General features: G+C 44.5%; 7 protein-coding genes and 1 long non-coding RNA gene across 12 annotated transcripts in view; 4 read left to right on the top strand and 4 right to left on the bottom strand.

Moving 5' to 3' along the window:
• Positions 1 to 98,976: 98,976 nt before the first annotated feature.
• Positions 98,977 to 114,398, bottom strand: LOC125746445 (transcription factor GATA-3-like). Of its 3 annotated transcripts, none has more exons than XM_049020428.1 (6): positions 114,234 to 114,398; positions 108,647 to 109,015; positions 106,658 to 107,194; positions 104,245 to 104,390; positions 102,628 to 102,753; positions 98,977 to 100,778 (listed from the first exon to the last, which is right to left on the bottom strand). In XM_049020428.1, exons 2-6 carry the CDS (start codon positions 108,882 to 108,884, stop codon positions 100,491 to 100,493), a joined length of 1,335 nt encoding a protein of 444 aa, XP_048876385.1. In that variant the 5' UTR covers positions 108,885 to 109,015; positions 114,234 to 114,398; the 3' UTR covers positions 98,977 to 100,490. The 3 variants fall into 3 exon arrangements, with proteins under 3 accessions (XP_048876385.1, XP_048876394.1, XP_048876376.1); XM_049020437.1 differs by lacking the exons at positions 104,245 to 104,390; positions 114,234 to 114,398 and adding exons at positions 104,147 to 104,187; positions 109,140 to 109,464; XM_049020419.1 differs by lacking the exon at positions 114,234 to 114,398 and adding an exon at positions 109,140 to 109,463.
• On the top strand, positions 109,618 to 113,256 carry LOC125746460 (uncharacterized). 2 transcript variants are annotated; one of them, XR_007398974.1, is made up of 2 exons: positions 109,618 to 112,040; positions 112,903 to 113,256. It is a non-coding gene; the product is annotated as an uncharacterized LOC125746460 (long non-coding RNA). The 2 variants fall into 2 exon arrangements; XR_007398973.1 differs by having other exon boundaries at positions 109,618 to 109,755.
• A 9,389-nt stretch (positions 114,399 to 123,787) lies between the features above and the next one.
• Positions 123,788 to 149,514, bottom strand: LOC125745363 (transcription initiation factor TFIID subunit 3-like). The gene is made up of 7 exons (XM_049018124.1): positions 149,134 to 149,514; positions 148,008 to 148,250; positions 130,616 to 132,468; positions 128,076 to 128,158; positions 126,775 to 127,111; positions 126,198 to 126,304; positions 123,788 to 125,646 (listed from the first exon to the last, which is right to left on the bottom strand). Exons 1-7 carry the CDS (start codon positions 149,297 to 149,299, stop codon positions 125,532 to 125,534), a joined length of 2,904 nt encoding a protein of 967 aa, XP_048874081.1. The 5' UTR covers positions 149,300 to 149,514; the 3' UTR covers positions 123,788 to 125,531.
• A 3,135-nt stretch (positions 149,515 to 152,649) lies between these two features.
• LOC125746348 (inter-alpha-trypsin inhibitor heavy chain H5-like) lies at positions 152,650 to 165,570 on the top strand. The gene is made up of 14 exons (XM_049020249.1): positions 152,650 to 153,057; positions 153,136 to 153,180; positions 153,717 to 153,880; positions 154,617 to 154,721; positions 155,136 to 155,392; positions 155,705 to 155,874; positions 156,239 to 156,355; positions 157,431 to 157,602; positions 158,193 to 158,502; positions 159,624 to 160,180; positions 160,298 to 160,345; positions 160,583 to 160,699; positions 161,473 to 161,850; positions 162,067 to 165,570. Exons 1-14 carry the CDS (start codon positions 152,953 to 152,955, stop codon positions 164,472 to 164,474), a joined length of 4,953 nt encoding a protein of 1,650 aa, XP_048876206.1. The 5' UTR covers positions 152,650 to 152,952; the 3' UTR covers positions 164,475 to 165,570.
• Positions 165,571 to 168,212: 2,642 nt separating this feature from the next.
• On the bottom strand, positions 168,213 to 176,976 carry tmem110l (transmembrane protein 110, like). The gene is made up of 8 exons (XM_049031328.1): positions 176,464 to 176,976; positions 175,294 to 175,342; positions 174,904 to 174,999; positions 174,631 to 174,752; positions 172,601 to 172,713; positions 172,226 to 172,309; positions 171,979 to 172,107; positions 168,213 to 169,437 (listed from the first exon to the last, which is right to left on the bottom strand). The coding sequence occupies exons 1-8, from the start codon at positions 176,723 to 176,725 to the stop codon at positions 169,333 to 169,335; spliced, it is 960 nt and encodes a 319-aa protein (XP_048887285.1). The 5' UTR covers positions 176,726 to 176,976; the 3' UTR covers positions 168,213 to 169,332.
• Positions 176,977 to 186,542: 9,566 nt separating this feature from the next.
• On the top strand, positions 186,543 to 227,204 carry sfmbt2 (Scm like with four mbt domains 2). Its single transcript, XM_049020818.1, has 21 exons — positions 186,543 to 186,624; positions 190,362 to 190,453; positions 193,099 to 193,339; positions 194,478 to 194,498; positions 201,170 to 201,258; positions 201,917 to 202,160; positions 203,426 to 203,523; positions 204,900 to 205,001; positions 213,033 to 213,180; positions 213,600 to 213,682; positions 214,369 to 214,492; positions 219,010 to 219,123; positions 219,805 to 219,847; positions 220,507 to 220,574; positions 220,815 to 220,954; positions 221,067 to 221,176; positions 221,468 to 221,643; positions 222,920 to 223,080; positions 223,179 to 223,439; positions 223,510 to 223,635; positions 223,904 to 227,204. Exons 1-21 carry the CDS (start codon positions 186,543 to 186,545, stop codon positions 224,042 to 224,044), a joined length of 2,664 nt encoding a protein of 887 aa, XP_048876775.1. The 3' UTR covers positions 224,045 to 227,204.
• Positions 227,205 to 260,059: 32,855 nt separating this feature from the next.
• Positions 260,060 to 272,912, top strand: prkcq (protein kinase C, theta). Of its 2 annotated transcripts, none has more exons than XM_049025588.1 (18): positions 260,060 to 260,189; positions 264,625 to 264,783; positions 265,797 to 265,996; positions 266,095 to 266,155; positions 266,367 to 266,547; positions 267,195 to 267,226; positions 267,331 to 267,416; positions 268,063 to 268,192; positions 268,366 to 268,475; positions 268,891 to 269,011; positions 269,222 to 269,379; positions 269,547 to 269,720; positions 270,524 to 270,615; positions 270,717 to 270,779; positions 270,984 to 271,122; positions 271,636 to 271,824; positions 272,000 to 272,128; positions 272,340 to 272,912. In XM_049025588.1, exons 2-18 carry the CDS (start codon positions 264,666 to 264,668, stop codon positions 272,496 to 272,498), a joined length of 2,142 nt encoding a protein of 713 aa, XP_048881545.1. In that variant the 5' UTR covers positions 260,060 to 260,189; positions 264,625 to 264,665; the 3' UTR covers positions 272,499 to 272,912. The 2 variants fall into 2 exon arrangements, with proteins under 2 accessions (XP_048881545.1, XP_048881536.1); XM_049025579.1 differs by lacking the exon at positions 260,060 to 260,189 and adding an exon at positions 260,956 to 263,496.
• Positions 272,913 to 285,262: 12,350 nt separating this feature from the next.
• Positions 285,263 to 288,358, bottom strand: part of pfkfb3 (6-phosphofructo-2-kinase/fructose-2,6-biphosphatase 3) — a 5,450-nt gene continuing 2,354 nt past the window's right edge. Inside the window, exons 6-15 of the mRNA XM_049024455.1 lie at positions 288,271 to 288,327; positions 288,040 to 288,164; positions 287,643 to 287,850; positions 287,280 to 287,426; positions 287,090 to 287,194; positions 286,582 to 286,711; positions 286,437 to 286,499; positions 286,290 to 286,354; positions 286,048 to 286,200; positions 285,263 to 285,748 (exon numbers count right to left, since the gene is read on the bottom strand). Coding sequence (XP_048880412.1) covers positions 285,698 to 285,748; positions 286,048 to 286,200; positions 286,290 to 286,354; positions 286,437 to 286,499; positions 286,582 to 286,711; positions 287,090 to 287,194; positions 287,280 to 287,426; positions 287,643 to 287,850; positions 288,040 to 288,164; positions 288,271 to 288,327 — 1,104 coding nt within the window. The 3' untranslated portion in view covers positions 285,263 to 285,697. The remainder of the gene's footprint in view (positions 285,749 to 286,047; positions 286,201 to 286,289; positions 286,355 to 286,436; positions 286,500 to 286,581; positions 286,712 to 287,089; positions 287,195 to 287,279; positions 287,427 to 287,642; positions 287,851 to 288,039; positions 288,165 to 288,270; positions 288,328 to 288,358) is intronic.

Below are 288,358 nucleotides of genomic sequence, written 5' to 3' on the forward strand. Positions count from 1 at the left end.
GCTGTCACCATTATCCATGTGCAAAAGCCAAACCGAAAGCAAGATCAGACATGTGAAAAATGCACCTGCCCTTGTATTTGGACAAATGGGAAAACCAAGATTCGTTTCTGTGTCAGTTATCAGGGTCTGATGGGATTTACGATACATTTAAAAAAATCTCTCAAATCGTGTAGGAAAATATGGCAAATGGCTAAACCTGCTTGTTACGGGTGTCAAGAGCAGGAAAAAACCTGGACTGAAAAATATGTATTTTTAAAAATCTTCATGAAAACTGAAACAAATCCCTCGCTGTGCGAGCTCTATTTTACACTTGCCACAAGAGGTCAGTGTAAGGTTAAAAATACACACGCATCATGGTACTGCTTCCACAGAATTGTCTCTCATCCAATAAATTTTCATCAAGGCCACATATCTTTGATATGTTCATTACCTCTTGGAGAGAGAGTACTATTAACTGTCTGATGACCAGATGGGGAGAGGTTCTCATGTGGATCGGGAGTTTCTAGAATTACCTTTTATTAGGATCACCAAACGACCAGGAAGATGCACACCGCGGGACACACGCAGACACATGTGATGCGCTCCACACTGTGCCTGGAACACTCTACACACCGCTGGACAGACTGAGGCAAGCTGCGAGAGCTGCGAAGCTACCAAAAGGGTGTCTGAGGCTTCAAACGCATCTGCATGTGGAAGCTGAAGCTGAAAGCGGTCAGCAGGAGGAGCCACGCAACTGGAAGATGGATCCTTAGCATTCATGCACCTTCCACATCATCTACACCTTCCCACTCTTGAAAGCTGGGGTCAGGATGAATGCACTTCCTAGTTCCGCTCATCAGAAGCACACATTCTGACTAGGTTCATAAATTCTTTGTTTTTACCGACAGTGACGATAAGGCCAGCCGAACGTTTTTGGGAAGTTCACCCGAGGGCATTCTCAGGAACGATGCCAAAATGTCCCTCAGTTGACTCAGGTAATGGCATCCAGGTACGTCAATGAGTAGCGTGCTTCACATTTTGCAGACCAGCAGACTGCGGCGCGGTGGCTGAGGAATTCAGCTTCAGGGTCAAGTTCAGGTTAATACAATAAGACATTTCCTCTCCTGCCTTCTGCAGGCTGTCAGTTAGCAGCACCTTAACAAAGATGAGTAAGTATCAGAACCAGACAAGAATGACAACAGTGACATCAGGCATTAGACAGTAACACCATACAATAAACACTGAACCACGAATAACACAAAATAACAAAACATCCCGTTACAGAAAGGGTGGAAAAGGGAAACGCGTGCAGTTAAGGGGCGATTACAGCTGATCTTCAGGACTGGAAGAGTCCAGGAAGCATTAAACAGGAAGAACTTGGGAAGATGTTCAGGGAAGCGAGTGAGCAGGATGACCTCTAGGGCTACCTCAGCTGCCCACGGCCGGTTCCCATCGCTGCTAAGGGATCCATCCTCACTGCAGCTGGCAGTGGGCCCCTGGGCTTTATGGCGTACATACGCCTGCGTGCTCCGGAGCTTTCTCTGAGAGAGGCATACAAACAGACAGTGATAATCCACGGTGAAGGGTGCCATTCTGTTCAGGCAGCCAGGGCAGCACGACACACTGACAGCCCTGACACTCAGCTGCCAAAACAAACCACTCCTTTGATTTTATTTTTTCTCTCCAAATAGCCTAATAATGAGAGAGACAGGGAGGAAGGAATGGGGGGGGGGGGGATTAAGAGGGAGAGGGGAAAGACAAATGCGTGGACTGGAGCGGCACTTCGGGGGGGGGGGGGGGGGATGCATCGCCGTCGTGAGCGGTTCTGACAGCCGTAGGCAGGATCGAGCCCGGTTTGCCTGCCCACCCCCCCCCCCCCCACTGCCAGCTCCGGACGCACTCCTTTCATCAGCTGACACGGCTCCAGATGTTACAGCGCGATAACAGCACCCCCCCCCCCCCCCACACACACACACACACACACCCCGGCTACTATTACTTGTATGGAGAGAAAAAAAAGAAAAGAAATCAAATAGAGTATGATGGCCGTGGCCATCGATAAAAAGAGGCCGGTTTATGCAGCGCGGAATAGCAAACAGCCGCAGCGCACTTCCTGGCCACGCTCATTTCTCTCTGTCATAATCGGTTTACTCCATAACCTCCTCTCCGACAGCATCATTAGCCAGCGATAATGACATTATTCGGCGAGGGCCCCCGCCGTATCAGCTGCTCGCCCGCGCTCACAGCCATTTCCACGGCCCAACATACACAATTTTTCGGCCGATATCGCTAGTTTGAGATCACAATTACAGTTATTACCAGTGTCGTCATTGCTTAAAAATATCATTAATATATTTTTTTTTCAGGGGTGGGAGTAGCTGTACTAATCTCTAAATGGTACAGATCAGATCTGATATTTGATCTCATTTACACTAATGATTTAAATTTTTCGCTGGCCTAGAATGATTGCATTTCTGCATGTCCAATAAACAGGTCTATGCATGAAATGCAGGCACCCAAGGGCATTTCAGCAACCGGACGCAAACATCACCCTCATGTCGTCTTTGTTTCCGCAGCAATCGCAAAGTTTCAGGAGGCTAGAACTAACTGAGGGGAACAGGAACATGCTCACATGAAGACGAACAGTGAAATGAATCCTGTACTTAATCACTCTGCGTATGGATCTTATACAGTATTAACAAGGAGCAAGTCCTTGCCAGGCCATATAGAAATCAGCGACTCCTTATGTCACATCAGCCTAGACGCTGAACAGGCCTTACAGTGACGGAGGCATTTAACCACAAGACTAACCGAGTCTTCACAGCAAACCTCTCCAAGAACCGTATCTTCAGAGCGAGCAAGTCGGAAAGGAGAGCGCAGTGTCCCGGCCGTGGGTCCTGACAGCACGGTGCAGCTGTATCGAGGAGTCATCAGCGGAGTTAAAGCGAAGGCTGAGAGAAGGCGAAACCCACCGTGACAAACACGGCTTCTCATGCACACAGCAGATAAGCGCAGAAGAACAGCTGTTTGACAGGCCTGAATAATGGCCAAATCAGGCAGAAGGTGCATATTGTCACATTTAAAGGCGTGTTTGTGAGCAGCTCAATACTTTACGGAGTTTAATTATGGCAAATATTGTTCTGGTTGTTATGGAAAAGCGTTTTCTTGTTTTTCTTTTTAGTGTGGCATTTCAGGGTGAAAATTCTGCCGGGGAAGTGAGTAAGAGCGAATTTATCGGCGTCTCGGCTTATCTGTGATTCTTGTGACGGCCATGTCCACAGGCCCCCAGAGAGCAAGGAAAGAGAGAAGAGTGCTGATGAGGGGGAGAGCGACAGAGGGAAGGGGAGAAACAGAGAGACTTCAGGAACAAATGAGTCTGGGAATGATCTGGTTCTGTACTTGGTCTTCAGCACTGGTGGATCTGAGGAGGGCGTGTATGATGGTAACATGCAGTACGGTTGAGGGAACAGGGGATCATAGCTCAACCTCCACGGAGGCACACAGAGGGAACAGGTCCTCCATCACCCAAACGCTTCATCTGTTCTGGCCAAGACAAAGAAAGGCGAAAGCAGATGCAACACTTCAAATTGCAAAGATCTCACTCAAGATCAAGGCACGTCAATTATAATCATTCAGAATGGAGAAGCAATTCAATCACAATAATTAAAATTGCCCTCACCGATCTACTTATTTTCACACAGACTGCACAAGACCTAAGAATCACTTCACATTCATTGCGTTATGTTTAGTTTATAAGTACAGGAGCAATACCAAGCAAAACAGCACAAGGAATGAGTTTAAGTCAAAGGGGAAGTCACGTGGTTTCTGAAAATCCAAGAAAAAAAACACGTAAAAAATTTCAACTAAAATTGTTCACATACTTGATGATATCTTTTGTTCCAATCTACTTTAGCATCAAGTGCAATGTTATAGAGGTAACTGCAGACAAAATGGGCTTTATCTCTTAAAGGTAGAAGAAGATTAAAATGTTTGGGTCTAAGGCTGCTATCACTAGCGATGAGGAGCCCGTCTATGTGACACTTATTTAAAAAATGTGACGGGGAGGAGTTCAACTGCTTTGAAGAGAACATATCCGCAGCCAGAGAGAAGATCAGCGAGGTGTTTCAAATGCAAAAATGTAGAGGGTACTTGGAGCAGCAAGGCACGGCACTTGGCGGTGAAGAGGACCACCCTTTTGGGTTCCTCAGCCTGGGCTTCGGAGTTAAATCACAGAACTGATCACTGTCATTTCCACTGATGGCCCAAAGCAAGGCCCGATGAGAAGGGCCCAAACAGACAGCCCTTGTCAGCACACCATCTGCACTCTTCTCTTTGGCTTCCCTACACCCTGAGGGTCATCTTGCCTCCATCACACTACCCTCAGTGCTCAGCACACCTCGCCTGAACCTTCTCTTGCAGAAAAGCACTCGCTTGCCTTTTCCTGTGGGTGGAACAATCTGAACTTTAGACCCAAAGTATCAACTGATATTATCTCAGTTTCTTCCTCCTCACGTCAGCATAAACGCTATCTCTTCTCTTTTCTAGTCATCATCATCTCACACAGGAGTATACACACTTTTTTTTTTTTTCAAACGAGGTCAGATAATCACATGCTTCCTTACTGGACAGAGTTTTTATAGCTTTCTCACTTGGAACAAAAACTAAAAGATAATGCAAACTATGATGCTTAAAGCCCGTGATGAAGCTTTTCTGTTCGGGCTGCACTCAAACCCATAATCACCAAGATGTTTGTCCTGGAATAACGTGCAGAAAAAATAACGCTAAACATCCAAGGTTGAAAGTGTTCAAACCATGTAGAGAACTTCATTCTGGTGTAGCATTATCTTCATCAATTCTATATACCTCTACAATGCTGTTCCAAAACAACTCCCATGTCTGCATAACTCAAAGCTGCTGATGTCTGTATGCGACGCACATCAAAACCTCAACGTATCTCAGGAGTCAAAACAATTCTTGTGTACATAGTGCTATGGATCAGATCTTTGTTTTTCCTCAGGGCCCACCGAGACATGTGCTTTGATCCCCACAGCGGCGTCTCCCCGCCTCGCCGTCTCCCAGCAGTGTCCCGGCAGCATGCTCACCTTGGCTTCCCAACTGCTTTGACCAAATGCTCTTTGGCAAGCTGGACACGTCGGTGCCGATTCCTGACTGGGAAAACAAAACCGTTCAACTGAACGCGGGGGGTCGAGGAAAAAAAAGACACCCGTTTGTACTCTGATGTCTGTTTGTCCGACAGTAGTGCTCCTGGCCGATCTGAACCATACGCATCATATCGCACCTACTGTGGCTTACACCTCCGCACTCTCACACTGCAAATACGGCTTTCATTTGGGAATGATTTGGTACGTGCCTGATAAATAGCCCATAGGGCATCAAAGAAAACAGCTATTACAGGTCTAAAAGACGGGAAACCTGCATCCTTCGAAATGGCTCTAAACACATTACAACAAAGTGCTTATCGTGCTGCTGAAACCAGCAGCTTATCAAGCATGATAAAAACCACAAGAACTGAAAGTGAAGTTTCAAAAGCTCCATGGGCCAAAACAGAACGAGTGCAAACATCTCACACAGGCCCTGCAGCAAGAAACCAAAAATGCTTTTTTTTCCTGGTTGCCAATGTATGGCAACTGCACTCTGACCCCTCAATGAGCCGTCCACACGTTCTGGTAGTTCCGGTAATGCAAGGTTTACTTTGCACAGGGCTCTGATCTGGAGATAACGTAAGGGGCTGTGGTAACATATAAACAGCGCCATCCCTGTTCACACTTCCTTTCTAGATATCTGCTGTCCTGACCAGGTTATGGCAGACAACCTACCACTGCAACACACACCAACCTACGCTAAACCCATGCTACTCCATCTAGACATCGACACTGCATCCAATTGCATCCAGACTATTCCATCTGTCACTAACGGTGCTTTTCCACTGCCACCAGGAACTGAGTCGAACCTGAATCGTACCGCAGACTGAAGGTTTCCTTTGCAAAGTATGCGAGCTGTACCCGACCGGTACTTCATCCACTGGTCACTCGTATCACCATGCTTTCAACCAATCAGATGGTGACACTTACTAGCAAGGCCTTGGTCACCACCATCTGATTGGTTGAAAGCATGGAGATACTAGTGACCTGCGTCAATAAGCATGGATTACCTAAAGGAAAATACGGCATGTTCTATATCTTAATTATTAGTAGTATCGCACATATTGATGTATTAATGCATTCCTGACAACTCGGAACTTTAAAATTTCCAACCTTCTATTTAAAGTACTATAGAACAGCTGAACCGAATGGATTCGTAATGCAGATTTACACAAGCAAATGCTAATTCTGTTAGCGTTTCAAGGGTAACGTAACACAGTGATTGTCACAGATCTAGCAGAAATTAGTACACAGTTAAAAACAAAAGAAAAAGAAAAAATTGCACACAGCAAATCATGATGTACACCGTGTGGACAATATATATATATGCATCTCTTCAGTTTTACATCACTGTCACTCTCCAAACCCGGCAACACCTTTACCGAGCTGACCCTTCTGCAGTGAAAACTGAAGTGAACTGGAACTGCACTGTAACTAATCTCTTCGTGGTATGGGTGGGTTCCTGTACGCCAGTGGAAAAGTGTCCAAAGGCAGAGGGACACTGACTTTGGGACTGTGTACACAAAATAGGCCCAACAAGATGTACAAGTAAATGTACAAAATGAAGCTCCTCCTCTCCAAGCTGACTGGATGGTACAAAGACAGACATCCGACTGACCCCAGACCAGCCTCTGGCATGAAGACAGACCTCCAACAAACCCCAGATTAGCCTCTGGCTCGAAGACAGAACCCTGACAGACCCCATATCAGCCTCTGGCATGAAGACAGACCCCAGATCAGCCTCTGGTTTGAAGACAGACCCCAGATCAGCCTCTGGCACAAAGACAGACCCCCAACAGACCCCAGATCAGCCTCTGGCATGAAGACAGACCCCAGATCAGCCTCCGGTTTGAAGACAGACCCCAGATCAGCCTCTGGCACAAAGACAGACCCCCAACAGACCCCAGATCAGCCTCTGGCATGAAGACAGACCCCCAACAGACCCCATATCAGCCTCTGGCACAAAGACAGACCCCCAACAGACCCCATATCAGCCTCTGGCATGAAGACAGACCCCAGATCAGCCTCTGGCATGAAGACAGACCCCAGATCAGCCTCTGGCACGAAGACAGACCCCAGATCAGCCTCTGGCATGAAGACAGACCCCAGATCAGCCTCTGGCACGAAGACAGACCCCAGATCAGCCTCTGGCACGAAGACAAACCCCAGATCAGCCTCTGGCACGAAGACAGACCCCAGATCAGCCTCTGGCACGAAGACAGACCTCCAACAGACCCCAGATCAGCCTCTGGCATGAAGACAGACCCCAGATCAGCCTCTGGTTTGAAGACAGACCCCAGATCAGCCTCTGGCATGAAGACAGACCCCAGATCAGCCTCTGGCACGAAGACAGACCCCAGATCAGCCTCTGGCACGAAGACAGACCTCCAACAGACCCCAGATCAGCCTCTGGCATAAAGACAGACCCCAGATCAGCCTCTGGTTTGAAGACAGACCCCAGATCAGCCTCTGGCATGAAGACAGACCCCAGATCAGCCTCTGGCACGAAGACAGACCTCCAACAGAGACCAGATAAGCCTCTGGCACAAAGACAGACCTCCAACAGACCCCTCTGGCACGAAGTGGAACTGAGGTTCAGTACAACAGACAGCGGTAAAGACACAGGTCCTTTGTGGGCATTTTATACCCATAATAAAATGCAGTATATTACCACTAAAAGAAGACAAGAATTCATTTTAAAGATAATAACGAGAGAAGAAAACCTGAGGTATAGCAGGGCACTTATGTTTCTGGAAAAGGTTCCCAGAGGTTAACTGGCGGAGCTGACAAAGGCAGCGGAGCGAGGGCTGGGATGTAAAGCAGGCCGCTGAGTGACACCTGCAGCTTTGTGACACGGGAGCCACACTGCTGCCCATTGTTTACCCGCCTGAAAATGGCTAAAGGTCACATCTATTTTCTCCCATCAGCCCCTGTTCCACTCCCTGCATCCGAAAATCAAAACAAAGGAGGGGGCCAGCTGGAATTAAAACTATATAATAACGGCTGCAGCGATCACTCAGGCCTGATAAGAATGGAGTTGTGTGTGTTTTGGGGTGCTTGGGGGAGGGGGACTGGGTATGGGGGTGATGCGTGTATTCAACTCTATACTCATTCCTCTTATGCTAATACAGCCAATTTCCTCCTTTATTTCATTTCTGCGATGTGTGATAAGGTTTCCACGGCGACCGCCTCCTCTCCAGGCGGATGCGAGCTCCCGTGTGATGGAGATGTGTAACTCCATGGGAGTAGTGGGGAATGAATAATTTAGGAGTCCAGCGACCCAGAGATAAGAACCCTAACAGAGAGATAAGGAAGAGGACGGCCCTTCGCTGCCTGTATTCAGAGATTCACCCCCATAAGTGACCCCAGAAGGTCAAGGGCATGATGGCTTATTTAAGCAGAAGGGTGGTGGTGCTGTGAGAGGGAAAGAAAAACAGCATCACTTACATTTCAACAATCCACTTTACTATAAAATAAAAACACATTCTTCGCAGTTCTCTTCGGGTAATTAAAAGACAGCATGACTTGGGGTCGACGCGTCTCGTGTAATGCCGAAGCTGCTCCGGACCAACCCTCGCAGCCCAGCAGCACTGCGGCAGGTTCTGCATGATGCCGCACTCTGTGATGCCCGCCCAGGCGGCCGCAGGCACGCACAGACACGTGAGTCGTGACCCAGTCACCCCCCGGACACACCCACGCCCTCATTACAAAAGGAGCAGAACCTGAAGCGGAGAAGGAACGCAGAACGAAAACATGTGATTCTCAGGATTTAGCCAGAGCAGCTGAACAGGGGACCCACATCGGCAGCAGCAGGCCAACCGTGAAGGCTGTGCAGGGCTGGCGCCTTTTGGCTCCCCCCCCCCCCCCCCCCCACCCCACCCCACCCCCCCCCCCCCCCCCCCACCCCCCCCTCCCCGCGAGAACACGGCTTTGTCTTCCTAGGCGTATGTGTGTGGGTGGGGGTGAAGAAAATGCATCTCGTCCACGGACTGCACACGTTCTGCTTCTGTAAACAAGAGGCTACAGGTCCCTGTACAAAAGGTGCCTCAGCAGGTCTCCGTCGTCCGGCAGCTGGGATGGTTAAAAGGAGTCCTGACCTTTAATGACTGTGACCCACTGTGGAGTCTTGCAATCTGTTTACACTGATGCAAATTTACATGCAAAACTTCAATGTACCACAAAGGTCTGAGTCCCGGCTTTGATCTAAAAATCTGATAATAGTTAATAACGCCATTAGTCACTACTCAGCACTGTAAAATAAATACATATGTGTGGTAATAAACATTGCCTCCCCATTCAGTGTTTTACAGAAAACAGCAAATGACCTCTGCGCATTGGACTGAGCATGTGCCCTGTGTTAGACTGGCATTCCATGCAGCGTATATCCCTGCCTTGTGCCCTGTGCGCTTCCCACCAGCTGGACCAATAGAAATACATTAAATCTGCAAATTGGCCACAAAGATCAAGTGCCAGATCAGCTTCCACCCGCTAGAATATCCTGGCGGGCAGAATGCGTGCCACCATCAGGCAGAGGGATCGAGAAGGACCCATTTATCAGGTGTGCAAAGATATTTCACATTCCATTCTGACGCCGATGATCGCAGTCGTCTGCACGACACGCGTTTGAAAATGCCCTCCGCTGTCACTCTCCCCTCTCATACAGATGCTCTCACGTGCATCCGCTCTGACTGCTGAAAACAGGCTACATTAATACTCACGATTACTTAGGAAAATTCACAAATACATCCAAAAGACATGAAAGGGCAAAATGCTTTTTCGTAAAATATTCACATTTGTTTAATCCAGTTGGCAAATAATGTTCACAAACTGCGAAAAACAATACCTAATATATTGTCATTAGGTATTTTTATATGAAGTAAAAAAAAATAAAAACATGCAACACCAACCCTGTTGCTTACATAACAATGAAAACACAAAATATTTATATACGCATTTGGTCACTCTTGCCGATGATCCACGTCGTTGGTCACTGCAATACCAAAGCGTGACAGTAGGTGGCAATAAATGCATATTGGTAAAGGGAAAACGCTTCAAATTGCATTGAGTATGAGATTACAATGAACAACCACAGAGGGGAACAGTACAAACAAACACAGATACCCTGGATTAGTGCGCAAATACAATAATACTGTTGCAGTCTTAAATAGCATTACGATAACTCAGCAGGTTAATAACAAGACACTAAACATCAAAACCACAAGTCAAAAAGTATCCGAATAAAATATATTTGATTATCTGAGATAGTTCACTGTTACTGATGATAATCTCATGTAGATAGCGGAAAACCATAAAACATAAATATAATTCTGGAATCGAGCACTGCCATTAATTAAAAACCTGTAATTAATTAATATAATTACATTAAAGATTATTACAGACGTAATGATTTTGAAAAATAAATTGAAAATTATACTACTGTAAATATGCGTATGCACAGTGCATAGTCAAAAACAATAATTAGTATTTCAGATAGTAAAGTAGATTTCATTTGAACTTAAACCTACAATTATTACACTGTAAATGGCGATGCGCGGTGCTCCACGTGTGCTACAGTATAAAACTGGACAACATACGGCTAAAAAGAATCACGCAAGGCATAAACGCTATATAATGGACTCTGGTCCTGTTTTAAATAATTCATTTTAAACCCTGTTTATATTTGTATATTTTAAAATGGCGTACTTGCCTTCAGGTGCAACCCAAAACGACCAGGTAGAAATCACAGGAAACGGCAAATGTCAAACTATTATTATGTGCGCGTGTGTGAATATATATATATATGTGAATATATATCTGTGTGTGTGTATATATATATATATCGACCAAAAGATACTTGTTAGAATATTCCTGTATGAAATGCATGACAATGTTTGATGTATAGAAGCTCAGTTTTATTGGGCACTGCGTTAATACAGTTTTTATGCCTTTGTACGCAGAAGAGCAAATGTGTTGAAATGTGTTTTGTTTATTTCAGCAAAAACGTGCAGATTTATCTGATGTGGAGTTCCTCTTGATGGCCATTTCCCAGTACTGAAGCTCTGCAGATAAGTGACTGAGCCCGCCTGTGGTCAACGAGCTCCTCCGCGCTGGCGCCCTTCAGCAAATTTCAGCGCTCAGCTAGAACACGGCAAACTTCCGCCGCACGCTCAAAGCGGTGTGGCTGCTAACCAGCCATCCCACTCTCTCAAAAATAAATAACAATAAAATAGAATAGAATCAAAGAATGAAAAGTTTGCCAGCAATGCGGAGTTTTAGATTACAGTTAAATCGAGAAAGGGAGATCAGCCGGCTGCTCGCCCACTCCCCTCCCGCCACAGTTGGTTAATATTTCACTGGCGAGAATTCCGCCAACAAACTGCATTTCACTCCATGAAAATGGAGGCAATCTCGCTCAGTGGAGTAGAACAATAATTAGAATGGAGATTAAATAAAAATAATTAGAAAAAGTTCATCTAGTTTTGATGTATTAATTATTCAGTCCCCGCTTTATTCCAAGTCTAATTATCTGCTTCACTGAAAACGCCAAGGTTCCTGTGACTCATAAAAATTACATTCGTGTAATTATGTCAGCAATTTGGGAAGTAGTCGGCTAAGCAGGGAGTCAGCTTCATTCCCAGTGTAAAATAAGTAACTTCTAACTACTTATAACTTAGACGTTAATGCGGCCCTTTTAAAGCCAGCGGTGAAAAATAAAACTCAAACTGAGATTATTGACTAGCCTATGAAGAAGCTTTCTGCTCCGCGATTTTCTCTAGCGTTTACCCCTTCAAACCGCCATACCTCTGTTGACAATGAAAACAAGAAGAGTTTTATCCATGGCTGGTCAGTAGATAATCATTTGCATATAAATGGAAATATTTATTGTCAGAAAAAAAGAGACGAAAGATGAAGAATACTTCTTTTTCTCCTAAAAACTCAAGCCCAGCACTGCTATCTATACGTTATAAATCAAGGAGTTCAAAATAAGTGAAGAAAATGATTAAGGACTCAATTTAAATATGCTGACGTGTGGTAAAATATATTATCAGAAGAGTGTTTGCGAGCACCTGGTGAACGAGCAGCAAATCATAAAGCAAAAAGACGGACGAGATGCGGCCTGTCAACATAGTGATGGATTTGTCCCGTTCAAACCCAAACTTCAGATATCTCAGACGGCTGGTGTGGATGCAGATTTAAAAATGATTCAAAACTTTCCTACAGGCAAGGTGTCAGCGAGGATGTTTCCAGTGGCCGATACGGCTGTATTATTTTGTGCGATGGGGGTATTTTAAGAGAGAACGTGGTTCCAGTCATTTTTAGCTGCAATAACCGCGCGGGAGGAATCTTGTTTGCTCTACGGTTAATCATAGCAATCATAAGGTGAAAAATACGCATAATGTTACGGACGTTCGTAGGGGAAACGTATTTTCGTAATTTCACTTTTTGTGGATACATTGCCTGTAGACCTTGAGTGTAGGTATTTAAAGTAAAACGTCATAAATCGGATTTTACTACGCGCCTAAGTCATATACGTTTGATCTTTCGCTTAGATTGCGGTTTTTTTAAATATATTTTCGGATACTCGTTTCTGGAATCTCTTTCGAAAGCAAGTAAACTATCCTGTTTCGGCGTATCTTTACATCTCCGCAAAGAGCCACCTGTCAGTTCGTAGAGAAGCTGGAGCGAGAAGGACGGGAAACACCGCGCGCACCAGCACGCGCTTTGTAAATGATCTTGTCAGCATCCAGCCTCAGACCCGGTTATGAAAAGAAAGTCATTAGAGGTCACATCATTGCGACACACTTTTAATGATCGAAGGATTCCGTTTTGTTATAAGTTTTACTGTCATAAGTACAGTGTACAGAGTACATTGGGATTCTTACTTGAATGCTTCTTCTAGAGAGATAGCAGTGCAACATTACAGTAACCAGCATTAAATAACAGACAATAACCAGCAAACAAATAACGTATGCTATTCACAGAGTGACCATGAGAGTGCAGGTGTGAAGTGTTTTTTTTAAACAGTCTGTAGCATGTGTATTTTGTGTTAGCAATATTGCACATAAGTTTGTTGAACACGCTGTTAGTATATGTTGTACATTGTGCCAGAGGTGTAAATGAACGGGTCCATCCACTTATTTCTAAGTGACTGTCAGATCAGACACAGGGACACGCGACCTGCTATATGAATAAAGTGTCCAGAAATGCAGGGGACAGGGTCCCAGAACAGTGGGCCAATAGATATTCTCACTCTAATCACGGAGCTGCCAGCACTCAGATACTTCAGCAGTCCTTAGATGACTTCCGTGCACATCTGAAAGAGTAACTCCCTTCACAGACTGAAGGCTGTGATTAAAGCACTCCTGGAGGGAACCGACAGCACGGGGGTGCGATCAAAATCTGGACCTGCCGCTCCCCACTTGGAGCGGACCCTCGGGCGACGGACCGTAAACGAAAATTGGCCAGAAGGGCGCTAACCGGCCAAGCAAAGCGCAAAGTGGGGTTACACTTGACAGAATTGTGAGTAGTGATTTCTGTACTGTTGAAGCTGCTCTGACCAGAGGGTCCCAAACAGCCAGAGTCCTGCTGACATTTTACCAGCAGCAGGGAAGCTACAGAACTGGATCAGTAATCAAAACAGCTACAACATAAAATCTGAAATTGAATATGTATGTATGACTGTGGACCTCCAGCAAAGTAAATTCAGTGAATTTCGTGATGCATTTAAAGTTACATTAACTGCGAATGGATGAATGCATGTATCAATGAAGGAATGCATGGATGGATAGATGGATTAAGGAAAAATGTTCCTGACTGACCTACAGTGATTTGGAATGTGTACAAACGGAGAAGGTGACTGACCCTTTACTTTACACAGTCTGAGAGCCGGACGACAGTCATGGCAACCATAAGTAACCGCTTGATTAAATTAGACTCCTTGGATGCAGGTTTCTTGTAAGATGACAACAGATTTAATTATAAGCTAAGAGAGTTGCTCCTCCTACCTGAAGGTGCTGGGGGTAGGGGGGTCACAGGAGACATGGAACTCCATGGTCGTAGAACATTTTATGGGAGACTACTGCGCTCTGCAGTATGCAGGACTGAAGGCACCCCTCTTTTTTTTGGCCAGACTGGAATTGTGGAACCAAACTGGGTCTTTTCTGGTGAAGTAACGTAATCAAGGCCCAAAACTTCAGTCATGGCAACGACAGGGACTTTTTCTCTTGGGGTTGGACGTGGTGGTCTGTCCGAAGAGCAGCCAATAAGCTGTGAGAGGTGGATGTTCTGCCCAGCCAATAAAGGCAGGCGGTGTGGTGGACGCAGTAGGGAGCTGCTGCATTTGATCTTGTACATCTGCAATCGCCACGTATTCCCAGTGACTCGTTCACTTTCTCAAGGAAGAGCTTCACCAGTGTCGACTCCCATAAACAATTAGAATATTATTAATATTTTCTAATTGATGCAGAGGAGTGAACACTCCATCTCTGACTCCAGCACATCGAAGGCATTCTCTCCAATTTAAACTTAACGCGTGCCGTGGCTCTTACTGTGAGTGGCCTTTTTGTGAAATACTGGACATGTTTGTGTACATTTACATACCTTAATTCATTTTTTTTTTTTTTGGCCTTGTACGTGTCACATATTGGAAATTTGAGTTAGGAAGGAAGGCAGAAAATGGCTGAAAGACAGGGGGACAGAAACCGGGAGAGAGTAATGCGGACTGTGGACGCGGGAAGAGGCGTGGAAAGCTGAGTCAGATTTCAGCAGTGATTAGAAGTGACTGGCTGGGTCATTCCATTCCGGCACTGTGTGTTTTAGAGAGGATGGCCTCGGTTTATCAGCACTGAAAAACACAGCCGTCAGAACTGGAGGTGACTATGGAAAGACAACAATGTCTGCCTCCAACAGATCGAGAGGCAAGATGGGAGAAGAGGGGGCTGGGAAACTCGGGGGGGGGCGAGAGAGCACTGCCCGTTTTAGGCTCCCCTCCCGGTGACCCGCACTTCTCCATGCTGAAATCTTACTGCACATCCATCATTTATCATGTCACATATGCAGCGTGGCAGTGATATCGCAGTGCTGCATTCCCTGGCTTGCCCTGTTTCACTGAACGGTTAGCGGTCAGAATTTATAAATTCAGTTTCACTGTACATTTATATAGTTGACGGAGAAAATTTATGATGTGACGTGCTACAGAACCAAAAGCCTGGTACCACCATGCCTGAAATACCATGAGACAGCCAAGGAGTTTACCTCATGATGAAACTGGACCATTGGGGCCATGGAGGAAAGCTCTCATTTCACTACAGACCCCAGTTTCTGTGCATGACCATTAGGGCTGGAATTTACCCTTACCTCCTAGGGCTGGATCCTGTTCTACAAGAAAATCAGGTGATAAACTATGATTAACTGTATTAATTTCTACAAAACACTAGTTCTTTTTCAAAAAGGCAAACTGCTAAAAACTCAAATTTAGCCCATATTAGGCTTGCAGCCTTTCACATTTAAGTTTATTAGGATCTACCAGTTGACGTATTAATCTCCAGAGGCATTTAATCAGAATTTCATAGAGTACAATTAGCTCGTCATACCATTACGCATAAATGTATTTTCTGTCAAAGCTCCGAAAGCCAACTTGTATTTCACAAGTCACACTGAATTCGCATATTTCAAATATGCACAATGAACTGAAATGCTTGAAAGCCAAATGGAAACCTTCAAAGCAGCCTTTTTATGTTCGCCATATTCATTTTACAGTTTGCTTAATCAGGTGACTGACAGCGGATTCACGACTGTGAGTGAATTGATTAACGTGTCAAATCAGCGCTTGTGTTCTCCATTTTACAGCTTAGCATTATCATACATTTGATGAAATAGAAAATAAATGACTAAAGATGCTTCAGTGATTGGAATAACTGTTTCTGCGTTAATAGGCTTGCGTGTGATGGGGGGGGGGTACTCTTTTTCTGTTACGGTCGTCCCACTTATCCATGATTGAAGGCAAACATCACTAGCCTGGAGCTTGTAGAAATCCTGGACCTTATGTAGAATGGGCACATATGGACGCCTGTCTTTCCCAGCAGAGATTTCTCAGTTCCCCACGTGTGGCCAAAGATGGAGTCCCACACATACAATAGGTGACGTCATAACTGCCCATTGCTGAAGACAATTCTTAATGGTTTTAATGGAAAGTGACATGATGAGACAAATGTTGTATCTGGTTAGTCGGGCCTGTGATTGCAAATGAGCACATATTAGGTTACCAGCTTTGCTCTTTTGTCATTCTTCATGGAAAAGTACAATGCAGATAAGTATAAGGAAGCAGAACCCAGCCAACTGGTCAAACTAAGGCTGCTGTTGTTGCCAAACCCACAAGGTGACACGCAGTAAGGGACAGTTATTCGATCAGCGATGGGAGGCGTTGGCGGGGCCTCTTGCTGTAAGCGATGACCTCAACATCCTCTGCATCTCAGACATTTTGTTTGAAAGCCAACTTCAAAGTGTAGGGCAGGCACTGCGAGAAAACGAGAGCCCAGCCCGCATACTAAACGCCTTCCCACCCCTCAGCATCAGTACATCAGCTGCCGAGGGTCCTTGCCGAGCTTGTGACCACACCTCCCCCAGGGAGGTGTTGTTACCAGGCCGTCTGACCTGCTCCTAGGCTCCGAAACTGAACGTGCCCTGCCTACACATCCTGCGAGAGGCTGAAACTCAACACCCTTGCCAGACATGGCAGAGAGACCTACAGGGATAGTGACAAAATATTCCTGGCCTGCTGGGATTAGGGATGCACTTCAAACCCATCAGTGCCAGTTATTTTGCTAAGTGGTGACATAATCACATTGACAGGGGTATTCTTCTGGGGGCGGTATCCCTGCACAGCTCTGCTCCAGTACGTGCATGCCACTGAATCAAACCCCAAACAGGAGGACGGCCAATATTACCTAACATAACAGGCTTTATGTTAAAGCAAACATAACATTCAAAATGTTATCTTTGCTTTAACATGCTTTATTCTATCAATCATCGCAGAAAGACTATGATTATAGTCACCCAGAGCTGACCCTTGGCCATAATCATTATCTTCCCCTGGACACCAGGCAGTATACAGAAAAATTCTGTCTTTTGTTATCTCTAATCTCCTGTAAAACTCAAATTTTTGCACACTGCTTTCTGCAAAAAGACTGAAATGTTTATAAAAAGTAGTTTTGTAATGTGACTAATGTTATCTATGTCCAAAAAAAATGTTGTGGTCCGATGTCGAAATAAGAGAGAAAGAAAACATCTTTCTTTTTGATCTTTCTTTTTCGTCATCGTCTTCCTCCGGGAGGAAATAAGATCGCAGTCATCTTACAACCACAGCAGCTAAACGATTGCACAGTGAATACGGTGCTCCTTTCTGAGGTGTACAACACACTGACCCTGATCACAAAATCAGGCCGAGTGCCACGATGGTGCGTCAGTACGGCGCTGGATCTGGACTCCTACTCCTACCTGTCGCCCGAACCTTCCTGTCTCACTCTCCTGAACCTGCTGACATTTTGTTTTATGAACCACAAGAAAAAAACATGCTCAAAATGACTGGCTCGCTCTCCAGGCTCTTCGCATTTTCAGTGATTTTAGTTTCGTTTGACACTAATTTTCCAACTCCCCCCCCCAAAACCCCACCAAAAAACACACTTGCCTCCTAGAATCAAAAAGGTTTTGATGAACTTTGTTTACAGAGAACTATGAATCACTAACAATATTCAGAATTTTGACGGCTGAAATTGCTGAAATGCCACATAAAAAAACACCAGCATGGATGATGGCAGAGGGAGACAAAAGCAGACAAACAGAACATTCTGCGTGATTAGTAAGCTGTTGAAGATCAACTCAATATTTGTGAAAATAAGACCAGTAATAGTGCCAAATATTTGGTGTTAGTTATGTTAAACAAGGTTTAAATTTAAGTATGGCGAATTTCATATATGTAATGTACCACTGCTTAGTGCTGCAATCTTAATTACATTTGAAATTGAATTTCATGCTGCAATATATGTTAACATGTGGTGCAATGAAACTGGTCAGATATGAAACATCAGCAGTTATGGACTACAGTGTCAAAGGCTGCACATTTCAGTCTCTGTCCTGTCAGGCATCCAGTTTAATTACAAGCACAAATTTATTCTGGTTCACTATTCTAAAGTCAAATGAAATTCAATTGTCACAGATATAGACCACAGGCAGCACCGGAGTTAAGAACGTCTGATTTAGGGAGAACTCGTACTCAGGGACAGACTGCCATCGACCATCATTATACTAAAAATTCTGCTTAAAGCATGACTTTGTGACACTGTCCTGTGTTACTTTTATTATAACTGTATATTCATTGTTATCATGATTGTACTGCATTATTTTTCTGACTAACCTTCAAATTCCATTTAAAGACAGACTGAACTCATTTGTAACCTGGGAACTTCCTTTACACAGAAAACTATATTGCTATAAATACATCACTATATATATATATAGTGATGTATTTATAGCAATATAGTGCTATAAGGGGTTTCCTCCGGGTACTCCAGATCCCCCCACAGTCCAAAAACATGCTGACAAATGATTGACATCGTGTTCGGTCAATCGCAGAATGGCTGAGGGTGGCCTATGGCTAACAGGGTGAGAGATTCACAAAAAAGCTGTCATTGTCGTCCAATGAGTAAGGCAAGGGACTTCATGCATGCAAACATTATGAGGGATTTCCCTAGTTAATTTGTAGTTATTTAATTATGTTCATTTAGCGGCATGGTGGTGCAGTGGTTAGCACTGTTGCCTCACACCTCTGGGACCTGGCTTCGAGTCTCCGCCTGGGTTATATGTGTGTGGAGTTTGCATGTTCTCCCCATGTCGTCGTGGGGTTTCCTCCGGGTACTCCGGTTTCCCCCCACATTCCAAAAACATGCTGTGGCTAATTGGCCTTACTAAATTGCCCGCAGGTGTGAGTGGATGGTGTGTGAGTGTGCCCTGTGATGGGCTGGCTCCCCATCCTGGGTTGTTTCCTGCCTCGTGCCCATTGCTTCCGGGATAGGCTCCGGACCCCCCGTGACCCAGTAGGATAAGTGGTTAGGAGAATGAATGGATGGATGGATGGTTATACTCTTGATCATTACTGAATAATGAAAAACTATGGCATAATCTTTCACGAAAGCCTGCATACCTTTTTCGTCATTGCTGTCCTTTGGAGCTGGAGTCATCGCACAGACTGGCATTTGCAGGTTCGGTTGTGTTGCCATGGAGATCACCAACGCTGGCCCTGCAGGTGCCCCAGCTGGTACCTCTTATGGCTGTTTAAACAGTCAGCCGGGCAGATAAGGAGATTTAGAGGAGAAACTTCTGTAAACTTATGACTTAGCATCTACATACACTTTACACACACAATCATAAAATATACATACAAAATCTGATAAGATATCATGCCAAAATATAAACTTCAGACCTTTTCATTCTGAAGAACTCTTTTTAAAGACTCTGTGTTCCAAGTTATACATTTCCAGTGAATATATGCATATTATGCGATTTCTGATACTCCATAACTGTATGTGTGCGAGCACAGAGAGCAGCTAAGTGTGAGGCAGAGATAACAGCCTGATCCAGGATGTAATCAAAAGCACTAGGTGGCAGTACGAAAATGCTTAATATCTGTGACCACAAACAAAAACCCTAACTCACAGTCACTTAATCTCACCAAATGCCTTTTACTCTAAAAGGTATTTCTATACCAAAGCTACCAAAAATAAAAGGAGAACAGTAGAGGACACCAAACTACAAGAACAGACAGATACATGAGAAGCACTGGTGTTTTCTCCCTATAGCCATTAACAGGTGGAACAGTGCATTAAAATATAAAGTAAAATGTAACAGGTTGTGCCGTACTGGAGATCAGTGTAGGGAGGGCGACATACTCCGACATGGTAGGGAGTTACACTCTTACAGGGAGAGAACATTTTTGGAAGTATCTCCAAAGCAGGAACTGTATTGGACTCAGCGTACAGATGCAAACCACATCAATGGTGGCTTCTTCAAATAGCCGCTGGATCACCTTTGTGCCTCTGTCTTTTATAGACTGACTAATAGACTAATCAGCATTAGGTGTAACAATCTGAAAACAATATGGCAAGAGGACCACTCACGTACACTACAAGGAAAGGAGTGGCTCCAGCTGAGCCAAGTACTTCAGGGAACCCAAAAGTAAACTCGCCCAGTATAAAATAATGCATAGGTATTACTGGGCACCCACCACATTATACAGGATGCACTTACTAAGTAATGATTCATGCTGGAAATGTCAGAAAGGAACAGGCACATTTTTCGCCCTGTATCAGGGAACGTGTCACTATTCAGCCCTTCTGGAGGAAGATCTTAAGTCACATGAGCAAGTGGCCAAGCAAGGGTATGCCAGAATCTGAGAGTGAGTCCACTCAGTGACATCACACGCAGATAACGTGTCGATAGAGGAATTCCCATCTGTTAAGGCTGGTGTTATTATGGCCATTAGACCAAAACACAGGTATTGGAAAAGACCTAAACCTCCAGGTTTGAAGGAATGGTTATCTATATGAGCAACACCGCCTTATGTCAATCCATGTTGATTAGAATGAGATAAAAATCACAACAGGACACCAATATGAGATGACTTTTGGAATCACATTTAATTGTCTGGTGAAATATGAATATAAATCTTTTTTGTATTGTGACTAATGTTGTGTTACCTCCTTCATAGTTTATTATCTATCCATTTTGTTAATATTTGTTGTGTTGCTGGTGTAATGTCTCACTTGATGCTTACTTGTCATGTATCAACCGTGTTAAAGTTAATAAAAAAAACAACAATTAAATATTCAGAATATTACTTCCACTATGAATGTCGGACTTTCAGTGGGAAAAATGCTGATAGCCTCTCCGGCAGCAGTATGGATTGGGCGGAGCCTCTCCAGCAACAGCATGGACAGGGCGGAGCCTCTCCAGCAGCAGCTTGGATTGGGTGGAGCCTCTCCAGCAGCAGCTTGGATTGGGTGGAGCCTCTCCAGCAGCAGCATGGATTGGGTGGAGCCTCTCCAGCAGCAGCTTGGATTGGGTGGAGCCTCTCCAGCAGCAGCATGGACAGGGCGGAGCTTCTCCAGCAGCAGCATGGATTGGGTGGAGCCTCTCCAGCAGCAGCAGGAAATGGGCGGAGCCTCTCCAGTAGCAGCATGGACAGGGCGGAGCCTCTCCAGTAGCAGCATGGACAGGGCGGAGCCTCTCCAGTAGCAGCATGCCTTAATCTATACTGCAGGAGGTCCAATGTCTCCCATAATATTTCATACGCAGAGGCTCAAGATTTAGAAGCTGTCAGTTCCTTCATAAAACTATAGTCACCTAATGACAACTGAACATGACTGGGACATCTATACTAGTTCCACCCACTTCAAGGGCCAATCGTGGCTCAAGATGATTTTTTTTTTTTCTGGCAGGAAACGCCAGGTCATTTTGGACACGGTTCCTGTACCTGAGTGGGACGGAGTGGTGGTAACCTAAAATGCTCAGGAATGTCCCTCCATGGCAAACGAAAACAGGCAAACCACTATGACACAAACATAGACTGATTTCTATGAATTCGCTGGTGACACACAGGCACTTTCATTATTTTTCACCATTTCTCAGTGTCGATGATGCTCTCGGGGAGTGGGGACAGGGCTGATGCAGTTCAGACAGGCTTCATATGGACACCGTGGCAATAAAATTGTTCTAATTCATAGCAGGTCCTCAAGTCAAACAATATTAATAATCAATGAAATCCACAACAGACAAAAAAAAAAAATCAGTCCTACATGAATGTTATTGCGAGTGTACATTCGGCTTGATTTATGGTCTGCCTGCCTGTTCACAGTTTGCTATTTTCCATAACGCTTCCTTTGATCTTGAATGTCTGGTGCAGAAAAGTGCCGTATATCCGTAGCATGAATCGTGTGGGTATTTTGAGTCTAATAAGCATGTGCCGTCTGGTTTAAATACGACAGAGATATTTCAAAAACCTGGTCATTGAGGCACAAAAAAAAAGTAAAAAGAATTTTAGGGGCAGGAGCTCAGAGCTCGAGTATTATGTTAGCTGACGTCCTTGCCGTGGACGTCTGTAAAATCCCAATAAATAGCTGCAGCATTTGACTTCATCCCAAGCACTTTACAGACCAGACAAAAGTCTCCTGCTGTTTGGGGGACCGAAGCCTGTCATCTTTACAGCAGAATGACAGTCCAATGCAAAGAGGAAAAAGGAAGCTGCAGTGCTGATGCTAACCATCAGCTAAATGTACAGAGCCGCGTGCGGCTAATTTGCAGCTGGGGCTGTGGTTTGCAGTATGCTGATCCAGTTAACACTGGTAGCGCTACAATGAAGATCAAGCCTCAGCCAAAGGGGGCAGGAGGTTGATGAATGCCATCCACAGAGAAACAAAGGTCCTCTGAATAAAAACTGCAAATTTCTCAGCAGAAGATTAAATGGATTAATTAGCGACTCATTCAGGACGGAGCGTTCTCACCTCGGAGCTCCTGGCTGAATGACACGGATCCTCTCACTAAGAAAATGTGAGACGCCTTAAAGATCCCGAACTCATCCAGAGCTCAGGCCTACTGCCATGCAGCAGAGTGACACATCAATTTGCAAAGCCCTAGCAGAGAGTGCAAAGTTTGTCAACCCGAGAGGCACTTTTAGCAAAGCTGTAGCACATTCTGAGTTTCACTATAGCCCGCATTGTGCAGATCATTGCCGGCTTACTAAGGAGGTTTTTAAAACTTATTAAGCTCACTTTCAGTACCTCCTTCTTGTACATCTGCTGAGGTAGACTGTAGACTGAGCTTGACACCCAAGAAATACTGAGATTGCTATCTTTGGGCTACACTTCTCATTAACAAAACCAGCTCCCAGAGTTCACCTACAACTAGATGAGGACTGTTAGATCACGCACAACCGAAGTGCCCAGGAATCACACGTCTGCTCATCAATATTGACAAGCAACGTGAATTTGTAAGTACATTAAATAATCATTCATCTAGTAGGAGATAAAACTAATCGACAGGGGTTTTTTTTCCCCCCAAACACCTGTCCTGTGTTACAGTTACTGGAACACTAACTGGAACACTAACTGGAACACAAAAACTACAATAGATGCACTTAGTATCATAAGAAGCAGGTTCATGAAACAGCCTTACTGGAAGTCCGGTCTGTTATCAATTCATTTGAACTGCTCATCAGACAGTGTACATGGCTGCATGTGTTTATACGATGCAAGCTGACAGGGTTTCAGTCTCTCACCTCCACATTCTCCCGCTTATAATCAGCACAAATAATACCCTCCTAAGCTCACTGCTTGTGGCCAAACGACATCGCAGTGACGAGCATGATTGCCCCTCAACAGACAGTGGACCACCACTTACATTTAGAGCCACGAATACTGTGAATGATGATTGACAACTGTATTTTTATTACAGCGGTCAAAACAAGACAGTAGAATTTCGTGAAGTTTATGATATATAAGTTTATGAAAGAAGTGATAGCATCTTATAGATTCCAAGTCACACTACAATACAATGTCCACATTCATTAATGGAAACCGTTTGTTGTTTAATAGACACACAGACACACAGGCATTTAAATACATGAAAATAAAACCGGCAGCTCTGAAGCTCAGATTATGAACTCAGGAAAATGGCATGTGGTTTCGTAATAATCTTTCAAAATGGCACACAGCGCATTCTGACACGTACCGCGATACAATCAGCATCCAGAAACAGAAAGACCCCCCTGTCCAGCACATCGCTTCCCACTGCTTCTTTTTAAACCATTCAGGCATTTCTCATTATCGCTTTACAAAAATAAAAAAATCCAATGTGATCCACTGCGGAAGCCGAAACCCAGTATTTTGAATATGTGAAACACTTAATCAACAGTAGTTTTAAAAACCAAACACACACACACACACATGCACACAGGTTTGTAATTATATCTTTGTGGGGACTTTCCATTCATTTCTATGGGGAAAACTCTAATCCCAAGATGATGACCTTAACCCCTACCCAGCCCTAACCTTAATCATAAGTAACCAAACAAAATACGAGTCATTTTTACTTTTAATTGCATTCACAGATCTTTGTGGGGACCTGAAGAATGGTCCCCCCAACATCAAAATAACAGGTGTTTATTACACTGTGGGGGACATTTGGTCGCCACAATGTAACATAAATGTAATTCACACACACACACCCACACACAGACCTTATCTGCATGTGTGGGTACCGGAACATTACATCATGTGACGAGAAGAGAGCACCAGAGCATCAGAGCATCTCCAAGTGAGCTTCCTCATTTCCTGAGGGCACTGCCAACCTTAAAGGCAACTCCCCCGCTACAGCCCTTTTTTGTGCAGGGTTATTAATTGACATTACGTGTACATTTCATTAATGAGCAGGCGTTTTTGTCCGTCGCAATGTACAAGAGAGGCACGTACACCACAAACAAACAGCTGACACCAGATACAAGCGCAGGTAGGTTGAGCTTCCTGTGAATGCTATTCAGGCGATTCATTAGCACAGATGCCATCTTCGACACACAGAAATAACGTCTGATGAAGTCCATTGGAAGTCACTATGCAAGAAAATAATGCATCCACGAGTCAGAATGCAGGCCTGCACTCCTGTGCCCTTCAGGGTAGCAGATTTAAATAGGTCAACAGTGTCTTTCTGCTTGCAGCTGAACACCAGCTTTCATGTGGAAAGTTAAACCAGTATGAAGCAGGACAGAGTGCAGGTGCAATGGGGGTGTACATTCCACTCCATTAAAGCACCCCCCCCTCTTCTCCCCAAGTTTTTCGCTGCCCTTCAAACACTATTTTTTAAGAAGTCAAATATCATGCAAATGAACTGCAGTATCTGAAAATAACTCAGTTATGACATTTTGCACAAACACGCACAATATGCATGCACAGCTCAGATTAAGGAAAATGTTACAACACACAAATTAACCCGTTTGTTTATTTATATTAACGTGCACTGAGAACCTTTACGACAGGCGGAATGAAAAGCGCGATTCATTAAAGAATCGCCATAATAGGCAACTTACCTTAACCTTTGACATACTGAAGTGGAAACTGCAACTGGATGGGTCTGTCACACAAACTCAGCCATGAATGCCGCATCTACAGAATCACTTGTGTCAGTTATAAAGCTCAAAAATGCTACATACTTGTGGGAAGACATTGAAATATCAGTGAACCAGTAATTTGCACATTCTGAGAAAATACATCTAACTTTTTTCTTTGTTTGCCAAGCAAAGCGACCTCCTCTGCACGGGTGTAGGGATGGGAATAGCGGCGATTATTAAAATACAACGATTATTAAAATACAAACAAGTTCTAAGAATGAAAAATAGAACCGACCGACGATTTCCCTCTCTCTCTAGCAAGATATGTCTGTGAGGGAACCTGTGGGACTCTTCAAGACGACCATCAAAGCCATGCCTTGTTAATTCAGTCGCATCAAACGACAAGGCGCACCGGGGCAAAAGCAGTGGGATTGGTGCGTAGTTCTGAGAAGTCAGCTGTGCCCCCCCCCCCCCCCCAGCTTAAACCCCCGCACCATCCATCCCCTGTAGACAAAAGGTAGTCAGAATGAAAGAGTCACAAGAAAGATTCAAAGTGTTATTGATTTTTTTTTTCACCCTCCTGAGTCTTTGCCGCCTTGTGTTTCTGCTATGAATAATTTCTCTCACCATTTTCTCTTTTCTCAAAACAGGTTCTCTAAGAATCACATCTTCAACAATACGAGGAACGGCTTGTTTTCCAGGTATGTATGACTGTCAAAAACATTCACATGTCACATTCAAACGGGACACTGAAAAAAAGAAGGTTAGAAAAAAGATGTTACAGTTTTCTTTTGCAAAATGAAAACACATGAAACACACTAAATGCACACAGCACACTTCGTGCTTATTAAAACTGAAGGATACATTGATGCATAAATTTTAGATTCGGCATAAATATCTATACGAAGTGCTGCATGTCATAGCCCAGGCGGCACATGCTCCTGTACTGCACGTCCACAAAGGTGACATGTACATACAGGCTATAAGACCAGACCTTTAAAGCTGCTGGTATCATCCTGTGTCGGAAATAGAGAAATAGAGGATGTCACATGTACCTGAAACAGGACAACACTGGGCCTAGCGCAGTCACATACAGACAGAGTGGAAATATTGCAAACGTAAACTCAGGAAGTCAGTCTGTCTTGTTCCTCTTTAAAAAAAAAAATTTTCCAACAAGGCGGAAATAAATGTGGTTGAGATGTTTCAAAGGAGGTATAAAGTGAGATATGAATTAAAGGGGATGTGAATTAACCGAACAAGTGACATGCACTTCCTAAAGCAGATCTTATTTACTGGCTCACTTCCTTAGCTTATAAGAGCGTAGCCATGCAGCCCTAGGCGTATAACAGTGCTGGGGGGTGGCTGTCCATCATGACCAATGTCCTGACTTAGCCCACCGGTCCACTTCCATGCAGAAAGCGCTCCCACAACGGGCTTGAAAAAAGGTTAAAGAAGTTTGAGCTTTACATTTAATTTTTTCCCCTCTATTTAAATACTGAATAATAATTATTAAAAAATACTTCTAGAGCTGTGGTTTCCTGATGTGGACCCCTGTGATAAAGACTATAACTGGGTCTCTGCTGTTAACACCCACAAACTTTCATGAGCCGCAAGCTGACAGTAATAGCCTTTATCAAGATGAGTAGGACCACCAGAACCAGCTCTCGTATCTGCATCTGGGACCACGACGCGGCGAAGCTCAAGACTGCTACACTTTTCCATAGAAGACTTGGATACAGATTTTAAAAACTTTTATCCAAAGCAACCTACAGATTTACTGCTTTTGTTTTACACAGATTGCAATTTTACCCATTTTACCCAGAAGTCATGCAGCATCAATCATAACAATCGTACTCATCTCAGATCATGTGTACCAGAGATGTGCATCATTTCATCCTACTGATATTACTCATGTACATTGTTTAAATGCTCCAGTTATTAGACACTGCTGCTATTGGTCACACAAAAAGTCGTGTTCCTGAACAGCTGAAGTTACATATTCAGTGGGGGACCCAGCTCAGTGTGCACACGCACGCACACACACACACACAGACACGTACATGCTCGTGCTCACACGCATACACACACAGACATGTGCACGCTCGTGCTCACACGCACGCACACACACACACACACACACACACACACACACACACACAGACATGTGCACGCTCGTGCTCACACGCACACACATACACACAGACATGTGCATGCTGGTGCTCGCACGCACACACACACGCATACACACACGCATACACACAAAACATGTTAAAACATAAAAATACAATAGAGCACCTTCCTCTAAGATTGGGATCATATTCCCATTCAGTCGTCAGAAAGATGAATGAATTTGGTGCAGAGGAGTGTTGAACATAGCCGTGTTTTAATAACCTATCCTCAAAGCCCTACACCAGCACTCAACCCAGCCTGACAACTGCATTTATCTTAAGACAGCTTGATAAATTAATTGTTTTTTATCTGGGAGAAACTCATTCAGAAGCAAACCGATCGCTGAATAACACAGCAAATACAGCAACAGTCCAAGCAGTAAGAGGGACCATTTCCTAAACGGTTTGTTCTATTCGGTACAAAATGTACAGCATGACTCTGCAAAACAGGAGTCTTCCAAAAGCATGTTACATCGGGCAGAGCCTAATGCTTCAGCTACATGGCTCTTGCTGTCCTTGCACATCTACTGCGGACTAAAGGTCATTAAAATTCTGATAAGACCAAGCATAACAGCTGGAGGTCAGTGAACTGGAAGTCCTCAGAGGCCTTCAGGGAGGATGGCCGTGCTAAAAACACTTGGGGTTGAGCAATAGAGCTGCAGAGGTGTTCATTCATTCTGGCTTAAGATTCTAAAAGATGTAACAAAGCAGAAGAACCATGAGATAAAATAAAGACGTTCTCAAGCATCAGGATCTGATAGAAGCAACCACAGCACAGACACCGCAGTGCCTAGGTAACCAGTATGACACGAAACATCACATACGCAAAGACAGCGCTAGGTCTGCAGCCATGTTGGTGTAGGCCTGACGCGACACCAAGGGCAGCAGGACTGATGATGAAAAAGAGAATGGCGGAAACTCCAAAACACAGAACAGAGACGTTCATGAAAAAAAATTTCATACCATGCCAGTAAGCCACACTAAAATATTGTTTTTAAGCAATATCTCTTGTGTAACAGCCAAGACATACTCAATTTGTAATCAATTTAGTCATGAGTGCCTTCACGGTTAGCAGAAGATGTGTTGCAAATGATTTAAGTGATGAAGTTCAATCATTTCTTTTTCTGGTGTACAGCTGGGCTCTTCAACCCATCTCAGAGTATTATGTCTCACAAACGAGGAGGAACAAATAATGGAAATCGCACACATTGTGCGTCTATTTTAATGGCCTACAAATACAAAACAAGCCCAGCTGATATCTTTTGGGTTTCTGGGTTGGAAAGTATTAACTTTACTTTACTTTACTTAAATTACAACAACTGTTCATAAATACAGGAGCACCTCAACTTACGTTCTGATGAACCTGTTCATTATATTAAGTTCAAAATGCCATAAGTGAAATATGAATACGGTAAATGCATAAGTACATCCATCCATCCATTTTCCAAACCGCTTATCCTATTGGGTCGCGGGGGGTCCGGAGCCTATCCCAGAATCAATGGGCACGAGGCAGGGAACAACCCAGGATGGGGGGCCAGCCCATCGCAGGGCACACTCACACACCATTCACTCACACATGCACACCTATGGGCAATTCAGCAACTCCAATTAGCCTCAGCATGTTTTTGGACTGTGGGGGGAAACCGGAGTACCCGGAGGAAACCCCACGACGACACGGGGAGAACATGCAAACTCCGCACACATGTGACCCAGGCGGAGACTCGAACCCGGGTCCCAGAGGTGTGAGACGACAGTGCTAACCACTGCACCACCTGCATAAGTACATGAATAAGTAAATACTTGGTTAAACAGAAGACTGGAAGAGTGGCTGGGTATATCCTGCCATCTCCCCGCATCGGTAGAAAGTATCGTACAACATATCGCTAACCCAGGAGAAAATCAAAATCCAAAGTTTGATGACTACAGAGTCTGCATCACTATCACACAAAAGGCGAAATATCGTAATTCGAAGCGTCACAAAATGAGAAGCATCTGTATAAGGTCTACGCCATCATTTGTGCCTGTGACAGATGTCATTGTCGAGGTTCATATATTCGAGGCCAGAGCCAATCACAAAGGCTGGCTGAGAACTACTGGCAGTCCTCACTGGCCGTCCGCCGCTGCTTCCTGCTCCCACCGGTCCAGTCTTGCACACTAAAACTCTGGAGTGAAGTGCATACACATGTAGCCAGATCCATAGCCTGCACAAAGGCGAAGGTCCAGTCCTTCACTTACTGACATTTCTGCCCATCTACAAAAGGCAGGCATTACCAGGCATTACCAGGCATTACCAGGCTCCCCACCAGGTCAGTATAGGCATCAGGTAAACCATTTCCAGACCCTGGATAACTACCTTGTTCCACAAGCTCAATGTGTCATTGATTGAATCGTTTGAGAAACATGATTATTTACGAGGCCCCTGCTCTGTGGCTTTGTCATGGTGACAGAGGTAACAAAGTATCAAATGTACAATCAAATATATGATAGGCAGCTGTCCAAACTGCAAACATTCGTTTCATTATATATGCTATATTGTAGGCATATACATATGTGTGTGTGTATACACACACACACACACACACATTTATATTGTTCATTTTGCTTTCTTTGATTGTTGCACATTTGCATTAGAAATACAGATGCTCCTCTACTTAGGAATGAGGTACATTCGTTCGTAACTTGAAATGTTCGTAAGTCATTATTCAGCATCATTTTAAGGGTATACGCAAATACAAGTAACTAGGATGCTGGCAGTACACACGCTACGCTGTTTTGCGGCGGGAGTAGCGGCCAGAAGTCGTACTAGGCGGAATTGGCGTGCAGAAAAAAAAATTGAGGTTGCGGACAGGAAACGGGAGCCCAACGAACACAATTTGGACTTTGTTCGTATGTCTGAAAGTTCGTAAGTTGAACGTTCGTAAGTAGAGAAGCGTCTGTATTCCCTTTTCTGAATGTTACACACATTGTTCCTCTGCACACGAATGAAAACATTCAGCAATGTGTACATGAAAAGTCACATATTTTCATAGCCTTTTGTGTTAAACTTCGTGTAATTAAGGGAAAACTTCCAGTCCAATCATTTTAAGTGTGTTTGTCTGTTACATTTGACAGCTGGTCAGTCATTGCTGGAGGAGATTTGGCTTTCGTTTAATTTCCAATTGACCCCAAAAATGAAGTCTGAAGACATGGATATGAGATAAATATGTCAAGTAAGAAGCACAGTGATGTCCCATTTTGCCAGCACTACCTGCCATTACTGCGAATGGACACTTCAAGGGCTTGTTCCCACCCCCCCGAAGTGCCCCGCACCTTAGATCAGTGGTCAACTCCTATTTGACGAGGGAGGGCCGAAAAATCTCTCTTCACACCCTTACGGCGACCTTCACTCATGAAAATTCACCATCATCTGAAGATTCATCTGCCTGTTTTTTACTATAAAAAGTATTAGGAGAGTGAAGATACTGGTACGTCTGGCCTGCCTTCGTCCCGCTCTCCTGACTGTTGTTACAGACACCAGTTTTCTCTGATGTGCTGACCTTCACTGTCCTCACAGTTGTATAGTAACCCTTCTTTGTTGTGTTATCCTCCATTTATACAAGGAGTGGCTTGACAGCATAATAATCCAACATACCGTAAGCTTCAGAGTCTGATTGCTGTAAAGTCCATCAGTTTACGGCTAGTTTCTTTAAGAAATGCTGCGCAAACAGTTTGCTTGAATCAAACAAAATATTCAAGTTATATCTGACCCGATCATGGTGGTGGTACCAGCATGGCCAGTCGCAATCCGAGTGCAAATGCAGAAATTTAATTTAAAAAAAATCTTATGGAACTTGAGGTTCAACTTCACTTCCCAAATAATGTTGAATGCATGGAAACCCCCAGACTTAATGCTGTGGAAAGTGCAGGGGGGGGGGGGGGGGAACGAGAATGAGTATGGCTTTAACAGTGACGGACTCGCAAAGTTACAGCGTGACTCAAAACCTGCAGAATGACATTAGATCAAACTGCTGTCACTCGCTGGCCCTCGATCTCACGCTTCTCTGCAAGTGGCAGACAAAAGATCAAGGGGTTCTGGGAAAAGCCCAGTGCCATAGGGCCCGAGCCCAGAAAATCCTTTACTGCAACGATCAAACGCGTGCCGGCTCGATGTGCCGCTTGACCCGCACGGGCCCCGTCACCTCGCGGGTCTCCTCATCATCACATTCCCTCCTAATAGAGCATCTCACAAGTCATTTGGAAATGAACAGAAGTGGCTCTGTGCGGCAATAATTACCAACCGCTAGAAGAGCACTGTCTGGGAAAGGACACCAAAATGATGTCTGTCCATTTAGACCGGGATTGAAAGCTTCAGATAAAAATGAATTAGTTCAGCTGATTGAAGAGTTTTTTTTCCCCATTTCATTTGCTTTAGTCCTCCTACTCAACACCTTGGGAAAAAAAGTTATTCTTTCTTCAGCTCAATTACCTGTGAACACCAGTGCTTTTGTCTGCTCAGTCACTTTAGAGATGTTTTCCTGCCTTTCTTGTTTAATAGCACGCACTTAGCATCAATGTGATACCTGGCGGCTGGGGTTTTGCACGTCTCTTACCCATGATGCACTGGAACAGGAAAGGTGAGGCGTGATGTCAAGGCGCACCTGCGCTACGGCAAGGTAAAGGAGGTACCTTCTGTCCGGATGCTGGTCAAAGACTTTGACGGCAATTGATAAGATTGAGGAGTCTTTCAGTAACTTCATGTAAGTCATATCATTTCTGGTCCCACTGTAGCCCTTCATGATTTGAATGTTAACTGAAGTTACTGTAACACTGTTACCCAAGCTGCGGTGTTGTACAGAATCCTGGCTTAAATATCTTTATTAACAGTCATGTGGAGCATTTTCAGTTACTTACTCTCATACATACTGTTAAAATGCAGTACATCTTCAGTGACTTACCTATATCAGTGCATTTACAGTGCTTTACCCACAAAATTGTTCTACCTGTGAGACTGCAGTGTTTTCATGTTGTGAGTGTTCATCACTATAGATGGACGCAGTGCCGGCGTCAAGGTGGGGCATTCGAAGACATTGCGCCCCCTAACGAGTCGCCACACCCCCCCCACACACGCTCCAGCACCCACCACTACGGGCTCCAAAATATTCTAATTATTTTTCAAATATTGTAAACATTATTAAACATAAATGTGTAAACATTCATGAAATTAATGAGCGGTTTCAAATATTTTCTGTCATATTATAAATTCACTTGAAAGAATGTAGGCTAGTTGGTGCTGATTGGTCGTTGCTTTGGTGCAGCATTTGACTTTCGTGCGGAAAATATGATTAAAAATAGAATTTTCAACCGCCAGCGGTCACATTAGGGTAGCGATTCATTCAACTGAGTAGCCTCTTTTCAGAAGGCTGTGTAATGCAAGAGAACGATTCATTCAACGGTAATGGTTATTTGTGACTGAAAATTAAGGGATATAAGCATAGATTTTGTTTGTTGAAAATCTATTATTTGTATGTTGAAAATATATTATTACATTATAAATTTGTAAATGCGGGGCGGCATGGTGGTGCAGTGGATAGCACTGTTGCCTCACACCGCCTGGGTCACATGTGTGCGGAGTTTGCATGTTCTCCCCATGTCATCGTGGGGTTTCCTCCGGGTACTCTGGTTTCCCCCCACAGTCCAAAAACATGTTGAGGCTAATTGGACTTGCTAAATTGCCCGTAGGAATGCATGTAAGAGTGAATGGTGTGTGAGTGTGCCCTGTGATGGGCTGGCCCTCCATCCAGGGTTGTTCCCTGCCTCGTGCCCATTGCTTCCGGGATAGGCTCCGGACCGACCAGTAGGATAAGCGGTTTGGAAAATGGATGGATGGATGGAAATTTGTAAATGCATTATGCACGTCATTTTCATTTTCACCAGAAAGCGTGTTGGCACTACCGTCCTAAACCGAACTCCACTCTTCGTTTACAAATTTTAATCAGATCAGAAGAAATTGAGAATAGACCTACAGTATGTCTCCCAGTCTGACAGCATGCAGTGAAATCCTCAACAATTGATATACAGTCTTATAAAGTCTAATTAGTGAATACGTTGCAGTCTTGGGAATTACAAAAAATATATATATATTGAAAAACATGAGACCTGATGGAGTTTGAGCTGTGTCACTATGGGAATGGGAAGCCTAATCAACGGTAAGCTGTTCCTGCGTTCAGGTGCTTGTTTACTTTCCATTAGTCCTGTGATCTTAGGGTTTGCATGACAGTGTAGGGGGCTGTTATGATGACTGACCGCTTGTCTGGGTCTTTTTTGTTGTTGATGGCAGCCAACGTTAACATTGCTGGGAATCCCGTGACCCACGAAAAATTGTCAACCTCTAGTGTCGCTCATATGAATATAGTTCACGATCGATAGTGCCCCCCCATAGTCAGTTAGATGCCAGCCCGGTAGATCAGCTCTGACGCTGGCCCTGGACGGACGGCTGCACAAAGAGCAGTGGTTCTCAACCTTTATGTCTGGAGACCCCCCTCTCAAAAAAACATTGGTCATCTTTCCACCCCTTTTGATAAGATAAATTTCGCCAACAACTTGGACAAAATTTGCCCATTCATCCTTGCCTATGGCATCAGATCAGTGTGGTGTGAATCTGCTTCCATTGAGATAAATGGGCTGCATAGAGTGAATTCTGGTTTGACATAAATACGTTTTACAGATGAGTAAGAGCAAGCCTGGAGTCCAAGACATTAATAATAGGATGATTAGCATCAGCAAGGCAAAGCGAAATGCCATTTAATTGAAAAAAATGACAAAATGTTTCTTTCGCACCGGTGCTTTGAAATGTGACAAGATCACATTCTTCTTAAAAACACCAGCTGTTTCACCTTCATTTCATATTCATTACAGAGCATATTCCAAGACTTACTCCAGGCAATTAATAATCGGCGGCGCACTGGAAGGAACTATCAGGCTCTTAGCATTCTTTGGAAAGGATGCAGACAACAGTGCAAAGGTTTACAGACAGCTGCTACCTGCAAGCCCTTCTGGAAGCCGGTCAGTGCTTTTAAAGTGGTGTCACAGAATGTTTGTTTTTTAAACTGCATTCTCAAACTACAATGTGTGGAAATGCCCCCAAACTGTACATTTTATTAACGCGACCATATCTGATTACCTCACAAAAAAAAAAATCTGATATTCAACGTGACCAATCAGGAGCATTATAAGTACGGCGGGGTTTTTAAAAATCTGCTGTTTTCTGATTCAGATTGTGTCGCATTTGCAAAATCGGATATTGATCCATAAAATCTTAAGATCAGTTTTATAAAATATACCTTGTACCGTCGTCTATGGTCTTTCCCTGTGTATGGGTGAAGTTTTTAAACCCGTTAGTCTTGCACAGCCAGCCAGCTTCAAGCAACAAGATCTGGCAGACAAAGATTTAAAGAGAACCAAACATAGCCAGTACTGCTCCAATGAAGGCTCCATCAAGCCTGAAGGCAGAAATCTGGATTGAAGACAGTGAAGAGCTGGACAAAAACAAAGTATGTAGAAGCGCAAAATGGAGGTGAAATACTGTGGAAATACCACAAATCTCTAAAACCGATTAACGATACAACAACTAGATGTGCAATCTGCAAATATATCCAATCCAAAAATTATCATTCATGTTAAATTAAAAGTTTGTTAATGTAACTGCTTTTTGGCCAATTCCTAATGTACATATTTTAAATAATGAGGGCTTCTTCTACAATATACAGCATTCGATCTCTGAGAATCTCTTCCCTATCCAAGCAGAACTGGTATTGTAACTGAAATATCCCTGATGAAATCGATATGGAATCGAATCAAATTTGAAAGCAAACCAAACAGGGACCTTGTCAATATGAAATATATTAATTGATTCCAGCAATCAGTGGTGACACCCAGCCCTAATTATAAAGCAAGCATGGATTTAAGTGTAGCTCGATGGCAGGCACACATCATAAAGGCTCAGTGGTCAGACGATTTGAACGCTGTAGCCCATGTGAATACTGCACGTTTAACTGTGAAGGCAAGTGGCCACATATTAAAGGAATGAGGTGAAGCACAAACAAGTTAAAGAACCAAAAACAGCTAGGAACAGGATCTGGGGAGCGACATCTCCGCTTTGGCCATCCCGCCAGCAGACTCCTCAAGCTAAGGAAACACGGAATTCCCAGCACAAACAACTCCAGCTACAAGCCCCGCAGCCTCCGAGAGAAGCAGAGGCGTAGCTAGCAAAGGGGCAGCTTTGTTTTGTTTATCTTTCACCACCTTGATAAGGGGTAGGTGTATTATTTTAAAACTGTGAAGTTTATTGTTCAGATTAATGATAATGTTTGATTTATGGGTTCTGTCTAGATTGTGCTGTGTACTTCCCCTAAGAAATTGCACAAATTTGCATAAAGATGGATGTTATTAATTACCTGTCATCTTCATTTCGATTCTGAGACGAGCGCGTTGTTTTGCAAGTGTTTGACATTTCTGAAACTTGTCAGGACAAACCAATACTCTAAACTCGTGTGACTGCATTCATCATTGTGTTTGCACCTATGGAAACAATATACAACTGAAAAGCCTAAACGAAACAACATCAAACCATGTCTGTTTGCACATACATGCACGCGCAGAGAACCAAAACAACCTGACCCAAGCCGCCGGATTTTACGCGAACATAAGCAGGGCTTTTAGTAAGAGAACCTTTCGCAAAGGGTGGGTTTTTCTGACCTTTAGGCCAGACTGAAGGCCTGTAGTCACACATCTAAGGCGAAACAAGAATCAGAGTCCCTTGAGGACTGCAAGCCACAAACTAGTTCACGAAAGCTATCGTTTTGAGAGTTTAGAAGCCATTAAAAATAAATAATCAGGCCAAAAATGCCAGGCGAAGGTAGATGTTCTGCTGTAACTCAAACCGGAACCGTGACCTGCAACCTGGGGCCATTCAGGTTTCTGCAGGAGTGCAGTATGTCAATAATGCTCCCTGATAATTGACTAAAGCGTTTGGGAAGCAGCCCCTCTCCTGTCAGCTGGCTAGAAGCGGTGGAGCGGTGGTGCTACGGCCCGCTGGTCTGGTCACACAATGAAACAGTTGTGCTGCTGCTAAATGGTCACTCTGTCTGGCTTAGAAAGGGAGGGGCTCAGGTGACAGAGAGGGAGGAGGGAGAGATTGTTCTATATAAGGGGTGGTCACATAACAGGATTGAGTCGACGTGTTTTATAATGAAACGCCGGTAAAGTGGTACAGCACGTTGTGGCAGACCACAAGAGAGGGAGATGGCCCTCTCTTGCCTTTACTGGTATAAGATCGTCCAAACAAATACTTTCCCATGGTTTGTTTCCAGAGGCAGGCCTCAGCTCTTGCAGAAACTCCCTACTGATGCATGTGGATCAGAAAGGAGACGAGGCAGAGAGGGCAGCAGGGAACAACTGGAAGGAAGGGAATGAGTACAGAAGCAGTCAGGCAATTAAACTGGAAGCCGCATTACTTGGGTGAAGTCATTTTCATAAAGGGTCAGTGATTTAAAAAATCCTATAAATACTGAGCCATTAAACTATCAAGCAACAAAATTCTCTCTGAAGATACCTAAAATGAAAGTTTCCCGTGCCACAGACTGCAATAATCTTAAGGACCAAGAATTATATTTGAGATTTAACCAAGCTTATGGCATTTTCAATGGTGCATTTTTTAATGTATTTATTTAAATTGTTTCTTCTGCGTCAGATTGGTTGCTTGTTCAGAACACAATTTTTCTCTCACAGCTCTCGTTTCTTATATGCCACAGGTACTGGCAAAAGCAGATTACGAAACTATTGCACTTGCAACTGATTTAAATACTTTCTTGGAGCGGCATATGTTGTCATCTACTGCAATCAAAATTCAGTTCCTCAAGAAATTAAACATGTTTAATATTTTTAAATCTTAAATTGACGAGCTGTGTTTCTTAGTCCAACAGCTTTCCATCTCCGTTTTTGAAAATATTTCAGACTTAATTAGCACTGCGAGAAGTGTTCCCGTGTGAAGTTTCTAAATGAACAATTACGACACACGCTCTTCGGACCGCAATCAGACTCTGATAATTAGCAAGATGAAATGAATTTAAACTCTTACCATTAACTGTAAGATTTCAAACGCAATCATGAATGTTTAATTAAAAGCAGTTGGATCATTCTTATTCCCCAAAGAAACGTATAAAATGAGACATTAATCCACAGGCTTACTGCAGCCAGTGTGCCACTTTTCCAGAAGAAATCCATGCAATACACTTCGATGCCAGAAGAGACAATTCCTGGAGTTTCTGCCATTTGACATAACACCATTGTGAACCTTAAGAAGCCATTATAGTAGAGACAGGCTTATACAAATAGAATCCAGACTGGCACTTAAATGCACAAAGATGAGCTGGAGCCACACTTTTGAGGAGCTTTGTGCCATTTTAACTTCTCTTAAAGACACTGAGACATCTGGGACAGGCTCTGTGCATTTCGGACTCAAATCACGCACCTTAACTAATGTAGAAACTTCCTTGAGGAGGATGGCAAGAATGCAGCTGTGAGATGCACCAGCTTTAAAACCCACGATCTGATGCAAATTAGCATGGAAAACATGCAAAGAGGAGACAGAGCATCCCTAACCCTGCAAGTAACTGCAGAGCCACAACAACAGACAGACTGACATATTAATCAGGGGTAATTACATAAATTAAGGCTTAATACACAATTGCAACATAATATAATAAATGGTACAAGGTTCTTCTACCACTCAGTTCGGAGGTGCACTCTGTCATATGTTATACATCAACTCATATCTTAAAACACTATATTTCAAATGAAAACGTTCCAGGAAATGCGTATCGTAAATAAATGCGTTCGTCTCAGCCCGCATACTCCCACTGGTTCATTACAAAATAACACGCGAAATCCAGTCACAGTCCACTAAAACCTCAGCTGATTTTAAAAGCAGAAAACGGAGGAGTTCAAGTCGATGCTCTTTTTAAAGCCACAGGATGCAGGTCTATGACTCGATCATAGAGAAAAACTTGAAAACTGAACTTGAATCAGCAACGTCACACCAAGTCCTGCAAGAGCAGATCATGCATCGAAGATCTGGTTTTGATTAATGCAATATTTGCAGATAAAAATAATTTTACTAAAGCACGTTATGTTGCATATGTTTTTGCATGCAATCCAATCCAACAACAGGAAATCCAGTTCACAAATTAACTAAACTGACAAAATATCGCGACTTTCAATTATGCTCCCACTCAACTGAGAACTTTGTGTTGTTGTCCTTATTGACGAGGTGGGAATGGCCATTGAGAAGAAGCAGATGGGGCTGCTGGGCCGTCCTGAACACTCAGGGAAACTCAGGCTGGTTTACAGAGGCGGGAGAATACGAGCATGTAGCTACCTTTAGTTCCACTGACGTGTCATTACAAGATGGAAGTGATTCATATTGCAAAGAGAAAAGTTAACGAAAACAGATGTGTTATCGTCCTAGAATCCTTTAATCTACAGTTCATAACAACAAACAAAACATTTGTACATTTTATTGTTGTGTTTTCCTTCTAGTTTTTTGTGGTTCATTTATTTGGCACCCTACCTAAAAAAAATATGCTAAAACCCACTGTTGCTTGATCTTAATTGACATCGCTCGAAAGGATTTTCCAGAACACTTTGCACCTTTGTTTCCACATCAGACCGTCGCAAAAAAAACATTCTCAGTTACGAGTGACCCGGTATGAAAACACCATTTCATCATGATGCCAATCAAAACACTGATCCATTAGTGTTCTGCTAAAGGGTATCTTTCAGGAAGCTCGCGCTGACATTGACTAGACATGCAGATGGACCATAAAGTAAGGATGATGATGATGATGATGATGATGATGATATTTCATACATCATCATCTAGGGGACGGAGGTGAGGAGGAACAGCTCATTAACGTAAACAGACGTAGGTGAGAACAGAAGCTGATGCTCCCTTTAAACAATGTGCAATAGCGGCAGCTCATCCACACGCAGGGCTTGACGTCCGGTTCCTCTCTACTAATACTTTACGATCTTACGCTCGACAACCATTTTTATTGAAGGAAAACTGAAGAACTGAGGAATGCGAATGCTTAAAAAAAAAAGCCTACACTTAAATTGCAAAATGGCTGCTTGTAGCCTATGATTACACTCGAAGCATATATTAACCTAAACCACTTTTGGAAATATTAATGGAGGCAGGTATGTGCAATAATATGATATTAAGATGCTTTTGAGAAGCCTCGCTTTCCTGATAATCCAAAACCACCTAAATTCTGCACCTGAAAGCCTTCCTACTCTATGCAGAATCCAGGTTATTTAAAAGGCAAGCAACCCACATAATAAGAATAAGAGAAAGGAGTGAACTCCAGAGTCGGAACATTCAGATGCCACAGAACAGGTCTGCAAACCTAATGTCAGTAGCTCCTCGCCTGGAGGATCTGTCCATTAACCCTCATCAGTCTGTCATCAGTCATCTCGCAGAAAGAACACTGCCAAGCAAGAGCTTCTAGCTCCTGCATCCCACAACCAATCTCACTCCCTCATACATGTCAGGTGATTAATCTGCGAGACCACAGGCAGGTAAACACCCATCTGTTTACACAGATTCGCCACGTCTTTGTATACACTGAGCCTGCTAAGCTTGACAAATCATATCCTTTTGAGCTTAAACTGTTTTCCCACCTCATTATTTCCATACCGACGTCTGCAGGTTTCCGACTCACGATCTGACTCTTGATCTTATTTGGAGAATGAATTAGTTAAAATGTGTTTCACGGCAACCATGTACGCGAAGCTACGTTGAAAGACACAACCTTTTTGGCGACATTCAAAACTGATAGTTAAACCTGCAGGTAAACGGAGGCCTAATACTCTTTAAAACAGTCTGCGTCCACCAAAGACAAGGTATGCGCCCATTAGTGTATCATCGACTCAGTCTTACATTTTGCTTTTGGTCAGCGTGGTCTAAAAACCGTATCATGACACCCGTAGTATAATAATACACAGTGAATGAACCTGTGATGCCACATAGTCCAGAGTTCGACATAGAAGAACACAAACCATTGCTTGGGTAGCAGGTCTCCTGAAGCAGCAATAATCATAGGTGACAACAAGCTTGCATGTGTGAGTAACACCAATGTGTTCTTCTGAAGACTGGAGTGTGAGATGGTGGCGAAATGTGTCATATTCCACACAACAAGTGAACAAGTGCTAAATGCATGAATGCAGCACGTACAAAAAGGGCTAAGTGCACATTTGATAGGAATTAAACATTGGCCTATAACCCATTTAGGACAGAGTATTTTGTATTTCTAATTACACGTTGGAACCTTGTGCTTTTTCTAAGTCAAACAAAAACAGGTTTGTTTGCTATCTTTGCTGTGTTAAGCCATAGTTCTGTTAGGAACTCATTACTCATCCTAATCTGAAGTATAAATGTGTCGGCTAACTCGTCTTCAAAGTGATTTCAGTAAATGTTCGTTATTAGATTATTAACAAATCAAAGCAGGAATAAAACGCACATCAGGCAACCGCAGCTGGTGTAGGAGACGCCAGCGTCCCCATGAAATCCTGCAGACTCTAATTTAATTATCATAGCTGAAAATTCAGTGTGTAACGCTTTGAAGGTTTATGCACGGCAAACATCTTGCAGAAAAATATTCTGTTATGCAAAGCTGGGTCTGCTTTTGGGCTCCGATAATTACTTATCAGTATTTGAATGCCTCAGAAGGACCAAATCACGCACTAGCTCTCTGTTTGAAGATTCCTCACTCTTACCACCTTGAGCAGATCTCGCTTCTCTCCTGTGGAAGCGGGGGGATTCGGCTATAGAGCAACCAGTTCATGGAAAATCTCCTTATCCCAGGTGCCCCTAACCCCCTCCCCCCCCCCTTCCCTCTACACACGATGGAGCCTGACTGCGTCATTGGCTGCGGGTTAATGAAACGGGGCTGTCCAGTTCTTATTACTGTGAGTGGACCAACCAGAAGTTAACCTGGAGTCCCACTTCCACATCCATAATATGTTTATTATTATATACATGCCTAGTTACAGCCCAGACTCTATTACCGTATGTACAAACGAAGATAAACCATAATGATTAGTTTTCATAGTGCAACTGGCTTTTCCGCACCTTCTGTATGGGTCACAAAAAAAATAAAAGAGGAGGTAGAGTTAAATTTAACCTTTTAATTGTTCTCCACCTATGTGGCACAACAGCAACCAATAGCACCTTATGTGGAATTGCAGCTTGCAGCCGTTTCTGTAAAACATTTTGACACGAATGGGGGCAGGGGAGCATATAGCACATCACCCATCAGGTCAGTAGGGTTAAAGTTCAAAGTTGCAGTCAACGGAGGATTATCACGAGAACCGAGACAGAAAAAATGTGGACTATATGTAGACCAAGTTCAGAAGATCAATGCTTAAAACGCAGCAACATCCTTTCAAATGTCCTGCAAATGTATCTTTATAACGTTCCTCGACTATTGCGGGTTTAAAATCTAGCGCCTACCGAAAAGTCTCAAAGTCGATAAATGAACCGGGATACTGATCACGCCTTTGATGTGGAGGAACACGAATGCGCTGGAGGAAGCTGATCGGAGAGTTTGGGCTTCTGAGAGTCTGAAGAAAAAGGGAAATACTTCTGATTTAACAGGAATTACCTTGAACTCCAAACTGAGGATGGCTTGAAGTTCAGTGTGACCCAAACCCGGAAATTTACAGTGACGCTGCCATTAAGCATTTCCAGATTCTTAGTTCTAGGACTCAGTTAAAACAGCAGCATTTAGCAAGGTCATGACCTAACCCCTCCCCCTCTGAAGCCATCAGTTACCCCCAAACATTATGACCTCTCCCTGACTTCCCCAACAATATGTCCCACCCTCCACTCTCACAGAGCCAGGACCTCTGCAAATTCCCCTAAGCAGGATTGGCCCATAGTTTCATATTACACATCAAAATGAAATATTTGGAGCTTTTGTTTATTTCTAACAGATGCAAATACATTCATGAAAGGGATTAGCCTCGTCTTCATCTCTCTGCCGATAAAGAAAGAAAGAATGGATTTTAATGCAAAAGATTTCTCCCTTCCTCCACATGACAACCCTAATGCATCACCTCATAGACACTCTTTAATCTGTTTCAAACAAACCACACTTTGAACTGCTGCTGAGGTAAGATATACAAGAGTCTGTCTGAGTATGTGAGTATGTATCTGTATGTGTGCATTGCCTTTGATTAATGTTTACTTTTGGTTTCTGGTGAAAACGGATGCAGTGGAAAGATTTATTTATAACTTTGCTCCTGTACTGAATTCTGAAATTAAAACTGTTGCTTCGTTTTACCATATTCATTAAAACACAATGGCGGATCAACCTACGGCATCAATCACAAGTGATTTTCATAAAAATTATTTGTAGCAGTTTGAAGGGGCATCTTCTGTTATTGTCCCTCCCACTGCTGGGCCCATCTCTTCTCTCAAGCCTCCATTGCGTCTTCCCATTCACGTGTCACACGGCACTGTTTACTGTCCTGCCCACTGCACGTGTTACACCATTATCGCCTTCCCCCCCCAATTACGCGGTGTAGCCGTTGGGCAAAACCATCGCCGAGCTGTTCAGCTGTCATCAGTCTTGAAACTCCTGTACGCCAAAGGACTTTACAATGATCAAAAAGGTTCTGAGATTTTACTAGGAGAAGTAATACCTCAGACCTGTTCATCCTTCCATGTGATACTGAATAAAACAACATCCGCCTGTCAGACACAGTGCAGGCATGAACGCAGAATAGCACCCAAAGACAAACATAAGCTCCACTTCAGCACTGAAGGCATCCGATATTCTGCTTCCTCTAAGCAGAGAACATATCCCATCTGAAAGCTCTCACGGGACGAAACGCTTTGCATGACAAATTCTGAGTGCATCAGGTTGACAATAATAGACTGTGTGAATAATAGAATAAACCGATAAATATTTTATACCTCTTACATCGTCAACTGTAACATGAGGAATAAGAATCTGTGCACCATTTCTCTGCAACCCAGAGGTCACTAATATTGCAAGTTTTCATCTGTTCAGTGGTTGATTTTTGTTGTATATCACATAATCAGCAGTCTTCTCTATAATGTGCATCCCCTCCTTACCTGAGGGTCCTTAATCACACATTATGCACGCAAATAGCTGACAAATACAAATCATAAAATTATTTACGGTGATTCACAGTGGAAATTATGGGGCATTGACATGGGAAGAAGATACAGGATTACTTCATGCATCATTTGGAGACTTCACTATTTGAGATTGGTGAAGGAGATTTAAACTGTTGCTGTATGGAATCAAAAACAGCAAGCCTTCACAGGACGGGCTGGAACGGGTGTCACCTCCACATTACCTTCCGTTTCAGATGTCTATTGTTGAATTTGTTTGACAACACATTAATAAAGAATCCAATTTCTATGGTACATTTGGGCATATCCTTGGTGTAGAATGAACATGTTTTAACTACAGTTTTAAGCAGTTTCCTGCTGGCCAGCTCAGATCTAACTCAGAGTTCATTTGCCTCACAGGAAGTCTTCGTTGCTCACCACCAAACTGAGAAGGGCTCACGGTTTTTCCATTTAAGCCCAGTTTTACGGGATCTTAAAGCATGACCAAGCCAGAGAACCGATCCAAGCAACAGATGGTGCTCAGCCTGGAGAAAGACAGGGGAGTACTGGCAAGACACTGGCAAAACATTGGCAGGACTACAAAGAGTGGTTTCCCCCACCAAACATGCACACGAGTCTGGCACGGAGGACCAGCAGGGGTATTTTCCAAACTGGGCTGCGTGCCTTTTAAGCCTCTGTGGTTACTTTCCCCATGTCAGCTCAGGGCACTTTGCATTCCTAGGATTAAGGCTACAAGCAGCGCCCTCGTTGGGTTCGCATTGTGTAACGGTTAAGACAAACGTGTCAGTTTAGCCTTGAGGTTATAAATCATAAGACAAAATGAATGCAGAAACATAACAGGTACCGCAGCTCCTCTCTGAATCGACATGCCTCACAGTGTGTGTCTTTAGGATGATCCAAATAAAATGGGACATTTGTGCTCACAACCTGAACAATTGGTTGGTATGATCTAAAAAGCAACTGAAATCTTTATTAAGGCCAAAAGGTAGAACTCTTGCGGTTCTCTGAGGCCAATCAAGTTTGTAGAATTTACTTTAGTATCAAGCTATCAGACTCAGTCGTTTTTAAAGCTTGCACTCACAGCCCATGAAAGACTTACACTTTCCTTGAGGGATTTGCACAATATTTCTGGCAAACAGAGAAACAAAACAGGGATATATATGCCAATTAACCCAAAAATGTGACCTGTCAAAACTAGGAGTTTAAAAGATTAGTTATTGATCATTTAGAGACCCCTTATATAAACATCTCTTGATCAATGAAATTCTAGTCGTCATTAAAATGTAACCCTCGTTAATAGAAATCTCCAAAAAAAAAAAAATCTGGCCCTCTACTCCATTTAGTTATATAAAAAATAAGCACACCCTCAGTTCTTCTGTGAAGATGTGCGAAAATTCTGCCATCTCAAAGAGAATAGAGGCTGATATGTGCCACAGTTGAAAACAGCAGCAGAGCATGCTCGCTGTAAGCGTGGATGAGCACTTTCGCAGGAACAGGAAGCTGCGCAGGAGGCCATCAAAGCAGGGTGATGAGGTCCTTCCCGCTACTGATGCTGCGGGAATGTGCCATGGATCACTTCAGGGGCTCAGCGGCATCCTCTGGCAGCAGCTCCCCGTGCACTTTGAGGATTTACAGACTGCTTCCCAAAAGGCAGGGCAGCCTCAGACACACAGACGACCAAAGAGGCAGCTTTCCTGGCCGGGAGCTCAGTCAGGGCTGGGCCATGCCTGCCCCCACAGCATGAGAGAGCGAGACAATACGAGTATGTGTAGGACAGGGTCCACGTTTCTCTGGCATGGCACGCCGTCCGAGGCACTGGGTCGCTGTGTAGGCCGATGTTTTTACGTGCTGATGTATGCAGCACTCTGATCCTCACACAGCAAACCCATTCAGCTATTGCAAACATTCACATACACAGAACACGACTTCATAGTGCTCATTGTAATCATACAGAAAAGGGCACGGCTAAGCACACTGGCCATTGTACACCGTCTGTGGCTGCTGTTAGAGCAAGTAGCACTATAGATTTTGCACACTGCTGTAATGCCAGCGGAATGCCAACATCTCCTCCCTCTCGCCAGTCTCCTGCAAACTGCACTTTCCATCCAACTGGAGAATTTATAGAGATTATTGAGATCGTCGTCACGTTACAGCGGGATAAGTAAAATCCCATTTTTCACACCGTTGGATCCAGACAGGCGATCACCAGATCTGCTGTCATTCTCAGAACCATCCAAACATGAAGCTTACAGTTTCCAACAAACTTTTTCCACCTTGGACACTCAAGAACAGTCTCCCTTCAAACGTTTGCATAGCACAGCAGGAGAACAAAAATCTATACAAGTATGTGCACGACAGGATGGTCCCCTCCTCAAGCAAAATAACCCCCCACCCCCCCCCTCTCATGTACTAAAGAGGGGGTAGGGTATAAGATTCACCTTTTGCATCCTATTCAAAACCACTCGCTACTAAATAAGACATTCAGGATAATTCATGTATCAACTATAAATGTGCCGCAGTTATGAGTTAAGCACGTTAGTAAAGGTTCTAGGTTTGATTTAAGCAGAAAGTAGATGTGTGGCCTGCAGAAACAGCTGGCATGGCATGAATCAGGGAATGAATCAGTGGGTTCCTGGTTCTCCCTTTCACTATAAGAATAAGAATCCATCCAGCTTCCAACTGCTTATCCTGGTCAAGATCACATAGACGGATCCTGGAGCCTTTGCCAAGCAGCACAGGGCACTAGGCCAAGGTGAAGGCGATATCAGCTCATATATCCATATATTCATCATATGTTACATGTGAAAGGCTCACTGCATTTTGAACGGCGGGGGAATCCATACATATCGCTGTACATAAGCTGGATTTGCGTGTGCGCTTCTGTAGATACCAACAGCGGCATGGAGGACCGGCGCCAGCAGCCACGCATGCATAAGAGCAAGAAAGGCAAATGGAGACAGAAAGGAGGAGAGCAAACCCTAACGAATCATAAGTCGATTCACAGGACAATAATCTTATGTAGCGCAATTCTGCCATTAAACTCCCTCAAAACCAGGACTGTGGGGGAATAGAGGAGACCATGAGCGCAAGGGAAGCTGCAGAGTCCCTCTCAGTAGGTTTCAGTAGGGGGCAATGCTAAACAAGAGAACACACAGCACTGAGCTGAACTCAATGCACACTCAGGCGCGGAGCTCATTATTCAGGCTGAACCTTCACACTGAAAGGCTGCACATCACTGCAGCCACGTACGTCATCGAGGCTAAGCATTTAAACATTAGGAGGCATTTGAATTCATTCATAAACAAATCTATAGTAAAACATTTTATGCATTTACAATTAAATTCGTACGTGTGCGTAGGGGGAGGTGGAGCTGCGCCACAGGGCCAGGCCCGGGGCTGGACTTACCACCTAGGTGATATTAGCCGATTGTAACCAAACTAACCACGGTTAAGTTTTATACAGGATCGGATGGGGGAATTCAGGAGGACTGAGACCTCTGCTTTTAGAAAGTATAGTGAAATCCACACCTTGATCTCCAATTTGTGTTTGTGATCGTTAAAACTGGAGGTCTATGTCTTTGCTTAATATTTACAGGATCTTGAACTCTGCTGCCTGGTGGATTGTTTGTGGCAGAACTGTCGCTCAACACACATCGGCAAAATGCTCACAGGCATGTGCTTTGTATAAAAGGCAAATCACTGCAGCAGCGGCCTTTTTAAATAAGTCAGCACTGCACTCACATCACGTCTACATACATCAGAATTTCTATAAGAAAATTTGCATATTTAAATGACAACTATTAATGATTTTTATCAAGTTCACTATAATTTCATGTAAGAAGCAACCTTGGAAGTGGATTTTTTTTTTCTTCTTTTTTGAATCTGCGGGGAAGAGGGAAGATGGGCTTCACTAAGACCCTAAAGCCAGAATAACAGGATTCACCTCATTTAAAAGCACATTTATATGCATATCCAGGCATGCATGGTCATAAGTGACGAAAGCTTGGGGAAGGAGATCAAACCAGGTTCAGTGGCCGATGGAGATGTGAGATTCTATGACTCTCGGTCTGTCTCTGCTCTCCGACCTTAAAACCTCACTTATTATTAATTTCAAAATGTATTTATAATACATTAAAATCAATCACTAACCTTATGTTTATGTTACTCATGAGCAGACCAATGGCTAACAAGTTGATTTTAACTGGTTAGCTAGAGGTTAATGTGTTGTATTCCTCTTGGTCCTCAGCAAACGCCCGCTTGTGGAAACTCTCTCTCTCTCTCCTTTGCCCACTTTCCATCCTGTTTAAAGAACGTGCACGTACCCGTTACCCACCGCACTTTCACAATGAGACCCACATTAAAAGCAAAGCATGCTGGGTAAAACAAGGTGCTAAGCAAGCTGCGATAACGTGAGCCCGTTTAACAGGGACGTGAACGGAAACGGCTGAGCTGTCACGAGCGCCAGCAGCGTTAGTCTTAGTGTAAATAGCGGCCCCACAGTCCAGCTCGGCACATGGACGTGGGAGGAAGGAAACAGGGATCCGGGAACTGCATCTGTCCCGCGGCAGGTTCCAGGACTTGCGGACCACTGGTGCGGATGGCCAACGTCGAGCTGTAAATCTGTACAGTGAACCGCCTCTTCACTGGAACACGGCCGACGCAGTGTACACAGCATATCTAGGGTATTTTACCAAATCAAAAAGCTGACCCAGTAACTGTCAGATCATAGTATCGTAGTATCGCAATGGAACAAGCTTCAGTGGAGCCCTAATCGCGAAGCAACAAAGCTGCTGAATAGTGCCTGATATTGTGGGGTGAGCATACAGCAGCACCTGGCCACAGACCATGCATCCGTCTGGCTCCTGGCATTTAAGAAGCCATCCCGGATAGAAACAGCTGCATTCGACTTTCAGAGCATGCTGTCAAGTCCAAGTACTACTCTCTCCACGGGCGTTTAAATGTTACTGCCTCTAAGTCAGGGGTGTCAAACTGCAGTCCTGCGGTGCCGGAGCCCTGTGTGGCTTAGTTCTTTCCCTGTTCTACCACAAACGATTCAACTCAAGAGCTGTGTGGTAATTAGCACAAGGAGAAGAATCAGGTGTGTTAAATGAGGGGAAACCCAAAAATGTGCAGGGCTCCATCCCCCCAGGACTGGAGTTTGACACCCCTGCTCTAAGTAATGGCAACATGAACAAAAGACAAGAGGAAATAAAAAGCTGAATATGGAGGAGGTGTTTGCAAGGCCTTTGAAAAGGGCCAAGGACCTGTGTTCACACACTTGGCCTGGCCAGCAGCCCAGAGCCAGCCTGGAATCCTTATCTGTTTGCTAACAGGAGAGCCGAGTGATTAGCATCTCATTTAACCCCATATCCAGCTCAATGCTTTTCAATTCAAAAGTAACTTATAAACACACACACGCGCAAACTCACACACAAAGAGGGGTAATCAGAGGGCAGCTCTCATGTTATTTTGTATTCCACAACAACACACGAGCATATTTCCATTTTAAAAGGTTGCTTTTAAGATTCAGAATGTCAGCACTGCACTGTACTCTGGGTTCAAACTGCCTCAGCCTTGCCTGTGGGTGCTCAAACTGGTACGTTACCAATAGCTCTTTACATCTCAGTTACAAAACAATTAAAAATAAAACCTTCTTGAAAATGATCGTGGGAGTGTCTCATATACTGGTGACTCCAGCCAAGCTACAGTAACATATCATTGCTTGACTTCGCTTATACACGTTATTTGTTAAGCATTGAAATGAACATGAAGCTATTTTTATGATAAATGTCACACACATGAACATACACAGTAGGTCCGGACCAAAAACGGCACAGACATCTTGCTTTCGCCAAGCTATGGTGAAGCTCCTGGACACACATCTGGGACACGCCTAGACTACGGGGCTTCCAGGCTGTGGCACCCAGCCGGATCCCAGAGAGAGATGAAAAATCCCATAAACACAGGTGATGCTTTTTCATCGGAACACAACTCGACCCAAACATGGACACCAAAATCAAATCCTTTAAAATAATCTACAGCCATAACGGCCATCATACTGATGCTTTTCAATGTTGCATTTACAAATACCCCAAAAAAATATCCAAACCGGCAGGCAGAGGACACCTTCCCCTACACGAACAATATATTTCTAACAATAGGGTGCTTTCTTCATAAAAGCAGTCATTAACTGGGAGCAATTTGCACCCTGTCCACTTGGCTGCTCTCGGGCCCCTGGCAGCAGAGCACCTTCCCATCAACCGTTCCTGCTCTTCCCAGTGAACCTGCTGGGCTTCCAGTGGCATCCGGCTGTTGCTACACGTGCTTTCATCGCTACTTTGTTCACTGACACACATCTAATAACTGGGGAGAGAACTCCGACCAGGCGACACCACCCCCCCCCCCCCCCCATCACCCTGAGCTAAAAAGGCTTAGAGAGATTAGTGATTAAATACTGACGTCTCTGACCCAAGCCATTTCTTGTGTTTTAAGGATCTGTGTTGATTGCAATGGTGCATTGACAAGTGTTAGTGACTAATTTGAACAGCTTGTAATGTTGACAAGTTGCTGACTGTAATCTGAACAGTCTGCACTGATGGCCTGCAGACAAACAGCATTATCATGCTGCGGAGGGCTATGAAGAACATGCATTAATGCTAAAGCTATTATGACAGTGTGCTGAATGCAGTGCTGCTTGGGTCAATTATGTTTCTGAATTCATGTACAGTTAGCACTGCTACAAAGCATGACATCACTCTGTGAATCTAATTTGACTGATATACAGTATTAGTACCCAAGTCCAACACAACACGGAAACGCATTTGTATTCGTGCGGTATTTTCAGTCTGTGAGAAAAGCACTGCTCCAGCTACAAACGCAATGCGGCCTGCTTAGTGTCATCAGTTGCATGTGTGCTGTGCGCATGCCCAGCTGCATGGTGGCTGTCTCTCACTGCTGCCAACTCTCAGCAATCGACACATGCTAGCGATTTCGGCACGTTTGATTGACGCGGTTAATGAGCAATTCTCATGTTACTCACGGGCCTCCATACATGGAAGTTTATGATGCAATTTATTAATGTCTTATTATTTCTTATTTTAAATGTATATAATTACATTATTGGCCACTGATTTCTATTAATTAATTTCATTGGGTATAAGTTACTAAGTTTTGTTGGTGCATTCCCCAAACCCGATTTTTCCCATTGGATATGTCTACTTAGTCTGCAATTTTCAGTGTGCATTAGTCGCGCTGTAGCGACTGACTGTTTGTATTCAGCAACCTGAATTCTAAAGGACTACAGTCATTGTGATCACTTAGTTAGCCTGTACAATATGTGATGATTATATTGCCATTGCATGTTAAGCGCATGCAATGACGCAATGGAACATGGTATTTTTTGATGGCATTTTCAAAAGCGATTTCGAGATCTTGCTAATAAAATTCACCAAAGTGGGAGTTCTATGATACAGTATTCTGCCATATTGTGGGTGTATCACCGTAATACCACCAAAGCCTAGTTGAGCTCATCAATTAGTTTCACTAAAACATTTTTACTCTGTCAGAGCAAACAAAGCTCTGCAATTTTAACGATTGTTCCTTCTCAAGAACAATCTAGTATATATTAAAAAATGTGTATAAAGTTTACTGCTGCTGCTTCTGAAGGAGCTCTGCATGCAATCAGTCATGGTTGTCCCTGCTGCCGGACTCACTCATAGACAATGTGACGAGTTTGTGAGAAAATGTAACAAAAATGAGTGAGAAGAAAAGCGAACAAAAATGGTCACCAAAAGACATTCGCCTTTCGCTGAATGGAAATATTTTGGTTTCCGCAGAGATGATATTGAGCGAAACCAAGTGAAGTGTCAGCACAACCTGAAGCGACACCATCAGCTTATTTACCAACCCAGCTTGTCGGATAAGTCCTGTTTGGCTATCGGATATTTTGGGTAAATATTCAATTCCTTTATCGCTTTATATAATGCAATATTTATTGAAAAAAAAAATTCACACTGCGATATTTTTAAGACTTCCGATTTTGTGCAGCCTTACACCTTTAGTAATTTTTGCTTTTATGCAGCCCTGGTTTGAGGCATCAACTCTTAAACAACTTGTTCCAAATATCACCAAGTTAAAACATACATGAATAAAATCAGGAACTATTTAATGTAGAAGTAATCAAATTAATGAGACGGCCTGTTTCACATGGAGTTTGTACAGATTAAAACAGAAGGAAGTCTGCTGATTTTATTTCACCGTCACTGCATTTCCCTTGAACCCCAGACATCACACAGACCTCAGAAGCTAAACTGTTCTCCGCTTGCAGTGCTCAGCACCTCCGCAGTGCCCAGCACCTCCGCAGCTCCCCGTGTGCCAGAGTCGGCGCAGATTGACACAAGTGTTCGAACTGCTGGTCGGAGAGCCTCTTATTGGCCCAGAAAGGCAGTTATCTCAGCAGCACAGATCCTAATCACATGGGACCCTGCTTGCATCCACAGCCGGAGTCCCCAGGGGGGCTCAGCTAATCTGGACAGGGATTCCGCTGGCCAGGGAAGCCCCCCCCCACCCCCACCCTAAATGAAGCAGTTAGTCCTGATTTATCTCCCCTTCCCTTCCCCAAACACACAAGTTTTAATTGGATTTAATGTGCGATTAGTGCTGGGAGAAAGTGCAGCTCTCCCTCCAAGGGCTGTGTGTGCGTGCACAGGCGGGCGCGCGTGTGGAGATGGGGGAGGGGTTAGGGAATCCAGATTCGCTGTAACAGGCTTCAGACTTCAGACACTCCCCCTAAAATTATGCTAATGACCCAAATGGCCCCTTTTCAGAGCAGACCCTGGGAGATGATGGATGATACGACACTGCAGGCAACTTTCCCCCCCCAACCCAAAGTTAGGGATGAAGGGACAAGGAGAAAGTCTGGGCTTCAATACTGGCCTGTAAACCTCCAACAAAACTCACAGCACACACATGCAATTTATTTTCCTCATTTCTCTCTGCTAATACAAGATTTCACTTGCTAAAGTGTATTCATACTTTCCGTATACATCAATTACGCTACAAAGGTACATGTGGATACATGCCGTCGTGTTGACTGAAGTATAAATCAGCATATTCAGCACAGTCACATTTATCTCGCCGCTGCAAAAGTGGACATTTACAAATAAGTGAATAAGGGGCTTCATTGTATAGCGAACAAATGCTGGGGGAAGAAAGCGAAAGGTGTTTTTGTTTGATTGTTCTGCTTTAAAAGTTCAAAAGGAAGATCCGACGGGGGCAGCGCGCTCATTGAGGAACACACATAGCCTCTCAGAATGTGTCCAAGAATTCCACGAAGGCGCTCGAAAGCCAGGAGCAAGGCAGAGGAATTTCAGGTGTGTGCATCACAAAGCCGGTGTTTATCTCGCAGCCCAGGGCAGTCTCATACTACTGTTTTACTGTAAACATTACCGTTCGCTGACCCAGTCAATCAGGATGGAGAGTACAGTGTCAATGGAAAAAACAGCATGTATAAATACAGGCAGCACAGGTCTGTTTTACACTCCACAGAGCATGGATGTTTGAGGGAAACATTCATCATTCAATGCTGGGTGAAATTAGAGAGGGTATGCAGAGGCTGGGAAAAGAGAACTGGTCACACTGGATGCCCTCCCAGAAAGTTAAACCTCCCTGTGCCCGTTAACAGCTGTTCTTTCCAGGGTGCCGTCTATCTTGTGCCTCGTCTCGGATAACAACCCATACAGAACCATTAATATGAACTTAAACCTACCACCAACCAAATGAGTGTCACCAGAAGCAGAAAGAATATAAGAAAGCTTGGTTACATAAACACTTCGGACATGCTGGTGGGGAGTCATGTTCCTCAAGAGAGAAGGGTAAAAAAACACAGTGACCTTTAGAGCTCTCTGGACCTAGAGGGGGTGCCATTCAGTCAATTTAGAAGAGTGACACAGAGCACCTTGGGCCCAAGGTCAGTGGCACTGGTGAATATAACCTTAGACTGGTTAATAATTACACCCTCCTGCCAGCAGACTTCCTGCCTTCCACTATGCAGTGTGGGCCAGGGAGGTAATGGAGTTATGCAACAACTTAGGGGATCAGCTAAAGTTCTAAACAGACAGTTTTGTCTCAAATAAGATCCAGGATATGACAACTTTGTGGCTCTGCACTGAAAGCTACCATTACATGACAAAAACCTTCGCATCCATTGAGTTGGTTAATAGTGCAGGAGAGGAGTGTGTGTGTGTGTGTGTGTGTGTGTTTAAATATCTGGGTAGTATGTGCACATTTGATCAGGGAAAAAAAACAAATTAACATCAGAATAAATACAAATGAACAGTAACACAATCAATAATTATTTCTTCTCTTCCCCAGAAAGTTGCAGATATTTTGTTTGAGGGCTCCCGTAACTTAGATTAATAATTTAATTAGGTATCGATGACCCAATGATGGGCTAATGGTTGAGTTAATAAACGCACTGGTGTATTGAATGGTTGCTGCAAATACTGGGTGGCTTTAGGAGAGCTTTTGAAATGGCTGACACACTTTGACAGTAAATATAGTTTTACAGAGTGACGTTTGACTTTTGCACATTACTGTATGTATAACAGAACCTGTCGCTGCCTGCAAGTGTAACCAGTCAGAAACTGCTGCTAAGCTTCTCCCTCATAACACAACTGTGAGCAGTGCTGGAGATGCGGGGCATGTGCAATATGTCGTTGTAGAGACCCTGCACTCCAAAGCGCAGGAGTACATTGACGCTGATGACACGCCTTCGTACCGATCTTTCCCTGCTCCGACCGAGGACATCAATGGAAGAAAAACCTCCTCATCAGCTAATTTCCCCCCACGTAAACCGTCTTTTTTTCCATCTGCACGTTACCCCCTTTCTCTACACTTTCATCCGCAGCGACGGGCTACGGCGTGCAAACGCCTCCGCTGTCAGGCAGGAGAGAGACAGGAACCCTCAGAAGACACCTCAGGGCCAACTGCGTTTAGAGTTGCCTGGTGCTTTTCACAGGTGCCACTCAGGCGAGCACTGCCTCACACACACACACACATACACATACACACACACACACACACACACACTGGTCTTTTCTCAGCTCCAAGGCTGTCATCACCATGTCGGGCCTCTGCCCTGCAGACACACCTGTCACTAGAGCCATTAGAGAAGGTAGGGGCCTTGCTGATGAACACTGAATCCAAACCTGCCCCCAACGCTGGCCCTGTAGCCCCTATTCCTCCAGCCAGGCTTAGTCCTGCCCATTAGGGTAATTACTGGCCCGAGAGGGCCAATGACAGCCAGTCACACCAATGCTGCCAGGGCTCCAGTTACACGCAGGGCGACAAGGGGCAGCTCGCGTCTAGCCAGAGAGCTGCTCCTCTACCTACAAGCGTCTTTCACTGGGGCTTGAGTAGGGCTTCTCTCCACATACTGATTTGTTCTTTGTAAATATCTACTCTCAAGAGCTGATCTTAAAAGGCCTTAAAGTGTGTGTAGAAACCACACAGGTGACCAGCTGCACAGCAAGCCGCGGACCTTCTCCCATCTGCACCGGTCTCCTTTGGGGCCACATGCCGCTCCAGCCAAGTATGAAGGCGGAAGCGGCTTCATTCACAGAAAGCCACAGTGGATGCGCATAAATCACGTGTGTACTGGTCAACATGGTGAATCCGCCATAAATCACGTGTGTACTGGTCAACATGGTGAATCCGCATTCTCAGAAGTCAGTTTAGCGGCGATCCACAGAACAGGCTGGAGGGCAATTAAAAAAAAAAAAAAAAAACAAAAACACTACAGCCATCGTGATCAGCGCCGCCACCATCATCATCATCCCTAACGCCACCATCATCATCATCCCTACCGCCAGCATCATCATCATCACTTCCACCAGCACAGCCTTGGTGCTGCCAGCACTCTCACAACAAACAATCCCATATGATCTCTGCTGTGGCTAGAAGGTCACCCCCCCCCCCCCCCCAGTAAGCCAATGAAGGGGTCTCGTCCCCTCTGGAGATTTTCCCCCAAAGACTGCAGTATAACACCTAAAAACTCTATACTCTGTACTCGAAGCAAAAAGCATCACCAGACTCTGACAGTGTTCCCCAAAAACATGGCAGCCGAGTCCAAAAGTCTATATGTCAGGTTTACGCAACACTTTAAGGCATCACAGTTAAACACCTTAATTCACAGCTCACCTAATAAAATCCATTAAAAAAGTCCTCAGTCAAAACTTCCTGCAGCAGAGGAGACACAGTCCAGAGATTGTCCCCCCCCCTGTCCACCCATCAACTAAGCAAAGACAAATCCCAGTAACATCAATGTAGTAGAGGCTACAGTGATAAGGAGAGCAAGGGGGGTGACAGGCACAGCAGCCCTAGTGAATAGCGATGGTGAGAAGGAGGGCCCCCTTCCCTCGGGGGTGCATGTGTACTGCTGCCTCAAAGAGATCTCTGTGAAAAATTATGCATTAGAAATGAGCTTAATATATGGTAATGCTATGTAAACACACAGAGATCCAAAAAGCCATTTCGGAGGAAATGTATCGAGTCTGCTGCCGAAAGCTCTAACAGTGTATCTGCAGGCTCAACAGCGGCCTCTGAGCTTATTTATCTTGTTGAAAAGGGAGATGACAGAAATGTAAAACCCCACACCAGACAGGAAAACGAAGAAGCACCACAGAGCCGGAGGGGGTCCACATGCTGAGGCGTTTTTTATTCCTCAGAATGGTGACGTCGGGAGGGGGGGGGCTGCGTACACAGCCTCCCGAGCATGGACCTCGGCCCTAAACTCCCACTGTGACTACAGGTACACGGATTGTCAAAACGGAGGGTGAAGACGAGGCATGTCCAGTTGTCATGTTACGTGGGGTGGGGGGGCATGCACAGAGGATGTGTCAGAACCGATAAAGGACACCCAGGATGGACAACATCAATATTTTATTTAATGATTCAGCACGATCTTATCAATAGAAACCGCCTCTGGTCTACATGTCACCCATCACAGCTGATGTCCCGTTGGCCTTATCTGAGGGGCCTGACAGATCTAAGCAGCTGTTACTCAATCTAGAGGGATTTGTCCGCTCACAACTGTCTGGCTTTTGGGTGGCTGTTTAAGCTTCACATGCCTGTAATGCTTAAATGAATCAATAGAAGATTTTACGGACAGGGAGAAAAAATAAAAATAAAAAAATCGCCAAATTGCAACAGGTTCTCAAAAGAATGTGTAAGTAAAACACCTAAGAGCTACCTAGAGGTAGCAGTGTATGTTCTGTCCTCTTTGCCATAAATCACAGAGGACATTACAGAAGAGTATCGAGAAGTAGCGTGCTGGACTTAGGGACAGCAGTAAAATGGTAAATGGACTGCATTTATATAGCGTTTTTCTACTCCTACGAGTACTCAAAGCACTTTACATTTCATGCCTCACATTCAGCCATTCACACACACACACACCGGTGGCAGAGGCTGCCATGCAAGGTGCCAACCTGCACACCGGGAGCAATATGGGGTTCAAGGTCTTGCTAAAGGACACTTCGATGGGCTCGAACCTGCAACCCTCCAGTTGCCGAATGATAGTACTACCTCCTGCCACCGTCTTCCCTACAAATCCAACTCTTAGCCCTGGGGGCATTCAAGGTGAGTCTGAGGAATACCCAAACCATCCAGTATCAATCAAAATGCAAACCAAAGAATTATAATAAATAAACACAAAGGAAATCACTGTCAGACTCCGAGTACAGAAACGTATGAAGTTTTAGACTTCAGAAGGATTTCCCCATCAATATCAGCAAACATTTAATTAAAACTTTTAATCCAGAAAGAAACATATAAACATCCTTACAGAACTGACACCCTTTGAAAGATTCATCCTTGAAACCAAAAGAATACAAAACGAGGCCTGATAGCATGTCTCAGCAGTCAGCACAGAAAGCAGCTTTGGCATTAATGAGCAAACAGGCACCCTGATGGGACGAGCCTCTGCACACACTGACATTGGGTGAGAGGGAGCCTGGCGCATTGTTTCATATGCAGGCTGACGGCCGCCGGAGTCATTATGAAGACCCCCCCCCTTACAAAACACGTAAGAGAAGGCAGGGCTGACAACAAAAGCAACGTTTTAAAACACTGAAACCGTTTTTCGATGAAATTTCTGTGTTACGGGAAATTGCCTTGTGCTATGAAAACAAAATTAAAGGGAATTATTTGTGAGCGCTAAACGTAGAGAAAGAAAGCCCATATTTAATTAGACAAGGGCACGGTGTCTTTACTGCGATGCTGCTCTGGGTAAGTGGGCTCTGCAGCAGTACCTGAATGTACTGTAAGCGTTAGAAACCCCCCTGGGGGCAGAAAGATACTACAGAGAAACTCCGCCCTTCAGTGGATGCAGCTCTATTAAAATCTGTCATATATATATATATATATATTATATATATAAAGTCACTCTGGATTAATACCTTAAATGAAGAAACCACAGGAAGAAAACGCCTCTCTATCTAGCCACAGGCCTCTGTAAAGCAGAGGGACGTTTCTCTGGTACTTTGGGAAGACCAGACTGCATTCACCGCACGATGCTACACGGATTATCATGGTGGGCCAGTTTGGCCATGGGATAAAGTCCAACAGGAAGGCAATCCAAGCCAAGGGAGACAGGAGACATTACCATGATCGTCATTATTCTGCTATCATCACTGAAATGACATTTCATTGCAAACAGACGGTCCCCTGGACGGCGTGCATGTTAGAAGATCCTCGAGCCCCCCCCCCCCCCCATCCCCCCCCCCCCCCCCCCCAAGGCCATTCCGGGCCCAATCCTGTGATTGGGCTGCACCAGCACATAGCTGTAATATTGACTGTCGACATTCAGGCGACCTGAAATGATTATAAACAGGACTAAAGGCGGACTATAGGTGGCAAGATTTATCAGTAAGATCCTTGATAAAATTAATTTTCCTGCTTGATTTTTATAGTTTATACATTAATGGCCCATTTCCAGACAAGATCTACGGCTGGCTGTCAGAAAGGCAGGAGGGAGAGAGACAGCATCACAAAGATGAATCATCTTCATATAGGGGAGTGGAGAAGGGTCGGGCCACAGGTCACGTGTGCGAGGGAGATAAGGCCTGACTTATTCCGCTGTGACTGGCAGGGCCGTGACGGCACCCATTGCTAGTGGCGATCCGCAAAAATAAGTTTGCAGGGCACTGGCATGTGAGATTTTTTTATTTATTTTTTTTTAACGGTCTGAACCCAATCTCTCCCTTCATCGGGGGAAATATATAATGCCCTAAAACGAAGAGCGCTGCTTCTAGAATTTATAATAAAAAAAAAAAAAAAAGAAAAAAGCCGAAAGCAGCTGTCGCGCCACTCGTCCTCGCCTGAGGAGCAGACGGATTGGCCTGTCGCTGAACAGAAAGGCAGTGCTGCCCACCGCCGCTCACACAGCACCATCCTGCACTGTGGCTGAATGGAAAGCGGCTGCTTATCCTTCTAAGGGGAGTTGAACTCTGACCTCATGACCTGACCCCATTCTGACTTTTTCAGAATGTAATTCTTGGAGGGAGGACATCCAGGAGCAACGGTGGCCAGCAAACCTACCCAGAAGCATCTCTGGGCTTTCACAGAACCGTAGTCCCCCCCCCCCCCACCCCACTGAACTCCCCTCACCACCTCATCACACGAAACGTCCACTAACAGGCCATGGCAGGTAACAAAACACCTACAACTATGTAAATACGAGCGACCGCTACAGGACCATGCACACAGTAAAAAGCCACACGGGGTTAGGACAGAAGGTGTGACATTCAGTTCTGCTACATGGGGAGAAGACAGGCAGACTGAGGCAGATGATAAAAGTTCAATTTGCTGAAAGCTTTAAGGCAACGTCCTCCTCATCTGCAGCGTGGCCACGGGGGGGGCAGATGTACAGGTCAAAAAGGGAGGGCAGGTGCACTTCATCATGCCATTCTGCTTTTAACCAGCAGGTGGAGTGGTTCAAAATCAGCAAGGCCACAAGCCTCTCGCAGAACTTAAGGAGAAATATGTAGCAGCAGGCGTGTGATATTTTGAAAAAATCTTAAAAAGCCGACCAGATAAGTTCTAGTAAACGTTATAAAGCAACCCACAGATAATGAACCAGAAATGATGGACCTTAAGTGTATTACCTTTCAGACGGACTAGTTAAAACAGGCTGCCGCCTTAAAGGACTTAAGAGTAGCCTCACTGGTTGAACTCTATCAGAGCCCTTAAAGCAGGCGTCATTAAGTAACTATGGAGCACTGGAGGAAGTGTGCATACCTCAGAAAAGGCAAAAGCTACCGAGCCGCACTCACTCCACACTCAACTGCTGCCATCAGCATCATAAGGCCTATGGATCTGCACTGAACGCAAGAGAAACAAGGCCTGGTGTTGAAGCTTCTTTCCATATTTCTTTCATTATTTCCCGTCTCTCTGCATTTCTCTTTCCCTCTTAGCTGTAATTCCAGTATTGACAGAGCCATCAGACATGGGTGACGGACATGGGTGTAACAAGACTGATCTTAATGGAGTAACCGTTAAATTATGGATGGCCGGTTGGAGCAGGCACTGATAAGGCTGCTGATTCTGTGTCGGATTCTTCAACAGGACCCGATCCAGCGTGGGGCCTCCTGTGTCGGAGCAGAACGCGGTATCGTGTTGTACATCTGTCCTCTTCTCCATGACATGCCTCGGCGTCTCCTGTCGGACGGTATTTTTGCCCCTAGTCAGGATTCGGGCGCTGAATTTAAAAGGCTGGAATTAGTCTATATTAGTCTGCGTTTACAATATGCCTGACAGCAGGAGAAACATGTGTCCTTTAAAGAACTGATTTATTGCCTTTTAATGCTGGGGAAAAAATAAAACAAACACAGCTTAAAGCCAAATTCAGCGTCTATTCTCAGTTTCCTACCCAACACAGCAAAGTGTGCTGTGCCCTAGTATAGATGTACAACAGCAGCAATATGCTGGATATAAGATGGATAAATTCATCAGGTGATCAGCCGGTGACCCCACTGTTTGTTTTGGGTGGACAGGAGGGGAAAAGCACTTGTGTGCATTTAAACTGCAGCTTCCAACGGGATCATTTTTCATGTCAGACAAGCCTGCATCTGCACATGCCCAGAAGGTCACCCCTCACGGCCGGCAGCAGAGCCTCCTCAGCGCTGACACCGCCCTCGTATAAGGCCGTCAGGTTGGGGCTTTTCCCCAGCTTGTGGCTGCCCGTTAACATTTGACTGACACGGTCTGCATTTGGGGTAACTTCCAGTGTTCCCCTGTTTAGCTTAAGTCTTATCTTTGATAGAGTGAGGACACAGATTTTAAACTGATACATAAAGTATTTCATGTTTTTATAATGCGATTACACAGTACGTAAATGCACTGTAATAATACCAGAGTAGTAACAGTAACAAAGCATAATTTGTACACTATTTCCACAGCAAATCGTTTGATTAAAGCTTTCTGTCAGCATGTCATCTTGCTTTAATAATTAGCAAAGGCTTCCACTTACAAGAGCATCTCTGATTTCGCTGATAGAGTGAGATAACGACAAGCGGTTTTAACGGCAGTCTCTCAATGCCCCTCCCACCACCTCATGAGTCACCTGACTAAAGGTGTGTTTGCCCTGTCCTGCCTTTCGGCCTGCATTTGCCATGGGTGTCACGCCGGCCCGGCTCTCCCCCACCCCCCCCAATCCCTGTTCCAGGAGAGACAGGGTGGTGAGATCTCCCCTCCGCTGCTTCGACCGCGTGCCCTTCTGACACTTCAAACTTATTAGCCAGCTTCTGTACCAGCTTCAATCAACCTTATTAATCCGCGGTGGAAGAGTTTTTTTAATTTAGCGATTGACTGATAAGTAAGCAAGCAGTAAAGGGCGCTGGGAGCGGCCTGGGCGCTGGGGGAGGGGATGGGGGATGGGGGGGGGGGGCGGCTGGAGCAGAAAAACCATTTACACGTAGATGAATCCTGCTTGCAAGATGGAACTCCGCGTTAGAAACACATCTGAATTTCCTATCTGTCATTTTTTTTTTCCATCCGCGACATTTGTTCGGTATTTCCCCTCCTCCAACATTACCCTTGCTGATTGCAATCTTTAAGCGCCATTGGGCCACTGCTTCTGCAGTTTTTAATCTGCCTTTAATCCCATAGATTTTAAATATTCCCCTGCTCCCGGAGACTGGAGGCAATTAACTGCCCTTCTGATGCTCTCCTTATCAGTTGCCTCCTTGTATCTCTCTGAAGCAGCCTCCAGACACTGCCATGGCTGACAAATAATACCGCCATTTACCGCCTACAATCCGCCGGGACGAGGGGGGGGGGGGGCAAACCAGGCAAGCTGAATTCTAAAGAGGAGCTGGGTAAACATATCATATGAGGGAGGTATAAAAATGTTTTAAAAATAGTGCCGAGCGCTCTGTATGTAAGTGTGTGTATACACAGAAATAAACATAAAATGTGACCTCGCTGATTCCCTGCCAAAATGCGTATTCCCCAGCTGCACACGCAGCCATTTACACTTAACAAGACCGCATTCGCCATAATCTTGAGTGGCACAATCCTTCCCACGATCCACCTGTAAAAGGTCATGCCATGCTATCAAGCTACATCCAGAGCCGCTCATCTAATCCACACTTCCTGGAGCGTATCCCAGGGTGCACAATGCACAAGGCAGGGGACACCCTGCACGGGATGCCAGTCCATCACAAAGCCATACAGCTATTTTGACATCTCAACCTAAGGAAAAAAAAACTGGAAACGGGAATAACTAGCAACAAACCAAGAAATAAATGGGGGGAGATGGGGCAAAGTTTGAACCCACAACCCTTTTTCAGCCCTTTAAAAACCCACAAAGTACTACACACACATGACTACGCAAGGCTGGGTTCATGTTCTCCATAATAAAACATAGAGATAAAGCAGGAGGAGGAAGAAACAGGGCAGGCAAGCCTTGGGATCTGCCTGCTCTCACCTGTGCTGAAGCTGCAGTATAACTGACATGCCAACAAGGAGCCAGAATGGAATTGGAACAGCAAAATCTGACAGAAAAATCTCTCTTGCACCCTCTTTAAGACTGTCAGTTTAAGTTTGCCATGGAATCCAGAGCAGCCCATTTTAATTGGATTTTTCCCTGTGGGGAGGGGGGGGGGGGGATGATGTGGTTTAGTTAATCCTTGGCATCTTCACTCACGCTCAGTGGCAGTGCGATGATCGAATCCTACAGGGCATTACAAATGCTCTCCACTCTTTTGCTTATTATATTTTTTGAGGGGAGATGACAAATTCATTCATTCAGATCTCAACTGCAATGCACAGGCACATAAAAACAAGTGATAAGGATCCCATGAAGCCTTATGATGTCATCAGGCTCCACAACCCAAACAAAGGGTCCTATCGCACGTACCTCTGAAAACATACCCATATGCTGCAAGGCAGCACATCGCATAATTTATTCACTTATTCAGTGTTACGTGGATATGCTCCGCGAGGTCTTCACAGTAACATTTTCCCGACTGTGGAGACAATAAAATACCTAACCATTATCACCTAACGTTTCCTAGCATCTCAGGTCTTACGACAGCTGCAACCACTCATGCAACATGAGCAGGGGAATAAACCTACCAGTCCATTCTAAGGATCCATGAAGGGCTAGCAGGTAGGAACCACAAAAAAGGTGGATCTGGTCAATAGCACTGAACACACCTTGGCATTACAAGCCTCAACACAAGCTTTCTCTCTTCTATACCTTGGGTCAAAGGTCAAGAGGAAGACAAATCCAAAGAGGCCAATCAATAGAAATATGGCCCCTATGCACTGAATAAGTTAACACAAAAATATTTTTTTGTGTGTGGGCACCTGTGTATGGTGTGTCCATGTGCTTTTATGTGTGCGCCCCTCTGCCTTTCCGCCCGCGAATGCGTGTACGCCTGGACTCTGCAGCAAAGCCACCGTAGCTGAGCCATGGCAGAGCGCCGATGCCTCGCCTCATCGCTGTGGCGACCGCCGAGCCTGAAGTTACGGTAAAGCTCCGCTTCTGAGCCCTCGGCGGGATTTGTGACAGAGAAATCACATCAGCCTCTGCTGATTAACAATTCCATTCCACCCGGAGATTTATATAAAAAAACTATCTTACATTTGGCTTTTTAATAGGAACGATCGCTATCTCAAATTGAGTCCCTGCAAGCTTTAATAAAGGCTACAGGGTTGAGTGGCATTTTTGCATGCTGATTTAGGCTCGATTGGGCACGTTTGATGAGCGACGGGGCTGCTAGGCAGAGCAAAGCTTACAGCACTTCCACATCCAGGGATCAGGGCAAAAAAGCCCACTTTGCACTGAATCCCCAAAAGTGATTGACTGTCACATAAAAAATGCAATACAATAAAAAAACCTGACATTCTCCTGAGGTAAAATATATATACACACACACACACACACACCTCAGACTTTTTGTGCCCTTCTGATAATTCAGAAATGACATTGGTGTAGCGCGTTCATTTCACACAATAGCCACAGGAAAAAATATATAAAATAAGAAATGCAATGACACACAAAACGTTTGACTAAACATTTCTGCCCCCTCGCTGAAAGATCTCAAATAGTATTCTCAGCCCCATCTGAACTAATAGGATGATCAGCTTTATATGCAAAGATAGCGGATAATCCTAAATAGTGTATATGGTAATAACAGTAATAGATATTTAAAACATTTTCATTAGATGTGTTGCATAGAAAGCATTCAGCAGTATTTAAATATGATTTTGTAAAATTAGAAAGCCGAGACAAAGCTGGATGGAAAACACTACATTTAAGCAGCAGTTTAACCTCCACGTTGGACCGTGTGCATCTGTGATGCTGCTGTTGTGTTGTGCAATATGTCAGGGTTCTCTTAAGAGCTGCAAAAGGGCATGGGGGTGTACATGCCTCAACACACCCCCCCCCCCAAAGAAGGTGAAGGTGGTTAAACCTGCACTCTACAATGCTAACCCCAATCGTTCCGTATGCCTGTTCCGAGGTTCTGCTCACACACGTCTGTCGTTGCATATCGAGGCCAGAAAGTACATTCGCAGTGAAGTACGACGTCGTTTCTCCACAGCTCTCCAGTGCCAGGGCAAAAATTCATTTTGTCACTGGCACCTCTAGTACCATGATCTGTATAGACTGCAACCATAAAGCACCAGGTGACTTTTGGTTATTTAATTCAATTCAATTTTATTTATATAGCGCTATTTCTAATCACTCGAACTTTTCATTAGATGTGCTGCATAAAGAGCATTCAGCGGTACTGTGGCGAGTTTCAGAAAACAGCTCATAAAGCTTCTACAGTTCATTGTCCTTCAGGTGGTTTCATGTGGAAGCTGTACTCAGAGAAGCCAAGGGCATCGCCCTGTCACAGCTGCTGAGCTTCAGCACTGAGGGCGACTTCTCTGAAAAGGGTCAAAGTTGAGGGCGAGGATCAATTCCCCCAAATCAAATTACGAATTGACAGTCTTCAGATGGTTAAACTTGTCTGCTAAAACCACTCTGTGGGTTTAGCTGAGTGACCCTCCCAACCCTACACACATACTGCGGAGATAACTTACGGACTAACTTATCTATCGGCAGTTATCATCTCCCTTTACGCTTCAGTGTGAGTCTGTATGAAAATAAGGGACAGTCTACCCAGAAAGGCTCAAGATTGAAGCTGCTCCCAGCCCAGAGAGTCTCCTGCCATGTTAAAGCAAGGTGTGGAGCCTCGAGTCCCCCTAAAGAGGGGTGGAACCTTCTGGATGTCCCCCCAGCAGTATTCCCCACGGCCCCTGATAAGAGGCTCTCTCTCTGCCTTCTAAGCACTGAGAGGCACTTTAGCAGATCGCTGCGACAATTACCATGAAGAGTAACAGATACGGCCGCTATCGATGGGAGATTAATGCCCAGTGCAATGCCATCGATTTCTCACCCAGCTGCCTTTGCCTGCAATCTTACTTCCTGATCCTACCAGTGTTTTGTGGCCTGACTTGACACAGCATTCACTTTTCCCAATAAAACAAGCTGCAGAGTCACTATCTTACATTCCAGAGTGTGATCTTTTTAAAACCACGGGCCCTAGTTATCTGAAGATGTTATTTAATTGTTACGAGACAATCTTGACCATTAGCTGAGCTTTGTAAATAATGCATCCACTTTTAAAAGGACCAGCTATCTCCAGGTATTTTTTAACATTGTTAGCATGGCCAGATAATTAAAGTAAGCAGATGGGCAGAGATACTAAAGGAAGAGGTATGGATAGCAAAGCCAAAGGGACCCATTTAGACTATATTGTATTGAAGGGAGCATGTCAGACAACCAGTGATCAGCAGAGGGCTGCCAATTTATGGGGCATTACTATGTTAATGTCTAACCATGAGAACATTGGCTGTAATGTAAATGTAATGCGACAGCATTGTCACAGACATGCATCGTAGAAGAGAGGAGGCTGGCTGACTCACGCTGACTATACACCAAATGCATCTCAGCAGCCCACAGAGATGTAGATTAATGCGATTCTGTCCTATACAGTATGAAGACACACAGATTCCGACATACATAAATAGGCTGATGAACAGAAGATACCATGATGCTGTGGTAAATGGAGGTAAGTAGAAGGTAGGATATAGTGGTTCACCAAGTTTTTGTCTAATATCGCCCATGCTGATAACCAGCTAACCTCTGAGCCGAGCAGCGGGGGGGGGGGGGGGGGGGGGGGGTGGGTGTCCGGGGGCTTGCCAGCGCAGATGAGTGAAATGATATCATTCTTTTATTCTGTGGAAAATAAACATTGATCTGCAAGCCTAATTTTATAATAAATTTGAAACGTATCGCAGGCCATATAAAATTAAGACCTCACCTAAGCCACCTGTCCTGCATTTTGCAGGCTCGTGCTACACTGCAAAATAAAATGCTGTGTTCCATTATAAACCAATACGGGACGCAATTTGCCCCAGTATTTTTGGGCCACGTGTTCGATCCCCCCCACTCCCCTCTCACCAAATTCCCACAATGATAAGAATTGTTCCTTATTTCTTCAATTGAAAGTGGCAATGAGACTTCTAAGCGGTGAGTGAGCCGACAAAATCCTTCGTCCTCCACTACGGAAAATGGCAGATTGTCTGATGCAATCATCTCCATTACTTTAGTATTTATGTATTTTGCTCTGCTCCTGCTAATATGTTAACTGATATATCATGCAAACCCTGAATGCATGTCTTCCACGAACTTCCGTAGTATTGAGATTTAGAGAATTACTATTTTAAAACGTAACTGCGGCAGTAAATTTATACTTCACCCTATTATGGTTAAACTTTGCAATTAATCCACTCTTCAAATGCGTGACAGATGCAGGGGGAACCATACAGATGATGGATCAACTGCGACCCGTTATACCCAGGGCTGCAGATATATCACAATCTGCACTGCTGTGTCCGTTGACACAACTTGTTCTATTTGACTATAGTTTAGGGAAATTTCAATTTGTTTTATAAATATCACGATATTACACATGGATTTTTCACATATCGTGATGTGATATCATGCAATCCTAGATATACCGCCTTTGCTCCCCAACATACGTTTTAGTACTCTCTCCAATCTGTTTTTTTCATAAACTCTTTCCTAAAAAGCCTCAATAATTTTTCAATCTCAGTCTACCTATTCACATTCGACACAGAGAAGACCTGCATTCTCTGACACAAGCACCGACAATCGACGCTTGCGCCTACGACTTCAACTACTAGCCTTAGTAAATGCGAAAATTTTTTGTTGTTGCTGCTGGCATTTCTGTCTTGTGGGTAGCTAAATAAATAAAATGTGTTATATATTATTGCCACATTGTCATTGTTACGACAGCAGATGGCTAATGTCGCATGTTTCACCTTTCACGGGTCGGTTGCACGATGAGGGCTAAGGGTACCACGCGATGATGGGCTGAGCTCGCAGTATAACTTCATGATTACCAGTAATACTCAGATTACTTTGGAAGATAAATCTGCGATGTTATAAAAAAAAAAACCAGATGCCTTTTTCCCCAGATCTAACTCACCACCCAGAGTTATTATTTTTTAATTTCAGTATGTTTGTTTCAAGGTTTTCTGAAGAGTCATTACTGGCCACGAGGACAGGCAGAAGACAAGCAGTTAACATCCCGAAAATTTACGGAAGTTTACGCTAAGCAGTCTACGTATAAAATCTAATAAAAAAATCAGCCTGGAGAAATGCCCACACAGCAATGAGACACAGCAGCTCCCACAGTGTACAAACCACCTATGGCGGCAGACATGTACGAGATACTCATTTGGATCATGTCCCCAATTCAGCATAACCAGATTTCAACCGGACCCAAAAAGAAATTGGTCACTCAGTGTGTTAGCTCTGAATCGGCAAACACTATGGCAGGAATGCCAACTACCTCCCCCCCCACACACACACCCCCACCCCAAAGCAAAAACCCACAGGGGGTAGGTGCCCATTACCCTAGAGGAAATTCCATCTCTGTTAATCACCCACTGCAAACAAAAGGGTTTTGTCAGAGTCTCAGAACACACAACCTCCAAATGCCAGAAGGAAGTGACCCTTTCATGTCAAAGTACTAAAAGATAGACAAATAAAATATCGTCACAATTAAATACTGCCTACACATATAATACAGATGCAATCTCAAGCATGTGCTATTTCATTCCTAAGCATTCATCATATATGCAGTCGATACTCTTTTTTCGTTGGTTCCATTTATCCAGAGCAGCCCAGGTTTCCCATCCCTGCACATGAGGTCTTACTGAAGACAGTATCAACAATGTAATAGCTTTGTCTGGCCAGTGCTCTGTCCCTAATCTCTGGCTGGGACCATGTCACTATCCAGAGCTACAAGCAATTTCAATTTTAACCTGCAGCTAAACATACCTTTAACAGACACACTAGAAAGACATCAAATACCTGCACCATCCAGCATTTACCAAGCTCAACATTTTTTCATTTAAATACCATTTCAATGCATCACATAAACTTTCGTCGACCCACAGGTACACATAACATTAGCGTCTGGTGCTAACATGTGTGCAGCGGCCTGTTATGATTCATACTAAATGAGTGACTCATTAGAATGACTTGGAGGTAATTTGCATGTTTGATAACTGACAGGACAAGAGTACCCTGGGCAGGAGCCAGATCTGCCACAAATGCCCACCCAATCCGTGCAACAGTCTCTGCACTCAGTAATCAAACCTACAAAGTAGGCATTTCATTCAAAAATTTAAAATGATATGCTGATATGGGGGGGGGGAAGGCGTGCAAAAGTATTATCGTTGCAGTTTTCTCCAGGTGAATAATGAAGCTTAGAAACAGTCAGTAGCCCACACCAGCTGACACACATCACTGAACCTCCTACACAACACCTGTGTCCCATTCCATGCTTTTCATCGCTTGACAAGATTTATTGGGTTGTGAAAACTGCTGTAAAGGCATTTTTGTTGACACACTAAATGTAAAAATCTCTCACTCCAATGATCTCCTGGGTAGCCCGCGATTAGCTGAGTACTGCCCTAAAGAAACCAAAGATTGGTGAGACACTGCCCCTAGGGTAGCCAGTGATTAGCTGGACGCTCTTTAAGGTTGTCCGCTGGCAAAAGGTTTTCAGAACTTCAGCTGTGATTAAAACACTGCAGGTTTCAGATTCCTAGAAGGCAAACCTGCAGGCTTCAGTAGGGACATAATCACAATTAGTACACTTAATGCTCAGCAATATCCTTGGGTGATGCAAGTACTGTTACTTCTAAGCGATTCACAGGAAATTAACCTGTTAAAACACCTTTTGCTGCGGTTGTGTCACGCCCAGCTCGTCCGATCCTCGTGTGTGCCACGCCCCCTCATCATCCACGTGTGCTTCCCCGATTGTGCCCAGCTGTTCCCTGTTGTTTCGACTTTGTCTCTTCTATATCAGTCCACGTCTTGTCCTACCTGAGGTCAGTCACTGATGTTATATGCGTCGCTGTACTCCCAGTCATCCCTAATAAACCCTCGGTTTCCCGTATTCCGCCTACCTGCCTCGTCATTCGCCGCTTCCAGCCTAGCGGTCTACCGCGGAGCCTGACAGTTGCCTTTTTCCTTATGACTAAGTTGTAACGAGAACACAAGAGGTTCAGGGCACTGGTCATGTGATTGAGAAAATATCAGCGATGCACCCATCTGATATTCCAGATCGCTATCGACACGATCCGTACCGAACTAGACGGATCAGGTATCAGCCACATTACTGATACACATCCGATACTCACTTATTCAGTTTTCGGAAAACATGTCTGCAATCTGGAAGTATTTTACGCTTGAAACAACAACTAGCAATTTGCGATTTACAGCGATTTGCAATCATTGTAAAAACAAAGTTTTGAGAGGTGGACGTAGCGTTTACCATTAATAAAAAGCACATGCAATTGTGCGAGACAATGTGAGTGATATGGAAAAAAAGCATTTGATGGTTTGGGGCTCCAGCTTGGGCTGTTTTGCGCACTCGCTACAGCTCGTGATACACGAGGAGCTGCTATCGCTGCCAACTATAAGTGACGCTGTTGCCAATGGGAGAAAAGCTGTGGGACACTAAACATTCACCACTTTCGTATACTCTAAAATGATGTATAAACAAGGTGTAACGGTACGTTACGTATGTTTCTATGAGCCTAATTAAAGTTTTTGGCATTTTTTCCACTTAAAAAAAAATTAAACAACTCTGGTATCAGATCGGTACTTATATCGGCCGATACCCTCAATTCAGATATCAGGATCGTATCGGCACTGAAAAAGCGAGACTGGTGCATCTCTAGAAAATATGCCAAAGTTTTTCTTGAAGGCACCAAACAAAGGCATCTTCTAACATGACAATGGCGCTCTGCCTACTAGCTTTTCTGTAACACCTCCTTGTAGCAGCACCAGCACTAACTCAGAGCCCCGACCTTCACAGAATGAAACTGCTGTGTTCATTAACATGCATATTCAAGTACATGTCGGCACAAGCGGACATGTGTGCACAGACTAAATATATGCTCAAATGCACGCACACGCACACACACACACACACACACACACACACACACACTCTTGCAGATGTCGTGAAAGACACCAGGTTAACCACCAGCGGAAGCCAGGCCTTCTGCAGTCTTTATTAACTTCACTGACAACTGGCGTATGTGACCACAGGTCTACCCCCACCCCCATCCCCATCCCCGCACATGTGCCAGCTCCGCCTTGTGTAATCGTCACCAGTCACCGTCACAGTTTGTCACACCTGCGCTCCTGTGAAAATATTTCCTTTGTTGGGGTTTAACCCCCCAAAAACGAACTCTAACAACACAGACCCATGTGTGGCAGAAGAACCGAAATGGAATTTCACCTTTTTTCCACAAACTCAGTTCAGTCTTAGCCAGGGTTACCAAAGACCAGCTCAAACCAAAAGGGGAGAGAGAAAGAGAGACAGAGAGAGGAGGAGAAAACATGCATCTACAACTTGTCTGTGGCTCTAGATGATACTGAATGTTGAAGCAATGTAATTATAAAGGCATGAACGACTAGTCCGAAGCACTATTATTTCTGTTTCGGAGTACCAGCAGCCCTTGTCGACACGCACGTCACCCTGATAGCCCACCAAGCCCTGGAGCTCTCGCTCCCCAGTGAGGGTAACTGCGAGGTAACCCAGGCCAGAATTATGTCGAAAGAAAAGCAGCTCGCAAGCCACGTGGTCAGTCATAACACAGGTGACAGCATCTGAAAGACGTCCTTCTAAAAAGGAAGCTGACCAGCTCCAGTGTTTAAAAAAAACACCCGAAAAAAAAACAGCTCCGGCCCTTGAAAACACACAGGATATAATTTAGCAATTATGCTATTAAGTAAATTTCAGGAACAACAAGAAGATCGTCAGAGGAGCAGTTTATGTAAAGTTATGACTACAAAGGCGCTCGGAGGTTTAAAGGGGAAGTAATGTGCTGAATGCTGTTTGATCCTTTGTGGAAGCTTCCATACGGTTAGAGGAACATTTTTAAAGGAAGGTTAATGCCCACATTGCTGCACAACAAAGCTGCACCACATTAAGAAACAGACTGAACTAAGCTGGACAGTGAACAGGGCATAAACTCCTGTACAAAACTATGCTGACTCCGGGGAGGGACACCGCAGTCGGGTTGCTGCATCAGGGCCCGCGGCTGATTTAATGTTCTGCTGATGCCCAGAAGGGGAAAAAAGTACAAATTTCCCAGAGTTCAGAGGAAAGGCCAGCAAACTGCTTCCGAGGCCACTATTATCTGTTTTCAGCAGCACAACTGGAAAGATTCCAGAGGTCCCGGAGGGGTCGGCTGCCGACGTTTGCTGTTTTAACCAGGTCATACGTAGCCGTGGGGCTCTTCCCATTCGCCATTTGTTCCTGCCATTGTGTGTGTGCACATCTCTAAGTACATGTGTGGGTGCAGAGCTAAATGCTAAGTGCGTTTGGGATATTTACCTAGATTCATGCCATGGAAAATGACCTTCCACTGCTCCAAAGACCTGAGGAACACAGCAACGGATTTTTATTCTCTTACTTACATACTGCATATGCTGAAAAATATTTACATTGGGGGGGGGGGGGGGGGGGAGACAAAACTGCAATCAGTTCCAGCTTGTGCTGCTTTCCTGGAGACCTTTCTACATATATTAAAACAAGTTTGAAGGTTTAAAATTATGAGAAGAACTAATTGCCAGCCCACAGTTTAAAGCAGATAAGTAAGAGCTAACAGAGGTTCAAATAGCCGTGTTGTTTATTATTAATGTCCATGTTGGGGTGCATAACTTAATTACTTCAGCATAATAGCAATTATTTCGTCTCACCACTTATCTTTGTGGCTTCAAAAGACTGACTTCAATTAGAAGGTAAAAACTGCATCAATAAGTAGATAGCAGGGAATTATTATACTGGCCGCTGTCAAAAGAATCATTAAGATGCTATAAATGAATTCCACAAGTAATTAATTTATGGCGAGAGATAAATATATTCAACAATTAAATGAATCAATTAATAAAGTTGCACAATAAACCAGCAGGAAAGAAAATTAATTAGCTGGCACAAATAACTTTGGATGAAAACAACATCCTGTGAATTTTAGGTCATCTCAATTGTTCTGCGCATAAGGGGGAGTGAGTGAGGCCTGACATGGTCTAGAGGTGCCCACATGACTCATGTCAAAATGGCAATGGGACTTTAGTAAAAGGAAATCGACAGTTTCTAAATCAGTCTGATCAGGGTCAGACAGCAGGTGTGTTTCTTTCCCCATACGCCTCACAGATGTCTAAAGAGAAATTCTCATGTTGGGCCTGTATTCATAAATGAGAAATGAAAGAAAAACACGAAGCCATGCATCAAATATGCCAGGGGAGGTGATGTGAGGGTGCTGATGGATGTTACACTTACAGCCACGGAGGATGGACCACACAGCCCCCTGGCAGCACTGACCAGGGAAAGTCAACAACTGCAACAAAGCAGTAAACACTGTAAACAAATAACCAAGATCACTGCTGATGGGCAATTCTCTTCAAAAGGTACGCATCCAAAAGCAACCTGCTGGCAGTCAAACAGGTAGGGCTGTGGGGGTGGGGCTGGCTACATGGAATTTCAGCTCCTTTTCTTCTTAATAGTATCAGATTTCTCTGAGGTCAGCAGCCCCCATGGCACCTCAGGTAAAGGATCAGCACCTGCTGACCAGGTCATGAACTGCTGTCTTTTCAGGAGCTTTTTTCATCCTGCAAACACACACACACACACACGCACAGGTTTCTAATTATATCTTTGTGGGGACTCTCCATTCATTTCTATGGGGAAAACTCTAATCCCAACATGACGACCTTAACCCCTACCCAGCCCTAACCTTAACCAAAAATCACCAAACAAAATACAAGACTTTTGGCATTTTTAGTTTTTTGATTGCATTCACAGATCTTTGCGGGGACCTGAAAAATGGTCCCCACAATGTTCAAATATTTTTACTATATTGTGGGGGACATTCGGTCCCCACAATGTAATATAAACATAATACACAGACACAGGCATTTTAACAAAACAGCAAATAAGCTACTCCCGACACTAGGCAAAAAGGGCAGCAGTCTTGCCCTGAGAAGACCCCCAAAATCAACCTGGTGTTAGGTGCAACCTCCTGAATAGCACTGACCATGCAGACATGGCAGCAGCATTCCAATGAATCGCCATCACCCCAAGCATGGCCTATTCTGGCTGATAACAGACCTGCACAGGTGACAAGGGAAAGCATTTAAATAGGGGTCCACCGGCACCCAAAATTCAAGGTTCAGCACAAACCTCGGTTTTGAGTTCACGGCTCAGTGCAACTTCAGTACAGCAGGGAAAGGAATTTGTTTTTTTAATTGTTTAACAGTGGAAACAATTAGAAACAGTTGTAAGCCAAACAAAAGGCAAACGCGTCTGCCGATATGTCTGCATAACAAAACCTAAAAGATGCTTGTTTGAACATTGCAAAAATAAATATGTAACATAAAAATAAGCTCAAAAATAAGACTGCATCATCACAATCATAATGAACTACATGCCAATTAAGTCCCATGTTTTCTACTACCAAGTATGGTTGTATTCCCATAGCGATACACACCCTTCTGGTCTTAGTTATTTCTTAGCCTGAATTTCCCGGCAAAAGGACCTTAAATACCATACCCAGTATAACTGCTGAGACTTGGTCATATCAGCTCATGATATGACTCTGTCTGGTGTAGGTTAAATTTATTGGGAGGCCAAAATACTCCAAATCGTAAGCAGCACTAGCCGTAACCACCTCACAGCCATAGTTAGCATGTTTGCCGTGTCGAACGCCTACTGGTGAATTTAGGTTCCGTCCTTGTCAAGAAATGTATTCGTTCCTTTCGTTGTGTGTTCAAAAGTGAACATGACGTAATTGGATGATGTAAATGAATACCGTTACAGCCCCAGCCCTCTAAATCATACCTCAGACACGCCTGTGCCTCCTGGCTGCAATCAGCTGAGGAAAAAGTCAAACAACGAACACCATCCTGCGACTATTTACGCACCGACCCATTGCAAAGATAGGAAGCTAGACACTATACGCCTTTATTGTTCACACTTCCAAGTGACGTTTTTTTTGTCAGCTTCACCAAGCAAGGCCTGGATGGCACCCAAAAGCCAGAATGAAGCATGAAGTTAGCAGAAATGTTCATATGGAGGCAAAGTGCTTCTGATTTACCCCCATCGCATATTCAGTAGGAAAATGTTATGTTGCTCTGTAGACAGACATTTGTGCAAAATAATATCTTTTCGTTTTTAGCAATTCGCAGATCAACAGTCTCATTATCTTCCTGAATAGGTTTATTATAAAAGCATCATCAAAAACAACAATTGATCCTGATCACAAATAAAAACATTTATAAGAAGTAAAAGATCTTTCGTGCATTGCCAGGAAAAGAACATTTGAAAAATGGAAGGAGATGGACTTAAGCTAAATCAAAGAGACTTGAAAAATGTGAATGTGACATTCAAAAGATAATAAGATGGAGGATGAGAGAGCAAGACGCTACCGTCCCACCACGTCTCACACAGACACACTTGGGGATGGACCCCCCCCGATAAAAAGATACAATGAGTGAGTCTATTTATAAGGAACTTGGCTGGCGATTACAGAGACATGACAGGTGACATCCATAACAGGATTAAGGCAAAGGCATTAAACAAGGACCGATAATCCATGCTTTGTTGTAACACTGATAAACACCTGTCTGATGGCTCTCGCTCTCAATGTGAACGCAGCCCATATTAATAACTTCTAATTCTGTCTCCACATCCATTAATGCAATTATTGCAAGAATTATTTTGCCAAAACAACCATAAACGTGAAAAGCAAATTTGGTCATTCCCATTCTATTTAAAAAACGCAGATAAAGTTGTAGCTAAAACGTGTTTTGTGGACAGAACGCAAACACTGAGAAGCATGTAGTCAAAGACTTCCTGTGTCAGAGACGCATGCTGTCCCTGGTAACTTTCCCTCTCTCTCTCTCTCTCTCTCTCTCTCTATCACACATACGCTTCCTCCTCCTTGCTCACACCCACACAGTTGCACTCGTACCAGCGTTGGGCTCTGTGTCAGTTTGCGGTCTAATAAAGGAAAGACCACAGGATGCCGGTGCAGGAGTGGAAGGGGAGCTCCGGGCCTGGCAGTGCACCTGGGCTGGAGGGGCAGGAAGTACGACTAACTGAAGTGTACGTTCAGGCAAAGCAGAAATGTGCACCTTTCAGGCCTGCACCGACGTCGGCGAGACAAGCACTCCACGTCACCTCTGCAGCTTCACAGACACACAACACTAAGAGTTGAGGACAGCGTCCGTGAAGTGAAGCCTTCCCATGACCCCACACATTAGTTAGCAGAAAGAACAAGCAGATCTCTGGGGGAAAGAGTGTCAAAACCTTTCCCCTCATTCAGCTGCCTCCTGCAGCGGACGGACAGCTATGTGCAGCGGTCAGATGAACGGCAGCCACCTCAGACATGACTCCTCTCTAATGTGGCCACGGTGGCCAGCTGAGTAATGCTCAGGATTCACACTTTTTATCTGCTGTGTGGCGGTAACGCCCCCCCCCCCAGTGCAGTCCAGAGGAACAAGACGACCAGATTCAAGTCACCCATTTGCCAAGATTATCTGAATAGTTTACGCGCCAGGGAGATCATTACAACAGCACACACTGGGATTACAAGCAAAACAGCTCTTCAATAGAATAAAGCATAAAACACCGTACTTAAAGAAACACACAATACATACAGACACCAAGACAAACACAGACATACTAGAAAGCATTCAGTTAAAAAAAACACAGAATTTAATATAAAATTTAAAATACACCTGATGAAACTGACTCAAATCCTCCGCCTATTTAAGGCCAAGCAGGTTTAATCTCACAGGCCTCAGTGTCTATGGGATTAGCTTCATGGACCACGGCACGGGGGAAGTTCACTCCGCGCCTCGCTCAGCCAGGAGATCGCAGACTCTAGCTGACCAAGGCCTGTGCCGCTCGCATTTAATGGCACATCACCCATGAAATGGAGCACCTTAAATCTCTTATCACTCCCTGCGGAGCAATGAGCGAAGGGTGACCGTCTGGGAGCAGGAGAGGCGAACATCACTGCTGCAATCTTTTATTTACTTTTAGGCCACATTATTTGACGCTGAATCTCAGGACGTGCCAAGATCAGCTCCAGAATACAGCAAAGAGGGCGAGAAACTACGGCCTCTCAGAAGAGACCAGCACAGAAGCACCAAAGAAAGTATTTACAATATTTTAACAGCATATTAAGACGCCACTCATGACTGTTGGCACTACTGAAGAATGGTTCATTCAGCAAAAGAGATAAATAAAAACACACAAAGGCAGAGCTGTCTGACCAGCAGGCCAAAGCACAGGAGCTGCATCCGAGTTATAAGGTTCCTTTGTTTTCCCCCCAAAGCACAGTATGATAGTTCGATCCCCAGAACCACAAATGAAAGAAAGCGAGCAAGAGAAGAGCAACGTTCCGACAGCGGACGACTCCTGTCGCCGAGCTGCGGCTTCCTTTGCGCCTCTGCACGGAGCCGCCCCACTCCCAGCCCTTTGAGGTGGCAAGTCAGCGTAGCACGGCAGGGTGACAGTAGCTTCACAGACACACGGCAATGGCCCACAACCTCCGTCCTTCGTAGGCAACACCAGGGGGGGGAGAAAAAAATCCACTTTAAAAAGTAAGAACAGAAATAAATATGACCCAGACTGCCAAGGCTCACTGTAGGAATGTGCAATTCTTTGATGAGGCATCATTTACTGTTATTAAACATTAAAATCCATGACCTCAGTCACGAACGGCAAATAAAAGTCTTTATTTCTCATCGTAGTATAGCTGCAGCAGCCTATATATAGATGTGGTTTGTAGGCTGATACTCTCACCTTCTCTCCTTCTCTCCGGAGAAACCCCTCCTCCCCCACACACACAAAAGTACACATCAAACCCAACCCACGCGAGGCAGGTGGAAAAATTCCACAGCATGAGTTTAGGCGGACAGAGACGTCTGGAGTGGCAGCAGCAGCAACAGGTAAAGTTGCTGAAAACAAGCTTAAGGCTAACAAATATTTTTTGCGAATATGAGGTGAGATACGACAAGCCACCCATCTGCTCAACATGAACAGAGAAGTAACATAGAAAAAGGCAACTTTCTAGACAAAAACAAAATGAGACTAACAGCTGACAACTGAAAGCTGATGAGGGAAAACAATTTCAGTACCGAGTAAGATTTTCCCAGGGACCACGCTCGAATTCTGGAGGTATCTGTGGATATCGACTAGAGTCTCAGATCCTGATGGAATTGCATCTGGCAAAATAACCACCCAGTAACAGCAACAGATGGTGCAAAGCTGTAACGCTTCACAGGTCTTCTAGAGCAGTGGTTCTCAACTAGGGATGCACAGGCCACTAGGGGGCCTCAGCAAGGACTGATGGGTGGTGGGGGGGGGGGGCGGGAGAGGGTGTGCAATTTATTCGAAAGCATAGAAAAAATACAACATCGTTAAAGTTAGGGCTGGGCTATAGAGAATTTCTAAAGTATATCGATTTATTTTCAAAACAAGATGCAAGATGATAATACCATTTACATGGATATACTGTAACCATGCATTCCTGTAACCAATAGTATTCCTTCCTGGAATGTAAATGATCCCAAAATTCACAGCTAAATTCAAACCATTCTGTTAGCATCTCATGAGGAAGTTGGAGGCGGGGGGGGGGGGGGGATCATTGGTCCATTTTGTTTAAAAACACTGTAAAAAATATCAAATTGCGATATTTGTTTTATTTTGTTGAAGGCTAATACCTTAAAATGAGAGAGTCATTTATTAAGAGCGCATTTAATGGTTGTCAAGTTTCTATTTTCAGAGCCATTTGCCAAATAGGTTTCAGTTTTTTTCGGCTCATAAACATTCACAGTCTGTTTTGCAAATAATATTATAAACTGAAGAAAAGAGTGTTGTGGACATAGTGGAGCGAAACCTTGTTTGAGTAACGTTTAAAATGAATTACATTGTTTGGCAGCATAACCAAATTAAGTTGTGTTTATGGGTCAATGACGTGATGCTAATTTTTATGTCCATATGATTTAGTTAAATTTACAAGCGTTAAAATTTGAAGAGAAAAAAAAAATACTTGCATACATACTTTTTGGAGGACCAAAGCAGAAGATATCTAGAAATTCTGAGAGGATATTTGAGGAATAATGGCAAAAAAAAACTGTATCAAATACTTAAAGACGCTTTAAAAAGGTGAAACAGAAATTCTCAATGAAACACCCTTTCAAATAATCTGGGATAATCGTCCATTAGAACCATCTGACAGCAGATAAAAAAATATCAGAGAATCGTCACTTTGATTCTTACGATGGATTTGGGGAATCATGAAGCGTCAAGGTAGAGTAACTATTCAAGGAGCCATTTTGTTCTAATTGTGCAAAAAACAAAAACCGTGTGATGGGAAATAAAACAGGGAAGCAGCCTAGGTGACCATATCTGCTGCGCGCCAAGATTAATAACTCTAACATAGCAAATTATTTTTAGGGTATGCCTAGATTTACATGTCAAATGGTACGACCCCAGGAAAAAATTCACAATTCATCATCATCATATAAACAGGGATTCATCTTATGTTTGAAACATTCACACCAAGGCCACCTGTTTACATAAGTACCCATGATAATGCCTGGCGAATCTGATTTTAAATTGAAATGTCAAATGGTGTAACCAGTTACATCATTTGACTCATATCACAAGCCTCTGTAAGAGGCAGGTTTTGTGAAATACCAGTAGTTCTTGATGCCGATTATCTAATGTAAACTCTTACTATACAGAACTATTTGCAAGTGTTCAATATTAAACTTTTGGAAAAAGTGATGATTTATCCACAACTTTATCATCAAAGCTCTGTAAGGCTAGGAAATCGTTATGTGGCACAACCTTGGTGTTTTAGAAATGTTTATCTCCAATGCATATTTGAATTCCAACTACTTATAAATTTAAGCTATGTGACAGAATCAAGTGGGTGAACTGTGACTGTTGAACATGAACAGACCTATAACTCCAATGTTATTCAAATATTGAAATTTGCATTTGTAAAATACAATTTATTAAAAGATTACAATTTCATAATATAACAGAGCCTAGTTTCCCCTAACAGAAGTCACTTTCAAGCATGGAAAAAGTAGTTCATCACAGAGCATAAGTGAAGCCTGCTGCAAGGGCCAAAAGGTGTGAAAGGTAGTTTACACACAGACACACACGTGCAGACAGAGAGTGACATACACAGACACATGGACAGACACGTTTTTACCCTGATTCATTGTTGCTACATATTTTTACTAACTAAAATCATGATTTATGTCATGCTTCTCAACCAGAAATGGCTGTACTGCCCATACAGTCTGGGGATGAGTAACGGGCTCAGAGGAGTGCAAATATGTTGGGGTGTTGTTCATGAGTGAGAGGAGGAGGATGCGGGACACTGTCAGGCAGATTGGTGCTGCGTCCTCAGTTATGCCCTTCTGTCATGGCAAAGCGAGAGCTGAGCTAAAAGGTGAATCTACTGATTTACCATGCAATCTGCAGTCCTACCCCCACCTATGGTTACAAGCTTTGGATAGTGACCGAAACAATGAGATCGAGGATACAAGCTGCTGAAATGAGTTTCCTTTGCAGAATATCTGGGCTCAGCCTTACAGATAGAGTGAGGAGTTCAGACATTCGAGAGTATTTGCTCCTCCACATCAAAAAGAGCCAGCTGAGGGGGTTCGGCATCTATCTCAGATAATTCCTGGACGCCTCCCTGGGGAGGTGCTTTAGGCATGTCCAACTGGGAGGCGGCCCAGGGGCAGACTCAAGATGCACTGGAGAGTTTATATCTTTCGGCTGGCCTGGGAATGCCTTGGTATCCCCCTGGGGGAGTTTAGAAGAGGTGGCTGGAGAAAGGGAGATCCGGGCATCCCTGTTCAGACTGCTATCCCTAAAACCTAGCCCCGGATAAGCGGCAGAAAATGGATGGACGGATGGATGGATGAAATCACAACAGAAGACATGAATGTACAATTCTTGTTGTCAGAAGTAAAACAAAAAACCAAGTTCAGTTGACCTTGTTGACTGTCATGCTTGATTTTTTCTTCAACAAACAATGAATGGCCTTTGACCGTAGAAGCAACATAGTCAGGTGGTGTAACTGTTTTGTGTCAACTGGCATAACCAGTATTTGTCATAAAAATATGATCATATAAGGAAAAATAATGTAAAATAAAACATAATTCTCTATTGCAGTGTAATAGCGTTTTTAATTTCTACACAATTTGTCAAAGATTATTTAGAAAATGGAGGTATTTTCAGCAGATGTCATGCTTGATACTACAAAACTGCATTAAAATGTACTTGCAGTAAATTTATGGAGATACAGACGCTCCTCAACCTACGCACTTTCAGACATATGAACAAAGAGGACTGTAAGTACAAACTGTGTTCCTTTGGCTCCCGTTTTATGTCCGCAACATCAGTTTTTTTTCTCTGTGCACCAATTCTGCCTAGTATGACTCCTGGCCGCTACTCCCGCCGCACAGCAGCGTAGCGTGCGAACTCCCAGCATCCTAGTTCTTTGTACTTGCGTAGACCCTCAAAACGATATTGAATAGCAACTTATGACCATTTCAAGTTACGAACGGCCGTTCGGAACATAACTCATTCATAAGTAGAGGAGCGTCTGTAATCCTACTTTTTTTGTGATATTTTAAAATGCAATTGTTGTCAGTACACTTTGGGTGGATAAAATATTTAATATTTCTCATTTTTTTATAGTTACACCATTTGACATTTTCAAGGACATTCAGTCTTACCTTTTGTACATAATTGGTTCAAATTCATTTCAAATTACATAAAACCAACATGAATATGAAATGTACATTTCAACAAACCTGATGCATGCTTTTAAAACAAGTTGTTTATCTTGGCAACCCATACTTGTCACTGACTCTTATTTTAACAAAAACTTGTCATTTTTGTCATCATTGCACAATGCATACAAAACAGACAATATTATAACCTGTGTAGGGGGGCCCAAACACGTCATTCTGGACAAAGAGGACCCTTGGAGACCCGACCTCTGGTTAAGAACCACTGTTCTTGAGTACCAAATAGTACAGCATTAGCTGTAGCTGCGACAAGACACTTCCTGCATGAACTGGCTCCCGTTAAGACTTTCTGGGAGTCCTGACACCAACAGGAAGTAGTGGTGAAGAAGCCACTCTGCAGGTGTGAGATCTTAGGAACGCAGTAAATGGCCTGTAGCATCTCAACTGTTGAACATAGTATGGAGCCTCTGGGTTTGACATCCTCATATGATTTCTGCAAACCCGAGGACAATAGGCTGTGAGCCACGTGGCTCCAAGCATTTTTTTGTGAAAGTAATTACTGGATCAGCCATTACAAACAGCACTGCGTTTGTTAAACTGAACGAACTTAACGATAATCCTGTACTTACAGTGCCTGCCTCTTGGCACACACAGTTCTTTAAAGGTGGATTACAATAAGAAACGTTTGTTGCACAGCAACAAAAATGCACGGGTTAACATCTTTCCCTACTACTTTTGTTTACGCAATATGCATGTATGGCATCTTGTATAGGGGGGGGCAACATCTATCTCGGGTGTGTGGGCGTGGAGCCAGTGAAAAACACAAGACATACGGTGCCCAAGACAGCCGTTACTCAATTCCAGCGATGCAACTCCAGAAAGGCTGCATCATCCCCATCACTTGTTTTGATGTGCCTGATGGCAGCAGACTGTAGACAAGCACTACGGCAAAGTCTTAGACCAGCCACCTATGCAACGCCGTCACTTACTGGGGTAGTGGGCACTCACTGCTTTCATGTTCACCTCTTTGTTGCTTCTACATCAAGCCTGTTCTCTCATTACAGAGTTATATTTCTCATGATTCATGTCACTCACACATTAATTCAGTGCCATTTCTTGCTGATCTGCCGAGCACTGAATAAGATGAGTATGGAGGCTCCTGAGCCAAACCAAGCACTGGAAAATGTCCTTTGGCAGAGACTGAACAATAATGCTCCACCCCCCGTGAAGTCTACCAGTTGGGGAGGGACACACTTCTGGTGCTGTCCTGAAAAGGCCCCATTTGCCCCTAAGGACCCTGTTGTTCTGTAGTACTGACTAGTCTAGACCAGATATTTTTCCTCATCCTCTCCTAAATGCCATGTAGCTAAACCCAATAAAACGACATAGTGCATGTACGTGTAGAGTCTGCTATATAATACACATTTTCTAAAAAATGAAGGACAGTCTTACAGAAAATGTGGGAAAACGTGTGGAAGGCATACTAAGCAAACAGCAGGAAACACTTAGCAAGCAACTGGGCTACCAGTCCTGCGTGCTGCGACGCGCCACCTCAGGATTTTCCTGCTGGGCCGGATTTCCAAGCGGTTTCTGTTTGCTATTCCTGTGAAGCGAAGCAGAAGAGACCTGCAGCCAGAAGAAAGCGGGACCTGTTATAAGAAATGCTAGCCCACACGGAGGAATGTCTGTTCAGCAGGAGCCAGTGCACATGCAGATCAATGAGCAGGCATGAGATCTATCCAAGAGGAGGCACAAGAAGCACAGGAGACTTGAAAGCATGTCTGAGCCATTCGGACACAAGGTTGACGGCGTCAAAAGCCTGTTCTGTCCCACAGAATTATAATGGAAGTTTGGCAGCATGGTGTTTAAAAACAAAGAGAAAGTAACCCTGGAGTAGCACCACTGTAGATACTCAACCTGAATTGACATAGTAAATTTAGGACTGTAAATATCATCAGGTTAGGTTTCAACCTAACTCCAAATGTACTACATATAGCTGTCACTAACAATGTGGAACATTAAGTTGCAATTCATAAATCGATCAGTAGTCCAACAGTGATTCATAAAATGACTAACTCAATTTGCATAACACCAGCACAACTGTGATGAGCCCGATAATTTGCTGCCCTTGAAAGGCAAATATTTTATTTTTCATTTTGCACCCCACTCTGCAAACTAATACATGCAGATTATTTTCGATGAAACTGCAAAATACTGAAATACATCTTTAAAAAACATTTCAATCAATTAAGGTATTTATATAAACTGAAACTAGACTCTACTTTGAATTAAATAACACTTTACCATTCTGTAAGCAATTAACATTAAATCATAAGTTTTGAAGGATGAAGAAACCTGATATTTCTTCATGCTTGATGCATATTTGATACCTACATTCACAGATTTTGAGTATCACTTGAATAAAACAGGATTCATGTCGATTGTTCTAGTTGTACTCATAAACCACACCAAAAACACTGAAATTCCCAACCTATTTCTAATTATTCTTCCTGGTCCAACCAAAATCTACTACCACTGGCCAGACTTTCAAATGAGTCTTCAAAGAGGTTCTTGTTTCCTTCCTTCACTGTAATTGGCATGATTATCAATCAAAACAATACTTAAAATAATTGCTCTCGTAAATACAACAATCGGAAGGCCACTTCCTGCTAAGAAAATTCTTCGCACCCAGCCACTGCCCACAGAGTTGTCTGTCTTTCATGGCAAACCAGGGAGCATGAGAAATCAAGACTGAGAAAGGCACAGCTGATCGATGGCTTAGCAGAGTACTACAGTAGAAGACAGATTCAGGTACTGGGGGTCACAATTCTCTCTCTTGGCGTCACGCTGATAGAGACTATTATTGTTGGAAGCACATTAGGCTCACCGCGAGCATCCTCACACAATGAGAAGAGATGTCAAACGATCTGAGCAGCCTGTACGAGAAGAGCTGTTTTAAGCTAAGCGTGAACACCCCACTTTCTCTGCGATGAATACATCCCAGAGACTGAATAAGTTGGCAAAATTAACCGTGAGTCAGTTTTTCTATGATATCTCCTGCGCTCACAGCAGGATTGCGTGGATTTTATTCCGTTTTTCCCTCACTGTCCACCTGCATGACATGGAATAGGATAATGACTTGTCACATCAGCACCTATTATGATACCAGGAACCAAAATAAAGGCCTTTTCATTGAGTTTTTCCTCATACATTTGACATTCACCTGCAGGACAAGCTGTTTTGGTGCATTTAAAAGAGCAAGGTCAGCAGCGCCCACATGTCTGAGCTCTGCTGCGAGCCAGATTATTAGGCAATGAAGCATCCAGCCTTTCTACTTAAAAGGCATCAGGATGCATATGGCCGACTGTGTGTGACTGACTGAGATGGAATTTTGAGCATCACACCCTTCGTAAGAACGTTACACGGCCCTAGAATCTTTCACGGAAACAGCGAAAGTCGGGAAGTTGTGTCTAAAACCAAAGTAAAATACACCTTTTACCACAAAGTAAATACACCTTTCTTAATGTACACTGAGTGATCAGAAGAGATCGCATGTGACCAGCAGCCAGACGTAAAATCCCTTTTCCAGGGAAAGCTTGTAAAACCAGCAAGACCTGAACCGGAGCCTTCTCCAAATGGCCTCTACACCTCGGGGGTTCCCTCAGGTAAGGTCATCCACTGGTCCACCCTAACCCTAACATAAAGATGTCTCGTGGTGAGCAGGCACCTAGCAAATCAGGTTCATCGCTATACTCCCACACTATTCACACCTGCATTTCTCTCTCTCCCCAAAACCCCTTGATACTAAATGGACACATACCTTGATGCACCTTTCCCAAGGCAAACAGGTTAAAAAGCACTAATGAGATGCTAATTAATTGCACACCCAGAGGTTTGTTTTTAAATAGAGTATGTTATTTTGCCATCACTCAGTCATACGATGCACTGGGTGGTGTGATGAACCTCTTTTCTATTGACCAATCATTCTCGAATTAAGCACCTGTCACAAATACATGTAAATGTTAACATTGTGATGTCCTGTAACTCGTTCCTGTGTGTGCATGCATTTGCTCAGTGCTCTCCAGGATAAATCTATTCTCCTGAAGAAGAAACTACTAGAGCTGCACAATGTGCAAAATTAATATCGGAAATGCATGTTATGCACGGGCAATTGTCATGTCACAAGGACCACGACAGTCAGCAAAGACCATCAGTCAGTTACGCTAAAGCATTTTTACCCATTCACAGGAAACAGCTCTTAGCATGCTTTGCACAGCGATTATAATGATCGTTCCTTTTCAAGACTACCTAGTATATGTTACAAAATCCATCTAAAGTTATTTGCCTCTCTATACAGAAATGTTTTGGTTTGTATCGAGACTATGTTGAGAAAAAGCAAGTGCTTTGTCAGACTAATGTTTTATAAATATTATAACATTTATTTTTAAACTTTTCAGGTCTCAATGTGATTTTTTTTTTCTGGCATCACGCAACCCTAGAAAATGCCACTGATTTGTTTGCTTGCTACTGAGCTACATTCATCCTGCTTAATATGACACAGAGGGACATCCCGATAAGGCCCACAGGTCCCACCTCCCCATACAATATTCACCTTCTAATGGGGGAGGGGGGAACAATGGTGGCTCCGACCAGCCTGGAGTTCAGCCAGGCCATATAGTCACTAACTAACTGATCTGAGTGTGATAACAATGTTTACAATAGATTTACAAATGGTCTCCCCACCCTATAAATATCAAGCACAATCCCACTTTGGGTCTCTGGTCTTTTCCACCACTCCCTGGAAGCCTGAAACTGGATGGAAAGATTTGCTGATTGGGACTGCTGCAAGCCACACCCTGCTGATGTCATCTGTCCTTCTGCAGTTGCCATTGGCATCGCCCATAATCAACAAGGCCCAAAAAAGATCTTCATTCCATACTAGAAGCAAGTGATCTATTAGAGCCAAGCCATTGTTCCAAAACAGCACAAATTCAACAATAGCAAGAGGAGCTGGAGCAAGCAGTATGTCATTAACAGTCTATAACACATAAGAAAATAAAGAGGAACTGCAGAAGACCGATGGCAATTAAAGGAAATAACAGCCAGACTTCTCATTACAATGACCCACAAAACACTTAGTGATTAGCGCTCTGCTTCAGCTGGTGAAATAAAACACAAAAACAATAATTATTCAGCAGGACCCACTGGCAAGGCAGTAAATTACGGCCATTAGAAATGTATTACTTTTTAAAGCATTTCCAGCCTATTTTACTCCAGTCTCTTGTGAGTTAACAGTACCGGTGAAGTTTAACACTGAAGGATGGAGGAATTTTAGATGAGGGAAGAGGTGTCAGCAATATATGATTAAAAAACACCTCTTTTGTTAAAACAAAAGGCAGAAAATGATTCTTGCTTTCGATTAAAATAATTTAAGTGAATTGCAATAACACTGAAAGTTGACATTGGTTAACTAAACAATTCACAGAGTGAGTATCTAGGAAGCCTTTCTAACTAGCAGAAGTTATGCACGCAGACGTGATATTAAAGTTAGAGCTGCCTTCTCTCTTCTGAGAAAACAGGTTTCTAACATACATGGTAGAGGAGGTTGCCAGGGTGACAAAAGCAGAACATGGGCAACACAGCCTTGCAACCAGGCAGTCTGCTTAACCACATTTACCTTTCATGGCAGACGTTTATGTAAAGCGGCCACACAGACACACGCAGGAATTAGCGCACACATACATGCACTGCTAGAAACCTTGCTGCTTCATAAAACATGCACATGTTTTGTTTGCAAACCTTTCAAAATAATTTCCGATGTGTATCAGCTGAGAAATTCCTTGAATATAAAGTGGTCTGTGCAGCTGTGTGACAACACATACAAGATGTGCAAATGCACAGCCATCTGCAGAGGTGCCAGTGGGACCCTTAATTACCTCACTAAATAAATTAGTAGCTGTTGCATTTGACAGTTCAGTTCAAATGATGGCACAGGCAATGGAGGAGAACCAGAAGGTTATCAAACAGGTCAGGAAAAAAGTACCTCTATGAAGCACGTGGAATGGGCATCCCATGAGTGAAAAGGACACAGGAAGGGAAGTGAAACTGAACCGGAAAACTGCCAAGCAGCCAGTCAGCCGGTCAGGGCCAGATAAACTACCAGAAGATCCAATATGGGCTCAAGCCATAGGCATCCAACCCTACTTCCACCCAGCTGGACACTCAGATGGAGATCTGTCCTCCAGATTCAGGCCCCCATCATGAAGCCATGAAGATCAGCATCGCCGGTACAATTCAATGCCTTTTAAACACTTACAGAGCACATTACACCCGAATAACACTGTTGCTACAGAGCTTTGGCTGCAGATTGTCTTGCAGCCACATGTCATAGGGTATAAAAAGAAGACCTCTTTTGGCCATTGGCCAGAACTCAGTGACATTTCCATAACTGTATAAATTCAGTCTTGCTAATATTTAGTTACTTGTAATGTTAATTGGCTACTAAGTTTTGGAACCACCATCAAACTACGTAAAGCATAGTTTGGTTGAAATCCTAACCAAAATATAAATAACTTTGCAGCGAGGATAACAATGCAATATGCTTCTTAAATTTAATTGGATAATTTTGGTAGATCGCTGGGACTTGAACATAAATATTGAAATTCAGGTAGTACCCTACTAACAACACCACAGCCAAAGACCACATTATTCCAAGTCTCTTTGTTAGTGTCCTGAGAGATTGACAGCTGAAAGGAGGTGGGACCCCACAGGGCCCAGGCTGGTGCCTGCTATAGCTGAAGCACTCTGGGTAATTAAGCCTCTAGGATTACAGCTGAATGCCAATGAGACCGGCTTCTTAAGTGAAACACAGATCTCTTACACACAGAGCAATCACTTAAACAATTACACCTGTAATTTCCCTTTTTTCAGCCAGGAGAGGGGGGTAATGTTTTGCCATTGTATGGAAAGAATAATGTAATTCATGGTCTGGCTTTGTGGGGGACTACATTGGAAATCTCTGCTGACAGGTCATACATACCAAGCACCAGAAGAGAGCAGACAGAAGACCACATTTTGTACTATCAGCCAGTGTCACTTTGGTGCTCTTCCCCCCTCCAAAAACACTGGGCTGTGTCACTCACAGCAGAATGTACTGCTTCACAGACACGCCTCCTCATGATATCCACCATTCACAATCACAATGCATCACCACGATTTCTTTTGACCAATTAGACAGCACCCCATCCTCCCACCAATGGCATATCTTCTACTTCCTGATATGACCGCTCTCTCTACAATAACCATGATTAATATAATATCACTATATTTAGAATGTTTGACAATACACATTAATTATACAATCATCACTTCAAACCACATTTAAAGGACTGTCGCAACATACATGAGATACATTATTAAATAATGGAACTGAAATCATAACTACTAGACTGTTGGTATGGACAAACCTACTTCAAACCACAACTCCCTGGGAAGTGTGTCGACCACCAGGTCCAGCCAGTCATCTAGGACCAAGGTGAATGAATTACTGCTTTAAAAAAAATGTATCGGCATCATTGCAGCATTAGAAACCCTGCTGCCTTTGGAGACTCCCACCATTTTTTTGTGTAAACGTACCCTAGTCAATTGATTTTAACAGGCCCCCCAGGAAAGCTTAATCAAAAAGCAAACTCTTGCATTTCTCAAGAACCCAGCTATCCTATGGATAAAGTATAATTAGGTGGGAGGGGCTACCCCTACACATACCATCTTCCTGGCCCTCGGCAAAAGCCTGCCAGGCAAGCCGGTGTAACCAAGACACTCAACTCCGCCATCTAACCTGCCTGAAGCCTTGGCATCTAGGCCTGGATCTGTGCCACTCTCAGCATGGCAGGACGTGCCCAACAGCAGCAGAGGAATGCTGCACCATGGTGGAGACACACAATCCCCGTGGCGACAATGTGGACAGCAGAGCAGCAATGTGAACACAAACCGCTCCAAACACAGCCTGTGAAGTAAAGGATTCTCAAGTGGGCTTCCAGTTTCTCACGGGAAAAAAAAAAAACAGTATTATTTCACTACTATAACAAAAAATGTGTCCTTTAATCATATAAAGTGCTACATGAAGGATGCGAAGATACAGCAAATGCTCATTAGCTGATGTCCACCCAAGTCTCTCTTTGGGTAAAACCCGTTCCCTCGAAAGGACATGCAGGTATCTCTGGTAAGACATCAGACCATCTCAACAGACTGTAGTACTGCCTGATGAACTTGTTAGCATACAGTGTCAAGCTAATCCCCAAGGTCACTGGTACCTCACCACTGAGTAAGGCGCTTTGAACTGTGAATCACATCTTTCCGTAAACCACAGGCTTTCATTTCAATTTACAGTTAAGCTGATAAAACAGACCTTCTGCTGTCTATTGTCACTCTTATGACCGCATAGAAACTCCACTTTTTAGGATGGTCAGTGCTGTTTGGACAAATTTATAATCATTCAAATCCTGACCAATTCACAGATACACATCATGACATTAGAATTTGTTGTATTTCCACAGACTTGAATTATAGGCTTCCTGCAGCCTTTATGTCTATGGGTAACACGGCCCTCACTATTAAAATATAACAAATGGTAGCCTGGCATCATTTGTGAAGATTTCTTTCAGTTCCTTCTCAAGTTTCCCAAGTCCACAGACTCACTGGCTTCCTGGTTCCCTGAAGCGTCTTGACGGTTGTCACCTCTGCAGCCCACACACCTAAACTAAATTCACTCGGGCTTGAGTTCAAAAGAGAAGGATGGTGTCCAGCGGGAGGCACATAGCACTGTGACTCTCCATTCCTAATGGATTAACAATACAAGCTAGAGATTTTATTGTGTTTAGTTTGGTTTAATGGACAGGAACAAGCAGTCTACTATGTGGTCACCTTCCAGGTAATGTGAGACATGTCAGCCAGCCACAATAGCTACCCAACTGGCCCTCCTCACCTTCTCACCTGTAACCCTGAGGACAAAGACCAGGTTAGGGACACCTTGATGTGGGTGTTCCTCTTGGTCATCTTTCTAATAGAGAATAAACTGCTGACTGCCAATAAGGGTCACTTACCCCTCTGACCCCTGAATGGGTCGAAGGTCACAGCTCATCAAGCTCAACCTGACCTCCGACTGAAATTGGGAGGAGGGAAGAGGGAAGGGGCTTAAATAGCTCTATTCTGTGGCACACAATCAGCAGAGATCCCAGAAGGCTCCAACAGGGCACCCATTATGTGTTTTCATCCAGCACGACTGCAGACCAGGTGGATAGGTGCTCTTTAAGTGGGGGAGGGGACCAAAGTAGGACAAACTTACTCCTCCACTCAAACCCTCTAGCCAAACCAGATACTTCAGCCTTTCTCCTCAAGTCTCAAGCTCACACTGGGCAAGTGGATTTTGATATAGCCCTGGGAGAACCTCTGGCCATAAGTCCAATCATCTAACAACCAGATTCTGAGGAATTAAAGATACAGTTTTAAAAATAAGCTGCTGTCACGTAGCAAACTTCCCTACTTTAAGGGCCCTGCAATACCTGGCAGCTCACAGCTTACTGACACCTCACCGTCACCTGGGAAACATCCTACGGCAGCGTTTCTAAAACTATGGGCCGCGGACTGGTGCCGGTCCGTGGGAGGGTTCCTGCCGGTCCGTGGGAGGGTTCCTGCCGGTCCGTGGGAGGGTTCCTGCCGGTCCGCGGAGCCTCGCTTCTGCACCAATCAAAATTCAGTCAGATCAGGTCAGGTATAATTCTGTAAAAATAATAACAATAATAATAGTAATACTATCTATCTATAGTAATAATATCTATCTATCTATCTATGTGGATGCGGATATACATCCACATGGCGGGGGGGGGATCGTTTATGCAGGGCCCTGCAGCCCCAAAGCCTGACATGACTGTTCCCCAGAACAAATAAGTTTGAGAAACGTTGCCCTATGGTACAACCTCCTCAATGCATGGAACACATTTAAATGGGATATGTATAACCTGTGACTAAGTGAGGGCAGGTAAAACAGCAAATCACATTATAAAAATGAATGACATGTAATCTCCAACTTTGCTATGCTTCTATATGACATTTACCTCCATCACAATGAATGTCACTCCAGGAAAATCTGAATATGAACATATTTATTATATATCAGCCTCGGCATTCCACACTACAGACACCAGTTGACACTGATAAGATTATCCCCACTACAAAATAGCTATTTCTTGTGCAGAACGGACTTAGTAGATCAAAATGTTTTTTGAAAAATGCAATGTGTTTCTCCATGCAGTTAGCAAGTTATCTAACAGAGCTAATTTTTTTTGTGAACATTTGTCCAATTTAGTGGGTGCTATACCTAGTCAATTTTAATCTCAATCCATTTTAAACCCATGGAGATTGTTAAATATACAGACCCAAAAAAAAAACAACACATGCGGGTGAGTAACTAATGGACCAGGCACCTAAAAATCTACTGAATAACCTGGTCCCTTATTTTAAAAGCCAATTGTTCTTCCAGTGCTGTACTACTGCAGCAGAACAAGTCTGCACTGGCTCAGGTCAGACAAAGGTAAAGATGGCCACCTCAAGATCTCGGGCTTCAGCTTACGACATCAGCACATGGCCCTAAGCTATTTAAAAGGGAGCCATTTGTAAAGTTCTAATTCACAAAAGAGTCTCATCCATCCATCCATTTGTGTGCAGACACATGACGCCTGCATGTGTTAAAAGCACAGGGACTTGCAATGCTGTTCTGAAATGGCTAAACGAAAATGGCAAGACACAAATTAGGTGTCACTTAAGGAATGAGCCTGAACACGATCAGCCACTTTACCCATTTTTATTCAGTGTGTTAAATGTACAAAGGAATAATTGTTAAAATAGAATTGGCAACCCCCCTCCCCCACCAACCTCCTAACATCCTGAGGAATAGGGAAGTATAGGAACTGTGGATGGGGGGGCATAGCACGATCCAGGTACAAAAAGAACACCACATCTTCATCTACTTCACAAAGCAGTTGTTCATCGGTTTACACCTGCCACCATAACAAGCTTAAATTCTGGTGCAGGGTAACAAAAAGGGCCTGCTTCCCTCCAAGTGGATTTTTGGGGAAAGCACCTCCGCACCCAACCGGTTTGACTGTTGTAATAAGGACATTGAGTGGCACTGGACCGAGGCGCCTTGAACTTCCTCATCCTAGACTCCCAACTCGAGTCAAATATACACAGCACCTGACCTGTCATCAGCAATGAGCTTACCTCTGCGTTTCACTTCTTAAGAAAAAATTATGTGTCAGAAAACATATGATGGGAAACTGAGCGAACAGAATTACCATGAAACACACAGGCCTTTACAGTCTGATCCATCTTTCCCGAATTTATACAATACTGAACCCTGACCCCAGTGCCAACAACGCACTGAAAAACTTTAGCTGGAGGTTACATGGAATGCCACCAAAACCTGTCAATTATGCTGTTATTCCATGCACTCTGCTGCCTTTCTCATTTCCTGTGCTTCCTTGGAAAACCTCCAGGCTTGCTAGATCCCAAATAAGCAGCTCTGGAAAAAGGAAGGACAGCAGATTGTCCTCGTGTGTATTATAGTATAAAGCAACTTGAAATATTGATTAGTTTTTTTCAGGGATCATCTTGCCATCATCTAGGGTGCAGGTACCCTTCTGTGAAATGTCAGGTATGTCAATATAAGAATGTAAAACAAAGTGTTTAACAAAAGAATGAGCAGTTTCCTTTAACTCCACAGAAAAAAAGCTCAGTGATTCTTTTTTGGGTGAAACTCCCTGGCCCCCCATCCTGGGTTGTTCCCTGCCTCATGCCCATTGATTCCAGGATAGGCTCCGGACTCCCCGCGACCCAGAAGGATAAGCGGTTTGGAAAATGGATGGATGGACTCCCTTTTAAAGATGATAAAACTAGTAAACAAGAAAACAGCTGTTAAATTACACATGCCATCTCACAACATCTCCAGCTCACCAGGAAGAAACTCTTTAAATAAATCAAGTACTCAGACTGGACTGGTGCTTTGTTTCCCTTCAAAAGGGAACAACCAAAATACAGGAACCTGTCCTGCACAATAACAGTGCTCTGAACATAGAGAATGCAGCCACTTATTCTGAGTCTTTCATGGGCCATTGCAACATGCTTTGTCAGCTGTCAGCCCTTCCAATCAGTTCCTGTATTTTGGACTAAAATCAGGTGATTTTTCCATGCATACAGGCATGCATGCAGTCATCCATCCATCCATCCATCCATCCATGCAACGCCCAACTGCTCATCATGAGGCTGATCAGGGGACTTAGAGACTATCCTAGGCAGCTGAGGTACACCCTAGATGTTATGGCAGTCCATCACAGGGCTCTCACACACACACATTCACATACTACAGGCAAATTTTAACTTCAGGTACCTGTGATGACCGATTATCTAAGATCTAGTGTCACAACATCCCAAACTCTGTGTGGCAATTTATTTACCATAAAAATGCTAAAAAAAAAAAAACAACAGCCAGATCAGTTCTTCATAAGCACTGATTTAATTAACTGTGCCTATTAAGCTTTTTAGAACCACATTCACTGACTTTAACAGATGAAAATCAGAGAGGGAGACAGGGTTCTGGATTAAGTATAAAAGCTTTTCACATGACGTTTTCAATGCTTAGTAGGACAAGCAAGCACAGCAGGGTTTTCCAAACGCCTTTTTAACCTTTATACTACAAATACTTCAGTGGGACTGACAATCATCACAATTGGTAAGAAGTCATCAGGACAATATAGGCCAATGACTTGACAGGAGTCACATACTAGACACCCTGAAGACAACATACCAGACTAATGAACCTACATTCTGGCCTCATGCAATGGCCTTCGCCTGCCTTCAAAAAAAAATACAATATAAGTAGTGTAAGGCAGTTTAACACAAGCGGAAACAATAACAGAAAAACTGATATTTCTGTCCTAGGGGACATACCAGTAAGGTGAATAAAATATTCCTAACACAAATCTGGTACAAGGGTTTTGCAACATACTGTTAAAAACTATTAAAATATTATTTCAGTCAATCCAACACAGATATAAGATCCAATTAAAAATGCAATAGAGAATTTTAATGAACTTTGACCTAATGTTCTTGATACAAACATAAAAATATAACACAAGAAGGTTTTGTTTGGATTGGAAGGGACCATGTGTCCCTTTATAAACCCCTCTCTTAGAGAATACTACTACCTAAAGGGTAAATAACCTGCAGTGTCCCTGCAAGCCACACTGTAAGGAGTGCATGCCTGGCTGATGCAAACACACGTGCTCCGAGATAGCGACAGTTACTGAGCGCATGCAAATGAGGTTTCCACAGATGGGCAGGGAGGAGGGGCGGATGGGGGACCCCCCCCGTCTGGCAGTTGGAGCAGTCCCCAGTGCAAGTGTGAGAAGGCACTGAACAGCACCTGCTCTCACTTCCTGAAGAATCTCCTCTAAATGAACGTCAGCGGGCCGAAAACGCAGACAAGCAATGCTTCAATAAGCCATTGCGTCATCGTGGCCATATCGATGATGCCACCAGTGTCACTCTCGCTTCAGACCAGCGCTGCTCCAACTACATGCACGCAGCCACTTTCACCGCTGACAAACACCAACCACACACCTGTCACAGGGTAATCTCTATCACCTTAGGCCCCTCATCAGAAAAATCAATGACATTGTTTCTACACCGCTTCAGAAATCTTGCCGATGGACCTCCACATAACCGGACTTCTTGGCAAAACCCTACAGAAGAGCAAGTTGGGTGGGCGGCCAAGACAGAGATCAGTGCAACATCATGCAGGCCCAGCAGAAACCTAACTCTAACTGCATCCAGAGGAAAGCCATGCAGACCATATTTGGCTAAAATTGAGTTATATTCAGATTTTAAGTGAGACAGACACTTCAAATGACAGATGAAGGAATGCTCCATTTTACAGAAACAGGTTGTCTCAGGTTCCCTCGTTCAGCTTGAGGCATCGAAGTCTTTCCCCCTCCACTAGAATGGGGGAAAGACCCCCCCCCCCACACACACACACACACACACACACACACACACACACACACACACACACACACACACACACACACACGGGGACTCAGTTACTGTCTCTACAATCCAATCTCCTGCTCACCCCACCTGTCCGTATGCGCACCCCCATCACCCCATAAATCACTCTTGTTGCCTCACCTGTCCAGCACCTGAAGTGCTTCATTCCCGTATAATGGGTGAACTTACGAACTTCCAGCAGCTCGCGTCTCCAAAAGCTATGACCTTTTTTTAACAGCCTTGCAACCAATCATTCGTGCCCAAAAATTAATATAATCGCCGACAGTTTAGGCCCATATTTATCTTTGTATCGACGGTAACATTAACCGAAACGCCTGGGTTAAATCGACGCCATGAAACGTAAACCGCTTTCTGGCTCAAGTCACCTTGGTCAGAGAGAGATATTTGACTTATGTGCTGTAAATTTAAATTACACATAAAAGTGGAGTTTTCAACAGGTCCACGGCAACGTACGACTTCCGGATAATTTGCGGTTTCCAGCAAAGAGCCCGTATGTTTCCCGCCAAAAAGTCAAGCCACAAATATCACCATGGGCGCATGTTTATCATTCAGTAAATGCCAATAAATCACTACCAGTACAATGAATCGTTGCTCATTTTTATGGTCGCAGTGTAATTCAAATTCACATTTAAGTAATACACATGATTAGCCATGTGCAGACTCATGTGCTTTCGGCTGCAAAGGCTGGGATCGCCCAAAATGGTGACACTTGTTGGATTAATTTTAAATACGTTCATTACCGAGTTTCATTTCAAAGTTTCACAAGCTGTTAACTGGAATTTATGATGAACACTTTACCGACAAGGGCACCGAGCTCTGCTTTATGCCGGAAATAAATCACGAACTGGTGGTCTTGTCACTTGCACATATTGGGGTATTTATTTAATCAGTGTCTGTTCCATTCTTTTATAATATAAAATTGCGCGACATTAGCATTGCGGATATATATTTTTTTAATCTTGTAGGATGCATATTTTTATTCCGGGAACAAAATAACTATATGCTTTGATTAGATATTTGACTTCTTGGTCTTAAATAAGCACGGTCCATTGGCATTTATGCTTTTCAAAACTCTGTAGTGCGTTACCTACGTTTTCGTAGGAAACTCACACACGCACTGCTGGTCGGTTCAATGAACGAATGAAACAGACTGGGGCGCTAAATATATGCCTGCGCATGCGTAGATTCGGGCAGGCTTTGAGGGTTATCCCGCTACTACGGTTTTAAAATCGCCTAGTTAAAGATAGAAAATTGTTTTATGATTAGTTTTACTTCGTAACTCAATTTTGACAGGCATACAGCCTGTAGTAATCGTTTTATCACAAAAAGCATTGGCGTCAAACGTCAAAAACGTCAAACAGTACATTTTACTTACTATACTGTACAAGGACGTATAAACAATAACTATTTAATGACTTCTCATCCACCATTACCCTTCTGTTTTATTAGCTATAGATGAAGTGTGACATCTTCACTCGAGGTTACCCTGCGGTTAAGTGTTTTTTTCCAAGAATTAGTAAACTATATATAATGTTTGAATGAGAAAATACACTGCCGTGGTTTCTCACACCACAGAGTGATAGGTAAACAACCCACAGCTTTTTTTTCTCATAATTTAAAAAAAAAAAACGATTTTTTTTTTTTTCAATAAAGTCATCTTTCTTAAATTTCGTCAGCCTCTCTATTTTATATAGAGAAACAAGGTGAAATATAGCATATGCCTTAATATTTTCATGAGTGATACTAACAAGGACGTAGGTGCTGAGAAGGTGATCTCATTCAAGCTCCCAGTGAAAGGTTGTCATCTTCAAAAATTAGCTTCAAAGGCTGTGAAGTCCGGCTACTTTTCATTAGAAAAGTACTGCAGCACCAGAACTTGCCATGTGTTGTACTACATCTCCTGTGTCGTTTGTGCAGATGAGCAGGAGGTGTGGCCAAGGAGTAGGAAGAGGTGTGTCCACTGTGGCATGTTTGGTGACCCTGCAGTGCTAAAGAGCAGCACAACTGCTGATTTCAGCATTCGGCTGAGCAAAGCTGCGAGCTCCACGCAAACATGATGGAGAAAAGGGAAGTGCGTCAGCAACAAAGTCTTCACTCACCAGCTGTACCTGTCTGTGCCTTAAGCTGATCCTCATGTGTGTTGGGAGTCTCTCTCGGTCTGGAGAAATGAGATGAGAAATAGCTAATCGCTGCTGAGAGCTTAGTCTTGCTCTCGGTATGGAAAGAGGCACATCATCAAACTTGATGAATCAAGTGAAGTGGCGTTTATGCAATGCCATAGCGTTTAATATGGTGTCCTGCATGAACTTTGCATCAGTATTCATTGCCTGCCTGAATGTGAGGTCTCACATCTGATGTGAAATGATAGCACATCTTCCGCTAGCCAGGCACAGCTGTTCTGGCCTTTGACTTTTGAGCCACTAATTCATGGGAGTTCAGTATATTACCCTGGTTTATATTGAGTATTTCTAATTTTGAAACTGAAAACCATCAACAAAGGCATTGGTCTATTAGGGGAAGTGAACTCCGCTGTGATCTTCTGTAAAGCAGATCACCTTTTGATCACTCATACTACCTCAATGAAAATGTGATCACGGGAAATCAAGCGGAATCCCAGTGTGATCCCACATTCATGTGAACGTATTTTCTGGACTCTTTTGCCCACTGTCCTAAATCCTCCTGCTCACCATTGGACCAGATGGCTTGTTCAGTGCCTCAGAGACATCACACAGAATATATGGAGCAGACACATCATAAGCAGTGGAAAAATAATATTACCCCCTGGGGTGTAATGATGCAAATTAAACAATTGCCAAACGTAACACAATATGGTGAATTCCTGAAGCACGGATGCCATTTACAAAACGATCTCTCCGTCTCCATGGCGATGAGTCACAGTTGACGGGGGAATGCTCACATCCGGAGACGGATCCTAAAATTTACAAGATATCGGTGACCACATAGAAATGAATTCCTTACAAACGCACAGAAAATGGCAGCCTGAACAACCAACACTCTGCATATGCAAAGCACTTCCAAATTTGCTGACTGGTTTGCATGGACCTGCATCCCTCTGCACCCTGGACTAACATTTTCATGTAACCTAACTGTTCATTTTCAACTGGCTTCTGCTACTTTCAGCCAAGAAAAATAAAAGGACTTTAACCACGTTTTCTTTGTTTGATTTAACCCTTTTCAGTCTGCTTTAATGTCAATAATACACACCGACACCCAGTCTTCAAAAACAAATATTCACAATATATTTTCTCATCCCATTTGCATCTAACACAATATATATGTTTAAATCAATCTGAATAAATAACAATGTAATGTTGTCATTTTTCATTTGGTTTAATAATAAATTAAGTAGTATGGTTTGAGAAATATGATGATGCAGAGTTACGGTCTTTCACTTTTTACATTTGTTCAAACTATTTCCAGCTCATCTCTGCCTGCAGCCCACCATAAATAGGACTACCCAAAGAATTATTGATTTAAAAGAAACAAACAAACAAAAAAACAATTGTGCATCAAAATGTCACTAACCAATGTGTCTCCATGTATAATGGATTATTTTCTCAAATTAAATTGGGCAGAAAAATCCAATATTCACAGTGATCTACATGGAAGGGAGCACAGTGCTGAACTGGGGCATGCAGGATGCGAAACCTCCCAAAGTGTCACTGTTTATTTCTGTACTTCCTGTCAGTGGGGTGATGGGGCTGTTGCAGTGCATGCTGGGTAAATATGAACCATGAGTGAAACATCACACACCACACAACCAGAGTAAGTGTTTTTTTTTACCTTAAGAAGCTAATACAGTGTCAACAGAATTTTAACTAGTTTATTTTTTCAAAAGAAAGAGAAAAATATTACGAAACAAAATGCAGTCTTTTTTACACTAGCAGTTATTAAATTTTTTTACAACCATTCAGCTTGTGTGACATACAGAAATAATTCTACATCTTTGTTTCATATTTTTGGTACTCTTAATTATACATACAAATAACAGATACATGGAATTTTTTCACAATGCATATAATTTGTGAGCTGGAAAAATGTCTTTCAATAGGTGTGTGTGTGTGTGTACATGCGTATGTATTTATGTCTGTCAAACCATCATACCAAATGGATATTCCTGCCATTGACATAATTTGCCTGCCTGGCAGTTTTAATGCATCGAGGAGCCTTTGGCGAGTGAATGGGGGAGGGGTGTCTACTGCCTGTAGGTCTCCCCATCTCTCTGTGCCGGATGGATCCCCCTGGTGCCCCGACTCGTACCCTTCTCATCGTTGCCGCCCATGGGCATATTTTAATTAACAAGTCTTCGTTAAATAGGCCGTATTTCATACAATTTGTACAAATATATTCAGAGTTCACAGCACAAGGGATTCCTGTTTCACAGGTTCTGGAAAAAAAAGCCTCTACTTAAGACTGTGAAGTTTTCTTTTAGGCTCGGAGTATCTCTTTCGGATAATAGGTTCTGCACGGAGATTAAATCCCGATTCAGCTGTTGGGCGAACGCTTGAGAGTCTCACAAGACAAGCTCCTTCCATCCCTCTTCTCAAGTAGGACAACCCAATGGTCCTCAAACAAAACAAATAGGGGGGGGTGGGGCAAACATTCAGTCTATCAAGCCCTCAGGTCCAGCGATGTGCCCCTCACTTTTTAAAAAGAAAGGAGAAGTCTCTTGTCTTCAGAGGAGGAAAAGAGGGCATAGATGGGCGTGGCCTTGGTAGAGTGGGCGTGTCTTAGCCCATAGCTGTAACCATACTGGAGGGGTGATGAGGAGCGAAGGGCAGGCTGGAAGAAGGATGCATGGGCGTGGGGGTGCTAAGCATGTGACCTGAGTGGGAGAAGGGGGGGAAGACGCTGTGCCTGGACAGGGCTGCGGGGCTGAAGGAGCTTCCTTTGTCCATGAAGTTTTTGGAGAACTCGTCCATGCTGTCCTGTGACTTTTTGCTCTTCTTTGACTTGCTGGACATCTTCCTGTTCCTGGTTTGAATGCCCTCCTTCTTCATGGTCAGGGGGCGATTGATCTGCCAGGAGAGAGGGGAGAAGGCACAAACACGTTGGCTAAGGTGGGTCTGACAAGCAAACAAATGCATTTCCACCTCATTATTAGATTGTGGTATGTAATTAAATATGCCAGTTCTGTCTTGGCCCCAAGTGCCACATTAGTGTTTAACACATACATACCATTGTTAAATATTAAGAAACTCTCTAAAATGCACCACTATTGTGAAAAAAAAACAATAACCTGAGTTGATAAGCAGGGCTCACCACAAATCATAGACTTTCAGTCTCAATGTTTTTGGTTCCTTGTGGAGTTAAAAAAAAAAACCTGGGAGAGCTGTCGCAGAATAGTTTCCGATTTCATAAGGGGCACCAACGATATGTAATACAGCTGGGTTACAGAATAATTTTCTGTGTTCCATTGTGAGGAGGCTGATTTCTACATGTCAGGTCGCATCAACGCCTGGCAGGATTTAGGCGCGGATTCCTCAATCCTGGGCCAAATCTGGCAGCGGCGCCACGCCAGGCCAGCCTCCAAGGCCTTGGCCAAGCAGCGGACCAGGACAGTCCGGGCCACACCAGTGCCCTGGCCACACCAGCTATCTCCTTGCCTGCAGGCTCTTCCGGCTACATTTCCATTGGGCCAACATGGAGACCTTTTTCCTGATCTGCTTGATTTTGCACTAACGGCACATCATAGGTAGCAGGACACTAATGTCCAAAATTGTGGACACACTTCCAATTTTTAGAGCTTGCAGAACGTTATTCAAATGCCCTTCATAAACTTTACCACAAATATTTGTGTAGCCGTTCTTAAAACGCAATGCCAAAAATGCTAGATGTTTCTGGGGGGGATGGGGGTGGATGGTGGGGGGGTGTTCTACCTTTGTTAGGAATTTAGTCACATGCGGCTTGTTATGTCCAGATGACTGACACATGCTAACAACGTCTGTGTCTTTCGTAGCGTGACATCACAGTGCCTCTCTGCTGACATATCCAGCCATACCTGAGCATGTCAGAGACGTACTTTAGTCCGCAGTATTTCAGATGCTGAATCATCAGCCAGTGGAACGCAAAGGCCACCGAAAACGGGACAGGTCACACAGCCGACATGGGACAATAGATGCTGCACTGGTTGACATTTGATGACTTGATGCCGGTGATTAGAAAAATGGAAGTAAATCAGCATGGACGGTATGCCTGAACATTAGGAGTTCTGAAAGTGTCCGATTAAATTGCCACTAATCCTCAGCACACGACAATATTCATGTACATGACCGTAGCCATAATTTACAATCCATTGCTGAACGAAACAATACGTGCAACACAGAAAGGACGTGTGAGATATATGCTATCAAATGAGAATTTCTTATAATAAGGCTCCTACAAAAGGTGAATATAAAATATGCTAATGATGCTATTAATTAAATGTTTCTCTTGAGTTTTGAACACCAGAAGCATTTCAGGAGCTTTGAAAGCTAGATCATTGCGCTGATAACCTCGACATCCATACTTGGTAGCTTTAGAGTTACTAGGGTTTGTGGAAAAAAACGTAATGTAGCGATAATTATATAGCGCTATTTGCGTAATAATGATGATGATTGGCCCAGGAACATTCTCTGGGAGGAATTAAAAACATAATATGGGTACTTTTAGAAGTTGCGGGGTAAATACGAAGTGGTTAAAGGTCAACCGTTTAAGTCCCTGAACAATTGGTTCTTATCGGTAGTCAGATCTGCGGGACTGTGGAGGGAAGCTAAATGTTGTGGAAAGAGCGATTTACACAGAATCAGGCACAACACACACACACACACACACACTGCAACATGCAAGGCAGTGTTAGTGCACGATAATGGCAGTGAGGCTGCTCACATTGTGCAGTTTGTAATAAAGCCCACAGGCGTTGCACACAGGGTCCCCATTGGCATTTCGTCGCCACAATGTGGTCGTGGTCGTCTGACAGTTTGCACATGACGTTCCTGCCCTTCTTGCGGCTGACTGGAGAAAAAGAAAAAAAAAACATACTTGTGTTAATTGGAGGCTTGAAAGACTACACACACGTGTTTACATATTTAGGTGTGAAAACTTTAAGCATTGCAGATTATATACATTTTTAAGGCAGAAAAATCTAAAACATTCTAAACCTTTTAGGTCTATATAAAAAATACAGTTTGAGTATATGCCTTCTCAAAATGACATATTCACAGAAGACACTAAACAAACCCCAATACATCATGTATATTGTACATTATGCCTGCTTTCCGTGAATGTGACACCACAGTATCAATGTCAGTAAAAATGCAGTAACCAAAACATACACAATAAATCCTACTTTGCGAAATGACTATCAGTTGACATTAGCCAGTATAAGAAAATACATTCAATAACAAACGGAATAATTTTGAAGAAACTTAGACTCAGAATGGAACACATCCATAATCGTTTTAGATGTCATGGTGAACTGTGGAACTAAATATTGGGACGGCAACTGAAGAAAAAAAATATTTATCGATGTCCGTGACAACTTCAGAATCTCCACGTGCCAAACTAAAAAACTGGCATTATCTGCTTCCAGAACAGATCGCTAGGGTTGTAAAAATGATCATCTCTCCTCAATGACTTATTCGTGTCCATTGTTTCCCGTTGTTTCCCGCGTCTCCGAGCTATTTTTATTGTCTCTTTACCCCTGTGCGTTATGGGGATTCTGCTGGGATTGCCTCTAGTCTGGGACAAGAACAGTCTGCAGCCGTCACCTGGGACATGCTGTGATTTGTTGCCCGGTTCCCTTCATGTTTAGGCTACGAAGCGGGGCATGTTGTTCGCCGCCACTTATCTGCGCCGCTCACGTTTCCGCCAGCTTTTTCCTAGGAAGTCGGGTTTGCACATTAGAGAGAAGCGCGGCCAAAACAGCGACTCCCCGCCTAGAAAGCGGCTCTTTTTACTGTGACACTGACTTGGGAATTCCTTTTTGCTTCGGTCACTGTGACTCCGGGTTTATTAAAGAGAGATGACTAAATGGAATATATGTTCTGTACATCAGAAAAATCTGTTAATAATATACTAAACGTGTGCCCGGTGTATTAAAGAAAATCTAAAGACGCAGCTTCAGTCTCCGTGAAATACGCACAAGAATAATGGCAAAATTATTTAATAATTTAAGTATTCGCTTAAAACCCGGAGTTCCAGGTAATCTAGAAAAAAACCTTATATCATCTATCATAATACTCATGATAAACGGAATATATAACAGAAGTATAAGAAATAAACAACAACAACTATAGTAGGTCACTGATAGTCGCTGTATAATATGTGCAAAACAAAAAAAATGGAAAGTGGGCAAATACTGCAGAACAAAAAAGAACTGCAGGACTTAATCTGAAAGCAATGAGACCTGTGCTTGGCGAGTCAATTTCTTGCAGCTAAAACTTCTTCCTAGGCAGAGAAAGAGAAAGAGATAGAGTATGATCAATAGGAGCGTCCGAGACGTACCAGTCTTCGCTTGGGTTTGATGAGGGGGCGATTCTGCCCGTTCATCTTGTGATAGAGTCCACACGCGTTACACAAATAGTGACCCGTGCCATCACGCCTCCACAAAGGGGTCGAAGTGGCTCCACAGTTAACGCACTCTCTGCCTTCTGAAATAATAATAATAATAATAATAGTAATAATAATAATAGTAGTAGTAGTAGTAATAATAGTAATAATAATAGTAATAATAATAATAAAGGAAACAGCAGGAAGAAAAAATAAAACAATTGCATTGTTAATAATAGTAAAGATGATGATGATAATGACAACAGCACTGTAACACGTTTTTGCATTTAACAATGTTGTTTTCCAGGCCGAACATGAAGAATTTCAGAAAAAACGGCCCCACATTCATACGTCACACGCCAGACTAAACGGGTCACTTTCACGCTGTTCTTTCCCACAGTCCAGAGTCACGCGCGAGGATTTAAACCGCTTTGCACACCGGCATCCAATTAACAGATTTATATTCAAAACCCACTGAATATTCCACTATGCTCAGTGTCCGAACGAAATTCAGAAATTCAAAATCCACTTAAATCAAGCATTGGATTCACAAATTCAGAGAATAATTTATATTGTAGGCCTACTATGCTACTACTACCAATAATGATGATGATGATGATGATGATGATGATAATAATAATAATAATAATAATAATAATAACAATAATAATATGATTAATCTTTTTGTTTTTATAAGTCAAAAGAAAGATCTTATTCTTGATTTGCATTAGGTTTATTTAAGGCTTTTGTGGTATCATGTAATTTTGTAGGACGACTTTTTAATAAATGTCTTATTAGTTTACCTGGGCGCTCGTCTGTCAAATGTTTTAATTAAAGTGTGTGTTATTAGTGGGCCCGTTACCGCACCAATGGAATCGAAAGGACAGAGCTGAGTGGCTCTCCTTCGCACTGGCAAGACGCACTCACAGAAGGCTTTGTGAAACGTCGAGCCAGCACGCATGCGCCCCGAGACAATATTAACTTTTTCATTCTCTAAAAAAACTTGACACATTTCCCTCATCGGCTACCAAGAGAGGTGCGTGCATCACAGGTGAGTTTCACGAAGCAAAAACCAACACTACACATTCCTTCAAGGCCAAGTGTTAAAAAAAACCTACTACGGGTTTTGTGTTGTGCAGATTTTAGTTCCGGCTTCGTAGACCACAAAGTCAGTCTACTACCTTTTGAATCATTTCTTTTCTAGTGCAGAAGACATTACCACAAACGGCCTGTTTAGGATTTTTTTTAATATAATGTAACGAAATGGAAAAAAAAATTAATTGCAGGAAATCACGCAACTTGACGTTTAATTACGGCATTATGATAAATACATAGGCCGTTATACGTTTCTAAAATAATTTTCATTGCAATCATGTTATTGTTTTTAACCATACAAAAAAGTAGGCCTAATTAAAAGTCGTTTTCCGAATAAACTGCAAACATATCGTTTATTTTAAATGACATTTCGCCCGGAGTAATAATTGAACAACCATTAGGGTAATTACACATAGATTGTTTGCATAATGTTTTGTTTAGGCGGCCATACTTCTGCCATGACTAGTTGCTATTGGTTATTCCCTGCAACACAACTCGCATCCGGACTCCATGAAAGTTTCTGGCGCTGCGCGAACAATGCAACTGTCGCGTGCAGCAGTCTGAAAATAATTGGATTAGCCTAAACACATAAACGAAACAGAGCCAGGGAACGAAAAAGAGTCAACGTGGGGGAGAAAATGAAAACCCAGAACGGATCTCTGCTGATGCTACTTTAAAAACATTCCGATTTCTTTGTAGAAAATGGTACTTTCAGGGGGACAGCCGTCATTATATTTAGTTATTAATGCAATCAGTGCAGGCCTCGGTACTTTTAAATCACAATAATAAACATGGAAATATGGGCGTATGTATATTTTTAAAGTTACATTTATTATAATGATTTCTTAATTTAATTTATGCGGAGATAAATCATGCATTGCACTACAAAGGATGCTATAGTTACAAGATTTAAGAAAAAATCTAATGATTTAAAGATTTGAATACGTTGCATGAGAGACATTATTAATGCTAATATGAATATTGCAAATCTTCGTTATTGCCTAACACGCTACAGTTTATGGTAATTAAAACAAACGAAACGTGTTTTCGTGTGGTTACAAAGAAAATGCCATTTTTTGTTATCTTGCGTTAAAATGCAATATGATGTATATAGGGCTGCGGTTTAATTTATATAACAAAAACGATGTTGGGGAAAAAAAGAAATGCAAATGTTTTGGGACGGGCAAAGGAAATAACCTTTAACACAACCTACATAAAGACACCAGTTTCCAACAGTATTAGAAAAATTCGAAGAAATTGGAAACTAGCCTACCTGAAGATGACCTTGTTTTTGGTCTTGCTTTGGAAGCGTAACTGGAGGGCGACCCGCCAATCAGGCTGCTTGGTGGGAAGAGGCTTGCTGGGGCGTATTCGGGAACATAAGACGGGTAAGTGGGGATGGGATGGTGAGCGGAAGAGGCTCCCGCTCCGATGGAGGCCATGCTTCGGTTGTGGGCTGACTCCAGCTTCATGCTCTCAGCCAGGGACACTTGGTATTTTATACACTCTTTTTCCTCCTGGCGATTTGAGCTGCCTGAGTTAGGGGTCGATATACTCGGATCTGGCGAGACGTCTTTAGGGGGGGTCGGGGGGAAGGTGAAGAGGTGCGGACTGGAGTGTCCCCCCGACAAGGACGACGATGATGCCGGTGGGTAGACTGAGAGTGCTCCCGGGGAGCCGTGATGCAGCGGGTTCTTGGGAAAGTGGCCCAGGTTCCAAGGAGAGGTGCCAGGGTGCGAGCCGAGGGGTTTGCCGCTGTCCAACCAAGGCAACGAGCCGTGAAGGAGGGGAGGACGACAGACCTGACTACCTGGGGACGCAAGATTGGGGGGGAAATAGCACGACGCTTCATTACGTCATTTTTTAAAACCTGTTTTTCGTATTTCTGACTGCCGAAGTCATGTTTCCATTACTGGTGGTTAATCATATTAAACATTTCTGAAAATGAGCCGAATGAGCCGAGTGTCCTTAAAAATACGAAGTCACCTTCTCAGCCGCTTGTTTTGAGTCATGTATGGTTTAAGAATAGGGATAAATGGTTTATTGAAAAGATGAATGATAAATTGCAACAATAACCCACATAATGTGTGACTTTCTGTCTGTTACGCGTCTACATGTTTGGCTACTCTTGCAATACAGTAATCGCATGTGTCTAACAAAGAAATACTTTTAAAACACACAACAAAATATCAAGCGTTCAACCATTTTGTGCAGGCGTTTTATGTTTGTCAAGACTGCGTACAAATGTACCATTTTTACACGTCGCCGTTTGTGTTTTCGATGAACAGTTTTCAGACTCGTTACGAAAGTCCTAACATTTACAAAATCAACAAACACGCAATCGGTGATAAACCAGAAAGGTATTTTAAAGCAGAAGGAAATATGTAAAGCTACTACATTGGATAATGGACCGTTTTTCCACTTTTTAGCCCGTGCTGCTTAATAGAAAGCAGGACGAAATCCTCTTTGCATCGCTAGTGCAGCAAGTTTCTCACCGAATACCGAAAGTGAATTTTAGCAGGCAAGCCGGTAAGAGAAACAGGGTCATCATTCTCAATTCCGTTCAGGAAGTAAAGTAAATAAATTCAAGAGCGATTCTCTTCCGTCGTATTTGTTCTTGCGCATTTATAGATCTGTGTGTTACACGCTGAACTTCATTTACAGCTACACTTTGCAGACATGCATTGCATTGCAGCGAGGCAACAGCAAATTAAAACGCAAAACCTGATTTTGCTAAGTGTACATTTTTTGGCTTGTGACCTAATAATTTGAGTTATATTAATATCCTTATGACAAAAACGTTTAAAAGAGCAGATCTTTGTCTTCCCCGACAAATCGATGGCTGTTAAGTTTCACGGATTCACTTAAATGTGCCTGGTTTCTTACGTCAGAATTTCCTGCATATTATATTCTAATTACCAAAACCCACCGCCTAATAAACCATGTCCCTTGATGGTGTTTTAAACGTAAAAATGACAGAACACTGGAAAGTTATGAAACCAGTGCTGAGCCGTCAACGGTAACCCACATCTAAACGAGAGTGGTAAGGTTTCAATATACCGTGGAGAATATGCTGTTCGCATGCAACAAACTGACAACTTTGCGCTGAGCTGTAGAGACAAATAGTAAACTGAAAGGACAACGGTTCTCGCTGTTAAACTAATTCTAGATTTAATCTTTAGAAGCAGAAAAATATTAAATGTACATAGGCGTAAGCATTAACAACGATGTTTGATTTTGGTTTGCAAAAGACGCAACTTACTGTGAGGGGGAGGTGGATACCTCTGGACGGCTCTGACTGTGTTTCCGTAGTACGAAGAGACGTGGTTGTTCTGCCCGTCGATATTAAACAGTACATCCACATCATCCGGGAGAGGATACTGCGAGGGGTCCATGTATGAGTGGCCGAGGCCCGGATGGTGCGAGTCAGGGTGCTGACCGTTCAGTACCCCAGGGTGATGATGGCTCATCCACCGAGGTTGATCCGCGGTTACTTCCATTGTCAATTAAACATGCGCACAAAAATGATCGGATATAACGCAGTTGGAAAAGGAAGAAAGTATGTGTCCAATGTCCTGTGATATTAAATCCACAGGTGTCTTCTCTATTCAGATAGATATCTGTCGGTCACCTGAAAACAAAAGGAACAAATTAAAACGGGCACAAAGAATTTTATTTGTTATTGTTAACCATAATAACCAGCGACATAATACACACGTAGCTTGTTCGAATAACCATAGAAAAAAATGACATACATTGAGACCATGGTCGCACTCCTACGCTTTCGTATCTATGTCCACAGCCTTTTCCAATTCCACATTGAGGTTCTCTGCTTTTCCCCTACAGTTTCGGTATTGAACAGCAAAGGCAACAAGTGGTTGCGCGTGTTCAGAAACGATCTCGTTCGCCCGAAGATGAATTAGCGCAAACTGGACCAGAAGCGAACTTAAAACCCAAAGATCAAATCTGTATTAAGCAGCAACGGCAGCTCTCTCCGCCTTACTCTTACTCCATCGCTCTTTCTCCTTTTATTTTTACAGTGAAGGCATTCTTTCAGGATGGCGCCAGGCAGCTCAATGGTTGCAGACAGCTGTGGCGCGACGCAACTTAAGGAGGGTCCCGCTAGTGTCATCGGCATGGGAGGGGCCAGCCCAGCTCGGTCTGATTCCTAGTTAAACGCCAGCAATAATTACAAATATTTCGCCGTCTTCTCTATATACTCCACGTGTTTACATTAATGGCTATAAATAAAGAATACACGTATCTCCGGTCAAGATTGGTCCTGTATGCCGTATCACCATTTATCAGCACGAGACTGGGAAATGGTAGGAAAGACGCGGCATCCCTGGGGGGCCGCCCTGTGCAGTCCGCGTGAGTATTGTTCACCTTTACCTGAAGCGAAACGCATCAGCATAAAGTGACGATCGCCGTCGTTTTGCATTACAAATATATCTGTGTTAAAACGAAACTTTCAAATTAAAATGCGAATGAGATCCTGGAGAAGGCCAGGGAGTCTCGGGACTGGCTTTGGTCGTTAGATTTTTCTATGCAATAAATAAAGGTGAAATGTTGTTCGGTTGCAAAACCTCAGGCAGGCCAGGACACGACTCTTCTCTTAAAATTGTGACAGTGCGTCCTCTCGCGGTGACGAACTTGTAATATGTGACATCCCGTCTCACATCTTGATTTGTGTACTGAGTACGACAGAAATGTTTCTGGCGCCGATTTGCTCCTTTTGAATGAGATAAATCCTTAAGAGCATTTTCATGTTTTCAAAATTACAATTTTCTTTTTTCCTCTGAAAATATACTTTTGGTGGACGGTTGCGTTATGACCAATCAACTACATTCAAGGTAATATACGGTACTGTCTTTACCTCGCAGAGTTGATATGTGCGTAAAATAACCGTAACTGATGAAAATGTGACACATTTGACTGTACTGAATCTCATCTGCCAAAGTCAGGTAGGCATATTGTCTTGTACTCCTGTATTATTCCACTTGATTGCTCGGTAATAGGGGGCTGCCCTGTGGGGTGGTATTCAGTGTCTAATTCCCAGTTTGGCTGCCTCGTGCTTCCAGATTGACAGTATGCAATTGGGGAAGAGGGGGCTGCTCTTTTGATACTATGCAATGCGCTGAAATGGCCAGCCTCACCGACGCCACTGGATGTGACGTCGACATCCCATTAAACAGCCAGGAAACGAATTTCTGTGCTCCTTGGAGGAGGGATGGAGTACGTGCGCGCGCTCAAATTAGACACAAGTGTTTGTAAATACCTAGAATTATTTATGTTCTTTAGTAACGGTATTTTCAGGGATGACAGTTTACTCACATTGTTTCATTACACTTTCGATTTCTAACAATAATCTAAATAGCCATTTTGAGAAGTGAAAAAGAGAACAAATGCGTAATTTGTTATACATTTTGAAATTATGTCAAATTACATTAGCGTGTTTAATACAATAGAAACATCAGTATTTGGTTATATACACGTGTCGTCATTCAGAAATGCTTTATGTTCTAAACAGGTGAGTTTTGAACGGAGTTGTGTATTTAAATCATACGCAGTGCGTTTATTTTTATTTATTTTTTTTTGGGTGGTCCTCAGAATGTGACTGTTCGGAACAGACGCAAAAGTCTTTTGCATTGCCCTACTTAAACTTAATTTACCTGAGGTATACACGGGGCTTTTACGCCTCTCTGTAACCGCACACGGGCACAAACTGTGTATCTATTGTGTGAGAAAAAAAGAAAAACAAATATGCTGAGTTGGCGTAACCTTTTCCTCCCCAGAATACGCAGAAATAACTTCTTGACTCAGACGAACCTAAACCTGAACGCAGATGGAAACAGTTGTACTGCCACCGACAGAACAATCCCGCTCCCTCTGTCATGCTGTCGTGCGTGATTATCCTTTAGAAAAGTATTGTGCGCTTCGTCACACAAATTTGCATTATAGGTGCTCGCGGGCAGCACACGACGATAAATAGGTCTATAGAATGTTATTTTTGACTGGCGGTTTCAAGTTTAAAGAATATGGGAGGCACTCCGGAGGCCGAATCCCTTCATGCGTCCACGTCTGTGAAACGGGAGCTCATTCTTCAGCGCGGAAATGATTGGTCCTTAAAAATTCCATTTGAATCTCTCCCACTACACAGAACAACAGAGAAACGGAACGGAGGTCGCACAGAGACAAACACATTACACCCTGCGAGATAATTAATAAACAGTTTACTCCCCTTCAAAATAATATGCGCAGAGAAAGCCACAGAGAACCCGTATCAATTTTTGCCTCGAGGCCAAAAGTAATAAGTGATAAAGTAAATGGCTAACCGCGTGCACAATAATACTTGTGCACGACAGTACAGTTACCGTTGGTAGCTTTAGACTGTGCAGGTATTTCTGAACGACTCTGCAAAGGAGCACTGATTAAAATCTGTATAGATTTCAGTGTGGGTTCAAATAGTACACGCTGCCGTGTATTTTACTTACACAGTAGATGTGCTTGAAATAACGTGTCATTGTTCGTGTTACACGTCAGGTCCCACTCCCAAATTAGATGAAACTGATTAACAGATAAAATAACGTTATAAAACAACAAGCTGATCTTTAATGCATGCTGCTCTGATGAACGAAGCGCCACAGAAAAAATGGGTAAAAGCATCCCTTGGACTGTCTGCTCAGGTTTTAACTGGCTTTTACATGAACGATCCTTTAATTAAACGGAGACGGCGGGTTTAATTTAATGGTTTTCATTTTCACTTTTATTTTAGTAGCCCGGCTATGCTTCTGCAAACAGTCACGGGATAAATACAGAGGGCTGACCAAAGGACACGGCCGGCGGCTGCGCGCGAATTACATCGTGCAAGAGACTTTATCCGGCTTACATCGTATCCATACGATGTTATTTTGAGATTTAAAAATATTTTTCATGTATATAATTAAATTTATGAATGAAGGAATATTTACTTTTTTTTTTTTTTTTTACAGTTCACGGTGTACAGAGTAAAATGTAAGGAGAAATGTATTTCGAAAGGATGAATTTAATGTAATTTATGTTACAGGACTAGTAAATGCTATGTATTTCTGCGTGAGAAATTTTATTAAATACGACTGATTAAATACGAAACAATTTTATATAAGTGTTTTTTTTTCTTATTTCCGCCTTACATTGTAATAATTATCACTACAACGAAGAGTAGCATACAGTAAAGCGTATACTGTTTCACTTACAGGTACAAACCGTTGGTAAATGTAACGACTTATTCGGGCATATATGAGTAATAAATCCAGGTTTTGCAAGTCCTTTCAAGAACAAGTCAGAGTAGGTCTTTTTTTTTTGCTGAAGGTGATGAATAAAGAAATAATTCGGGCACTCAAGATTCTTAGAATTTTAGTGGGGGCGTACATTTGTGTACGGGCCCCTGAAAGTCGAAATGATGTGTGCTTCTTAGAATGATCAACACTTGACACTTTGGCTAGGGATGTTTTTATCTTACTTTTTTTTCTTTTGCAGTTCCGAAAGCCGAATGAAAAATCACAAATTGGTCTGCTAACTGGTGCGCCCCTTACCCACAGAGAGAAAGTGAAGATGCTCTGAGAGGCCATTTTTCCAGCGCTTAACCGACAACATCAGATAAACAAGACCTATAAGATATTTCAGCGTAAAAAGAGATTTCACACCATTTTGGACGTATCAATGGCGAAATGCGTGTGTTCTGCATGAAAATACAGCTTCAATTCCAGGTTAAATTTACTGTAATCTGCAAACGTAAATGTAACCTGTTACCATTCCACCACAGAAAATGACGATGATACGCATAACCGATGACATCCAGCGTTAATGAAATAAAAACGAATATTTACGTAGCCTCTGTGATTTAAAATTGAGCAGCAATTTTCAGCGTACATTTAAAAGCACGGTCCAGTGATTGATTAATTAATTAATTAACTAACCGTCGAGTGGCACCATTGCAGCATGATCTCTTAAGCACATCTTTGTTTCGATCACTGCCAAACAGGGCGCTTCCGTCCTCCCTGGAACCCAAAAACACTGTCCCCCTCGTGTAACCATCTATTTTCATTTTTCCCACTTTTAAAAACTCAGCTAATATCGGCCACACACATATTAAAAGCTGGGAACGCGGCTTTAACACACCCGACTCGTTTAGGGCTCATTGCGGGCTAATCTGATCAATTTCATGGTTTACGGGCTCAACCCACCGCCAACCTAGGTGGTAATAGATCATTAAACAGCCTTCGGAAACCTTCGGTATTTCGGGGAAAGTGATGTAGGTAAATTACTCTTTGAAAGGCTAGCCAGTGTGTCTGTTAAAATAAATCCCACACCAATTTCTGAAAGTGTACGTGAGAGAAACAGAACTATACAGCGACAGCACTAAAATAAATAGGAGCTGCGGCCAAATTAACTGGCACAGGACCTTTGGCTTTTAAGTAATTTCCATATGATTTAAGCTTTAGTATTAGTATTAGTATCTGAGACACGGTAAACCGATCAATAGTTTTGAAAAAGCAATAGTCACCGAACACAACGATTTCTGAACATCAGAATTCTGCCTGTCGACAATGAAAAGCTAACACATTAGAGTAAAATAATCGAAAAATCAACTGTATGTCCCATCTTTTTTTGCAAAAAATCAGTTTCTATTTATTTATACATCAGTATGTCTCGAAATTTTTAATTTACCTTTAAACGCAAACAAAAGGTATAGATCAGAGACTACAATGAGGGACAGAAAGGGATTGTTTTTTAGAGGATGTAAAAGACAAGTTGCATATATACATAATCACACAGGCGCGAGAAGAAACGCCTAAATATTTACTGACCTGCAAAGATTAGGCTGGTTGCATACAGTTTTTTTTTTTATCTCCAGAAGATGTAACGTTGAAATGACACCGATTCGACCGCTGGTGGCATTTAACGCGTCAGCAGCGAGGGGAAAATCTGGTCTTGCGCTGAGCAGGTTTTCCAGCCAACGCAGCTGCCGTTCTTACTGTACATTTGATCAGAGCTCTTCCGGGTCGGTCCTAGGTGACGAGGAAAACCACGTTGCATTGCAATAGAATGAACCCCAATAAAGTCGTTAAGCACTTAACGAGGTCAACGAAGTGAGGTTCCCAGTTTTTGGAGCAGACGCAGCTAACGTCGCTTGGGGTTGTCTCGAGCTGTTATTATGTGCATAACATTCGTCACCTTTCATTCAATAATAGGACATTACCGTGCAAGCACATATTCATTCTGGGATTAGGGCTGTGTATATAAAACGTCGCGCGTGTGCTTGTGTCACACTTTGAACCAAGGTTCCGCCAGACAGAAACTTCCTTTCGGATTGTATAAATTGACGTATATAGCTTGTCTGGCTATGCTCGCTCCATTCCCGAATTCTTTAGAACGTACGTGTTCGTCGATGTTCTTTGTTCACTAGACAGATCGCACCTATGTTCCAAAGCAAGTACAATTTAATTCGTTTTTAAAATAAAAAAGACTAATTAAGCCCGCAATAGTAGAAACAAAACGGGAATATATTATTCATAATGCGCATGCAAATTAATTGCTCCATTATACATGTAATTGCAGCTGAGCCAGATTTTTAACCTGCAAAAATGCTTATGCTTGGCACAAAAATAATGTAATATGGTTCACAATAATACATTTGGCAGCTGTGTCGGTGAAATACATAAATACTTCATATGACACATCGAAAGGTCCAATAGTTCGAACGGACCATCAGCTTTAGGTAGGTTAGCCCGCATCCGATAGCGTTTCCTCTCGTGGCGAAAAAAATCGTGCTGCTGACGTCGTGGCTGGATGTAGTTCGGGGCTTCAGTCTTTGGAGGCAGAATGTAAACTGATCACGCCAATATCTTTGGAAAACAAATTCAATTAAAGTAATACATTAAAGATAACTGGCAGCCAACGTGACTCTATAAACTTACAAAGGAGCAGCGAGCCAAATCGTGTCTTTTAAAAAAATTAATAATTCAATGTTTCCAGGGCAACAAGAGCTTTCATTTGAAGAATTTGAATTTCAATATTTTAATAGAATTAAGCGAGAGCACATCCAGATGATAATAATTTAATAAGCTCCTTTAAACGTAAATAAAGTGCTTATTTTAAAATAAAAATCCTTTGCTACTTTCATATTAATGTGCCGTTAATGTGCGTTAGTGATAAATACGCATATTGATGCCTTTGATATAATAACAGACAAAGGTCACATCGTTGTGTACTCCACAGTTGATTACGGCATATTATAAATGCAATAAAAGTAAGTACTCTTGCAAATTAATTAGTTTAATCCATTTTTTTGCGGGAATGCAATTAAATACTGCCGCGTTTTGAATGCACTTTCTGCTTTTGATATCAATGCTAAATAAGCGTAGCCAACATTGAAGATCAGACACTCGTCTAAGTGAAATACCTATTAATCTGCGCCGAAATTCTAACGGGTGAGATTATAAGGAAATTACTTAGGTAAAGAGAAATGAATATGTTGCTCTCAGAACTACAGAACACCTCATTATTATTAATAATAATAATAATAATAATAATAATAATTAATAATAACGGTGATAGTATTAATAACCATTGAAAAATATTCAGCGCCAGGTAAACATTCCCTAACAGGCGCCTCCCTATAGTATAGAAATTGTCATCCGAGTTGCATTGCATATTTACAATTGACGTTTTCTATTTCAAATGAAAGTTTTTATTTCACCCCCCGTGCTGTTTGTAACTATAAATCTTTACTGGCAACAGAAGTGATGCACATTTTTGGGCTACGCCTAGACTAGTTTCGTTTTTTGTGTATTTATAGCGGCGTTGGCTTACTAACAGGCAGTGTGTGCTGCTTGACTTAACGGTTTGTTTTGACGTCCTTCTCATCAGTTTCTTTTAAATCTCGCTGTGGTGTTTTTTTTTCTTTGTTTGTTTTCAATCTTGCAAGTTCAATGCATCGATCGCCTTCACATTAGACACAGGTTTCTTTTATTGTCATCATTATCGATCCATTACAGTGAATAGATTGAAACTAATAGCGTATTCTTTTCTTTATCTCATTATTCCACGGATATAGGCGTATTTGCCTTGCTAGTTTTCATAGAGGAGATCGTTTAAACAATTTTGTTCACCGGATATTCCAAAAATAGGCTACATAACATAAATATACATGTATAACAAATAAACACGTGTGTATGTGTGTATGTGAGATCCACGCGCGGAAAAAAACGTTAATTAAATCTTCTATGACTTCAGTGATCCGGGATCTTCTCCATCCCACAAATCATATCTATTCTTCTGGTGCCGCGTGCCCAGTGTTTTGCAGCATTCTTTTCCTCCGACTTTATTTTAAAATATTAGGCCGAGGTGGGAAGAATTATAAACGACTCCCCGCTTATCTGGTCGGCTCACATATCCAGGATCACAGAAGCTGATTAAGAAAGAAGTCACAGCCAACGCTGGATTCATAATGATTTGGAATAATGAATCCTTATCTCCGCGCGCCAGATTATCAGCCTTTCAGCTCACGATGTTTTGTTACATGGGATAATTTATTGCATCTAATACATCACAATGAATCAGATGGTGCACAGCGATGGCCGGTGTTGGGGAAGAGGGCGTTTTATCCCCCGGCACCAAAATGCCTTTACGAGTTTAATTGGTAAACTATAAGAAGGATCTGATAACAAAATAAATTAATTAAAACATAACGAAATAAATAAATAAACCAATAAATAAACAGCAAAAAAAAAATTAAACCGCATATGTGTAATATTTCTTTGTAGTGCTACGCCATTATACTGCTCTATAATTAGTGTGTCAGTTTCAACCCGAAATTAACAGGACCATCCTGCCTTTGCTGGGTGCGTTAGGAGGTGGTAGACTCAAGATCCTGATTTCGCGTGATTTATTTTCAACCAGGAGGAGATAATTAATCATAAACACAGAAACAGTGCAGTAAAGCGGAGATAAAATATTTGCATCTAAAAAGAATCGACGGGGCCATTTCGCTCTGAAGAAATTCCCATCCCTCTCCAATTGAAAACCTCCAAGAGGTTTAATTTTCTATGATTAATCTTCGGTAAAATATAATTAATCATGAATCTGAACAGGCCACGTTGTTTTCCTTGTACAAACATCACAGTATTTGAGGACTTATACGTGCAATCGCATCACGGGATTAGCCAAGGTTGCTAAAGCTAAAGCTATCGGCCTCCTGTATCTTCCACTCTTGGGTGGTAGATGGGTGTGGTTCTGGTACCTTATCTTTGATACCTGAAAGTTTAACCGAATTCAAGATGGAAATAAATGTGCAGCCATTAAGACTATTAAAATGATAAATATGTTTCAGAATATTTGAAAAGGTAAAACTGATTTTAATAAAAAAAGAAAAACTCTACGTACTTTTTTCATAAAAACAAATGAAAATTCAGACTTACAGGCCATAATCATCATAATATAATAATCATTGCATGTATTAACAAAAATATTTTATAACCGAGACAAAACACTGTCTTTGATAATACAAGTATAATACAAATACTTCTACTAATAAAATAACTGTAATTACAAAATAACATTTGAAACTCGCCTAGTCAAAAAACTGTGCTGATTCTGAACGGTTGCTATCAAAAAAATTGCAATTGTCAGCTGCGTGAGATTTCATCTTCCCTTGTCATTTAAAATATACCTTTCATTAATGCTTATTTTATCCTTGTAGGTTTTTGTATCTTTAATTTTAGCTCATTTAATGTGTCTTTTTCTAATGTTTCAGCACAACCACCCCGGTAACCGCAGTGCACTAAAATATTGAAACGCTATAGCCCTTCAGTTCCGTTGCTATATGGACAATTAGCAAGTGCGTTTCGCGGAGTCTCTGCAATGTTACAGAAATTACGGTACAGAAATATTCCCTGACTCGATTCGTCTGAAGTTTGCAGAATCGTAACGGACCTACAGAGGGGCTACTTTGAATTGATCAGGAAAGACAGGTAAAAAATAAAATAAAAATAATAATAATAATAAATAACAATAATCTACTAATCTTTTATTATTATTATCTGCCAAACATTGCAGATCATGGCGTATTTGCATTAGACACTAAAAGTTGTTTTGATAACAAATATTAAGCTTATTAAAAGCGGGCCCCCTCCGATTACAGTGCAAACGTTTCATTAATGATTAACGGAGCTTCCACGGAGTATTGTGATGTCAGCGTGCTCCTTTCACTAAAGGCCTACGGCAAACAATACCCTCGCATTTCCCTCGCTTTCACTTTTAGGAAAATGTACATTTTAAATACCAAGGTGTTCCAGCAGACCAAAAGACTCTGCCTTTCGTCTCCGTGACTACAAATATTTTTTCCACGTTTCCCTCCCCCCCTTTTCTTAAAGTTATCCGTTTATTCATTCGGGAATTCATTAAAGTATCATTAAGAAAGTCCTTAAGCTGCTTAGTGAATGGCTGTTTGTACCAATGGGTCTAGATAAGTTGACGAAACGAAAAAAAAGGGAAAGAAATGAAATAAAGAAAGAAAGACTTGAACAAATAGCTAACATTTAACGTTTACACCCTGCCTGGCGACGTACTGGCGCTCCAAGGACGACCGAGCCGGGCTACAATGTCCAAAGAGCCTTTGGAAAGTGCGCGGCTCCGGCTATCATGTTCTCCATATCCATGGGGCTTCGGTTTCAGGCCGGACTTGTCCATGTTCTGCTTTACTGACGAGCGCCTCTAAATGAGTGTCAAGGAGTCAAATATCAAATATCAGAAGGGTCAAGCCAATTTGGTTAAGTTTTTCTCCGCGTCTGGAACGCCAGTGGCCATGCGGCTTAGGCTCGATCGGCAGTTTAAAGGCGGCTGCTTTATCCCGGTGTTTACCTCCATACGTTAGCCATCATTGTATACCTGCCCCACAGCAATCAGTCATTATGTTGAAATGTCCATATTATAATCGTGGTGCAGGAGTGACAGATTCTGCTATATAGTATTCGGGCCAGATTTAAATAAATATACAGTAAAATATACGACCTGTATTTTAATAACTATTAGGATACTTAGATTTGGATGACTTCGATCATGAATGTGAAGGCCTAATATTTAAAAACTGCGAAACAGTTCCTACATAAATCCCGAGCTAAAGCCATTTGCATTTCCATTATAATTCTAAAAATTGCTTACAGAAAGCATCGCTTCAGTTGGAGGACTCCTATGAGACTTAAAGGCAAAGCGTCCACGTCTGAATTGGCGCTCGGTAGCATCAGTTCATCATTCCCAGCCCAGAAATATAAAATTGTCTCAGGTACCTATGCGACTATAGATTTATAATGGGGGGGGAAACAGATTTTCGAGTTGGCTTTTGATTGACACGCTGTCCCCAGGATCATGTTTTAATCCCTGCTTCACTCCAGTCTTTTCATAACTCATTTCTCTTCCTGAGATGGAGGGGAGGTGGGGGGGGGGGAGGTAAACTCAGATGGTTGCCACGGAAACGGCGATAGCGCTAAGCCATTTCCATGTCTACTAGGGGCCGTTATCCCGCGCCTGCTTGCAGCAGAGGTCGTCACAAAGTCATCCATTTATGATTTTACCACCTTTTTTTCTCCCCATCCCATTGACGAGGTCGCGCGCGTTGGAACAACATCAGCATCTCCGGGTGACAAAATGAGCTGCCCTTCCTGATCAAAGGCGCGGAACACCGGCCCTAACGCGAGGGGCGCCTTTACATCCATGTTTTCGCTCTTTTCAGCAAAGCAAGGCACGTCGCCTCTTTCACTCTAAATATTGAGCAGAGGCGACACACAGGGGGTATTCAAATTCTTTCGCCTCCCTTCATTTTGACATATAAAATAATATTATACTCACTGGGGCATAACGGCATTCCCTCCCCGCGGAACACAATCGAGCTGGATGGATGTAACGCAAACGACTTATGCAGCTGCACAAGGAAGCCTTTGCTTGTGGTGTATCGTTGCAGCAGCTAATTAAATTTATTTATTTATTTACTTATATAACCACGAGAAGCCCCAGAGGCCCTGTTCGGCCTTAGTAACCCTTTGAAAGGACACGCCATAGTTCAGGTCCCCCCCCCACTTTTTCTGTGGGCCACACATATTTCAAGATGCTCGAGACGCCATTCGGCGCTTTATGCATCAGCTGCTGGTTAACGTGAGCGAAAGGACGTGGGAAGACAGACAAGACTGTGCAGATGGGCTGGAGCAGAGGAAATAAGCAATGATGACACTGAACACACTAACCTATTTCCTACACCTCACACAGTTTCTCTAAATGCGTAACAGGCGGATTACTAACCCAATTCTTCTTTGAGATTAATTGTTTTTTATCTCGCCATTCCTTGCGAATATGTCTTCATGGGTCCCGTAACCAATTACTCCCAAAACCGTCTAACACCGGGCGTAATTTTCTAAGAATATCTAACGGAATGATAATCACGGCCACAATCATAACTACCCGTTGTTCCAGGAGTGAGAAATCCATCAATGAAATTAGACTCCCCAATCAAATAACCTGCTTAATGACTTTATTTACATTTCACTAACATTTGGTCATCTCTAGGAACGCATTTGTTCGTTGTTAATTTTTCGGAATAACTGCAGCTATTAATGCGTGTATCGATAGTTTAAATAGCACCGTTTCAATGCACACCATCGCCCCAGATGTGAGTGTATAGTGTCTAAGTGAAATTACATATATAAAAACATTTGATCATGTAATATTTATTATGTATTTTTACATAGGCCTAAATAAAAATGTGGAGGAATAGGTGCGCTATCCTCATTTTCGCCTTGGTTAAATTTATTGCAGTACATAATTAAAGTGTAATTTCATCAAAATCCGCTAATTCAGTCAGTGTCCGGTTTTAAAACCACGGCTTTCCTGGAGAGAATGAAAACGTGTCACAGTACAGTCTGTTTTACACGGTGTCCAAATACGCTCGTTTTCGCGGATTGCTACAAATTACAGGCGTTTCAAGTCATTTAGTCATTATAATAAAAACGCAAGTATCTATTTTTCAAAACATATTTTCATTTCCTTCCGCCAGGCTATATTCGTGTATTCACTCGATTTCTGCATAAGGACCATGTCGAAGCAGTCAATCAGAGTGTTAAACGGAAATTTGTCATTTTCCTTTCCTTATAAATGAGAACTTAAGAAAATGTTTGACAATCAATGTAGGGAAAAAAACAAGAAAAAGCGGGAGAGTGCGTAATATCTCCGCCTCCGGCTATATGCGGGGAAAATCTCTGTGGATCCAGGCCGACTGCCCAGTAGTCTTGGGATGCTAACTTTATACACTTTTTAAAACTGAATCGATCATGTTAGAACGAAAGCTTGCCATTGTTCAAAAAGTGACAGTTATCCAGCAGGGGGCGACTCATTTTACACATTTCAGAAGGAAATAAAAAGAACATTTTAAACGCTTCAAAATTTAAGCAATGGACGGGCAGGTCTCACCACCCTGCGTTTTTACCCCCCTCACTCGACACATACACATAGCACTCAGGACAGACCATAATATTGTATGACTGAATATGAGAGGGTTATCTTCAATGTCAGGCAATCGTATGAAGGTTATAGGACACACCTGTTGGTGGTTCTTTAATATATTTGAAGATACTTCAAATTGCGCCCATGCTCTTCTTCCTCTGAGAAGACCCCATTCAGAGCTCTCTGCAGACAAGTTTGTGACCGGGAGCGATTTGTCCACTCAAAATATTTTTTAAAAGAAAAGAGTTACGTGTCGCATTTTTGAGAATCAGAAACTAAAAATAACCATGTGGGGAATCTCAAGTCACCCTTTTCGCAATATAATGTAGACAATCTCCGGTTCACCTCCACTGTCTATTACATTAGTGCAGACTGACAGGCATACCCAGAATTAACTATCATTGCTTCCTTTTCTTGGCTCAGCAGATATACCGAGGCGTCTGTTGGTTCGAGAATAAAGGCACTCTTAGCAGTAGATGCTGTGAAGGTTTAACATTTCAGTACAGACCCCCAGACGACCGTTTAGCGAAATACCGGCGTCGTGGGCGGGGATAATGGAAAAATACATTTTATGGTCAAAGTAAATATAATCACGTATTTCAGATAAAACAATAAAGCTGGGAGAAATATTACAGGGTAATATCGGTTTCAGCGCAAAACGTGATGAAAAGATTACACTGTGTATTCTGTTATTTTTTACTTCGATTCTTTTATGTGTGTGTGTGTTCTGAACATCACAGAGGTTATTATTAAAACCCATTTATTTATAATAGGAGCATTTCATGACGGTTAAAAAACTGTCCGTGTTTATATATGTAAGCTTTGTTGTGTCACTGAACTGTTGTCATGATGGAGAAATACAGAAACCTCGGCTGTCACAGAAAAACTTACAGGACTCAGTATTCAGCACGTTAGAAAAGGGATCAATGGAGAAACAGTGAATAATAATAATAATAATAATAATAATAATAATAATTCCACACGTACTGATGATTAGCACTATTTATGTCACTGTAAAATGCAGTTTGCAGTTTTCTGCATGTCCTTTCAGGAGTTGATAGATTTAGACTTTTTCACCTTTACTGGTCCAGTCCCGGGCTTGGGGGGTAGGGGTGGGGTGGGGGGATCTTCAATGCTGGCACGTACAACTGCAGGCGGGGTCATACAGAAGTGATCGAGGTGACAGATCGCACTGCGGCCAGCACACCTCCAAATCTGTGTATTTAAAAATAGAATTGGAAACTGACCTTGATGGTGATTGTTCTGTGTTAGTAAGAAGCAGTTACAGAACTATACAAATCCCCCCGCCCCATTCACATCTGTCTGACTGGACTTACCGCGGCTCCCCGGCGAGATCGCCTACATTAGCCGCGCACTGGAGAGCAGTGACCTACAGTGGGTCGCAAACGGCAGACCGCACGGTTAGGCAGAGCTCGCCAAAGCCTCGGCAGACAGCGAGGAAACACAGAGACGCCTTCATCTGCGAGACAAGGGGAAAAAAAGACACTAAGAGTGGTACCTACATCTGTGCTTGGGGGCAGCCGATAGTGAGGCCCAGCCAATCAGATTCATCGGCAAGCCACAATTACCCACCTCAGCTGTGCTATAACCTGCGCAACACCAACCTGACCCCAAGGCCACTCAACAAAATCTGCTCCCAAGACACTGTTAGTGTTAATGCCGGTAAATTTGGAAGGGGTCAAAAGGTCAGCCGACCACCTTTCGAGCCGCATGGATCTTGTCTCAGCTCATATGGTAAAGTTCACTTATCAGCGTTGCTGGGCAAAGCGTTACCCTCTGTTTAAATGCTGGCTCTCCTTTGAAACGGAAAAGGAGGAAGGGGAAGGACACTCCTCTCTCATTTTACTAATCTCTTCTGAGGAAGCGACATCACGCTCAGCTCTCGGTCAGCGGGGCAAACGGCCGCGTCATTGGCCGGGACATTACCAGCGAGAGGTCGAGGGACCATTCCACAGCATCCTCCTTTTTGCCATAAGTCCGTTGCTATGGTGATCAACAATCCACGTAAGGGATATTAAAGGCACATCTCATTAGGTGAATTTTCAGTATATTTAAGGGATAAAAAGGGCACGTTGATAACTCATGCAGACGAATGCTTCATGCCATTATAACACTATCAGTGTAACCCTGCATTTCATGAACCACTGCACAAGCCGTGCTTTTGTTCAGCTCTCGGCTGCAACACCATTCAAGCGGCCGGACTTCAAAAGGTCAAAGGTCACAACTCCCACGTTCTCGCTTTCGGTTTGGCACCAGAATTTCGCTCTGCTCATTTTTTTCCTTCTGCATCTTGGTCCTTCACCATACAGTGAAGAAACTGCCCGCATTATCAATAAATACAGATTAAATATATGGGGACAGAACATTAGTCATCTTTTAATCAGTTTTATAAAAAAAGGTCAAAGGGGAAAAAAGACAAAGTTGTGTAACTAAAGAGTTTCACAGTGTCTTCAAATGAAAAAAGCAGTTTACTTGCACCAAACAAGAAACTACAATCAAAAAGAATTTCACCTACAACTGCAAATAAGCTGCACAATGAACACTAATGAACACTATATTTTGTGATTTTCCTTATCAATGAGATTCATCTCGAGGATTTGTTTGAAGAAACAGCTCATCTTTAATAAGGCAATATCAAGCAAAATAAAATATTTTACAAAAAAAATCAGGAATGAAGGGGGACAATTAACACAAAGCCAAGTAAAACGAATTTCCATTTAAAAATATACAATATTTACAAAATATCAGTCGAGTTAAAAATGCTTGTCTAAGGAAAAAAAAAAAAACTCATCAAATCAGTATGCTTTGGGAATCTCTATATACACGTATATACAAGCACAGTCTCTGAATGCATCACAATCTGCCTCACAAGCCTCATATTTTCTGATGTGGACTGAATTAAAAATAACTCTTAAAAACTAAAAAAAAAAAAAAGACTATAAAATGCTGAGGGTGTGGCACATTATCCATCGCATTTATTTTATGCTACCAAGTAGGCCACAGTCGTACCGGTTGCATGCCAAACATCTCCTATCTTCTCACAGGAACCTGATTTTCTGGTGGTGGATCGGAAGCCCAGGATTACCGAGAGTTATTTCTTAAAAATGGATTCATGAAGGTGCAAAATTATAAGGGTGGAGAGAAGAAAATAAGGATATCGGTAATAACCTCAACAATGATGACGGAAAAACATGTGAATGAATCTCTTATTCAGTCAGCTGGGAGGCCTGAAGGATGCCAGAAGGTTTTAAGGTCAGGTTTGAAGGGTTGGAGATGCAGAACAGGGCCAGCAGTGAGGCCAGCAGTGGGGCCAGCAGTGGGGCCTACAGTCGGGCTCGCAGTGAGGCCAGCAGTGGGGCCCGCAGTTGGGCTCGCAGTGAGGGCTGCAGTGGGGCCCGCAGTTGGGCTCGCAGTGAGGCCTGCAGTGGGGCCCGCAGTTGGGCTCGCAGTGAGGCCTGCAGTGGGGCCCGCAGTTGGGCTCGCAGTGAGGCCTGCAGTGGAGCCTGCAGTGAGGCCAGCATTGGAGCCTGCAGTGAGGCCAGCATTGGAGCCTGCATACGCTCCCTGTCCAGGTCAGCTATCTGATGCTGCTGTATTTAATGCACTTTATGTTTCCGTTTCTTGTGCTTCTTGTCCTTCCTCTTGCTGTCACATTTAATGCAGAACCACTGAACGTCCTCTGGGGGCGCTGCGAGCAAGCCGACGCAGGGCCTACGGAGGGAGGGGAGGGGGTGGGCATATAACTTACCACAGAAATTGTAATATGTACATACAAAAACAAAGCTTCAACAAGTTGCAAATCACACCTCCTGAAGATTCAACAGTGGTTCGAAACCTCACTCCAACGTTTTTTCTGTCCTTGTCTTGGGCATGGAGAACCATAAGAGTGAATGTGCATTTGGAACCTGAGATGTTCCAGAAATGGCTGATCTGGCCATGCTGAATGCAATGGTGTAGCCTACATAGGACTGAATGCTACCGACACCCAAGGCACGAAAACATAGCCAACGTGTAAAGGCACCCAAACACCTGAACCAATCAGGGAAGCTTCTGAAGGCAGAACATCAGGTGAACCAACAGACAAGGACTGCAACTTCAGTGGGTGGTGCATCTTTAAACTCAAGTTCACTGAAAGTGCTCATAAGAGGAGTAATTACATAATGAGGGAGAATAATTACCAAACGAATGATAAAACATGTCTATAGAAACTAGAACCAATGGGAGAACAGGAAGTGGGTGGGCAGACGCTGGATGCTTCTTACCAGTGGTACCAGTCGTCACAGTCATCGCAGCCGATCATGGGGCTGCCGTCGTCGGGCTTATTGCATCCTGGGCAGATCCAGATCTGGTTACCCCACTCGTCTCGGATCTACACACACGGACAGCACTACATTAGACCCGAGATAAGGCCTAGGAATCAGTACCAATCCATTCGGCCTCTCTCTGCGTCCCCTCCACTGATATCTTCATGGAGATCATTAATTAAAACGAAAGTGAATGCACCGTTAAGCGGCGCTCCGTTAATGCACTTCGAAATGATCGTTGTGAAGCGGCAGAGGCAGGAGAGCTAAAACACAGTGGCTGTGTTTACCCCCAAGTTTTTGGGGAGCTCCCTGTTAGTCAGAAACATTCGCTACACTAGGGATGGCAGGGGGTCCCCAGGGGACTTTTTGAGTGAAGGCACAGAAACAACGAAATCGCCCTTGACTGGAAACGTCAGTAAGTTTCTTCCGAAAATAGGTTGCAGATCATCGCCGGACCAGCAGAGCCCTGAGCAGACTCCGCTGATTAAGCGGCTGGAGTAAGACTTGCGGGAGGGGGCACAGCCGGTGGACTCACCACATAGGTACTGACTGTTTCAGTCACCACGCTGCGGACCGGTGTTTTGAAAGAGCCGATCACTGGGATGGGACCAAGGGGCGGCGCTGTGGCGGGGGTCACTGGAAGGGGTGGGAGAGGCGTGGCTGGCATTGGTGCGGGTGGTGGCGGTAGGGCTGGGGCAAGGGGTGGTGACCGGGGCCGAGCAGGAGGGGCGGATTTGGAAGGAGCTTTTGTAACAGTTGTCTTGGGCATCGAGGTCTTGGGAGTTGGAGTCTTGGCCGGAGCAGTCTTGGCCACAGGGGTCTTGGCTATAGGGGTCTTGACTTCGGAGCCCGGGACCACCTTGCTGATGACTCTATAGCAGAAAGGTGGGTAGGGGGGTGCAAAAATCATGAACCAATCAGGACAGACCAGATCACACACACCCAATCAATCACACTCCTCACATCAAAACCAAACCAGCAGACAAACCATCCTTTCCTGTAACCCTGCTGTGAGGAGGAGTGGGGCAGTGGTCTACACAATGTCCACCCCCCCACATATATCTCAGGACTGTTGGGTAAAAGCCTCCACGAAGCTCAAGTTACACTCTGGGTCAGCCAGGTTAAGCGCCCCCACATTAAGGCCATTGACAGGAACGTGCTAAGCGTGGGGCCACCCAGGATGAGCTGCCCAAGGCCAGAAAAGCCAGGGGTGTCAGTGAAGCGGGGAAGTGGGCCAGGAGCAGAAGGCCTGCCTGACCAAGAGCCCCTAAAGCAGAGGCAGGAACTGAGGGCAGGAGTAGAAGGCCTGCCTGGCAGAGAGCCCCTACAGCAGAGGTAGCATCGGGAACAGGAGCAGAAGGGCTGTCTGGAGAAGAGCCCCTACAGCGGAGGCAGGATCTGGGGCAGGAGCAGAAGGCCTGCCAGGCCGAGAGCCCCTACAGCGGAGGCAGGATCAGGGGCAGGAGCAGAAGGCCTGCCAGGCCGAGAGCCCCTACAGCGGAGGCAGGATCAGGGGCAGGAGCAGAAGGCCTGCCAGGCCGAGAGCCCCTACAGCGGAGACAGGATCTGGGGCAGGAGCAGAAGGCCTGCCCAGCTGGAAGCCCCTACAGCAGAAAGAGCATCAGGGGCAGGGGCAGAAGGCCTGCCTGACCGAGAGACCCTACAACAGAGGCAGCATTGGGGACAGAAGCAGAAGGGCTGCCTGGAGCAGAGTCCCTACAGTGGAGGCAGGATCGGGGGCAGGAGCAGAAGGCCTGCCAGGCCAAGAGGCCTCACAGCAGAGGCAGCATAGGGGACGGCACTTGGGCTCAGGCACAGCAACCTCTCGGTACTCACATCTTGTCCTGGCCAGCGCCCACTCTCAGGGTCAGCCGGGGGATCACCGGGGAGGGCAGTGGTACGGGGGGCTCCGCTTTCACCTGAAGAGGGGGACACACATGTGGAGACAGTTGAGGACACGCAGCGGCCATGAAGCCAGCACATGGTGGGAGGCGGCGCCTTATCAAGCCGGGCACTACCATGCACGGGATACTTTACCGCACGGCGCCCGCCGGTAACTCAACACCCGGGGCCGTTTAAAAACAGCCTCTGTCCGGCACCTATTGAGCGTGACCAGACGGCGAGGAAGAGAAAGCAGGGCGTGGACAATGATCTGCGGAGGCCTTCTCACTGGGGTACATTACAGGATTAGGGTTAGGGTTGCGCCTACAGCCATGGCTCTCATATCACTAATGCCAACCAGCATTCCCAAAGGCCATGCTAATGCTAATCTGCATTTTAAAACAGCTGTGTTACGGCTAACCTGAGTCCTCAGCGGTTGAGTTGAGTCCAGCCTCTCAGTGGTCTTGCCAACGCCAACATGCATTTCTGCTGCCCAAGCTAACGACAATCTGAGTTTTCTGTAGCTGAATTATCGCTAAAGGGCATTGTGGACGGTCCAGCTACTGCTAATATGGTTCTGGTGAGACGTCACACCAACCCGTGACCTCGGCGCTGTTGGGAACCCGTCACGGCTGAGTCCCGGTCAAAGGCCGACGTCAAACAGCAACTCCGACCGATCAACACGGAATCTATTCCTTGTTGCCAATTAAAAAAAATAAAAAATCCACCTGGGAAAATGGGGATATAGAAGCACAGGCAGAGGGAGGAGAAGGGGGAGGAGAAAAAGACCCAGACACGAGGGGGGGGGGGGGGGGGGGGGTTGCCACGCGATCTCCAGCGAGCTGTAAGCAAACCGCACGCTACTTCTGACAGCGCCACAGTGTCCTGTCCAAACGGGGGGGTCCACAATCACGGGCCAGATCCCGCAACACCTGTGGTGCGAATAAGACCCTGTCCCAGCCAGATAAGCTCTCCAGGTGCAGCGATGCACACTTATGCTAATCGTGCATTAAGATGCACAGCTTGACCGTCCACAACCCCTTATTTCCCATTTAACCCGCACCGCGTGCAGGTTCAGAAGGGAAATCAGACATTATAGGCATGCTTCGCATCAGCCGCCCCTATTAATGTCACACATTCAAGCGAATATCATCCAATATGGCCTCCCACCCGGCCTGAGGTATGAAAGTAGCTTCAATTAAAAGGGATCCACTTCAGCCGGGATGGTGAGGAAGGACCTGGAAGCCCAGTGGGGCCGTGTTAGTGCTGCCAGCAGGCATTTCGCATCTGTTATTCTCGAAAATTCTGTCCCAATATCTCATAGTCTGACCAGCAAGGAAACCAGTTTTGCATTTTTGTAACTAAATACCAAAATGTTTTATGCATTATTTTTGACAACTCTCTCTCCCAAAAATCAAATTTCACATTTCCACACGCACGCTAATGGACTCCCCTTCGTACACAACTAGCATTCCAGGGTGCTGAACCAGTGGAACGGGGGTGACATCTACAGATAGTAGCTTCCATTGTACGCCAACTGGAAATACATTGTCAGAAGGATTTGTCCACTTTTATGTAAAAGAAAAACTCCTTTCACCTGAACCAATACGAGCAGCCTTGTAAGCCCCTTACTGCAGCATGCTGCATTTTTCTGCTAATCTCACAGGATTTAGCTCCTCCACTGCGTACCTCGAGGCATGCGCCGATAAAGCACAAACTCTCCAGCTCCTCTTTTGCCCCCCCCCCCCCCCCCCCACAGGACACTGGGGAAGCAGGCCCGGGAAAAAAAAAATAAGGGAATCGGGAGATTTCGGCACCGGAGAAAATCACTTTGGGAACTCGGAGTAACGTTGAAAACGGCCGTGAGACTTTCAGAAGTTGCCGGCGTTAATCAGCTCAAAACTATCCTAAGCGCCCTCCGAACATCACAGCTACATTCTGCCTTCCGACAAAACACGCGGAATAGGCCAAAGGAGAGATAACGGATTTTTCTCAAAAAATGTTACGGAAAAAGCTCCTGCAGTATAAAAAGCAGAAGCGAATTCCGCGTCTGCGTCCTGTAGCCGTCTGTGGCTTTAATATTGTTATTTTTAAAAATATCTTGTTACTTAGCAGAACAGAACTTCTGAGGCAACTTGACGCACCTACAACATTTTACAAATTCACTTTTTTTTTTAACTATTATTGAGAGGAAACACAGATTAAGTGACTGACTCAAAGGCAGAGCATGGTCACCAGTTAACCTTAAAACGTCGTGAGGGGCCAGTCCGCTTCCTTTATCCCTGCTGCCCTCAAATAGCCTTTTCTGCTGCTTTAATGTGTGGGTCATTTCTTTTTCATCCTAATCAGACTAGATAATAAAATTAGCAACGGTCTATAAAATGCACTTCATTGAATCTGCGTCTTTTACATTTTATAAGGCCAACGCAGTAACTCAGCAAGATTAATAATATATTCTTAAAGACAAAACTAATTACTCTTAAAAATGCAAATACCTTCTCCAGCTTGTGTCTCTCCTTCTCTTTTTCCTTCTCCTTTTCCCTTTTTTCTTTCTCTTTCTTCTTCTCCTCTTTTTCCCTCTCCCTTTCTCTCGCCCTCTCCTTCTCCTTCTCCTTCTCCCGGTCCTTTTCTTTGTCCTTGTCCTTCTTTTTCTTCTTCTCCTTCTTGTCTTTCTTCTTCTCCTTGTCCTTCGACTTGTCCTGGGGGGCTTTGTCGGGGAGGATGGGGGGCAGCGGTGGCAGCATGGAGGGCAGCTTCAGGCAGGCTGCGGGGCTGAACAGTGGCAGGGGCGCCTCCTTCAGGCCGAGTAGGAGCGAGGCCGTAGACTTTTGCCGGTCTTCCTTGGTTTTGTCTTTGCTCTTGTCCCTCTTCTCTTTGTCCTTCCTACTCTTCTCTTTATCTTTCTTCTTGTCTTTGTGCTTGTTCTCCTTCTTGGAGCCACCACCATCTTTAGATTTCATCTTGGGTACATCTGACTCTGTAATGTCTCGGGGCTTGAGAAGGTCCCTCTGCTCGTCCTCCTTGGAGGAGAGGTCTTTCCAGGGCTGCCTGGCTTCCTTAGAAAGTTCTCGTTCCTTGTCCCTGTTCTTCTCTTTGCTCTTCTCTTTGCTCTTGCCCTTGTCTCGCTCCTTCTCCCTCTGTTTCTCCTTCTCCCGCTTTTTAATCTTGCTCTTGAGTTCCTTCTTCAGCTTCTTCTTGATATCCGTGGACACCACCAGTTTGTTCTTCTCCTCATACATCTTCAGGAGGGGTTCCGGAGTTGGCGGAGACGCTGAAGGCGATGAAATATACGCTGGATTTGGGGGGGTGCCGGAAGGACATCCCTGGTTCACTTTCCGTAAGACCTCATCGATGGAATCATCCATCGTCCATGAGTTACCAGTCAATGTTGCACCAACATTTTGAGGGAGCGGCGTGGATGAGCTGTTCGCACCACCTGGCAGCTTTTGTGTCGTGGGTTCCGATATGGTAAGCCTCCGTGGACTCGAGAAGCCATCGCCCTCAGACTCCGAGCCCGAGGAAAAGGCAAACGGATCGGGCTTCCTCTCCGCACAAGCCCTAGCGATCACGGCGGCGATAGAATCCTCAATGGTGTTGTCCGGTAGCTCCAGCTTCCTGAGCGGGGGATCGACAGGTGACTTCTCAGATTCCAGCACCATGGCGTCGCTCGGTTTTAGAAGGATGTTCTCTTTCTCTACCTTCTCACTCAGCGGGAGCAAAGGTTTTATCGTTAAATCCGTCTTCCCTGGGGGAGGGATGGCTTTGATTAAGCCTTGCTTGGGACTCTTGGGGCTTTTGCTCTTTCCAGGAGACTTCTTCTTCTCTTTCTGTGAGGCTTTTGGTGAGCGGGCCGGGCTGCCAGGCAGGCCGCCGGAGCTGGCCCTCTTTGGGGATTTGACCCTCTGCCTGCCAGGTGAACCGACTTTGGGTTTTCGACCAGGGGTGATGGGGATCTTGGGTGTAGGCAGCTGTGCTCTGGATGCGGGGATGTGGTCCGTCGCTCCAGGGGATGTAGCCTGGGAGCCCGAACCGTCGTGGGGGTGGAGAGGGGAAACCCCTACGGGGGCTGGGACCCGCTGGGGGTTGAGTGAGCTGAGTGGTTCCCGTGGTTCGGTCCCCCAGTCCGGGCTGTCTGGTGAGCGGAAACCTGGGAGGCGTGGCCTCTTTGCGGCAGGGACCACGCCCATAGAGGTGGGGCTGTCGAGACGCCTCTTGGCCAGGTAATTCTCATCATTGACGGCCTCGTCCTCATCCATGTCCATGTCCTCCTCCTCTTCCTCATCCAGTGGGACCTGCATGGCTTCAGCCGACGTGCCCATGTCAGGGAGAACCTGCTCCTCTTCTTCCTCTGCAAAGGTGAAGGAGAAAGAGGATCATTGTAAAGACAGATGGGAGATGGCGTGTGAGGGGCCCGGGGCGGCTGAATGGAGCTTAGCTCGTAAAGACAAACATCAAGTGAGCAGATCAAGGTGAGGGAAAAAAACCAAAACAAAAATAAACCAAAAACAAATCCAATACCCCCCCAGGATATAATTATAATTTACAGAAGGACATTATACAACAAAAAGCAAAACACACCAAAACAAGAAGAACACTACAGTTACTCAAAACCTCAAATTAAAAAAAATCACAAAAAGAACTTATGAGAATATAATTTCAGACTCTAGACCGGGGGAGCCCAAACAGTTCATCGCAATCGACCAGTCGACCTCAGAGTAATTCTCAATCGATTGCGAAGTGCGTTGCAACCCATTTTTCATTGTGCAACTAATCGCGTGCTGTAAACATTTAGCACGAAAACATGTCAGACGCCAAAAGATCAACAATGTATCATTTTCATTCAGAGTGAGAAGAGGATTTTTTTGTTTACTTCAATTCGAAGTCCATATGACCTATACGCAATGCGAGCGCGGCTTTACCGAAGAAGGGCGATTTGGAGCGGCATCTCAAAACGGTGCACAAAAGCTACGAGACCGAGTTCCCCGCTAAAACAGCCACACGCAGCCGAACAGTGCGAGAACCGAAAAGTCAGTCAGCAGCACAGCAGTCAGTTTGTACCCAGCTGCTTCTTCCCAGTGCCAGCGGTCTAACTAAGGTAGAGAAATACATTTATTTACACATTTTCAATAAGGAAAATTACCTGGATTTGCTGCGTGCATTTTAACTACGTAGAAAGGAAATAGCTAGAGTAATAATTATATAGTAAATGGGTAATAGTTATGGCTCCCTATTTGAACAGGAAGATCTCGACACAGGGTTTCCTCCAGGTACTCCGGTTTCCCCCCCCCAAGTCCAAAAACATGCTGAGGCTAATTGGAGCTGCAAAATTGCCTGTAGGTGTGCATGTGTGAGTGAATGGTGTGTGAGTGTGCCCTGCGATGGACTGGCCCCCCATCCTGGGTTGTTCCCTGCCTCGTGCCCATTGCTTCCGGGATAGGCTGCGGACCCAGTAGGATAAGCGGTTTGGAAAATGGATGGATGGATGGATCTCGGCACACTGGCCACTTGAAAGGTAGACCTTGAGTTAAAAAAGGTCGGGCGTCCTGGATCTAGACCATATTCAAACCTATATTTTACACACATTGTATCCCACCATTCATTAATTACAATTAAGTTCTTGTTTGATGAGCTGCACAAAGACATTGTTTGTTTGTTTATCGTACTGCTTATTGAAATCGGCATCAAAATATATGACATCAGATACAGGAGGGTAATGGGCCCCCTCACGCAGCAAGACCGTCAACAGGAAACCCCAATCGGGTCTCGCTGAAGTCAGTAGGTCCCCTGCGGTCCTTGAGGTCCTGACCTTACCGCCACTGCAGGGGACACCGGCAGGACCGCAAGTTACCGAAGATCACGCTCACACTTCAGGATCGTCTTGCCGATGTCGATCCTCTCTATACAAACATTAATCTTTGACGTTGGCTTTAGGCCTCCAGTAGCCGCCCCGCCTATACCAGGAGGAATCCGTGATTCTTCTCCATGTTCTTCTGGCTCAACTTAGACCATAACTATCAGCACCATACCTGCACAGAAGACGTTAAACCCGCTCGCATTGGCAAAGTCGCCGTTACACGTCATGTCACACCGCGCAGTTACGGTGCCGAAACAAAAAGACCCACACCAGAAACAGACCCCCACTCCCCCAAACTTGACCCCCTCTCCCGCCACCCCACCAAGGAGCCTTACGATCCTGCCATGCTGTAATCTCTCCCTGCCCTCCTACTCCTTCTCTCCACAATGGAAACATTAAAAACGCTCCTTTAAGCAAGTAGGAGTGGGAGTGACATGCACCATTATAAATAGTGTAATCTATATGGTAATACCGCTGTATTCTATAACCACAGAATAGTCCGGAGATAGCATTGTGACTTCGGGGCTCCGTGACTGCCCCGTGTAGTAATTGTTATCAGAGGTTATTTGCTTTGACCGATCGGCCAAGCCGCATGATTGGCTCCCTCCCGTTATTTATGATATAAATTATGATAACCGTGATGTCTCTTCTCCAGTGCGCCACTGCCTCTCCAGCCCAGATACAATAAATTGCCGTCGTTAATCATGGCTCTTTGTTCCGCTATGATTACCGCCGGCCGTAATAAGGATTTTATTCGGCGGGAACACGGGCCCGGCCGCCGTCATCCCGCGAAATGAGCCTGTCACTGTTTTCGCGCCTTGACATTTAATTTGTAAAGTGGCCACAGGTAAAGAATGAAATTTACTGCTCTCTCCCCACGGCCCATTTCTGGCAGTTCTGAGCGGCAAGGCCGACGTCAATGTCAGTTACGGAGCATGGTGCGGCCGTGGACAAAAGCCTGGGAATACAGCCCCCCCCCCCCCCCCCCAACAAAAAAGATGACAGAAAGGATCACAGGGGGCTCACAAAGTGTCCATTCACAAGCGCTGCGTCCTTATGAAAACACATCCTTATTTATGGCCGCCGCTGATTTCCGCCTTATAAGTAATCCCTCTTCTTTTTAACCCCCCCAGTCCTGGGCAGGATTCGCACGCGCAACTTCTAATTGACTTGATCGCTGAGAAATACAGCAGGAGGAGACACTAAACAGAAAAACAAATGGGATATGGAAGAACAACCGTCTCACATTGCTAAGTAACTGTAAGTGCTGGTTGACCAAGGACTTTACCGCGGTGGGGAAAGCCGTAGGACGTGGGGAAGCGCGGTGGGACATCGGCGTGTAACCGGGGCCGACGCGGTAACAGATCGGCGTCATTAAAGCGACTCTGCCGATTCCCTCCGTCCTGAACATTAAAACAAACAAGCTGGTGGAGGGACGGAGCCATTGAAGTCGGGACCGATCAGTGAGGGTCTCAGCGGGAATCGCAGGGCAGATAAGGCCGTCTTGCGGGAAGTTAAGTAACGGCTACAACGGCAAAAGTGGGAGGAGGGACACAGGCAACAGAAACACCTGCCAAAGCCTTTGGGACAAAAGACAAAACCGAGACCAGGAAGTTACGAATTTAGTCTCCTAATACTTTAACGCGGTTCCTTAGCGTCAACAGCGAAGGCTGGAGTTCTTGGATCCGCTCCCACAGTCTCTCTGGACGCACGCGGTTTATAATTTGCATTTGCGATGTCTCTGTGGCCTCCAAACGAAGACGAACAGACGTACTGCTGTCTGACCTCACGTGGGCTGTGGTGTCACCCTGTCAATCGAGGAGTGAGACTCAGGATGAGAAAAAGAAAAAAAAGAAAAAAGATCCGCTTCCTCTTGCTGTGTGCAGAAGGCCACGGTGCCGGCCTGCAGGCAGAGTCAAGGGAGCGAAACACACATTAAACAAAAGCTACCTCTAGCTAGGTCAGAAAATGGAAATCGCATAAGGATTTTGGAGAGAACTTTGCCCGCACGTAAACACTCATCCCTGCAGAACGTTCCTCGCCCCCCCCAACTCAGTCAGGATCAGACCCACTTCTGTGACCTTCAGTTACAGCCATTTAGGAAAAACTTCACACAAACAGAGAGGAGCGGTCCAGAGGGGTAGGGCGCCAACTTCCAGAACCTCCAGGCTAAAAGTTAGTCAAGAAAAAAGCTCAGAGTAATTGCAGTGCAGTAGGAGTTCCCTGATTAATTGCGTGAGATAAGCCCTCCTCCTCCCCCCCCCCCCACCCCACGGGCCTGGGCTGCAGGCACCAACTGCCCAGGCCTAATAATCGGTGCTGTGTGCATCAGTCTGGGTGGAGCCGGCTGGCTGGGGTGGGGGGACACCGGAGAGGGAAATAAGACCTATTCCATTACTGCGGTAAGCAGCGGATACCAATTTACAGTCTATTAATGATGATAAGCGGCCTAATTATTTAATGACTGCGGGTCCTTCATTTAAAGACATGTATGGTGCCCTGTTTCAATGACAACCACAACCAAAAACATTTTATGGGGACGGGTGAGGGAGGTCATATGAGAGGGCTGCACGTCCGAGACCCTCCCCGTCGGCGTGACGTCTGGTGACAGAAGCCGCAATCGCACGGTACTGCAGATATTAAAAGCCTGAAATTCTCTGTCCGACCTGCTCAGAAATTATGCAAAGATTAAAAACATTTTTGGAGGTTTACCTTAAACTGTACGCATGAAGAAAAAAAAAAAAAACAACAAATTACTCGACGCCTAATAATTTGCAAGAGCCACATCATCTTTGTGCTGAAGAACCACGAGAAACAACAAAGAACTTGAAAGTGAGCGAGCGGCAAATGTCTGGGTTCCGAGGAAAGGGAAAAAGGCCCCGTGCAGGGCGGCGAGCGTGAACGCCTGAGGCGGCTTCGCGGCGTCTGTGAGCAGCGGCGCCACCTTCCTCTGATCCGGGTGCTTTGCAGGCTGCTGCGTGCTGCTCGACCCAGTGGCCCTGGGACGGCCGGGCACCCAAAGCCTGCCGTACGGTGACAGAGCGATCGATGCCTTTTAGCATAGCAGTTTCATTTAATAAATAAAGGCTTAGTTAACCGCAAATCTCTCCCTGGATGCTGTAATCTCCTTGGGAGCCTTCAGTCTGTGCTTCCCTTTTGACTCAAATACGTCAAAGCAATTAATACTTTTCCCGCGCAAAGAAAAATCAATTGAAGCCTTCATGGTAATACAGTTTATTTTTTATGATTAAAAAATGCAATTTTGGTTTCCTCTCTGCAGTCATTATATATTTCTGGGCGGGGGGTTCCTTGCTGGGGGGAGAGAAGGGGGGCAATAACTACTGTATGAACTTTAAAATTACACTAAAATTGAAATTAAAATCACACTTAGCTATGTATTAATTTATATCATATTATGAAAGCAAAGTGCATGTTGAACCTTGGGGGCTGGACTGGGGGGCTGCACACACCCCCCTCTGCGCCTGCCGTGGCCCCCTGCTCGTCCCCCCGCGCATCCCATGTGCCTGCCTCCCGCCCGCATTTTTTTCGCCTTTAAATAGAGATGGGGGCCGTGATTACGATCTAAGCGGCAAAAACCGCAGAATCCAGTCCCCCCCAAAACAAAGTGTTTTTTGGCCTGTTTTCCTGCGCCTGGCGCCACCAGCAGAACAGCAAACAATAAACACTGGCTGATGACGGAGCTCCTTTAAATGCGCGTTTTGTTTATGTTTTTTTTCCTCGACTCCCCCCTGGCTGGCGGTGAAAAGGCCACGTCGCGGGGACGTTATTCAGAGCTGCACGGCGGCAGGTGACATGCTGGGGGGGGACGGCCCACGTGGGCCCTGCACTTGCCGTCAACCGTGGAGCCATGAATGCGGCCCCCGCCGCTCCCCCCAGACTGCAGCTACACGCCGGACCTGTTGCTCAATCCTGGCAGGCCTGCAAGCTGGATTCTTTCGAGTTTAAATGCGACACTCGTGGTACAGTTTAATTTCTTAACCTCAAAAAATAGGAAAAAATGGACAAAAAATAACAGAGGGCGCTTCCCACAGCTTCTGATCGATACACGGCCCCCGCCCAAGCCCCTCCTCATCCCCCCGCCTGTAACCACATTAACTTCACTTCAAAGCATCGAACAAATTGCGTCTTTCAGCAATTACACTTTAAAGAGGAACCACTCGAGCGCCGTCGTTGAACCTTGTAAAGTATGCTGCTCCAGGGAGGAGGGGGGCTGGCTCAGAGAGTCAGCGACCCCGAGATGGTGTGGCCTCCCCCGCGCCGCGTCCGGGTTCCAACGGGAGGTCGGCCGAGTTTAAGATGGAACAGATCCCCAAAGCCTTGTGCCTTGTTGGCCGATTCAGACACACACACCGAAAAGAAAATCATTAACTGGTTGAAGCCGTTTAACTACATGGCAATTGTTACCAGGTTCCCATTAGTACTAATGCCTAAACCACCCACCCCAAAAAAAAAACTGTTTCATCAACACTTCAAATAAACGATGGTTTGTTCAGTGGAAATAAGAAGCAACTTTCTCACGTGATTAGTCACGCTCATTTTTATCTAAGAATATTTGTACCCTATATTTAAAAAGAATAGAAAATGGTAATGAAAAGGCGGCGATAAGCCGGGGGATGCAGGATGGAAACTCAAAGGAAATGGCTCCGTCTACGGGGTTCGAGAAGGAGGGAACGGAGATACGAGCGCGTGGGGTTTCCTCGGAAGTCCGGCATCGTTCCAGGCGCCCTGGGAATGCAGCGAGGTCAGCTTATCGCCACGATTAGAAATGACTCTGATGCCTTTCAACCACCAAACTGGGAAAACCTGCGGCAGAAGATTCTGTGAACATCCAGGTGACCTGAAAGTGCTTCCGATCGGGCAACGTGACACAAGGCTGCAGGGACAGATGCTGATCGAAACAGGCCTCAGAGTTACTGTAAACAGGAGGTGGATGATCATGCATAAAACATGAACTGAAGAAGCAAAAGGAGTATAGAAAAAAATACAGGAGAATTCAATTAACACTTATATACAATAACCTTAATTTACATGCTGAAATGATCTTAGTCTGTAAAACTGAAGCTAACGTCACTGATCAATGAATCAAAGTTAATGAATTCAATTTTCCTTGAGTGAAAGAAAACATGAAATTCCGAGTGAACATGCTACTGCATCACTCAACCGTGTATCTGACACGGTGCCGGGGGGGGTCCCAGGTAGCAGGAAGAGAAACAGGGGGGAGAAAAGAAATTTTGCACTGTTATCAGGCCATGGGGCGTTTAAAGGGAAAATAAACTTCCAATAGTTAAATAAATGTGGCGTTTCAGTAGTTTAAATGAAGGCCTATTTTAAAGGAAGGTCAAGATGTCGTATTTTGCTAAATAAAAAATTGATTTAAAATGGCAGCAACTTTCCCTTCATTCTCTTGCTATTGGCGGGGGGGGGGGGGGTCACACTGCTAATGAGGGCAGCTGTCAGCAAGGTCTGTCACCTTCTTGCCATGAGTTACCCAAGCTCCATCCTCGAACCCACAGCCCAGGGGTCAAGTCTGCCATTTACCTGTACGTTAGGGAGGATGACTCAAGGTGTCTAAGGACGGGAGATGAATCCTCTGGGGGCCGTTTGAAAGGAGATGGGGGCTGTTACAGGTGGGTTAGGGTTCAGCAGCCAGGGAACCCGACTACTTTGCTACCTAAGCGAAGTCTTTCACCTTCAGTTACACCACAGCTGTCCTGACAGACAAAAAAGAAGTGTTTGGAACTTTATCGTTTAATGGATTTGGAAGGAATATTGGCGGCTGGCAGGCGTGCACTTCCCGCATGAGGGACGTGCATCACGCTGCTACAGGAGGTATGTCCCCCCTCCCTCCCCTGCCGCCGCAGCGATGGCGGGGCTTGATAGCATGACGCGCTTGATGTGCGGAGGATGGGTGCTCGTGTGTGTGTGTGTGTGTGTGTGCGCGTGTGCGTGCGAGACAGCCGGCGCGCGGGTTCAGCAGACCAAACAGCTCGGCGCCACCCGCCGCTGCCCCCAAATGCGGATTCCAGCCGCAACGACGCGGCCGATTCACCAGGAAAATTCCCCAGGTGAGTCACAGGTTTCAGAGGAGGGGGGGGGGGGGGGGGGCTCTGGAGATTCAGGGAAAAAACAAACAAATAAAAAGTTGCCCCCCTCTGCCCCAAAACACAAACATTCAAAATGTGTGACCTGCCGAAATCACAAGTAATGGGTGAACAACACGGTCTGCAACTGCCGACTGCCGACATCCAGCACATTCAACTGGAAAGAGACTCATACTATGCGTTTCAGTTTCTATTTTAGAAATATTAAAATTACTTTCCACGGAGAAATTCTGTAACTTTTGTATGCAAAATTTGCATGCATTTATTTGACTCATAATTATGTGTGTCGATACCATATTTTTCATTTTGCTAATAAATACCTGTGTACAGCATATTCTGGAGTTAAAAGATCTATTAATAGCATTTAAAAATCCGTTGCTGTTTGATATGATTTTAATAAGCTTCTTTTTAAGTGGGACACAAGGTCACCTGTATAAAAGGAGGCACTGCATAAAAGGTTCTATGTCAGCCGCTGCTGCTGGACAAGGAAAACCCAAATGGGCTGGTACTGGCTGGCGGGGGTCGCAAGGGAGGGCAGCTGGACCCCTGGGAGATAGGGGGTGGGGGGAGAGAAGGAGGGAGAGAGAAGGGGACAGAAAGAGGGAGAGACATAGAGAGAGGTAGGAAGAGAGAGACGGAGGCGGGGGGGGGGGGGGGAAAGAGAGAGCGAAAGAAAGAAAGAGAGAGAGAGAGAGAGAGAGAGAGAGAGAGAGCCGTTCTGTGGCCAAGCTGCAGAAAGCCGAGCTGAGCTGGGCTCAGGAAGCTCACAGCTCACCATTAATAATGCTGTGGAGCTTCTGGAGGTCGGGCCTGGGACACACACATGCTGTCTGCATGAATGTATTTCCCTTGAGCGCGGCCCAAAGCAGCCCACTCACACTTATTAGGGTTATAAATAGAGCGGCTAGCGGTCAGGACCCACGAGGCCATTTCCTCCCCGGTATCGGAAAGCATCGGCCCGGCGACGGTGCACAGCGTCGGGTCGGGACCGGAGCCCGATGGGTCAGACGAGCCCCGTGCACCGAGTTTATTCTGTAAACTGCTTTATAAATGACCCAGTTAGCCGTGGCTAATCACAGACAGCATAATGGAAACAGGATGGAGCAATTACTGCCATTATTACTCATCGTTGCCTTGACGACAATTACGGACATGTCTAGTACAGGTCTGGGTGTCAGACATCATACGGCACAAACACTGGGAATGAGGGGAGGGGTGCGTTAACCCCACCCCCCCCACCTCTCGAGGCTGGCAGATGCAGGCCTCAGACTACCTGTACCTGACTCACTCTCTGACTCCGGCGCAGTTGCCGACCAAACCCCCGACTCCTGGCACTGGAAATCAGAACTGGGAGCCAATCCCAGCAGCACCGGGCAGGGGGACACCCTGGATGGGACGTCGGGCCACCATGGGGCCCACAAGCAACCACACACTGCAGGAAACATAGATACCGGAGCCATGCTGATTAACACAGGCTGTGTGGTCATAGCTGGACTCTCACATGTTATTCAAAGTGGGAAACTGGACAGCGGGAAAACATCCCAGGACACGGCAGCTGGGAATCAGGGCGGCTGGGAAGCAGGGTGGGGGGGTGCGTCTTTGCTGACCACACAAATACTGCCTCATTTGCACTGCCCCACTGCTGTAGCAGTGCCCCCCACTCCCGTGGTAAGCGCTACCTGCTGAGAGTGATTCGCCACCAGAGGGCGCTTTTTCAGCCACAGTCCACTCTCACTGTTTCAGAGGAAGCCTTTCTTTGGAAGTGTAAATGTCACTTTGTAAACGGCATGCAAATTGTAATATATAAATAACCATGTTATGAGCCTTGGTCTGAATGGGGGGGGGGCCTGCCGGCTGCTCTCTGTCCTGGCATCTCACTCTCCATTTGTTACTATCACGACCCCTCACTTGTCCCCATAACCCCAAAGCGGCTCGTAGCGTGTGAGGTGACAGATTCCCGATGTCACTGGCTCCTGTCTGATGTCACTGGCTCCTGTCTGATGTCACTGGCTCCTGTCTGATGTCACTGGCTCCTGTCTGATGTCACTGGCTCTTGTCTGATGTCACTTCCCTTTACCCAGGGCCTCTAACAGCCCCCCAGATCTTCTGGACTGCAAACTCTGATTTCTGGCAGCTGTACGGACCTGGCAGCGACTGGCACTGACTCACATGGGGCTTATTCCCAAAGATTGGAGGACAGACACCTGGAGGAGACACAACAATCAGCCCCCCGTATCAGCCAATCAACCATCATCACACCACCAAATCAAAATATTTCTAAGGATTTCAAAATTACTCCACAGGCATGTTTTGGCGAAGGAGCCATACTCCCAGCAGCAATATAAACAAAATAAAAAACAAGCAAGCAAGCAAACGAAACAATGAAATGCCCAGCGTGATGCCTGGCGAGCGGGACAAGCTTCACAGACACAGAAGAAAGAGGAGAGACGAAGTCATACAGCCGCCCTCGAACGAACGCAAATTAAAACGCTGCACGTGTGTGTGTTGGGGGTTATAGAGTTTACAGACAAACATACGAAGAGGCAAACAGGTCCTTCAAAGTAAAAAAGGGCACATGGAGACAAAATGATTTATACACTTCTGTCTCAGAAGATCCCCCCGCCCCCCCCCCGAAATAAGACCGAACACAAACAGCGGCGAATCAGAATCGCAGACACGCCACGCAGCGTAAACAGCAGATAAGGGCTGAAGGAATGATGAAACTGAATGAAATTCACCCAGATATCAGTGATAAAAGCCGCATTTCTCATTTCCAACGGGGACTGGGGGACGCGTCGGAGGCTCGTTTCAGCCAAACAAACACGCGGAGGGCCACAATATTTCCGCCTTAGATCGTTTCCCTAATCTGAAGGCCATCGGTTTCAGAAGACTGGCCACGCCTCTTCCTCCTCACCTTCCTCCTCCTCCGGAGCAGCCGGGCTCGTCTCTCCAGCTGTGCTGACTTGCTCTCCCTGTCTTTCCTAATCCTGACCAAACGGTCAAACAACAAAAAATATAATTCATGACTATGACACCAGCCTCACTGCTAACGTCTCCTTACCTCCTGTTGTGTCCAACGTGACAAAAAAAAAAAACAAGCTCTACTTACAGCTCAGTTTTCCCACTGAAATTATTCAGGTTCCCATATGGGACTTGACCCAACAACCTAGGGGCTACTCTCCTGGATTCTCGCCATTCTTCAGTTCCTCCAACCCATTATCCAACCCACCGCTCCTCTTTCACGTTTAAATATTTTCAGCCTCCGTACGCTTTACATTTCAGGTTTGCTTTTCCATTTTCAGTTTAAGGAAATAATGCATCAGCTATAAAGGGGAGAGTGATCCTTCGCCGCATCCTGAAAGTGTCTCGGGCTCATGTGTGCAAATGGTTTGTTTCGCTGTGCAAACAGATAAATCAAACTGTACTTAACGAGGCTTGACAGTTGCCCGTCAAACACCGAGCATGGCTGCCTCTATCCCCGCATGGATATGAATGTCATTCAGTCACTGAGGCCTCGGGGTAGTTCAACGTTTTCAGGAGGGTTAGGATGAGGGTTAGGGTTAATAATCAGCTGTTTGATTCACTACATTCCCCGTTTGTACCTCACCGTTTTTATTGGTGCACCATCAAACTTAAACCATGCATGAAAAATCAGAAACAGGCTTGCACAACCACTGCCTACATTAACTATTTAAACCTATAATAGTGTGTGTGTGTGTGTGTGTGTGTGTGTGTGTGTGTGTGTGTGTGCACGCACACACCAGAGTCATATGAATTCAGAGGGGGCCCTCAATACTGTGTGTAAAGCAACAGTCAGCCACAATTTAAAATAAATCATCATAATAAAATTCCCAATAATCTCCAGGTGTTTTAGGGTCACAGGAAATTTCCCAGAATATTCCCAACCAATAAGCAAAAAAAAAAGCTGCTGTGATGCTGGGGGGGGGGGGGTGATTCTGCACATCCAGTGGGGTTGGATGGTCTCTCAGTTCCTGCCCTCACAATGAAGACCTGATTGCCCTGTTTCAGCAGCTCACACAATTAACTCATCGCAGGAGGCTGAGAGACGGTCCTCACACGCAGGTGTCTGTCGGAGCGACTCCGAACCCCAATGGCGCCGGCAGCCGAACATGCTGCTGAAAAGGAAGACAAAGGGAAGGCAGAACACCTGGCGGGTTTGAGATGTGGCTACCTGCTTATGACGTCACGGGAAAGGGCACAGTTAGCAGTCTTTGTGGTCTGGTTTAACCTGCACGCACACACACACACACACACACACACACACACACGTACACAGATAAATACACACATGAACATGCACACACACACAGAAAGACTCACAAACACACACACAGGACCCCCGCAGACACTGGACCCCCGCAGACACTGGACCCCGCTCCCAGCCCCCAGAAGTGCCCATTTTGACGCGGCCTGGCGGCCAAACGCCACATTATTCTTCAGTCACCATAAAGGTAATTGAATGTTTGCAGACAGCGGTACAACTCATTACGCCACTGCAGGGATAATTAATTATTTTCTATTTAACCAGGAAGGGGTCACACGGGCTCTAAACAGGCCATTTCTATGTGCCCGTGTGCCGCAGAGAGAGAGAACACCGTGTGACCTCCGACCTCTCAGCAAGTGCTTGGCCGGGTCTGCTGAGCCAGACGGTGTCTGGCAAACGCACTTACCTCGCTGAAACCCGCACTACAGGGAGGGACACAAACAAAACCGTCCAATTATGCAATTAGAAAGGCGGATGCAAGCTTAAGTTTACGCTGTTTTCATCTCAGGATTATGGGAGAGAGCTCAGGCATTGGGAACTCTCTTAACCAATCAGAGAGGGGCGTGCTTTCCCCAGGAAAAAGGTGACTGTGGAGCAGCACCGGAGCAAACACCCAAAATGTGAAGCTGACCTTCAAGGCCATCATCTGTGACTGTGCCTCCGGGGCGTTTCCGGCAGAACACACCCCTTCGGCGCCGGACACACCTCTGCATGTTGGCCCAAAGAGAAAAATCCAGAATCGGCCGGGAAGTTTGCCAGGAGATCAAAATGTTGACCAGGATGGACTTGAGAGGTTTTGGACAGACAGCTATGTTACTCCTCAGAGTTTTTGATTTAGGTTTCCCCAAATTTCAGAAGTATGCACCATTTTCTATTTCAAAGGTACTGGCCCCTATAGAGACTGCCCACATAGAGACCCCACTCATATATAAGCCCCACCCACCCACCCACAAGCTCCACCCACAGACAGACTGCCCTGAGCTGCCAGCTCTCCTGTTCCCAGCAGCGTTGGCATTTCCGAGGCTAGCATTAGCCATCTAGCCTGTGTCCCTCCAAAAACAACAAACAGGCATTAATGCCCAGGGAGGACCTAATGGCTTCCATCAGGGAAGTGGGGGGGGCAGCGGAAACCGGCCTCAATTATAAGACACATATTTGTCTGGGGGAAACGGGCCCATAATTTACTAAATCTTTTCTGTGGGATTTCGGGGATGCCAATGTTGTTTTGCAGAGCCCGCTACCTCCCCCATGCCAATGGTAATACGTTGTTGCCATTTCTGTGGGACCTCGCAGGGAGAGGAAATGGGTGTGGGGGGGTGGTTTAACATTAAACAAACAAAAAAAGATAATTAAGAAAAAAAAAAAAGTCAGTATTTACTGAAGCCTTTTCAAAGTTCAGAGAACACAGAGCCTGCCAAGTTCAACACAAACATTCTCTAAAACGAAAATAAAAAATAGTAAAGTAAAGAACTGAGTGGGAATAAGATGTCAGCTAACACTCTGACAGACTGATGATGGCGACGCGAATCCGCCACACATATTTACACCGATCCATTGCCGTCCAGCCCTCCAGAACTGCCACTGAAGCCTGAGCAGACAGCCGGCATGGGAACTGCAGCAGAGCCAATACGCCCGAGAGGCCGAGAGTCCAGGGGCACCCAGTCAGGAGCATCCCGGAGAGGGAGAGCCAGCCCGCACCGCACCTGTGCCCGCCTGACCATGACCAGGAAACGGGAGCGGGAGGCGGAGCTAATGAGAACCGAACACTGGCAAAGGGCAATTTTAGGTGGATTATGGGGGGATGGGCACTGTACAATCTTTAAATACAGGGTTCAAAGGACACAGGAGTAGAGACTACAGAGTCAGCTGGCTAGATACTGGTCACAGGGCACCCCCTGCTGGTGCAGTCTAACCTGGGACAGACATGGCAGGCAGGCAGCAAAAGAAGCCAGAGGTGAGGACTTCATTACAGGCCAGGGGAGAGAAATGTGTAACCTGTTACGTGTTTCAGCTTAACCAGGACAATCTGACCTGCAGGGGGCGACGTGTAGCAGAGTGAAGGGCGGCCTTGAAAAAGCCCGATGTTCATGTGCTTCACGTAGCTGCTCTTGGCCAACGGGGTGCCGATGGCTCTCCTCTGTGTCCCACCCTTATCTTATCTCCTGGCGAGATGGAACCTGAAACCATGCTGACCTTGTCCAACATGAAACTGTCAGAAGAACACGATGCAGATAGCGCCTCCTCTGGAGGGCCTCGTGCTGAGATAACGGCACGGCCGGCGATGGCGGCGGAGGATGAGATAATGCCGTGTTACTGCATCAGTGTCGGCGTAACACGGGAGACGGCTGCGGGTACGAGGGAAACGAATCTCTGCTCACTATAGAGGGAGCGCCCGACTAGGCGCCCCCCCCTTGTTCGTCAATACGGCTATCACAATGACGTTACCACAAAGCACACAACCCCCCATCCACAGCGTACCACAGGTACCTTGTCACTGTAGACCATGGGACTCAAAATCAACAGCAGCAACTGACAGGTAAACAGCAATTACAATCCCAGTGAGATATATTGATTCCTGAAAATCATTATTATGGTTCCTGGGCATCACGAATGACATCGCCAATGACATCACCAATGACATCGCCAATGGCCTAGAGACTGCCCCCTATAGGCCTGGGTGCCACACTACACTTAAACTACGTAACAAAACTTCCCGCACCTCGCTCAGGATATCAGCTAAGTGACTAAAATCCCACACCTTTATCTGCACAGGTTCAGGTTCAATCGCCCCATTCTTTTTGTTTACACCTAACAAATAGCAAAATGAAATGCGGATCCATCACAGCTGCTGGCCTGGGAGCTTAAAGCAGGTCTGGCAAACACTATGCTGCTACCGCAAGCTAATTAACATGGAACATTAACCCTCAGGACTGGGGCACAGGACTCAGGATCCTGGAAGTGCAAGGAACAACACGACTCACTGTAGCCTCAATCTGCTTTCTGCTTGAGCCAATCAATAAAAAGATGCACATCAAGCACCGTGGAGCACTGCCACCCTCAAGCATGTCGCCCCCTGGCTTAGAGTTGGGGTATCACCTGTCAGGTTACCCACACACAAGGCTGGGGCTTTTTCTGAAACAACCATAGCAGGATTCGTTTACTGAAGGAGTTTCTTAATATGACCAACAGCAGAACAGATAGATAGATTCCTTAAATTCATTAAAGGAATTGTACAAAACATACAACGAAAATGCATCGAAGGGGCTCAACAGATCAACGAAAATGACCCCAAACCGCCCAGACGTAGACAAAAATTACGACGACATGTTTAGAAAGTATTTCTGCAACATGTTAACTCTCTGTAGAGCTGCTTTGCGTGTGGCTTCCACCGAAACACCACAACATATATGAGATCAGAAGCATCAGTGACTTTCAGCTGAAATATAAAAAATCTGGGTGCGTAAAACTGGAGCAAAGGTAAACAATTTACTGACAGACAACCATCTCCATGCACTAAGGATGGCCATAAGGGGCCAGAATGATGCATCTGGTGCCAGGAACAGCCATTTCCATTCCCATGGCAAAGGGTAACCATGGCGCACGGGTATTAGTGCCGCTGGCCCTACCTTCCTGTAAGGAGACGAGGGGGGGCATGTAGTCAGGGATGTAGGCCTTCCTCTCCTCTGAATCGCGTGCGCCGGGCTGGGGGAACTGCAGCATGTTGTTCTTGCTGACGGGGAACAGGGGCGTCTGGTGGGGGAACTCCACCGGCTCCAGGTGGTGGATATAATCCTCCAGCTCGCTCACGTTCACACCCAGGAGCCTGAAGGCCTGGCCCACATCATCCAGCATCGGGTCGGTGCGTCCATCTGGGGGGGGGGGACAGTGACCCACTCTCACGTGCATAGTTCTGCACATCTCTGCTTGGTAAAACCAAAAGTGACCATGCTGTGTCTGCTCAAATGAACAGCCGCGGAGAACCGAAAACCGGCTGAAAATCCCCTCTAATTTTTTCAGTCGAGATGTTTACAGATCCACGCACATCTGGGAACACAGCTCACTAACATTCTAAGTGAAGCAAAATACTGAGGAATTCTACCCATGTCCCAAACAATTTACTTAGGAAACAACTTACAAAGCAACTTATGAAGTTACTACAAGTAACTCATACATAAAGTCGTAAAACCTTTGAAAAACTAGGAAGAAAATCCTAAGAGCTCATACTCAGAATCACTTTATTCGCCAGGTATAGCAAACATACCAGGATTTTTTTTCTGGGTGTTTCTATGTGTGTAGTACAGAACCCAAACGTAAGACATCAAGAATACTAAGAGATGAAAATGCAAGAAGTGGTCACAGTTCAAAAACATTCACCAAAGAATATGCATTGATCTCCAATACAAAATTTGACCACTGACGGTGGTTTTGTTAAAATGATTGAAAATCATAAATGTAAATCGTTTATGTTTTGAAGGTCTGCTTTGCTGCTGTCCGTGTGGGGCGGTCTGAATCAGCCGAACCCTCCCCCTTGTTTACATGCCATCATCCAAACTCGCACCCACGACCAAGTGCTGTGGGTACCAAGGCAAGCAAAAACGATATACTGACAGCCAAACGGCTCCACGCAGGATAAATAAGAGGGGGGTGTGTGCGAGCATGCAGGCGGTCATCCTCGTTTCTGTCAATCTGCTAGCTAGGCCTCAGGCAAGGGAGGGAGCGCGACAACGTGATCGGACCGAGGACAGTACTCACACAGCTCCGAGTAGCGGTGACAGCCCCTGGCCAGTTGCTGGATGTACCGGTGCAGGACATCGGAAAGCAGATCGCAGGCAGTGAGCTGAACCGCGTCCCAGCCCAACGCCTGGCAGATCTGCGCCACCGAAACCCGCAGCAGCGATCGGGCATAGCTCTCGCACATCTCGCAGGCTTTGGACGAGGACCCTTTATCCTTTTCCGGTTAGTTCCGTCTGCAAAAGACGGTCCTAGTCCTCATGGTGCACGAAAACCAGGGCAACTGGTGGAGAAGTTGGTTATTACCGTTTGTTATTAACATCTAAAGAATAAACAGACTCCAGCTATAGCGAGAGCCGCCATCTTGATTCTCCCGACAAACCGATCGCCGAGAGTATCGATTTGAGCTGCGCACGCGCAGATATTTGATTGTGAGTTAATCGATTTGACTCACGCATGCGCAGACACCGGATTGCGCGTCAATCGATTGTATTTCCTGGATGGTATCTAATACGTCATCGACTGGCAGACGAAATTACGTTTTTTGCAAAACAGACAATTAGCGACGTATATGTATGTATTTTACGCAGATAGTTTAACGATAACGTATGCATTTCTTTATTTCACATTTGATTCATGTAGCTAAAAATGAATAGTTTGATGGATGTTTCGTTTTCGGAAACCTAAATTACTCTTTTGTCTAAAATGATGATGTGCTGAATGTGGCTGCATTAGGATAAGTCGCAGCATTACATTTTAATACCTTACTATTATTACCAAGAAACGTGGACCGATGCATTGGACCCAAAATAACGTTTATTACCAATACCGTTATTTGAAGGTAAAATTTAGTCGCAACAGAGACCGGGAACTGTGATCCGAAATACTCTGTCCATGAAGTACATGTACTCCATTGTGGATCGCTCTAACTTTTACAAATTATATACTGACGAGGCCATTAATTATTCTCGCCGTGCACCTTTTTTCAAGACTCATTCTTAGGTTGATTGTGTTGTATACCGTGAATTTGTCACTTAAATTTCCAAAGCTTTTTCCATAACGAGGGTATTAATATGAGAAGGTGCAAGAAAGCGTAAATAAGTTTTCAGGTGTGAGTCACGTGGATCAGCAACGAAAATATACGGAATAGGACTAATGGTATCACACCCACCTAAGTAAATCCGGTAATAGGATTTACATTATGCTGCAAGGCAGAAAGTACAACCGTTATTTTTACGAAATCCGCCTTTTATGAGTTTACTAATCTGGGCTAATTTGAGCTGTTTGAATTTTTCCTCTCAGTACGCCACGCTGGGCAGGACGGAATTAATGTTGATAGATATTAATTTATCTATAAATACCAGAAGTAAGGAAACAAAAGAAACAATACAGCATTTCCATGATACATTTGATGTTACAGAATAAACGGTTTGTGTACAAAGAAAACCGTATTCGGGATCTGCATTAATTAAATGTTTGACAGTACATGCAACCGACAGCAAACAACAAAAATGGTCTTTGCTTGTCACCAGTAACTATTATATATTGTGCATAATACTGTTTATCATATATAAGTTCACATTACTGTGTTGCACAGACCTTTAGTTCATACATTGTATGTCATGTGAAGCTGAGGTTGGCTGTAAAGTAGCAACGAAAAGGAGACAATTGAGGAAGACGGACCCTGGCTGGTGCTGCGCATGGGGCGGTCACGTGACCATTTTAGATAGATAGATAGATAGATAGATAGATAGATAGATAGATAGATAGATAGATAGATAGATAGATAGATAGGAAGATGCTTTATTGTCATTGTAAGTTCAATGTAAGTATAAGTAAGTTCACAGAGGTAGAATTTTCAAGTGGACTAAATGCACATAAATATGGAAATTGCACATGTGGGCTACTGCTTCTGCTCTGTGGTGGTTGACTTCCTGTCAATCTGTCAGTCTGGAGACGGAGATGGAAAGGAGAATCATCAGACATTTCAGAGACTGCACGAAACGATTCACTATTCTCACAGAGGTCTAAGAATACATGGTGATAGGTGTCTTAACGGCGCAGAGCAAAGGAGAGGTCTATAACGGCGCAGAGCAAAGGAGAGGTCTATAATGACGCAGAGCAAAGGAGAGGTCTATAACGGCGCAGAGCAAAGGAGAGGTCTATAACGGCGCAGAGCAAAGGAGAGGTCTATAACGGCGCAGAGCAAAGGAGAGGTCTATAACGGCGCAGAGCAAAGGAGAGGTCTATAATGACGCAGAGCAAAGGAGAGGTCTATAATGACGCAGAGCAAAGGAGAGGTCTATAATGACGCAGAGCAAATGAGAGGTCTATAATGACGCAGAGCAAAGGAGAGGTCTATAATGCTGAAGTCCCTCCAGCACAGGATTGTAGGTCTTCATTTTATCTCACTTCCGTGCCTTAGTTCACAGTCAGTGTAAAACGATTCTACAGTATCTTCTTATACATTATACCTGAATGCTAAGGCAATGTAAGGCACCTTAAAGTAACAATTTTAACAACTTTTTAACAATAATAACAGCTAATGACATTGCCATGTGCACCCAAACCTTTGCAGATTTAAATAGGGGGAAGAGGTGTCCCAAGTATAACTGAGGTGAAAGTTTAATACGTAGGACTTTCAACAATTATGTTAACCCCATTATCACTGATAACACTGAAACAAAGCCACGTAAAAGCAACACATTCTCTGAGAAATTCATTATGATAAATAATATGAAAGACATGACAGCTTTTGTCATTAAACATTTCAAGTGTGGAATAATTCATCTGACTCACGCAAATGAAACCCCACAAACCCTCGCACGCAACTATTATGAAGATAGAGCTCATCTTATTCCATGACTTAACTACAATAACATCTAGCTGTTATTTTATGACAACGTTTTATAACATATTGCCATTTTGATAGATTGGGGCCATCAGTCAGGCTGTCTAAAAATCTGAAAAAACAGAAGCTTTCAAGGATGCAAAGGGTTTTATTATTATTATTATTTTTTTTTGAGAAAGCAGGGTCCGCCTGTCCCTGGAGTATTTCGGGGTTAAGGGCCTCGCTCAAGGGCCCAAACATAAAATAACTCTGCCCAGCCTATGGTTTGAGCAGGAAAGCTCGACATCACAGGTATACCCTCCAATGAGCCAAACTCTGCCCCCCTAAATTAAAATCCTTTGACGCGCGTGAGATGCCAGCTCATCATATTCCACTACAGTCCTCCATGCTACAAACTGAGCTATCAAAGAAGATGGAAGTCAATTTAAACTCATTTCCATCCATTCATCCCTCCATCCATCCACCTACCCATCTTACGGGTACGCTCCTTTCTTTATAATATCGTATCTAACAGGCACCTATTTTTAATCACGTTTTTCCAAACCAGATTAAGATCGTTAATTTATACACTACAAATCATTGTCGCCAGGCGGCGCTAATACACTTACCTGATTTACCAGATTTCCCTTTTCAAAAAATTGGATCGTGAAATTCGTTTACAAATGCTGTTAGGATGTATTGTTGCGAGGTCGGTGTCGCTATTATTTAATGTAAGCCTAAACTGTATGTATGTTTTGCCTACCATTTTGAAAATTTGCACCGCATTCAGTAAGGACGACAATTAAAGGGCTGTCAGACCAGAATTAATACTCTGAACCCGACTGAAGACATGAGCGCGACAGCTCGCAGCTGAGGGTGGGCGTGCCGCTGGAAGTGCCTTCATACGCCTATTTGCAGCTGGTCACTTTGTCCCGCATCCAGCATCCATCTGCAGCTTGGAAACATGCGCGATCCCCCTTCTTTACCGCTGCAGACATAGGGACCCCAAAATGCGCGCCTTTATTCTCTTCGTTTGTTTTGGTCCCTTAGTCTGGGGCCAACAACGTGACTCTGGTGATGGAAATGACGTTACCTCCCGCAGACGGCTGGATTTTGTGAGTTGTGTATTTTCTTGGCTGTTTAAATTGTGTAGTTTTAAAATATGTGCAAGTAACTATTGTTGTGTACACTAGGCTCCAGGAAAAGAGCCGACGCAGATGAAATTGTCTCTGGCTAAGGTATTTAATAAATTTGTGATTTTAATTGCTCACAATATAGTGTCGTAAAGTCAAAGATTGTGGATAAAGTTTATCCATTTGATTTATGTGCGATGAACTGCATCTAGCATCGATTATATTTCGTGTTTAGGATGACGTTTCCTCGAGGTGAATCTACAATAAATATGCCAACTTTTTCCCCAACTCCCTTTGGGGCGTGACGGTGCTGGGTGGCAATGCGACTTAATTAACTCCTATCAAGGCGTTACCCATTTTAAACAAAAGCAAGATAATTGTTATAGCGTAATATTTTCAGAAATAATGGCGTATGTTGCTGAGGAACTAACACAGTGAATAAATTTGAGAGAGTTTTTTAAATAATCATTTAACAAAAAAGTTGGATAATTACAACTTAAGGCGCCTTTTATAGCTGATAGCCTATGTGTAATATTATTTAATCAGTGCGCTTAAGTGTCTTATATTAAAGCCTTAACAATCAAACAAAAATATGAAAGATATATCTATGTAAAATCGATGCTCTCCTGTCTGACCTGTAGGAAAAAAAGCCCCTGATTCAGGAGCTGTCGGTGAAGACCACCATCATCTCGCGCTACGCTTTCACAGCGGTCTCCTGCACTATGGTCAATATATACTCCGCCGCAATTAAGGGCGTCTTCCAGATTGAATTCCCTGCGTCCGCCTTCGTCTCTAACTTTACAAGGTGGGTCCTAACAAGTATCACATAAACTCACAATCTCATCGCACTTTAAGCAGATAATTACGTGACTAAGTTGAACATGTTACGGCTTTGTAAAATGTATTATCAGAAATACATTACGACAGTGTTCTCTTTTCTGATTTACGCATTCGTTCTGTGCACTGAAGGTGGATAGTCACTCACGCGCTGCTGGAGTACGGCACGGATTCGTTTTGGTTGCTCTTTTGTTATTTTTTTCCCCTCATTTTTATTTTCATTCCTTTTCATGTCATACAAATGTCCTCAGATGTTTCCTATAGGTCAGTGATATTCAGACTTCTTCTGAATATATCGGTTCTGATCCCCCCCCCCAAACACACACTGACCCCAAATAAACTTTAATTATGAAATAAAATGTAATACAAGTGATAATTTTAATTTGTAAACATTATACAAGATGTACAGGCATATAACGTTTTCACATTATTTTTTTTGTAAAGGATGCAGTTTCGAAATCTGACTTTACGTCAACCCCTCCCCCCCCCCCGTTTTTAAATTTTTCCGATCACATGTCCTTCCCTGCAATTCCTTCGCAGGCCGCCAGGGGGGCACACCCCACAGTGTGAATACCTCTGCTATGGTTAATATCAGGGTTGACTAAAATGCTGTAATTTTAAGTCTCATTAAAACTTTTTGACTGACGGGCTAGTAAGTCAGGGCACTTGACAGTAAAAAACCTGAGTCCACCTTTTTCTTGCAGGATCATTGCAGGTCGAGTCTATCCCAGTCAGATCAAGGAGAAGAAGGCTAAGGGGGGCAAAGAGAGGGACAGCCAGCCGCCGAAAGAGGAACAGAGTGGAGCAGGGTATCGTAGTCATGTGACTCTGGACCAGTATTCTGTAGGATAATAAAAAATGCATAATCAGACACTAGGATCTTTTAGGATGTCTGTTATCCCAAATGTCCATTCCTCCTCCACCTGTAATACATTCCAATCAGTGTTAAAATTATCCATTTCATTTGCACTACAAATGTCCCGGGCCAGGAAAGCGATGTTCTGTTCTGTTCTGTTCTGTTCTGATGTCTGTCATTAAATAACCAAAACAAAACATGATTTAGGAGTTTACAAAATGGAGGAGTTTGGAGAATATCTTCTCTTTTTTTCTGTAAATAATCAGAAAAGCATGGTGTAAATGCGTAATGAGTGTTTTACACAGGAAGGGCTGACTCCCAGAGAGGTACTGTCATCGCGATGATGTCACCTGCATTGCATCCGCAGCCAGGGTGAGGTGGAGACTTTCCAAGCGTCGGCCCTGATTCCTGGGAAGAACAGAGCAGTATTCTTGCTCACCTATGAGGAGCTGCTGGTGAGGAGGCGGGGCCTGTATGAGCATGTGACCAGCATACGCCCCCTGCAGGTGGTCAATAAGTTGTCAGTCCAGGTCACTATAGTAGAGCAGTCTAAGATCACACACCTGGAGGTGTTGCCATTGCGTAAAAGGACTCCCACCAATGACCACTCAGCTGGCACCCAAGGTATGGACTCTCTGTGTGCTGAGGGTGGAGGCGGAGCTTTCGTCAGCTTGTATCTATTAAGTGTAACGGCATGTGGTTGATTATGTGCTGAGTTATTGGTTGGCACTGCCTTTTTCTTGGATAAATCATTCTTTCACTTTTATAGTTTGGTCCACATCGGTTCCTTCATCTCGAATGGTTTTCAGAGGCCAACTCAAATCCAGCTACAATTTGGCCCCCGAAAAAAAATAAACCCAGAACAATTCAATCGGCGCAGAACCTCAAACGGAATAGCCGTTGATTAAACAAATTACATGTTCTTATTTGTTCTAGGTAAAACTGCACCCCCAGCCTCTACGGTCATCCAGCAGAATACCAGCTTCTGCAAAATATCCTTCAATCCCAGTATTATCCAGCAGCACCAGATAGCCAGCAGTGGCATCCTGGGAGATTTTGTTGTACAGTATGACGTTGAGAGAGAGCTGCCGATTGGTGACGTCCAGGTATTTCCTTACACACATCCAGCTACAGGTGTAGATATACAGCATGTATGGCTACAGGTGTATGTGTACCTGTAATGCACACCTGATGTTCCGGCAACTTCCGGCAAGAAGTTACATAACTCTCCATTGGCGTAAAACAGCTGCATTTTATAAGTGAGTAATTAATATTTGTCAGTATAGCAATGCAACTGACTTCTGAATTTCAACCAGTGGTTGGTTTCATCCATGGTGGTTGGTAACTGGTGAGGGTACTGATTTCCAGACTTGCTAAGATTTAGGGGCAGAACAACCCAATTAAGCTCAAGAGCCTAATTTATGCGTGTGTTTTTTTTAATATCACTTAACACCTTATTCTGTGTTCCAGGTCTTAGACGGACATTTTGTGCATTATTTTGCACCAAAGAATTTGCCCGTAGTCCCAAAGAATGTGGTGTTTGTGATAGACACCAGTGCTTCCATGGTGGGCACCAAAATCAGACAGGTGGGTCACCTCAGCATGTATCTTCGATGCACGTATCTCACTGAGAAGGAGCCAGTCTGCACAGAAATAAACAGCAATGATGCAAAGCTGCGTGAGGATGACTGGAAAATGGGAACATGCTAAGCCATCCCACCCCGGGAGTCGTGTCCAAGGCTGGAAAAAAAGTTGGAAATGGCAGCTGAGAACAGCTAAACACACCCCCTGAGTAGTTCAGTGTTTACGTGAAAGGGAGACTTTTTTTCTGTTCTAAGAAATGCAGCCAACTCTGCACCTCCATCAGCACGATGCTGAAACCTTACACCAAAACTGTGGGAACTGCTCGCCAGTAGCACTGCACACAGAGACCCAAGGATCAGCTCCTCCAGGCCTTTGTGCCTTGATAGCTGGATCCTGTCTATCACTGGAAACATTTAGAAGTTAATTAGACCTCCGCCAAACAGCATTCTCAAACCTGCACGGCAGATCAGCTTTCATTGGTCCTTAAAAAGCCTTTTCTCTTTCTGGAAATGGCTGCTTTAACTTTTATACAACAAAAGCGCTAAAGGGCTTAAAGCTGTTCTTCTCAGGGGAGTGGAAACTCCAGCAGGACTACAAGCCCGGCCCCTCTTACCCGGGCATGCGGGGCAGGACACGGCAGAGGGTAAAATAAGGAGGATTTTATGTTAAGGGAGCAAGCGCTCAGCCCCCAATGCCGATATCCAGAATAGAAATTTCTTTGCAACTTGTGTGGAAAGTAAAACTGTGACAAATAGAACTGTTAGCTCCTTCTTCATGATTTTATCACAGACATAGGTAAATCCATAGTATGACATAGTAATAACATAGTATGACATAGTATAACATAGTATGACATAGTAATGACATAGTAATGACATAGTATGACATAGTAATGACATAGTATGAAGGCCAGGTCAATGGCGCTGAATTTTCGCTCACTGTGCAGAATGTCCTGCACTGTATCTTACTGAATCTGTATCTAATTCCTCCGAGCTCCAGAAGAGCCTCTTCATCATCTCAGCTGTATGCTTTCCTATGAACTGACTGATCCGTCCTCTTCATCACTCTCCCATGGTAGACAAAGGAAGCCCTCTTTACCATCCTGAGGGACCTTCGGCCCAATGACCACTTCAACTTCGTGAGCTTCTCCAACCGCATAAAGGTGTGGAAGCCTGATCAGCTGGTGCCAGTTACGCCGGACAATATCCGAGATGCCAAGAAGTTTATCTACCTGGCCTCTCCAAGTGGAGGTGAGGCTTCTATATGTGTGGATATATATATATATATATATATATATATATATATATATATATATATATATATATATATATATATATATATCCATCCATCCATCATCTCCCGCTTAATCCGAGGTCGGGTCGCGGGGGCATTCCCCAGCCACTTCATCCAGCTCCTCTAGGGGATACACACACACACACACACACACATACACACACACACACATGTACTAGTGGCCAAAATTGTGGGAACACTTCCAATTTTTAGAGAAATAGAGATTCCACTTACTCCAGTAACTAACTTAATCGTCCAAAGTATGATATTTATAAACATTCCTTGATTGTTTATAAACATTACCACCAATATTACGTAGTCATTTTTAAAGAGTAATGCCAAAAATACTGGGTGTTTCCACAATGTTGGCCACTAATTGTGGCCACTAGATAGATAGATAGTAACATATTTGGACATTAGAAAGACATTTAGACATAAATAGATAGTTACAATAAATAACAGAATTACAATAAACCGTAACAGTGCATGGAATTCTGTAGTAACAGTTCATAAATAAATAGTACTGGGCTGTATGGCGTCTCTCCAGGTACCGACATCAACCGCGCGCTGGAGACGGGCTCCACGTTGCTGAGCAGCTATCTCTCCAGCCAGGACCGGAACCGCAACAGCGTATCGCTGCTCATCTTCCTCACGGATGGGAGGCCCACTGTGGGCGAGGTCAAGCCTCCCCGGATCCTCAGTAATGCCCGGTCCTCAGTGCGCGGCGGATTCTGCGTCTTCACCATCGGCCTGGGTGATGACGTCGATTACCGGCTGCTGGAGCGCCTCTCGCTGGAAAACTGCGGCACCATGCGGCGTATCCCTGAGCAGGCGGACGCCAGCGGCATGCTGAAGGGGTGTGTGCTCAGTGTCCTGTGCCCAGGGTCACCCCCCCACATCAGCACAGTGATACTCTCCTTGTCACCATTTGGATTTATTACAAAATCCAAAATTAATTTATTTTAAAATCCCATTAAATCATGTGGTCGAAATACCAAAATAATCCACCAATTATGTATTTATGGTACATATACAATACTGTACAAAAGTCTGAGGCAGTCAAAGAAGATGATGTTTGAATGACGATGATTTAAATACGTTTCGGTGTAAAACTATAATTTTATGTCTGTTGAAGCATATCAGCTTAACCTTTTCAAAACTTCACCTAAAGACACGCCAGTATTTGCAGCAATCGTCCAATTCACCCGTGTATTTTTTTGACTTGACAACTACCCCACCATGTTTGGCTAATCAGTACCTCAGTCAGTTGCTTAATTAATTAAGTTAATCAATTAACTGAGCTGATGGTGGCATCTAACGAAAACACGGAATGGCTGGGGTGCCCCTGAGGAGAGGTTTGGGAACTGAAGCGGTGTTCATCTAGTCATCCAACAAGACATCAGTTACTTTTTGGACAACAAAGGAAATTCTCGTTTATTTTTATTCTGTTACTCTTAATTTGCATATTTTTAAATGTTACATTGTGTTTTTTTCTGAGAAAATATTTACTTACTATCCAGATATATAGTCTTACACATTTTCATTGATTGCCTAAGACTTATGCATAGTAGCATACCTCTCATTAATTTATTTGTTGTAAAAAAAAGTTTTCCTTAATAACCATTTTCAGAATGATCTGTTACTCTGCTTTTAAAATTTCTTCACACTACATGTCACTATGTCTCTTTGCACTTTGTCTTTCTTCAATTCAATTAAATTTAATTCAATTCAGTTCAGTTTAATTCAATTCAATTCAAATTTTATTGTCATTAACACAATGTGTGGGCACATTGAAAGTTGTGAACATGCGAACATGTGAGACGTAGGGGGACAGGGGAGGTGGAGGGAAAGCCCCCGAATTTCCTCCTGGGATCAATAACCTTTATCTGATCTTTTCTTGTGAGAGCATCTCTGCCACCTTATCTAATGATTTACAGTAGGCATTCAGTTTCATCCAGCGTTTCTTCCCTCCTGGCAGATTTTACGACGAGATCGGCACACCGCTCCTGTCGGATGTGCGTGTCGCGTACGACGAGGACGCCGTGGAGTACGTTACCCAACAGACCTTCAGCAACTACTTCAATGGCTCCGAGATCGTCATCGCCGGCAAGCTGACCAATCAGAGCGCCGAGTCTCTGCATGTGCAGGTCCTGGCGAATAGCAGTGAAGGGGGCGTGGTGCTGGAGACAGACGTGCCGCTGCAGGAGCGCGAGAGGAAACTGCAGCAGCATATAGTGGAGGCGGGTCTCGACTCGAAGGCAGAGAACTATGCAGAGCGGGCATTTGGCTTCCTCAGTGTTAAGGAGAGCCTGAAGTCACGCCTGCTCAGTCAGACAAGTCAGGACAGGGTGGAGGCCACCAAGAAAGCCACAAACCTGTCACTGGCCTACAACTTCCTGACCCCGCTGACGAGTATCACCTCAGAGACACCCAACACCCTGGTCCAGGAGGTCATACCTGACAGCGCCATCGAACTGTCAGCACATACCAGTGAGGAAATTACCCAGAGTACTCAGGGGGGCGCTGAGCTGTCAGGTAAATGTTCATCTGCTACCAGCTATCTAGATATCTAGCAAATGTAAGAAATCACATGTTATATGCAGAATTCTCCTACATTTAATCTGCTAAGAGGATCACGTTTTCTATATAAAGCCTTGAAGAAACCTGAGGAGGAGCTGGTCAAAATTTCCAAGACTTCAGGTAACCTTCAAACGATGGCCTCTTTTGTCTTGTGAAATATTTCTAGTTCTAGTTTGAAGGACAGAGTTCTTGGGGGTAGATCAGTATTTCTTAAGGGAAAACTGCCCCCCCAGCTGATGTATAATGCTGTAGCTCTTTGGGTGCAGGCCTGTCTGTCTGTCTTGCACACTGATCTCCCCGGAGATTTGTGCCTGCAGTGGTCTTGCTTACATGATCTACCATCCCTCCATTCTCTAGCGGACGGTGACCCCCACTTTATGGTGGACTTTCCTCTCAACAAGCTGACCATGTGTTTCAACATCAATGGAGAGCCAGGGCAGGTGCTTCGACTGGTGTCTGACTCCAAACACTCTGGTAAGGCAGCCCAGAAACCACAGACTGTTTAGCTTTTGATTGCACTAAATTTTAAAGATTATAATAACCTTTTATCCATCCATCCATCCATCCATTTTCCAAACCACTTATCCTACTGGGTCATGGGGGGGTCCGGAGCCTATCCCAGAAGCAATGGGCACAAGGCAGGGAACAACCCAGGATGGGGGCCAGCCCATCGCAGGGCACACTCACACACCATTCACTCACACATGTACACCTACGGTCAATTTAGCAAGTCCAAATAGCCTCAGCATGTTTTTGGACTGTGGGGGGAAACCGGAGTACCCGGAGGAAACCCCACGACGACATGGGGAGAACATGCAAACTCCACACACATGTAACCCAGGCGGAGACTTGAACCTGGGACCCAGAGGTGTGAGGCAACAGTGCTAACCACTGCACCACCATGCCGCCCCTACCTTTTATCCAACTTAGTGAATAATAAGCACATTGTTTTTGTTGTTATTGAGGTTTAGTCAAATAGTGCTGACCTCCAACAGGATTTTGATCATTTTTTTTAGCTAAGATTTGACTTAAAATCTCAATGGTATTCCTATCTGTTATTTATCGCAGTGTTTCTCAAACATATCCTCGGGGAAACCCCCCACATGGTTCACATTTTTGCTCCCTCCCAACTCCCAGGAAATTGGAAGAGAGCAAAAACATGAACTGTCTGGAGGCCCCTGAGGACTGGATTGAGAAACATTAGTCTATGGGAGTCTCCACTAACCTCATATCTGGCTGTACTTTAGGAGTAACCGTCAATGGAAAACTGATTGGGGCTCCAGCACCAACTGGGGCCCACAAAAAGAAGCGAACCTACTTCAGCACCATTACTGTGATGGTGGACCGACCCAGAAGGTCCTATGTGGAAGTCACACCATACCAAGTTATCGTCGATGGCACAGACCACTTTATACTGCCTGTCAATACCACTGTCTCCGTGGAGAAGGATGAACTGGTAGTGGCTATCGTAGAACAGTCAAACGTCACCATCACCGTGCAGGGGAACATCGGGTTCCTCGTCGTCATTCATCAGTTCCGGAACCCAGCACCGTTTCAGCGTGACCACTTAGGTTTCTACATGACAAACAGCAAAGGATTGTCAGAGAATTCCCATGGGCTACTGGGTAGGTAATGCTGATAGACCATTGGGTGTGCATTGAGGTACCAATCAGAGACAGTGGGCTGTTTTTTTATGGAAATCACAATGCAATGCCAGGTGCTGATTCAATTACCTAGATTCAAAACCATAAACCCCAAGAACCAGCGTTTTGTAGGAATCAGTCCTGGAGTTTCTATGGAGAGTTCTCCAGGGAGTGTTAACACTAGCTTTCATTTTTCAGGCCAGTTTCTGTATCAGGAAGTGGGCCTTGTGCAGATGCCCATGGCTACTACAGCACCCATGCAGCCGGATGCTTTCAGCAGAAAACGTGAGGTCCCAGAAAAGATGACAGCAAACGATACTCAGCCAGACATCCCGACCAAGATGCCTCCAGAATTAACGAAGACCACGCAGCTGACAGATACTGCGGAGCTGAAAACCCAGATCCAAACCACACACCCAACACTGGACTCACAATCCAAGGTGCTAACAAGTAAAAATTCATCTGAAGAGAACATGTTGACAAAGACCTTGCCCTCTCAGCATCCACTCAAAATGGAACACCTAGAATTTCTGGAAAAGACATCAAAGCTTGATACAAAGATCTTGCAGGACAAGACCCCAGCCAAAACTGCACAGTTAGAGGTCCTTACAAATAGTGTGCGTTATAGACGCTCCACAGGGTACATGTCATCTATGGTTGCAATAGAACCCATACAGCTAAAAGTCTCTACAAACACCACACAAAGTAAGGGCCCTCCAAACACAAACACCACACAAAGTAAGGGCCCTCCAAACACAAACACCACACAAAGTAAGGGCCCTCCAAACACAAACACCACACAAAGTAAGGGCCCTCCAAACACAAACACCACACAAAGTAAGGGCCCTCCAAACACAAACACCACACAAAGTAAAGGCCCTCCAAACACAGTCACCACACAAAGTAAGGGCCCTCCAAACACAGTCACCACACAAAGTAAGGGCCCTCCAAACACAGTCACCATGCAAAGTAAGGGCCCTCCAAACACGATGACCACACAAAGTAAGGGCCCTCCAAACACAAACACCACACAAAGTAAGGGCTCTCCAAACACAAACACCACACAAAGTAAGGGCCCTCCAAGCACAAACACCACACAAAGTAAGTCCCCTCTTAACACAAACACCACACAAAGTAAGGGCCCTCCAAACACAAACACCACACAAAGTAAGGGCCCTCCAAACACAGTCACCACACAAAGTAAGGGCCCTCCAACCACAAACACCACACAAAGTAACAGCCCTCCAAGCACAAACACCACACAAAGTAAGTCCCCTCTTAACACAAACACCACACAAAGTAACGGCCCTCCAAGCACAAACACCACACAAAGTAAGTCCCCTCTTAACACAAACACCACACAAAGTAAGGGCCCTCCAAACATAAACACAACACAAAGTAATGGCCCTCCAAACACAAACACCACACAAAGTAAGGGCCCTTCAAACACAAACACCACACAAAGTAAGGGCCCTCCAAACACAAACACCACACAAAGTAAGGGCCCTCCAAACACAGTCACCACAAAAAGTAAGGGCCCTCCAAACACCACACAAAGTAAGGGTCCTCCAACCAGAAACACCACACAAAGTAATGGCCCTCCAAACACAAACACCACACAAAGTAAGGGCCCTCCAACCAGAAACACCACACAAAGTAAGGGCGCTCCAAACACAGTCACCACAAAAAGTAAGGGCCCTCCAAACACCACACAAAGTAATGGCCCTCCAAACACAAACATCACACAAAGTAAGGGCCCTCCAAACACAGTCACCACAAAAAGTAAGGGCCCTCCAAACACCACACAAAGTAAGGGCCCTCCAAACACAGTCACCACAAAAAGTAAGGGCCCTCCAAACACCACACAAAGTAATGGCCCTCCAAACACAAACACCACACAAAGTAAGAACCCTCCAAACACCATACAAAGTAAGGGCCCTCCAAACACCACACAAAGTAAGGGCCCTCCAACCAGAAACACCACACAAAGTAAGGGCCCTCCAAACACAGTCACCACACAAAGTAAAGGCCCTCCAAACACAAACACCACACAAAGTAAGGGCCCTCCAAACACCACACAAAGTAAGGGCCCTCCAAACACAGTCACCACACAAAGTAAGGGCCCTCCAAACACAAACACCACACAAAGTAAGGGCCCTCCAAACACCACACAAAGTAAGGGCCCTCCAAACACAAACACCACACAAAGTAAGGGCCCTCCAAACACAAACACCACACAAAGTAAGGGCCCTCCAAACACAAACACCACACAATGTAAGGGTCCTCCAAACACCATGACCACACAAAGTAAAGACCTTAGCAACAAGACAGACTCCATAAGCAGATTTTCCTCGGCTCTCTCTAGAAATGCTACATTGTCCCCTGATGAATACATTCTCTCGTCAGATGGTACCTTCACTGCCCTGCACATCAAAGGCCACATACTTGCCGTGACTAAGAAAACCAGGAGGATTTACAGCAGCATGCAGATTGTTGACTGCTGGTTCATTAAGAACAGCGCCACCAAACTGATTGATGGCCAGTATGGGGACTATGTGGTGTCAGACCTCTATGACACGAGTCCTGGTCCCCATGGAAACAACTGACATGGACGTTCCTACTCCACAATTCACACATACCATGCATTTCCTCATTCTCACACCAGCTGCACCTACATTTTTCAGAAACCATATGTCAAATGTGGTCTTTTATGAGATATGATTTTAAAGCCATAGAACCTTGTTTTACCAGGTTTAGATAATACAGTAATTGTTCAGAAGTGTTTTATTTATGAAAACCTTGCACAAGTGTGTATATGTACAAAAGATTATGCAGAGATTATGCAATAATTTATGGGTCTGTCACCCTCTATTCTGACTGAATTTCAGCATACATTCAGGAGATCAACACCAGTGTGGCATCTACAATTTCATACATTTTGTACTGAATACAAACATCCGAGTTGTGATTTATATTTATCTTTTGCGTTGGTAGTTCAGCTGTGGCAGAATTTATAGTCTGTAGATGTTCATTTGCAGGTCTGAATAATAATTACTACACAAACTGACAATCGTTTAAAAATATATGTAACTCATTTAAGTGGACATGTCGTAGTCTAAGTGCACTTCTGAGGGAACTTCTGCTGGGACAGGCTGGGTGATGGCAGAACTGCCAGATTTTCTGAGGCATGTCCTTGTAGTCAAAATGTCTTTTGTCTATAATAATGTTAATGGCAATATTCTGTGCGATTTCAGTATCAGCTCACTGTACTCTGGGAAAGGAGTTCTTATGAATCCTTACATCATTTTAAAAGGTTTACAATAGTATTGCACTTCTTCATATATCTCTGGTTGCTTATGATTAAAGACATCTTGTTCAGGATTTTACACCATCCAACAAGAGAAGAGCATGTCTGTATTACGTATTTACTGCAGCTGTAGTTACTGAAAGCTGCAATGTATTATAATCTGTGAAGGGCATGACACTTTATTTACACTAAAGTAGTTCAATGTTTATAAGTACAACTGTCCCACGTGATCCACAAATGCTATGAGTCAAGGCTAAATGCAGACCTACAGTTCAGCGCACAAACTAAACAAAATCAAACATTTCACAGAAAGCTGATGTTTTAGTAACAGTTCAGTTATTGAATGATATGGACGACACAGACCTTTAATAAACTCTAAGAATGTACTGAAATAAGTTATGTGCATTTTTATTTATTCTTAATTTCTGAAACAGCATAAATACTTGAATATATCTAGGATACTTTAGATTTCTCAGGAGGGTGAATGTAAGGTCCTCTTACACACTGAATGCAGACCATGTGGACACAGACACAGTACAGGGGGCAGAGTGTGGCTATGATTGGAAGGTTGTTGGTTCAAGCCCAGCCTTGACATATCTGCAAGATCCTTGGCCCCCAGCTTCCTGGGTGTCACAACAGGTCGCCGCCCTTCACAGCCTTGCAGGTTGGGGGCGGCATAAAGAGAGATCAATAAAGTACCTATCATTACTGCAAATGACCCATTGGGTCTGGAACCCACACAAGTATTGTGAGAGACACAGGAGGTAACAGGTTTCTGAGTGGAGGTCCGTGTTTGAGTCTGCTGCCCTTAGAGCACCATGGCTGACCCTGAGCACCCCACTAACCTCACTGATTGGGTGATGCTCTGATCCAGCTATCAGGCCATAACGATTTTACCCTTGTTTAAGTCACTCAGATCTTCATCACCGCCTGTTTCTTCTGCATTAAGTACAAGTACTGAATGTTAACTTGCCATCTAATATATTCCAGACCTGGACATGCAAGAGTCAACAGTATCCACTTCACAAGAGGGTTTGTTATAATAGTGTGCGTGTGTGTGTGTGTGGATCTCTGGGTCACTTTATCACTTTTGCCTTGTGACATGGTACACCAACATGCTGGCAAACACACAGCTAATCGTCTAATTGCGCCTGGATTACTGGGGGAAAGTTGCTCTTGGAGGACATTGTGATAACATTCTTTATTCAGGACAGTGATTTTGGGCAGAACTGTGAGTAAGCCCACTACCTTGGATGAGAAGCAACATCACTTATAGATGGTCTCCGAATGCTTCACTGTCGGCATGATACGGGACTCGTGGTAGCGTTCATCTTTTTCTTCTCTGCTCAGTCTATTTCCCTGATGTCCCGCAGAATCGGAAGGGGAGTCTAGCAGGGAAAATAACTTTTCATCCGTCTTCTGCTGTCCAATCCTTGTACTGCGTGCAGAATTTCAGTCTGTCCTTGATGCTGTTCTTGAAGAGAAGTGGCTTCTCTGCTGTTCTTCTCGACGCCAGGCCATCTTTCCAAAGTCTTCGCCTACTGCGCTTGCAGATGCACTCACACCCACCTGCTGCCAATACTGACCGAGCTTCGCAGTGGAAGTGACATGCTTCCGGTATCCGACTCCTCAGGAGGAGTCCTGGCGCTGGCTGGACGCTCTTGGATGTCCTGAACCTCACACCTTGAAGTTCTTGATGATCTGATAAATGGTTCTTTCTGGTGCAATATTCTTAGCGGCAATTTCCTTGCACGTGAGGCCAATTTGACGCAAAGCGATGATGGCTGTATGTGCTTCTTTGCAGGTAACCATTGCTAACACGAGAAGACAATGATTTCACGCACTTTTGCACTCCTTATATAACAATCAGTCTGCTTTTGTAATTCAGTCAGAATGAAAGAGTGATTTTAGCTGGCACTATTTCACACTTTCCTCTGTGCCGATGACATGACTGTACTGCAATAATGTTAGTGGATCAGGGTCAAAATTGGGATTTTGTGATGAGGTTTTGTGCTAATGAAGCCTATTTGTAATAAATTCATATGCATCTGATCACTCTGCACAATAATCTAGAAACGATCTGAATCACCACCACAGAAACGGAAGCAGCAAAGTTTGCGAAAAACAACTTTTGTGTCACTGCCAAAACTGTTGACCATGAACGTACTTTCAAGACCCCCTGAGCTCCAATGATACACCTTCTGTGGAGGAAGTAGACATACCCATAACTAGGGTAGAAGTCACTCAGGTAGTCAAAAAATCTCTTTGGTGGTAAGGTGGCTGGGATTCCCCGAGTTTCTGAAAGCTTTGTAGTTTTGATGTTCTTAGGCTGTCCTGGCTGACACGCCTCTTTAACTGTGCGTGGAAGTTGGGGATGGTGCCGTTGGATTGGCATACTGGGGTGGTGGTCCCCAGAAAGGGGATCGGAAGATGTGTTTCGCCTCAGTCTCCGTGGAAAGGTCTATGTCCAGGTACTGGAGAGGAGGGTCTGTCCTGTGGTTGAACCTCAGATTCAGAAGGAATGACGTGGATTCCTTCCTGGTTGTGGAATGGTTAACCAATATTTCACTCTCGCAAGGATCCTGGAGGGTTGATGGGAGTTTGCCCAACCAGTCTACATGCGTTTCGTAGACTTGTAAAAGGCATATGATCGTCTCCCTTGGGGGGTGCTTCATGGGGTCCTTTGGTGCAGACCATAAGGTCCCTGTATAACCCGGATGGCTCCAGGGGAGGCGTTTGGGGCAGGTTCAACCAGAAGGAGGCTCCAGGGCAGACCCAGGACATGCTGGAGGCATTAAATCTCTCGACTGGCTTGTGAACGCCTTGGTATTCCCCTAGAGGAGCTGGAAGAGGTGGCTGGTGACAGGGAGGTCTGGGTATCCCTGCTTAGACTGGTGACCCTGTGACCCGACCCCGCATAAGCGGCGGGAAATGGATGGATGGATGGATGGATAGCACATACATGCACTCCCACAGCAGTAAAACATGATGTAAAATTTCTAGGATCTTTACCAAAATGATTTACAGTGCAAAAGACTATTAATCAGGAGCTGTTTTATTAAAGAAATAACACTGGTAAAACATACGGAACAATGCAGAACCGCCGTAACGCAACCAAGACAGAGATGTGGGGTGCCTGCTCAAAGCCCAACCATCACCTAGTAATACCTCAAAGTATTAGCTGTGCTGAGGCAAACATGCACATTCGGACTATCGAATACATGCATCCGTGCACTTGTGTGTATAACACACACACACACACACACACACACACACACACACACACACACACACACACATTGATATTTTCCCCATGAATGTACTGAGGAACGCAAACATTACAAGGGAACAAAACATCCAGCCTCCAACTGTGAGTGTCGGCCGGTCACAATCCCTCCACCCCCCCCCAAGGGACCAACTGCACTTTGTATTACAGAAGGCGAGTAGCCAGTCATGCAGAAACAAAGTGTATCAGGCACAAAGACAGCAGTGAGGTTCACAGGAACAGAAAGATACCATCAGACAGGTGGAGAGCATCTCCGCCATCAGACAGTACCGCTGCTTGGTTCCAAGACGGCTTGGGAAGGAAAAGAAAGAACATGGGAAACCCCCCCCCCCCCTCCAAAATTCATCTATGTTATCAATCGGGGTGGAGAATGACTCTGCTCCTCATCTCGTTTCAGGCAGCTCATAAACTCCTCAATTAACGCCATTACATAAATTAAGCCCTGCGGGTTCTTGGGGTCATTTTGGGGTAACCAATCAGCACGAAGGAAGGACGAGTTCCATCTGCTCCGGATATGAGACACCCCTCTCCCATGAGTCATGGTCTAACCCCGAGAAGGCGGCCTATCATCTATATACACCGATTAGCAGGAATAAACCATCACAAGGGGCCGGGGCCAGCTAACAAATCACTCAGAATTAAGTGCCTACGGGCCCCAGAACAAGCTCCGCCAACAGGGTGTGTAAACATGAATAAAGGAAAGGAGTGACTGAGTGTAACAGGAGTGTAACAGGAGTGTAAAAAGAGTGTGATCACTGCTCTGGCCCTTCCTAGCAAAGTGCTCGAAGCCTGGCTGAGTCCCACGCAAACTTCAGAACGCTTCTCTCACTCAGCAGGGAGCTGGAGACAGAAATGGCCAGACCATCAGCAGTCATGCACACTTAGTGGCCCCTGAACATGGGAGGGGAGACTCTGGCTCTGACCATCCTTGCTCCCCCTCCAGGACCTCGGGGTCAGTGTCGGGCTCCAGGAGCACCTGGAACAGAGCACCAAAGTGGATCGTATTACATACAGGACCGTGCATTCATTCTGTGTGCCGTGTTACGGACTGGCATCCCGTCCAGGGTGTCCCCCTTCCCTGTAACCTGTGATGGACTGGCATCCCCCCCAGGGTGTCCCCCTGCCCTGTTACGGACTGGCATCCCGCCCAGGGTGTCCCCCTGCCCTGTTACGGACTGGCATCCCGCCCAGGGTGTCCCCCTGCCCTGTGCCCTGTTACGGACTGGCATCCCGCCCAGGGTGTCCCCCTTCCCTGTGCCCTGTTACGGACTGGCATCCCGCCCAGGGTGTCCCCCTGCCCTGTGCCCTGTTACGGACTGGCATCCCGCCCAGGGTGTCCCCCTGCCCAGTGGCTGAAGCCTTAGGCAAGTCATCACCAGTGGTTCCGCCCATTTGAGCTAACCTGTGAGGTGAGGCAGCACCAGTTTAACCCTAACCCTAACCCTAACCCTAACCCTAACCCTAACCCTTTTCTGGTGCCCAGGGCTTCCTACATTAAATAAGTGATTATGAATAGTGGGTGGATGGATGGATGGATGGACACTGCTTCTCCAAGTTAGGGTCGCAGTAACCAAGCAGGTTCTGTGGACTCCCCAGATGTTCCCAAGCCAGGTGGGGTATTTAATCCCTCCAGCCTGGCATGGGTAAGCCCTCAGGCCTGGAACAACTTTTGAGAATCAGGAAGCGGGGGGGGGGGGGACATCAGTGGAAAGCTATGTTATGTGGAACATGAGCCTCCCTTAGGGCCCTTCCTCTGCAGATAGGGGCCTGACAAACCTAAAGAACCCCCCCACAATAGGTACTAAACTAACACTGGAGTCCCAGGTCTGGATTGGGTTTATGGGGAACCCGTACAGCCAGGATTGAGGGTGGGGTTAGCTGGCTAGCTGCCCATATCGACCTGGCAGCGCTTAGTCCCAAATGGCCAAGGGGGGGAATTCTGGGGGCTTGCTACACACAGGCTGAAAGGTGGGGGGTCATTGGGGCAAAAGGCGGGCACAGGAAGGAGCCAGATGGAGTACACCATGTATCACATGGCCTTTTTTTACATGCCGTTATAAAACAATCATGTAAACAGCACTTCAAGTACAAAAACAAAGCATATACTGTATTCTAAGGGCGCATCATGAATGTTACATTCCTCAGAACGTTTAACAGGCCTGGAGATCATCTCTGAGCCCGTCTGCTCAGTAAAGCCTGACATCACCCTGTGGAAACATTCCTCAAAATGTCATTTTCATGGGCCGGACAAACGGGCTGATTCGTCGGCGTCCGAAAGGCCACGGGAGTGGGAGAGGCTGTGCCAGAAACGACAGGAAAAGAATCGGCCATTGATGGTCCTGGGGGGCTGAGGAGTGGACATGCACTGAGTCACCGGGCTCCCAGTATGGTGGAAAATCTGCAAAGGACTAGGAGAGCAACATTTACCAGAGTGAGAGGCTGGAGGTCAGAACTGACGAGCAAGACGGGAGGAGTGGCAACAGGAGACCAGAAAGTTCAGCAAGAGGGCCCTGAAAATCACATCTAATTATTCAGTTTAATTGCATTTGTATAGTGCATTTTCACTATTTTACATTATCTAAAAGCGTTTTACATTATCCCTGCCTCAAGCTTCCAATGAACAAAGCAGAGATGACACTGGCAAGGAAAAACTCCCTAGAAGGAAGAATCCTTGGGGGAACCAGACCCAAAGCGGGAGCCCATCCTCCAGGGGGCAGCAGAGGAAGCCAATTCACAGACTCATCAGCATTACACCTAATTAAGTTATGGGGGCTGCATTTCTGTGATGAAGGCACCTATGTAACCCAGTCAGATCTCAATGCTCATTCATCTGTGTCACACGGATCCGTTTTGGTGTTAGCGACGTCAAGTAAACTGACACGAACGGAGAGATCGTTAGAGGGAAAAGTGACAATAACACTTCAGCTAAGCCTTAAAGCAGGTGAGGCTTTCTGCAGGTGTGGCAGGAAGAATTCATCTACAGCAGGATCCCCCCCTTCTCTCTGAGAAAGACAGGGGTTTGGAGGAAAGGCACCTTCCAGGGGAGTGTGACTGACTCACTCCGATGTTCAAATCCAGCCTGAGCCATAACAGATGTAGAGCGCGAGCAGTGGACACACACACGCGAACACACACACACACACACACACACACACACACACACACACACACACACACACACACACACACACACACACACACACACACACACACACACACCCATCCCCTCGCTGCCTCTAGGTCACTCAATTGTCCCAGCTGGAATTTCATGCTTTCAACGCGAGGCTCTCTGTCTCTAAGGGGCAACAGCCCACAGATGAAGTCATTGTTAGAACTTTGTTCCATGCTGGTTTCCATGGTACCCAGATGAATCTTGGGCTCCATGGATATTGCAATCGTGAAAGGGAACTTGTGTCTGCTGTTTACACACAGGCGAGCTGGGTGGAGGTCACATGGACATACTGAAGCCCCCCCCCCCCCTCCCACCCGCCCCCACAAAGCTGGCCTGCCTCCTCACCTGCGACTCCTCTCCAGTCGCCCACGACGACGCCTCCCCCTGCTTCACAACGTCGCCCTTTGCTTCCATCGCCACCAGCGTCTTGTATTTCCTCATCGTGAGACTGTCCACCACCCAGAACATGACGGCCTAGGGCAGAGCACGGGGACCGTTCAGGGAGCACGATTTCACAGCACGCCCCTCCTCCCACCACGTCCAAATGACTGACACGTGCAGCCATATGCAAAGCGCAGTCGTGCAGACTCACGTTGACCAAAAAGGGCACGATGAGCATGACCAGGACCACCTCCAGCTGAGCGTTGGGGATGTAGTCCAGCAGCACTTCCTGTACCTGCGGCACAATGCTCCGGTTAGAGAGAGACCAGCCTGCCTAGACAGGCTGTACCACGGTAGTTAAGAATAATTACAATTCTGAGTAATTACAATTACAATTCCGAATTATCACAATTACAATTCCGAATTATTACAATTACCCAGAAGAGGCATAATGTCAGTCAGAACCAAAGGCATAAAACTAGAAATAATGCAAAAATCCTCATCACTCTGGAGCCTCTTGGCTGGTGCATACCCAGCATGCAGTGGGTCTGCTGTCTGCCCTGGGGGCGGCACTGTGCATCCTTACCTTATTCCAGCCCGGAATGAACAGCACCAGGCTCACCATGCACTTCTCCAGCACCACGATGAGCAGGTAAATGGCACACTGCCCCACCCAGGCCGCCACCTGCGGAGGCTCCCCTGGAGGGGGCAAACCGCCCATCAGATTGGCGGCAAACTGGCCAGAACCTGGGCCCCAAACCAGCTAACAGCGCCCCCTACTGAGCAGAATGTAGTAGTGCTTTAATCAGGACTTTTTTTTTAAAAAAAAGGTCAGCAAAATCACCACCCTGAAAAATTAGCTGCTTTCAAGCAAAGCTCTGCTTTTCATAATTCTTCACTTTATCAGTCAAGTTTTCCACATTATGAATCTCATTCAAACCTGTGTTTCACTTCCAAGCATGTAGTGGATACTTTTCACACAATTCCCAGCACAGTCCAATCACAAGAATGACACTTGTAAACAAACATGTTCTTTAACATCTTAATAGGCTCCTAGCATATTCTGCGTATGTTCATAATGGTCTGAACGAGAGCCCGATCAATAAATCGACGTGCCAATATTATTGGCCGATACGATCTAACTGTAGATAAAATCGGCATAAGCGTTTATAACAGGCAACAAATTACGAAGAAATGGGTTGATGGAAGACGGATCCTTCAACCATGTTATGAGTGTTGTCATTTAGTAGTTAGTCCACCAGAGGGCACACCACAACTCCTCGGTTGGCAAAAAGCTATTAGTTTACAATGGATCTGATATACGTTATACATAACATATATAATAAAATAAGTTTATATTTAAGCTGCATTATGTTATGTTATCGCAGTGAGGACTGCGCTGATGTTGCAGTTTCTCATCAGATCATGCTGATTGCATGTGTACAGCACACATGTTTATCCTGGAAAGGGTCAAAGGTCATGTAGTGCCCCCCCCCCCCCCCCCCCAGGCGAAACACAAGCTGGACGGCATTCTAGTCCATAGCACAGTGCACATGCACAACAACATAGGTACACTAACTGTGTAACTGCACATTGTTTGTAGCTGTGGAGGAACGCTGAGGAAGCCCCACACGATACGGGGAGAACATGCACGTTTCACACACACGGTACACAAGGCGGGGGGCAGGATTCCGACCCACACGCTGGGAGGGGTGAAGGCATCGGCGCCAGCCCGACGCACGAGACAACATTCGCCTTACGCAAGTTTGTTTTTACGAAAGACTGACTGCATCTGTTTGTAGTAAACGGAAAAATCCGAAAAGGATTTGTGCGCTTACGAAAAAAGTAGAAAAGGAAAAACCGTGTTTAGTATTTGTTTATCGGCCAATTATAGATACAAGGTCATGCACCACACAGCGATGGACCCCATATACAACAAGCGAACCCATGTGACTGATTATACAGCAGAAAAATTCCCGTAGCCTAGTGATGTTGTAGCACTTCATCACGGTGATGCTGGTGTAAACACACCCCACTTTGCTGCCAGCCGTGTGAAAACAGCACACACCGCAATGACGTCACTGGTTTATACGGTTACTATGACGTAATTTTTATCATTTGTGCTATAAGCCTAGGGCTGTGGTAGACCATACCATCTAGGTTTGTGTGAATACACTCTGATGTTCTCACAACAGCACAACAGCCTAAAGATTCATATTTTGGAACGTTTCCTTGTTAAACGATGCATGACTATACCGATTATGTTAAGTAAAACCTCACTGTACATACATTATTTCTACTTTGCACAGGCAGTCTATCATTCATGCTTTTGCTACATGTTAGTGTTTTTAGGTTTTATCTGGTATTGTGTATGATTTGGTAGGTTATGTTTTTGGTTTCGCTGTTTCCGTGTTAATTAATGGTGATCGCTACTTCGCTTTATGTCACTTTGGCTTGCGATCGCTTTTATAGGAACGCCGAACTGTCGTAAACGGGGGCGGGGAGTTCCTGTACTGATACTACAATGCCCCCTAGTGGTAGCGGAAATTAACCAAAGTACACCACAAGACGGCAACATGGCAATGCGAATTCCACATACATATTTTGACTCCTCACCATATTCTCCAAAGGTGAGCAGGGTGACTTTCTTGTACTCGACGACCTTAGAAACTGCCTTCACCCCCGCCCAGATTACGAGCATGCCCAATGTCGCATCCAGAAGGAAATTCATCAGATACCTGGGAAAGATAGCAGGAATTGGGGTTCTACACCACGGCTAGGCAGGGGGAAATAAGTGAGGTGTTTTTATTACAAGGTCTTGCTTGGGTGCGGTTGAGATCGAAAACTTTGTTTGCACTGAATGTGTCAAGTGCTAAGTGAACCTCTTACAGAGAGCAGGGGTCTTCTATGGTGAGTGTTGAGAGGAAGACGTTGGCAAAGTGAATGAAGAGCGCGCCGATCGCCTGCTTCGAGGTGTCGTAGAACCTGGGAGAACCAAAACACACACCCAACACCTCTGGCAACCTCTTTAAAGGAACAAGAATCGACGCATAAAGAAAAAAACTGCAATGCCTGAACAATGCATAACAAACAGAGGTTTAAACATTAGTGTGAGCAGACAGATCAATGCCTCTCGGACTCAGGCACTGATTGATCCCATGCATTTCTTAACACAGACTGAGATGCAAAATAAATAAATATATATGGGAGTATAACAAAAGATAAAATTAATACAATAGGAAAATACTAAGAAGGTTATAGTGCCAGAAGACATCTTACCAGATCCTCCATGGTCGCCTTATCCCAGCTGGTTCGCGTAACCTTTTTACTGCCAGTGAAACGGACAGAAGTAGAGTCTGGTTATTAAGAAGAACCTTCATAATCGGTGGTCAATCATTCATCTTCTGAAAACCACAAAAGCTGCCAGCAGTTAAAACAAGCCCTACACCAGAAAGATGTGGGGCAGTAGGACCTTCCTCGGGCTGGACGTTCACTCTCAGCAGCCGCAACATCCGACCAGCACACTGAGATACATCAACATCTACACCATCACTGAGATGCTGAGGTTAAGACATTCGCTTTGTAAACAGACCAAAAGCAATTGAGCTATTTAATCATAAGCGCACAGAAAAAAATGAAGTGCTTTATAATCACAGCACTGCAGACACGCACACAAACCGAACACAAAAAAGAAATACAATTGGGATTCATCACTGCTGGGGCTTGACCCCTAATTATACTGGGCTTTTAATGAAAAAGTACAAACAGTAAGGCTGCTGTAAGCTTCTCAGAAAAGTGAGGGTTTCCCCTAAGGAGAATATAAATTCAGCCTATAAGACCCTGTACTCAGCTTAAACTTCACCAATGTCACTTTACCAGTCCTTACAGTGAATCAAGAAGCGATTTAATACAAGATTTTTTCTCAAAGTACTTACACATTACTATCATACAGTAATGCACTAGTACGCTATGGCAAGTGAGCAGTAATCGCTTCAGTGCAGGGAAACGATTATCAAGCACTTTACTTTTTTCAGGAAAAACTTGCGGATTACGCTAGAATTCGTTCTTTTTGCCAGTCCCGCAGGCATGGCTTACGACAGCTAATGATAAAGTACAAACTAAGGACTTTGACCCATCCATGATTTATTTATTTATTTTTTAAAAAACCGCAAACTACGCTGAAAAAATGAGTAATTGGACAGAGTTCAAAACAGGTTGACAGCCTTAGCAGGAGATGATAATGACACCTAGTCAAAGTTTTTATATTACCGGAAACGGCGACGTTTACCACGCATCAGGAGTGTGAACTGATTAAAAAAAAAGTGGGATTTTTGTTTTCAGAACAAAGAGGTTTACATCGTTCGATAATGGTAAATAAAAACTGTTTATGAGTCCAACATCGCCAACAAGCTACGACATCGCTTTTGTTTTATTCTACATTGTACTCACACATCAAAGTACTGAAAGCCACAACCGCCAGCAGCGCCTGGATCAAGACACCGAAGTTGTCCATGAGCGCCCCGTTATCGCACCCATGGCCATGAGTAACATCGGTTGTGTTCGCCGACGCGACCATCCTCCCATCAAACGCGCTTGTCCGGCTGGGAATATGCTCTTGTAGCCGTCGATTGTCAGTAAACACTGATACATCAGCAAACGACAGTCCAAGCAAACAAAAGAAGTGGACTTCCTCGAGTGTCCCGCGATGCATCCAGCCCGGATTCCCAGTGAGAAAACCCTAATAGAACCCAAAGACCCGAGGTTCTTCTCCAGTTTTTGCTAAAGTTCCGTTACATTAATAAGTAAGCAAAATAAATCAGTTCACTGGGAAATTGACTGGAGGCTGGGGAAAATAGCTCTTCTAGATGCTCCAAAACCCCGTGTTTTTAACAAACATGCTGGAAAGCTGGAGCCTGACGTCACCTCCTCCTGCTGCTGCCGGTTTTCTCACGTGCATCCAAGGGGCGTCTCCCCCTCCTTTGTTATCCCTCTCTCCACGCACGTGAGAGGAGCTGGACGGGCTCAGATGATCGACCTGAGCCTTTACGCGGGTCCCCATCTAAATCATTACCTTAATAAGATCGAGAACACATTCAGGTGTTGTCTCATCGTATTGCACACAGTGTTATATATAAGTATACTGTATTAAAATGCATCCCAATACATATTTATTAATCTTCATATAAGAAATAAACAAGTCTGTGAAATATCTGCACAAAGAAAAATCAGAACGCTGCCTTTGTCATCTGTCTGAGTTGCATGAAAAGGAGCGTGAAACAACACGCTATAATACTAAAGACTGCGATTCCATGACACAATGTACTCATTTTAAAAATCATTGTTCAATAAAAATATACTTCTCGGACATTTAATATATAAAGGTCTATGTTAGAAAATACAGTATTTTTGAACCGTTTCCCAAAACACAGTTTGTGATTGAGTTGCTAATGTTTTTGCAATCATTAATCATTTTATTTCCTCCAGCAACAAAAACATGAAGGCACGATTACATTAGAAATCCAGCTGCAACGACACTGAGTTCTGCACGTGGTAAATGGTGACAACGATCGCAGGCTTCTGTAAATGTCCTGTGACCCAGTAACAACAGGAAAAGATCTGCTCTGATCAACGGAGCCTTGATGCGGTTGGTGCTGGAATACACGTCCCTGCAAACTTAACGAAGCGCCTCTTTCGCGCTTCCTGTTTGCACAACCGTACTACGGCTCAGCAATCTTTGTGTAATATGTGTGCAAAACCTTTTTTTTCGTATTATTGTGCAAGCGTCGGCGTTAGAACCAACAGTGGCTACGCGCGGGCAAGTCAGATCTAATTATAGAAGGCTTTCTTTCACCTGGGGCGCCGTTATCTGATCTGCACTTTAGCGAATCCTGCCGAGCATTGATAGCATAGTCACACACTAACATAATACAGTTATCAATATTGCATTGACTGATATGTATAAAAATGTATAAAAGACTCCAAATTTGACCAACATTTATGCACAAATAAATTATTGAATTTTAAAATGATAAAACTACTTTTATAAATCGCATAACACATACATAATCGACCATGCTTTGAATCTGTCGCTTGGCAGCTCGGATAATATTGAATCCAGGAGTTCAGATTGGCGACAGTAACTGTTCACTTTCATTTGATGGTGCCAAATCCGAAACCTAAATCACTGCGCTGGACCCGTCTTGGCAAGCTCCCGGAAAGTAAACAGAAGACTGCATTCTTCCATAAACAGTCTTTGTTCCGATAAATACTCTTGAAAAACATTCTTCATCTTGTTGTATTAGCAATCAATCTAACTCTATAATCCACCCATCCATTTTCAAAACCCGCTTATCCTACTAGGTCGCGGGGGGTCCGGAGCCTATCCCGGAAGCAACTGGCGGAGACCCGAACCTGGGTCCCAGAGGTGTGAGGCAACAGTGCTAACCACTGCACCACCATGCCGACCCCTCTACACTGTAATTTGCGGACGAATTATGAAGAAGTGAATACGGTACAGTAGGCCTGTATAGGCCTGTAATATAATATATTGTATGCTAAATGTACATTTTAAAGGCCGGTAGTCCCACTTTCTAATCATTAGCCCAGAATCGTTTTATTTCTTGGCGAACCTGTACTGTACACGCAGTTAGAAGACAGATAGCACAATGAATGAATGAATGTTTTTGATCCTTCGATGTCCTTTGATGCTTTCGACATGCAGTGTTCACATTTCACATATTGCCATTTACATGTGGCAGCCTATAACGTCTTATCCGTGCTTGGGAGGCTTATTTCAGTGTGAAATTACACTCTCAGAAAAAAAGATAAAAATGGGTACATTTACTTGTCACTGCGGCTGTACCCTTAAGGGTCTGCTAGTTGTACCCTTAGCTGTAGGAAATTGTACCTTTTAAGGTACAGAAATTGACTTTGAGGAACATTTCTGTACCACTACAGTTAATGCTGTTTGTATCTTTCTGATGCTCCTTATAGTCAATATCTGTACCTCAAAATGTGCGATTACAAGGGTACAGCCCCAGTAACAAGCAAAGGTACAATTTTTTACCCTTTTTTCTGAGCATATAGGTTGGTAAGATATAATGCTCTACTGGGGCAGATGCTCAAGTAAGAGGGGTACAGCGACACCCATTGCAGGCTATACTAAAGTCAGTAGCTATATTGGTGTGTAATTCAGAACATTCCAGTCATCGGTCTTAACTATTTAGACTAATAATAATAATAATACTAATAATAATGTGGCCCATAAAACACGATAAGGTACGTTTAAATGTGGCTCTCCATCCACTTGGGATAAGCCAAACAGGGAGAGTTTTCGCGCGCACAAGTGTGCAGCGGGCGGGTGCCACCGATTACGGAAGCTTTAGCTTATAATCATACGGCCATGCGTCGGCCGTGGGCACCAGATGCCGCTTAATCACACGGAGGTAATCCCTCCCTGTTGTTGGTCTAGGCCCACTTCGCAGACAACCAGCAAGCTTCAAACCATCTGTTATCCACCCGTTAAAAAGCTGCAAAGTCATTTAAAGGAGGCAATCACTTAAAACAACGCACTAACTCATAAGAGTGAAACAAATGTTTTGTACTGTCCTACTTCATTTCAGCAGCTTAAGTCAAGCAGTGTTCCCACGAGAAATTCATGTAATATGCACGCACGTGAAACGCGTTATCTGGCATCAAAACCCTGAAGAAATAGCATCCTGCTTAAATGATCCATATAGGGTGTTTTTAAGTTATGCAAACCACAGCGTAAATATTTACCAGGAGTAGCATAGTCTTCAGAATCTCGCTCTTGGTAAATAAGACTATGTTGTGTTTTGCACACCTCTGAAACTCTCAACCCGGGTTTCAGTCTTCAAAAGGTAAAAAATATGTACCAAAAGAAAACAAGGAAGAATAAACAGGGTCAATAAAGTTACTCATTATAACGACTCTTCTCGAATTCGAAGATATGAGATGAGAAATCTGGATAAACATATTAAAATACATGGAGTGCTTTGTTCCTCAGTTAGATGAAATGCTAATAATGATATTTGATGATTATGCTGAACCGAAAGCGTTAATTGGTATAACCGCATACACTTCCGCGCGCCGGTACGCAGGCTATAAAGCGGCAATACCGTTTTGTGACATTTGAGACGAATAACTGAAAAAAAAACAACCCACGCCACCATCTATTTGTCCTTTTTAACGAGGTTAAAAAACACGCCATAAAGGGGAGCTAACTCGGAAAGAGTAATCTTTTTTAACGCACAGAAAATGTGCTTTGCTGGTTTGTTGACGCGGGCACATGACCGCTAGAGGTCAGTGTTGAATTACGGACTGGATAAGGTTTCCAAACGTTTTATTTTTAAAAGAAGCCATAAAAATAACAAGCTCACAGTGACTGACCAAACATGCATATATTATATATAAACCCTGTAACCGCAGAAAAAAAAATGCTTTAAAAAAGACCAGAAACAATCCTTTTTTGCATTGTGTGCATGTGGTTAATAACCGCCCACGTGCAATTCGTTGGTTTACTTTAGTGATCGAGCTTACGCCAGGGGTCTCCTGTCCTAGTCATAAATGGCTGTTTTATATGCAGGTATTCATGTTACCTAAGTGTTTAATTTAGCATTCATTCTCAGTTCTTTCAAAGTGTATAGGAACATACGCAAATACAAATATCGGATTTTCGACCCCTGCTGAACATCGGTACGGAAATCAATTGATCAGATACTTTATCCCTATTGTATTTATACATTAAAAAGCTTGAACGGAATCCAGTTGTTCCATAAATATGGAGATGAGCAATCTGCCATTTTGGACTTTGGAACATACCGTGCAACTAACTGTGTAATGTAGCGTCTATTAAAAAGCAGCTCTTGACTATTCTAGTGCTGATTCCTTGCCGGCAGTCCAAATAGCCTAATATTATAGTTTAACGCATGCCATCCCAATAAACAAAATTAACGTAACCCTACAGTCGTTTTTTGACGTTTGGAAATTATATAGCTCACACAAATGTGCATTAAATAAATAAACGTTTCATTTTATACAAATAAAAAGTTGTTTTCCATATTGAACTCGGAATTCTGCTGTAAAACAAAAACATGTTTAAATGGTTTCGCATTCCATAATGATTAAGCGGGGATTGGTTGAAGAAATTCATTCACAAATTTAAAAAAACAGACGATGCAACAATTTATGTAATGTTAAAATAAGGACAGTTAATTTTTATTATTATTTTAAATCCTCTAAAATACAGTTTTTTTCCATTTAACTCTTCGTATCCAAGATGCCGTGGACACGTATCGCGATGTCCAAAACACTTTATCACAAGTTCATCAAAACTAGACTGTAAACAAAAATTGACGTGCTTGTTAATAGTTAAACTGTCCAAGAGGGCTGTCTTCGGTGGATCGATTAACTTGGTGCCGAAACAGCATTTTCTCTGAAACCATATTGGTAGAAAAGAAAAAAGGGAGGTGGGAGGCTTTCGCGTTCAATTTATAACTGGCTACGAAAAAAAATTAGCAACTGCTGTAAAGGTCAATGAAGGAGTTGGCTGGAAAATAATCTGCAGATTTTAGACATGCGCAGTTATGGGATGCCATATTGGAAGAAGGTTTCGGCTGGGCAGCTGAAAAAGACGCCGCTCCCCGTCTTCAGCGAGCTCTAAACGGGGTCGTGGATTAAAACGGCGGAAAAACTTCATTTCGGTAAGACAGGTGTCTAGTGTTTATTTCTTTAGGTAGCTGACTGTCCCGTCTAACTATGTCCGTCGTTTTCTCAGCATTTCATCCACCCACGAAGGTTTTTCCTGGTTAAAACATAAAGCGGCTCCGAGGGTGTTTTTCTAGAAGCAGCAATATACTGTAGCGAACAGCAGGCAAGTTGTACAAAGTGTTTTCCAGTGTATAATTACTGCTTTTGCTTATGACGACGCAAATCGTGTGACGGTGCTTTTAACTTTCGATTTGACCATTTTGCACCACTATATGTATTTTCACAGTTCTTTAAAAAATAACATCTAATGCGGAAATTAATTGATTAAATAATAACGTGTTTAATATCAGGTCTGTGACCTGGAAAGAATATCCTGTTTTTTTGTTTGGTCTATAACTTACATAACCTCTTTCGATTTCTGCGCGAATGACCATCTTCTGCGTCTTATAGCCAGCAAGCCCAAGTTGACTACAGTGAATTCGATTTTAATTGCGCCCGCAAATTTTCAATTAATACTACATGGGTGTGACATTTTCCCTCTCCCCGCATTAGTGGTTAAGTGCGCAAAAGCACCAGTGAACACCCGGGGAGTCTATAATGTCAAGCCTCTTTCAACATGGCGGGCTTAGGTGTGCAAAAACTGAAAATAAATTCTTTGAATAGGGAAAAAATTAACTCAAGAGAGTTACCGGTTCGGTTCAAGTTTCTTTTAATGCACCTGGTGGTACTCTATTGAATTAAATAGAAAGTGAACGCGCTGTGATGTCTTGGCCATTTTTTCCGCTGCAATACTTTCATACTGTGCAAAGTACATCAACGGAGCGCCGCATGCTTCAGGCTTGGCTGCCCGTGGCTGCGAAGAGGAGCCGAAGCTGGTCCGGATACCATGCACGCATTTCGCTCATGTGGGTAATGTTCAGCAGTCCACATTGCCCAGTTTACTGTTCATGCCTTCGATCTTATTCACTTGGCGATCTTATTATTATTTTTGTTAAAGAGGTGATTAATTTATTATACAAGACTTTCGGGTTTATTTCGACAATTAAGTTAAATGAATGATCCTGTTTCTGAATTGCATGCAAATCTGAATTTTATCTGTGAATTACTGCAGAATAGCAATCGGTGGAATTAAAATAGTCTTTCAGCTGAAAAACACCGCGTCGCTGTAAAGCACGAGACCATTTAGGTCATAGTCCATAGTACAGTGTGAAAGTCTCAGTCTTCTTATTGTCGCCCTTACGGCAAAACAACTTGAGGGATGGCAAATAATGTAAATTGTGTTGTATTAGACTCACGATGTATAAAATAAGACCTTTCGGTCATTCATTTGTCAATTGCGCGCTGCCCTAGTAAAGCGTTTTAAGCGTGTAGATTAAGTCTTAATCTTGAAACTAGCCGGTGTCTGTCCATGGTGGCCTGCCGAAGTGACTAAGCTTAGCTGTTTTCTAAGCTTTGCTGAAAACCATCCCAGTTTGCGCTGGGTGTTGTTTGCCTTTGTGTGTATGCCGGAGAAATGATGAGATAGATTAATAACAAAACGTGCATAGCTTGCATGTTAGTAATACCTGGGCGCCGATTCATTATTTGACTTGGCAATGCCTATAGTTAAAAGTGTATCATGGAAGGAAGCGAGGGGAAACTCCGACAAATATCTATGGAGACTGAAGTGACGGTGTAGTGTTTGCACGGAGGACCTGATATATTAACTTATGCCCGTACCCACCATTGAGGACCCCAAGGTCAAGTCCTCAGTATTTTTTCTGCAGCTCCAATAACCACGATCCATTATGGGGCTCACATAGGAAGGGCTAACACGTTTGACCTCCGTATTTTAAAAATCCTTGCTACGGATTGTGTTCACGGAGGACCTTTGATCTGCCCGAAGGACCGCTGCTCTATATATGACAGTATAACTTTATATAGGCAACCAGACATTTATGCCACCTGGATCCGATATGCAAATTTTGGGTGCGATTTATTCACATTATCTGTTTAGTATCTCCTTCAAACTTTCTTGAGTGGCTCAAACTGCGCCGAGGCAGAGACCCAGATATTAATAGCTTATATATAGCGCATGAAGAAAGTTAGGCCTCTCAATACCGGTAATTCACACCGCATAAAATGAGCAGCTATTAAAATAAGGATCTTTTTTATGTTTTAACAGTCATTACCGGGTAAGACGGCGCGATAGTGCAAGAAAGCAACAGACATTTGATTTCTCAACATTGGCAGCTGGCGAGAGATAAGGTGAAAGAAGCGGGCAGGTCGACGCCCAAAAGCCTGTAGTAAAATGCGTGTTACATGCGGAAAGGCTATAATGTGCTTTTATGCCACTCAACTTACCGTCCAAGATTCGGACCGACTCTATCCTTTTTCATTATTATGACCCTTCGGACAATTTGAAACGATGCAAATGATGCGGAGGGACATTTCTGCTTCTGTAGCTACAAAAACACGCAGCGTGCGGACAAGTCGAAATGCGGGTGTTTTTTTTTTTTTTTTTTTTTTTTTTTTTAAATCGCACTTACCTTTTTCCACGGGTGGAACAAAGCGTCGTTGGGAATGAATGATTAATTGCTGTAACGAAATACATTTATGTAATTTAATCCGCAGATGAGTGTTATTACATAAACATTTATGTAACGCAAAGACAGCATTGTATCTTTGGGGCCATTTTAGCAAATTCCACGTAAATACTGATTCTCTCCTGGGGGAGCGTCTCTGAAAGCATGATATAACAATTAGGAATTAGTTTTAATGCTTGACATCTGATTTGAAATTGTCTAATGACGGTACCGCGTGCTCTCCTGTACTGTGTTCATGGCAAACTGCAAGTAATGGCAACAAATATGGAGATGGCATAAAGGTATTACCACTCGGCTTGGTAAACAAAGTAAGTAAATGCATGGAGAGCAGCATGCAAATGAAGAGTGTGGAAAATGTAAATGGTGATCTGATATCTGTCATGTAGTAGGAGTGACTAAGACTACACACTCCCCCCCCCCCCCCCCCATGCAGATTTTTTGAACATCGTCTCTTATTTATTGTGGCCTGTGTCCCCTGCAGAGAATGTGAGCTCACTGGGTCACCGGGCCGCGTTTTATTCGCTAACTGCTCAACATAGCCGGTGAGCATGGGGGGGGGGGGGGGGGGTGTCAGCCTCTTACCCCGGCTCAGGGACCCGGCAGGTGCCTCATGGAGGATGGGCAACCCCCTGTGCCCCCCAGATCTCACCACGCCAGGACAGTGCTAGGACACTGACCTTTAAACCACTCCGGACGCAAGGCGGAGGAGCTGAAGGGTCAAAATGATGAGTTTTTAAAAAAAAATGCAATGTGTTAGACGCAGTTGTCAGCGGCGCCGGCGCTGGGCTGTGGTTCACCGTACCTAGCTGTCTCTGAGGAAGGATGGGGATTTAGGGTATTTTGGGAAGGAAGTAATTAATCCAATCCACTTTGGTGTGGCTGAAGAATCTCAAGCAAAAGGGTTTGAAGAGAGAGCCGGCGCTGGACCGAGAACGCGGCGGCGCAGGGCAGGGTGTGAGAAGCAAGCACCTGAAACAAGAATGATATTAATCTGTTAATTCCCCGCAAAGCTTCGGATGAGCTGAAGCGTACGAGGCGACAGATCAGGAAGCATCTGGCCGAAGAGGGAACACCGGGAAGATCCGCATGCCGGAATCCAACGAGGGGAAGAAGGACGGAGACCCTGATGTCAGATAATGAGAAAATGAGGATGTACTCAGTGGTGCTCATATCGGACTATAGGGATGCAATAAAGGATGTGTGGAATGAAGAGTGTGTGTTTGGGTTCTGAGGAAAAGGGAGTCTTCTCTGAAAGCGTTGTTCACTTGCTGGGTGTGTCCAGTGAAGATCTGTGCATTTAAACTGGCTTAGTCTTTATACTGTTTCCAACTTGAATGACAAGTTTATGTTTCACTGTTGTATGCGGCTGTATCAGTCAGTCTGGAATGATTGGTTATTTTGTGCTTGGTATTTATTGCTGGCATTTAGCTTATCTACCTGTTGTGGACTGATTAAAACAATACCCTCTTCCTCCATGTAACTCTGCACTTCAGACAGTAGGCTCTCCTGGGAATCCTTACGGTTTCTGATAATTGGCGAGCAGCTGTCTTCGGGTGGCAGCAAGTGATGGCTGATGAAAGCAATTACATTTCGTATTAAATATGTCCCGATTAAAGTAATTTATTTCGGCTTATTGTGGCACTTTCGAATTTTCGGTAGTTTAAACATTAATTTCATATCAGTGACTGATGACACAGTCCAAAACCAGAATCTGTCTAAAAGAAGCACAGGTACGCTGTTGATAGATTTTTGAGGTTTTTGGTTAATAGTGTGAATGTTTTGCCTCTTAAAGAGAACCTCTTCCAGAATATATCAATAAAACTTCCGTTTGTCCATTTTGTAATGTTCTGTTTTATTTAATATAGTGGCAAATTTGCATAATCCTGTAGGGACGACGGAATTCTTAGAAGAAAAAATGTCTTTGTGATCGTGGAAGCTGAAGTCATTTGAGTCTACTTCCTGGAGATGACATTTGCGTAAACATCTCTGAAAGTCTGGAAGGTCTTGGGTCAATGATGACAAAGGAAGTTCTGCTCGTTGAAAAAAATAGTCCAGCCCTGCCTCTTGTTATGAAATCACACATTTATTTTTTTGGTGGAAAAAGCCAAAAGCGAACATGCAAGGAATTAAATGAAAGTGAAAATGAATTGTTTTTAGGTCAGAGGATAGGAGGCCATGCTCTGAAGCACGGACAGACGGCAGAGAGTGGGCAGGATGTCATCCTTTGTGGCGGATGTACAGGAATCGGCGCCGCCGGTATTGCCGGCCAATGGGAAGGGAGAGCAGCTCCACTCAGGTGAGGTGGGACTGTGTTACCGCTGCATGTGTGTGTGCATGTCTCTGTGGAAAGGGACTGAAGTTTGCATGCATTTATAGAAAAAGATTTTTTGCTTCATCTCAAATGCACATGCGCACACACATACACTCGCGCACATACAGCCAGAAGTCAGATATAGGCACAAAGCAGGGGAAATTACACTGGCGTAAAACTCATAGCGAAACAGGGAACGTTTTGAGTTTCCCGTACTGTATGTCACTTTTTTTTTTACCAAGAAGTACATAAATACATTTTCTTTAGTCATTTAATGAACTTGATTGACATAAGATGAGACCCCAAATTCCCGCAGTGAAGCAGTGCTTCGAGTGTCCTGCATGAGCCTGCCTTTGTTCTTCGCCAGTGCGGTGCTCCCACCTCATCCTCCAGGGGGCGGTGTTGCCGGTTGCCGTCCATGATACGGCTACTGTTGTGGCCCCCAGGTTGACTCCCCCCGGGGGACGAGGTGGCTGATCGTGTTGCTGTCCGGCTATGGAAGAATGTGTTGCCCGTCGATTTGGACTTGGACATGCATGTGAGCGAAGAGCTCTGTAGCAAGGACCTGAAACTCTGTAAACTCTGCTGTGAACTCTGGGTACGGGGGGGGGATGAAGTGGTATGTGAGTCACCATGAGAGCAGGGGGAAGAAGCTGCTGATGAATAACAGCTAATATTCTGCTGGGCTGCTCTGGCACCTCCTGTGCCCTGTACAGTATTTGCGTCTTTTATTTTAGTGCAGCCAGTTCCCTGCTGTTGGCCAGTTCAGGCTGGCAGTCGACTGAGGGGACAAAACTGCTGGGGTCGCAGTTATTCAGTTACCATGTGCAGTTGGTCTTAGAAACAGGAGAGGTCTAAACTTCTGATTTACAAACAGCAGTGATCTGCCATTGGCTGGGATCTGTTAGTAGTAACAGTTCTTCAACATCATTGGCTGGGACCATCAGGAGGTTAGAATTAAGGATATCGGTTATTTGAATACTTCTGTAATCTACTGATTGATTTGACAGTTTATCAAGTAATCGGTTATAATACATTATATAATATATATAATATAAAATTAATATAATATAGTATACATTGCGCCCTGACAAGCTTGCACGATGTGTGATGTTAAAATCAACACGTCATTTCATGCACATGCAATTGTCGCATCGCAAGAATGCGATAGTCTGCTAGGTTCGAACTGTCAATAAGTTGCGCAAAAATATTTTGACTCAGTCAGAGGAAACCAGACTTGACAATCTTTGCAATTTTAATGATCATTCCAGTTCAACATTATCTAGTGTATGTTAAAAAAAAAATGCAGCCTGAAGTTTAGCGGCATTGCTTTTGCATGAGCTCTGCATGCTCTCTCCGAAACAATCTTAATCATTCTCATCCATGCTGTTGGGCTCACTCATCGATCTGTTGGGGCGTTTGTGAGAAATTAAAGCTAAAATAAATGAAGAGGAGGAGAGGGAACGAAAACTGGTCATGAAAAGGCATTAGTCTTTCGCTGATTATATATTTTGTATTCCAGAGAGACGATATTGAGCAGTAGATCTGTCTGCTTTGTCTCCGCTGGCAGAACCAACAGCACCAGCAACTTATTTGACAGACGCTGATGGTAGATAATACGTTCTAATTGGGCGTACTGTATAATTAATTTTCAAATGCTAAATAATACATAAATTTCCAGAATCACAATGTTCGACCCTAACACACAATATATTCACAATAAATAATTCATGCTAATTGGTTATATGTACCGTATTGTATAGAATGATACAGGTAAATGATGGGGATAACCTGCTTTTTCAGTGATTATTTTAACTTACAGGAATCATAGAAAGTAAATTAAGCAAAATAATTTAAGTCAAAGTTACTGCAAAAGGCTAAATTGGACTTATCTAACCTCAGATAATTGGGTGAATCTGTCAAACCTGAATGTCTTTCATTCAGTGATATTTAAGTTCAGCTTTGCAGTCCTGACGGCTGCATTTTCATTGTTTTAATGTGAAATGCTTCCACACAAATGAGGCTTACGCACTTTATTTGGATCTTCATCCTTTATGCGCCACAGAGGTGGAAAGTTCAGGTTCAGGGTCTACAAATCCAGACCAAGATTTTGTTTCAACCAACCATTTGAGCATAAATAGTCACTGTCACAGAGCACTCAACCGGTTGGTTGGAACAAAATCATGGTCTGGGTTTGTACTTTCTGTACAGGAACCTCCCCATTCTGATGCGTCTTCTTCGTTCCGCAATACAGTGGCTAGTAATTGATTAGGAAAATATTCCTATCGACGCCTTTTAATAATTGAGTAATGGAGTGTAATCGAATAATCGTGACAGTTCTGGCTGGAATAGTGGCGTAACATTGGCTGGGGCTTTGTATGTCAGACTCTCACTGTAAAAGGAACAGAGACATTTTCCACAGAAAATTAAATGGGGATTGCAATCCTGCCAAGGCTCACGCATATCGCAGGAAACTCACGCATTTTTGAATGATTCCCTGACACTGGCGCAAGACCTTCCTTTTCTCATGCATCCATATTTAAGTTTTGCACTAAAAAAAAGTTTTGCGTTTTAGCGCATTTCTCTATCACAACTACATGGCTTCTACCGGTTAAACTTTAAAACATTTGTTCCGTCTAATTCCCTCTGGCCAGAGTGACGGCTGTTTGCTGTTGAATATAAGACCATGCTTGGTTGATTAATCGATAACCTTCCTTTGTAGTGTTTGTAGAAGTGCCGTGGTAATTATTATTTTCTTGTTTAAAGGATCATATTGTGCCTGAACAGAATTCTGAAGGTCACTCTTTTAATCAAAAGCGAGTTTGTAAACAACAGCGTACAATTACTACATGCAGATGACAGCAAAAAGCTGACTAATTAAAAGAAAAAATCGCTTCGTGCTTAAGAATGATGTATTTTTTTGTCTTCAGTCATTTAATCGGTTGAAAAATAGCCCGAAATCAACCAGTTTGAAAGAAAAGTCTTCAGATATGGAAACTACTTGTAAATTTCAGAAGCTACAGCGTGGCAGTCCCCCAAAAAAACCAATTCTTCAGCTAAATGTATGTAGCCAGTCCTCTAGCACCCTGGCACAACACCCTAGGCAGATATGTGATTATATCAACATATTCACCCTGCATTAAAACATTTCATTTGATGGCGGTGCTGTGGAGACTGGAGTTGGCAAATGTGCATCTATTGAGAGCTAGAAGTGTGAGTCACACAAAAGCCACTTTCAAAAGCCACTTTTAATGGCTCCGTGCAATAAGAGGCCCCCAGGTTGACTCAGAAAACTGGCTGTTCCTTCACACCTGAAAAGCTTTAGAAAGCAGCCAAATGTACACAATGAAGCGATGCGGCGTGAGGGTCTCGAAGCTCGTCTGCCTCCGCGTGTGATGGGCTGAGGCACTCACACGTAAAGTGTTACATTCCTGTGAGATTGTGTCCTTTATCACTGCTGTTTTTTGCATTTGTGTTTCTTTTCTGTATTTGTTAGCTTGCGGGGGGGGGGGGGGGCGCTTCTCTGCGTCTTGCCTGGTCACCTGTCTGTCAGTGGGAAATACTCCTAACTTTACGGCTCACAGAGGCAGCCCCGGTGTTTGTCCGTCGACTTTATGTTGCGTTTATGATGGAAACTCCGTCACACGCCACGCGATCGATTCTCAGCCTCGGTTTCATTGCGTCATCGCCACCTCCTTCGTGAATGTTTTGATCTGTGCTAGATGGAGACTCCACGGAGGAGGTGGACTTCAGCTGGGAGGAGTACCTGGAGGAGAACGGGGCAGCGGCCGCCCCCCACACCGCCTTCAAACACGTGAGTTATCCCTCAGCCCTCCGTTATCCTGTGAGTTACGACAAACGTGTGGAATAAAGGGCACCGAGAGCGTGCTCCCGAAATGTTAAAGGCAAGCTCACTTTGCCTGAAAAAGGCTGGAAAGCCACCCCCTTATGAAACGAACACACTTGTCATACTATTTGTGGATTTTGGTTTCCTGTTGGGGTTAGTGCTTAGTTTAGTAATGGGTTTAGTTCTGGGTGTAATGGTGGGTGTACTACAGGGCTTAATACAATGTTTGCCGAATGGTTTACTTAAGGGCTATGTGCTTTGTTTAATGTTGCTTTTATTGCAGGGTTTAGTAGAATGTTTGCTGTCGGGTTTACTTAAGGGTTTTGTGCTGTTTAATGTCAGTTTTATTGTAGGGTTTACATTAGGCTTTGGTGTTTGTAGTGGTTTACTCGAATTTACACTTCACACTTTATAAGAGTTTAGAGTTGGGTTTACTGCTCTTGGTTTCATTGGTTAAGCTGGTTTATGGTATTAGCATGTGCTGTATCGCCAGTTTGTAGTAAAACATAGTGAGTCTGTAACATATTAATTTCATGGGCTGCAGTTCAGGTTTCTTCATTTTGTACTTTTACTCAAGTAATCCTAAATTCAGAGTAAGTCATTTTAGGGCAGGAAGTATTAGTCACACATTTTAATGGAAAGCTACAGACCGGCGTCCAGCGTGTCTGTGACGTCCCGCCCTGTGGACATGTGACCACAGCGGTGGACAATGAGGGCATGGTGGTCTTCAGCTCCTTTACCTTCCTACATCTGCTGTGGCCCTGAATCTGTGCAGAGCAGCGGCTCCTCTAAGGCACAGTCACCATTCCGGAAGACTCCGGAAGAATCCTGAGAATATCAGGACAGGCCAGATGCTCCTCTGGAATGGCGAACGGGATCTTCAGCAGAAGTTTGATAACTCACATTATAACTGTGTATAATTTGTAATGTAGCCAAAACTTCTTACACCCTTAGGAGCATTGTTATGTAAGGAGACGTATATTAGCATAAGTTTTACTGTTGTTGAGCCAGCATGTCTGCAGTGTAATGATTCTTTTGATCTTAAGAACATGCATACATAGATTAGTGCAGTACAACTCCTTGAGGTTCCTTCAGCTCCTGCGCGGAGAGCAGCGTGGAGGCTGCCGTAAGTGGGAGATGCAGTGTTAAGGCTGCATTGGACAAGTCTAGTGTTAAGGCCAGTCTATACCGAGCCCTGAATGTCAGCTTTCCATACGCTGACACATGGACTGACTGAGGATAAACAGAGAACAGGAATGTGCTAAACGGGCATCGTTTGAGAGGAAGCTGGTGAGTGTCAGGGCTGATCACCTTTAAGAGTGAATGATGATCGGGGTTCGATCAGCCCACTTTGCTAAGGGTGAGGTCCTGGCTGAAAGGGTGAGATCTCTTGGGTCCAGGTGGATAGAACAAGATCAGTATGGTCATGACAGGAAAATTAAAAAGTATTTTCTGTAATATACTAGGACAGCATGGTTTTGGAAAATTTCCAAGTATAGTGATGTAATTTTGCTTTAATAAATATTGGGATATTTTTAAAGCAGAAATAAGTTTAACATAAATTTCTCACGAAACCCGTCTAGGGGGATTTAAACATCAAGGATGAGGATTATTATGGTTGTCTGAGAGAATGCATACAGCACTTATGCAAAAGCAGCGGAGGTAAACTTGCAACTGATTTTTTTAAACAAACACTCGATAATTTTAAAAAGGCAAAATTATTAAAATTGTAAAGCTAGCTAAATCTCTTCCCTATGACTGAGTGAAAATGTTTTGGTGAATCTTAAACTCCCTGCACTTTAATGTCCGTACAGTATGAAGGAATAAAAAAGCCTGATCTTCATCTAGCTTACTAGCGATGCAAGAATTTCACGTGCTTAACGTGCGATGTTGGTATTAATATTGCACATCACCGAGCCCTATAATATACTGCAGCTATTTTTCCAATTCAGTACAAAATACCCGCCCTGCGTTGTGGTGTCATTGGAACGCTGGTACCAGTGTTTACGCCAGTGGAAATCTGACGCCTTGAGGTGCCAATAGTACGATACCTGGTATGTTAGAAAAGTGCCCTTAGATTTGGTTACTTTTTGGTTGCGGTCCAGTTGTCGTAAAACTACAGTCATGGCCAAGTTTTGGATTTGTGGATTTGGTTGAAGCTGTAGGGCCCACACAGGTCTTCTCAGAGGCCACTGTGCTGGTCACCTGCAATCTGTCCATGTGTTCCAATGACTGCCCCCTACTGTTAGGTATCCATACTACAAACCCCTGTAACCAAGGTGACCTTTGTACCTTCACCCCCTCTGATAGGTGCTCTCACACATATCTTTTCCTGCTGCTCTTGGTTAAACAGAAAGTCTTTAAATAGTAGGCATATGAAGAAGAACCCCCACCTGGAAGTTTGATGACCTCGCTAGCCTGGGTGCCCGACACCCACCTGTTCAGGTTCATACCTATTTATGAAGCTGTGAAGTGGACTTTTCAGTGTTTTGGCTGTTGTCAAGGTGTCACCTTTGCTCTAATCTGAACCTTGTTGGCGTCGCCATGGTGACAGCCAGTAGGGCTGTAGTCTCCCCCTCTGTGACACGCTGCTGTCCGATTGGTTCCCGCAGGTGGAGATCAGTCTGCAGAGTAGTTTCCAGCCTGGGATGAAGCTGGAGGTGGCCAATAAGGGCAATTCAGACACTTACTGGGTGGCGACCATCATCACCACATGCGGCCAGCTGCTGCTGCTGCGTTTCTGCGGCTACGGTGACGAGCGCAAGGCCGACTTCTGGTGCGATGTCATGACGGCCGACCTGCACCCTGTGGGCTGGTGCACCCAGAACAACAAGGTGCTGATGCCCCCGGAAGGTGAGTGTGTGCCCCTCCGCCACGGTCTTCCTCACCACGCCACCCTCCCCAGGGTTAGGGGAAGGAAGCCCTACCTCTAATTTTAGTTTAAGGAAGTGCAGTCGATCGTTGCTGGGAATTAAAAATAGCTATCAAAGGCTGCAGTCGCGACTGACGCCAATCCGAGGTTCTTAAGTAACCCGATCCTGGTTGAAGAATGATCCTCCGCATTGATTCGGGAGATGTATAGATGTGCAGGCCGGGTTGCCAAGGGACGGAGGGATGTTGGCATCACATTCCCTGTCCAGCGTCTTCACTAGTACTGTTACAACAGGGGTGGACATAAGATTCAAAATTCAGAGAGAGGGGCTAATCATATCATTAGCCAATGATACGTTTTGAATCAGTGAGTGACTAGGCAGTGCACCTGTGTCCCCCCACCTGTGGCCCCACCCTCGTGGTCCCACCCCTGCATATGCCCCTGGAAATGAGGACCGCCAGACAGGCAGCAAGGAGCGCATGTGAGCGATTCGCATCAACAGTCACGTTAGGGCAGTTCAGATTTTTCAAATTTTGCTCACATAACTTATTTCCAAACCAAAAACAAAAATCACTACTAAGGCTACACTTGTGGGTGATGGGTGATAATTGGAGTAGTGTGCCCGTGTCCCTGTAGAGGCCCGATTGTCCTCATTCTGCCTGTATCCCTGCCTGCGTTAAACTTAGCATTAGCCAGATATCGCTAACTCCGAAAAACTTTGATGCCATGTGCCACGGGCTTACGGTACCTGGCTGGCTGCACGGATGCCAGCAGAGATTTTATATTTATATAAGTAGGTTAAAAGATGAATTTCATTTTCCCTTTCAAGATCTAATTTCGATTTCACCTCCCGAGCATTCCGGCGTCACGTGGTGTGACGTGGTTTGCAAATGGGAATCGGGACATTTTAAGTACTCAGTCCTGCAAATTCTTTGCTCCCCCCCCCCTTTATGAGAGTAGAGGGAATAGGGGGAGTTTATCTCACATCCTGATAGTGTGGCAGGAACATGGACGTCTCACTGCGGCGGTAACCATCCTCATGGCGGTAACCATCCTCATGGCGGTAACCATCCCTGCAGGCTGTGTTACATTTTGTCTCTATTTCTCTCTCTTTCTCAGATAACGTTTACCTAAGAAAAGGTAAGCAGGGCTCTCTGTGGCCTGGCTCTGCCTGCTGCTTCTGCTTCCACTGCCTGCCGTCACCACACAGTGCATGCTTGGTGACTTACCTTGGGCTCTGTGCTCTCAGCTGTAGTTTGAAGGCCGTGACCCCTTTCATCTCCGCGTTGCATGTCTCTCCTGTGTCTTGCTGTCTCTTTGTGTGATCTTTTGTTTTTCGTCTTCTGGACCCGTCGTGCTTGCCGTTGCTGATAAGAGTCCGTGCATCACTGCATGAGCGTCACTGTTACCACTGCGGCTAACCAGTTTCTGTGAACTCTCGCCGGACAGGAGCAGGTCATGGCTCTTTGTTGTCATTTGTTGTGTTGCGTAGGCGGTCTTTCAGCAGATTCTGTTTGCCACTGAGGCTCGCCGAGTCTTTCTTGTGATGTGTGAGAGTGAGTTTAAGGTGTCAGGGGCACAATCAGGGCACAATGTGCCCTGTGAGGGGAGGTGGCAATATGGGTGTTAATGCTAATTCATTTTAATACCTGTCCATGTGAGGTGAAGGTTAGTCTGAGGTTTAGCTAAATGACACCTGCTGGTTCTGTCATAGATGAGTGGGGAGTTTGTGCCCTGGCTCACTGGAAATGGCTAATGCTACTAGCATTAATGAGTCAGGAAAACATCTCTAGCAGAAAAAGTCCCCCCCCAGGCCCACCCAGCATTCACTGTACCCTCCCACGGAAATCCGGCTGACTGCTGAACGAGCACAAGGCTGGACGGTGGGTCCTGCAGGATCACTGTAAGCCTCTCTGGCCTGCAGACCCACCTGCATGGACTGCATTTCTGCATGGAGGGCAGGTACAGCCAATCAGCATGGCCAGCCCTAGTCACCTGACACTCCCTTACAGACACCATGCCACACCCCCTTATCATGATAATGCCATGCTCTGTTTCAGGATATTTATGCTCCTTAGAGTACAAGCAGCGGAACTCTACGGTGTTTTCTCTTTGGATCTCATGACTTTGGATGAAAAATCACTCCTGTCTTCTCATTGTAGACCTTGTAAACGTCACCATTTGAGAAATTTGTCTCTTTAAGGATTCATAAATGAGTGTGAAGTAATCAGCTTACAGCAGATAAGGAAGCAACGATTCGTTAAGACTGACGTTCATGATTCTGCACAAAATAAAGTGTTTGGGGATTTGCCTCGTCCAAATATATTTATATACTGTGAAATAAATTAAGTAAGTTGGCAATGGTGGAGCCAGCAGGCCTGCTGTGACTGTTCAGTGAGCATTGTTCATTATTTTATATTTTCTGATTCATTGTACCTGGTAGCCAGATCCCCAGCTCTCCCAGTCAGAAAATTTGTCTGTGTGTGTTTGTGTGTGTTTGTGAGAGTTTGTGTGTGTTTGTGTGTGTTTGTGAGAGTTTGTGTGTGTTTGTGAGAGTTTGTGAGAGTTTGTGTGTGTTTGTGAGAGTTTGTGTGTGTGTTTGTGTGTGTTGTGTGTGTTTGTGTGTGTGTTATGTGTGTTTGTGTGTGTTGTGTGTGTTTGTGAGCCCATTGTAGTGCCGAAGCAGAGGTAACTTTCACACGATGAAATGAAACAAAGCACATTTCCTCTTCAGCAGATGAATAGATTAGCCTGTGAAAAAACACAAAGTGTGAAGTATCCAGCAGTTGTGCCTCTATCTTAATTCTGTGTCCATGTGCCATGCGTGTGCGTGTGCGCTCAGTCTGACGTCACTGGAATCTCCCAGGCTCCAGTGCAGGGAAGCGGAGGGTGAATTTGATAGTACGAACGAATCCCCAGAGCAAGAGCAGCTCCTCTCCTGGCGTATGCTGCTGCATTCTGAAAAAAATGTGTCTTTTTTTGGCCCCTTTAGCTGAATGGAGACACTTCTAGCCGAGGTGATCCACTTCCTGTTGGCAGTGCTGATCCTTACAGTGAGGTGATCCACTTCCTGCCTGTAGCACTGGTCCTCGCAGTGACGTTATCCCTTACTGTTTCCAGTTCTGATCCTTGCAGTTGGGTACTGGTGAAATTGGGTTAAAGTCTGCTTCTGAGTGTTGTGTGGTTGCCTCGTGCCCCCCCCCCCCCCCCCCCATGGCTGTCTCACTGACCACACCCTCCTGAAGACAGAAAGACTCTCAGGCAAAGTTACCCGCATGCTTTGCTACCCAAATGATTTCAGGCTTCTCTGAGGACTAGGATGATGACAATGAAGGTCCGGCCTGCCTTCAGTCATTTGCAAATTCCTTTGTTTCCAGCTGGTTGTTTGCTCTCTCACGTACAGGTCTTATGCGGATACAGCTAATGACACGGCTGCATGCAGGCTGTGTGTTTGTGCCTCAGTATGTTAGTGTGTTTATGTGGTTTTGCGTCTCTCTCCTTGTGAGGACTGCATGTTAGAATATGTTCTAGTAATGGCTGGAAAATTCAGAACAAGGACATCCCTGTTCTGTGTGGAAATTCTCGGGCAGGGATGGAAAAAAAACAACGAACGAACAAAATGGTGAAAGTTATAGTTAGTCGTGAATTTTTAAATTGCTTTTTGAGTTTTGGTGGTTTTTGATTTAGGGTAATTGATTGCATTAATATTAGTCAATTGAAGGCACATACAGAGAAAGATGTGTGTGAATGAACATGTGGACATATGAGTGCCTGTGTGTGTGAGAGTGCTCGCACGTGTGAATGCAGGTTTGTGAGTGTGTGTGTGTGTGTGTGTGTGTGTGCGCGTGTGTGTGTGTGTGTGTGTGTGTGCATGTGTGCTCGCACACATGTGAATGCGCGTCGGTGAGTGCATGCATGCGTGCATGAGTGCGTGTCAGAACCACGCGTTGCTGTGTGAAATGGGACGCCTCCCTCCGTCAAACTCGAGGGCAACTCCGGGCCTTTCTGTGGAGACGGCGACACTTCGCCGGGCGTCACCCTGAAGCTGCTGCTTCCGGCCGGACTGATCGGGAGGGATGAGCCGCGTTTTTCACGGGAAACGGCGAAGTGTCGCGGGACTCCTCCAGGCCTCAGCAACCGTGACAGACTCCGTTTCCTGAAGTCACTATGGCAGCACTGAAGGCTTAGGATGTACCCATGTGTGGGTGTGTGGAGGGGGGTAAGGTTACCGGGTTTTTTTTCAGCAGGAATAAGCAGGTGCCCCCCCCCACCCCGCAAAATATTACATTTCATGAGACTGTTTGCTGCTGCAGTCAGTGTTATTAATATTAATGCTTATTAATGTCTGAGGGAACGTCTCTTATTTATAAAATCACTAATGGTTTTTTGTTTTTTAATTACTTTGGCTGCCTGTGAAGTAATTAAAGTGGTGATGTTGCATCGGAATAAACAGAACATCTCCGACATGTTTTTGTTTTTTGCCGCCATGCCCTTAATGCCTCTGATTACTTTAAAAATAAATCCTTGAAATCAGTCCTCGCTCGTTTGCATGAAAGATTTCCATAAGATATTTGCATAATAGATGTTTGCTTTGCGTGCCGCTCAGCAGAGAGACGTATGAAACAAGTGGCATCTCCGCGCGCATAAACGATGCGGTTATTGTTTTGTGGGAGTCCACCGAGGAAGACCAACCCCCCCCCCCCAAGGTTGGGCGCTGATTTATATTCTATCTGCTGAACGCACTGCATACACGCCGGGATTTTCGGCGGAGAGGGAAGGAGAGAGAGAATGAAGATGAGGGAGAAGTGTGGGAAAGGAGGGTTAATGAAGAGACACTTTCTTTGAGCGCGATGCGCCGTTAGCCACGTTTTTTTTTTTTGCCGTTGCCGTTATGGGCGCCATTGACGCTGTTGTGCTCGCCTCGATTATGTGGATGTGAGTTTAGCATGACAATACAGCACTTGAACCGATTTTGAAGACGGGAACTAGAGACGGAGGGAGTGAGAGAGAGATAAACAGAAGAGAATTCTCTGCAACGGAGGGGCCCCTTTAAGAGTCCTTAGTCAGAGCAGCAGGGACCGTGAAACCGCAGTTTCCACGACACTGTACATGTTTATGCTCTGTGCACCCAGTACATATTTACACTCGGCCTTCTGTCAGATACTGTTGTCATTTATAATTTTAGTATAGTCAGTTTTGGCTTTCTTGGATTTTTCCCTGAATTTGTTCTGTGCGTGATTTTCTGCCACTAAAGAAGTTTGATCTTGATGCATGTATTAGTATTGTTGCATTTTTTTTTGTGATAATAGATGTGTAGCTGTAACCACATTTCATTATATATCATCAGACTCGCACAACTTGGCTGTATTTTGGTGTCAAGCATTTTGCCCATAACTGACATGGCCTGGACAGATGCACTTTGGAGTAATGTGCGTCTTAAGATACTTCTGCATATTTTCTATCATTCAAGTTCTTTTTTCCACTTTACTCATTTTCCTGCCACCGTAAATTTCCAAATTTTTTTTCACTGATTTCTTTTCCTAGACCGTCGATGCAATGGGCACCAGATTTGGTACCAGGTGCCCTGGGCCAAGATCATTAGATGTCTTGTAAAGCTGGTTGGTTAGGCGAACTGACGAATTTCAGTCGGTTTGCCCTTTTTGGGAAAATCTGCTCTCAGCCTTGGATGCAATGTCCACTCAACACAAACCTTTAAAAGAATGTTCTCTAATGGACCAGCTGTACATTGAGATCGCAGAGGTCATTAGTGTTAAACATTCATGCCTTCAAAATCACTTGAAGAAACTACACAGAAATTAGTCCAGGACCATTCCATTGAGCTTAAACTGTTGCCTGCTTTCATATTAGTCTTCGTACGGCAATTCTCAGCTGGATAAGTAGAACAGAGGATGAGTAGATGGGTAGCAGTAGTGTTCTGGGTGTTCTGCAGTTGGGAAGCTACAGAAAGTATTGCTTCCATACAACTGTAAAATTAAGGCTGCAGAGAAGCTGTGGAGCAGTTAGTGGTTCCCATGATGCTCAGTGACCAAAATCACCAGTAAGATCAGTATAAGGAACATTACCTCGCTTCATGTCATCTTCCATTGTGGAAGTCAAGTTCCGATACTCAAGAACTGAAGTACAGAGGATGGTAAAAATCCTTGGATGTTGTTCTTGCCTCGCACCAAATATCAAGGATGCATCGTCTGCATCCTCGCCGAACAAGATCAGTCCCATGATTCATTGCACCCTAACTTCGTAGTAAAATCTTTGTGTTCTTGGTGTCTGCTCTTGTCTTTTTCTGACTGTAGAGGATTGAGTGGATGACAGAAATGGTTACATTTTTTTATTTTCTGTTGGCTTTATCCAGGGTAATTGGGATTATTTGGGATTACAGAATGTAATGCTGATCTTGAGTTCTCAGTATAGGAATCACCTGGAGCTGAGGATTTAGACGACTTCCAGAGTGAAGTATTATTTGCCATAGCCCAGGTATTGAACATCTTTCGCTGGACCTTCTGATGTTTGGGCAGATGAAGCACTGTGGTGTTGGGAGCTGAGGTCCACTCAGCTCCGCTACAGAAGAGCCAGTGGATAAGAAGCCAAGGGGGCAAGATGCCACATAACTTAGCGGGTACCTGTTTGTTCACCTGCCGCTTGTTGAATTGGGAACTTTAAATACTTAATCTGTTCTTTGACAGACCAACGCATCTGTGGAAATGAGTGAGAGATGAAAGGAGAGAGAGGAAACACAAGAAAGAGTCTTTTCAAAGCGGACTTTGTGGAGTGAGTTTTGGTTAGGGCTGGTTGACAGCAGGACCTGGTTCTACACTAAGTTTCTGCCCAAACTAGACTCTGGTTAAGTTGCCCCCCCCCAACAGCCCCTAGCTGCAGCTTTGGACTTTGGTCTCGTACAATCAGTGGATGCAGCCTTCAGGTGCAGCTTCCCACACTTGGTAACATCTTAAGTTCATTCAGATGTCGTTTCCTGCTTTGGCATTCTTCTTTGGATAAAAAGGACACATGCAAGGATGTCAGACCAAGTTGGGCGTGAAGCACGGGTCAGTACAGAGGAGGTGTGGCATTTTTGGGGCTGGGATTTAACAGTGCCCTCTGTCATTGGACTAGACCCCCATGTTCTCAGCAGGTTTAAACCCAATCACAGCCCCACAGTGTTCCATGAATTATACATCAGCACATTGCTAAGGTTACTGGAGGATGAGCTGTTTAATTCATACCTGGCCTAGAAGGTGACTCTGTGGGGGGACACACACACACCGTGTTTATGTATTTTTTTTGTGATCAGTGATCATTGTTTACACACCCCAGCACACAACAACGAAATCTGCATTTAACCAATATGTGACAATGTGACATAGCAGGGGGCAGCTAATTCAGCGCCCGGGGTGAAGTCCATTGCTCAGGTTACCTCAGTGGCACTTTGCTGGTTAGGGATTCAAACCCACAGTCTTTTAATTACAAATGCGCTTCCCTAACCATTGGGCCACTACTGCCCAGTGTATTTCCTGTGAGGGTGTGGTGGATGGGCGCCTTGACCCACCCATTCTGGGCCCTCGCCTTGCCCCCTCTCACGCTAACGAGGGCACCGTGTCCATTAACGTTTACTCTCTGCTGAACCCCTTGCTCTCCGCGCTCGGCTGAGTAGCTGACGGAGCTCACGCGTCTGCTTGCACTAATGTATATTTCTTTGTGTATTTGCGGCCCTTAAAAAAAATCAATTCTGGAAAATTGTGGTGGGCTGCATACATAAACTAGTGTTCTCTGACGATGTCACCCCCCTCTTTTTGAAGCCATAAAGGAGCGCTACAGCGACTGGACCGAATTTCTGATACAGGAGTTGACCGGTGCTAGGACCGCTCCTGCCAACTTGCTGGAAGGGGTGAGTATCCCGCTCACTCGCTGTATGCTTACACGACACACATCTAACCGTACAACAAAGGCCACAGCACTCGCAGTGCTGGTCGTGAAGCCATGCGAGTAGATTACTAGAGTTGAGGTAGGGTTGGCTCCCTTAGATACTTCTCTTAAAACATGGGAGGGTCATATATCAGAAAATGGTGAGTTCCCACTATAATGAGCCTATCAACCAGAGATGTTCCTCAGATGGGACCAACACATGCTCCTGTAGAGTTAAACATTAATATCAGCGCAATATCTGCTAGAGCTCTATCCTTTGAACTGGACTGGGCTGTGTCCCTCTCGCATGTGTTGGCAGGAAGAATCCCTGCAAATAGACCACAAATGGCCTCACGGTCTCCACGACCATCCTCAGACCTCCTCCAGGAGGTGTGGAGCAGCTTGTCTGTGACCTCTGACCTTTCACACCAGGAAGCACTTGATGGCTCCTTAGTGGGCTTCTGAAGATGCAGACTCAGAGAGACTGTATTTAAAGCTGAAATGCAATTCATTACACTTAAAATACGGTTTCAGTTCCTCTCACAAGTCCTTCTGGAGGCCCCATCCAGGGCTTCTGGGTCAGAGGAACTGGAGGTCAATAACGAAAAGCCCCTAACTGGCATGATCATCTGCCCCTGCAGCCCATGCGTGGGAAGAACACGGTGGATTTGATCACAGCAGGCTCCGTGGTGGAGCTCCAGGACATGCGAGAGCCCTTCCTGTACTGGACAGTGCAGGTGCTGGAGAACACAGGCGGCCGGCTACGTCTGCGCTACGTGGGCCTGGAGGATGACACCCACGACACCTGGCTCTTCTACCTGGATGTGCGGCTCCGGCCCGTGGGTTGGTGCCATGAGAATCACTACACCATGGAGCCGCCCGCTGGTAAGGCAGTACCCGAACCCGGGGCCAGTGTGCAGGCCTGCGGAGGCCTGCGGAGGCCTGCTTCACGGGCACGGAGAGTGTTGTTGCAAAAATTAAATGAAGCAAAAATTAAATGATGCTTTTATTTGCCATTTGCACTGGAATTTGTTGTTTTTGCATATTCCATGTAGCTCTCCTTTGAGGTATACAGACACGTACAGGAGACAGTGAAGTCTGGACCAAGGGTCGGGTTAGGGTTAGGGTTAGCCATTTGTCTGGTAGCCTTGGAGATTTTGGGGGAATTGGAGCCTTTGCTCAAGGGCCCACTGCGCATGTGATGGCTTTGCTTGAGCGGATGACCTGATTAAATCAAAGCTGCTGAGATGTAATGCTGATGGCATTCCTGCAGAAGATGCCATTTTTGTGGCAGAAACGCGGCCCTCGGCTGATGCTCAGAGCCAGTCACTTTGCACTTTGGCTGTGGGGGCCGACACAGACACTGGGAGGATTGTTTGCACTATGCTTACCTCAGTGGCAGTGTTTTTGTTTTCATGTTATAGGCGGGGGAGGGACTCTGACATCACCAAAAGAGCCCTAGTACCCGGTGACCTGTACAGGAATGTCCCAATTGCTACGACACAAATCCTGTGGTCACTGCTAATTATAGAGCCGTCTGACCCTGGTGTTGGTGATTCAGGATTTTAATCAGACAAAGGAAGCTTTCTGACGTGCAGAGGAAACCACTTCCGTCCACCAGGCATGTCTGTAGTCTGATCTCAGCGGCTTGGCGATTTCTGGGAAGTACTGTGGAATTCCGCAGGTCGCTTTGGGTGCTGGCTGGGGATTCACGGACCGCCGTGACTCACGCGAGCCGCCCTACATCATTCCTCATTCCTGCATCAAATGCATTCTCCGTCATCGTTATCTGGAAAGTCATCAGGAAATAGAAAAAAAAAAAAAAGAAAATACCCAGATATTTTTCAGTGGAACGACGGAGTGATGATGCGTGCATGATGATGTCATAACCTTCAGAGGCCATAGAGGGGGAGGGATGTATAACCTAAGATCTTGTAAAAGTTGCCTTTAGGCTACGGGACTTGTTTTGTTATGTGTAGGGCGTGTTGTTCTGTAGGCATGCGAAAGGCTTATGGAACAGACATTTCAGTTACTGAAGAAACTTCTGGCAATTAAGTTTATTTGACCCTAATTTTCTGGTGTAGATGCATTGCAGCTGAGAGTGTCATTTGAGTCCATTCTGCTGTCATCCCTCTCTTGTCTTCCAACAGAGCTGCGGAATCTGAAGAGCGCCCCCGAGTGGCAGGAGGCCTTGACACAGGCGCGTACCAAGGCAGAGCAGAACCCACTACCTTTGGAAGTGTTTAAGGTCAGGGGGCGCTGGGAGGGAGCATGAGCACATGCCGGCGATCTGATTGGACAGCGACGATGAACACTCAGAGCCTAATTGGTCCTGATTGGCTGACTGCTTTTGGCCCAGGAATCCATTTTCTGATCGCAGTGCTGTTTGTGCTCTGACACGGGGTTCATGGGGGAGTTCACGAAATCAGCATGCAGTCTCCGGCAGAGCCAATACAGTTTGTTATTAAAGCGAACGCGTCGTTCTCGAAGCCTAGCCGCAGAAACGCGACGTACAGCCAAGCGGCAGCAGCAGCAGCAGCGAAAAAAAAGGTCTATTTTTACAGAGGCTGAATGAAAGTTGGATGTTTCAGACCTGGAATGAATAATGTAGTCACACTGTGAATCCATTTGTGCGGAAATAATGATGGCAAGTCAGGTGGGCCGGCAAGGAACAGAGAGTGTCACCTTCAAGGAAGCAGGGCACAGTCTGTGGGCTTGTTGTCCAATTAGACACCCCCAGCCCGTCATTTACGGGTGGGACAAGGTAACAGCGGGTTGGGTGTGTCTGTGCTGATTTCAGGCTTGGCAAAAATAGTCTAAATAATCTTCACAAGGAAACACAAATAAATTACAAACTGTAAACTGAAGTATTAATTCCTTTCACATATAGATAAATATAATTTATTTTTTGATTTATTTAGTGAATATTGTGACTCAGAGATTTTTACATTTGAACGATATATTTACTGTGGGGAAATAACTGAAGCAATTCCAGATAGCTGTCTCTGATAGGGTAGGGAATTGACCCGGTAAACCTTCGGAGCCTGACTTTAAGCGGTTTGCCACCCGCTGACCGAATGCAGATCAAACAAATATGCATGGTTGTTTTAGCAGGATGCCTGTCATTACAGTAGGCTCTGTGTTTGAGTAGGAGACTGCAGGACGACCGCCGTTTGTGATTGTTGCTTGTGTCCATCAGCCCTCTGAGAGCTTAAGCTAACTGAACCCCCCCCCCCCACCGCACACACACACACACACACACACACACACATGTTCTGCCTCATTTCTCTGCTTTCCGCATTTGACAGGAAATGGGTGGACGGTGGCAGAATATTCAGTGTCAGACGCTGTGGGAGTCTGGAGTTTCTTACAGACACACACACACACAGATGCATACACATGCAGACAGACACACATCATTCTGGCTTTGCCAGCATCTTATTCTCTCCCATGCTGAGGTACGTCAGGCAGCTGTCCTGAATGGTATCACACTAATGCTTTGGCCACACACCTTATGGGAAAATCACATTGTAAAGACTGAAGTGCAGCAATTAGCTCGAATGGCGTCTACTCTGGAAATGTGAAATGTGTGCGCTTCTGCTGAAACCATGCCCTGTGCTCCAGGACCACGTCGAAGTGAGAAAGCACACCTTCAGGACAGGGATGAAGCTGGAGATGGTGTCTCCTGGGAAGCCCTTCTACATCTGCCCTGTGTCTGTAACCCAGGTGAGCTGAACTCAGAAAGGACAGGTCTGGCAGGAAGATCATGTTTGGTCATGTGACCAAAACCCGACCATGAATACCAGGTACAATGTTCCATGCATCCTGGAGTGTTCCGCTTTACCTGTTAGGACCGCCTGGTGAGATGAGCCATGGTGGTTGAATCCCACGCTGCATAAATGATGAGCTCCAGGAACAGAGCTGCCCGAAGCTCATCTCAGTGGCTGCTTATCTCCCCTCATCAGCCTTCGCGTGGTTTTGTCCCACGGTGGAACCTGGAGGGTCCGGCAGTCGATCAGGAGAGTCCCGGGGCTTAGGGTTAGGGTTGCTGCTAGGGTTAGTCCTAAGACGTGCTCTTCAGCAGACCTGGTGGACCTCAGTGGCAGCAGAGCTTCATTGGTCTGGTAGCACATTGACAGTGTCGCGTGCCCAGGTCCAGGAGTGGTAGTGAACCCGTTTAGTGGGTTACATTTAGGGCTACCGCGATTAGTCGACATAGTCGATGACGTTGAGGCTGAAAATGCGTCGACATCAATAATTAAAATCGATACATCTTTTTTTTTTTTTATTATTTTCATGAAATTACCATTAGGAGTTCTAAAACACTTCAGTTCTTTATAACAAATGTTTCCCTTTAATATCTACATAATTATGGGAGTAGTTCAAATTATCACAAAATCAAAAGGTGATTTTACACTGTGCAAAGTTAGATGGCATCCCATAATGTCACTAGGGCTACGCATGAGCACCGGAAGGGGAGACACCCTGGCACTATTCTCGATGATGGACCACCAAAGTAGGGAAAACAACCGTAAGTGTTGTCTATTTATGTAAATTACCATTAGTACGGAGAGCAGTTAATATCATCGTAGGGGCTAAATACACTCATCATTAAAGCCATGAATTTGTCTGCCTGCTACCTTGGAATCTCCATTGAATACGTGTTTGAGAAAATGTTTAGACTTAAATCTGGGCTTATTCTAAATAGATTTCCAGTGCCAGTGTGTGTTTGTGCGCATTGGGCTTATTGAACACGTGTTATTATCATAACGTAAAACTGGGACAAAAACAAACACTAAATAAAAGAAAATAATTTGTGAACTGAAATAAAAATGAAAACGTTGGACTTCAGTCACCAAAAAATAACGCCACACCACCAACATCTTTTTACCTTCCACCATTTCTCCTCTTTTAAAAATGTTGTGGATGCTGAGCTGCCCCTTTCTTCACCGCCCCCTCAGTGCTTATCGCTTCCATGATTTACCAAACAAGTACCATGTGGCCTGCTCCACTAAACGAGTTTAACGAGCATAAGGATGTGCTGAATTTATACAGATTACTAACTTCTGGGTGTCTCATTAATATTTTAAGCATACTACTAATTTGTTTATCGGTTATCGGTTTATCGGTTAAATCCGGTGTCCATTATGCAAAGCCCTGCAATAACACACTTTGTTGTTTTTAAAAAATGACCTTAAATTAAATGGTCTGTTTGATTTTCTGGAGTAAAATTAATCGTTTAGATTAATCAACCAATCGGTAAAATAGTTGATAGATTAATCCATAGAAAAATAGTTCTTAGTGGCAGCCCTAGTTACATTTTCTATCCCACACTTTACTCGGCGGAGGACAGTCACAGGGCAGGACAGGGAACAGCCACAGGACAGCGGATATTCACAGGACAGAGGACAGTCACAGAGTTGGGGAGAGAACCGTCACAGGACAGGGGACAGTAACGGGGCAGAGGACGGTCACAAGAGAGAGGACAGTCACAGGAGAAAAGACAGTCACAGAGTTGGGGAGAGAACCGTCACAGGACAGAGGACAGTAATGGAACAGAGGACAATATCAAGGCAGAGGACAGTAACAAGACAGAGGACAGTCACAGGAGAAAAGACAGTCACAGGGTAGAGGACAGTCACAGGGTAGAGGACAGTCACGGGGCAGAGGACAGTCACGGGACAGAGGACAGTCACTGGACAGAGGACAGTCACGGGACAGAGGACAGTCACTGGACAGAGGACAATAGCAAGGCAGAGGACAGTAACAAGACAGAGGACAGTCACAGGAGAAAAGACAGTCACGGGGCAGAGGACAGTCACGGGGCAGAGGACAGTCACGGGACAGAGGACAGTCACGGGACAGAGGACAGTCACAGAGTTGGGGAGAGAACCGTCACAGGACAGGGGACAGTAACGGGGCAGAGGACGGTCACAAGAGAGAGGACAGTCACAGGAGAAAAGACAGTCACAGAGTTGGGGAGAGAACCGTCACAGGACAGAGGACAGTAATGGAACAGAGGACAATATCAAGGCAGAGGACAGTAACAAGACAGAGGACAGTCACAGGAGAAAAGACAGTCACGGGACAGAGGACAGTCACGGGGCAGAGGACAGTCACGGGACAGAGGACAGTAACAAGGCAGAGGACAGTAACAAGACAGAGGACAGTCACAGGAGAAAAGACAGTCACGGGACAGAGGACAGTCACAGGGTAGAGGACAGTCACGGGGTAGAGGACAGTCACGGGGCAGAGGACAGTCACGGGACAGAGGACAGTCACTGGACAGAGGACAATAGCAAGGCAGAGGACAGTCACGGGACAGAGGACAGTCACGGGACAGAGGACAGTCACGGGACAGAGGACAGTCACAGGACAGAGGACAGTCGCAAGGCAGTGGGCAGTTACAAGGCAGAAGACAGTTACAGGGTGAAAGTCAGCCACAGGGCAGAACAAAGTTGTATCAGAGGAAGTTTTATATTGCCGGAAGGTTTTTATTTTAAAAACACAGCAGACAGCAGAAGAATTTATGTGTGTTGAAAAAAACAAGCTGAAGAACCATAAGATAGCGCCGCGAATCCCTCCAGCACACCTCAGCACTAACCCTTGGCACAGCCTTTGCTCTCCATCGCTCCGTCTCCCCTCTCCCTGCCCAGCTGTCTCTCTGACTAACTCCGTTAACGAGGAGCAGATGGGCTGCGCTGACTTGCAGACCCGGAGGTCCGAGGCTGCCACTAACTCCCCCCCCGCCTGTATCCTCGCCCCAGGCTGCCGCTAACTCCCCCCATATCCTCGCCCCAGTTTGACACCGTGCATCTTTGCTCTTCTTAACACTCACAATACATACTTTTAACATAAAGCTTGATTTCTCACCTTTTTAATGTTTAATTATTTCATTTAATTTTTAATATCACGTTTACAGTTACAACTGAATTTTTTTTTTGGGAAATCCTCTGACCCACTCTCACGCTGAAATATGAACCGGGCATTCTGGGTAAAGTGTGTAAAGGATTAGAAAAGACAAAAAAAAATTAATTTGACGACTTTTCTGAATTTTGATGCAGAGCACGTGTAAGTTTCTTTAAGGGGAAAAACTTAGAAATTTGTGTTAAATACATGAATTTTTAATCTGTATGGGAACAAAGAAATGAATGTACAGAAAGCCCTCCACAATTGTGAGGGCTGGGGGTGGAAGGACCCCCAGAAGTACCCGTTATCCATCCATCCAACCGCTCGTCCTGTTCAGGGTCACAAGGGGTTCGGAGCCTTTCCCAGAGGCTACGGGCGCAAGGCAGGGAATAACCCAGGATGGGGCGCGAACCCATCACAGGGCAGGACCCATTATTAAAAATGCAAAATTAACGGCACTGATAAATGTAAAAGTTACTGTATGATATGCAATATTCTATAGTTACAAAAACAACTAATGCCAGCGCATGAGTAGGGTTGGTTGCCATGACAATGATGCGCGACCCAAGCCAAGACTTCATAATAACACTGTAGTGCGCACTCGCACTAACAAATATTATGTATCACTGATATTTATATATTATGTGAATTCATGTGATATGGATCAATTTCATTATTGTTTTCGGCTTACGCATCATCGGTGAGCCTCTGCGATCTTTCAGCAAACCCCAGAAAAAATCCCATTTAATCGTTAACAGGCAACTTGCAAATAACCAAACCCACAAATGTCAAATTCGCGAAAAGTGAAGGGGTTGCTATACGTGTCTGAAACAGGAATACAAACGTAGTACAAAATTTCATAGGGTAAAAAGAGCAGAAAAGCGACACAAACTGACATCCTATTCCTAATGAATGATTTACTCAATCCCACTAAATGCACTGAAGAATCATAGAAATCCTAGTTCAGTGTTATACATGAACAAATTTGTGAAAGCCTAGTGGAAATGTTTGATTAGCCTTACCAAAAAATGTGCAAATCAGGTAAAAAAAGAAATTAATTATCTTAAAAAATTATCGCTGTTATAACTAATTATCAAGCTGTAGCTGATCTCCCTTGAAAAACATAAATATTTTTAACGATAAACCCACACCCATGTGAAAACAGAAAGTGTTGTGAACTGAAAGCATTTGAGAGTGCCGGTTCTGGTACTGCGCTACACATTTCGGCTGACTGGTGATCCGGACGTGGTGCTGTCCGGCATCTACTGAACGAAGCCACGTTCAGGAGGATTAAACTGTCCAAAGGGTGACAGGATGCTCCTCTGCCAGGCTCTGCTCTGTCTGGTTAAAAGGCCGTTCCTGCTCCCGGAGTTCTAGTCTTGGAACTGGGGCAGCACCTTCACAGAACCTTTAACGGAAACTCCGAGAATCAAGCCATTCCCGGTACACTCCGATACACACAACGACGGAAACATGAAGACCCATTTCCTGAGATGGAGTTGAAACTAAAGGATCCTTAATTAGTTAAAGTGCTTTAATGGAAGGCAGAGTTCCTTCTATAGGTATATCGCCAACCATGTTTATTTTTTTAAGAGTCTCTGGCTTTCGAAAGACTAGGCCCAACTTGACCGTTCCTTGTCCCCGCTCGTTAATTGCCGCTGTGAAAAGGTTGTTTTTCCCATCAAGTGTTTTTCTTCAAAACTGCTCTGTACCTGTTATTGTTTAAGCACTTCCTGGTGCTCAGATTAACGGAAAGGACGGAGTTGCTGTGCCTGTGTCAGTCTATGTGCCGCGTGGAAAGAGCCTAAACAGAGCTATACAGCATTGTGAAAAAAATGCACCCCCCCCCAGATCTGTCATAGAGATGAAAAGGAGGTTTATGTACATGGAGTTACACATGGCGCCAAGCATAGGGTTACCATATTTGGTGAGACGAAAAAGAGTCCAGAATCAGAATATTAATGAGTTCTCACGTTCACCAACCAATCAGGTAGCGCTGCTCTTATGAATATTAATGAGTTTCCCTAACAACCCTGGATATTTGTATACATGGAATCCCGGACATGTGGTAACCTTACAGTTAACTCTTGCTTTACAATCTACGCACAATATACATGTATACAAGTCTTGTCAACAGTTACAACAAAACGCTAAGCTAAAGTTTGTTAAACTTGTTACACTAGATGTTTACCCCAAATCCTTCAGCCGTAATTGCCAGAAATCTGATACTTTAGCAGATGTGTCCCAAAAACACCTTTCCGTTTCTGACATACCCTTCCAAGTCAAGCTGTATTTTCGCACAACTTAGGAAGCGTCCCCGCTTCTTCACTGTGCCCCGCATACGGCGTGTAGTGTCACGTCTTAAATTATTCTGAGTTCTGTCATGCATTCAAATGTAATGGTTTTTAATAAAGTAAAAACATTATTCCAGCAAACAGTTAGAGTGAACAGTAATATCACTGACCGCTCTCCCGTAACTAAAAGAGCAGCAGGATTAGACACATCACGTTAACTTTTTAACACGCAGTCCGTATTGTTACTTGCAAAATCATTTAATTGCACACACGAGCTGAGAGAGAAATCGATTTTATTCATTAACTGGAGTTTTTGCTTTAGAACGATGTGTAAAAATCAAAACCGCAATTTACTTTAACATGCATTCACTTTAGCAGCATGACAAGTGGGGTCGGGGTTATACTCATTCATTAGCCAATCACGTTACTTTAATGTGGTTGGGGGCGGAGTTTGGCATGGTTTGGTTTCGCTCCAGAGCAGGCCCAGTCTGACGTGCTTTCAGCGCAGTAATTTCTTCAAACGCGTACAGTCCAACTAAGGAATTTATGCCAAAATTTCCTGCAAGGGATGTCTTCATCATAATTGTTATTATTGTTGATACTTTATTGATCCCCGTGGGGACATTGTCTTTATGCCTCCCTCAACTTGCTCTTTGTAGAGCAGGCTGTCTGTGGAGAGCAGCCACCTGTAGCGGCGCCCAGGGGGCTGGGGGTTAAGGGCCTCGCTCAACAACCCGCAGACGTGAGGAAGCTGGGCGTCTGATTACAGGCACACAGGCTTAGCCCACTGAGCTACACACTGCCCCTAAATAATGTAAATTATGTAAGTAAAGTAGAATAAAGAGAGTATTAGTTTTAAAATCTCCTTTAGAAAAGTGCATAGTTCTTACAAAAAATGTAAGGCATTTGAAATAGGGAATACTTAGAAAAAATATATAAGCCTAAGGAACTATGAGACATGTTTTTGAACTGTTCAAGGGGAGATTCCCATTTAGTCGCATCAGATACTAATAGAGAAAATCAAATAGGCAGTTAAGTAAAATAAATAATAATGTCAAATTGGAACCATGGTGGAGACTTGAGACTTGATTCGGACTCAAATTCTGTGACTCGTGAACGTCTCCGAGTCAAGCCCAAGGCATGGGCTGGAACTTAAGACTGCAGATTATTTGTAGTGTAAGGAAAATATGGTGTAATGCAGCAGTGATATTTTCACTGGATTTTTAAATGCAAACAACAGAACAAAGGAAATGCGGAGTAGAAACAAGCAATTGCTGAATGAGCAAGTAAATAAAGCTGCTTATAGCAGCCCTGCAGCAACTGGGTGCAAACTGGGTGCAGTAAGGAGACTGGGAGTGGGGGTGCAGGTCCTCTCATCCTGGGGCAGGAGGGGAGGGGGCAGCAGGGGGCAGAGGGTCCTGACAACCTTGCAGAAGTGTGGTGAAGCCAGCTCAGGCCTTGCAGAACATTCTGTTATGGATAGGGAGGCTTTATATTGCGGATGCAATATTTTGAGGATGATTTCCCAGCTGAAGAAGAGAGGCAGCCCGTACTGACAGCGTTGGGCGCAGGGTCTCGCTTCTGCAGCAGTGGAAATCTCTCCAGTGCCCAACAGAGCCAGCGTGTCGGGCTTTGCCATGTGCCAGGCGCGCATCTAGGTCGGACCATTTGCTATTTACGATCGACAGTCCGTAGCGATACAACGGCACTGAAAATGTCGCAGAGTCGGCAAGCGGTGTTAAATTTGTAAAACGAGCACCCGAATTTGTCTACAGTGTAGAGCAGCGTCCTGGGCCTGTCAGAGGCCTGTGGACTGCCAGTCGATGGCTGTGTGGTTCAGCTCTCCTATGTGGCACCATGGAGTTAGCAGAAGGAGGCAGGTAGGGCGTCAGTGGTGTGAATCTGACGGCCACGTCTGAGCCGTCCAGAGGTTCCTGGTGGTCTGGAGGCAGGCTGAAGCTGGACCTGCGATCTTCTTGCCTCTGCTTCCTCCCGGTTGGACTCCATGTGTTCCTGGCGGCTTGGGTCTGCGAGTCTTTCCGATTTCCTGCTTGATTTGTTGTGGCGTGAGAAACGTTGCGCCTGTCACGTCACTGCTTATGACAAAATGGTGACCGCTTGCGTCTCCGATCGATGTTGTCCCACATTACTGCGTGTAGTCTGTCCGTCCATTGCCCTGATTTTAAAAAAAAAAATTTTTTTTTAAAAAAAACTTTGGGTTCCTTCTCAGGGAGTTTTAGCGATTCACTCCAGGCTTCCTCTATCCATATCTTGATGGAGTCCTTCCTCATCCCACCCTTTTCTGTCGACCTCAGTGCCCTCTCTACATGTAAAGGTCACCAGCAGCTTTTCATACAAAAAACCCCTAAGAGAATACAAGTATTCATGGAGATCGCATTCATAAATATGAATTCACCGTTATTGCCAAATGATTGCAACATGCTAGAGACTTGAACTGGGTGCATAAGTGGTCTGGTTTTATCTCTCAGCATCATTCTTCACGTCAGTTGTGTGAACAGCCTCTTGACTCTGTGTGTGTTTCCCCCACATGCAGGTATACAATGAGTACTACTTCAAGGCGACGGAGGATGACCTCACTGCCGAGGCCACGCCCCTCCCTGTGGTATGCCACGCCCAGTCTCCGGGAATCCTGCCCACACAGTGGTGCCTTAAGAACGGGGTATCGCTGGAAAAGCCCAGAGGTGCGTTTCCAGCCACTTCCTGCTTACCAGTGATTATTTCGCAGAAAGTATCAGACCAGCTGCAAATAACGTTAGGCGCTCACCACAAAACAAGTGTGAAATTGTCTTTGGATATTTTATTTTTTTCCCACTGAGGGTGGGGTGTTTTTGCAGAGATCTCTCTGTCAGAATCGGGGATTCTTTTAACAGCATCTTTCAGCCGAATAAGTGTGAGCTAATTAAGACTGAGATTAATTAAGAGAATTCTGTAGGGTGCTCTGGGTTTTCGCGGTCAGCACTGGATATACTAGATCTCTGATCCAGCAGGTGGCACAGACCTTGTCATATATAAATCTCCGTGTCTGCATGCTTCTGTGGATACCTTACCTGATGGGTGGCTCTTTCATACCTGTTTCTGTGATCGTATCGCTTACCCCCAGGCTACCCCGGGCAGGATTTCGACTGGGCCGACTACCTGAAGCAGAGTGGCACTGAGGCCGCCCCCGACTCCTGTTTTCCTGAAGTAAGAGCCCCCATATACCATTCACACGACCTCTTGGCATTGTGGGAATGGTCCCAGAATTTGTTTGCGCTCGGCCTGGTATTAAGGTGCGTCTCTCATTATTAAAGGGTCTGCTGTTGCCGAGGATGCTGGTTTAATCCAAGACAATGTACAGGCCTCGCTTGAGCTAGCATAAAATCGAATTACATAAACCCAGATTTACGCAAAAGATTTCCAAGATACGCAGAGATACACAGAGTTTTGGAAGTGCTAATGCAGTGAGGGGACATACATCTGTAGTTAATCCATATTGAAAATACAGTAATTAATTTTTTAATGTATTCTTTAGTACTTATCAGAAGTGTTTTTTGGCATGTGTGGGTTTTGTTATAAGGTGCCTTGAATTTAACTTTCCTTCAGGGTCGGTGGAACGGATTATTATGTCAGTTGAGAACTTCCAGTGTGCACCTTGAAGCTTTACAGTTTATGGGAACTTATGACACTTGTTTGAGGCAGTGTTCTGCCCACGGTCCCTTCTAGCTCCCGGGAGCAAAAACATGGACTGTCTGAGGGTCCCCTAGGACCGGGTTGGAAAACACTGGTTTAGTAAAGTAACAGCCCCAGTACAGATGGTTGCGGAACCCTGGTATTTGTTGAGTAGCATGTGACCTGCTGTCCCCGGTATGATGCCTGTATCTCCTCATCAGGCTAAGCCCAGAGGCTTCTCTAAGGGCATGTGGCTAGAGGCTGTAAACCCCCTGAAGCCTTCTCAGATCTGCGTGGCCTCCATCACCCGCACGACTGGCCGGCTGCTGTGGCTCCGCTTCGAGGGTGAGTCCGGCGTCCTGTGACATCATCGACCGCCGTGGTTACGCCTCTCACAAGTGACCGTGGACCAGATGCAGACCGTGTTTTCCCTGATCCTATTGGCTGCATTCGCCGGTCCCGTCTGAGAACACACCATCTGGGTCACTCTGACTCCCCGCTGTAACTCCTTATTCAGAAAGTACATTTTAGAGCAGAAAATGCACCACATTCTTTATCAAATTGCTTTTCTTTGATTTCTCCTGGCCTGCACCTGCCAACACAAAAGAAAAATTCATTAAAACTTCTCAGACTTCCCAAACTGGCCATTATTTCCTTAGCTGGTTAGACTCAGTTTTCTAACTTATAAAAGTTAACTGCCTCCTCTATTTCAAAACAGACTCTGCTGTCCGTCATTTTGCTGGGAAATGTTACCGTTTTGTTAATAAACCTAGATTATTGTGGATTTATATACACTGTGAGCAAAAGAGTGTCAGGATTTTTTTTTTTTTCTGAGCACGTGCTACTGCTGAATTTTGAAAGGAAAAAATATTTTTAGACTACAGGAAGTGAAGGAAACGTGAATGTTACTCTCCGCCATTGAATCCAAACGGAATGGTGGGCATCTGTTGTGGTTTATAATTAGTGTAAAAAAAACTGGCTTTCCTGTAAAAATCACAATTGCTTCAGAAAGTATGTGCCAGAAAAATGTAGTTGTGATTTTCCGTTTGTTCTGAGCAGAAGGAATGTAGAAAACCAGGTTTGCCATGGGGGGGGGGGGGGGATCACTGGTTTCAGTTCTAGTCTCAGAATGAGTTTTACTGACACCACTTTCGGAGCCGTTCCACAGAAAAGTGATGGGTCTCACCTCACATGATCCTGTCTGCCCCACTTACAAACACCCCCTCCATGCAATGAGAACAAATTAAAAGTACCAAAGGCTGGTGTGCTCTACTTCAAAATAAAAGCCCGCACTTTGTAGGCGAGGCTTTCTGCAAATCGTGCTAAAGGAGGATGTTTATAGAGGATGAATGTAACCTCAGCTGTGAGAATAAAGGGGAGAGGTTCAGTAGGAAGTTGGGGGGGGGGGGGGGGTATGGTGTCTGGTTTGCCGGTTGTCAGATGGTTGTGGATGCAGTCCGCCAGGAAGCACGGACACCATAACATTTCCGTGCCACAGAACTCCTGTCGTCCTAGGTTGGGTTTCTGGAGGCCTGTAGTGCTCTGTTGGTAGAACTTCCAGAGGGCTCTTGAGAAGGAGCTTTGAAACTTCCTCATAATGTTGCACAATTCTCATTCGAGCAGTATTGGATAGGGTGTACCAGTGCAAAACAAAAAAAAAAAAAGAAGAAATTAATGTCTGAATTCATTTTGTGTGTCATTGGACAAGTACGGACTTGGCAAGCTGTACCTGCCACTGGAACTGCTGAATCGGGATCTGCTGACGGAACCTCAACAGCTCCTTTCTGTTTAATGGGCTCGACGCTCACAGGAGCCATTTAATCGCCTGGTAAAGCATCTGAAGTCTCCTCCTTGTTCATTTTTATTTTTGCACGTGATGGTGCATTTTATAAGGGGAAGAGACTGTGGTTTATGAAGTTTCATTCTGTGTATATGGCGCTAACGCTGCTGAGGAATAGCTGCATTAGGACAGCCCATAATACTTCAGCCTTTCGTTAGCTGTCTCATTAATACGAATACGTACAACTCGAACCGATTCAGTCCTAAATGGCGTTTCCACGGTGCAAACCCCTAAGGAGGTCATTAGCATAGTGTAAGATCTCACGAAAGAATATTTACATGCTTAAACTGTAATTTGTTGGTGTGATTGGAAAGCCTTATACATAAATGACAAATTGTCTCCCTAGAAAACACAATCCACAACAGTAAATATTGCATAAGTAAAACAGGCACCGTATCTGTGCAGTCTACGTTTACACAATTGTCCATGAAATTACAGTTTGATTTCATGGTTTGTGTATGTATCGAATCTCTAGCTTTAAAACCACAGAACTGAAAAATGATACATTAACTACATTTCCATCCATCCATCCATCCATCCTCTGACCCCTTATCCTGGTTAGTATCACTTATCCTGGTTAGTATCACTTATCCTGGTTACCTAAGTTTCTGAGTTATGTATTACACTGAAGTCCATCCATCTATCCATCCATCCATCCATTCCACTGAAGTGCAAGAGAATGAAAACCATTTCTGTTCTTTTTTTCTGCCTTGTTTTGACCTAAACTGGCCTCTCATCTAATAATTGATTAAACAACTAACATTCAAAACGTTTGTATGAGGTAACTGGCCAGCTAGCCTGGCAGCAGTTAATGACTGATCACATAACACATATAACATCAGCATCTTCCTGTACCTGTTCATTAATCCCATTTATGAGCCTGGGGGTGTTTTGGCACGAATAGCACAGCTTCAGCTCATTGATATTTTAGGCTATCTTCCATGACCTGCTCCCTCATAGTAAGGTGCAGCTTTAAGATTTGCCTGGACGGGGGCCAAGCCTGGAATCCGCAATGCTCCGAGAAAGAGCGAACCAGATGTAGGAGCCAAATCATGGGAGACGATGGTCTGAGAATGGAAGGCATTTTCGAAGAGGAGAGATACTGTTCAATGTCAAAAAAGCAAGCGAAGTCAACAATACCAAAGAACAAAATCGTAATACAGACTGGAAACTTGTGAGGTACAACGTACTAGTAATGACCTACTCTAAAGCCTTTGTTTAGAGTAAGAGTAAAGGTAAGAGTAAAGACTAAACAGGGTTGGTAACCTTGGTCAGCTGGCTGGGGTGAGATTTTCAATTCAAGACAAGTCTGCACATGCATTTGCTTGTACGTAAGTGTACAGACGTTGCAAATAGTCTGTAGGGTTTGCAAACTACCCCAGCACTTTTGATGTAGCTAATTTTAGGTTTGTAATTGATTGCAATAGATTTGCCGTAAGATTTCTTGCATGAGCGCGAGTCTGAAAGCTTGAGCATCATGCCAGATACGTGACAACTGGCAACCTTCATGACGTGTAACAATATAACAGTCGCCACCATTCCCTAATGCTAAGAAGCGTTAGCAGTTTTAAGTGGATAGATTTTCCTGCAGAAATTAAACTCTGTCCAGCCGCAGCTCAGTGTGGGTTACAGGATGAGCGACGAAGCAGCGATTCGTCACCTACATCGTGCCCATATGTGTCTATATAGCTGGTGGCTGAGAGATTTCAAAGAGGTTAGCACACACACAGAAGCAGTGCGGCACTGCCACGTCGCCGGATTGGGTCGTAAGCTGTGGGGGGTGGGGGTGGACCTCCCTCTGTCCAGCACCCCATCCCTGCTTTCACACGGCCCGGAAACATGCTTCCTTGGCAGGATCCACGGAATCTCTGCCCTGTCGATGAGAGCAGAAGACGTGGCAGAGCCCGACAGACAATGTAATCTAATTTATTAAACAGTTACGAATCATTTTAAAGGTGGACACCCCGGGATTTTTCAGCAGAATTTCCTAATATCATACAGAAGTATTGTTCACTCGTTTTGTGCAAGGTATTTTATCACTTCTAAGCTATGTGTGCAGTCATCTTGATCATTGAATTGGTTTTGTAGATGGTTCCAGCGTTATTACCATCAAAACCTCTTTGAGAGCCAGAAGTCACTTCCAAGCTGTATTTAGAGAGCAGGCAATACTGCTCAGTCTCTGTTTATACCCTTTATAACAAAAGGCCAATCACACTCTCACCTGATCACCAGCTAATGGACCGTAACACCTGATTTCAATTACCCCCTTACTAGAGCTGATTATCCTGCTTGCTCACATCCTTTATACCAACAAATTAACACTTTAAAATGCCTGCAAATTGTGTTCCATTCTAATTAATTTAGAATTTATAAAATCAAATCATGTTTTAGGTAAAAAAAAAATAAAAATGCGATAATACAGACATTAATGATGGCTTCGAACATTCAGCAACGGAGGTTTATTGATGTGTCTGAAGTTATGCTTGACATTAAAAAACCATTCAATACATCACGATGGCATGATAGCTGTAGAGCAATCATACGATTATAACAATTTTACTTTTTTGGCTTTTAATTAATCTCCATGGGGAATTTTTGGATAATATCCTTTGGATTGAAATCTCACTGAGTGCGTCATTGCAGAATCAGTCCCCGAGTTAATTTTTGTTCTTGAGTTAATTCCGTTTTGTTTTTGCATGAGCTGATTTTATCAGCCGGGCCTCATCACAGTGGGTGAATCAATCAGTCTGTGCAGGCTGCCGCTAGGATAAACGCAGCCACCACCTGTTTGGTGGCCCATTCATTAAGTACCACCTCAGAATCATTAACCGTCAGTGTACATAACAGTTGGTTTGTGTCATAGTTGACTCGATCAGTGACTGTCACACAGGCCTCAGTATGCAGCTGCAAAGACATCGCTGGGGTGTGATATTACAGAAGTGAGCAGTGGGGTTGCACCTTGGGGTTGCACCTTGGGGTCTTCCCGCTCCAGTCATGACCTTGTGTCCTCTGTGTTCTTCAGGACTGTCGCCGCCGCTGCCAGACTGCATTGTGGATGTGGAGTCCATGGCTATCTTCCCCTTGGGCTGGTGTGAGGCCAATGGTTACCAGCTGACCCCCCCACACAAGCCCGTCTGTACGTACCCGCCCATGCGGCCCCACTAACTCCGCCTCCCTACCCACATATCCTGTTGGTATCCCCGTGCACTAATGCGATTAAGCACACAATCATACAAACAAGCATTATTAAAAGCATTACACAGTGTTTTGTCACAATGGCTATCATCCTGTGTAATCAGATGTAAATCTAAATGTAATCTACATCCGTGAGGGCTGGGAAAGCTGCCTGGCAGATGACTGGATTGCTGATTTTTTTTTAAGATGATCAGGAAACCCTGTTGGATGTAGCTCAGGGATTCAGAGACCTGTGCCCGTATCTAGAAGGTGATGGGTTTGAATCCCAAAGAGCAATAGGTCATGGGGTCGAATCCCAAAGAGTATAGGTTGTGGGTTTGAATCCCAAAGAGTACTTGGTCGTGGGTTTGAATCCCAAAGAGTACTTGGTCGTGGGTTTGAATCCCAAAGAATAACAGGTCATGGCTTTGAATCCCGAAGAGTAATCGCATCACCATTGGACACTTGAGCAAGGCCCTTAATCGCAGCTGCTCCCCAGAACACCAAGCTCTCCTTGCTTGCTTGAAGCTTTGAATAGAAACACCAGCTAAATAAATGTAAATGGACTGAAGACGCATGCATGAGGGGTCCGGCGAGTCACAGAAGGCAGGGTAATGACTGGCTTACTCCTGCTCTGTTTCAGGTCAGAAGCAGAGGAAGATTGCGGTGGTGCAGCCTGAGAAACAGTAAGTGCGGGATTAGGGAGGGCATGTCTGTGTCTGTAAGGGCACCCAGAGCAGTGTGACCCCCCGCAGACTTGGCAGTGCGCAGGGAGGGGTCTCTTCTGGGGAAGTCGCAATGTAGTCCATTTGCTTTCTGGCCTCCAGGCCCGATGATTGCGTTTCTCTCTCTGCTCCCCAGGGAATTGACCTAGTTTGCCCCCCCGAGTACAATCTCAAGCACAGAGATTGTGTGTTTACCTGAGAATTACATTCACTGAAAAATTGATTCCTTCCTTGATGATAAATGGCTTGTTTTACTGGAGGCCTGGAGGCTGACAGCCCGTTTCACGACATATGGAGTCTGTGTGTCTCTTAAGCAAATGTTACAACTTCTCATCTGAAGTTTACATATTATATTACATTATATTATTAATAAGAGTAATCTGACTGCACTGAGGCTCAGTGTCTAACCCTGGGCTGTCTCCCAGACTTGGGGGGGGCTTTGTGATTCAGGTCACTCTCTGCTCTTAGTGCCCTATAATGGGCGACTATCGGTACTATCATTGGTAATATGATAATAACATTTTCAGTCAGAGGTTATAATTGTGTGGTTTTTTTATTTTCACTGTTAAATGCCTCTTTTCCTAAAGAAAAGGTTTTGCTTTCTTTGCTTCCTCCTGCAGGCTGGTTCCCCCCCAGATCATGGAGAGCAGCCAGCCAGTCCTATGTCCTACACAGGTCCAAGAATCAGGTGAGCAGATCCTATTTGCCAGCCACAATGCAGGCCTCGCCCCTGCACCTCTCCAGCCCTGAGCTGACTGCACATTGTCCTGGCGGACACCCCTCACCCCATCTGCTGTAAAATCTCTCTCAGTCCAAACATTAGTTTCGCTGGATTTATTACCTGGAATATCCTATAGATTTACAATCTGGAGACTTGTGGAATTGATGTAATCTTCCCTAACCTAAACTCAAGTTTGAAACTCTGCAGGCTCCGCCAATGGGAAGTACTGCTGCTCACAGATATTCGTCAACCATCGGTGTTTCTCTGGGCCGTACCTGAACAAGGGCCGCATCGCGGAGCTGCCACAGGCCGTGGGACCAGGCAAATGCACCCTGGTGCTCAAGGAGGTGGGAGAGGAACAGGGTGCCGGAACCTTCTGTTACCATTTTCCCACCTTTTCGTCTTTGGGTCTGGGATACCTGCCCTCGGCCATTGAAACACGTGTTGTGGTTCCCGCAGGTGCTAAGCATGTTGATCAACGCGGCGTACAAGCCAGGCCGTGTGCTCAGGGAGCTGCAGCTCGTGGAGGACCCCCAGTGGAACTTCCAAGAGGAAACGCTGAAAGCCAAGTAAGCCCCCACCCCCCGTCCTGTAGGGGATAGCAGTGGGACAGAAGAACAGGCATCATCTTCCTGAAGAGTCTGTGGGAAGCTGTGCTATCGCAAGGCGACAGACCATGAGAGCAATCTAGTGTGACCTTGGTTCAGGCAACAAATGTAGTTATGCATAGTTATCAAACAGCCAATGTGGTTTTCATACATGTATAATCTGGTAATCTGTGTTCCCAGGCGTCGGGTTCGGGTTAGAGTGCAGGAGAGCCTCCAGTGTCACGCGAGTGACCGCTGTCCCTCACCTTGCAGGTACAAGGGCAAGACGTACAGGTCGACCATCAGGATCGTGCGCAGGTCAGACCAGGTGTCTGACTTCTGCCGCAAGGTCTGCCTGAAGCTGCAGTGTTGCCCCAATCTGTTCAGCCCCACGCTGGTCACCGACAAGTGCCCTGAGAACTGCTCTGTGCAGACAAAAACCAAATACAGTGAGTGTGCAAACACACAGAGACCAGATACAGTGAGTGTGCAAACATACAGAGACCAGATACAGTGAGTGTGCAAACACACAGAGACCAGATACAGTGAGTGTGCAAACACACGGACCAAGTACAGTGTGTGGTAAAACACAGGGACCAAATACAGTGAGTGTGCAAATACACACACGCCAAATAAAGTGAGTGTGCAAATACAGAGACCAAATTCAGTGAGTATGTAAATAGATAAAGGCAGTAAATATATAGATTCACAAAGACAAAATGCAGTGAGTATGTAAATAGATAAAGGCAGTGAGCATGTAGATACACAAAGACCAAATACAGTGAGTATGTAAATAGATAAAAGCAGTAAGTATTTAGATACTCACTGTATTTGGTCTTTGTGTATGTAGATAGATAAAGGCAGTAAGTATATAGACCAAAGACCAAATACAGTACATAAGTACAGAGACTAAATGCGGAATATAGCAGGAATGCAAAGAACAGGAAAAACATGAATTATAGAAACTGCATTACTGGGAGATCACATTCATGTGAAAGAGGGATGAGAAAAGATCGGCTCCTGTCACTGCGGGCCTGGGGCACGTTCGGATGCATGCTGGGTTGAAGTTAGGGTTACGCTGCATCACGGGGCATTTCTGTGTGCCCCAGGCAGTTTTAAAGGGCTTTTGGCCAGACAGTCTGGAGCTGAATGTTGCTTTAGGGAGATAAACTCTAGTAACTTTTGCTGTTGTAGGAACATGCTGCAGTCAGTATGCAGTGTGAGTGTGCCAATCACCCAGAGATGACATTCCCACACCGTGACCGTCCGGAAAGATCACGCTGCACACCTGTGTCCCGGCAGGCGGTTAAACGCTCTGCAGCTAGCCCACGCTCGCTGAAAAGGGAGCTGCTTTTTTCTGAAAACGTGGTTAGCCTGTTCAGGGTGTGATTTCCTGCACCCACGCAAATGCACCTAAACACAAAAGTATCACGGCGGAGTCCAGTTCACACACGCACATGCACACTCGCAGTGCGTCCTGCTGATACGAAACTGCTTCTAACGTGCTTGGGGGGGACATTTTATCATAAGTAGCTTGCTGGGCTGCATTTCTGCCCATTAAGCGGCGTCACTTGTTCAGCTTGTCACTCAAACTAGGCCTCCGGGGGAGTCATTTGTCTGTTTTTAATGATGTGTGTTATAAGTGTTATGAGAGTAGCACAGCGAGTGTGACGCGCCCCTCCATGTCAGTGCCTTGTTGAAACCCGGCTTCTTTGGGGTTAACAGCTTATTACTATGGTAAGAAGCGTAAGACGTCGGTGGGGGAGGCCTCCCCAGAGAGCGGCATCTCCAAGCCAGCCAGACGCAGGAAAAAGAGGAAGTCCATCTTCGTCCAGAAGAAGCGTAGATCGTCAGCAGTGGATTACACGCCAGTGGGGTCACCTCAGGTCGGCTGCTCTTTTGGAGGAGTTTGGGGGGGGGGGGGTGTCTGTTGTTTTTCATGCGGGGGATCTTATCGCCTGATGTGCCACCCGCCCCCTTATAGGACAGTGAAGAAGATGAAGATGGTGAAGACCAGTCAGGCAGTGAGGAGGGCACCAGCTCTGAGCCTCGTGGGGACCTCACTGACACCTCGTCGGTGGAGGCGTCGGTGAGTCAGCGTCCGCGCCGCGCTGTTACGCTGCGGCGCAGCACCGACCCAGGAGTCCCAGCAGGCTCGGACCGCGCCCGCCGCAAACGCACCACCCGTTCCATATCCTACAGCGACTCCGCCAAGTACCACCCGGCCAAGCGACAGGTGACCAAGGTAAGGAGAGTGGTCCGGCTAGCCCAGGTGGCTCTTTGGGGGTGAGCCTTGACCTCCCGTGGTGTCGCAGGTGGAGAACGAGGAGGAGGAGAAGCTGGTTCTGGACAGCAACCCCCTGGAGTGGACGGTGGCTGATGTGGTCCAGTTCATCCGCTCCACCGACTGCGCACCACTTGCCAAGATATTCCAGGAACAGGTACAAGGGCTCACTGCTTATCTAACCCTTTGGACTTTGTAGTATTTGAATTTGGTTGAGGCTAATATTGGGGTAGGGGTGTATGCAGGGGCGGGGTCACACAGGCACTTGGCCCAGCTGAAATCTGATTGGCGTCAATCCCCTGTCACTCAACAATTTAAAACGTTTGATTGGCTAGTGATAAGGTTAATTCCCCACGTTAAAAACATTGTAGAATTGGAGGCAGTGTCTGTGAGTGTGATGTCATCAGGCCTCTCCCCCCCGACAGGACATTGACGGCCAGGCTCTGCTGCTCCTCACCCTGCCCACGGTCCAGGAATGCATGGACCTCAAGCTGGGCCCCGCCATTAAGCTGTGCCATCAGATTGAGAGAGTGAAAGTGGCCTTCTATGCTCAGTACGCCAAGTGACCATGGGAGTATTATTTTTTTTGGGGGAGGGTGGGGTGGGAGGAGCTGCACAGCAGAAGAATTGGAACATGCATTGGATTTTCTATTGAGGAGGCCAGACCTCAGTAAAACATTCTGTGAAACTGATTTCAGATTCCAGGATGGACCAGAATCTGGACTCCGCCCGTGCCGGAATCCTGTGGGGAATCATTAACGGGATTGTTTCTGGATAGGCGTTCCGTCTCTGACTGCGGGTGCAGGCGGATAAGCGAGTGGGAGTCCGGGGGGGGGGGGGGGGCGCGTGGTGTCGGACACTCTGGCCTTGCGGTCCGCATGCCCTGTCCACACTCCCTCATTTCGCTAACATCGAACGACAATCTGAACGGGGACATCGCTGCTTAGCGATAGGCTGACAGTGAGCCAGACACCAAACCGCACGGCACGCCAGGGCAGTTTGGCGACTCTGGAAGCCCGGTCTTCAGGTTCCGCTCTGCACCAATCATATCGCAGGCTTTGCTTCTGACCGACCCGCCCAGTAAAGTCACAAGTTCTTGTGGATGAAGATAACAGCACAGGGAAGTGACCATCCCTCCATTGTCTACTTTGTGGTTCATTGTTCTGGAGATCTTTTTAAGCAGAAAGCCAGCATGGATACTGTCCGACTTCTCTGTGTGTACAGTGACTGCCACCATGACCTACGTTTCCATGTCAGGTTCTTTCATTTCCTTACATTCCTGCTGATCTCCTGAAAATCGATTCCTCACATGGAAGTAAAGCAGTTCTTTGTAAGATAATACCTTTGTCAAAAAGAATAGTGGCATGTTGATATATTTTGGTGGTGGTTCATTTAGCTTTATTAATTTGACGGATCCCCCCAAATTATTCTCCATCTGTGTTATTTTACTTTTTAGCTGAGAATTTGGGGTTCACTGGCTTCAGGTCTACTTGGAAATGTTTTGAGGAGGAATACCTGCGTTTTGAGGAGGAATACTGTGAACCAGACACTTAATCCTGGTTGTGTGTTTACAGTGTAAATAGGATCAAAGCCAGGACCAACCAACAGGGTGCATGAGACCAGTATTGTTTTTTGATGACTGGGGAGATACTGCTGTCATCTGGTCCCTTGGCAAAAAGGGCACTTTAGGAAGACTTCTGTGCCAAGTACTGCCATCCCATATCTTCAGTAGCGACCCCAGGTTTGATGAGGCAGTCCATTCAGGCTCATTAGCGGGTCAGGAAACCCTACTCAATTCTGCAGCCATGGACCCGGAACCAGGACGTTATGTGGAAGACAAATATTAGACCATAGTACATTAGTAGAACATTAATACATTAGAACCTAGTAACTGCGAACATGAACAATCAGGGAAGAAATAACCTGGCACGATGAATCTCAGCTGAAATTCTTGATTCTTGCAACATATCATGCAGATGCTGTCAAATAAAGAGCCGTATGCAGCATCAGCATAATTCAATTCAATGTCACAGATTAATTAGAAGTATTAGTCTTTAAAAAACCTAACCTGCTGGGTTTATTTTTTTATTTTTATTTTGTACAAAATGTTAAATAAGGAGAAACTAGCCTGGAAATTCGCAGAACTTTTTTTTATAAAAGATCTTGTTGAGTTTACCCGTCTTTCCAACCCTTGGACTTCATCCCTGGTCCAGGGACGTTGTTATGGCCATTCCAGAATGTTCTCTGAGAATCACATGAATTATGCCGTAAAAAAAAAAAACAAAAAAAACAAAAGCAACCGGTTGAAAACTTCTGTGAAAAACACTGACGGGGGTGTTTTAAGGGGCCACGCTCTGCACATCAGCAAAGGTCCCGCTGGAGGTGCTCTCTGCCTCCCGAACCGGTTCAGGTACACGAAGAGGAAAAGCAGCTCGGCACACGCAGAGTAATGAGGGAGAGACGAGACGACAGGAGAACAGGCCTGATCCTGCTTGGCATGTCAGCAGGAGGCATGGTGGAGTCCACCCTCTGATACACGGAGCCATTCGCTTGGCACAAATGGCACCTGTATGTATTTACATCTTCATAACAGCTGTAAATGTAACGATACTGTGAGGTCTTAAAAGCCATTGTGTTCTATGCGATATTTATGTTCGCTATTTAAAGAGGCAACATATTTATGCAGAATTTTTAGGGGTAATATTTAATTTAATATCAGTTGTAATTTATTGTCCCGTGGCTACTGGGGGGGGTGACACAGTAAGGGGAGTTCTTCTTAATCCCGAACTGCACGGACACATGTGTGTTTTATTATTATTATTATTATTATTATTTTGTCAGTGCCCTGATCTTAAGGTTGCTGCTCTTTCTGCTTTGCTTCCTATGTAAACTTACTTCTCCATCACCGAAAAAGCATTGGTTTGTAAGCGTCTCTTCTTATCCATCTATGCAAAACTTGGAGCGAGTTTATCTCATGAAGCGTTGGCTGAAACAAAGTCCATTTTCTATTGCTTTTTCCTAAAAAAGAAAAACACCACACAGCTTGGGTCCCTCGCAAGTGTTTTTTTTTTATCTATATTTCTAGCACGGGAAACATGCAGCTCACATCAATGGTGAAGTCATTCGATTTTTATGGCGTCATGGAGTAATTTTCTGCCGTTTGTGGTTCTATCTCTGACTGCATTGGATGCTCCTATGTCACCGGATTTTATGAATAAACAGACTTTGTTCCCAAAAATAACAGGGGGCCATGTGGTGGTGGTCCACACCCCCTAACATAGGAGAACATTTCGAAGGATCTTGGGGCCCCTAGGACCTTCATCTACACTGGGGGCTGACAGCGTTGTTTGTTCGCTGCACGTCGCCTCCACATCCCGTTTGTGCTTTGCCTGCTTATCAAACCCTTTAAGAAGCCATTTGCTGATCATCTCGCATCCTGGGGCTGAAAGCACAGACGCCATCGCACACGGGGCGGTTCGTGAGCCGTGAACCAGACCGCGCTAATAGGTGGAATGACTTCTCACGAATGAGTAGTCCTTGTCCCACTGTGTTTGGGCCATCCTGCGAAAGGAACAAGCCAGGATGGTACGTAGTGCTGCATCAGTCATTCGGCAGACGGACCCCTTCAGGTGTCTACAGTACGTCGAGCGTACTCTGAATGTGAAAACACACGTTTGTACTCTTTTGAATCCAATGGCAGAGGAAATAAAAATGATGCAAAGCCAATATTTGCTTGTTTGCTTAACAGCTATACTTTTGTGTGTGTATGTGTTTTGGGATTAGAAATGGACGAATAAACAAAACTGTAATGGAAAGGCAAAATTGCATTACCCCCACCCGCTGAGAGCGCCAGCGCTCGCTTGATTCACATCACTTTTGGCCCCCCTACCTGCCCACCCACCATGTACGCTCCTTGCTGATTGCATTTCGCATGTTTTGAATCCTCTCCTGGTGAAAGCTGTCCCCATGGGTCAGGAACAATTATAGGCTGCTGTATTACAGTGACCTTAAACAAGAAAGCTGGTTCACGACTGACAGAGCAGCTTGTTATTAGGTTATTGTAGTGCTGCGCCCACTGACTCTCCAACATCCATTGAGTCATTCTGATAAAGCAGTTTGGTCAACCACCAGCGCCCGGCGTTGCCAGGCAACGCGATCTCCAACGTCCGCTACGTGTGTTCTACCCAGCTGTTTCGCTCAGAGAACAGGACAGGTTTGGTCGCAAGACCGTTAACAAGTTTGGAAATATTACTATGAACGCGTTAACGCAATACTGACAGTATTTTCTTCATAATTGTCACAGGCTGTTTTTGTGACTCGAGTGCATATTGACGTCATTATTTAAAATTAGCTTGATGTGCTAGAGTGGATTTAGAAATAACATGGTATTTTCATAATCAAGTACTTCCCCTTATTTTTTAAATTGCATGAATCCTTTTCGCAGGAGTATCATGCGTGTTAATCAGTGATTATAGACACCCTAATGAGAATTTGATTGTGTTTTATATATATTTATTGAGTCAGTTGCTCTTTGGAACTGGCTGACGTATTAATATGATTAACTTGTATTTATGGCAGACTAGACTCTTCCTTCAAGCAGCTTTTGTGCATCACCATAATCAGCTAAACATATCTGCGGGCTTTTTGAATGTTGCAGAAGGTGTAGGGCAGTTTGATTTGAACGGTGCTTCACATGATGTTCTGAGGAATGAAAAAGCAACCATGACCAGCGGGGTAGGCGCTGAAGTCTGTAAAAGGTTGCAAAAGAAAACTTTTAGAGCTGCATTTGGCCCATAAAGGTCCTCACACAGTCCTCAGCGGTGAGGGGCTTCTTCACTGGAGTTTGTCTGCTGAGTTGGATGGACAGTCCCATGGGTAGACAGATGGGGAATCTTAGTATGGGTTCGGGTTATCAATGGTACAGTCCAACGATGGAACTGTCTAACAGTGGCATAGTCTAACAATGGTATACTCTAACCATGGTAGTCTAACGATGACAGTCTAAGAATGACATGGTCTAACAGTGGCATAAACAATGGTATAGTCCAATCGCAGCATACTGTAACAATGGTACAGTCTAACAATGGTATACTCTAACCATGGTAGTCTAACAATGACAGTCTAAGAATGACACAGTCTAACAGCACCACCTAACAATGCCTGATTTTGCCTAAGCAGCCTATCAAACAGCATGGAGTGATGACATCATTGAGACACCGAGTCCTTTCTTGTTGGTGCTGGGGTTTCTGCAGGGTATTCCCCAACTTTAGCTTTGTTCTCAAATCACTTAGCTCCACTACACGCCTCCCTTATAGACATCTACTCGTACGTATGATGGTCTTGTTTATGTCCAGTTCTCATATTGAACACTTGACTGAGTTAAGTTATGAAGCACAAGCACAAGAAGTAAAGGTCCCCTTCACTTCTTCACGATTACAAACACACAAAGCAGTCCAAAATGTCAGGTGTGAAAAATCACCGTCTACGTTCAGCCATCCAATGAAATCAAGAGGCTGGCTAAACAAAAATGGTTATGGGAAGTTGGGCGCCATGGGGCGCCAGGGGGCAAAGGCGATGTTTGCTCTTCTTAGGGTGTAGGAGGAGTTGACTGTCAGACAGACAAGGCTGCTCTGAAATGAGCCTCAGGTTTATTGAGAAACAGACATCTAGACGTGGTTAACCACATGGCTGCTATGGTATACTACTGCATTTTCACAGGCCTTAAAGTGGGTCATGGGACTAGCTGGCAAAGTAGAAAAATGAAAATCTTCTTCTAGAAACCTGCTCTAAGTATCACATGCAACAGTCTTTAGATGTGTGTTCATCTAAGGCACCGTCTTGCTTGGCTGGGAATTCCCATTGGGCCGAGCCGTGACCTCACACCTGGAGTAAGAAAAAAAAGTGTCCAAAGGTATCAGATGTTTGAACACTGAGACTTACTGAAGAGGACACCATTAAAGACAATAAGCCCAGGTTCTTGTTGCAGGACACATGAAGGAAACATGGTGTGGATTTATAAATATACCAGCTATGTCTAGGTGTTGTATTTTAGCATCTGCCAGGCAGTGAATAATGTGATAAGGCCACATGGATTTCTGCCAGTGGAGATTAAGTTATGTGACTTAGCAAACTGACTGGCTATGGCCAATCTAAGCAGTGATTTATTTTATCTAGAGCTAATCGAGGCTTGGTCTCCACCAATAAACCCAGACACACGAATGCCCGCCCCCTTTGTCTGTCTGCTGAAGAAACAACTGTTTTGTTTTTCGATATTCACTAATCATCCATGGCCCCATGGCGAGAGCGCCTTGCCATCTGTTTACGTCTTGTTCCACTTTCGGCTCACAGAGAGGCGTATTGGGAAAGGCAAACAATGTCGAATTTAACATTTCCCTTCTATGCTTGGGGTAAAGCGATGCGCCACAGGATAATTATCATGTATATTTTGCAAGTGCATGTTGCCGGCACTGACACCGACGACGTCGGAAGCGAACAAGGACCGAATGCCGTTAGCTGATGCTGCAGGTAGATGGAGAGATAAAGTGGAAAGAAGACTGTGTGTCAGGCACGTGCCAGTGAGTATGCGATTCACGTTGTAATTATGAACCATCTGTTACTCTGGGAACACTGGAAGTGTTAATTGTCAGTGTTAATTATGCTCTTAATTGGGCACTCTGATGTTATACTATCCTGCACCTATACCTTAATGCAGTGTTTATCAACCTAGTTCTCGGGGACCCCCCAGACAGTCCACAACCCATCCCCTCCTTGGATGCTTGCTGAGGAAGGACAGTGTTACTCCACTGCAGAAAAATCTCGCCAAAAGTGTGGTCACAAGTGGTCCTGTATTATTTGCCTTACTACGGCAGTGCGTTGGTGACCTAAATCTACTTTCAATTCTTCCACTGCTCTGTGCCAAAATGGCTTATATACACAACTGTAGAAAAAAAATTGAGACAGCTGTTTATTTAAAAAAAAAATCTGAATTTTTAAATCCTGGTTTAATCATGCACTGCAAGAAAATGGCCTTTCAAGTTTAAGATAAACTGGTTCTGTTTTGAGACAAGACGGTGTAAAACTAGCAAAATTATCTGGCAGTGTAGTAAGAAAATTGTACTTTGTAAGATTTCCTAAAATAAGACAATATGCCTAAATGCAAGCAAATTAATCGTATTCATAAGCTGTGTTGTTAGTTTAATAATGAAATTAGAATTTTGTCTAAATTTAGGAAAATTATACATATTTAGGTTGTCATTTTTTGCAGTGTTGTTCTGCTGGCTGAAGGCTACACTGATCAGCAAGATGCTTCCAGGTTCAAAATTTCTAAGACAGCAGTAAACAAGAATAAAGTGATGCAGGAGACACTGGGAACGACCAGAAACCAGCCAGGTAGAGGGCAGAAGCGACTTTCAGTGATGAGCGCTAACATATCTGACAGTTTCTCATGAATCATAGGATGACATCAAGTGACCTTCAAAACGAATGGGAAACATTAAGCGCAGGTGTGAAGCGCACAGCTAGGACAGTTTATATCAGGCTCCTAGACGCGAGATTGAAGTCCCATAAGGCAAGGAAGAAGCGCTTCATTAACGAGAAGCAGGTAAGAACCAGGCTGGAGTTTGCAAAAAAACAAAAAACATATTATTCCCAAACACACACCCATAAATTGAGAAATGAGTGAAACAAAAAATTGTGCTGTGGTCTCTTCATTGTTTCCACGGCTGTATGTATATTTAGAAACAATGTGTCTAACTAGAAGAATGTAAGTCATGTCACTGTACAGCTCCTGGAATTTTCTTTGGATTTTATTATTGGCTGTCCAACAGATCATCATTTATTACAAATCCCATTGCCTCTGTAGTCCTTCCACCAAACCTGCAAATACTCCTTTAACTGCAGGGCACTGTCAAACAAGCTCGTGATAAAATAATAAGCATAAAGCAAGATGGGATTCTGCTCCGATGTCAGTTTGCAGATTAGTTATCTCAGTTACTAATGACAGCTGTTCAGTATAGTAATTCAGATACCACTGTGATCAGGACTAAAGCCAGCAAAGCTGGCTACCCATAATCCTCCTGTGTCTCCCTGCCTCTACTGGCTCTAAACACATCCTGCCCCCTGTCTGTCATTTTGCAAACTCCGCCCCCTGCCAGTCAGGGTAAAGAATGTGAAAGTCTGACACTAGCACTGTACTGTCAGTGTTCACACAAGCTTCTGCTCTCTATATCAGTCACCATTGCACTTGGAGTGTATCTGACGGTACGGAGCCTCTGATTCCGCTTTGATCTGAGTAGCTTGTCATTCCAAGGGACCTTTACGCCAACACTTAGCCTGGGGAACAGCTCGCAGCTTCGTGCGGCAGGGGCTCTTGCTGGGGGGCCTTTTGCCTCTGAGAGGAGCAGTGTGAGATGTCAAGGCACCATATTAGGAGGGGGTACTAACTTCAATCCACACTTCACTGGAACGAGTGAAACAAGCCACGGATTTAGCCAGTGATTTCCAGCATCCTGCTCTGGCTTCAGTTGATTTCCCCCTGGGTGCCTCTCGGTTTGCCTCACATCCTCTTTCACTCTCCTCGGCCCCTTTTGTCCACCATCTTTTTTTTCCCACGCTAGCTGGTCAGCATTCCCGAAGGGGTCCTGACTGTATGCAGTGGCTTTTCTCAAGTCAGACTATTGAGCTTTGACTGGGTTCTGCCATCGTTTACACTGGAAAAACTTCCCCTTTACTGCATTTTTAATTGCTCAGATTCAGTCAACCGTAGTTTAGGACAAATAAACCATCCATTTTCGGTAACCGCTTGTCCATTTCAGGGTTGTAGGTTGCGTTATCCTGGAGGCTACGGCACAAGGCAGGGACCCACTGCAGGGTACACTCACATACCATCCACTTCATTCACTTATACATGCATACCTACCAGTAATTTAGCAACTCAAATTAACCTCAATCTGTTTTCGGATTATGGGGGAGGGGCATGGAGGGGTGGGGGGGGACTGCAACTCAAACCCTAGATCCAGAGGTGATACAACAGTGTTAACAACTGCATGACCATGCCACCCCCAAATAAAAGCAGATTAGCATAATTATTTGTGTAACAGTTTTTTGATATGTATGTAAATATCACATGACAGATCACCCTTCCCCTTCAGAGATAGGCACCCATAGCACTTTTATTTAACTTTGGCATTGTTGTGCATTGTTATCAATAAAGTTCAATGTAAACAACAGTAACTGACATTCAACAGTTGAGGCTAAATGTAGTAAAAAATTAATAAAAGCTAGAACAAAACAAATGAGAAGAAACACACCTCCACAAAACCTGTGTTACATTGTAGGTTTCTGCGTGAGTTTGTCTGTGTATGTATTATGATTGTCTGTTTGTGAATGTTCTTTATTAAAAGCTTGAAGTTCTGCCCTCAGTAGGTGCTCTTTAAGGAAAAAGGGCATCTTCGGTTTTGGGAGAAGAGGTACGCCGAGCATCATGATGAGATGTTTCAGGTTGAACAGAAATGCCGGTGATAAACTTGGGGGCTTCTGGCCAAATACCCTGGAGCTGTCAGGATGAGTGAGACAAAGCATTCATTTTTTGGAGTGTCACAATGAAGTGTCGGTACTGGGTAGGTCCAGGGCTGCCTTATCCATTTACAGGCAATGTGCAGCTGGGTCCAGAGTCTCCGGAACCCAAATTCTACAGAAAGCATCTAGCAACATCAAGGACGGTGGGAAAGACCCTGCAGATACTGCAGCCTTCAGTTAGCGATGGGGCACAAAACAGCTCAGCTGTAGGCCTTGTGAAGCGCAGAGGATGAAATACAGAGAAAAGACGTTGGTGAAAATAGGGCACAACATCTGGCGACTAGGAAGGGTTAGGTGTGAGACCAGAGTCTGTGTGATCATTACCGTGCCCTAGGAATGCGCAAACACTGCTATCGGAAAAACATCATGCCAACTCATAGCCAGAAAAATGAAGCCAAGCCGTTTGTAAACACACTCTGATGTGAAATCACTTGATTTTCCCCCAATATAAAGAGCACAAGAAAATAGCAATAAATATTCCACAACAGTTCACTATGGTGTTTCCTCCATAAAACATTCATTACTTAGCAGCAATGTACATTTAAGTATCAATGGTGAATATGAAACAGAAGTGGCTCCCTAAGAGATTAATTATTTGCTAAAAAACACTGCCTTACTTTTCACGCTTTTGATGAGGAATGCCCTCGCTCTAGAGGGAGAAGGACTAACAAAATTAAGCAGCTGTAAAGAATCCGTTGGAGAATTAGGAGTCCTTATACTCGGGCTGAATTCTGCGAGTAAACTGCAATCTGTCAGGAGGACTGTTGTAAGATAATGCAGCCTCTCTGTAAAGGACAAGAGTACTCAAGAGTCCAACATGCACACCATCTGTTAGGGAATAGTCATCACGCGTGATGAAGGACCTGTTGAAGTCAGTCATGGAGATCAGAGTGTGACAATGAAAAAATAGTGTGATGGAATTGTGGCATTTAACATTGAGTGAATCACCAGTTGAGCTTTGGCCGAAGGAGGAGGGATTACTGGAAAGCCCCGGCTATCAGGGTCAGACCCAAGAAAGACAGGAGCCAAGATGTTATTTTAATTAACAAATAATATGTCAGTGAACTGAACACATTCTACTACAATACCTCGACCGCAGACCAGCACCCAAACATACACACAGCGCTGGCTGTTCTGTGGGATCCACCGGGGCTTGTCAGTAGCTGAGTTTGAGTTTTACCCATCGCGGTTTGGGTCTGAGCCAAGCAGCTGCAATGCGGACTGGAGGAGGCCAGACGTCAGGGTCACAGCACGCGGACGCAGTGGGAAGCGCAACTCAGCGCCAACGGAAACTAACTGCCATAAGCGTCTCTCACTTTCACGTGCTCCGAATCACAGACGTCGTTTCTTTTTAATAAAATCATGCACATAATCATGGACACAATGACTAATTGTTGTTTGGTGTGACGGGATTCACTTGGTATCATACAACAATTGCATGATTGTAACTGCAAATAACTGCAAGAAAAAATATTTCTGTATACCTGGCACTTTCTGTGTACCTGCTAGCATTTCGTTTGTGTCACCAACTGATTATGAAAGATCAGATGACAGAAAAGATAAGGAAAAAAAACGTGACCTGAAACTACGCGTGCGTGCGTGTGTGTGTGCGTGCGTGTGTGTGCGTGCGTGTGTGCGTGCTTGCGTGCGTGTGTGTGTGTGTGTGTGTAAAGCAATTTAAATGTTTTTGGGTCATAGATTTCTCTGCAAACCCAGTTAAGCTTTGTAAAAATAACTGCATCTGTCCCAGAAATCAGTCAGCTGTTTCAACTGTGATATCATTCTGCAGGTCATTGCTCTGATCTTCTCAGGTGGCACACAGTGCACTCATTCAAAACTACACAGACTATGAAATCATATAAGTCGATAAACAACAATTACATCACTCCACCAAGGCAGTAATAATCAATCGCTGCCAGCAACAACCAGAGGTTTCTGACAGAACACTGACAGAATGATGAAATCCTCCAGTTGCCCACCTGTACATATTACCATGGAAACGAAAGTCTACATATGAAACTGAGGATATTTCATCATCGTTTCTTAACTATGGTATTTTGTGGTTGTTGAATTATATTTGTTACGCTCGTATTGATTGTATTGTCACAATCATTGAATTATAATATTATCATAAGCAAAAAATACTTTACTGATTTTTCCAGGCAGGTACATTTTGTGCCTTAATTTTTTTTGCAATGGAAAGACAGATTTTGTGAGATTGCTTAAAAAATAATGAGTTTTGTTTGAAGCTGACATGTCAGTTCTATCATCTGCTTAGATTTGGACATAGTGAAGGTCTGTAGCAATAAGCTAAAAATACCCTGGGTCTTCAAGAGCCTTGCATTAAGCTATTTTAGTTCATACTCAGTTCTTGCAAATGGAACCAGAGATCAGTCAGTGTTTTCCATGCTGGAAGATGAACCCTGAGATGTTGGAAACATGTGCTGACCTGATTCTTCAAGCAGAGGAGTACTGATAATTGATTCTAATAGATGAGGAGGCGATCGTCTCCTTGCCTGGGTTTAAAATAGCCAAGAGCATTTCAAAACAATTCAGATTTGAGTGTTTTGATGTCCAAGTAGTTCTTACGAAGAAATAGCGAAAGAAATAAATGGGGAAGGATTTTGTCTGTGAAACAGCAGGTACCTGTATCTCCATGGCTAAACATGTGGACCTCAGGAAACGTAGAGGTTAAGATTCCTGGAAGGGAAACCAATCTCCCTCTCTAGCGAAAGGTAATTAATTTGAGTAGCACTGGCGGACTTCATTCTGGGGCGAAAAGCATTTTATGCTGTGTAATTTCATTTGGATGGGCAGGAGCACCTGGTTAGCAAATAAATTTGGTCTATTGTATTATGCATCTGATCGGCTTGGCCTAAATGTCACTGAATTTTGGCAGCGTTGAGACAGCACCTGGACAGGAGCGTGGGGCATGTGCTTCCCTGGCAAACGGCAGATGAGTGAAATTTCACACCAGCCCCATAAAACAGCTAAATCCTCTCATCCACAGCCGTTGCTGTGCCTCTGATTTACCGCCATTGTTTCCTCATCTGTATGACAACAGAGGCAGCGCTGAGCATAAATATGGGACCAAATTACATCCTCAATCACTGTACATGTTCATTCCCTTGCTTACAGGAGCTGATCTGCCTTAAAAAGACGCTTTTAAAAAGGATTCCGCAGCCGCAGTGTGACGATGGCCTCAAAGACCGATTTTAATTTCCCCACATGTGGACTGGGGACGGCCAACCTTCTTTAGACGTGGCCTGACTCTGCTCTCTGCATGGTCGTTTCAGAAGCCATTTCAACAGTGTTGAGGCTGGTGTATCATTACAATGAATTTGCCCAAGAAATCTGCATCCTTATCAATACCAATTATCATCGCAGTCCTCTAACAAACATGTAAATCTTCACACCGAGTGGAATGAGACCAAGACTGGCTTTTCATACGTCTGTATGGTTTTCTCATCTTGAGCGAACAGATGGAAATAGAAAGACTAGCTGCCGATGGTCACCTTTGTGTATTTCATTAATGGGATAATTACCTGGCAAACATAACATATGACAGAAATTCTGAAGTCTGATCTATATGTCAGCGGAGAATGTACACTGTCGGTACAGCCTATAGCCTGATGCACCCTCCCCTGAAATGTGACTATAGGCAAAGATGTAGGCTACCAACGGTGTAGATTCAACGCAGCCTTAAGACTAGACATCTCACATGCACATGAAAGCCATCAGGCATGTTCTGAAACATAATTTCTGCAGGGATTAATAAAGCATTTTGATTGATTGATTGATTGATTGATTGATTCTCCAGTGGTCTTATATTTCTAAACTCCACGTGTGGACTGTGTGGCACTCCATGTGTGCACTGGGTGGCGCTCCATGTGTGCACTGGGTGGAGCTCCATGTGTGGACTGTGTGGCGCTCCATGTGTGCACTGGGTGGAGCTCTATGTGTGCACTGGGTGGAGCTCCATGTGTGGACTGTGTGGCGCTCCATGTGTGCACTGGGTGGAGATCCATGTGTGCACTGGGTGGAGCTCCATGTGTGGACTGTGTGGCGCTCCACGTGTGGACTGCGTGAAGCTCTATGTGTGCACTGGGTGGAGCTCCATGTGTGGACTGTGTGGCGCTCCATGTGTGCACTGGGTGGAGCTCCATGCATGTGTGCACTGGGTGGAGCTCCATGTGTGCACTGGGTCGAGCTCCATGTCCTCCATATGTTTCCCTCAATGTCCTGCAGAGCATCCAGGTTTCTCTCAGCCAAGACAGTGCTGGTCGAAGCCTATGTGGTGCCCCCATCTGAGACGAAGTGAGACTGGCTCACTAAGACAGGGCCCCCTGAGAATATGCTGGCCACCTATGTCACCTGTGGAGCTGATCAGCACTGAGCCCAGGAATGTGATCTGAGGACGGCTATCACATGTGAGTGCAGTTTGGTAGGCAGGCTTTGCCCATGCCCCATCTGCAACATGCTAATAGGCTCTGGATCGTCACGGTCTTCACCAAATATTTTGGTCAGCATTATTTGCAATTAATAGATGTTTGAGACTGTCTGCAGGGGTGTAACAGCCGCATTTGCTTGGAACACCAACCAGGGACAATTTCATTAGAATTTCAGTCCCTTGGCAAATTAAAGACCAATTTTCCAGTCAGTGCTCTGTATATTCATATTTACTTTTGTCGTGATTTTTTTTTAGCTCATATAACATTGCACACAGATATAATATAAGCTTATCCTTGGTGGTAATTGTCTTTGGAATGTACACACAGACTATGGAATTTCAGTCCACACATTCAGCTTATAAAACTCCACAGCTTTTCTTTCAGGCAGTAAATACACTGATATTATCTATTTTCTGTAACCCAGCTAATAATTAAGGATCACTCCCACTCCCTCCCTTTTGATTAAAGACAGCACTTCTGCACTAATTGGAAACAGTGACTCACGAATAGATCCTGCACGGCGTGTTCAATCCCAGGCTCATCAGGAATCGCAATATAATGTCTTTCGACGGTTTGTTTTCGATTCACATCCTAAGACAATGCTTTTCCTATTAAGTGAGGGGCCCGTGGCGTGCCTGTTATCGCTTCGGCACGGTTACGCCGCCGTCCTTTCAATAATACAATTTGGCAAAAACAAATCTGGCAATTACTTTACATAATTATATTTCTTGCTTTGGACAGCAAAAAAATATATACAATAAGCTGTAAGCTGTCTATTTTATTTCAATTTCGAATATTTATCACGATTGTCTCGGGGTCTATTTTTATTGCTGTATTACGAAGAAGATTTAGTTTAGGTATGTTTTCGTTCAGTTTATATTGGCTGTTTTTGAGATTCAGTAAGTCAAGCGGTGTTACTGAAATCTCCCAGTAAATGGATTATTGCATTATACGATTTTTACTCAGCCTGACTGTGCTTGGACGTGAACAAATTGTGATCGCGGTTTACCGGTGTATTTAACGCAGAAACCGACCTGCCCTACAGACACATACACCTCTGTACTCACGCCCTTTGATTCAGAGAAAAACAGGTTGAACGTGCAGGTAAGGTGTATAAATGTCTAAGCCATGTGTGTTAATAAACAAACAAACAAACAGGTGACTAAAGAGACAAACAAATACACCAATTATTTGCTGATGCAGAACAGAACGAGTACTGATCCAAATCAGATATTTAAACTCTGTATTTCCAGAACTGTATTTATTTACTCAGTTATTTAATAATATAGAGACCTTTGTTGTGGTACCTTCATTGCATGTCAAATAGTAGGCCTACATACTGTATTATTATAAACATTAATAGTAGTATTTATTATGTTTATATATAAAATTGAATTGAAATCTTCTCTCGAAGTGGAAAAATGGTGAGTAATTCAGGTCGCATACTTCCCGGACTGTATATCTCCGGAAAGCCGCACAATTTGCGGTCAACGAAACTCCGAGTCAATCTGTTATGTCGGCCAATTCTCTTGGGAAAAAAATTTGCTGCAAGAAATCTTTCATGAGTCTTTTATTATTTCAAAGTTTCGCGTAGGTCATTAATTCGAAAACGCAGACGCCAACCAACCAAAGCAATGCCACAGTGGAATCATATGACTCTTTCTGGATTTCTGCAAAAACGAAACGTGAACATCTATATCAATCCATCCATCCTTCCATCCATTCATCTTTCAGTCGCTTATCCTGGCCAGCGTTTATAAGAAAATGCCCTCCAGCTCTTTATTTTTAGATACACCGTTCATTACCACTCCAGACAGCTAAACGCCAGTTGCACTGCGTGCTTCGATGAAATTAATGGAAATTAATGCATGATTACTGATTCATGACCTCATCTAATGGGCTTTTCATTAATACAGGTACCCCTTTGGATTAGCCATCCACATATATATATTCAACGACATTTGCACGGCATGCAACTGTAGAGTATAATAATGCAAACTTTGACAAACATTGTCTGTGTCATACTCCAGTGTGCTTACAGTCGTTGTGTGTATGTATATGTCTTGTTCTGGTTGAATACAACCCTAAATATTGTGCTTTAGTGGAAGATGCATAGCTCGCCACCTCTGTTGCTTTTGCGGACCCTAACCCTAACTCTTTGTGATTCTTGCGGACCCTAACCGTAATCCAAACCCTTCCTTATTCTTGCGGACCCTAAAGCATGGATCTGGCAGGTGGAGGCGCCGCATCACGGCGGATGCCTGCTGCTTCGGCGGTTTCCACGGAAACGGGCATATCGCATTCCCTCAGTACTTTTGCAGTAGTGCTCGTGACTGGTGCATTGCATTTTTAATCACAGCGTGTCCAGGTATTCGCTATGTCTGTTTACGTCTCACCCCTAGAAACAGACCCGAACACCGCTTTCAAGGGCATTAAAAAAAATCGAAAATAATTAGGCTAATACAATTAAAATTAACCGCACAAATAAACCCTAACTATACACGTCCACAAAATCACTAATTAGCTTGCAGAATAATTATATGGTTGTAGGATAAAATATTGGATCGGTAACAGATGTGTGTTCTGGTTAGTTAGGAAAACAGTCACAGAACAATAAGTGGCATCTTTCTATACAGTGAGCTACTGAAACCGGCAATGAAATGAGTAATTAAATGTGAAGAAACAGACCCAGAAAATAGTCCAAAGGGATGACTAATGGCCGCCTATATTCTGTGAAACATTATTACAACGAGTATTTAAAGAAATATGACTCTTCCCCCAGGCTCTCTAACGCGAAAAAAAATCATTTTTGTATGCATGTATGTTGCAATGGCTATTCCGCGAAATATCAGTTCTCCTTTAGATAGTGGGATACGATATGGCATGTGGTTTGAAACACACCCTTCATGACACATTTCTGCGATATATGCTCACGCAACAGTCGGGCTCACTGTTTTGTGTTATGAAAACAAGGAAGTATATAGAATAAATGGGGAAAAGATGTCTGAAGATACACATGCACGCATGCACACACACTTCTACCTGCTGGTACCTATCCAGATATATTATTTCAGGGATTGTTAACATCTGCTGAAATGGAGCATCCCCTATGTGTATAGCCTGCAGGTTCATTCAAATTACCAGGCAGACACATACAAGTTTTTCTGACATTTATGTAGATGATTGTGGTGGGAACCACTGAAATTGCATAGTCAAACTTCAGGCTGTTTGCGGTAAAAGCTGCCGAAACAGTGTTCTCAGTCTCTAGAGTGACTAGCAGGCGCTGAAAGTGAGAGGTTTCTGCTGGGGGAGGGGTGCTCTTGTGGTGTTATTTCTGTTCCTGTACAGAGAATGTGGACTTACGTGACTTCCTCTGCCCGGGGTTCAAAAACAGCAGGGCTTCTTCTGATCTCCTTATTTCTGTATAAAATGTCCATACTAACAGTACCTCACCATCTCCGACGCCTCAATTCTCGTACCTGAAATCAACGCATGTTTAATACATATTTAATATATTACTACAATTAAAATGGGATTCTGCATGTGTGAGAAAAACCTCCTGATGATTTCTTCTCATGTTTCAGTGTCAACTGATAAAATTTAATTGAGCTGAAGAAAAGACAATTTGACTGATGAGGTGAAGTAAACAAATCTGGCATGTGATCAGAAGGGCGGGGTTTTGTGCGGCGCTGCTGGACACGTGACCCCGACGTTTCCGCCAAAGCCGTTACCTACGTAAGGACGCGGGTATCAAATGGAGCGAACGAGGCATCAGTCACGCCGTGTGATTCGCGACGTCGCGCGTCGGCCGGACTCGCGCCGCGGAACCGTCTGAAAAGCGAGGGAGCGCGAGTGAGCTGCCACGTGCCCTCCTGTCACATTCCAGCCAGCTGACGTGGAGCAGCCACGACGCCAGGTGACCGGCGTGTGACCTGCGCGGCCCTGGGGACGGACCGGAGGCAGAACCCGGATCCCTCTGCCTGTCATGCCTGGGATGCTGCTGCATTTGCATGAGCAGAGAAAGCATACCTGCGTGGCGCGCGAGTGTGAACTGAATGTGCCACCGCACTTCATGCGCATGTGTAACTGGCAACAGTATTTACAATTATTAATATGGTCTGCTTGGTGGATGCTTATACAAAAGTTTTACCCTGTTTACGTTTTAAAGATTTCAAAAACAATTACATTGCAATTGTGTATGTAGCAAACGTGTTTCTGAAACATGTCATCTTGTGACTTTAATCTGCAATCATTGCCAAAAAAAAAATGCTTCGATAATTGTGGAAACAGGGTGCCAGCCTCGGTCAGCTGCATGGCTCAAGTGAGATTTTTAATTCGAGACAAGTCTGCGCACACATGCACACGCATTTACATGCATGTAACGGTTTTATTAGCTTGTAAATAGTCTGTTCGGTTTGCAAATTACCATAAAGCCTTTGATGTATAATTTTAGGATTATAATGGAATAATATATATTTGCTGTAAGATTTCTTGCGTGACAGTCTGAAAGCAAGAGTGTCACGCCAGATGCGTGAGAGCGGGCAACTCTGTGGCAATGGAAAATCTAGGTTTCACCCCAGAACAGTCTGTTAATTGTTTTACGCCGTGGGCATAATATAATCTGGTCATAGACATGTTCTATAAGTTTAAACAGCACGCAAACGTCAGTGTAACATTTGCTGAAAACCTACGCAAACTGGTTTCTTCTTAACTTAAATTTCCATGCAGCAAAATGGCAGGAAATAGAGACATTTCAATGCGCTGTTTCATCATTCCATATATGCCTTATTCTTCCTCCAACACGAATAACTGTCTGATTTGTGCCCCGTGATATGCGCTATGATGAGAGCAAAAAAAATCACGTAATGTAAAATGACATCCTCGTATGTTAAATGTAGGCCTAATATTCAGTCAAATACCGACAAAGCCTGAGAGGGAAAAAGTTCAGAATATTTAGCATTTAAAGTCATAGAAAATAATTGGCACATCTAGATACTGTTAAATTATAAACATGGTAGGTAGGCCTATGTGATGAAAGACGGTATGCAAAGTGCAAACATAACGAGTCAGGCGGCATCGGGCGTGAGGAGTTTTTTTTTATTTATCTTTGATCGGCTCGGAAGCTGCCGGAGGGGGAGGCGGGGAGTCGACGGGCTGCTAGGGTCCGATCGCTGCAGACAGGACGAGCGCCGTCTCTAATCTCCCCACACTGCGCGCTGTTTGCCCTCCTATTGATAACAACCCCGTACATGCAAGTGTTGCTTCAGAGTTTTAAACGACAATACTATTTAAACAGGCTTACAATATGTAACTTTCTGTTTCTGAAATGATCGCAGCATATTTACCCAAAGTACCTAAAGTTATTAAAGTTTGCATCTTGCAAAGTGGTCGGTTTGGTGGCAGTCTACAATGTCGGGCGGATAATGATTGTTTTAATATATTTCTAATTCTTGTGTTTCGGTTTGTCGTGCATCACCGGGTGAATAAATGTTTCAAATTGTATTTTTTTATAGTGCCATTTACTATACAAAACCTCTGATTACTGATATTTCACAAAATTATGAAAGCTCCTTCGGCATGTAGTATATTTAGCTGGTCGTGGTTCTTTTTCTTGTACTGCAATGCCCACTAGTGAAGGAAAGGGGAACTGCAGGCTTTGTCGGGCAAAATCTGTATGGCGTGGGAGCGCCTGGAAAACCCGATCAGTCTAACTTATTATCTCCGAGCGATTTCCTTGATAGTCTAATTTCAGTTTTGGTTAGTATAGTAATTACAATACTGTGAGCTGAGGAACGAAAATAAGACGTGATTACTCGTACATCTTACCATCCATCTTCCGACTGCTTATCTGCTACAGGGTCATAAGGGGATTCTGGGATTTTATTTTCATAACGCCGCTGGTCAGCAAAACTTCTCCTCAGGGATCCATAAAATCCTAAAATGAAATCTTAGCAGGAGTTACCAGCATAGAAATCTGGTGGAAACCTGTTCAACACTCCAAACAAACAGACAAAGTGAAGGCAGCCTTCAAACCCCAACCCTGAAAGTGCGAGATGTAGCGCTAGTTTGAGTAGGAACGGCATGGTAACAAGAAAGACAGCATCCGAAGTAAGTGTGCACCTTGAACAAAATCATTCAGAATCTGCTGTCAGTTAAAATGACAGGTCTGACAAAAAAACAGACTTAAAAGCACAGGTTCACTTCTGTATCACTGTCCAGAACTTCCCGGTTCAATATTGCAGTCTCTCATTTTTCATAAAATCGGTCTTAAAACCTTGATGAAGTACCTGATCTTCACTGAACAGGCACAACTGTACCAGAAGTTGTTGTGCAAAAGATGAACCTACATGAAACTACATGCCTGGAGATTCTCTTCTGCCATAAATTAACGAACATCAGGATTTAATTGCGTCATAAAAACACATTTACTGTAATTTTACTGGTAGCAAGCATAAAGAAATTCAGTCTTAACATATCCTATCCTCCCATGGGACAAATACACATAAACACAGGTTAATTCAAGATTCTAGAAACGCTAGAGTTTCTAACATTCGGAGAGCAACGATTTCTGTAAAATGCCTCCCCGGGGCCAGAGTTTCCCACTGGACTCCCACTTCAGCAATCAAGTCTCCACCTTGACGGTTCATGCTGGAACTAATGACATAAAGTCCCGACAGTCCGGGGTACTAAAGAGGAGCTTAATTTCTATGTGGGAAAAAGCTAAAACAAAATGTCGGACTCTGTCTCAGGTCCCTTACCAATCCTCTCTATAGATTGGATGCAACCTAAAGCAGGCTACTCTCCCTAATCCGCAGGTTGGAGACTTGGTGTCTTGCCTTTATTGATAATTGCCATTGTTGATAACTGGGACCCTTTCTGGGGAACGGCGTGGTTTTTATAAACGGGATGGTCTTTATCCTAACTAGAGGGATCGTTTATGTTATCCCAAAACATGGCAAGTAAGTTACCTGCCTGACTGAGAGCAGCACCCAGGCCTGAGCCTTGCAATATTAAATCGAAGGCTGTTTATCCCCCCCCCGCCCCCTTAGATCATGTTCGGCCTTGACCCAGATGCTCCATAACATAGAAAGAATATTGTAAGTATTATTAGACCAAGACTTAGACCTATGGGTTCCACTGGAGGCTCCTGTGTGGAAAACATGATATCAATCCCATTAATAAGGATGAATCAGTCACAACAGAAACCCACCTTAAAATGCGCACTATTGAACGTCTCTTTAGGAAGTAAATCATTTTTAATTAATGATATGGTGCCGGACCCTAATGCAGACCTGTGTTTTTTAACTGAAACCTGACTGAGACCCACAGACACTATACCTCTTGTTGAAGCCTCACCTGATGGGATTAGTTTTGTACGAACACCACGCGGTTCTGGGCATGGAGGCGGCCTGGCAGCTATTTTCAACTCAGTGTTAAAAATTGACCCCAAGATTATCAAAGATTTGATAACAATTGAAGCAATGCTAATTCACATGGTCTCCGACTTCTCTCTGACTTAGTTTTTAACTTAGAGAATATTTCAGTACTTGGAGACTTCAATATACATGTGGACATAGAGATTGATGCCTTCAGCAAAAGTGTCCTGCCCCTGTTGGACCCTGTTGAATGTCCCCGACAGGTAACAGGACCAAGGCCTGTTCACAGTCATACAATAGACTTGATTATTACTCACGGAGTTTCTGCTCATCATGTATCTGTCTGGCCATTGATTAAGTCCTTCTCTGACCATTTTCTAATCACCTTCATGGTTGAGCCACCCTCTTTGACTATGGCAGAGAGGATTATTAGGACACGTCACCTAAATGATAGAAATTCCCTATTATTTATTGGGTGAATGTCAGAAGTCACCCATGATTTCAATACAGTGGTTAGTCAGATTTTAGATGAATCACACACACTCCTACAAACAGGAGTATCACAGATTGGAGTGAAATGGAAATCCATGGGTTTAGAGGTGGTCAGGTTGGCCTGATCTGACAGCCTGCAACAATACAAGCAAGCCCTTTGTAGGGCACGTTCAGTCTATTATTCTAACCTTATTGATTGCAATAGAAACAACCTTCGCTGCCTTTTTAAAGCAACAGCTCATCTAACAAATAAGGCCAAACCTCTGCTACTGTGTAAGTTCACTAGCGAACATTTTATGAACTTCTTTAATGATAAAATAACAAACATTAGGCTTCAGGCATGTTCAAATGGCTCACGATTAACTTCAATGCAGGCAGGATGTGAAAACGCCCTTAATGTTTTTGAATTAATTAATGAACAAGAGCTAAAAACTATTATAATTAAGATCACACCAACCACTTGTCCACTGGAACCAATCCCCACTAAGCTTCTTAAAGAATCATTGGGAGTTCTGGCACAGCCTATAACTGCCTGTTATCAGGTGATGTTCCCGACCAACTTAAAGGAGCAGTAATCAGCCCACTACTGAAGAAGCCAAGTTTGAATCCACAGGAGCTCAGCAATTACAGACCTATCTCTAATGTACCATTTTTCTCAAAAGGTCTGTAGAAGTTGCTGCTCAACTTGGAGAGACACAACATACCAGATTTTTTCCATTCGTGTTTCCGCCCAGAACACAGCACTGAAACTGCCTTGACTAAAGTCGTAAATGACATAACAATGGCTGACAGCATGACTGTGCTACTGCTTCTGGGCCTTAGTGCTGGTTTTGTCACGCTTGGCCATTCTATCCTATTACAAGGACTTACGTTTGAGGTTGGGTTGTGTGGAACATTGTTGCAGTGGTTTAAATCATCCATCCATTTTCCAAACTGCTTATCCTACTGGGTCGCGGGGGTCCGGAGCCTATCCCAGAAGCAATGGGCACGAGGCAGGGAACAACCCATGATGGGGGGCCAGCCCATCGCAGGGCACACTCACACACCATTCACCCACACATGCACACCTACGGGCAATTTAGTAACTCCAATTAGCCTCAGCATGTTTTGGGACTGTGGGGGGAAACCGGAGAACCCGGAGGAAACCCCATGACGACATGGGGAGAACATGCAAACTCCACACACATGTGACCCAGGCGGAGACTCGAACCCGGGTCCCAGAGGTGTGAGGCAACAGTGCTAACCACTGCACCACCATGCCGCCCCCCCGGTTTAAGTCATATTTGACTAATTGATATCAATACGTTCAAGTGTCAGATACTTGTACTCCGTCATTAGGAAACATAATGAGAAAACATATTGTTAACTATCACTCCTATGCCGACGGCAGCCAAATATGCATTTCGGTTACACCTAACGACACCACATCTATTGTCACTTTAGCTAATTGCATTAACAAAGTCAAAACCAGGATGGCTGAAAACTTTTTATCACTAAACATTCACAAGATCCAGGTTCTGTTGTTTGGAGGCAGGTCTGCAGATAGGAATTTTATAATCTCTGCACTGCACTCCAAAGGGCTGAACTTTTGCCTCAGCAGCTCAGCCCGTAATTTTGGTGTCGTCTTCGATACAAACCTCTGATTCAAATCACATGCGGATGCCGTATCGAAGCTATGCTTCCTACAGCTACACCACATCGCCATCTGTGACGATTTCTTACTATTGAAGACACAGGGAAATTGATACATGCCTTTGTATACAGTAGGCTAGTCTACTGTAATGCTCTGTTACCTGGGAGCACACACTGCACACCTTGCAACGTATTCAAAACGCAGCAGCTCGAATTGTCACCAAGAACAGGAAGTTTGAACACATAACCCATGTTCTTAGTTCCCTGCACTGGCTTCCTGTTTAGAGCCGACTTCAAAGTTCTCCTACTTACATATAAGGCACTTAAAGGTCTAGCTCCTGCCTACCTGACAGAACTAATTCAAGTTTACAAACTGCATCATCCACTCAGATCACAGAAAGCAGGGTTCTTTGTTGTCTCACATATAAAGTGACAGTGGGCGGTAAAGCATTCTGCTACAGGGCCCCTATACTGTGGGATGGTTTACCAGTCTATGTATAGGATGCCGAATCAGTCTCAGTCTTTAAATCTCGACTGAAGACCCATTACTTCAGATTAGCTTACCCGCAACCTAACACACCATAACTAAGGCTGCTGGTACTGCTGTACATGCCGTTTTTACATACTTTGTTTGTCCATTTATGTGTCAATACATGTTCTGACCATCCATGCTGTCTGTCTTCCCACATGTCTAGGTGGTGCCCGTGGGTGGGCACCATCTGAGCTGGAGTCCTAGTTCAGTCCAATTGGGCGGTGACATCGCAAATGGGACCTGCTAACTGCTAGCTGCAGCCTTCAGTGCCACCCTACACAGGCCAGCGCGGAGAACAGACTTATTGACGGACTTTGGCCACCCTATACAGGCCAACGCGGATTTATGGACTTTGTCTTGATCCTTAATCACAGCTTACACCCAGCTTTTAGCAAGCAAGTCCACTCTTTCCTGTGTTCAGTAATGTTAGTATCCCCAGGGGGGGCTGGGCAGCCAGTTGACCTTGGACCTCCAGAGTTTTTTTCTCACTAATTGGGAGTTTTTGGTTCCTCTCCTCTGGGGGGTATTTTTCGTACGTGGATCACTCGTACAATGTAATTGTTGACGGTTCGGCATGATCCTGGATATGTGGATTTTTCGAAACTCTTGCTGGATGTGTTGTCATCTAGTAGCACATCCAAAGCCTCAAACCTGCTCAGAGCAGGTTTGTTCTACGTAAACAAGGATTAGCTCGCACACGTAATCAGTGTCCGTGCGTTAAAATGGAATCAATCATGGCCTCGCCATTCATGAATCAGCGACCAATTAATATCGGTGCGCAAATCATGAGAGAATTTCATACAGAGAGGGTTTTGCGCAATCGGCAAGATCCTTTATTGTTCCCGGAGGAAATCCTTTTCGAAAGATATCGCTTTAGCCGAGGGGGAATATTCTATTATTTATTTTAGATTTATTTATTATTTATATTAGATTTATTAGCACCTTAAATTCAAAGTGTGTGTGTGTGTGTGTGTGTGTGTGTATATATACATATATATGGGGGGCATGGTGGTGCAGTGGTTAGGACTGTTGCCTCACACCTCTGGGACCCGGGTTCGAGTCTCTGTCTGGGTCACACGTGTGTGAAGTTTGCATGTTCTCCCCATGTCGTCGTGGGGAAGGCGATATATATTTATATTCATCCATTTTCCAAACCGCTTATCCTACTGGGTCGCGGGGGGGTCTGGAGACTATCCCGCAAGCAATGGGCAGGGAACAACCCAGGATGGGGGGCAGCCCATCGCAGGGCACACTCACACACCATTTATATATATATAAACACGAAGACAATAACAATACAATATAATTATAAAAATAAGAATGAAATGTAAAACAAATTACGGCACTGTTAAACATTCGAATAAATAAATAAATAAATAAATAAATAAAATAAGATAGAAAATCTCTGTACAGGAATCTAAAGTAACTTTGTCCAAAAGTTACATTACAAGTAAAAGTGTATATTGCACAGTAAAGTTAAAATATATTGCACCAATACCAGTAGTTATATTGCACTTGTTTGTAAAACCAAGTTAGACTTCAAACTGTGGGAAATATCGAGGTATATCGCACTGAATCATGGATACGAGGAAATAACACTGTCTGTCGGTGCTAGAAAAATGCCATATTTGTGTTCGTCATTTGAGAAGGAGGATCGGAAATTTATTGTCTGTATTACTCTCTGTAATGTTGTAATGTGTCACAAGGACAATGTTGTGAAAGGTGCTATATAAAAATAAATTTTATTGAATAAATATTACACAGCGCGTTTTCACAACTTTACATTATCTCAATGCGCTTATTGTAGTTTCACTACTACATCTCCGTGGCTCGTTTTTGGTGGTTTAACAAACGCTTTGATTAGTCGATATTTGTCATTGAGAGAAAATGATTTTCTTCTCCCCATCATGCTCTCTGTGCACACAGCATTAGCCTCAGGTAGCTAGCCACAAACAGACGCGCTGCAGGGATGCCAGCTCTCGAGCATCTGGTGTAACACTCACTCTTTCAGACTCTCACTCTCACGCAAGAAATCCAATGTATCTGTCATGCCCTGCTCGTCGGCTCCTCATGTGTGCCACGCCCCCCTGCTTACCAACGTGTGTTTCCCTGATTGTTTCCACCTATGTCCGATTACTTTGATCAGTCCTGTGTATTTAAGTCCAAGTCTTGCCTGTGACCGTTGTCCGTCATTACGTGATCTATGTGCGTGGTGTTGGTCGTCCCTAGCTATTGCTTGTTTCCCGTGTTTCCTTTCCCCGAATAAACCCCTGATTGCCCCGATCCTGCTCGTCAGCCTGGTCTCTAACCCGCCGCCCACACGATCGCCTGTCCGCCCGTGCCCTTCCCGTGACAGAATGACGGACAACCGGCAAGAAGAAGAGGAAGCAGGGAAGGAAGAAGAAGCCCGAGGAGTGCATACATCTGGGTGCCTGCTCTCTCTCTAGCCCTGGGCTCCCTAGCGAGGGGAAGGAGAAGGAACCCGTCCTGGCCCCAGAGTCAGAACCGCTCCGGTTTGGAGCATGTTTCCTGGCCCGGCTCTGGGAGCGCAGCGACGAGGAGGAGGAGGAGCTCGTTCTGGTCCCGGGTGTTGAGCCGCTCACAGAGGATCAGCGGCCACCCCTTGAACGGCACCGGTACCGCCCCGAAGGACTGGGTCATCGGGGAGGTATTCGCACAATTAGAGACTTGTGCCCCGCTTCCCAAAGGGGGCAGGGATCGTCCCTCCGTCGCCAGACTGGCCAGCCACGCCTGTAGAGGCAAAAGCCCCGAAGGCACCACCCTCGCCTCTGTCCGAAGACAGAGAGCGGCTGGCTCATAAGTTCTTTGCCCTCCAGGGGTTATATAGGAGGGTACTGGACAGATTCCTGACTCCTCGGGACCCGGAGGTGGAGCACCGCTTGTTCCAGCTCCTCCGAGAATTCGAGACTTTTAACCCCGCCTCGGAACCGGCAGCCCTCGTCAGCCTCGCTGAGGGCTTACAGAGGCTTCTTGAGCTCCGGAAGCCGGAGGACCCCGCACCGGAGCATCCGCCTCTGCCCCCAGAGCCAGAACCGGAGCAGCCTTTGCCGGCGGGTCCCGCGCCAGGATCACCGCCTAAGCCGGCGGACCCCGCTTCAGGGCGACCGCCGCCTGCACTACTCGCGGCGCGCGGCGCCCGTCCCCCTGCAATCTGCGCTGCTGGAACAGTCCCCACACCTACCTGGGAGAACAGCGCAGCATCCTCAGCCGGCGACACTCGTACCGGTGCAGCCGCCAGCTCCTGCGGCTCCCGTGCTGGAGCAGTCACCCGGACCCGCGGTTCACGCGCCGGGGCAGCCGCCTCCGCTGCCTTCGTGACCGCCGGGGCCACCGACTCCAGTGGTGGGGCACATGCCAGTGCTTAGGACTTCCGCTGTTGAGTCGTCCTGCCCGCCTGCAAGCTCCGTGCAGGCATCCCGTCTGCCTGCAGTTTCCGCGCCCACGTCTGGGGCGCTCCCGTCTCCTGCAGCGTCTGTCCCTATGCCCGAGTCCTGTCTGCCTGCAGCTCCCGCGCCCACACCCGAGGCGCCCCCTGTGACTCCCCTTGAGACTTTGATCCCTGGCCGCGTTCCTGATCCCGCTCCCTGTATGACTTCTGTTTCTGACCGCTCTCCTATTCCCTCGGCCCAGGTCCCCAAGCAGGTCCCGGAGGACCCCACCACCGCTCCTCCCTCCGTGGAGGTAGAGGAGCTAGAATGGGACCCCTCGGGGTTCCTCCTGGTACGTCCTGCTCTATCGCTCCACCGACCTCGATCCCGAGCAGGGGTGACTATGTCTGTGTCCCAGAAAGGGAGGGGGCATAGACGAAAGACTAGGGTCCCGCCCACTCTGCCCCCTGGCTCGTCCTCGCTCGCCGGTGTCGTGGCTAGGTCGGCGCCTGCGGGTCCCTGCCCTCCGGGTCGGCTGTCGCCTGTGACTCCCCCTCCGCCACCTCGTCCCCCTGCCTCGCTCCCTCCGCCGACTCCTCGTTGGTCGCCTGCAGGTCCACCCGCTCCTGCACGGGGGAAGACGTCACCGCCTGCGGCGGCTCCCCCCCTCTCCTTGCCCTCGCCAGCGTCCCCTTCGACTCCCTCCTCGTCCCCGCTGTTTGTCCCTCGCCCGGTCTCCTCGGCTGCTCCGTGGTCCCCTCCGGCTCCGGCCTCCCGGCCGCCTGCGGCCCCTCCGGCTGCCTCCCGTCGCCCGCAGGAGCTCCCTCGGGCTCCCCATAATTCCCCCTCCTTCTCTCCCTTCTTTCCTGCCCCGGTCCCTCCAGCGTTTGTTCCTCCTCCCGCCTATGTCCCGATGTCCTCTGTTCCTGGTCCCTTTGTTCTGCCCCACTCCGCTCCTGGTTTCCCGGCGTTCCCTCCCGTCACTCCCGCTCCTTTTGTTCCGCCTGTTCCCTCTGTTCCACCCTTTATAGTCTGTCTCTCTGCGTTCCCTGCCCTTTGTCATGTCCTGTCTTACGTCTTGTCCCTTGCCGTGTTCTGCATCTCTGTTTTGTTTCCTGTGCTTCGTTAATTGTTCTGTTCTTTTGTTCCAGATCCGGGTTCCCATGTCCCGTCTGTCGCCTCCTCCCTGGTGCGCCCGGAGAAGCGCGCCTTTGGGGGGGGGGTTCTGTCATGCCCTGCTCGTCGGCTCCTCATGTGTGCCATGCCCCCCTGCTTACCAACGTGTTTCCCTGATTGTTTCCACCTATGTCCGATTACTTTGATCAGTTCTGTGTATTTAAGTCCGAGTCTTGCCTGTGACCGTTGTCCGTCATTACGTGATCTATGTGCGTGGTGTTGGTCGTCCCTAGCTATTGCTTGTTTCTCGTGTTTCCTTTCCCCGAATAAACCCCTGATTGCCCAGATCCTGCTCGTCAGCCTGGTCTCTGACCCACCGCCCACACGATCGCCTGTCCGCCCGTGTCCTTCCCGTGACAGTATCTATATTACAAATCTATATTATTCCATTAAAAACCTAAAATTGGCTACATCAAAAATGTTGGGGTAGTTTGCAAACCATACAGACTGTCTACAGGGTAATAAAAATGTTACATACATGTAAATGCATGTGCATATATGTGCAGACTTGCCTCAAACTGAAAATCTCACACTAGCCCACTGACCCAAGTTAACAACTCTGTTTAAATGTCAAAAATAATCACTAACTAATCAGGAGCATAACAATGACCCTTCTTTCAATAGGCAGTTGACCAGTGATTGTCCTGTCCTGGCTGTTCCTGCGAATACTGTGTAGACCGGATAGAGTAACTGTAGCTCCATCAGCAGTTCGCAACACTAGCGATTCTATGAGGATCCGCAGAGATTCTGTGACTCCTTGTGTTAATCCATTCATATCCGCCATTTTATCGTTGCATATTACTCAGTGTTGCTACCCAGTATGTCTGATCTGAACTATCAGGGACAGTGCTATGCAAGCGGAAATGGTATGGTATGGTATGGTATGGTATGGTATAGCACAGAAATGGAGAGAATCAGTGCCGAGATCTTTCATTGGCTCGTGTCGTAAGGTTCAGGGGAGGGGTTGCTCTGCAGATCCTGATCGTCGCATGTTGCTCCCTTCGACTCCGCCTCCCGGACCTGGCCACGCCCCGATCTTCGACGCTGCTTCCGGATCTATGATTGAAAAAGCCGTGGCGGGAGATTATCGGGAGCTCTGCTCATTGTTGATTTTGTGGTTTGCTTGCGATCTTTTGGATTGTTTGGTGTATGACATTTTTGGTTTCCTGGTTTTCGACTTTTGCTTTGCCCTCCTGTACCATTGCCTTTAGTTTTATTGCCTCCTGGTTTTGATCTCTTGCCTTCCTACTGACTCCTCTCTTTGCCTCGCCCCTCGGATACTGCGTTTCGGCTTTGGTTTTTCGTGTCTGTTAAGTGTGTAAGGAGTGACTGCACATTTGTTTATGCGTGTGGTTTACTGTATTCTTTGGCGAGGGAATCAGAGTTAGTTTTGTCATTCATTTTGTTTTCTCGTCTTTTCATTTCGTTTAGAATTAGCTTAGGTTGGGATTCGTTCGTTAGCACTGTTTTGTTTATTGGTTTGGCTGTGTCACTCCCGAAGTCTGTTGCCCTACTGTTTGTGAACGTGTTGTGAATAAATATAAAAAAATACAAAAAAGATCCCTTTGTTTCCCGTGTTCCCTTTTCCCATCCCCTGGTTGTCTCGTTTTCTCGTCTCCTTTCCCTTTACCTTACACCGAGGGGGAACATTATTACCTTAAGGCTAGAATATATGGTTGTCCTGCTAAAACAGACATACAGCAAGTCTAGACCTCAACACTAATAATATTGATTTAGGCACATGTAGCTGTGTACCTGAATGACTTAATTCAGCCATCTCACATACTTCTTTGCCCAAATATGAGAGGGAAACTATATTTCCTGAAATCGAGGATGCTTAGTTGCCTCTGCTAAAACAGACATGCAGCAACTCTGGACCCCAGTACCGATAACAGTAGTTTATATACATGTAATCATGTCGCCGAATGGCTTCCGGTTGCCCCTCATGTTTCCACAGCCAGTAAGGGATGGGCGGATTTTCCCGGGTTACTGAAAGTCACTGAAAGACTTATGTATCCGTAGCAGAGTAAATACAATCAGCGATATGCTTTACAAACACCGTCTTTCTGATTTAAGCAGGGGGAACGGATTTCCCCAGCAGAAGCGACTCGTCTATGTTTCGCCTGTTCCCAGCGCACAAAATTTTTGCCCACATATATAACTGTAAACAATAATAACAATAATAGTAGTATATTTATTTAATAACCAAGTAGCTTATGTATTTATGAAGGAGCACGAGGGTCGGGGGGGGGGGGGGGGGGGCATGCATGTTTCCACCTACACGGTTTCAGTAACACCGCTTCTGGTTTTATCACAGTCTGAAAAAATATTGTAAAATATGCAACAGTATGTCTTTTCATTGTTCCATTGTCATTTGAGGGGTTTAAAAAACATGAGTTTCATTGTTCCGATATCCCTTGATACTTCGACTTTTTTTTCATTGCCCTATTGTCTCTTGCGAATTAAGCTAAAACGTCATAATTAATTTCATCCGGGAGAGTACAGTACTGTTTAATAATAATGTAAAAGTACTAATTATTGTCCTAAGCCTGTTTAATGTTTTAATGTCTTATTTTGTGAAATTTATCAGTCGCCATGTATAAGTACACGTACTGTAAGTCACGTGGCTGGCTGTGTGGCATCTGCTGATGGTTCTCTGTTATGAGCAGTTTCGGCAATTGTCGTGGTTTTTTCTCCTTCCCCGCCAAATCAGAAGTCAGAGGGCCGCTTGTGCAGTATCCAGAATTCAGTCTTTATTGCAACAAAGAAGTTACAACCAAGGCCGGACACGTAAAAGTGTGTCCAGTACTGTTTTACACCAATTTTTATATAAGTTCTTATCATTTTACAATATCTCGTCACTTAAGCATCATCATTCCTTCAGCCATTCACAATAATTGTTTTTTCCCTTAATCCACACCCCTAGGTGATAAGTTTGTCCATCATTTCTTTTACCGTTTGGTCTCTCGGCTGAACATAATGGTGGCGCGAGCAGCTCCACTTGGTTTTTTAAAAATGCTCAGCCGTGAACTTCTGGTGAACTCAGGCGAATCCCTTCCTTCAGTAGTAAACCTAGGCAGTTTCAGCCTTTTACACATTGTCTAACTAAAAGGTTGATAATATATTTGTCCTTTAACATAGTGATAAAATATACGCTAATAAAAGTGAATATTCATGGATTCAGGACTAACATAAAGTAGCTAACAGAATCTCAGACTAACAAAAGGTGCAAATACATACTCAGTTGATTACATTGTGTTGATTACATTATAATGTTTACATTGTAATGATTACATCATGGATATTTGGCATACTTTTTAATAATATCATAATACTTGTACTCTACGTTATATAGTGCTAAATAATATTCCATACAATCCGCGGGGACTGCCGTCTGTATTTGTCGCACTATTATACAGCAAATATCTAATAATGCTCTGCAGACACAAAACAGGCAGGTGAACCTCGTTGTTGCATGGTCAAGAAGGTCGCTGAAGACCGGCGGATAAGCTGCACTCCAATCTCTCAATGTGCCACATGCTTAACCACGCTGCTTGCCTTCCTCCTGACTGAAAACACCTAGATGCGAATCATATTCCTTAGTTTGAACAAAATGCTGTATTTAGTAACAGTATAAAACAGTACGTTCAAATTAGGCATTTTTAGAGTGCTAAATATAAGAAAATATCTCAAGTTGTTATTAGTGTAATAATGGTATAACAACTCAAATGAATAAACATTTGGACACTGCATCAGGGCATTTTAGAAGAAGATCTTATTTGGGACACCCCTAGAAAAGCTTATCGGATGGATGGATGGATGGATGGATGGACTGAGGAATGGATGGGTATGCAGTATTATTAAGCAGGAGTCTTCCCATAGTTTTTGAAAAGTTTCTGTCCATCCTTCTTCCAGCCATTTATCTAGAACAGGGTCATGGTGAGGCCTGGAGCCTGACTCAGGCAGTAGTGGCCACAAGGCTGGATGGAGTGATATTACACTGTGGGGCAATTTAGACCCCGACTGGCATAAATGCATGTATGCGAAGGAAACCCACATGACATGAGGATAACCTGGAACCTCCACGCAAACAGAGCGAAGACGAGCATGAAACCCCCCAGCACTACGACGGTGAGGAGGCAGCTGTGACGCCCAACCCGTCCGCTCCTCATGTGTGCCACGCCCCCCTGATTACCCACGTGTGCTTCCCCGATTGTTTCCAGCCCTGTCCGATTATGTTGCCCAGTTTTAATGTATTTAAGTCCTGGTCTCTGTTTCCGTGTCTGTCATTGATGTTACTGGTCTTAGTGGATGTCCGTGTTTCCAATTAAACCCTCGTTTGCCCCATTTTCTGCCTGCCTGCCTGTTTCTGATCGCTCGCGCTGCCTGAGCGATCTTCCGTCCTGCGCTACCCGTGACAGCAGCGCCTAAAAGTTCTGGCACCTTTATCAAATGATTGACAAGAGAAGTGCATGAAGAAAACAATCGCCAGTGAAGCAGGATCGACCATCAACTGCAAGAAAGCTGTGAAGAGCAGCAGTTTCAGAGTTTGCCACAGGGTCACGGCAACTCTCCGGTGGTATAGTTAGAAAGACAGCTTTTCGCTGTCGTTTCCATGGTGAATTTCGGTGTTATGGAGACAATGAAATTATGTATTCCAGATAGGAACAAAGACTGACATGGGAAAAATGTCTATATTCACTTTATCCCAAGGATGTGTGGAAACCAAAGGTGAAAGAAGCTGTGGTCCACAGTTCTATTATACACTGCGGTCGTCACAGGCAGCCTGGTGATGTTCTTCACACCCTGCCTGCTAAGATTGTCTCTCAGAAAGATGATGTTTAGCAGTCTATACAGACCACGGCGAGTCAGTCTTCTGTGAAATGCTTTGTGCTCTTGGCAGTAATGATGATGGAAACATCACTTTGGATGCTGTGGTTTACGTATCCTACTGACCTTTTAGTTTGAACAAAAGGAAAAATGGTAATGGAGGGTTTTTAGATGCAGGGATGGCAGTCAGACACATATTTTTAAAAGATGACAGGTACCGCACAGGTTTAATGTTTACAAGTACAGGAGTCGTATCTTCAATCACCTGTAAGGAACACTGCCGTGGGGTCTGGCTAGAAAGGAACTGAAATATGTCGTTAGGAATTGGCCACATGGTGTGTTGATGTGTCACGTGGTATGTACCTGAGAAGCAGTCAAACGACATTGGGCGACACTGGCCAGACAGGACAAAGAGTATTTAACGTGTCACATGACATTACGCCCCTATTACATGCAGAATGAAGCAAACACATACATCACAAGTGCCAGATGAAAGTGGACAACCTGTGCGGGGTGAAGCAAAAGGATAATGTGGGGCTAGGTTTGCTAAATAAAGCTAATTAAAGATCTTGTTATTTGCTGCTATATGCTATCATGACCGCTGAAGGAAGACCTTGCTTTGGCTCCTCCCAACGCTATAGGCTGAAAGTCCTGCGGATGTGACGTATTTTAGAGTAGCCCAATGGGGACCGGACAGGCCCCCCCAGGGCCCTCAGGCACCGCATCATTGTCTGTGGCTTCATCTGCAGGCTGGGCGATGAATAATGATCATTACAACCAGTCGTTTAGCGACCATTCACAAATAAGATTTGCAACCATTGTAGGACACATCAGCAACGTAGACGAGTCAGAGTGCAGAGGACTAGTAGAGTTCTTTGTCTTGTGGTGCAGGAACAACAACCTGTAGCTCAACATTAGCGTACAAAGGAGCTGCTGGTGGACTTCTGGCGAAATGGAGCCCGTGAGACGAGTCACCATATGGAGGCAGGGAAGTGGAGGTGGTGCAGAGGTACAAGTAGCTGGGGGGGCCACCAAAACAGCAGACTGAACTGGGCAGACAACACAGCAGCACTGGACAAGAAAGGCAAGAGCAGACTCAGGTCTTTTAACGTGTATAGCAAGCTGCCGTGTTTGTTTAATCATTCCACGGTTTCCAGTGTGTTTGTTTAATTTTTTTTACATTATACCTGCTGGGGAAGTGACATCAGCTCTGTCCGTCAGGAAGGCCAGCCAATCACAGGACTGATCCTGGACCCCCTGGAGGCAGTAGAAGAGAAGAGGATGCTGGCAAAAATGAACAATACAATGAACGATTCTGTGTATCGGCTTCAGGGGGCGCTATGCTGGAGCACATTTAGCCAGCGGTTCATTCCACCAGGATGTGCTAAAAAATGCTACTGGTGATCGTTCCCGTCTGTTACGGCCAGGCACCAAACTGCCTTCTCCCGCCGTGCTACCCCCCGGCCCCCAGCCATAACAGGAAACATCCTCTCCATCTCTATTTGTTATAATTGCAGACACACATCTGCTAATTTATTATTCGTATCTTTAAATATTTCTTTAAATATGTCCTGTTTTTCCGAGTACTTTTTCTGTGCGCTGTTTACGCTCTGTAATTTTTCTCACTATGTTTACTTATTGGCACTGTCCTTATACCCTTATACCATGTTTTTGCTGCTGCCTGCACAAGGATTTCCCCATGGGATCAATAAACTGCATCTTACCTGGACTGGGTTTGTATTGACTGGATTAAACAGCGCTCCTTTAACATGCTCAGAAATTAATTCTCTTTTCACCTACCACATGTTGTTCTCCATCACACACATAGAGGAGAGCACAAGCTTGTCAGCTGCCCATAGATATGACCACTATGCAGAGGCTGGGCTCAAACCAGCAACCTTCTACTCACAGGCACAGAGGCTTCGCCCACTGGTCCACACACTCCCCCACAAGGGGAATGTATTTATAAATATTATTATGAAGTTCTATGCAAGGTTGTTCAGACCAAGGCCTCAAATCTCTTAGCACCTTTAATTAGACCTTCTTATAAGTCAATGTAAATGTTCCACACGAAGTACCTATAATTCCACGTAAATGGGGAAAACCTATGAAAAGGCATTTATGTTTTTCAGACAAATTCCTCCATCACTTTCTGTAGTTGTATTATTTTTGTGTGAAATTATATTGATAATAATAAACGCACCAGTGACTTTTATGTACATATGACATACGGTGCAAAACAAAGACTGTTTTTACTCTTTCAGTTTTTTGTCCTCACCTCTCTTTTTCCTGCTTTTGTATTATTCCGTGTTAATGATGTTGTATCACATCACACTTCAACGTAAAGCGCACTGGGGCGACTGTGTTGTTAAAAGCGCCATATAGAACTAAATTGAACGGATCTAAAAATGAATCAGATTTAACTGGAGCTGATTAAATCTCGAATGCTAAGATGCAGCGGTTACTCTTATGACTATATGACTTCCTATGAAAAGAAAATGGCAGTAATGACACATTATTACACTGTAGCAAAAATCAACGCAACATTGATATTTTCAAATAAATATCGAATGTTCATAGTAAACTTTCTGGAAAGCCCTTCAACCAAGAAGCAGATCCCGCAGCACTTCTTGCGTTGAGAAAACCCGAGTGTTCACATTTTCTATTGCGTTGGCGTACACAGCATCTACACGATAGTACGATGGCGGAACTTTCCATATAACATCAGAAGACTTTCAGACACCAAGGAGCCAGTCCCACTCCCCCGCCTTATACCCGCACGGGTGCTCGCGAACGTCTGACTTACATATTTTGGCCGCTGCAATTCACATTTCATTCTTATTAAACCATTTAGAGAATATGCAAGAGGGATTCTGAATACCATGTCCCATATTAACAAACTAGAGTGTTCCCATATAATTTTTAAAATAATAGTTCTGTAGCCTTTATCAAGGGTCCTGTATCTGATTACTGGGCATTTGGTAAACGACGTTAATTCTGAACAGCACCAAACCGTAGCTGCCTGTTGAATACGGCGCTTTGGATGAAAATGTACAAGGTGTCGCTTGCAACCTCCTCCGGGGAGGCGGGGCTACGTAGACCAGAGGTCGGGTTTAGCGCTCCGACAGTCAAATCGAGGAGTGCATCGCTAACACCGGAGAAAAACACTAAAATGTACTGGAACTGGAAGATTACTCAAGGGCAACTTGAGTTTCATTACTGTTCCTGACTTTCATTCTTCCGAAGTTGTTTTTAAGGTAAGCTAAAGCCTATTTTTAATATTTCTCTTTAGAAATTTATTAGATTATGGTTGCAAATTTCGGTAACACTACTTGACGGGGCACAAATACTTAGTAATAACGCAGTTACTACTGAAGTACAAATTATAGTCGCTACTTGAGACGCGCCAAGATTGAATAATGATGAACGATCATGAGATCACGGTTTCGCATGTGTTGCTCACTACGTTGTCCTTCAGTAGTTCACAAAGATTTACAAAATGAACAGATATAGTAATAAATATAGTAACCGCTTGGGATGAAATATGCATCATGATTCATTAATGATGAACAAATATGAGATCAGTATTTAGCTTGTGTTATTTGTGACTTGTTCCTTCAATAGTTCACAAAGGTTTACGTACTTAACAGATATAGTAACACATATAGTAACTTCTTGAGACAAAACACGCTTCACGATTAATTGATGATAAGTTAACGTAAGATCAGTATGTAACTAATACTTAGTTTGTGGTTAATACATAAGTAATAGTATAATACTATATTATTTCTGCCCTGTCAAGTAGTGTTACCAAAATTACTTTAAATATACAATACGCCTGTCTTGTAAAACACGTTTTACCCCAATGAATATTGACGTTCACCTATCTAAGCTTCACTGTCGACAGAAGGATTATGGTTATCTGTAAATTCTTTATAAAATTATATTAATCACCAAACAGAGTATCTCACATGTTATTTTAAAGATTTAACGCGTTAATTTTACATTTCGGTTTCGCTGGTGTACAGGGTAATACTACACTATATGTTTCTGTAATGGGGGCCCGTGTCAGGCGAAGCAATTGTCTGCAGACAGAACTTGTAAATCACTTAATATGTGTTGGGAAATTTATGGATTTAAGTGACATTCTGTATATTTTTGTCATCTTACTGTTCACCTGAGTGAGCCCCATTCTTAAATAACAATTAAACACCTTCCACAAAGCAGTAGGAGTATTTTAAATTAAACATCTGTATTTTGTCCAAAAATAGATCCCCCTAAACTATACAGGAAAAATATCTCAAATGCAAAACTATATCACATTTTCAGATGATCATGTTATCTACTTATAACCATGGAGACGGTTATTAATTTGTGGTTTATTATAGCGAAACACAGTTATGTAATTGAAGTAATATGGCAGTATAGCTTTTTCAAAATTATTAATGGTTTAACACATACATTGCAATCTCTGCCGTGGTTCTGAAGTTTAAAGAGACTGGGAGTGTATGGTTTCATGCATACTTGGGATGGGAGGTTTGGTCTTGGAGCAGGAAGACACAGCGGCATCTCTGAGCTCATGCAACTGTGCCACAGTCCATTCATGAGATGTTCCACAGGCCTGGGTGGAACATGGATGATGGGACAGTTACTGCTTAGTTTGCAAGCATACAATGAAACAAACAGAGTTTATAAAGGACCTTAAAATAGCTTATGCAGAACATAATGAATGAAAAACTGTTGTACATAGTGTGGCGTGTTCATGGTTAACAGGGACCTGCTGACTAGGGAACTGCAGCAGGTTTGATTGTGTATTTATTGCACCTACAAATTATACACAGCTTACAATGAAAGAAGAGTGAGTGAATAAAGTACACGGTGCTCATAAGTGATAGATCAAATATTCATCAGGCATAAAGATGATCAGTGAGCACCATTAAAAACTAACACTCCATGCATGTATGATGTTTACATAGATGATACACAACCCATGTGGTGAAGTCATGTCAACTGGCAATGCATTGAATGTTTAGTATTTTCATCTCTCTGACTATATAAATTGCTGTGGATGACTTGGCTAAAAGCTTCTGCTCTTTTTGACTCCAAACTACTGAACAAAGTGTTTCTCTTTTCAAATTGACTTTGTTTACATTCTGACCCTGTACTGGATAAGCAGTTAGGGATGGATGGGTGTAACTCTGTTGAGATTAAGGCTGGATCGAGACAGAGCCCTGTTGGAGCTGAATTCTTATTCCGAGGGGGATTAGAGCTGAAGAGAGATTTCTGAAGAGCGAAACTTCAACTCTGTGAGTTTTTTTTTTTTTTTTCAGAAATGGGAAATGGGGTGTCAGTGCTGCGCCATCGATTGATTGCTGCTTTGGCCAATCAAATGATACGTATGTAACTAGGAAGGTGGGAATATGAAAAATAAGGTCCAGACAAAGACAGAAAAAGGCAATAACAGTTTTAGGCGCTGTTCTATGTAATCATATGTCTTCGGGTGATTTATCATACCAGAATTGGTAGTTCGGTAGTTACTGTTGACCAAGACAGATAACTGAAAATAGCTCCTGGAGAAAAGGAGGGGGGAAATGCAAATTTAGAAGTATTTTACAAAGAGGACCTTGAAATAATTAAAGATACCAAAGTGGGTAATAGTCGTAGGCTGTGACCTGCAAGCTCCAGAGAGATAAAAGGTTATGTTGTTTCGTAATTTTCTTATGTCCCTTGTCTTCAGATCCAGAAGTCATGGGAAACAAAAGACAGAACTTAATGTTAAAAGCAGCATATCAAAAATAAATGTGGCAACACTGGAAACTACACAGGAGTGTGATTCTGTCTTAAAATTCAATCCTAAAAGGGGAATCTTTAGATTTCTTCATTCTGAGTGGGAGGTTAGAAACCTGCCATTAAATAAGTAGGACCCTTAAAAACGGCTGCTACTGACTGCGAAATTGGAAACATATATATTTGCGTCAGTTTCATTTATAAATTAAGCGACGTGTGACCATCGGTCTCTCGACAGGATCTAAGGATGGATTTTTGGTTTCGTCGGACTTAACATCTCGCTATATAATAGCCTAATATTGAAATTGTTTGATACGCCTGTAAATATATATAAATCTGGGTTTTAATAATGTTTGGTAGCGATTATTTCAATTTTATGAACGGTTTAATTTTTTTTCACGTTTCAGTAATTTTTTTGAAAGTCAACGTTGCCCTGGAACGTTAGATGTGACCATGAATGACACTGAAACAATCCGAAAAAGTTTTTTAAAAGGACGTTCTCGTTTTGTGTCTCTTTTGGGTATTTGGAGACAGTTAGGTGACATCCACCTGTGACATTTTTCGTAACTAAACACAGGAAGTGTGGTTACCGAGCTGTCATTTACCAGCAGACGGAAGTGTTAACAAACAACTCGTCTCGCAAATGCGAGCGTTATCACTCATATCGTATTTCTTGCAGCTTATTTAAAAAAAAAAGTTTTTGCTTACCGACTAGTTACGAATAACATTTTCAAGACAGAAAACTGAAAATAACGGGAGGCAAAGAAGGAGAAAAAGGTAAAGGCGTTCCTTATATCTGTGATGTTTGAGTAAAACCCGGATAATGCAGTGGGAACTGAGAAATTATGTAAAATACACGTTATTGTTATTCTGCTGGTTACGGGAGTCCTGGAGAGTATTGCTGAAAATGCGGTTAAGAGAAACCACTTGGAAATAGGAACTTTTTGAATTACATTGCTGGCAGATGGGAGATGCACATCAGTGTCGGTGGGACAGCTCCGGGCCCACCCCGCAGCTCCGTGCCGCAGCTCCGGCGCGTCTGTCCGGCGCTCCCCGGCCCGAAGCTCCGGGCGTGGAAAGGGAGCTGTCTCATGCGCGTAGCCAGTCATCTTTTCCGCTCCGCGATAAAAAAATGTGTGTATGTGCTATCTTCAGCGAGAAATGCCTCGGAGGCGTAATCTGTTTCCTCAGCTGGGGCATCGCCTGTGCGGTTTCCCTTGGTAGAATTTTGCAAAACTGAGAGTCTGTAACACAAGATCCACCATTAACAGGGCGCCATAATATCTGCATTTTTGTTTTTACGAATGAGACTGATTTAAAATATCTAAAATGCATATATTAGTCGTAGGATATGCCTTAAGTAACCTTAGTTCCTTTGTGATAATATGTTTTTACATCGAACAGAAAGTGAATGTGAATCATAAACTGCATTAAGTTGACAAAGAAGCGTCAGCAAAGGCGTACCTGTAAATGTATGTGTCTGTTCGTGTTCATTGCAAATGAACTAAGAGGAGAGCATTTTATAACAAATCATAAGTTATGTGGCTGACCAGCCCCATCACTGGAAGCTGTGAGGAGGCTCCTTATTGCAGAGCTCAGGGCCCGAACTCCACGCCGAGAGAAAGGGAACCGTCTGTGAGCATCTGCTGCCTGGAAGCTCTTTGGCTCCTCAGCTTCTCTCCTATTGTTGCTCTCGCTCTCTCTCTCTGTCTGTCTCGCTCGCTCATCTCTTTTGTTCACTCTTTTCTTTTTCTCTTTCTCCCAAATCTCTCTGGCTTTCCCTCTGTTACGTTCTAGGTGCACATCTTCACTTCTCTCTCTCTCTCTCTCTCTCTCTCTCTCTCTCTCTCTGCGAAGCTTCCTAGCGAATGAATCCGTCCTCTTTCTTTCTGATCCACCGTCCAGGTTTCCAGGCTCCTAAGTCACTGCGTCGTGACGACGGCATCATGTCCCCTTTCCTGAGAATCAGTTTCTTGAACTTTGAGATGGATCCAGGTGTGCCACAGTACGAAGAGGAGCTTAAGCCATATTGTGTTGTGTACATCAAGGAGGTGGTGGAGACAGGTGGGCCCTTAGGGGGTTCTGGAAACCTCCGATGTTACATCCTGCGTATAGACCTAGTCCAGATCTAATTTTCTTGTACTTATTGGTAAAAGAGTTGATGGAAATGATACAACAAAAGAAATAAATGCTAATCTTAAGGGTTGTGTTCAGTCTTGCACTGTGGGTGAATCAGTCACAGCTTCACTTAAAACACATTTCTTTCAACTGTGGTATGAAGTCAACTGTTGGTGGACCATGACATTAAGGTTATGTGCCACAGAGCTGAGCCTTGGTTTGTGCCCATGACCGCAATAAAGGGGTGAGGTGACCATACGTTGTTAATAAAGGGTTGAGAAATAAACATCATTGTTGCTTTAATGCACAAGTTGATATTATCATTTAGTTCTCAGACTTTTTAACTTATGATATAGACATGGACTGTTAATTAGTGACTGTTAATAATCAGGCAAATCCCTCAGTGCTCTTACTGGGAAACACATATATCTTCACATATAGCTGATTCACATTGTAGATACTTTAAAAGTGAACATGTAGGTGGGCCCAGTGATCAGATCTTTGTCAGGTGATTTGCATTTAGATGGCTGATTGGCTGTTTTGCCCACCTGGCACAAGCAAGGACATCAAAGGCCGTGTCTCCGTAATTTGAAAAGCCAGAGAAACTGGCTGAAAATTTGAAACTGTGTGACGTAGGAAGGAGGACAACTTTTAAAAACTGAGACTTCTACTGCATTGCTACATGTTATGTTGAGGCATCGGGAGTGTTTTGGTTAATTCCTTAATTTTAATTCCAGAAAATTTTAATCCATATTTTCTTGAGTTCATTAATTCATGAATGTTCCCTTTAATAAAGTTTATCTGTACAATGGCATTACCGGGATGCTGCTTCTATCCAGGCAGGGAGGGTGGTGGAAGTTGACGAAGGTTATGTAGAGAATGTCTAAAGACTGGATTCCACATCTGAGATTTGATGACTGCAAGTTCTTTTCCCCAATGTCCCACCCCCTTGAAAACAGAGAAGGGGCAGATTTACAAGCAAAATAAGCCCACCATGTTCCCACGATGGAACAACACGTTTGATGCCCACATCCACAAAGGCCGTGTCATGCATGTGGTGGTCAGAGACAAGGTGGTGCAATTCAAGTCTGAGGCCACAATGCAGCTGGACTTACTTGCTACACGCTGCAAGAAAGAGAATGGCAAACTGGAGATCTGGGTGAGTGTCGGGGGGTGGGGAGGGGGCTGGCTGAAGATGTAGGTGACGGGGGGAGAGATGCTAAGCAGGATTTTATCTAACTTCCTCTGAAAAACCAGGTGGAGCTGAAACCAGTGGGTCGCTTGATGATGGAGGCCAGGTACTTCCTGGAGAAGAGTGGTGAGTTTGAAATGCTAGCGAGGCGCCAGCGTCCTGTTTTCTGCTAATCCATCTTTGTCAAATGTGTTTCATGTCGTATTTTGTACCTTCTTCAAGAAGATCAGGGTAGACATGCATCAGAAAGACAATTATCCCTTCGACATCGTTATCTCAGTGTGAAAGGTCGCGTGACATACAAACTCACGCCACTCAAAGCTGAATTCTTGAACAGACGCTACAGGGACGACCAAGGGCGAGGAGGAAGTAGATGGGATTAGGGAAGGACCCTTCACTCTCCATCAGCGGCGCGGTGCCATCAAGCAGGCCAAGGTCCACATGGTGAAGGGCCACGAGTTCACAGCCACCTTCTTCCCACAACCGACCTTCTGCTCTGTCTGCAAGGAGTTTGTATGGTGGGTATTTATTTAATGCACCATGTGATCGAAACATGCAGACTTGCTCCTTTGCTTCTAGTCTCACTGAAGATAAATCAATTACAATCTTTGTACGTTTTACTGTAGCCAGCTTTTTGGACTGGGATATGAAAAGTTAAGTGGGATTTTGATTGTGAGTCATTTCTTTGACACGGTTTAAACTCATTCAAAGTTGAATTTGTGTTTTAATCTCGAATACATTCTCTTACAAATACCCCTCTCCTGTGCTTGTGAGCTTTGTGTGAGTTTTACTTACGCGCAAATGTTCTGAGGGCAGAAAAAAAATGATTGGTTCAGAGAGTTAACCAGTCGTATTGTAAAGGAGATTGGTCCAAGCAAGTAGAGGAGGCAGGAACGAGACATCTGATTGGTCCCGCCTCCTCTAGTTGCTTAGACCCACCTCCTGTACAATCTGATTGGTTATCCCTCTGAACCAATCATTTCTCATTGTGCCCTTAGAACATTTCGATGCAAGTAAAACTCCCATGAGCTGCTTATGAGTCTTTGTGAACAGTTCTAACCTTCTTATAACTCGTTTTAAACTTCGATCCTACCCCTGAAATTAAACCCAATTGATAGTTTGTACTGAGCAACATTTGACCCTTTGTGTTGTTGTTTACTCACAGGGGCCTGAATAAGCAGGGGTACCAGTGTAAACGTGAGTGCCACCAGCCGCCCTCATTGCTCTCATGGTTGCCAGCAGAGCCTCCTTGGTGCGATGGATAAACTCTCCCCTCTTTCATCCTCCCCCTGGCTTTTCAGAGTGCAGTGTGGCCATACACAAGAAGTGTATTGACAAAGTGATCGCCACTTGCACGGGATCGGCCATCAACAGAAATGAAACTATGGTGAGCAGCTCTGAGAAGTGTTACTGGTCACCACAGGACCAAAATGAAATAGAAATGTCCCATGTGTGTGGTGACTGAGTTGAGGTTTTTTTTTTTCATACACTTTTTCCCAGGAGTATGTGGGAAGCCAAAGGTCACAGACTCTGTGGTCTGCAGTCCTATTATTTGCTGTGCTTGTCACAGGCAGCCTGGGGTATATTTTTCACATCCTGCTTGCCGGGCCTGTTTCTCAGAAAGATGATTTATAGCAATCTATACAGACCATGATATGTCAGTCTTCAGTTGAAATGCTTTGTGCCCTTGGTAGTCATTGGCATGAAATCATGACTCTGGATGCTATATTCTCGGTATATTGCAATCCTGTTACTTACCAAGAAAGTTTACAGTGTAAATTTGTACATTAATACAGAAATGACAGTTTAACACGACTTTTTAACAATGGTCAGGACAAATTCCCTTCAGTGTCTAAAATTAGCATTGTGAACCACTGTGGTGCCTACGGCCTGATTTCTGAAAAGGAATGTAATGATATCATTTATATTTACTGCTAATCATATGTAGCCAGGTATAAATAATAAGGCTTTTAGCCTGTTAATTAGTCACAGATGTTTTTACAGTCTGTTCTTATGTTTTCCTGTACTACCAGAACCTCAAGGAGCGGTTTAAAATCGACATGCCCCATAGGTTTAAAGTGTACAACTACAAGAGTCCCACCTTCTGCCAGCACTGTGGAACGTTGCTGTGGGGTTTGGCTAAACAGGGCCTCAAGTGTGAAGGTGAGATCTGGTCGCAAAATATGTCACATGACATTACACATATTTGGTGACTGATCAGACAGACCCTCAGGTGTGAACCTGATAGGTCAATCGAATGGCATGTCATGATGTTACACACCTGCGGGTGACAGCTGGGTAGGACTTGAGAGTCAGTCACATGGTGATCCTTGCAGAGTGTGGAATGAATGTGCATCACAAGTGCCTGATGAAAGTGGCCAACCTGTGTGGGGTGAATCAAAAGCTGATGGCTGAGACACTTGCCACCATTGGGATCACCCAGCAGGTGAGTGTTGGGCATGACCTCCCCTCACACTGGGAGGACATATGCTCTTTGGGTCAGTACTCCGGGTCAGAATTAGTGATGGAGAAAATAGCTTATTAAACCAACTGCTGTATTTTTGACCCCACTAAATGGTGCTCACTGTTCAAAAAGGGTGCAGAACATGTCCCAAAGCAAACGAAGAGCACCATCTAGTGGGATCAAAAAATACAGCAAATGGTTCATGAAACGTAATTTCGTCCATCTCTAGTAAAAGTTATTACACCTGTTTTGATGCTGAACCTTGGTTTCAGTTTTGATAATAATGAATGGCCAGGTTTGGTAATTAAAGCTGTTATTAAAAACCTTGTTACTTGATACCAGATGCTGTCATGACAGCTGAAGTAAAACCTTGCTTTGGTCCCTCTCGATGCTAAAGGCCCGAAACTCCCGTGGATATGACTTGTTTGGGAGCGGCCCCACGGGGACTGGACAGGCGAGCCCCCCAGAGCCGTCAGGCACTACACCATCATCTGTGGCCCCATCTGCAAGCCGGAAAGGTATGCAGAGACCATCACAACTGGGTACTGGGTTCAGGGGAGTCACGGTAGAGGAGTCTTGTAATACCACGTCTTTCTGAACTCTCAAATTTTCAGTTCAATGTCTGGTCTTTGACCAAATTACTCGTAATCCGTATCACTTGGCAACACTTGTCCATGCTACGAGTGTGTTAGTGCTAAAGTGCTAAAAGGATTTTTGGCTTTCCAAAGATTACCCGGGCATCTTCTGGGACAGACCCATGGAGGGAGAACAGTTCGCTCCACAAGGCCAGGAGACGCCCTCTGTTGTACCTCAGAACGAGGCCTACAAGTTCACTATCGACGACTTCACACTGCACAAGATGCTGGGGAAGGGCAGCTTTGGCAAGGTCCGCACACTGGGCGTTAGCAAGGGTGTTAAAGCAGTGATATATTACAGTGGTACTGGATCCAGTAGAAATAGTCTTTTTATCATTGCTGCACAATGTACTTTTAGGTTTTATGGTCAACGGGATGGAAGGTTAGTGCATGACAGGTTCCTTGTCTACACTGGTAGGTGTTTTTAGCTGAACTCAAGTCGAACAATCAGTTCTTCGCAATAAAGGCCCTGAAGAAGGATGTGGTACTGATGGACGATGATGTTGAGTGCACCATGGTGGAAAGAAGGGTTTTGTCTCTAGCCTGGGGGCATCCTTTCCTCACACACCTATACTGTACCTTCCAGACTAAGGTAAGAAACTGCAAGGTCAAGGCTTCACTCTCACTTAATGTTGCATTGTCTACCCTCATCCTTCATAAAGCCGATTACTGGAGCATAGAGCTGTATAGACTGCATGTACTGTCCAAGTATTGGCACAGCAGGTTCACTCACATGTATTTACCTAATGACGGACAAAAAGTCACTTCAAATTCAAATTTTATTTGTCACATACACAGTCATACACAGTACGATATGTAGTGAAATGCTTCCACGACCGCCAGTGACCTTAAAAGAGAATTAAGCTTGTCGTAAGAAATAAATATGAATAGAAGAAATACGATAGAAAAATTAAAACTTAACTAGAATAAAAATATAAATAGAAGTATACTGTACATAAAATAGAAGTAAAAATAGAAATAGAAGTATACTGTACAATAGAAATTTTCTTTTAAATTGAAATTAGGTGGAGGAAGTATGGTGTGCAAGTATGCATGGAAAAAGTGTCTTAAGATGCCTTATTAAAGTGTCTGTGCAAAGGTCCAGAATGTAAACATAACCATGTGAGTTCAGATGTGAGTGTAGATGTGCATGAGAGTGTCCATAAGTGTCCATTGACGTTAACAGGTTGTATTAGTTCTGTGTTTGTGTGTTGTTGAGAGACCATTTGAAGAACTTGAAGAACCATTTGTTGTATTTTCTGACCCCACTAGATGGCGCTCTTGGTTTGCTTTGGGTCATGCTCTGTGCCCTTTTCTGAACGTGGGTTCAAAAAATACAGCAATCGGTTCATGAAGCGTCATTTCATCCATCACTACCGTTTACCTGTCCTATAGGAAAATCTGTTTTTTGTAATGGAGTACTTGAATGGAGGTGACCTGATGTTCCACATACAGAACTGCCAAAAGTTCGACCTGCAAAGATCCATGTAAGTGCCGTCTCCAACTCCAGAGCATGCTGTTGGCTTTGATCTTACTAATCTAGAGGTGACACTAATGTGCACTTTCTCCCTCTGATCACGGGCTTCAGATTCTACGGTGCTGAGATCATATGTGGTCTCCAGTTCCTTCACTCCAAAGGCATCATATACAGGTAAACAAGCAGGCGACAGGAGAATCTGGGAGCTTTGCTGTATGCTGCGTGGTTCATTGTAGCTGGGCCAGCAGTGTCAACACTCTGCAGGTTAGACAGAGACCTGCAGGAAGTTTTGGAACAGGCCTAGAGTGAGACGGCAGCTTCCTCCTCATTGTTGGTTTTGGATGTGATCTCAATGGTGTTGTGTTTCTCTTGCCATAGGGACTTAAAACTGGACAATGTGCTACTGGATGCTGACGGGCACATCAAGATCGCTGACTTTGGCATGTGTAAGGAAAACATGTATGGAGATGCTCGGACGTCCACCTTCTGCGGGACCCCAGACTACATTGCACCTGAGGTCAGTGCCTTGTCATTGTGTGGAGCATGTTCTTCCCATGTTTTCTCCCAGGCAAAGACATATGGGTTAGGTGGATTAGGGTCTCTTACTTGCCCTGCGTGGTGTGTGTATGGGTTACGTACAAATTACATTGTGGGGATCAGATGTTCCGGCAGTGTGATAAATTTCTGTTATTCTGACGTTGTGGGAACCACCAATTTTAATCATATCTGTGACTGCAGTCAAAAAACTAAAAATGCCATGATATGTGTGTGGGCCCTGTAATGTCCAGCATCCTGTCCAGTGTGGACAGTGCACTGTGCTTCCTGGGAAGGCAGCCAGGACCACTGCAGCCCTTCAGTGTATGTGTTTATTAAAACCGGATGCATTTATGGACGTGCAAGCTATCTGATCTACAGTCATGTAGATTACATTGATCCTTAAGCTGAGACACTGTGAATCGTTTGCATGAATTGCAATCCAAATGTTCAAGCGAGAGGAAATAATGCCTGTGGTATCTGACCCCCTCCCAAGATCCTGCTGGAGCAGAAATATGGGTATTCTGTGGATTGGTGGTCTTTTGGGGTCCTGCTGTACGAGATGTTAATTGGCCAGTCGCCTTTCCATGGTCACGACGAGGAGGAGCTCTTCCAGTCCATTCGCACTGATGATCCTGTCTATCCTCCTTGGCTCCCCATGGACGCCCATGACATTCTGATTAAGGTTCGTCAACTGACACTTGCAATGCCATTCTCCAGAATTCTGCTGTCTGATATCCCAGTTGACTGCAGACAACTAAATAGGTGCTTGTCACTTGACTGTTGGCCCTGCTGTGATTGGTTTAAAGAAAAACAATGGGCAGTGCCCGAGTCAAATACTGCGCTATGATTGGTTGTAGCTCTTTGTGCGGGAGCCAGAACGCAGGCTGGGAGTGAAAGGGAACATCCGGCAGCACAGCTTCTTCCGAGATGTGGACTGGACTGCGCTGGAGGGCCGGCAGGTGGAGCCTCCATTTCGACCCATCGTGGTAAGTATGCCCTCAGAGACACGCCCTCACGTTGCTAGCAGCAGAATCCTACTGGCATTAACACTGATTTAATGTCAAGACCAGGTGCCATTACAAATATCATGCCAGTTAATACAGATAATAGAAGTCAGGTGGAACCTCCTCACGATGTACAGCTGCAGTTTCCTGTCCACTCGAAAGCAAATTCTGACGCAGTCTCCCTCATTTGCAGAAATCCCCAAATGACTGCAGTAACTTTGACCGAGAATTCATCAACGAGAAGCCCCGACTTTCTTGTGTGGACCGCACACTACTTAACAGCGTGGACCAGACCATGTTCAACAACTTCTCCTTCGTCGCCCCGAGGATGGAGCGCTTCAAGGCCTCCTGATTTTCAGAGGCATTAATAAGCGACGTCACCGGCGTGCTTGAGCCTGTGCCGTTGTCACGGGCATCTCTCAGCATCGATACGAGGTAGTCAGCTGCGATCAATCACTGAGATACAAGAGAATGATGGATTCAAGTCCAAGAGGAAGTCAGCAGTAGTAAATTTGCTGAGATGATGAGAAAAGTTTATTGCGAGAGTAAATAACTTGGGTTACAGGACTCAGCCTCTGGACTAATTGCCATTCGGTTTTGCACAATATTAATGACGAATAAGAATTTTCAGTGTTGATTCCATTGGAATGAGAAATTATCATTTGTTACCGCACAACTTAACTAGCACAAGTTGTCCATGCGTGCCGTAAGTATCACAGTGGGTCAACAGCTCTGTAGTACTGCATTAAAATGTTATGTATTCAAACTGGGAATATGTGATGGTCTGTTATACAAGGTCCTACTCGGGGTTAGAAAGGAGCATCCAGAAAACAATAAATCCCACTTGAAGAATTCCTTACCTTCCATCAAAGAAACAACTGTGACTTATCCAGGTTCCATGCATGCAGAAATTTGGTACTTTCATTATGATCAAGGGCAATCTAACTTAGTGAGATGGAGCTGCAGCCTGCTTACAACTGTGGCGTATCCTGTGACCTCAGACCCCGGCAGACTATGTGGAGGGAGCGCCCCTGTTTTCTGCAGTATCCTCGTGTGTTTATCTTTTCTTTGGCGTTTGGGGGACCGAAACGTGAAAGCTGACTGCCCCAAAAAGCGATCTGGCTGTGTCTGTGTCTCTGTGGTTTATCTACAGTATTTACAGGTAAGCGGGGCGAAGATTCTTTTCTGGTTAGCAAACTCCCATCATAATTCTCCTTTTTTTCCAAATGATTCAGCATTTGGCTCATCTTTCTAAACCCTGGAACAATGGATGCTATTTTCAAAATATGACCCACCATATAAATAAACAGTCTCACAGGAAACATATTGCATCAGTGTTTTACGTCTTTCTTCAGACTGCAGTTCCTGCCTCTGATTTCAACATGAAATGAGACACATTCAAACCATGATCTTTCATCATGGCTATATTAGATGTATTTTTAATCAAAATTTTTTTTTTTGTAAAAGATTGTGATCTTAAAATATGTATGTTAGGGTCAACCAGGCACAGAGGGATTTTTAAAGCCACTAAGCCACGTTTCTCGGATAAATGTTCACTTTTGGCCGTGTCTTTGCGAGTTGCTGACACAAAGGCAGTTTATCAGATCTTCTATTTGTTGAGAAAAAAGGTCTCTCTCCTCATTCTTGTGCCCATTTGTATGACAGGGCAACTGCCTCTCAAAGCTGTGAAATAGCAGCCAGCCAAAACCACATAAGACAATGCTCTGCTTTTTTCTGTTCAAAAGGTAAAGAAACCTGGAAGTTTTTCACATGAATACAAAACAATTCAGAGTAACGTGTTACCTTTTAAGCCATCTAACCAGTAATCTAATACTATGGGTGGTGGCGACTCTCTGAAAGCTTTGGCCCAAGGGTCAAGAGATGGCATCTACCACAGGACGCCCAACCACACATTTCAACCCCAGCCCTGAGGTAAACCTCGCTGTCTGCTATACCCACTGCAGCAGTTGCCGCCCACCAGAGGGCAGTAATGCGTCAAATGGACTTGCGAGTTACCAGATTCAGTTGAAGGGCAATCACATTAACTCTTAGGATACAGAAGAATATTTAAACAGCTTTAGACTGCATTAGAGTTACTGGAACAGCACTGCAGCCAGACAGCCTAACAGACCAGATAAAGGGGAGAATGAGCAGAGTCACACTTCATTAGGTCAGCTGTCCTGGGAACAAAGGCGCAGAGATGACTACCGGCCAAATGCAAGATCACATGGGGCAGTACAATAATCTCCACAGTGATCATTTAGTCCCATCTGACTCACAGGAAGATCACAGTTTACATTTACTGAACTGACCAAATTACACTGATTCATGACGCATCTCAGTTTCAGTCAGACACATTTGTAGTCATATCTTTGTGTGGACAGTCCATTCATTTCTATGGAAAAAAAACCCTCATCCCACCAATGACATGCTTAACCCTACCCAGCCCTAACCTTAACCATAAATAACCGTAAACAAAATAAAGACTTTCAGCATTTTTTGTTTTCTTGATTGCAGTCGCAGATTTTTGTGAATTGGGCTAATTGGGGTTTGCTTAGTGGGGACCATAAAATGGTAAAAATAACAGGTCATCACACCCCCCCCCCCCCCCCCCCCCCGACAAACACACAGACACACACACACACACAACACGATTAGTTTACATCTGTACAAGTTAATAGTTGCAGAAAAAGCTATATCCTTATATTGCACCATTCCTGAAAAATACACAATTTATTCTAAATTAGATATTTTATAATGAGGTGACTTCACTCCTGTACTACATACCATCCTTCATGTATCATGAGCTTCCTGACAATTTATATCGCACTGCCCCCTCCCTCATCCACAAAAGTGAATAATTGGGTAGCCAGTCACAAGGGCCACAAACTCATTCTCTCCATTTAGCCGAATTTAACCCCAGACTGTGTTATATGTGAGTCTTTTGTTATGTACTCCTGCATGGATATCTGAACAGAAAGTGATATTTAAATGATCTGAATGGAGAAGTATTCAGGCGGAACAAACAATCCCGATGAAATGGCAGTAGCAGCCGAAGCAGCCGTTAGGGTTATGTTACAAATTCAATATTGAAACATTTTCAGCATTTTTTTTTAAATCAAAATGATTATAAACGTCTATTCCTTTCATACTATTGTGACGTTTTCTTTAACCAGAGATTCATTTAAACGGCGGTCCGGCTGCTTTTTTTTTAGTGCCGATGTAGGTCAGGGGGAAAAAAACTTACCATTGGCCTATAACTGTCGGTTAAATGAGGAAACAGGTCCCATATGGCACCGCTGACTGTGACAGCAGCCAAGAAATGACATGCGTGCTACTCAAGCGCTGAAGGGATTGAACTAATTAAAAAGCCATTCGACCCGATATAGTTCAGTGGATTGATTAGCTGTCAAAGTACGCTCAGGTCGTGTCAAACCTGTGCAGATAACACACAGCACATCCGTCACTGCCATTGCGGCACATCACATATCTCAGTTTTCTCCGAAACATGCATTTACAAGAACCTCGTAAAAAAATGGTGTATTGTACAGAACGTCTCCACTAGGGGTCAGACTCCACAAGAAGTCCAGTAAAACCAGACAATTCACAGAAGTCGCATGAAGTCATAAAGTAAACGGTGTGTGAATAAGAGGCTAATTATTTTTACTGTGTCTGTCGCATTTTGATAACAGAAGCATTGTGTCATCTGCTGTTATCATTTGCCTCATTTGCTGACACGTCCGCACATTGATCTCTTACTAAACCACCGAGTTTGTGCTAAGAGGAGCCATGCTGTCCTGCGGCGGTTGTGAGCGGGTCACTAGCTTGCTGTTATTTATATAATTGCGTTTGGTTTCCGTTATCCTCAGTTATATAAAAGGGCTCAATTCTGCTTTTCGGTGGGTACAGCTATTTCCTAAAGGAGATCTCCTTAATAGTGACCTTAGAATCAGAGATCTTTTATTATCCCGAAGGAAATATTCTGTGGGACTGCACATTTCACAACTATACAACAAACTAAAATAGACAGTGTCACGTACATCAATAATAATAAGTAGGCCATATAGAATGTGATGCTCAAGGAAATGTTTGAACAATTTCTTTCCCCAAAACGTATTTTGTATTCAGTAGGCAGTAGTCTTGTAAATCGTGTATTTGCATCGCACACCACAAAAAAAAAACTTTAGAATTCAATATCAAATTGCAGCACACGAGATAACCAAGGTAATATCACTGTATTATCAACGATGAATTATGCTACCGCTGACATTTAGGCGTTTAGAGTGCAAAAATTAGACACAAATTTCAGTTATAATGTATAATCAGTTTTAATTTGAAGTGAGAAATATGGTGAGATACATGCGGCAGTTTGTTATATGTACAATCTGCATATTTTTTTGTAATCTTGTTTTAAAGAAATGGATAACTCTAACATTATTTTATGATCATACAGAATTTTGGCGCAGCCTGCGGATCTTGTGACCATAATGATCATAATTGTATTTGTTAGTCAAAGTGGGTATTTTGCAAAACTTCCACCACGGTCCGTCTGCGTAGCCTCTGAGACCTTAAATGACCCCTTGTAAGCTGAACGAAAGCCTTGGAAAATTTCCACTGGCTCATGTTCACTACCTCTGCAAAATGGGTTTCAATTTCTCCTCCTTCTCCCCCCATACACACACACACACACACACACACACACACACACACACACACACACCAAAACCAACATTCCAACTAAACTGCTGAAACCTTCAAAAAGAACATAATTCCCCAGAACAGCTGTAAGTGGTTTGCCATCGTCTGGCTGTGACTTCCTCGCAGCGCTGCGTACGCGTGAGACGTGCCTCCCCACCTCGGCGGCGTGGAGCCGAGCAGCTCCGTCATCGCGCGTCCGCGCCTAGGCCTGCCCACCCGCCCACAGACAGACAACCAACCCTTTTAGACCTGGGCGGCTGCCTGAGCCACCCACATGCCGGCTGAAAGTAATTTAACAATAAACCAGTTAATGTGCAGTTATAACCTGGAGCTAAATAACCTGCAGTTGTTCTTGTTTACACACTTCACTGAAAAAGGAAGAGCTGTCAGATTCCTTTTCAAACTGTTTGCAAATCCTAATGTGAGCTTCGTGGCAAGTATTTATCATTTTTGCAAACTTGCTAGTTGTGTCCCATCCTCTGGGCCTTCACTCAGATCGACCCCAAACTAATGACCCGTATTGAATCTAATTCAAGCGGAGATGAGCTGGCGATTCTTCTGGGCATGTGAGGCCCTACTGCTTATCCCTGGTGATTTCTAAACAAAGGGGAGATCTAGTGTAGCGGCCAAGGCATGGGTTACCTAACAAGTGAATGCTAGATTAATCCTTAACCGTAATTATTTAGCCTTCACGATGTATACTCGGCGATAATTCTCAAGTGCGATTGCCTGGATCACGTAAGTTTGCCAGATAAACAGTAAGCCAGATAAACTACACCCTGAGGGGACAAGAAGGTAGGACCATTCCTTAAGGTAATATCGGGATTCCTGCTCTCTGATTGGTGCTTTTTGGTGACATCACTGACTCAGGTCTGAACCGGGAATATGCGATAAAGGCAGCTTGACATGGGTCAGGGGTTTCGGTGCGATGTGGGGATACTGGACTGAGGGAACCTGCCAAAACCAATGTCATACAACCACAGAAACTCCAAAAAGAATATTAGGGAAAGGGTGAAGGATTAATCGCCCCTCCTGCCATACAGTCATGAGAAAAAATTAGGACACCCCGTTAAATATTTAAGACTTTATTAAGAAATATCAAAATATCAATATTAAATCTTCTTTCAAATAATATCTGTAGATGAAGGTGGTGTAATTGCATCACCTACGCAAAAACAAGAAACAAAGTCATTCATTTAACAAAGGAAATTAACTAAGATGCCAATTCCTACTGAATAAATAGTTAGGACATCCTCTGCCCTAAGAGCTAGTGGTTCCCCCTTTGGCTGAAATAACCTGAATGAGACGTATATATGTTTTAACCATTTATCAATCTGACATCGGCTGGCAGAGAGTTTTCCCCGCTCTCCAATGCAGAATTCCTTAATCTGTGTGATGTTAGAAGGGTGTCCTGCATGCACATCCGCTTCAAATCACCCCTACAGCAACTCAGTAGGATTCAGATCCAGGCTTTGGCTTGACCATTCCAGAACTCTCCATTTCTTTCTTGTAAGCCATTCCTTAGTAGATTTACTGGGATATTTTGGGTCATTGTCATTTGCATGGTCCACCCCCCACTCCAGCTTTAACTTCTGGATAGATGTTTTCACATTGTCTTCAAGCAGCCTCTGATATGATGAAGACTTCATAGTGGATTCTGTGATGGTGAGCTGGCCAGGTTCTGCTGCAGCAAAGCAGCCCCAAACCATGACATTTCCATCCCCAAGCTTCACTGCTGCTATGAGGTTCTTTTGCTCAAAAGCTGCCTTTCGTTTATGCCAAACATGTCCTCTGTTTTTGCACCCAAATAATTCAATTTCAGATTAATCTGTCCGAAGCACATTGTTCCAAAAGTCCTGGTCTTTGTCTTGGTGAGCTCTAGCAAACTTCAGTGTTTTCCAGATGTTCTTTTGACAGCAAGGGTTTCCTCCTTGCACAGCTCCCTGATGGCAGATGCATGTACTTTGACATCAACTGTGGCAAGAGCTTCCTGAATGTCCCGTGATGACATTGTAGGATGTGTGGAGACCTCTTTCAGCTTGGGCTGTGTTTGCTAGGACAGCCTATCCTGACCATGCTGGTGGTTGTTTTAAATGTTCTCCACTTGTAAATTATTTTCCGGACAGTGGAACGGCTGATTCCAAACTCTCTTGAGATCTTTTTATATCCTTCCCAGACTCATGTGCATCTACAAGCTTCTATCTGAAGGCCTCAGAGAGCTCTTTGGATCTCACATGGTGATACCACTCATTTCAACAATGAAAAGCAAAACAAATTAAATGTCTGTGGTTTAAATAAGACAGACTCCACCAAAAAGCTCTGTAACAATGTTTTAATTATTTTCTCATGATATGGTGCACCTGAATTTAATTCTAGGAATTTTAAATAGTGATTAATGTGAGGGTCTCCTAACTTTATCCTCAGTGGAAATTAACATCTTAATTACTTTCTTTTGATAAATAAGTGAATGTTTCTTGTTTTTGCATAGATGATGTAATTACATCACCTTTATCTACAGATATAATTTGAAAAAATACTGATATGTTGATATTTCTTAATAAAGAACTAAATATTTAATAATTTTTTCACATGACTGTATGCTAAATCTTAGCTTGTCACTTGGGTGTATAAAGAATATACATGGCTGATTGAAATACTCTCCGCCTTCTTGGTCATAACAGCCAATGGGCAGCCTCGCTTGGCTCAAGACGGAACCCTGGTTGGAGCTCCAGGTGGTGTGTACAGTATGTCCCTTAGCTGACTGGGATCCGCTGAGGCTGCCCCCCCAGCAGCAGTCTGCGGTCCGGGGAAAGGAGACCGAGCCGTTGGCTGTTTGCTTTTCCCAGCTCCAGCCCCCCTCAGTTACTCTGCAGGCTGTTCACTGTCCTTATTTGACTCCTGTTTAGATGGGTGTCTCCTGTCAGCTGACGGAAACCACAATGCTGAAGTTTCTCTCTCTCTCTCTCTCTCTCTCGATCTTCCTCTTTCTGTCTCTCTCTCTCACTCTCTCGCTCTCTCTCTTGCTCTCACTCTCACTCTTTCTTGCTCTCACTCTCCCTCTCTCTCTCTCTCTCTCTCTCTCTCTTTCTCTCTCTCTCTCTCTCTCTCTCTGCCTCAACCTTTCTGATGAAGGATCTCTTCTAAAGACTTCTAGAGACACACTCCATGCTGTTTACAACTTACACCTGACCCAGGAAACTGTCATTCTACCACCTATTTATAACCCTAAAACCACATTGTGTACATGCATTGATCAAGCTGCAAGTAAATGCATTGTTCAAGCTGTGAGTACATGCACTGGTAAGGTTGTGAGTACATGCATTGGTCAGGTTGTGAGTACATGCATTGGTCAGGCGGTGAGTACATACATTGGTCAGGTTGTGAGTACATGCATTGGTCAGGTTGTGAGTACAGTATATGATCAACATGCACAGTACATGCACTGATCAGGCTGTGAAACAGTGCACTCGTCACATTGTTAGAACATGTACTAGTCACATTGTATGTGCACTAATCACACTGTCTGTGCCTGCACAGAGCGAATACATCACTTTTACCTGGTGATTAATTAAATATAATGCCTAATACAATATAATGCTCCCATAAGTCCGACCTGGATAAGGAGTCAGTAGATGAATGAATTGTTGGACAATGCAGTGCTGAAGTCATATTTTTGTAACAAAATAAGATTTTCAGAAGTTCATGACAATTACATAAGGAGGCACCACAGGTAATATGGCAGAAAGCTCTGCTTTAACAAAGCTTAGTGGAAAGTCATTTATTGCAATTAATTTCAATGCTATAACCTTTATTGACATAATCACTCAGGAAACAGAACAAACAAGCAGGACTGAGCTTCCTGTGTGAAATATGCAAACGAATATTGCTCTTTAACAGAGCAAACGTCGCGGTTTTCATAGGCCACTGACAGTGCCATTGACAGTGCCACTGACAGTGCCATTGACAGTGCCAGTGACAGTGCCAGTGCCAGTGACAGTGCCAGTGACTACACGAGTCTTTCCCCGCTGCCATTCCCAACCAGTGCAAAGTAATTCACCATCCCCCCATCCCTTTAACCAATAAACCACTTCCTTCAGGGTGTAAACAGACATTTGTGGGGACGTCAGTTTTCTGTCGGCGAAGGACCAGATGGACAAATCGGGCCACTTTGCATTAACAGGTGGGGCTGTTCCTGCGCCTCCTTCTACTGAATAAAAACGTCACACCTTCTTATCAGTGAGTTACGGAAAGGACATCAGCTCAGGCTTCCTGTTCAACCCCCTCACCCTGGTCTATGTGTAAATTCAGAGTCTGCAGGGCTCCTGCAGGGCGTGTCTCCCTGTGCGTTTAGACTGTTTACCAGCTGATTTCATGGGCCTCGCACGATTACGTCCTTTATGTGGGGCAAAGGGTGCAGGAATTCCCTCCAGGCCCAGCAATCAGGCTGAGTCAGCACCGCTGCCTATCCACGTGCTCTGACTTTGCGACACCTGATTTCACCAACCATCAGATTGTGGGCCCCAAGGTGAGAGGCAGGTTTCAGATAAACCTCTGGGGGTGGGGGAGGGGGGGGAAGTCTGCCTCAGAGCCAAGTTACTGCTAATCATACAGCATCTACGCTTTTACACAAATGCCTGGTTTCACTGCGAGCTTTTGTGGGTAAGTGGCTGACGTCTGCAATATCTGTCTTTATTTTTTACTAACTAATATAATAAAAAAGCCCATTCTGTATTTTTTGCCCTCAAAGCTTGTACAAATTTGACTGCCCCTGCTGCCCCCTGGAGGATGCCCCCCCCCCTTTGGGTCTGGTTAGGGTTAGGGCTTCTTCTCTCGGCCTCTGGAGGATGGGCTCCCGCTTTGGGTCTCGTTCCCCTAAGGATTCTTCCTTCTAGGGAATTTTTCTTTGCCACTATCATCTCTGGTTTGCTCACTGGGGGCTTTGGGCAGGGATAATGTAAAGCACTTTTAGACAGTGTAATATTGTGAAAATGCATCCATCCATTTTCTGTAACTGCGTGTTCTATTCAGGGTCGTGGGGGTCTGTCCAGGAGACTGAGTGCAAGGCAGGAAACAACCCAGGATGGGGGGGCCAACCCATCGCAGGGCACACTCACACACCATCCACTCACACAACACACAGACTATTTACAATATAATAAAACTGTTAGATGCACGTAATTGCGCATGCAGGCCTTCCTCAAATTGAAAATCTCATGACAGCAAGCCGACCCAAGTTGGCAACCCTGGTCCCAGAGGCGTGAGGTAACAGTCCTGTCCACTGTACTATTGAACCACCCCCTGTTGTGAAAATGCACTATTTCAATAAAATTGAACTGAATTGAGCAAAGAGAATCTAAAGCTATTTATTTTATAAATGATAAAAAAAGTGATTTACACTTTATAACATCACAAAGATCAGACTTGATTTACCAAAATATGTAACTGAGCTCCTAGACCAGACACCTGTAATGTCATGACTAGAAAAGGAAAGTGTAGCTAGTGCTCACACGCACGCATGCAAAGACGCGCCATCGCATCCCACATGGCACTGCAAGTTAAATGCACTCCTTGCTGCAGGAATGGCTAAACGTTTAGCATAAAAACAAAGCTTGTTTTTGCCCATTTGCATAGGAACACAGTGACTTTCTCCTGGTTCACTTTAGGCATCCAAAACCATGCAGTTGCTCCGGCAACGTAAACTTTATTTCTCGACTCACTGCAAGACAGTGAAAGTGGAAACTGCAGCCCATTCTGTGTTCTTGGCTTTGTGTCTGACGAAGGGGTGATTTCTCTTTAAGGTACAGCTGTATTGAAACAGTATCAAATGTCAATCAGGTAGTGGGGGGGGGTGGACCAATCTGCCATGGTATTTTTCTTTTATGGTAACCATGAAGATCAGGATAGGACGGCACATAATCTAATAGGAAACCGAAGTTGACACTGCAGTTTTCCAGTGATGTTATCACCTTCCTGTGCTTCTCACTAAATTTGTGGCCTCTCCAGCCCAGTGTGCTGCTCCGTGGGTTAGGACTTGTGTTCCTGTCACCAGAAGGTTAGCAGTTCAAATCGCAGGGACAGCAGAGCGATGTCACCATTGGGCCCTTGAGCAAGGCCCTTACTCTCAATTGCTCCAGGGAGAGGCGGACCTTGCTTTCTCAATTCTGTATTGCATTAGATAAATGCTTCTGCTAAACAAATGCAGAAGAGAGACAGCAAAAAGACACGGAGAAGTCTGTTTTTATTAAGGTTCATGGTCCCCGTCTCACATGTTCGAGCCACGCACATCACTGCACTTTCCCAGTGCCCCACACTGCATTGATGGCTATGAGCAGCCAATCAGGTGCTTCTCCTTTAGACCATTATCGCCTGACACCCTGCGAGCAGTAAAGCACGTCTCTGCCTCCTTGCTGCACACCTTCCTCATTCCCCTCGTAAGACCCCAGTTCACAAAACGAATCGCCAATAACCAGGAAGGACCCAGCGGAGCAGAGCGCGAGAAATTCTAGCTTTCTGGGAAAGCTGTGATAGACGCCGTCAGCCTAGTCAGGTGCTCAAGAGGATAAAGGGAGAATGAACAGCGGGAGTCTTACATTTCACTGTCCTTTTCCCTGCCACCGAGAAATAAACGTCCCTGTCAGTTCAGTTTACGCAGGATGAACGTCAGAGATGAGGACGCAGCTTAGCCAACTTCCGGGGGTGGGGGGGGGGGGTGGGGTGTGTGTGTAAAGTGCACGTAACACTTGGTGCAAACACCATTGCACCATCACCAGCCGCATGGCTCCCCAGAGCTACAAACTTGCCTCTGTGAATGAGATCTCTCTGCGTACAGACTTAATCCCCCATCCACTCACCTACAGGTCAGTCCATCAAGACTCTCATTGTGAAACTTTGTGGCAACACATCAAAAAATCGATAATAGGCACTGGGGTGAAACATAAACACCCACCCGGACTGACTATATAGCCTCAAAACGCGAGACCATAGCTGGAGGAGGGGACCCCAGGAGGCTGAGTGAGGGCAGGCCTCGCTTGGGGTGCTGGTGTATGTGCAGGTGAAAGAGCGGTACTGTTGGTGGGAAGGATACAGTCACAGAAATACACAGACAGGCTCCGCTGTGCCAAACTAGCATAGCTTCACACTTATACAATGACATCACAAATTTAAAGAAACAGAACACTTTTTTTTTACAGATTTAATTAGTGAAGAAAATATAAAATATATACATTTTTACTATGGTAGGCCAGCCTGTTGTTAGACAGGGAGTATACAAACTACATAGTTTCACAATGTCTGCTCTGCTCCTACAAAAAGAAAAGAATAAATAAATAGTACATAGAGAAGAACACATTCAAGTGTCTGTCCCATAATAAGACTGATTATCTGGTCACAAAACCAAGCCCTGCAGTCTGCATCACTCCCTGAACAATTATAGCTTCCCAGGCACATACAATATAGCGCCCAAAAAAAAAGGCATCTTCATTGTCTCCAGCTACGGTCATAGTACCTCAGTGGGATGCTGACAAATCAACTTACACAGTTACTCAGATACACATGTAAACAGATAGGCCACATAGTTCTACTTTAGACACAATCGCTCTTGGAGAAATGTTAACAATCAGCTCCGATATGGTTTCAAACAAGAATAACACACACGTACACACACCCTTGGCCACAGGTGTCAGATGCTGATTCACTGAAATCGAAGGACCGGACCATTTCCATAACCGCACCGAATGTGCAGGCAGCGAGTGACCGAACCCTGTGTGGCCGAGAGCAGCAGAGATGAAGGCCTGAAGGTGGGAGTCGGCCCTTCCTTAAAGAGCATATGAAAAGGACCAGGCTCTGTGCACAGGCCAAAACCGAACTGCCTCCGTCCCACCCGAACACTCGGCAATAAAGTGCATCAAATCCCAGTCACTTCGCTGCCACTGACGCATAAAACAGAACCATTTTCCCCATAAATCTCAGTCGCTAATGCAAATTAGCATCTCAATATGTTTAAGGGCAAACATCCTGCATCACAACCTTAGCTGGGAAGAAAAAAAAAAAGCTTTGGAAATGCTTTGTTCTGGGTAGCTCTGCGTCCACTGTGAACATAGACACTGAATATCCATCATGCTATGAGATGCATGTTCTTGCACGAGTGTAGGAAACAAGACTGATTTGGTGGCGTCTAAAGCCCTTTAGAATAACTGCCCACTGATTATGATATATATAAAACACACACACACACACACACACACACACTCTACACAGGAACCATATCAGCCAACACCTACATCTTACCAAAAAATATCTTTGGTGACATTTCCTCTTTTCTACCTTCCTGCAATTTCTCCTTTATCATCTGAAAGCCTAACAGACCTCAAAAATAATCATGCACGTTTAAGCCATTTACAAATTTTTTCAGGGAAAAAAAAAAAAAAAAAAAAAACACATTTAAAAAAATAACTCGGCTTGTGAATTCCTTCCATCCGCTAACAAACTTTACATCATATACAGGAACACTCGCAGTCATATGCACAGAAACAAATACATGTTTTCTTGCCTTGCAAGGACAAAACAAAATGCCCCCATGAGGATGGCAGTCCCTGAAAACAGAAAGACTTCAGGGATTCCCCCACACAGTAGAACGCCCCAAACTGGGAAAACCTTTGTTTAAAAAAAGTGCCAATATTCTGACATGTGTTGAGGTTTTGTTTGGGAGGAGTCAAGATTCATGCTGTATTAAACAGAATCAACAGGATGTCAAACAAGTACATGTAAGAGAAGAGAATACTAAGCAGCATTTTATCCCCAAATGGAGGAGAGATGTCCGATTCTGACATCAAAGCCCGTGTGAGCCAGTCAGACTCACTGGATTAGCTCCAGAGCTTCCTGGATCCTGGAAGGGTGTCTCAAATCCTGAAATAAGTCAGAACATCTGAGGTTAACAGACGGTCTACAGAGCAACAGCAAAAAAAAAAAAAAAAGAAAAACCCAGTACAAGGTTCCTTAGCATCACATTAAAAGCAGAACTTTAAGATCTACAGAAGATCTGTGGGAAACCCAATAAGCTATTCGCTGTACTGGAAATGCATTCAGTTCCATTTACTTCTACTGGGTGAGATCTGCTAGCTCAAAGGTATGTGAAGCTGCAAGTAAGCAGATTGCCCTTGTCTTGTTTCCTCCAACCAGAGTTCCCAGCCCACACGCAGACTGACCTGTCCTGGCAAAGGAGGAAGCCCAGGCGTGCACGGAGAGGCTGGGGGGTTAGGAGATAAGCTGTTGAAACGTGGCTTCTTAGTGGGCTCTGGGCTGGTCAGAGGGGTAATACTGTTCCGTCTGATCAGGAGGCCAGGTCCTCTCTTCACCTCCTGCATAGACATGATTAGGAGGTCAAGGACCAGGATGACCCGACCAAATATAATACAGCGGTTTAAAGACAGGCAGGAGCTAAACTTACCTCTGGTTTGTCCCTGTGAGTGTTCACAGCATCCACGTTCAGTGAGATGGACTCCACTTTACACCCTATGCACAGAACCAGTACAGTGAACTCATGCATGTCATAGGACACACAACCATGCAAACAACCCATATGCTACCAACTCACCATAAGCCACTGGGGTGAGCTTCAGAACTGTATGCAGCGGACACTTGAGGTAGGGCATCTCGTCTGAAAGAGGAAGTCATCCGCTCACACCAAATTCAGAAACGGGGAAAGTGAAAGCAAGGAGTTAAGGGGAATAGTATCTCACCTGCACTCTTGTCCAGGAAGTAGGCCAGCAAACAACGCATGACTGCCTGATGGCAGATGACCAGCACATTCTCCCGCCTCTCCAGCTCCATCATGACAGGCTCCAGCCTCTGAACCAGGTCTTGGTACGACTGTAGGGGGTATGAGGAAAGGCCTTAGCCCAATACCATGCGATGGCTAAACAAGGCGCATCTCTCGTTGATACAAATGCACTGCAAAGGCTTGCATTTGAAACACGGGACATGGACCCAGTAATACATGTCATGAAATTAGCATTAGAACAGGGGCGGGCAATCATATCCACAATGGGCCACTGTGTATGCGGGTTTTCGGGGTAACCTTTAGGTCAGCTGTTCAAACCCAGGTGTGAGGACTCTTCAGCCAATCAGTTCTCTAATTAGTAATCTAATTAAGGGTTTGCAGCAAAAACCTGCATACCCAACGGCCCTTTCTGGATAAGACTGCCCGCCCCTGCACTAGAACATGCTGGAACATGTGCAAGCTCATACCTCGCCCCTAGGGTAGCGGTAGTAGAACTTGTCTTGGTCTCTCAGCATGAATTCTTCTGGGAACCTCTCCTTCACCTCCTCATAGGTCATCTCCTCACACACGCCCTGTACGTGGGGATGTGTCACGTCATTCGAGGGCATGTGCCCACAGAGAGAGAGAGAGTTACTGGGAGACAGGAGGCTGCCTTACCGCATCAATCTCGTTGAGTGCCTTCCATTGTTCGTAGACCAAGCCCAGCGGCTCGGCCGTCTGAATGCTCCGTCGTAGCTGACTGCTCCACACCTTCAGATCCTGCAGCTTCTGCTCCTCCACGAAGCGGGCCAGTGCCGTTGCAAACTGACGGGGCAACCAAGGTAAGGCAAGTCAAGACTTGGGTGACCAAGCAGTCAAGAATTCCGGCCTTTGAAGGCAAAAAGACTGTCTCCCAGATTAAAGCCCTTACAACCTGATTTACAAACGATTCATTGCATGAGGCTGTGCAGGTGATAAAGATCCATAACCCTAACCCTAACCCACATGTGCTTCATCAGCAATCCTTATACGACCACGTACCTTTTTGCCCCGGACAGATAAGCCAGAATCCCCACCCAGCCGGCCTTGCAGATTGTGGTCGCTCTCGCCATGGCGACAGAGGTAAATGGTGCGCGGTTGCACGTGTATATTCATCAGGTAGTACACGATCCTGCTTTGGATGTGGTCCTGGACGCGGTTGACCAGGAACCTGCGGCCCACGTCAATCACCTTGATGAAGGACAGGTTTCTGAGGAGCACAGAGGGTGTTTTGCATGTGAAAACAAGGCACATGACCTATCTGGTTTCCATTCTTCATACTCTAGGACTGTGACTCTTACCAAGGTGTCATATTTACATCAAATTAAGCAACACTATTCAGGGTTACATACTGCAGCACCTCAATTGGCAAGAGGCTGCACTACAGGTATGCAGGTACCTGTCATGCCCATCAGGGTCCAGGGGCTCATACATGGCCCGGTAACATTCGATCCTCTTCTGGAAGTCCTCCATGGCGTCTGCCTTATTGCAGTCCTGGTAGTCTGGACATGATACTTTCACTTCCTGTGCAAAGAGAGCAAAGGCATCAGCTGAAAAACGCACTCCCGAGAGTCAGAGCTACACCAATATCAACAAGTCAGAGACGGAGAATCACGACAGAAAGGCTCACCATGATGTTTGCAGCAATGATGCTGGGCTCATCGCAGATGGACTCGATGAAGAATATCTGAAAAGGAGAAGAACCATTTTGTTTGAAT

This window comes from Brienomyrus brachyistius, chromosome 1, assembly GCF_023856365.1.
Source record: "Brienomyrus brachyistius isolate T26 chromosome 1, BBRACH_0.4, whole genome shotgun sequence".
In the NCBI taxonomy this organism is placed as follows: Eukaryota; Metazoa; Chordata; class Actinopteri; order Osteoglossiformes; family Mormyridae; genus Brienomyrus; species Brienomyrus brachyistius.

Bases quoted from the DNA above. Each gene is read 5' to 3' on its own strand.
- LOC125746348 (XM_049020249.1), top strand. From the start codon at position 152,953: ATGCGCGCCTTTATTCTCTTCGTTTGTTTTGGTCCCTTAGTCTGGGGC. The intron at 154,722-155,135 runs GTATCGTAGTCA...TTGCATCCGCAG, and splicing joins GAGGAACAGAGTGGAGCAGG to CCAGGGTGAGGTGGAGACTT. The intron at 155,875-156,238 runs GTATTTCCTTAC...TCTGTGTTCCAG, and splicing joins TGCCGATTGGTGACGTCCAG to GTCTTAGACGGACATTTTGT.
- LOC125745363 (XM_049018124.1), bottom strand. From the start codon at position 149,299: ATGTGCGAGAGCTATGCCCGATCGCTGCTGCGGGTTTCGGTGGCGCAG. The intron at 148,251-149,133 runs GTGAGTACTGTC...CCCCCCCCCCAG, and splicing joins TCACCGCTACTCGGAGCTGT to ATGGACGCACCGACCCGATG. The intron at 128,159-130,615 runs GTATTTGCATTT...CCCCCTCTTCAG, and splicing joins AGAGACACAAGCTGGAGAAG to GTGAAAGCGGAGCCCCCCGT.
- sfmbt2 (XM_049020818.1), top strand. From the start codon at position 186,543: ATGTCATCCTTTGTGGCGGATGTACAGGAATCGGCGCCGCCGGTATTG. The intron at 193,340-194,477 runs GTGAGTGTGTGC...TCTCTTTCTCAG, and splicing joins GGTGCTGATGCCCCCGGAAG to ATAACGTTTACCTAAGAAAA. The intron at 214,493-219,009 runs GTGAGTCCGGCG...TGTGTTCTTCAG, and splicing joins GCTGTGGCTCCGCTTCGAGG to GACTGTCGCCGCCGCTGCCA.
- LOC125746445 (XM_049020428.1), bottom strand. From the start codon at position 108,884: ATGGAAGTAACCGCGGATCAACCTCGGTGGATGAGCCATCATCACCCT. The intron at 104,391-106,657 runs GTAGGCTAGTTT...TTATTATTTCAG, and splicing joins AAAAACAAGGTCATCTTCAG to AAGGCAGAGAGTGCGTTAAC. The intron at 102,754-104,244 runs GTACGTCTCGGA...CTTTTTCTCCAG, and splicing joins TCAAACCCAAGCGAAGACTG to TCAGCCGCAAGAAGGGCAGG.
- tmem110l (XM_049031328.1), bottom strand. From the start codon at position 176,725: ATGCATCGCGGGACACTCGAGGAAGTCCACTTCTTTTGTTTGCTTGGA. The intron at 175,343-176,463 runs GTGAGTACAATG...TTTCACTGGCAG, and splicing joins GGCTTTCAGTACTTTGATGT to TAAAAAGGTTACGCGAACCA. The intron at 172,108-172,225 runs GTGAGTCTGCAC...GCTCTGCCCTAG, and splicing joins TCGTGCCCTTTTTGGTCAAC to GCCGTCATGTTCTGGGTGGT.
- prkcq (XM_049025588.1), top strand. From the start codon at position 264,666: ATGTCCCCTTTCCTGAGAATCAGTTTCTTGAACTTTGAGATGGATCCA. The intron at 269,380-269,546 runs GTCCGCACACTG...CTACACTGGTAG, and splicing joins GGAAGGGCAGCTTTGGCAAG to GTGTTTTTAGCTGAACTCAA. The intron at 270,780-270,983 runs GTAAACAAGCAG...CTCTTGCCATAG, and splicing joins TCCAAAGGCATCATATACAG to GGACTTAAAACTGGACAATG.